General features: G+C 38.2%; 1 protein-coding gene across 9 annotated transcripts; it reads left to right on the top strand.

Annotated features, from left to right (window-relative positions):
- The first annotated feature begins 98,810 nt into the window (after positions 1–98,810).
- MET (MET proto-oncogene, receptor tyrosine kinase) lies at positions 98,811–236,796 on the top strand. Of its 9 annotated transcripts, XM_058190977.1 has the most exons (23): positions 98,811–99,172; positions 100,864–101,134; positions 129,558–129,621; positions 141,359–142,576; positions 156,994–157,185; positions 169,359–169,493; positions 171,385–171,558; positions 179,181–179,341; positions 182,943–183,045; positions 183,168–183,304; positions 193,304–193,465; positions 195,323–195,422; positions 201,244–201,459; positions 205,528–205,674; positions 209,106–209,265; positions 211,267–211,407; positions 215,613–215,843; positions 216,371–216,451; positions 217,143–217,324; positions 222,213–222,322; positions 232,498–232,663; positions 233,297–233,433; positions 233,528–236,796. In XM_058190977.1, exons 4-23 carry the CDS (start codon positions 141,374–141,376, stop codon positions 233,736–233,738), a joined length of 4,149 nt encoding a protein of 1,382 aa, XP_058046960.1. In that variant the 5' UTR covers positions 98,811–99,172; positions 100,864–101,134; positions 129,558–129,621; positions 141,359–141,373; the 3' UTR covers positions 233,739–236,796. The 9 variants fall into 9 exon arrangements, with proteins under 9 accessions (XP_058046960.1, XP_058046961.1, XP_058046956.1 ...); XM_058190978.1 differs by lacking the exon at positions 100,864–101,134; XM_058190973.1 differs by lacking the exon at positions 129,558–129,621.
- Positions 236,797–238,672: the final 1,876 nt, after the last annotated feature.

The raw sequence follows: 238,672 nt of genomic DNA, 5'->3' as shown, positions 1-238,672 counted from the left end.
TTGCTGGAGCAATAACTGGAGTCATTACCTTGGGATCATATCCAGGAATAATTGCTCAAGAAAATAGACATTCTATTTTAGGACTTACATGTCGTTTAGAAAAATCAATCAATGCTACTGCTGCAATCATTAGAGATTTACAGAATGAAATTGAAGAATTAAATCAAGATATGCTTAAACGTTTTACTATAGACTATTTGTTGGCTCTTAAAGTGGATTTTGTACCTTGGTTGGTCAGCGTGCTTGTGCTGTGCATTTTCATTCACTTAATAAAACTACTGAGGATGAACTAGCTAAGACTTCCATAAAAGATAATGTTCATGAAAAATTTTCTCCTTTTGATTGGTTAACTAATTGGTTACCTGATTTTTCTTGGCTAAAACTATTGTTTTTCTATGGTTTGATTATATTTGTTTTTCTTATAAGTTGTGGTTGTTTTATGCAATGCATTCTTTCATTTTGTGCTCTTTTCCGTAAGCCTTCTCCAATTATTTTTCATCCAATTCAATTGCGTGCTATTGAAAAATCTCTCTTTTCTTCATTAAAAACAAAAAGCGAGGAAATGAAGGGTTTGTGAAGGGCTAACATTTTGTTGTTCATCTTGTATGCATTTTGGAATGCGGGTAGCGTTCTTATCTTGGATGGCAAACCTCATTTAAGCAGCGTTCCCAGCATATACAAGAATACAGGATGAAACAAAGTTGTAGCCATGAAACACTGTTGCATTTGCTTTCTAGCATGAACACGTATTCTCACGAAAAGCCAATGATGTAATTACTAACCAATTATTGTGCCTTGGAGACCAATTAACCAATAATGAAGTAACACGTATGTTAGGTGAGAAATGAGAAACTGAGAAACTATATAAACTGTCTGAGGCTCAATAAAGTGCTGCTGATTCTGGACATTATTTGCTGTAAAGTCTTATCAATCATCTTCAGCCTTCGGGCTCATGCAACATATAAAAACAAAGTTCCATTACTGTTTTCCAAGTGTTTATCCATCAGACTCTTGTATATCAATCTTTAAAATCCTCTGAACAGTACTATATATGCACTTGAACCCAAAATCATCTAGCTTTTTTGCATGTCCACCAAGCATAGAAAAAATGACGTTGCTTATTATTCACATTTCCATCATAGATTTGAACCACTTTTATACAGGACATTCTAGATAATTTTTTTGGTGGTCATCTATCAATGTTACATCATTTAGTTATATTAGCAGTCTTTAAAGATCTGGTTTTGTTCTCAGGCCTGGGGATCACTTAGAATGTTTGCTGAGCCCCTAAATGTAATTATTTTAGATTTTTTTGTGTGCTGTGTCTATTCCTAAGTGTATACAGTTCTTTTTTATGTTATTGTTTCATGTTTTTAGAAGTAAGCCACCCAGATTTATCTATAGATTGGACATTCTCCATATAAATAAATATAAATATTTAATAGACAATTTCCTTGAAGAAATACTACATCATGGATTTATCTGTACAATTTTGAACTCTGCAAACAAGCATAAAAAGGAATGTGACTAAGAAAATACCTTCAGCTTAAGGTGGACACTGGAGACACTGCACACCGAGAAAGCAAAAATGATTTTCATACATGTTTAAAGCTCTGGATTTATTACACAGAGAAACACATACACATAGGCAGAAAATATTGAGTCATTGGTAAAGGAACAAGGGACCAGAGGAAGCTGACAGGGTAAAGAATGAAATCTGCTGGTGGTGAATAGAATATAATGGCAGAGGCTGACTGAAAGTCTTGCAATAATTGAATAGCTAGCTACAACAGAAAGCAGAGTGCAGAGAGGGTGAAGTAGAATAGAATTGAATTGTTCTGTCTATATCTCAGTTATCCTTCTTTATATCTCTTTTTGGTTATAGTTTTCTCTACTTTCTTTCTGAAAGAGGATTGAGCAAAAGAGACAGAATATATATATTCTGTCTCTTGTGTGTGTGTGTGTGTGTGTGTGTGTGTGTGTGTGTGTGTGTGTGTGTGTATGTATGTATGTATATATATGTATAGAATATATATATATATATATATATATATATATATATATATATATATATATATATATACACACACACACACACACACACACACACACACATACATACCAGTCATTGTCCAGAATGGTCATTTATGGTCATTTATAGGCTTTCACTAGCTGCCATTAGGACATTGGAGAGATGCCCATTAGCTATCAACAGAGAAATCCAGTACAGCTAGGATTGGCCCCAAGAGTATCCATGCCAGTATTGCCAAAGTAAAAAATCCCTCATGCCTCTCAAGTTGAACGAATGCCAATCTCTCACTGTGTCTCCTTTGATCTTCTAAACTGGCTGCATGTAAAAAATGTGTGTTCCATTGATTTGATGCTTTCATTTTTTAAAAAAAACATTTACATATAAATAAAAGTCAAGATTCAAGATAGGATTTCTTTTTGTTACTACTGTTGTTAGCTAAACACACCAGAAGTGCATTCCAATTTTGCATGATCTTACTTGACTATATTAAATCGCTACTTTAATTCACTTGAATATCCATAGCCAAAATAATACCATCTGTATAGAAGCCATGAAGTGGGGGAGAGGAGTTAATAGAAAAACAAATGTCAAAATAGATCAATGAAGCCCGCCCACTCTTAGTGGCTACATAATTTAATCACTAATCACTAAATCACTAATGAACAAGTGTAAACTGAGGGCTAGCTGCATTCCATTCATATGTACTGCTCACTTTTTGTTATCTAACCATTCCCAACTATGGGAAAATATTTTTTAAATTCTTACCTTCCCATCTTTGCCTAGCTGTCTTCCCCAATCTAGAGTTGGACGTACTGCATAGGAATTAGGGGCATTGTGGTCCAAAATGTCTCAACAAACCAGGCTGTATTGAATCATTTAGTCATACAGTCCGATATGCTCAAGGAGATAAACTATAACATGCTAAGCTTTTGCACAAATGATACTCCCTAATAGGTAAGTCTTGATAAACTAAATGCAGATGTTGCCATCTGGTGGCTGTCTACTAAAAGGGTCTCTAGAAATTTATATATAGAAAATAAAATAAAAAGCCTTTGATCCTGAATGACCTAATAATTTAGGACAAACTTCATATGCTACTATCGTCTCACTCTATCAGAAGTCATGAAGAGATTCTTGTCTGGAGAGCAATATATTCCAACTGTGTAAAATAACCAAACTGAATAAGCTAAAAGTTTTTGAAGGTGCACAGCAAGTTTCTTAACTATTTTATGCACTAATTATGATTTTAATGAATCTAATTTCTGGTACCCATGAGCTATTTTAATGGTTTAGTTTAATTTAACAGCTTATTTAATTTGCTTCATTGTATACTTCACACTTAGAAATGCAACCTATTTTTTAAGATTTTGAAGTATTTGTAAGCCTCTTACAAATACTTCAAACTCTTGAGACACACTTGCTTTGAAGCCTATGATTAATTAATTTTTTTACCTAGCTAACTGTTGAGGTGAAATAGAGTAGAAATGAAATGAGGGGTGGGGGGTGGGATTTGTACTAGAAACCTTATTTTGACCCAGAAACTATTCAGCAACACAGGCAAACAGGATTCTAACTATTAAGAAAAGAGAGAGAAAACATTCAAAATGTTCCCAGAATTTTAAAACTCTTGTTCTCTACAAAAACTCAGGTTTTGGATATCACTGGGAAATCACTAATGTGAATGCCAGAGATCTTGACATAAGTGTATCTAAATCCAGCTCTTCTCCAGCTGTTCTTTAGAAGAGCCATCTAATCTTAACGCAGGAGGTTTCACATCAATAACACCTGTGCCTTGACCTCTGCTCCAGGAGGAGGGAGGAGGAGTCAGGAAGTGGAAATAAATGCCAAACAGATGTTCAGCATCAATTTTTTTTTCTTGCAAGAAATACTGACATTGTTATTCTTCTAGAGGTAATTCATTACTGAAGAATTGCAGCACTTGGAGGTTGCACTATGGGAGCCAGTTAAAAAAACTTCAGCCCCATCCCCCCACCCCCTGTAGAACCTGAGAACTTGAGGATCTGATCAAATGGGTCAAGGGCTTAAAGATGATTAAAGGAGTTTTCATGGCATGTAATTTATTGTCATATCAAATGGCTGCACCACAGGGACTTATTGCCTATGCATATTAGTCTACAGATTGTTTCAAACATCTCATGTGGAGTAAGCCCTGTCAAGGTGCTTTTATAAAGCTCCATGTGTTACACATTTTTCACAAGTATAGCAGTAATTTTTCCAATCTCCTTGAAGTGTGAACTTTTAATCAAAAATAAACCCATCTTTACTCCCAGACTTTCAAAAGAGCTTGATATTATAGCACCTCCTGAGCATTACAGGTTCCTTCAGTGATCTCTCTATATTTTTTGCACCTCACCTTTTACAAGGAAACGGGTAGGAAAGAAACATACTAAGATATTATTCCAGGTGGTATAAGTTTCATCTAAGTGGGATCAAACCAGACTAAATTCTTTAGTGGAACAGCCTTGGTATTCCAGGGTATATTAACATTATGTTACACTATATCTGCTGGATTTAGAATTGGTTGTTATATCAGAAAACTGCAGTGAACAAGCTAATTATATTTCAGATAGGCACTATTTTATTTTCTGGCCAATAGTAATGCTGGCTTCAACCAAGGGTGCTAAATTGCTTATCTGGAATAAAAATAATAGAGCTTCTCTTGCAGTAACTGGAAAAGCTACCCTTTCCTTTTGGCTGTTGTGAATTGCAATGTAACAAATGTAAATTGGCATGTAAATAATGTATTATTATTATATTACACTAAACCAGTGGCCCCCAACCTTTTGGGCACTAAGTGTTATATATTTTATTTTATATGTTATGAATATATCACAAATATAAGTTATGAATATAGAGAGCCTGTAATACAAACATAGTTCGTCTTTTCATGAACTCACTGGGAAACTCACGTTGTTGGAATGTGTGTACTACTGATAAGGAAAGATTCTGAGTGTGTGTATGAATGATTTATTGTTTGTGATACCAGGTAGAACATTAGTGGGGGTAAGGAATCTAGTGCATTCGTGGATCAGGGAGTAAGAATGTGAAATTCCTGAGAAGACCAGGACAATATATAGCATACACATGGATTCAGAGTAAACAAGGTGTTATGAACACAGCCCCCCCCAAAGTTTGAGATGACTCTTGTTGGAGTAGGGGACGCCCTGACTCTGCTTTCCAGCCTATTTCTAAAGCAGTTTGACCACCTGTGTAGAGAAAGTGAGTATTGTGTGAATGTGCAGCCTAGTTGGACAGATAATACCTACAGCAACTTGAGTAGCCTTGTTGGGCATAGTAACCTGAATAGACCAGTTGGACATATAAGTTGTATAGCCTTGTTGGACATAGCTTATTGTAATAAGATAACTTTGAAATTGGACAAGTACATGTACAGATATAAAGGAACTAATTAAGCTTAGTTGCACGCTTGCTTTGCTTTTTGTCTGAATAACAAGAATAAGAGAACTATTGAAAAACACTATTTTGAATAGCGTGAACTCAAATTTATGATGCAGGGACTGGTTCTGTGGAGAAAAGTTTTTTCCTTGGACCAGAGGAGGTGTGGTTTCGTGTGCTGCCTCAATCCCACTGATAAGGTTTTGCTTATTTGCTTTCTTGTTTTAGAGAAATGATGCTGTCATTTCAGGATTTTTTCCTATGCACACAGCAATAAGCAACATATCTAGATCAATCCAAGGCATTAAAGGTCAATAATGTAGTAATATCAATATTTAATCATTTGGGGTAAAATCAAAAACAATATATGAAACTGAAATGCCAAAGGAGCCATGGTGGCACAGTGGTTGGAATGTAGTATTGCCGACTAACTCTGCCAACTGCGAGGAATTCAATTCTGACCAGCTCAGAGTGGAAGTTCACACATCTTAAAGTTACCAGATTTGAAAACACTGCTTTAAAATGAGAAGAGAGTATACTATAAAGCAAAGCGCTACCCCACAATATGAACTTTCCAGCTTGTTGGCATTCCAGTTTATTGACATTTGTTCCATACTTTCAGTTTCTATTGGCACACTATTTTTTGTTGGCTTCAATCAGTTCCCAGCACTGAAGAAGATAAGCCAAGAAGTTACCTAAGTTACCTACCTAATCTTGCGTAGCTTCTTTTCCAAAAACACTACACTACTAACCACAGCATATAAAACATTTGCTAGACCAATTCTAGAATACAGCTCGCCTGTTTGGAATCCTCACCACATCTCTGACATCAATACAATTGAACGTGTCCAGAAATATTTTACAAGAAGAGTTCTCCATTCCTCTGAAAACAACAAAATACCTTATCCCACCAGACTTGAAATCCTAGGCTTAGAAAACTTAGAACTCCGTCGCCTTCGACAAGACCTAAGTTTAACTCATAGAATCATCTATTGTAATGTCCTTCCTGTTAAAGACTACTTCAGCTTTAATTGCAATAATACAAGAGCAACCAATAGATTTAAACTTAATCGCTTTAATCTAGATTGCAGAAAATATGACTTCTGTAACAGAATCATAAGTGCTTGGAACACTTTATCTGACTCTGTGGTCTCTTCCCATAATCCTAAAAACTTTAACCAAAAACTTTCTACTATTGACCTCACCCCTTTCCTAAGAGGACCATAAGGGGCGTGCATAAGAGCACAAACGTGCCTACTGTTCCTGTCATATTGTTTTTTATGTTTTCTGAGGTTTTCGCGGGTGTTTGTATGTAGATCTTTGGTTATTCGGGTTTTCTCCCGCGTAAAATTGGAAGTGTCTTGGCGACGTTTCGACGAAGTCTCATTCGTCATCTTCAGGCTTCAGCTTCGTGCTTCTGGGAGCAATGTGTGACTGCAGCTGTCTCTTCCTTTTTAACTGCTAGTGGGGGTTTGAACTGATTGGGTGGGAGCTTGGCTGTGCTCTGATTGGATGGGGGTTTTTTGGTGCTCTGATTGGATCGGGGTGTGTCCTCTTTGGGTGGGGGCTTGGTTGTGCTCAGATTAGTCTGAGCTGCAGGGGATTTGAGCTGGTGAGCTGCACAGCTGTTGTCCGGCTTCGTGTTGTGGTCGTGCCACATCTTCACAGTGGGTGTCAGTCTGCTGCATGTATGGATTGGAGGGGTTTGAAATGGCCAATGTTGCAGCTGCGGTCTGGCTTCTGGTCCTTAATCGTGCTTCATGATCAGTGTGGGGTTGGGTCTGCTTTCTGGGTGGATGTGGTGGTGACATCCTGTGAGGACCTCGTGAGTGTGGGTCTGGTGTCATTCCTCGTGTTAGGGACACGTTTGTCAATAAGGGCAGGTTTCCAAATGGCTGGTAGGAGGGAGGTATCATCTCGTTTGTTCATGCTGTGTGGGCGTTTTTCTATCTCGATGGCTTCTCTGATTATTCTGTTGTTAAAGTGTTCAGTTTTGGCGATAGTTCTGGTCTTTTTAAAGTCAATATCGTGTCCTGTGGCTTTAAGGTGTTGGACCAGGGAAGAAGTTGGTTGCTCTTTTTTGACTGAGTTCTTGTGTTCTTCAATGCGTGCACTTATTCTTCTGTTGGTTTGTCCAATGTATGTGGTGGGGCAGGCGGTGCATGGGATTTCATATACTCCTTGATTTTCTAACTCAATTTTGTCTTTGGGGTTTCTTAAGATGGTGGATATTTTTTGGTTTCTGCAGAATGTTGTCTTGATGTTGTGTTTGTGGAGGATCTTGCTGATTCTGTCTGTGGTGCCTTTTATGTAGGTCTTTGGTTGTTCGGGTTTTCTCCTGTGTAAAATTGGAAATGTCTTGGCAACGTTTCGACGAAGTCTCATTCGTCATCTTCAGGCTTCAGCTTCGTGCTTCTGGGAGCAATGTGTGATCGCAGCTGTTTCTTCCTTTTAACTGCTAGTGGGGGTTTGAACTGATTGGGTGGGAGCTTGGCTGTGCTCTGATTGGATGGAGGTTTTTTTGTGCTCTGATTGGATGGGGGTGTGTCCTGTTTGGGTGGGGGCTTGGTTGTGCTCAATTTAGTCTGTGTTGCAGGGGGATTTGAGCTGGTGAGCTGCATAGCTGTTGTTTGGCTTTGTGGTGGTGCTACATCTTCATAGTGGGTGTCAGTCTGCTGTATGTATGGATTGGAGGGGTTTGAAATGGCTAATGTTGCAGCTGCGGTCTGGCTTCTGGTCCTTGGTCGTGCTTCCTGATCAGTGAGCTGTTTCTTCCTTTTTAACTGCTAGTGGGGGTTTGAACTGATTGGGTGGGAGCTTGGCTGTGCTCTGATTGGATGAGGGTTTTCTGTGCTCTGATTGGCTGGGGTGTGTCCTGTGTTGGTGGGGGCTTGGTTGTGCTCAGTCTAATCTGTGCTGCAGGGGATTTGAGCTGGTGAGCTGCATAGCTGTTGTTTGGCTTTGTGGTGGTGCTACATCTTCATAGTGGGTGTCTGTCTGCTGTATGTATGGATTGGAGGGGTTTGAAATGGCTAATGTTGCAGCTGCGGTCTGGCTTCTGGTCCTTGGTCGTGCTTCCTGATCAGTGTGGGTTTGGGTCTGCTTTCTGGGTGGATGTGTGGTGGTGACATCCTGTGTGGACCTCGTGAGTGTGGGTCTGGTGTCATTCCTCGTGTTAGGGACTTGTTTGTCAATAAGGGCGGGTTTCCAAATGGCTGGTAGGCGGGAGGTATCATCTCGTTGGTTCATGCTGTGTGGGCGTTTTTCTATCTCAATGGCTTCTCTGATTATTCTGTTGTTAAAATGTTCAGTTTTGGCGATAGTTCTGGTCTTTTTAAAGTCAATATCGTGTCCTGTGGCTTTAAGGTGTTGGACCAGGGAAGAAGTTGGTTCCTCTTTTTTGACTGAGAATAGAATAGAATAGAATAGAATTTTTTATTGGCCAAGTGTGATTGGACACACAAGGAATTTGTCTTGGTGCATATGATCTCAGTGTACATAAAAGAAAAGATACGTTCATCAAGGTGTTTGTGGAGGATCTTGCTGATTCTGTCTGTGGTGCCTTTTATATATGGGAGGAGGGCTGTGCCGTTTTCTTGTTCTCTGTCTTGGATTTTAGTGGGGGGTTCTTTTTGGATTAGTTTGGTAATCTTATTTCTCTGGAATCCATTGCATGTTAGTACATTTGTGAGAGTGTGTAGTTCGGTTTTTAGGTGTTGTTCGTCAGCTAAGTGTTTTGTTCTAGAGATGAGTGTCTTGGCTACGGAGTTGATCTGTGCTGGGTGGTGGTGTGAGAGTGCGTGCAGATAGCGGTTTGTGTGTGTTTTCTTCTGGTAGATGGTGTGTCCTAGGGAGCCATTGGGTTTCTTGTAGACTAAGACATCTAGGAAGGGAAGTTGGTTGTTAACTTCTGTTTCCATGGTGAACTGTATTTTGGGGTGTAGGCTATTGAGGTGTGTGAGGAAGTTGTCAAGTTTTTCTTTCCCGTGTGGCCAGATTATGAAGGTGTCATCTACGTATCTGAGCCAGAGTTTGGGTTTGTGATCAGATTTTTCTAGTGCTTGGGTTTCAAAGTGTTCCATGTAGAGGTTGGCAATGACAGGTGAGAGGGGTGATCCAATGGGTGCTCCTTCTATTTGTTTGTATTTTTGTCCGTTATAAATGAAGTATGTGTTGGATAGGCAGTGGTTGGTCAGATCTAGGATGTGCTTGGGGGGGTTATATTTGTTTTGGATAGCTGTCAAGGCTTCTTTGATTGGCACTTGGGTGAAGAGGGATATGACATCAAAGCTCACGAGTAGGTCGCTGGGCTGTAAGTTTTGTTTCTTTATGATATCTATGAACTGGAATGAGTTTTTTATGTGTGAGGTGATGGATTCTGCATAGGGCTGTAGTTGTTTGGCGAGAAATTTGGCTAGGTTTTGTAGAGGTGAGCCTATGGAGCTGACTATGGGTCTGAGTGGGGTTCCTTCTTTGTGTATCTTGGGGAGGCCGTAGAGCTTAGGGCATCTGGATGATTTCTCTCTGGGAATGATTCTTTGTTGGATTTCTTCGCTGATGGGTGAGGTTTTTATTTTGGATCTAGTGGTTTTTTTCTAGGTAGGTGGTGGGGTCTGTTTTTAGGGGCTTGTATGCCGGGTCTTGGAGTAGGTTGGTAAATTTGGTTTGGTAGTCAGCTGTGTTCATAACCACCGTGGCGTTGCCCTTGTCTGCTGGTAGGATTATTATGCTGGTGTCTTTTTTCAGGTTAAGTAGTGCTGTCTGTTCCTCTTTGGGTAAGTTGCTTTTGGGTGGCTTGCTGCTGCAGAGGATGTTGGTGATTTCGAGTCTGATTTTGTTAGCGTCATCGGGGTTGATTTTGGTCAGGCTGGTTTCAACTCCGCATATAATGGTTTCAGTGGGGATGTATTTGGGAGTGACTGCAAAGTTGAATCCTTTGGAAAGGACATCGGTTTCAGCTTTGGTGAGGATCCTATCTGAGATGTTATGCACTGTTTGTTTCATGTGTGGCTGTGAGGGGGGAGGGGTTTGTTTCTGGCGTTCTTGTAGTCTTCGGAGTTTGTTGGTGTGTGTGTCTGTCTTGAGAGTGGTCTGTGTTTCAGCTCTCCAGACAGCGAGTTGTTTGGATTTGTCCCAAAGTGCAGGGTGGATCTTGTTGCTGAGTTTGAGGTGAAGTGTGAGGAGATCTTTGTTGATTTGATCTAGGAGGAATCTTTTTGTGTGAAGTTCATTTCTGATTAGGGCCAATTCTGTTCTTTTTAGGATGCGTTTGGCAGCTGCAGAGTTGGAGTGGAATTTCAATTGGAAGCACGTGGGGATTAAATTTTGATCTCGGCAGTTTCGTAGGAATGCAAGGTCACATAAAATGGAAGCTCTTTGGACTTCTAGTTTTTCATAGGTCCTGGTCAGATGGTGGATTTCCTCCCCGTAGAGGTGCAATATTTGTTTTCTGAGGTTTTTGCGGGTGTTTGTATGTAGGTCTTTGGTTATTCGGGTTTTCTCCCGCGTAAAATTGGAAGTGTCTTGGCGACGTTTCGACGAAGTCTCATTCATCATCTTCAGGCGTCAGCTTCGTGCTTCTGGGAGCAATGTGTGATTGCAGCTGTTTCTTCCTTTTTAACTGCTAGTGAGGGTTTGAACTGATTGGGTGGGAGCTTGGCTGTATATATATATGCTTATACCTCCTAATATTTACTCATATATATGCTTATATATTATATAATTTTTTGTATGACACTTATATATATATTGTTGTGACAAAATAAATAAAATAAAAAATAAAATAAAAGTTGGGTTCCATTTTATTCTCCTTCTGTCTGGAACTTTAAGTGGTGAGACATGCTTCCCAGATTTTTCACCTCTATTTCTATGTTAAAACATTTTTTAACAACCTCTTGTTATTCTTTTTTTTGGGGTGGGGGTAGATTACAATATTATCTATCTAGTAAGGATATATGTTTGGATACAGTAAGGATACATTATTTGCTTTTGAATCTGGAATAAAACCATACACAAACTTTCCCTGGACAAGCACCTGCTTTAGTTTCTCATTCCAGGCTGCCTTGCTGCTTGCCTTAGGCCTTAATCTTTCTCGTGAAGCTTGCATGCCAGGTCTTTCTTTCCTGATTTTAATAAGTCAGATGGCAACTGCATGTGGATATCTTCTTTGATTTCTCTGTGCAGGAAGGCAATCTTTACAACAAGATGAACAACTGAGCTGTGTTCATACTGAAGCATGCTTTATCACGGTGCAAAACTTTTCTACTTTCTTTGCCTTTTTCGTTGCTTTTTTGGAGGGAATTACAGATACCAGTCTAACTCCATAGCACTGGAGAGACCCTTCTACATCTTAGTTGATCTTGAAAATCCATTTACATCCCATTGTTGCCTTCCATGTGGGTAGATTAATGAATTCCTGATGTTATTCTTATGGACTGCTTTAATTTCTTATTCTGCAGCTTGTCTTATTACATAGATTCAACAGCTGACAGTCACTCAATGTCTTCTCATGAACTTTCCAAGCCTTTTCAAACTGTTATTCTTGGTAATGTACAGTAGAAAAAATGGAATGGAAACCCCTTGTTGAATCTCCTTGGACACTTTAGCTTCAGTGCTCCATTTTTTTCCTCCTGGCTCTAGCTTTCTGTTGAATTTCAGATTCATGGTGAATGCCCCATTGAAGGCTATGGACTGAATTCATTGCTCATCTGAACATGGATGACAAGATATTCAGTTTATTCTCTTTATTTTTGTCATCACAATAAGCAAAACATTGCATGTTTTAAGAATCCTAGAATTTGACATAATTTGCAGCACAGGTAGTCCTCAATTTATTATCACAATTGGAACCAAAATCTCTGTTGCTAGGTGAGGTGGTTGTTAAATGAGTCATGCCTGATTTTATAATCACGTTTCCTTTGGTTGTTAAATGAATCACTGCAGATGTTAAGTGAATCGTGTGTTCATTAGATGAATCCAGCTTCCCTCATTGATTTTGCTTGAAAGAAGGTGGCTGGGAAGATTGAAATTGGTGATCACATGATTCTGTAACTGTTGTAAAAATACACCTGTTACCAAATGTCTGGATTTTGGTCATGTGACTGGGGATGTTGCAATAGTTGCTGGTCAGACATCACTTTTTCAGTGTCACTCTAATTTTGAACAGTCACTAAAAAAATGCTTGCAAGTTGAGGACTAGCTGTATTGGATGTATTTAAAAAGGCCTCTTCCTCACATCTGCACTTGAGATGTTCAGTTGAGATTCTCTTCTATTCCTGAAAGGTAAGTATAAACTTTAATACCAAACATTCTGATGTGCCTGAAGCTTCCTTTGTTGCTATAATTCATAGCATGTCATCTAGGATCTTGGTTGATAACATATTTTAGAAGTAATTGCTAGTATTGACTACTTTTTTTAATTTATAAGTTTGGCATCTTGCAGAATACACCTCATGATTTTTGTTAGAGAGTAATTTTTCTACACTTTTATATCATTCTGTTCTGAGATATATTCTACTCCGAGTACAGTGTCATGCTCATTAAAATCCTTTTTCATTTTATCCGTCATACATTCATCTCCAATACATATGCATAACTGGGACCTTCTGCCAAATGTGTTCCTCACCAAGCTACATATTCCTTTAATTTTTATTTTTATTTTTGTATTTGGCTCTTCACTAAAACAAGTACTAAGGCAATCATCTATAAAAGTCAATAAGTATTTGTCTATGCATAATGTTACTTGCATTAACCCACACATATTACTATGGAACAACTCTAGGGACTGCTTTGTCTTTTTTCTTCCAGGAAGTAAGGGAATTTTTCTTTTTCTTTTCATTATCGGGGTCAATTGGATTAAATTGCGTATGGCTTTTACCTCAGTCCCTTTTTTATATAATTTATGAACAGCATCTGGATTTCTATGCTCCATCATTCTGTGCCATAGTCTTAAATAAATTCTGTGACTGCATTTTTTCCAGTTTATTCTCTATAATACATAACCCGTTACAATTTCTTGAAGGATGATGATTTTAAGTCCCATAACAATGATTGTCTTTAAATGTTACTTTGTATTCTTTTGTGTCATATTTTATTGGAAGCTAACTGTATTTGTTCTAAATTTGGCATATTCAATACATCCAAAAGAATGTAAGAAAACCTTTCTGGTATTCTCCTTATTAAAATAACTTACCCATCTGCTAAATAAATTGATGATTACTGTGTCTAATTGAATAAATCTTTCCTTTTTCTTAACAAGGTTATTTGTAGGACCAGAATCAATGTGCATTTTATCTTTGAACCAGGAAAGCAAGGTTGAGACTGATCTCTCTTAGTTTCATTATTTATTTACAGTCCATTTTTTCCCTTGTGGCATGATGATTCATTCTCTCTGAAATTTTATTGAGCTGGATTTCATGACTTAGATTTCTTAGGACAATAAGCTTGCAAATAAATGACCATTACAATGAAAGCACTGCCTCTCCCTGAATGTATAGCATCACTCGCCCATAAGCAGCTGATTCATTTGCAGCATTTCAGGTTCTGATGCTGCCTTGCACCTGTGCATCTTTCTTTGGTTAAAGGGGGATGCAAATATAATCAGTCATTCAATCTATTGACGTTTCAGAAACATTTTTATTAAATTCTGCTCCTTTTAGCTTCTCAATTCTGATAGTTGTCCACTTTTCCCCCCCACGTTTTTTCTTCAGTGACTTAAGACCTTAGTCTTTTTTTTTTTTTACAGAACATTTTATTCATTTCTCTGGACCCATAACTTTATTGGAGGAAGCAATCAGAGTGTTTTTAGGTACCAGGAAACTTGCCCCGTGAGCAAGAACCTGCAGGGCCACCCCAGAAATGCTGAGGGACTGGACCCCACTGCCTTGGCCCTGGCCCACAGGACTTTATTCATGTAGAACATTTTTTTACCCAAAAGATAATTATGAGATTATATTAGAAATGTTTCCTGGAAGAAAGAGAGCATTTGGGGGGGGGTGCCTGGAAGCAGCCACAACTCTTTGGCTTCACCTGGCCTCGCCTCACCCTGCCCGGCCTCATCATGACCCACCTGGCCTCACCTTGCCATGCCTGGCCTCAACTTGCTCAGCTTGGCCTTGCCCTGCCCTCACCTTGCCACGCCTGGCCTCACCTTGCTCCGCCTGGCCTTGCCCTGCCCCACCTCACCTGGTTTTGCCACGCCTCACCTGCCATGGCTCATCCAGCCATGCCATGGCTCATCCAGCCATGTCCCACAGCAACTTCAAGGAGGAGGTAATCATGGCTGGGCACCCCCTCAGGAAAGCAGGGCTGGGCTGGGCTGCAGGTTCCCAGTGCCCTGGGAGCTCACGGCCGGCCTGGGCACTTGCCCTTCACTGCCCAGGGCTCTGGGAAGCCTTTGCTTTGAGCACCCCCCCTTTGAATTAGTTGTTCTGGTGTGCAATGCCATATAGTGTCATTTTGAGGATAGAAAACAACACTATAGGACATTGCACACCAGAAAAACTAGACACAAGGACAGTTTTTCTCCCATACCATCACTTTGCTAAAATATACAAATAGAATGAGACTATTGCCTTATACATTGTAAGCCGCCCTGAGTCTTCGGAGAAGGGCGGGGTATAAATGTAAACAAAAAAAACAACTAATCCCCACAACACTGTGAAACTATTCAGTAACACTGTATTGCTATTATTCTTCTCTTCTTTCCTATTACCTATCTCCTTTTCTACTTATGACTATAATTTTGTTGCTTGCATCATTACAATTTATATTGTTTTATTTAGTTTCCTAGTATGATTTATGTTGATTGCTTATTTAGTATCCTATGACTGTGTTGTATCTTATAAATCATAAGTTCATAATCTTATAAATCTTATGTTGTATCTTATAAGATACAACATAAGACTTATAAGATTACAGTTTCCTTTTTATCTAACTCTATAATAGCCCTCTTAATATGTGCTGACCAGAACTGTACAACATTTTTGTAAGTTTGAATTGGGGAAATATTATATTAGCAGTTAAATTTTTAGTTCCCTTCTTAATAATTTCAAGCAAAGAATTTGCTTTTCTTGAAACAATTACATCAGTAGTTGATATAATTGAATTGTCTACTATATCTTTATAATCCTTTCCCTGATAAGCCAGTGTCAGCTCAGATCCCATTAACAAGTAACATAAATTTTAGTATTAACATATATTACTTGACACTTGCTTATAGAATAGAATAGAATAGAATAGAATAGAATAGAATAGAATAGAATAGAATAGAATAGAATAGAATAGAATAGAATTTTATTGGCCAAGTGTGATTGGACACACAAGGAATTTGTCTTGGTGCATATGCTCTCATATATTGAACTACATTTATTGTACTGAAGTCCATCCAGTTTTGAGACAACATTTTTAGAATGCTTCATAATGCTGATTCTATTTTATCGTCATAAACATTTTGTATAATCGCCAAACATGGCCACTTCACTATTCAGCCCTAACACCAAATCATTCATATAAAAGTTGAAAAGCTAAGGTCCCAGTCCAGATTCTTAGAAGACCCTAACCCAGTATGAGAACAGTATATTTTATTCCTACCCTATTTTCACTTTTTTAATCAGTTGCTAGTCTGCAAAAATGTTTCTTCTATGACTGTAATTAAGTTTGCTCAAGAACCTTTAGTGAGGAATTTTGTCAAAGGCTTTTGGAAAGCCAAATATATAGTACCTATTAGGCCATCTTTGTATACACACTCACTAACACTTTCAAAGTTTACAGTTAGATTGCTAAATCATGTCTAATCCTTTTCAACAAGCATTCTATTTTTGTGATTATTTTTGCTTTAATAATATTTTAAATAAGTACTTGAACAGATGCTAAAGTAACACATTCTCCTTTGATCCTTTTTTTAAAAAAAAAAATTCAGAATCACATTGGCTATTTTCCAGTACTCTTTTTATTTGACTTTTCTCTCTCCCCCCCATCTATTCTAATAGGCAGTCTTGACCTTTAACCCTCTGCCATCTTTAAAATCATCTTGCTATTATTAGTATCTCTGATACTTCGTGCTAACCACTCTAATATTTGCTTGGACTTGTGGTATCTTTCCTGATCTGAAGTAAGTATTCTACTTGGATGTTCAGTAAACTCTGCATATTGGCCCCATCAAAGTTGGGAGATTGCTGACATAGCAAATAGCCTCCAAATCAATTAAGTTTCTATCATATCCAAAATATGTGGATATAAGTAAGGATAAGGATTTTATTTGGAGCCTAAATAAACTATATTAAACAAACAAACAAACAAGTTTAGCTTCTAGAAGAGAAGAATTAATGATGGATGCTTTGGGCACTATGATGGATATTTGCAGACCGAGAACAGTAGAGAAATAATCTTTTCCACATCAATAATAAAGATCTTTAATTCTGTGCTTCCACTTGAGATGATCAATAGAGGTTACAAATGTTCAACATAAAGCAATATATTTTGGTCTAAGTTTAAAATGCCAAATGATTGGGCACCAAGCCAAGTTTAATAAAATAAAATGCTTGTGTGAATGATAAATCACTCTTTGGAATTCTTCGCCAGCACGCTAAAGTTTTAACACTTGAGGGGATTATTCATTGTGTTGTTCTCATTTTACATCCATTTAAATTCCAGGAATCAATACTGTAGATTACTCAGGGCTTCAAACTTAATGAAATCAGAAGCATTTAAAACATGCAAATGATATTTATGCTAAATATTATTGGAATTGGAACTATTTAGGCTTTTCTGTTCCTGTTGTAGTTTATACACATTATTATTCTGAAAAAGGCTTTTCTTTTACCCCAACAGGAACTTTCTCCCAATACTATTTGTAGTTTCAGAGGAATGATTTTCATTAAGATTTCTGAGAGAATAGGGAAACCCCTTTTACAATGCTTGCTTAAGTCTGATAATTAACATTCCTTTCTATCATTCCCAGTTTTTATAGTTGGTCTTCAATTTACAACCACAATTAAGACCAGAATTTCCATTGAAAGTCATTGAGATCGTAAGGCGAATCACACCTGATTTTACAACAATTTTTATCACAGTTATCAAATGAAAAGTTATATTTAACTATTTTCCTTTGCCATATATATTTAGATACAGTATATCTTTTTGCCATTATATGACTGGTATTGTCTGGAACACAAACATCATTCTAAGCAAAACATTTATTTTTCTCACAACATTCTTCCTAACAGTGATAATTTTAATTTCCCCCTTTTTAACGTGATCTTGATTTCATTCCATGTCTTAACATAATTATTTTGAAATAACATACAGTTCATATTTGTCATTTAAATACCCATGTACTTCAGTTTTTTCTTAAAACCAGTTTTCTCTATCAGTTCTATTGGATCTTCTAATTTCATTTTAACACCTTCATCTTCCGACCATTAATCTTAAGAGCTGCGGGCATACTAAAGTCATTTAATTTTCCTATTAATGTTTCTAAGTCACATGACAAGATAGGCGGCAAATAAATTTAACAAATAAAATAAATAAATAATCCCTCTAGTGCTGGGGTGTCAAATTTAATTTCATAGCAGGCCGCATCAATATTATGGTTGCCCTCAAAGGGCCGGTTGCATGTAAGACTGTGACAACTCACAGCAGCCAGGTGGGTGTTGCTGGGTGGGCATGGCCAGCTCAAAGCCATCTCCTGTGTGCATGTCCAGGGGAGTTCCCGGCTGGGCTGGTGTGGGCCAGGGCCACTTTCTGGTATATTGTCCACCACACGGTCCAGATTTTGCTCCCTTAAATCTTGGGTTTCCACCTTAAATGGGATAAGAGAAAGGGAGTGGAAATAAATAAAATATACTAGAAAGAAAAGGAAAAAATATGTAAAACAAAGGAAAGGAAAGAGAAAAGCATAATGACAGAGTTGAGAAGGAGAAAACGTAAAGGTAAACGAAAGATGAATTGAAAAAAGAAAAAGGAAAGGAAGGGGAAAAGAGAAGGGAGGAGACAGGAGGAGAGAATTGAAGAGGGGAGGGAGTTAGGAAGGAGAGAAGAGAAGAGGGAAGGGAAGGGAGAAAGGTGAACAGAAGGACATTGCCCAGAGATGGTCTCTATCTTGGCAAAGAACCTTTGCCTGATCTGAAATGGAATGCAAAAACTGGGTGATTTGGAAAACTGCATTTGCAGAGCGAACAGAGTAATTTCACTGCCCTGGGTTTTAACCCTTTTGCCTTCCATCACTTCTCACAACCATTAGTAACTTTCTCATTGAATTCTCTGGTAGTTCAGGTACATGATTTTGCCAGACCAGTATTTTGATCACAAGTGAAGCCAGAAAAAGGAGACATCTCAAAAATACTCTGATGCAAAATTGTTTTCCCTCTTCCCTTAAAATTAAATTGGGTTTATGAGGCTGTTTCTATACTATACTATTGTAAACTACTCATTTGAGTAATTTCACCCCGGACAATCACCCACTTGCCCTTCCATCGTTGAAAGGAGCGTTGGATGTAAAACAATGAAAGAAAAACCAACTTTTTCTTTCTGAAGGCTTTAAAAGGGCACCCTAAAGACAGCAATTGACCCGCAAGCTGTGGAACTCTACGCATAATTTTTCTCTCTGAATTCAAGTGGCTCTTCAAGTGCAAATTACAAAATTAATTTCACTCTGTAAGCAAGATAACCTACATCCTTCATTTAGTCATCTCCGTGGGATTGTAAATTGTTGTTTTTTAATGGGGGATCTAAAACCCAGAACTTGCTTTTTTCTTATTTTCTTTTTCTTTCTTTTTTTAAAGGGAGGGGGAAAAGAAAGACTCTTTGTGAGTTCTTTGCTAACTCTCCAGTTTTTGTTGGAAAATGGGACAACAGTCTGGAGTCCCTTGAATGTGGGTTCGCCTTGCTAGTCCAGGAATATTGCTGAGCTGAACTCAGCAATTTTCCTGGGCTAGCAATCAGGAATTTTTAATTCTAATGAAGAATTTTTAAACTGGAATTTTTTCTCCCCATTTTTCTCAAATGGACTCTTATAAGCTGCGCCCAACCGAGGAAGGAACTTTATCCCTCACAAACTCATTTAAAAACAGGCTTTTAAATTCCTGCCTCTGTTTTTGTAATCAAACTGGCATCCACAACATGGTAGAAATATGTTAATTGTGATCAATGCCCACCCATGTGTCTTTGGTTCAAAATATTAATTCAAAGGAGGGGCTTCTGGCGCAGGCTGCCCAGAACCCAGGGCAGCAGAGGAAAAGTCCCCATCCCAGCCCACGAGCTCCCATGGCACCAGGATCCCATAGTCCAGCCCAGCCCCGCTTCCTTGAGGAGGTATCTGGCTGCGCTGCTTGAGGCATGGTGTGTTGAGGCCGGGTGGGGTAAGGTGAGGTGAGTGAGACCGTGTGAGATCGAGAATGGGTGGACAAGACAGAGCAGGGGGAGGCAGTGGGAGGCGAGGCTGAGTGAGTCAAATGAGCTGCAGCTGCTGCTGGGCACCACCAGCTCCCTCATGTTCGCTTTCTTCCAGGAAACATTTCTAATATAATTTCATAATTGCTTTTTAGGTTAAAAAAAAGTTATTGATCTGCATGAATAAAGTCTTACGGACTGGGGCTGAGGTGGTGGGGGCTGGCCCCTCAGCATTTCCAGGGTGGCCCTGAGGGGCAGATCTGACCACATCATGGGCTGGATCTAGCCTGCAGGCATTGAGTTTGCTCTAGTGGATTTTCCAAAACTAACACTTCATTCGTAAATGTCCTTAATGTATAATGTCTTCATGTCTTTTTTAATCTTAACTCCTGTAAATCTGTCATCTTGTTTTATGTCTCTGTTCAGTACCCCAAGAACTAAACAAGAGTTCATTTTTACAAGGCATCCAAACTGTGTTCCTTTTTTTGAGTTACACGAAGTTTTGTTAGTTCTCCACTAACAATTATTTGTGTTTTCTGTGAAGTATAAATCTATGTTACCTATTTAATAAAATTATTTCCGGGATTCATATGTTCCAGAATTCTGAACAAGGAAACCCTATTCAAACTGACAAAAGGCTTTTCTGCATCCAAGATCAATGCATCTTGTTTTTCATTGTAGAATAGAATAGAATAGAATAGAATAGAATAGAATAGAATAGAATAGAATAGAATAGAATAGAATAGAATAGAATAGAATAGAATTTTTTATTGGCTAAGTGGGATTGGATACACAAGGAATTTGTCTTGGTGCATATGCTCTCAGTGTACATAAAAGAAAAGATACTTTCATCAAGAATCATAAGGTACAACACTTAATGATAGTCATAGGGTACAAATAAGCAATCAGGAAACAATCAATATCAATATAAATCGTAAGGATACAAGCAACAAAGTTACAGTTATACAGTCATAAGTGGAAGGAGATGGGTGATGGGAAAGATGAGAAGATTAATAGTAGTGCAGACTTAGTAAATAGTTTGACAGTGTTGAGGGAATTATTTGTTTAGCAGAGTGATGGCATTCAGGAAGTAACTGTTCTTGTGTCTAGTTGTTCTGGTGTGCAGTGCTCTGTAGCATCGTTTTGAGGATAGGAGTTGAAACAGTTTATGTCCAGGATGTGAGGGGTCTGTAAATATTTTCACAGCCCTTTTTTTGACTCCTGCGGAATACAGGTCCTCAATGGAAGGCAGGTTGATAGCAATTGTTTTTTCTGCAGTTCTAATTATCCTCTGAAGTCTGTGTCTGTCTTGTTGGGTTGCAGAACCAAACCAGGCAGTTATAGAAGTGCAGATGATGGACTCAATAATTCCTCTGTAGAACTGGATCAACAGCTCCTTGGGCAGTTTGAGCTTTCTGAGTCTACCACCATTTCTATGGTTTTGAGTGTGTTCAGTTTCAGATTGTTCCGGTCGCACCACGAGGCTAGTCGTTCAACCTCCCTTCTATATGAGGATTCATCATTGTCTCAAATGAGACCAATCACTGTTGTGTCATCTGCAAACTTCAGTAGTTTAAAAGATGGATCGTTAGAGATGCAGTCATTGGTATACAGAGAGAAGTGGGGAGAGCACACAGCCTTGGGGGGGCCCTGTGCTAATTGTACAGGTATCAGATGTGATTCTGCTTAGCTTCACTGTTTGCTAGGAAGTGTGTGATCCACTTAAAAATGTGTTCAGGTACCTGTATCTGGTTTAGCTTAGTTAGAAGAGTGTCTGGAATGATGGTATTGAATGCTGAATTAAAGTCTACAAAGAGGACCCTTGCATAGGTCTTTGGAGATTCAAGATGTTGTAGGATGTAGTGCAGAGCCATATTAACAGCATCATCTGTTGATCTATTTGCTCGGTATGCAAATTGCAAGGGGTCTAACAGCAGATCCATGATGGTTTTCAAGTGGGACAGCACTAGCCTTTCAAAGGTTTTCATAACCACAGATGTTAGAGCAACTAGTCTATGGTCATTCAGTTCCTTGATGGTGGGCTTACTCGGCACTGGTATGATAGTAGAGCATTTGAAGCAAGAAGGAACATAGCACATATCTAGTGATTTATTTAAGATATGGGTGAAGATGGGGGCCAATTGTTCAGCACAGACTTTTAAGCAAGAAGGAGTTATCTTGTCAGTTGTAGGAGGCTTAGCTGTTGTTGGTGTGTCTGAGATAGGGTCAGTTGTAGGATGTTTGGCTGTTGTTAATGTGTTTGAGATGAAGGTTGTGAAGATAGGAGGCTGTAGTTTCCTTTCAAACCTGCAGTAAAACACCTTCAGGTGATCTGCCAGATTTCCTTCAGCCAGGGAAGGAGGTTTGCCATAACCGGTGATATTTTTAAGAGTTTTCCACATGTTTGCTGATTCATCTGTTGAGAACTGATTCTTTAGCTTTTCAGAGTAGATTCTTTTTGCTGCCATGATCTCCCTTGTTAATACATTTCTGGCCTGATTGTATAGTATTTTATCACCTTTTCTGTAGGCTTCCTCTTTGGAACGATGTAGCTGCTTAAGTTTAGCTGTGAACCAAGGTTTGTTGTTACTGTATATTTGCAAGTTCCTTGTAGGTACACATAGGTCTTCACAGAAGCTGACATATGATGTTACAGTCTCTGTGAGTTCATCTAAGTCTGCAGAGGTACTTTCAAAAACATTCCAATCAGTCCAGTCAAAGCAAGCCTGTAGCTTTAATTTTGCCTCCTCAGTCCAGGTCTTCACTGATTTAATTGTTGGTTTTGTGGTTTTAAGTCTTTGCCTATAAGCAGGTACAAGGTGAATCATGCAATGATCAGAGTGTCCCACAGCAGCTCGTGGTAAGGACCGATAAGCATCTTTTAGTGTTGTGTAGCAATGGTCTAAAGTATTCTTGCCTCTAGTGGGACAATTGACATGCTGGAAGTATTTTGGTAGCTCTTTCCTTAAGTTTGCCTTGTTTAGATCTACCAAAATAATGGCTAGTGAATCGGGGTATTTGGCTTCAGCCTCCATAATTTGCTCAGCTAGAGTTCATAATGCCTTGTTTACACAGTCTTGTGGTGGGACATAAACAGCAATTAGAAGAAACGAGGAAAATTCACAAGGCGAATAGTATGGTTTGCAGTTGATAATTAATGTCTCTAGGTTTTCGTCACAGAATTTGTATATAATAGTTATATCCTGAGACCAGCTGTTGTTGATATATAAGCATAAGCCTCCTCCCTTCTTTTTACCAGATGTTTCTGCAATTCTGTCTGATCGTTGAATCTGAAACCATGGGATATGCAGGCTGCTATCTTCAATTGATTCATTTAACCAGGTTTCAGAGAAGCATGAGGCTGCTGAATTGTAAAAGTCAGAATTGTATCTGTTTAAAGTAGTAGTTCATCCATCTTATTAGCAAGTGAACATACATTGGTTAGGAAAATTGAAGGCAGAGGAGTTTTATTTCTTCTATTCCTTAATTGTTTAAAATCCTCGCCCTTTTACCTCTCTTTCTCTGCTTCCTCCATTTGGTTTTTTTGGTAATTCATGGCTCCGGGGAAATTGCTTCTTCCTGTGTTAGAATCTCCTCCACATTTGTAAAGATGGGGGCGGGGGCAGATCATAGAAAGCTGCTCCTTAAAGAAACATTGCTTAATTTTTAGCAGATGGTCTCATGAGTAAGAAATCTGTAGCGAGTCACAGAGAATAATTAAAAATAAAGAAACCATTAGAGAGCATTTCACCGAGGCAGCCTTTGGTGGCACCATCTTGGAATGTTATGCTGGGACACAGCAAAAGCTTTGTGTTTATGGCTCACAACTCTCACCCTGCCAGATCCCATGGTTGTCCATACTGCTCTCATGCATAACTCCAAATACTATCCAAAACATTTCTAATATAATCTCATAATTGTCTTTTAGGTTTAAAAAGAACCATATTGATCTGCATGAATAAAGTCCTGTAAAATTACATTGAACATTTTAACCAAAATTATGGTAAATAACTTATAGTAATTATTCAATACATTGGTCAACAATTACTTGTTAAAGTCAACTCTTGGTTCTTGGTTTTAGATATTAATCTTAAATTAACTTCCTTCCAGCTATCAGGAACCTTTCCATTCTATAAAATAATACTCACGGTTTGTTGTAAAAGCTTATAAAAGTTGATCCCCAAATCATTTATAACAAGAACACAGCAGCTCATCTAGACCAGGTGTTTTTCCTGGGTTTTTTTTAAATAGTTTATCCTTTTCATATATTTCCCTTGTTGTTATAGATTCATTCAAAATTTGTCTCTGATTCTCTATGATCCTTGGTAAATTCTATTTATGTAAATATTACTCCACCTTTTCTAAGGAAATTTTTTGAACTTTATATAAAGTAGAATAATATTGATGAAACAGTTTTTGCCTTTTTGCATTATCTGTTATTACAGTATTTCCTCGTAACTTAATATCACTTTATTTCCTTTTTCTTTTTCCAACTTATATGCCAACCATTTCCTTGGTTTATTTGCAAACTCAAATTTTTTTTGTTCCACATAATTCATCTTTATTTCCATTTCTCTCACTGTCAACACAGATAGTTTGACATTAAATATCCTTCCCTCATATGCCCCTACTATGAACAGAATGCGTAAGGGGCTTGCAAGAGTTCATAGATAAGCCACTGCTGCATTTAACACTCATGCTGTCCTGCCAACTGTATTGGAGAGATTCTGATAAGGACAGTATTTCCTGCATGTTGAAGTACTCAAGATGTAGCAATATGTATATAAACAGCCTGTTCTAACATTCTTGAAATATTCGGCCAGCAGAGGACAGTGCTAATCTGAACATTCAGGATGCTAAACCTTTAATATGGTTAAAATAGTTGGATATATGGGCATAATAAAATTGCAGGCATTAAATCCCATGAGTTCTTTGTACTTCATTATTGAAATTACAGAAAAGTCTGTTCTAGGCTATTTTTCCCTTTTCATTCAGAGAATGGGCCAGCTGAGTGTTAGGCTCCATTCTTATCTTGATGACATATGAACTTGTTAAGTATTTGTTATAAATTTTATTTTGCTCAGATTGCTTTTTCCCTGAGGCAAATGCATTTAAAACTGAGCTTTCTGTCATCTGTAGTATACCGGTACTTATTTTTCTACAATTTAAGAATTGCCACAGAATAAGAGCCAATGTATTAAAGTAAAATAGGAATTGTTTCCAAATGTTTATATAAAAGAATGGTAACATTGCAGGCAAGCCTACCTATAGAGGACACTTAACTGGCACATATTTTGAATTTTAATCAGTTTTTAAATGATGTAAAAGAATGGAAAAAACAGGGTTGGAGCATGAGTTTAAAAAGATCTTTCTGATACTATTTTACAGAAATCAAAGGCAAAATAGCACTTAGAGACTATCATTGTGCTGTGGTCTATCAAGAACTCTATTCCCAAAGCTGTATTCTGCTGAGAGATACATTTCATGCAAATTGGGAAAGGCCCAAAGCAAACAGTAGGTATGGCCAAAGTCAGAACTAAATTTGATCATCATGCTTGATGCTCCTTTTTTTGGGGGGGGGGATTTTCTGGCACCCTGTTTTTCTCTATATATTTCTCTTCATCCTGAAGACTGCCAGAGAATGACACATTACTCCTGCCAGAGGTCTGAATTAATACTGTGCCAAAGTTTGCCTTGCAATTTCTCAAAGGTTTTGTTCCCAGGAGAATGAGGCTTCTGTTGTTTTTTTGTCTTATTCTCAGGCTGCTCAAGAATTCTTTCAAATTTCTCTGATTGATATGCTTTTTAGCTGACTTTACCCAAAGTGAAAGGTGCTGGTGAGTTTTTTTGCCCCTGAGGGAGGTCTCTCCCCTCTTCTGGCACCTCATTTGTTGCTAGCATTTCCCATCAGAAAAAGCTTCATGGAAGGAGATCCCACATGCTGCCTTCCTTTGGGGCTTAATGAAGTGTGGGAAGCCTCTTTTTTAAAAGGAATTTTGAAAGCCAATTCTCTTTCATCAGACTAAAGGTACTTCCATGACAGCTTTGCATTGCTTCTGAATCAGCTGTGGACCTCTGCACTCATTTGTTCTCTGGTTTTGGCAGTGTTTCTTATTTTGCTGCAATTTACTTGTAGACTAGAGCCAGTCTGTTTTATTCTTTGCAATGCTGCTGCCTGTTCTTTGGAGTTAACCTGTTTGTCCATAAATGGAAAGTCCAGCCTCTCCTGACTCCCAAATGGCAACCATCTTTCTTTCTTTTTCTCTTTCTTTTTTCTTTCTTTCTTTCTTTTTCTCTTTCTTTCTTTTTCTTCCTTTCTTTCCCTTCTTTCTCTTCTTTCTCTTCTTTCCCTTCTTTCCCCACCCTCTCTTTCTCGCTCTCTCTTCAGTATCCTGACGCTGTTCATAAGCATTGCTTGGTGTGTAATCTTCCCCTACATGCTATGACCACCATAGATGCGAAGATTGGTCACATTTTTAGAATTTGTAATTTGAAATGGTCACTAAATGAGGCAGTAAGTAAGTGAGAACTATGTATACAGAGATCCACCCTTTCCCTATATGGTCTATAGGGGCTGGAATTAGGCTTAGTATTTAACCTTATAATTTCAAGCCAGCAACTCTAGGAATAGTTTCTAATCTGTTCTCCAAAACTTTAGCCACTACCTATGAGGTCCTGCTGCCTGCATTCTCCAACTTAGTCTGTAGGTTTCAACTATGTTAACCTTTCCTCCCATACATCAACTTCTTTACAACTACTGGGAAGAGTAATACACCTAACTATTAAGAATGTTTAGGCGACTGATCTCACAGAGACCACTAATAGGATGTCCTGAGATAATGATCCCCATATTATTTATGAAGCTTTTAAAATTATTTTATTTTTATTTATTTATAATTTTTATTTGCTGCCCATCTCCAAGCAGCTTTTTAGCTTACCTTGGAGAAACTGAATCTTCTCTTAAACCCAATAAAAGGTAATTATTGGTTGATTTTTGCTTCAGAAGCTAACCTAAGCAGATTTAACTCTGGTTAATACTTATATGGAAGACTTCCATGTAAAACCAGAACTGGAGGCTAGACTGGAGGCTAAAAAGTATCTAGAAAGAAGGCAATGGCAACCTGCTTCTATACTGTTGCTGAGAAAGTGACACAGAAATATCTATGAAGTTATTTGTTGAGGAAAACTTAAAGGACAATTTACCCAAGGGGCAGCAGTTTTTCATGAGTAAATCAAAAGTTGCCATAGCAGCTTTTCTTTTTCCCCTTAAAATGAAGTTGATCCAACAATAAAGAGGCTCATACACCATCTTTAGTTTATGCGCTATTTCAACTATCATTTATTGTGTAGAGAAACAAATATAACTTATCAAAAGGACTTTGGACTAAACTGAAAAAAAATATTAAGTTGTCATTGTAGTCTTAAGGATTGCAGCAAGCTACAAGACTAAGAATATCCCTGAAGACAGAAATAACAGCATTGAAATAATTTATCCCCATTCTTAACCTTGTTGATGCCTAATGTTTAGGTTGCTGCTGATCATTTCACAAAACTGTTTGAAATAAAGTGAAGTGTATTTCCAGCAAAAGGTATTTCCAGCAAAAGGAAATGAGGGAATCCCCATTACAGTATGAATCCATAACAGTATGAATCCATAGGGCAGATCTCTCCCTCCCCCATATATTTCCATTGAAATAACAGTATTAATCATGGTTTCTTCAAGTAGGTTAGGGCATATCTACAATTGATGGCTTTTCACTTGAGGGACATTAATCTGAAAGTAAGATATATCTGTAAAATCAGAATATATATTTGTATTTGTTATTTTATTTATTTTTATTTATTTATTTCATCAAACATGTATTTTATGACAGATACGAGTATAAACATAATTGTAAATACATGAAAAGGATATGGATAAAAGAAAACATTAGGACAGGGACAGTAGGCACGCTGCTGCACTTATGCACGCCCCTTACAGACCTCTTAGGAATGGGGTGAGGTCAACAGTCTAAGGTTAAAGTTTTGGGGATTTGGGGAAGAAACCACATAGTCAGGTAGTGCATTCCAGGCATTGACAACTCTGTTACTGAAGTCGTATTTTCTGCAGTCTAGTTTGGATCGGTTTACCATAAGCTTGTATCTATTGTGTGCTCTTGTATTGTTTTGGTTGAAGCTGAAGTATTCATTGGCTGGTAGGACATTGTAGCAGATGATTTTATATACTATGCTTAGGTCAGACTGAAGATGGCAAGGTTCTAAGTTGTCTAAGCCCAAAATTTTGAGTCTGGTGGCATCAGGTATTTTGTTGCGAGCAGAGGAGTAGAGGACTCTTCTTGTGAAATATCTCTGGATGCGTTCGATTGTATTAATGTCTGATATAAAGTGTGGGTTCCAGACAGATGAGCTGTATTCAAGAATTGGTCTGGCAAAAGTTTTGTATGCCCTAGTTTGCAGTTCAATATTACTGGAGAAGAAGCTACGCAAGATTAGGTTAACAACTTTTAATGCTTTTTTTTAGCAATGCTGTTACAGTGAGCTCTTCCATCTAAGTTGAAGTATTTACCTAAATGATCAAAGAATGGACATCCCTTTCTAACAAATGTTTGGAAGCAAGCTTATCTTCAAATGTAATCAAGCAGCAATGCTTATGATAATCCCAGGGGTTTCCACAGAATTGAAAAATGAGAAAATCAGTGGCACACTTTTACAAAACCAGCTCCATCCCTTTTAAACACATCTGTGATGTCCAAATGCAAGTGCAAAGAATTCAGCCTTCATTGTAACAACAATGAAGTCATTGTCCCTCACCACCATCCCCAGCATTTCTCCCATTCCCATATAAAATAGAAGAACCAACTCAGGATATACTTGGAAACAGGCAAAATGGGGAAATGTAAACAAAAAATAAACACTGGTTTCGGCCTGTTCATTATTTTCAGCACTTTACTCTGAGTCTGGTTCCAATGCAGGAAAGAGACAAAGGAAAAACTGCTATAAGGATTTTATTTCATGTCTCATTTCCACATTTCTCTTTCAGGTAATGTTGAAATCTGTCCCCTCAATTTTGTTTATGTATTATAAGGGCATAGCGATAATACACCTGCTTTAATATCCATCATAGCTACATGGATCCTGGCTTCCTAAATTCCATTCAAAATTTTCTGTAGCTTATGTGCTTAGCTGAAGTATTGATTCCTTATGGACTTTGGCATTCAGATCTGAATGTATCTTGGCTCAGAACCTTTTTTCAACCCTTTAGCTGCCTTGCTTTAAGCTGGCAAGCCAAGGTCAGACAAGAGAAGCCTTTGTTTCATCTTCTCTCCTCCTATTCAAGGGCTTCTTCTCTTTGCCAGCATAGCTTGGCTTCATTCTGATAGCATCTGCCTGTGATTAAAGACAGATAAAGTTAGGACAGACTGCTGGCTCACTGGCCTTTTAGTTTTAATTTGTGTTATTGATATTGACTTTGGATCTTGCCAGGCTTACTTTCATTTGAGGAGAATCTTCTGGGGAACCGGTTCCTATGGTAACAAACAGCATGCATTGTAATAAAGCACATTACTGATGAAATAAATAATAATTATGGATCTTGTTTCCTTTAAAAGTATTTTTTTCTATTCATTCATAGTATTAATTGACAAATTTCTTAATAAGGGCTTAAATGTTACACATTTCAAAGTTGGAAATACAAGTGTAGATATGGAAAGGATATTTACCTCTGTTTCCTCTGCCTCCAGACTGTTATAGCTTGCTTCTGTGTATGTAAAAGAAAAAAATTAATTAGCTCAGAACTCAGGATTCCCACCAAAGCAAGGAAATCCACTGCAGCTAGTTCTCATTTACAAAGTTCACTTAGTGACCATTCACAGTTACAGTAGCACTTATGACTGTTTTTCACTTATGACACTTTCAGCATCCCCATCATTATGGCAGTGGCAATGTCCCAGGGTCATGTGATCACCTTTTGACAAGCAAAGTCAATGGGGAAGCCAGATTCACTTAACAAACATATTACTAACTTAACAACTGCAGTGATTCACTTAACAACTGTAGCAAGAAAGATTGCAAAATGGGCCAAAACTCACTTAACAACTGTCTCACTCAGTTCATTCTCCACCTATACTATTTTGGTTTATGGAATTTATCAACATGACAAGATTTGCACTTTGATAGGAAACAGAAAGGATACTGTACATATTTCAGTCACAGACTCTGTCCAAAGAGAGGACTAAAATCACTCCTAGATATGACTTTTAACCATCTTTCATTTACCTAAACATATAAACAAATGTTGTTATTCATGGAGAATCTCTACATGTGTCAGAATCCATACTACACAGAGTTTACTGCTTGTAATGATATCTATCTTCAGTTATATGTCTTTCATACTGTATTTTTATATTGTGGATTTGTTGGTGGTTAAATTTATTATATAATATAATAAATATTGATGATTACATCTCTCATATTCACTCTGTTTTTGGTATGGGGGGCTGAGTTAAAAAAATTAAATATGTCTGAACTAACACGTTTGTTCTCTTTTCCCATTCTTTATACAATTAAAGGAAATGGCTAGTCTTTTCTGTTCTTTTTGTAATAGCTTTCAAAATGGGCACACCTGACTTTTTAGTGGCATGGGGCCACAGCCAAATAATTTATTGCTCCAGGGGGAAAAAAGTAACAAAGGTAATTTAATTGAAATTAAAATCTGAACAGATATTTCAGTACCATTTGAAAAGAAAGAGATGAAGACAATCAAAAATAAGGATTCATTTATAATGGTGATGGGTACACAATTGGAAGATCTGATGGACCTGAATAGAGGAAGATACTCATGGAGAAAATCTATTATGTGTTGCTAAAGTTGATTCTTTGTGGTACATTATCCATCAGTTAAGTAAATTTAAGGAGTGCCCTGGAGAACTTACACTGGGATCTCAACTAGTGTACCCATGTAGTTCATTTTCATTTTTAGTTAATGCTTAGAGATTCTCAACCATTTCTTTTTCTTCTCTTCTAACAACTGTTCTCTAGGCACAAGGCACAATTGCTCATTGCAACTCAGCTCTTCAATTTAGTTTTGAACTTCTTATATGGCCATTTCTCAATTATCTTCCAACCAGATGTAGTGAAAAGGAGGTAATTTATTTTACAATCAATCACTTCATTGTCAAGTTGGTAGTTCACCTATGTTATCTTCTTGGTGATTATTCCCTAAGTATGCAATTCCTTCTGAAAAAAACATCAGGCTAGTTTCTACTAAGAGATCCTGGCAGGTAAGAATCTCATTTTTAATGCTACATAAAATTGTCTCTGCTGGGGATTTTATTTACAGCATTGATCATTAGGCATCCTGAACACTATTTGTTGATAGAAAGAGAAGATATAGATCCAAAAAATGAAATTTACCTTGAGTATATTCCTCTACTATCAAACATAATTATGTATCAAAGTCCATTTCTTCCAACTTCCAACCATCCTCATATGGTCCATGCCAAATGCAATGGGTCTTGCTAATGCAACTTCTACCCTTTCCTCAATGATTGCAATAGTAGTGCTGTTGGCATGACATGTAGCTATTTTACTTTTGTTCATGTGAATGGTTAAACTGGCTTAATTAGCTCATGACTTTGCTTTAGGCCCTACTTTATGTACATTGTTGGAGTGAAATTACCAACTGGCTCTGGCATAGATTCTTATTTTATTCTCAGATAAATGTTGAATATGTTATCTCTAGGGGTGAGGTTCACATTTCTTTACAATACAAATCTAAGAATCAATTAGCGGTCAAATGTGGCTGAACTATCATAGAACCCCTTTGTTGCATAATGGAAAAAGTTTGATCATGGGGAATAATTTTGTGCTTGTTGCACAATTATAACACATGGCTTCAACAACGAAATAGAAATTTGTATGTTTTAAAACTCTGCAATATAAGCCAAGAAAGCTGGGGAGATTCCTGAAAATGCCACTTGTCTCTTTTGTGTGGTAACTATGGAACCAAAGCATATCTTCACAATGGACCTTTTGTAAATGGTATCTGTTGAGTGATCATGGACTCGGTGGGCATGGGAACTGAACAGAAGCCACCTTCCTAACAACTTTTCTCTCAACTCATGAATGATGCACTATGGCAAAACATTTTTCAGGAAGCTCCAGCTTCTCTGCCTGGGTTACAACACCTGTTTGCAAAGTCAAAATGAAGACTCATTAGACTAGCAAATCTCAGGGGATGGGGAAAATAGGTATAATTTTAACAACTTTTAGAAATCATTTATCCAAAAAAAGGCACAAAGTGTTTGCCTGCGAACAAGAATCTTTTTGTCTCATTTACAGCATCCCATTTGTTTTGCATTGCAGTCCCAAGTTCATTCCATTGACAGGGAGCTCTCCTTCACTAGCCCTCCATCACACTAAACTCAAAACCTGGAGATACAACACAGCAGGAAATGTTTCATCTTGGATTTAAAGAAATGACCTGTTCTCTTGCTAAGTTACTTGTGTTTCATCAGTTTCTGGTCTTGCCAATGTCTGTCACTAGCCTGCCAAGGAATATGCCTCCTTCTTTTGTGCTGTAAAAAAAAAAGCAATTATAACTTCATCCTCTATTCATCAGCAAGGAATGACAGTTTTAATGGACCTGTGTGATGGATGCTAATTTCTAGGAGTAGCTGCTGGTTATGCTTTAAAGGAGGCTACTTATACAAAGGCCAGAAGAAATAAAGAAAATTTTGAAAAAAACACAACATCTATAATTTAACAGTGTTGGCAAACTACTGGCATAGAGATATGGATATAGGTATAGAAAAACTATAGAATGCGAAGGGGGAAACAAAAGAAGATATTTCCTCCTAGAAATCAATATATATGCACTCTTCAGACACTTGAAAAGATGTCACAAAGGAGATCAAGAGCTTTGTTCTCTTGTGATCCAAAGTACAAAAGAACACTTAATAATTTTAAGTTAAGGGAAGGATGATCCTGGTTGGATGCTAGAAATATGTCTTAAGAACACAAGATGTTTGATAGTGGAATTAAAGAAGTTCTGAGCTGAGCTCCTCTCCATTGTGTTCAACTTTGAACACAATGGTTGTAGAGAGTGTGGTGGCATGTCAATTACCCCGGTACCTGGAGGAAACTGTCTATCTGGACCCGTTCCAGTCCGGCTTTCGGCCCGGTTATAGCACGGAGACGGCTTTGGTCGCGTTGGTTGATGATCTCTGGAGGGCCAGGGATAGGGGTTTTTCCTCTGCCCTGGTCCTATTAGACCTCTCAGCGGCTTTTGATACCATCAACCATGGTATCCTGCTGCACCGGTTGGAGGGATTGGGAGTGGGAGGTCCCGTCTATCGGTGGTTCTCCTCCTATCTCTCCGATCGGTCGCAGACGGTGTTGACAGGGGGGGGCAGAGGTCGTCCCCGAGGCACCTCACTTGTGGGGTGCCGCAGGGGTCGATTCTCTCGCCCCTCCTTTTCAACATCTATATGAAGCCATTGAGTGAGATCATCAGTGGCTTTGGGGTGAGATACCATCTGTACGCTGATGATACTCAGCTGTACTTTTCCACCCCAGGCCACCCCAATGAAGCTATTGAAGTGCTGTCCCAGTGCCTGGAAGCCGTACGGGTCTGGATGGGGAGAAACAGGCTCAAACTCAATCCCTCCAAGACAGAGTGGCTGTGGATGCCGGCACCCCGGTACAATCGGTTGCAGCCGCAGCTGACTGTTGGGGGCGAGTTATTGGCCCCAATGGAAAGGGTGCGCAACTTGGGCGTCCTCCTGGATGGACGGCTGTCTTTTGAAGATCATTTGACGGCCGTCTCCAGGAGAGCTTTTTACCAGGTTCGCCTGGTTCGCCAGTTGCGCCCCTTCCTAGACCGGGGTGCCCTATGCACAGTCACTCATGCGTTCATCACATCTCGCTTGAATTACTGCAATGCTCTCTACATGGGGCTCCCCTTGAAGAGCATCTGGAGGCTTCAGTTGGTTCAGAATGCAGCTGCGCGGGTAATAGAGGGAGCCCCTCGTGGCTCCCATGTGACACCTCTCCTGCACAGACTGCACTGGCTACCTGTGGCCTTCCGGGTGCGCTTCAAGGTTTTGGTTGCCATCTTTAAAGCGCTCCATGGCATAGGGACGGGTTATCTACGGGACCGCCTGCTGCCACCGACTGCCTCCCACCGACCCGTACGCTCCCACAGAGAGGGACTCCTTAGGGTGCCATCCGTCAGGCAGTGCCGACTGGCAACACCCAGGGGAAGGGCTTTCTCTGTGGGGGCTCCCACCCTCTGGAACGAGCTCCCCCCAGGACTGCGCCAACTTCCTGACCTTTGAACCTTCCGCCGCGAGCTTAAGACACATCTATTTATTTGTGCAGGGCTGGCCTAGGGTTTAGTTTTTAAAAATTAGTTTTAAATGGGGTTTTGTACTATTTTAATCGATATTTTTAAATTTGGCCTAATGTAATAAGTTTTTTTAAATGTTGTTTTAACTTGTATTTATTCTTATGTTTTTTATGTTTTTATAAGGCTGTAAACCACCCTGAGTCCTTTGGGAGATAGGGCGGTATAAAAATGTGAATAATAAATAAAAATAAATAAAACTGGAGGCTGGAAGGCTTTTTGGGATACTTTAATTTGGATTCTTGCACTTAAGCAAGGAAACGATACTCAGAGAGCAGCCTTTTAGGTTATATCCTCTATTTCTGTCACAGTAACCAGGGCTTCTTGACTGCTACCATAGCACAATGATCCTGGATTGATTCTTAATAGCTTGTTCCTGCTCCCTGTAGGCATGGAAGCTTTAATTAATTTTCTCCTGATTACAAAACAGCTTATTAGAGTAATTATGCTTCCTAAAACTGCCACTGAAATATTCTGGCCATGAAATAAACAGTGAACCAGGTGAAATAATTAATTTGGGATGATATAGAGAATATATCATGGAAAGTGCCGGAGTTAATACAAGACTGGAAGAAAGGATAAGAAAGCTTTCTCTGAGCTTCTGTCTTCTCAATGATCTCAGAATTCAAGCTATGATTACTAACAGTATTTTCAGCTATGAAGATAAATGCAACACCATTTGTTTAAATGGACTTTCCTTGCGTCTTGGAAGATGAACATCAGGCAGTCAAGACAAACAGCTGAAGTCAAAATGAAGTCAATAAGAATTCTATAAAAAGCTAAAGTAATTATTCAGGAAGCATGACACCAAGACAGGGTAAGAGCATTTATAGTGCTGCTTTTGTTAAATCCACAAATCAGAGCGTGAGTAATATAGAAGTACAAATAAAACAAAACAATGGATTATTATTTAAGCTCACTGAAGAAGAATGAAGTGTGAGCAACTTCAAAAGCCACTAAAATACAAATATCACCTACGGTTACAATGGATGAGTGGAGCATATAATAGAGACAAATAAATCACAGCTTCAGAAGGGATTACAGACAAAACAATGTTTGATGATGATGTTAAATTTAAATATATTAATTCTAATTGTTAATTATCTGAAGGACCATTTACAACATGTTAGAAAAACTGTCTGGCCTTAATATAAATTGCAATGGAATTCATGATTCATGTGTATTTTCCCACGTGATGTTATAGAGGCATATCTTCTGATATTTATTTATGTGCTTCTAATTTATCAAGGCTTAATTATAAGCCTTGACTAATTATAACATGTTAGTCAAGGACTAACTATAACATGTTGAAAGGACTAATTATAACATGTTAGAAAAAACGTCTAGCCTTAATATAAATTGTAATGGAATTCATGATAAAATGAAATAATACTGTGTATTATCCCACGTGATGTTATAGGGGCATATTTTCTGATATTATTTATTTATGTGCTTCTAACTTATCAAGGTTTTAAGAAAAACCTTAAGATTTATTTCTGGTAATATTCTTGATTGGAATCTCTCTCACACACATGCATATGCATAGAGTTTGCAAAAAAAATACTTAAGTTAACCATTATTTTTCTCAATCTAATTTTTGTACTCATACAATATGCAGAACTATAATCACTTTGGTTGCATTTGGGGTTGACTAGTCTGTGGTTCACTGCACCATGTGAACAGTTTTACTGAAAAAAATTGGCATAAATATCTCAGTGAAAAACTCCTTCTCTTATTATTTGTCCTCTTTGAAAATTAATTTAAAAGCAAATTTATTGTAGCATTTCTTGAACTTCAGAGAACAGTGATCAGAGACCCATTGGTTGGTTTTAAGATTTCCTATTATGAATAGTATCCTAGATGGACAACTGAGGGAAATGCATCATCTGCCAGAATGCCAGGTAACTAATGGAATTTCCTTGCCCTCACAAGCATCAAATTTCACTTGGTGTCTCCTATGAACATGTTCAGTGTGTTTCACTGCTGGAACAGTCCTCTTAGAGAGAGATGGGCAGTACAGAAATGTGAAAAATAAAAATAAACTTACTTCCAAATAGCTATATGTAGGATTATACTTATGCTGATCATAATAACATGGATAATTATGCTACCTATTGTTGTTCTAGGGAGGCAGGTGGGAGCACATATGTACGAGGATTTGATATGAGTATTTGCACTTCCAAATTTACCATTATGCTTTTAACTGTTATACGATAAATTTGAGCAATTGACGAATGAAATTAAAAGGTACATTTATGAATCCTTGATCATTGTAGAAACGATATTAATGCAGAACACTCAATAAAACATACTTTTCCTTCCTAGCTTTACAGTGTCATTACAGTGAAGAGACATCTATATATTTTCCTTGCCCTAGCATTGCAATGGCACATTTACCAATTGTGAATGACATGTTCTCACAATGGAGGCTGCATCGAGATCAAACCTGGGATAGTACACCACCCACAAGACCACATCCAATCCTTTGCCTGTTCCTTTCTGCCTTGGGTGAAGTCAATCAGAAATTAGAAATCAAATATAAATAAGCATATGCTATGCATGCAGTATAACTGCATTGCTTTTATTTTGAAGGCGACTGCTATTTTTTTTTCCAATTTACGTATTTATGTGCACACGTGCCTATGCATCTTCACAGTTCTGTTGGTTCAGCCCTCCAGAACAGTCCCAGTTTCTCATGCGGGCCCTTGGGAAGATTCATTGCCCCGCCTGATTTAGATGTTAGCTTGCCACTGAGGCAGGCTAACAATGTATCAAGGCAATGCAGCAGAAAACTAGCCATCTTCATGGCAACGTGTTTTCATTCTGCTTCTGTTATGATTTGACAATGTCTTGAGCTACGATGCCTCGAAGACTATTTCTTCTTCAAGTATTGGTGAAAACAAAACCTACCTTGCAACCATTTTTGTGCTAGGAAAGGAGAATATTAACTTTATGGAATGTTTTTCATGAGACTTCTATTTCCACTAGTCCCTCTGGACAGCCCACTGCCATCTTCCACTTGGATGGCATGCCCAACAGGTTCCTCTCCTTGCCATGTGTTCCTTATTCCACTTCAATCTGCCTATTGCAAAATCCTGATTCTCAGTCACTCTCATTTCAGAGGTGCAGCAAAAGGAATGCTATAGAGACAATGGTTTCCCAATACTTTCCTTTAGTTTTAAGGAAAGAACAAAAGCACATTTGCTGGGTGTGTAGAAAAGAGCTTTAAATTTTAAGCTTTTCTTATAAGTTTCTTCTTATGACTGTCAAAGAACTATTGAATTATAAGCCAATTGAGTCATAAAGACAACATAGCACTTGTATAATTTCCTGCCTCTCCTAACCAGATTGTTCATTCTTGCAAGTTTCAATCTGCCTTGAAACTATCACTCTTATCTAGTCAGAATTCCTCTACTGTTTGCACTCTTTCCCACTCCCAGAGCATAAATACCTGGTTCTTTATGGTAACTCATGGCAATTGCAAAATTATAGTAGAAGCAAAAGAAAAATATCCCTTTTACCTCTCAGGACAATCCCAAAAGTACTATTTTTAGAAGACTGTAATACACAATTTACTTAAAATTGTTTTTATATTGTTTTTAATATGCCTGTGAACCGCCCTGAGTCCTACGGGAGATGGTGCGGTATATAAGTTTGATAAATAAATAAATAAATAAATAAATAAATAAATAAAATAGAGAACCTAAACTTCTAAAAAGGGAGCAACGGTGGGCAACAGCAAACGGAATTGCTTTAGGTACTGCAGCAGTTAAGGGGTGGAACTGAGAAAGTTTTTGAAGTCTCTTATAGGTCAACTGATGAGAATGCTGATTAGTACATAGTAATCTGATCATTTTCCCTATGTTCTAAGGCCAGCAGAAGAAAATTGTGCAGCAGGAGAATAGATCTGGTGCCATGTGAAAGTGCTCACAGCTGAAAAATACCCTCCAACACACTACAGAATTATCCTGTTGCCTGTCAACTTTGCATCTCTGTTATATTTGTCTTCCAACAAAAACATTTAGCATGGCTATCCAAAATTTGTCCATGCTAGTGAATTAATGCAGAGTATCTGAGCTAAAAGCATAATCATTCTGACTCCAGAAATGAATTCTAAAGAGAAAGATATATGGAAATGTTTCCATCTAATTCATCCGTCTGTAACCTTTGTTGATGGTTGACAAAATCAAACATAGCTGGATATATTTGTGCATGTGTTATATATGTAGGTTGTAATTGCACAACATGCTAGGTTTGATTAATTTTAACCTTGATTAATCTAGCCAGACATATGGTTAATCATTGCAAGCACAAGCTTGCCTAGAAGTCCACCCCCCACTCACCCTGCACAGTGATGAAAGTTAGACACTATCTTTGTAACTATCAAAAAGCAGTGTAGGATGTGGGAAGGAAGGTAGATCATGACTCACCAGTGAAGTGCCAGCCATTTTCTAGTATCAAGAAATAATAGGTTGTAGAATATTAACTGCAATGAGAACAAAAAAAGGCAATTTTAACTGTTATAAAATGAACACTCCATCTATTTAAAAACTGGGCATTCTCCTTGAAATGAAATTCTGTTTTGGAAAATTAAGATTAAATTTCCCTTTATTTTTTTTCCTTTTGTACCTCTTGATTAATAGAGGTCCTGTTAAAATTGTTGTATTAACTATATCTGGCTTAGTTTAATAAGCACTTTTAATAGAATATTTTTAAGGAAGAATGCAGACAAATTATATCTATTTCTTTATTTGTAAAATATATTTATTTCTCATTCCTTTAGTAGCTCTGGATGGCTTCTGAAGTACCATAGAAGTAAATTACTATATAACATTATTATTAAAACAATATCTATAACATACAAATGCTATACAGAAGTTCTAAAAATGCATTTATCCAAACTCTAAAAAGAAAATTCTTTCAAATTCATCAGCAATTTATTACACTATATAGATCCTATCGCAGAGAAGCTGAATTGGTTGTCACGGTAAACATATGATAACAGGACCTATAATGTAAGTCTCTCTGAAGACCTGAGTGTGATACTATTCAAGAACAAGCAAATTTATAATGCCTTAATTCAATTTTCCAAATAGTAAAGTCCCAGAAAGTTGAGATTGCACCACCCAAAATCCCAGCCAGCAACTTGAATGCTGGAAGATGCAGTCCTAATACATGCTTAAAAATCTAAATTGGTTTTTTGATCCCTGAGGGAAAGAAAACAAAAAAGGATTTATCATTTGGGCTAGAACGTCTCCTGAACAACAACTATTTATTGGCTTGTCTAAGTTTTAACTCACTTCTGTCTACTGCCTGGTTATTTGTGTTGTATGTGTACATCTTTATGTGTATGTGTGCCTTCAAGTCATTGTTTACTCTTGGCAACTGCCTGGACTACTCCTTGCAGTTTTCTCGCCCAGATTTTTCAGAGCCATTGCTTCCTTCCTAGGGCAGAGAGAGTATGACTGGCCCAAGGTTACCTAACTAGCTTTGTGTCCAAAGCAAGATCTGAACTCGTGGTCTTCTGGCTTAATCATTATTGAATCTTTGGTACCAGCTTGGCTATTTAGACAACATAGACACTAAAGCCAATTTGTACAGGATTCTAATGAAAAAGAAACAAAATAGGTTACACAAGACAGAAGCCTTTCTACTCTTCATCTGTGGGATATAGGTATTTAGTAAGGCAAAGAAATTGTCTTGATAAATTTTCCAGCTCTGCAGTCTACAATCACATCTCATTTTTTAAATTTACTATTTAGGTATTTGCTTACACTTTGGTTTCTAAACTATTCTGCACTTATATGGTAGAGCTGCATATGACTCTAGAAGACCCACTTGAGCATAGCATAATTATTGCTGTTTTTCATGTCATCACCAAGTAAGGATTTTTCTTCCAGATTCTTAAGGTTTGAAATAAGCTGTGAAATTAAACAGAAGTAATGTGCCCTCACCATTTATGTTTCCTTTCTGTTGCATGGAGAAAAGCATTATTCTTTCCAAGCAGATATGTGGGTCCCAGTATTTTTTCCAATGTTCCCTATGCAGATGAGTCATCTTTAAATGACAAGGTACTGTTAATTTTCCTCTCTCACATTACTTGCCTTTCTCCTTGCTTCTAACCTACTGAAATCCAAAAATCAATACTTAAAAAAGAAGAAGCTCAAAACGTTTTTGTTTATAGTGAAGTCTGCCTCCTGTACAGGTAGCTTAACTAGAAGATGAATTACAATGTGTCTACTGAAGCTGAACAATAGTTAATAAGACAAACTGTTCAGAATCCAATATCTCGGCAAAAGATCATTGATCAGCTTGAGTAAATACTTTTATCTGGTGAACATCTTGGTGCAAGGAAATACCAACAACTTCTGAAGCATTGTTTTACTCTTTCCTCTAACTGGGTTGATCAAAGTGCTCAATAGGAATGGAGCCATAAAGGGGCAAATCTACCAGCCACCCCAATTCCCACAAATCCCCACACCATTGCTTTATCCTAGTTCTTAGGGTCCAGGAAAATTAAGGGTACTTACTAATGACTTATACTATGATCCAAAAATCATTGTGTCAATGTAGCAGTAATGAGGGCAGGCTTTATATCACCTCAATGACAACTGGGTAGTGCTTCAAGAACTATAAGTCACAACTGTGGGAATGGCCTTCGTCCTTTACCAGTAATTGTAAGTTTTGTGGCCTGCAGCAGTCAGTGGAGCTGACAGCAGAGTTGGACAGTGAAGAGGTTGTGGGGGAACATGGGCCACATGGGGGCTGGGGAAAGCTCGGACGAGGGCTCTGTGTCGGAGGCAGAGTGGGAGCTAGACAGCAGTGAGGCAGAGGAACAGCTGCAGCCTGTTCCCAGTGTATGCCTGTGCAGAGCTGCCAGAAGACAAGAGCAACTAAGAAAGCAGGGTCGACTTGGGAGTAAAGCCACACCTTGGAGGTGATTGGCCCCTCCCATAGGAAACAAAAGAGGAGTGAACGGGGAGTGGGCTTTTGCAGGAAACAATTCATTCGTTTCAAGAGCGAAAAGTTCTGTTCATGACTCTAAGAGACTCTGTGCCAAGTTTTGCCTTACACTGTATTTGGAAACTAGGTATCTGACAGCTTTCCAAGTGAGATAAGGTTTGTGTTGATAAATATTCCTCTGAAAGACTGTTTGCCAAGCCTTGCTGACTGTGAATGAAAGGAATTCACAGTCATGTAAATAAAAGGGGTTTTGCCGGACCAAGACTCTGTTTCATGCTTTTAAAGGAAGCCTAGGTCAGAACAGTAAGCAGCATTGTTCATCCAAATATACAACCAGGACTCGATAGAGGTTCTCAGTCATCCAGGTCACGGTTGTCCCAACGGTGCTTTTTCAGGAGGCAACTGGACTTTCTTGTTTTTTCTTTTGAAGACTTTTCGCTTCTCATCCAAGAAGCTTCTTCAGCTCTGACAGGATAATGGGGAATGGAAGAATTTATATTCCTTGCAGACAGTGCTTCAATGACCCTCTAAAAGGAGGCAAATTACTAGCTGTCAGCAAGGAATATAAATCCTATCAAGTATGCCTCCTTTCAATACTCAAGAAAGAAAAACCCCAACTCCATTGTTTGTAGAGATAGGTACTTTACTGAGTATGAACCGAAAGCAAACAAAATGACAGCAAGCTCTGAGGTATTTGGCGCAGAAATTACATATAAGAAATTTCCCCAAAGCCCTCCTCCCTTTGGTCTGATTAGCCTTGTCCAATCCCTGTTCCCTTAGAGGGGCACATGGTGTGCATCTTCAGATGGTCCCCTCTCTCTGGTATGTTTGGGCCATTAACCTTGACTGTTATCAGCCCACCTTCCAACTGCCGAGCAAGTTTGAAGAAAACACTCTAATTCACTCCTTTACACAGTATCTCCCCCCCTTTACCATGACAGCCATAGCAAGCAGAGTAGTAAATGCATAAATCAGAAGACAGACTACCCAGAGTAATAAAGTAATAAAGTTATAGCGAGTGGAGGCTGACAAATCCTTCCATTCCCCACTATCCTGTCAGAGCTGAAGAAGCTTCTTGGATGAGAAGCAAAAAGTCTTCAAAAGAAAAAAACAAGAAAGTCCAGTTGCCTCCTGAAAAAGCACCTTTGGGACACCCAACCAGGATGAAAAACACTTTTTTCTTTCCCTCTCCCCACCTAATTCCTGTTTTAAATCCACCTTTTTAAAACATTCTGCTGAAATTGAAGCAGATGGTATGGCTATATGCTGCAATCATTGAGGCAAAAACATTGCAGCTAACTGGCCAAGTAGCTCACCAAACTAAGGAATATGTCTCTTTCATGTACTTTGCACAATTGCAATCACACTTTAATGAAAAGCACTCCACTTTAAAAATATATCATTATTAATTTTACTGTAAAATAAGTAAAGTTGGGGAAATGGTTTTAGGAAATGATTTTTTAACTGATGAGGAAACCTTGTACAGGTAGTCCTTGATTTACAACAGTTCGCTCAGTGACCGTTCGAAGTTACAATGGCGCTGAAAAAAGTGACTTAGTGATCATTTCTCACACTTATGACCATCGCAGCATCCCCATGGTCATATGATTTACATTCAGATGCTTGACAAATGGTTCATATTTACGACGGTTGCGGTGTCCCTGGGTCATGCAATCCTCTTTTGCAAACTTCTGACAAGCAAAGTCAATGGGGAAGCCAGATTCACTTAACTAATTTAACAACTGCAGTTATTCACTTAACAAATGTTAAAGAAAAGTTTTAAAATGGGGCAAAACTCACTTAACAAATTTCTCACCTAGCAACATAAATTTTGGGCTCAATTGCAATCGTCAATTGAGAACTACCTGTACACATTTACATCACCCGATCAAGTTTGCTAATGTGATAGACAGGCCACTGGGTGGCAGCACTCCCAGTGCGCTGTGCTTAACTAATCGGAAACACCATAAACATGTTATCTTGCCAAGAAAAATATTAGTCCATTATCTTTTCCCCAAAGATTTGGTTTTTCAATGCCTAAGGAAGTTTTCAAGGTTCCTGTACCTTCATGTAGCTTATCAGCCACATTATATACAACAGAATAGTGTGGTTCTTTGTTAGCATATTGCTTATAAAGGACCAACACCAGAAAGTGCTAAGTTTTTTTCTCTCTATTTTTTTCTCCTAAAGCCCACATTTCCTCAGAAATAATGTTCTGGCATCTTATCACCTCCCAGGGCTGAGTAACCTTGAAGCAAATAAAATTGAATAACAAAGCTACTGTTTTCTGCCATATCATATGTCTCTTTTTCCTGCTTCTGTCATACTTCATTCATTCTCTTTTTCTTTCTTTATGGCACTCTTGGTTCTATTTCCCTTTGTCATCACACGGTAGTCTGCTAGGGAAGAAATAGGCCATACATGTCAGATATTTGTATTCATTATTTGTATACAAGACAACTTTGAGATGAGTATTTCATATGCCCTTAAACATGCAAATCCCTCTACAGTAAATGGTGTTTTACAAAGGCACAGTTTGCCTTTCCCTTTGTGCTTATTGAACTGATCCCACAAAAGGATGAAGATCCAGACAACTTTATTTAAAGCAATGACAGCCTGTAGAATGAACAGCTTTAAAATCGTTATTGGATGAGGACCCACCATTATGATTGAAACATCATGCTTGTGTGAATGTGAATATTGCTCAATCAGAAGAAGTTGAAGATAGTGATAATATAGATAGTGAGGCTTTTCAGGCAGGATAAACCACTAAATGATCCAAAGGCATTTCTCTTGGCAATAGTTTCCATTTCCACCACTAGGACACAGTGACAGAGGGAAAAGTAGGTGTCAGGGCTGCCTCTGTCCAATTCCTTGGAAAGAAAAACCTTTGGCTCCATAGATTCAGAGAAAAGGTACTTTTACTAGGAGAGAACTAAATACAAAAAATCTCAAGCAAGATCTCAGGCAAAAGTGCACGAAGCAACAAATTGAAACAAACTTTGAAGCAGTCGATGAAGATGTCTAGCATCCACTTGTTTGGACTGTGAAAATGTTTCCAGGCAATGAGGTATTGGACTTTCCCTCTATGTTTCCTGGAATCCAAAATTTCTTTAATTTCAAAATGCTGCTCTCCTTTGATTAGAGAGGGCACTGGAGGGATATCATGTGCAGGGTGAAGAAATGACACATTTCAGGTTTCAATAAACTGCAGTGAAACACAGGGTGAATACGTTTAAGATTTTTAGGCAACTCCAGTTGTACAGTGACTGGGTTAATTACTTTAATAAGTGGGAACGGCCCCACATATTTGAGACCCAATTTCTTTGATGGTTCAGTGGACTGTAAGTACTTTGTTGAGAGGTAAACTCTATCACCTACTTTAAAATCTTTTGGCTTCACATGTTTTTTGTCACCTTGTTTCTTATGTGCCTTATGTGCTTCCTCCAGTGACTTATGGGATACTGGCCAAGTGTTCTGCAATTGTGTTATCCACTCCACTAAGGAGGCTATGTGTAGTTTCTCTTGAGGCAGCTCTGGCATAGCTACAAAGTCCTGACCGGAGGCCACATTAAATGGGGTGAATCCTGTGCTACTATGCACAGAATTGTTATATGCTACCCCTGCAAATGCAAAAGGTCAGCCTAATTGTCCTGTTGGTAATTAATGTAGCACCTGAGGTACTGTTCCAGGACTGAGTTGGTTCTCTCACATGCCTGTTAGTTTGGGGGTGATGGGAGAAGCGTAAAACCTGGACAGTTCCCAACAGCTTCAATAATTCCCTCCAAAACTGTGATGTATATTTATTTATTTTATTTATTTATTTATATTGCCACCTATTTGCCCATGGTGACTCAAGGCAGCTTACAGAATATAAAACCACATTAAAACAATAAAAACTAACAAAAAGAATCAAATAAATTAATATAGTACAATATAACAAAATCACCCCCCTACCCCCTGCCCCAGTGACAGCAGATCACAATAGCCATTTAATGGGATCCATCCCACTCTGGATTCCCCAGGCCCACTGGCAGAACCAAGTCTTCAGTGCCTTCCGGAAGAGTATTAGAGTGGGACCATTCTAATCTCTAGGGGAATGATGTTCCAGAGAGAGGGAGCCACCATAGAGAAGGCCCTTCTTCTGGGTCCCACCTGATGTATCTCCCTCGGGGATGGAACCATAACATTCCCTGCCTCCTCGCTCTGGTGGGTTGGGTAGATGTGACCGGCAAGAGGCGGTCCCTCAGATAATTGCATTCCTCTATCTGAAATAATGCACTCAGGCACACTGTGCAACCTTTACACATGTTGTACGAAAAGTTTAGCTATATCTTTGTGGAGGAAATCTTGGGGCAGGGAACAAAGTGCACTTGTTTCCAAAAAAGTTCAGTAACAACCCAAATAACAGTGTTCCCCCCACTTTCAGGCAATTCCACAATAAAGTCTATAGCTATTTCTTTTATCCCTGGGAGCTGACCATAGTCTGTAAAAGTCTCTTTGCTACTGCACAAATTGGACAGTTGGCCACATAGCTTTCAATCTCTTTCTTCAAGGAAAGCCACAAACTGCCTCTTAACCAAGTGCAGGGTTTTTACAAATCCAAAATGTCCTGCTGACTTAGAATCATGAGCACTTTTTAAAATGGTGCTCCTCAAGCTTGAGGGCACATATAATTTGCCTCCAACCCAAGCCAGTCCATTGTGCATGGTGCAGTCACTTTTATGAGTAGTAAGCAGGGGTGAAATGCTCCCGGTTTGGACCAGCTCGCCCGATCCGGTAGCGATGGCGGCGGGTGGTTCGCAAAAATCCTTGGCCCCGCCCCCTGCCTCTGCTGAGCCTCGCCATCATCAGAGGTGTTTTTTTTTTACTTTTGAAAGCAGTTTTTCTTCAGCCGAAAACATGCCTTTAAAAGTAAAAAAAAAGGCCTTTGATGATTCCGCAGCTCAGCTGAGATTGTTAGAAACCCTTTAAAAGATTTTTTTTAACAACCTCTTTGGCTGAAGAGGTTGTAAAAAAAAGGTTTTTAAAGGCTCCTCTGGTGATCCCAGCTGAGTTCCTCATCACCAGAACCTTAAAAACCATGTTTTCTACAAGCTCTTCAGCCGAAGAGCTTGTAGAAAACCTCCTTTAAGGGGGTTTAAGGGGTTCTGGGTTGCGATGAAGCACTTACCTGATTACTGCTCCTTTCCAGCTGGGAAAGCCATGCTTTACATCAGTTGCATCAGCTAGCAACTGAATCTGCCTGCCTGAAATCCATCTCTTCAGTCAGCAATCTGCCTGCTTTCCTGGCTGAGGAACTCTGGGAATTGAAGTCCACAAACCTTAAAGTTACTAAGATTGGAGACCCCTGATCTAAAAAATATAAATAAAATAAAATGATAAAATAAAATAAAATATTTGTGCAGCTTTCTGAGATTTGGTGTGTTTCTGTAGTGTTTCACTCTAACTACACAAACACACAAAATCTCACAAAGCTGTATGTGGCATTTTGTGTGTGTGAGTGAGTCAGTTGTGTTGTGTGAGTCAGTTGTGGTGTGTGTGTGTAAAGTGTGAAAGTTGGTTTTTGAGCTTTTTGTGGCTGTGTGAGGTTCCTGCATGTTGCAGGGGCCATTTTGGGCGAAGTGCAGCTGCTTTTACATTGTGTGTGAATCAGTTGTGTTGTGTTGTGTTGTGTTTATGTAATCTGTGAAAGTTGGTTTTTGAGCTTTTTGTGGCTGTGTGAAATTCCTGCTTGTTGCAGGGGTCATTTTGGGTGAAGTGCAGCTGCTTTTACATTGTGTGTGAGTCAGTTGTGTTGTGTGTGTGTGAAATGTGAAAGTTGTTTTTTGGTACCTCTTATTGTTTTGTATACTTTGTTTATTATTTTTATTTATTGTTATTGGCCACGCCCACTCAGTCATCTGACCACCAGGCCATGCCCACCAATTAAGCCATGCCCACAGAACCGGTCGGGAAAATTTTTAGATTTCACCCCTGGTAGTAAGCCATTCATCAACCTTTAGCACTTCTTTAAGCTTCTCACACAGTTCATTTGGAATTTCAGCTCCTTCTTCCCCTGAGCTCTAGTGGTTTTACTGGGGCTGCTAGCTGCTTTGAGGGGATAACAGGTCAAACCACTTCAGCTTTGATGCTGTTGTATTGAGGCAACCTAGACAAAGCATCAGCCAGAATATTCTTTCTTCCTCGAACCATTGGCAAAGGGCTGTCATAAAGTGGTCATAGGTCCACAGCTGGAGGGCATTGTCATTGTGGAGGGAGACCATCCACTGGCCAGGCCAGAAAATGTGAGAAAGTCTTTGATTCAAGTGCTTTGTCTCTGGCTGCTGCATACCATAGCTAGAAGAAATGACCTTGGAGAGATAAGCAAAGCCCAGGCCATAGTTGTAAAGCTGCAAAGAAAAATTCTCCACTGATCCCTCCTTCATTTCAATGGCAGCAAGCAGCAGGCTGGCTGACATTAGATTTGTTTCTTTGTTTGTTTATAAAATTTATAAGCCACTCGTCTTTCCTCAAGGTAACTCTGGATGGAGAGTTTGTTTCAAGGTTACACAATATTTCCAGGGCAGAGGAAAGATCTTCCTGTCAATTCCATAATGGACAATAGGACTATGTAGAGAAACTAGAATACAATATCTTGTCCTTTTTCCAGCTTAAAGTCCAGTCAGCAGAAATCACTTCAGATTTGAAGTTAAAATTAGAGCCGTATGAGAGATTTTTTAGACGAGTAAAGAAAAACAAGATTTCTTGTTATTATTTTAAATTAAAGTGGAGTTATTAAAAATGCTCTGATGTCCCTCTGAGCTGCAATTGCCTGTAAACAGTTATCCAGTAACTGAGTGAAGGGTGGAAGCAAAATTTGATGTGAAAATATTTTGTTCCTTGTACAAGACAGGATTATTGAAATATTGTTTTCTTTGGACACCACCAGGGATGTGGTTACATTTTGAATGCATCTCTACATAAATCAAAACTGATCAAAATGATAAAGGCATATCAAAGGCTTATTTATAATGGTTGACATTATAATCATTATGGTGATGGATGATGATTATGATGATAATCTGCTTTGCATATAATTATTGAATATAAATAACAACCCCCAAGCACCTTCAATTTGCATATTAGCAGTGGTTCCACAAAAAGAACTGAGTGGCAAAACCACGTATGGAATTATAATCTTAATAAAAAATATATACATTTTCCTGTTTTGCTGTTACAATCTATATATATCTTGCAATAACCACGGTTCTATACAGAGATTTGAAATATGTTATTTTTCCTAAAAAAACTTCCTGAAAGTATATCAGATATTCAGGCATCCCAGAAGACATGTGGACCTCAGTTGCATCAGTTACTTTTAATATCACTTAAGATTAATTCATAATAATGGAATAAACTACAGTAGATACACCCAGCTGACAGTGTTTAAATATAATTGTAAAATTATCTGATATAAACACTACCTGCCTATAGCCATGGCAACCATTAAGTTTTAGTCAGGGATGTTGGTTCTTTTTGTTTGTCTTTCATTTTCTAACCCCAACTCAAAATTAATTCCCTCTGGATTCTTTGCTATCATGCATCAACCAACAAAATAAATGTTCTTCTCTGAGAAATGCTTTCCTTTTGTGCTTCAGCTACAAATTGGGGGTGTGTGTTGTACTGGCCTTTCTGCTACATAATTTCATCCTTGTCTGAGTTTTGTAAACTCACTGCAGGATTAATATGGGAGTACTCTTGTCCTTTGGTTTTGGGAGACTTCAATTTGCCCTTGAATGGAGGCAGCTGATGAGTTCAGGGCCACAATGACAACCATTGGCATATCTTAGATAATATGTAGAGGGAACACATTTGATCTACCTTTTCTTTTCTTTTTCTTTTCTTTTCTTTTCTTTTCTTTTCTTTTTTTTTTTGAGAATCTGAGATGTGATACAAAGTGGGAGATGAAATGGCAGAACATGTTGAATAAAAGCAAAGAATGAATGCAATAGAATATGAGGAAGAGCCCAAGTTCAAGTCTCAAACCATAGTGGTTTAGAATAGCAAAGTAGCCCTACTTCTCTGTTTTGATTGCACCTGCAAATAGCTATCCAGCAGCATTGTTTACATTTGCTTGGATCTTGTTATGGAAAACGATGCCAAAAGATTGGCTGGTGGGTTATTGTAATGACTTTGAATAGTATCTGGACAATGAAATAGCTGTGGATCCAAAGACTGACTGATTCCATAGGTAGTCCATCTTTAACAGTGGATTAAGTTGTTGTTTTCTGTTATGGAGCTGGCTTGCAATTTGCTCTGAAAAGAATGTAGATCTGACCTTTGGAAGGAGCACAATGAAACATTAAGGACAAACAAAACAGCAACTCAGCAGTGAAAAAGTGGAAAGTGTGAGAAACTCAGATAAACTCTCCTTTGATTTTTTTTGGTATAAGGAGAGTAAAGAGAGAAACTCTAATAGGCTTTCAAGATTCTGTTACCCTATTTTACAACATTAAAGAGCATTCCTGGAATTTCCACTGCCTCTATTTCTTTATCTTGCTTACCTTGAAAAAGAGACATAATCTGAAGGTCTTCAGACACTCAGCCTCCAGCTTGAACAGCCAATGAAGGTTTTTGCCAAGAGGACCTTTGCATAATATAATTAAATCTTTCGTGTCACTTCCAACCATTCCTCAAACAGGAGGCTTTGCTGAGGGTCACTAATCTCCTTGTCCTCTTGCAATTCACTCTATGTGTGTTGTGAGAGCTCTAAGAGCCCTTCCTTCACCTTTGAACTAATTTTAGCAGCATTCAATTATCCTTGCCTCCTTTTAAATTTTTAATTTAAAAAAAATTTTTATATTTTATATACTGTTATACATGGTTTTTATATTTTTATTTTCCACTGCCCACAGTCTCTTTCTGAGGAAATATAAATAAGCAAATAACTATGAATGGAAGATTATATGGAAACTTCAGCTTTTTCAGTAGATTATGGGTATACTTAAATCTCCTTATGTAATGCCACTATTGCAAGAGCTGCATTGGCTGCCAGCAGTGGTGGGATTCAACTGGTTTAACAGCAAATAGGCAATCCACACATGTGCAGTACATTTGAAAACAGCACCTTCTACTGCAGCTCCCATGAATAAAACATCTGAGGTGTGGCAATCTGCAAATACTTACAAAAAATTCAATGAGCACTATGATGACAATAGGATCTGCAGCTAAAATCAGCCACATTATCATAACTGAAAAAAGCCTTGTTTTGTAATACACGTAATCTTTGATTTACAACCACAATTGAAACCATTGTTAAGTGAGTCACACCCAGTTTTACAATCTTTTTTGCCACAGTTGTTAAGCAAATCACTGCACGTGTTAAGTGAATCAGGTGGTCATTAAGAAAATCTGACTTCCCTCATTGGAAGGGAAGCTGGTTGGGAAAGTGGCAGGTAGTGATCACATGATCCCAGGTGCTGAAACTGTCATAAATACTTATTAGTAGACAAGCACCTAAATTTTGACTAATTCACCATGGGGATGCTACATCAGTTGTGTGACACCTGGTTGTAAGTTAATTTTTCTCAGTGTCATTATAACTTTGAATGATTGTGAGTTAAAGGAACCTATAGAACATTGTCTTTTTCTAGACAAGGAAACACAGCTGATAGCTCATAAAATGATTTCTATCTTAAAATATATGCTCACTTGTAATGCTTAGAGAGCAGAGATTTGTAGCAGAGGGAGACATCTCAGCATTATCATCATTAGTTAGATACACTTCTCAATGGTTTCCAGCAGTATGAAGGGTTTGTTTTTTTTCTAAACTGGGATGGAGTTTTATAAAAAATGGCATGTTGGTAGTGTGCCCAGATTTAACTGGCTGGGATTTTACTTGAATTGAATAGATATTGGTTACCTTTTCATGGAATTCAGGCACTAATGAACCAAGTTACCCTCTTTGTTAGGCCTTGGAGTGACCTAATTGTTAAAGTATTTGAATGCCTTTGTTGAGTGCAATTGGTAGAGATGATTTTGAATGTTTGCCCTTATCAAGCAACAAGTGTTGAGGATCACTCTGTTCTTGTGCACTGTAAAATTTTGATGCTTTTTGTTTGTAACGTTTGGTAAGGACAAATTGACCTTTGTTAGATACCTTCAGTAAGAGGTTTCTGTCCTTACCAGTTACATATGGCTAGATTATGTCTGCTCATTATATGTGAATTAATAAAAAGATCCAGTCTTTGGTCCTTGAGATGAAAGTCTAAAGGTTTTTTTTCTTTTCCCAGAAAAGAGCACAAAGTAGAAGGTTTTAATCGTTTCTGATTAAATTATTTTGTTTTGTTATTTATCTGTGCTTATTTGCACACACTTATTTTTTGGCTATCACTGTAATAAAGTCAAATGCTTTTTGTAGAATTTACCAAGTATTCCATGATTATTCTCAGATGATTCTAGAAAATTCCCCCTATTGCAAGACTTTTTAAAAAGTCTCAGTGAAAATCTTCTGTGCTAGCCTCCTAGACATATTCTAAGTAAGCATGAATTGAATACATAAAATAAATACAATTAAAGGGAACATTAGGACAGGGACGGTAGGCACACTGGTGCTCTTATGCACGCCCCTTACAGACCTCTTAGGAATGGGGTGAGGTCAACAGTAGACAGTCTTGAGTTAAAGTTTTGGGGATTTTGGGATGAGACCACAGAGTCTAGTCTCCTATTTATAGGTGGAGGAGAAAAAGATTAGAACAGAGAAAGGCAAGAGAATAGAATATAATATCCTACCACTTTGACTAAAAATCAGTTTGTAAACTATTATCCAAATCTAACAGGAGATTTGGCTGTTTTACGTGTTACTTTTGCTTAGGAACTATTTGATGACAACTATGGTAGTTTGAGATTCCTGTCTTTGTAAAGTTTATGTTGAGTGTGCTCAGTTCCAGATTGTTCCAGTCGCACCACGAGGCTAGTTGTTCAACCTCCCATCTGTATGTGGATTCATCATTGTCTCGAATGAGACTGATCACTGTTGTGTCATCTGCAAACTTCAGTAGTTTAACAGATGTATCGTTAGAGATGCATTCATTGGTATACAGAGAGAAGAGAAGTGGGGAGAGCACACAGCCTTGGGGGGCCCCTGTGCTAATTGTACAGGTATCTGATGTGATTCTACTTAGCTTCACCTGCTGCTTTCTGTTTGTTAGGAAGCTTGTGATCCACTTACAAATGTGTTCAGGTACCTTTAGCTGGTTTAGCTTAGTTAGAAGAGTGTCTGGAATGATGGTATTGAATACTGAAACAAAGTCTACAAAGAGGACCCTTGCATAGGTCTTTGAAGATTCAAGATGTGGTAGGATGTAGTGCAGAGCCATATTAACAGCATCAGCATGATCTATTTACTCGGTATGCAAATTGCAAGGGGTCTAACAGCAGATCTATGATGGGACAGCACTAGCCTTTCAAAGGTTTTCATGACTACAGATGTTAGAGCAACTGGTCTCTGGTCATTCAGTTCAGCTATTTGTTTATTTGATTTCTATCTCATCTTTCATACAGAAGCTCAACATGACCTTCCTCCTCCAATACATTTCATACATAAATAATCTTTTATCTTTAAATATTATTAGAAGCAATAGTGTTAGGTACTTTATTTATTAAACAAATTTATATGGCTGCCAAATCACACATGTGACTCTGGGCGGCTTACATTAGAAATCGCAACATAAAAATTGTAACACACATATTCCCATGCCTGCAACAACTCAATTGGATCAATCACCTGAATCAACTTCATCACCATTCAGGGTCCCCAGGCCCAATGAGAAAACCAAATCTTCAGGATCTTTTAGAAAAGCAACAAGGAGGGGGCCAATGGTACTTCTGGGAGATGATATTCCATAGGAAAGGGGCCACCACCAAGAAGGCCCTTTTTGACAGTCCCACCAGATGTACATCCCTGATAGATGGGAGCTACAACATACACTGCCTTCCCATCCTGATGAGCCGAGTGATGTAATGTGGAAGAGACAGTCCTTTAAATAACCTGTCCCCCAAGCCATATTATGTATAATTTGCATATAGTTCCCTTGTTATTTTTATGCTTTATTCACATAACCAAGTCATGAAGGATGAATGGGCTTGAGCCTAAGTCAATGCTGTTGGAGTATTTGTGCATTTTAAATCATTTAAAATATTTTCTTTTATTAAGCATGTTCAATACCATTCCAGGTAAAATAAAAATAAAATATAATTTCCTATTAAATAATATGCTTTAAATTGTTTTGTCTCTGGCTTTTTATCTTAGATTTGTCTGTTGTTTACTGTATACAGTTAAACTGCTTTTTCATGCTATTGTACATTTAGTAAAATACAGAAATTAAGGCAGTTGACTTCAAGGAAACTGGTATGTATGTTAAAAATATATATCTTTTACCGGAGAAGGCCTTCAAGGAAAAGCAAAGAAATGAAATTATACAATGAGTAGTGGCAATAATTTAGTTCTTGCATTGTTTTTAAACACATAAACAGATTTCACAATGCTAATTGACTTGAAAGAAATCTTGCTTATAAAAATAAGCAGGCAAATAAACTAAAAACAACAATTTTGTTGCTGCTTTTAAAGTGCATTGATTGTTCACCCGGAAACTCCATTTATTTTAGGTTACTAAGCTGTGAAATATCTGCATTCTTTTAAAAGAGCAACATGAAATTTGGATAGCAATCTTATAAACCAGCCTCTGCCTCATAGTACTCACCAGATTATTATATTAAGCTTGGAAAACCCAGAATTCCTAGTCAGGTAGCATGGAATGTAGGGAATTGCAGTCTAATGCACCTTACAAGTGTCAGCTTGAGGAAGTCTACATATCTAAGAGTTGGTCCCAGGTCCTTGGACATTAGTAGTTAACTCAGATCAGCTATCCATACAGTCCATATTTCCCTTAATAATAAGTTGTTGGCACTATAATTGCCTTATTACAGGGAGCAGCATTGATTTACAGAAAAGAATAGGCATTTTGCTTTAATAGGCTTGGCTGTGTAAACAAAGCCAGCATTTGGGGAAAAGCACATTAATATTAGGTTCTTCAAGACTAAAAGACACACATTTGTTTAAATTCACAAGGACTGATGCAGAATGACAGCCACAAGAAATAATTTTAATATACTGTTTGCTGAACAAGTTTTTCTTTACTGATTATTTTAAGTGCAAACAGCTAGAGGTCAATCAGTAAGTCAAAGTTACCTGCAACTTGCCAACCTTATCTGCTTTTAAGTTTATATATGAGGGAGGGAGGAAGGGAGGGAGAGGGGGGGGAGGGAGAGAGAGAGAGAGAGAGAGAGAGAGAGAGAGAGAGAGAGAGAGAGCGCTAGCTTTTATATGAGAGGCAAAGCAATAGCCTCTGGTGTTATCTTCATTTCCCTAAGTGGCTCACTGGCTGAGTGACTAGGGACAGCAAACAGGAACTTGATAAGGATATTTGACAGGAAAGATAAAAAAGAAGGTAGCTTTTTTCTTTTCTTTTTTTCTTTTAGTTCTTTTTTCACTTGAGCAACATAGAGATTGATAGAACTCTTGTGATCTGCAATGAATGTGCCATGATTTCTTCCCTAAATGTAAGAAAGAATTATATATGTTTAAATGCCATTTGCCCTCTTAGTAAATAAGATGAAGCAGTTAGTAGTAAAGCTATGCACTCCCCCAATTTATCATTCAAAAATTTAAAATATGGATTAGAAATAAAGAATATTTGAAAAGTGGCAACACTATCAAGAAATCCATCAGAAGATGTAAGATATGAAAGGATGGAAGTGGGGAGGGATGGAAAAATGGAGGAAAATTACATAAATGGCCAATCATGCCAACAAGAGCTCTTTTCTGTTGACTTTCATAATAGTTTGCAGAGCTCTCACACAAAGGTACCCAGACTTATGATTTTGAGCCCCTATATGGAAAATGGCTACCAGAAATATGAATATCTAAGGACAGTGATTCTCAATGGAAGAATGAGAAGAAACCAAGAGAAATTGCAACAGGGGCAAATGCAAAGTCCTACGTTATCCATTGGATAGGAAAAATCTCTAAAGAGTCAGGGAGAGTCATACCAGCCAACAATACACATGAAAATAATCTGGCAATCTTGATGGATCACCAGCAGATGTGATGCAGATGCAATAAATAAATAAAACCACAATCCTTTGCTGCATCAATAAAATTACAATAGAAAGATAGAGATGCTACCATTATTTCTACTCTGTATTGGCTAGACCAGGAGTTTCCAACCTTGGCAACTTTAAGACTTGTGGACTTCAACTCCCAGAGTTCCTCAGCCAGCTTTGCTTTGGCTTTGCTGGCTGAGGAACTCTGGGAGTTGAAGTCCACAAGTCTTAAAGTTGCCAAGGTTGGAAACCCCTGGGCTAGACCACATGACTTAGAATAACATTATTGCCACTTTGAATGGCATACATTAAAATGAAATTTTGTTGCAAATGGCTCTCAAAGGGTCACTACCTCCAATATACCCTCCATAAACATGACAAAATAAATAAATACAAAATTATGCATATACCCACATATATGACACAGAGAAACAAAACAGTCTAGTTTGGACATATACATGTACATGACAAGAAAAATGAATCTTGTGAGTTTACCAGATGAATGGCATAGGGAACAAAGCTGTTACAGAATCTGGTAGTCCTGCTAGAAATACTTCAAAACCTCCTCCCACAGGGGAGCAACAGAAGCAGACTGTAAAGTGGGGGTGTGGGGTCTCTAACAATGCTTTGAGCTCCAAGCACATATCATTGCATTTGAGAAAAGACTGAGAAAGGAAATCATGTTCTAAAGAAAACAGGACCTAAAAGGATACCCATTAAAATAATAAGGTTCCTGACATAAAAAAAGATATGAAGAGCTGTGGGAAGATTTAGTCTAGAGAAGAGAAGACTATCTTCAAGTATCTGAAGGGCTTTCACTTCATAAAAAAGGGTGGAATTTTTCACAGTTGTTCCAGAAAGTGGAACTATAAACAATACACTTACATAATAGAAAAGCTGATTTCAGTTGTAAATCAGGAACAATTTCCTAAATATAAGTGCTATCCAGAAGTAAATAGACTGCTGCTTCACAGTGTGGTTGATTTTCCTTCACTGGAGGTGTTTAAACAGGCTGGATGTCTATTTGCCAGAAATGCTGTAGTAGTAGATTGCTGCTATGGCAGAGTATAAGATTCTGTGAATTCCAAGGTCCACTCTAATTCTTCCATACTATAATTCTATGAATCCCTGTGTAGTTCCACAAGCATTTTTAGAAATTTACTGTAGCTTAATTTAACATTTAAAATGTGCATTAAATTATTTGCAATCAATTCATTGTTGACTCATAATGATCACATAGATTTTCTCCATCGCAATCAATTCCTAATCTGTTTTTAATGTCTCCCAAGTGTGTACTAATTGCCATTGTATTTTAACAGTAAAAGAGTTGGAAGGGACCTTGGAGGTCATCTAGTACAACCCCCTGCTCACGCATGAGACCTGTACTAGGGATTCAAACTGCCGAACTGCCGACCTTTCTGATCAATAAGCTCAATTTATTTATTTATTTATTTATTTATTTGATTTTTATACCGCCCTTCTCCCGAAGGACTCAGGGCGGTGTACAGGCAAAATAAAACAATACAATATACAGATTAAAATACCATTTAAAAAACTTATTTAAATTAGCCTGAGATTAAAAATTTCCATACTAAAAAACCAGTCTTAGCCACTGAGCCACCTAGTCAGGGTAATCCCCTTCTTCTCTTTTCTTCCATCTTTTCCAGCATTAAAGCCTTCTACAGAGAGCTGTTTTCATAAAATGTGCTGACTTACAGTAATTTGAGCTTGTGCCTCTAGTAATAATTTAAGCATACTTTCATATTCGCTCTAATTTTAACAATTTGGATTAAATGCAATTTAATTTGCATTAAAAAGTAAATTATGAATGGCTACAGCCTAATCCTGTGGAAGTGGCCCCACCTGTCTTAAAAAATAGGCAAAGTAAGTTGCCCAGTAGCGACATCTTAATGCACCAACTGCATTTGGCAAGATTGTTCCTTTTCGACAACCAGTTATTTTTTATCTGGTTTAATACGGAACACCCTTAGAATTTGGCAAGAATTGTTCCTTTACTAGATTGTCTGTCTGGTAAATGGGTACTTTGTGACTGCCCAAGCCCCACTGGCAACCACATTGTGAGTGTATCTCCCACTATATACTCAAGATCTGAGATAAGCCCACAAGCACAGAAGGGCTGCTTATCCTTAAGTACCCTCACCAGTGTATCTTTCTTGTATTTCATACTTCCTTTTTTGACTTTTCTCTATTGAAATGTTCTCTATTATTTTATTTCTTGTTATCTTTTCTAAACTTTTCAGTTGATTTTTTCCATCTATTGTAACTCTCCAGAGATTTTCACACCACCATCATGCCATTTCATTCTGTTCCCAATGCTTCCAAAGAAGTTTCAAGTTTATCCATAGTCCTCCTCTCTGCCTCCTACTTCAATATATTCAAACACTATGAGTCAATGCTTACTGCAACTGACCAGAAGAAAGCATGATGCCCAAATATGTATTTAGTTCACATTGTGTAAATATGCCTGGTGATTGCTAAAGAAAAAAGAGAGCAGTTATTACAGATCCAAGAGATTACACTTCTGTTTCATTAATAGAATCTGTCAAAAGGATGGCATCTTGTCATCATAATAAAGAGAGAGAAACTTTAGAAAAGGTTGGGATATGCTGATACGAACTCACGAGCTGGGAGGAAGAGGGAGACAGAATATTACAGAATAACAGAGTTGGGAGGGACCTTGGAGGTCTTCTAGTCCAACTCTCTGCTCAGGCAGGAAAGCCTATACTATTCCAGAGAAGTGGCTCTCCAGTTTCTTTTTAAAAAGCCTCCAATGATGGAGCACTCGCAAATTCTGTGAGCCGTTCCATTGGTTAATTGTTCTCAGTTCTAGGTTGCTTCTCTCCTTGATTAGTTTCCATCCATTGTCTCGTGCCTTGTTTTCTTATGCTCTGGAAAATAGGTTGACCCCCCTCCTCTCTGTGAAAGCCCCTCAAATATTGGAACACTGCTATCATGTCTCCCCTGGTCCTTTGGTCCTTCTCTTCACTAGATTAGCAATGCCCAGTTCCTACAACCCTTCATCATATGTTTTAGCTTCCAGTCCTCTAATTATCTTTGTTGCTCTTCTCAGCACTCTTTCTTGAGTCTCTACATCTTTTTATAGCCTGGTGACCAAAACTGGATGCAGTATTCTAGGTGTGGTCTTACTAAGGCTTTTTAGAGTGGTATTAGTACCTCCCTTGATCTTGATTGTACCCCTCTGTTAATGCAATTTAGGATTGCATTGGCTTTTTTGGTTGCTGCTGCATGTTGTTGGCTCATATTTAATTGGTTGTCCACTAAGACTCCAAGATCCCTCTCACAGTTACTGTTATTAAGTCTGGTTTCTCCCAATCTATATGTGTACTTTTGATTTTTCTTGCCTAAGTGTAAGACTTTATTTTTCTCTTTATTGAATTTCATGTTGTTAGTTAGGAAGCATCTGGATCATGAGCTATAATCTCGGATGTTGGCTATTCCTTAGTATCATCTGTAAATTTAATAAGTTCTCCTTCTATTCCTCCATCTAAGTCATTTATGAAGATATTGAAGAGTACTGGGGCTAAGACTGATTCTTGTGGTAACCCACTGCTTACTTCCCTCCATATAGATATAATACCATTAAGGAGACTAAGGGGATGCGCTAAGGGGATGTGATGGCTCAGTGGCTAAGATGCTGAGCTTGTTGATCAGAAAGGTTGGCAGTTTGGTGGTTTGAATTCCTAGCACCGCATAACGGAGTGAGCTCCTGTTACTTGCCCCAGCTGCTGCCAACCTAGCAGTTTGAAAGCATGTAAAAATGCAAGTAGAAAAATAGGGACCACCTTGGTGGGAAGGTAACAGCATTCCGTGCGCCTTCAGCGTTTAATCATGCCGACCACATGACCATGGAATTGTCATCAGACAGCACTGGCTCTTTTTTATTATTATTATTATTATTATTATTATTTATTCGATTTCTATATCGCCCTTCTCCCGAAGGACTCAGGGCGGTGTACAGCCAAAAGTAAAAACTAACAATACAATATACAATTAAAATACAAATTAAAAAACTTATTTTATAATTGGCCTAAAAAACTTTAAATATATAAAGCTAAAACCCCTTAAAATTAATAATAGAAAATTTAAAATTAATAAAATTTAAGCCAGCCCCGCGCAAATGAAAAGATGTGTCTTCAGTTCGCGGCGGAAGGTCCGAAGGTCAGGTATTTGGCGTAAACCCGGGGGAAGCTCGTTCCAGAGTGTGGGAGCCCCCACAGAGAAGGACCTTCCCCTGGGGGCCGCCAGCCGACATTGCTTGGCGGATGGCACCCTAAGAAGTCCCTCTCTGTGAGAGCATACGGGTCGGTGGGAGGCATGCGGTAACAGCAGGCGGTCCCGTAAGTACCCAGGCCCTAAGCCATGGAGCGCTTTAAAGGTAGTGACCAAAACCTTAAAGTGCACTCGAAAGGCCACAGGTAGCCAGTGCAGTCTGCGCAGGAGCGGTGTTACGTGGGAGCTACGCAAAGCTCCCTCTATCACCCGCGCAGCTGCATTCTGGACTAACTGAAGCCTCCGAGTGCACCTCAAGGGGAGCCCCATGTAGAGAGCATTACAATAATCCAAGCGAGAGGTAACAAGCGCATGAGTGACTGTGCACAAGGCATCCCGATCAAGGAAGGGGCGCAACTGCCGAACCAGGCGAACCTGGTGGAAGGCCCTCCTGGAGACGGCCGTCAAATGATCTTCAAACGACAGCCTTTCATCCAGGAGGACACCTTTGGGGCCAGTAACTCGCCTCCAACAGTCAGCTGCGGCTGACTGAATCGGGGTGCCGGCATCCACAGCCACTCCGTCTTGGAGGGATTAAGCTTGAGCCTGTTTCTCCCCATCCAGACCCGTACGGCTTCCAAACACCGGGACAGCACTTCAACAGCTTCATTGGGGTGGCCCGGGGTGGAAAAGTACAGCTGGGTGTCATCAGCGTACAGCTGGTATCTCACCCCAAAGCCACTGATGATCTCACCCAATGGCTTCATATAGATGTTGAACAGAAGGGGCGAGAGGATCGACCCCTGCGGCACCCCACAAGTGAGGCACCTCGCGGTCGACCTCTGCCCCCCTGTCAACACCGTCTGCAACCGGTCAGAGAGATAGGAGGAGAACCACCGATACACGGTGCCTCCCACTCCCAATCCCCCCAACCGGCGCAGCAAGATACCATGGTCAATGGTATCAAAAGCCGCTGAGAGATCTAATAGGACCAGGGCAGAGGAATAACCCCTGTCCCTGGCCCTCCAGAGATCATCCACCAATGCGACCAAAGCTGTTTCCGTGCTGTATCCGGGTCGGAAGCCGGACTGGAACGGGTCTAGATAGATGGCTTCATCCAGGTATTGGGGTAGCTGTCGCGCCACATACTCTCTACAACCTTCGCAACAAAGCGAAGGTTGGAGACTGGACGATAATTACCCAAAATAGCTGGGTCCAGGGAGGGCTTCTTGAGGAGGGGTCTCACCACCGCCTCTTTCAAGGCGGCAGGGAAAACCCCTTCCAACAAAGAAGCGTTGATAATCCCCTGGAGCCAGCCTCGTGTCACCTCCTGAGTGGCCAGTACCAGCCAGGAAGGACACGGGTCCAGTAAACATGTAGTGGCGTGAAGCCTCCCCAACAACCTGTCCACGTCCTTGGGAGCCACAGGGTCAAACTCATCCCAAACAGACTCGACAAGACGTGTCTCCTCTCCCTCGCTTGGATCATCCCAATTTCGGTCCAGACCATCCCGGAGCTGAGCGATTTTATCATATAGATAACCACTAAACTCCTCGGCACGTCCCTGCAAAGGGTCATCCCGCACCTCCTGATGAAGGAGGGAGCGGGTCACCCGAAACAGGGCGGCCGGGCGGTTATCTGCCGACGCAATGAGGGTGGAGGCGTAGGAGCGCCTCGCCTCCCTCATTGCCACTAGGTAGGTCCTAGAATAGGACCTAACTAGTGTCCGATCAGCTTCGGAACGACTGGACCTCCAGGTGCTCTCTAGGCATCTTCTCCGGCGTTTCATCTCCCTCAGCCCCTCGGAGAACCAAGGGGCCGGGCGAGACCTGCGCCAGGTCAGAGGCCGCAAAGGCACGACCCGGTCCAAGGCCCCAGCCGCGGCCTGTTCCCAGGCCGCAACTAGTTCCTCAGTCGAGCCGTGGGCCAGATCCTCAGGAAATGGCCCAAGCTCCGTCAGGAACCTCTCAGGGTCCATCAGGCGCCTGGGACGGAACCAATGTATAGGTTCCGTCTCCCTGTGATGGTGGGTGGCGGTTCGGAGGTTCAGGCAAAGGAGAAAATGATCTGTCCATGACAACAGTTCTGTTACTAAGTCTTCTAACCACTGTCATTTAACCACTGTCCAGAGATATAAATTAGATCATTTAACCACTGTCCAGAGATATAAATTACCGTATATACTCGAATATAAGCCGATCCGAGTATAAGCCGAGGTCCCCAATTTTACCCCAAAAACTGGGGTAAACTGGGGACTCGAGTATAAGCCGAGGGTGGGAAATGAGGCACCTACCGGTTGGGAAACCTCCTCCCTCAGCTGAGAAGGCTGGCGGCTCCCCGCCCGCCCTCTCACTGCACCGCAGGGCTTCAGTCCGGTAAAATGTGAAAAGAAAAAACTCGAGTATAAGCCGTATATACTCGAGTATAAGCCGAGGGGCTTAAAAAAAAAAAAACTTGAGTATAAGCCGTATAGACCCGAGTATAAGCCGAGGGGACGTTTTTCAGCACAAAAAATGTGCTGAAAAACTCGGCTTATACTCGAGTATATACGGTAGATCCAGCGTGCCACTTCCCATGTGTGCAGGACCATCATTTACTCGAATCAGGTCCAAGGCCGTCATGGAAGCCTGGAACTCCCGAGCTGCAGTCGATGACAAGCCAGCTGATGGTAGGTTGAAATCCCCCATAACCATAAGTCTGGGGGTCTCAACCGCCACACCGGCAAGTACCTCCAACAGCTCGGGCAGGGCTGTGTTCACGCAGCAAGGAGCCAGGTACGCGATCAACAAGCCCAACTGATTCCTATGGCCCCACCTCACATAGAGGGATTCACAGCCGGCAATCTGAGGAACAATGGCCTCCCTCGGCTCTAGATCCTCCATAATGACAACCGCCACCCACCCACCCCTATCTTGGGCCCTCGGTTGATGAAATGCTCGGAAACCCGGAGGGCACAGCTTAGAAACGGAGATGAGGACTAAAAATCACCTGTTTTGGGGAGCAAAACATCACTAAATGAAATAGGATTTGTGGGATCACATATTTTCCCCCTTATCTTTTTGATTGGTTTCAATGTTTTTCATAATATTTTAGTCTTGTACATATCTCTGGGATTTTTGCAGGAGAGAGTGAGAAGTGGAAAACAAACAGTGAGTAAGAGAGTGAGTGAGTGAGTGAGTGAGTGAATGAGTGAGTGAGTGAATGAATGCAATGTCACTTGATGAATGATCAGGAACTGAACAAAAAAGACAGTTCATCCATGGTCCATTTAACTTCATGATAAGAATTGAGACCAAGTAGTGTTCTCTGACAGAGATAAAGAAGTTTGACTTTGGACTCAGCCAGAATCAAAACCTTTCATGGTTTTTATTGAGGATTGGTCAGTTAAAGCATCATTGTGGACCGGTTGCTGCATGATGTACAAAAGCTCCCACTAAGCTTTGTTTTAAATCTATAAAGGAAAAGAGAGAGAAAAAACTATCAAAGACTCACAGTCATCCAAGGCAAGCCAAAGCTGTGGTTCTATGGATACTTATCGAATAATTGCCTTGGAATTTAGGTAGATAAAATTCTAAATAAGCACACAACAGGAAACTATTTTGTATATGTTGTTAGGGAATTCATTAGACCTCCCCCTCTCCAGCTCTTCTAGTATTTTAATTATTTTTTCATTTTAATACATTTAATTATTTTAAAATATTTTCTAACTTGATATTCAAAATGTAATAGAAATAGACTAAGCATTGGTCTAAAAAAATATATGTCTCAACAGGTGGGAATACCTGAACTTATTTGAGTTCAGCTGTTTATTTATTTTATTTTATTTTATTTTTCAAATTTATATACCGACCTATCTCCCTAAGGACTCAGGGCGGTTCACAGGCAGTTAAAATACATATAAATACAGATTAAAAAACAATTAAAAAACTTATTCTATTGCCCCAAATTTAAAATAGTATAAATAATAAAAACCCCTTAAAACCCATAACTTTAAAATCTAATCCAGTCCCGCGCAGATAAATAAGTGTGTTTTAAGCTCGCGACGAAAGGTTCGGAGGTCCGGAAGTTGGCGAAGTCCTGGAGGAGTTCGTTCCAGAGGTGGGAGCCCCACAGAAGGCCCTTCCCCTTGGTGTCGCCGGACGGTACTGCCTAGCTGACGGCACCCTGAGGAGTCCCTCTCTGTGAGAGCGCACGGGTCGGTGAGAGGTATTTGGTAGCAGTAGGCGGTCCCGTAAATAGCCCGGCCCTATGCCATGGAGCGCTTTAAAGATTGTCACCAGCACCTTGAAGCGCACCCGGAAGGCCACAGGTAGCCAGTGCAGTCTGCGCAGGATAGGTGTAACACGGGACCCACGAGGGGCTCCCTCTATCACCCGCAGCTGCATTCTGAACTAACTGGAGCCTCCGGATGCCCCTCAAGGGAGCCCCATGTAGAGAGCATTGCAATAATCCAGGCAAGGCGTCACGAGGCGTGAGTGACCGTGCATAAGGCATCCCGGTCAGAAAGGCGCAACTGGCGCACCAGGCGAACCTGGTGGAAAGCTCTCCTGGAGACGGCCGTCAAATGATCTTCAAAGACAGCCGTCCACCCAGGAGAACGCCCAGATTGTGCACCCTCTCCATCGGGGCCAGTGACTCACCCCCAACAGTCAGCTGAGGACTCAGCTGACTGTACCGGGATGCCGGCATCCACAGCCACTCTGTCTTGGAAGGATTGAGCTTGAGCCTGTTTCTCCCCCTCCCGCCCCCTACGGCTTCCCAACACCCGGACAGCACTTCGATAGCTTCATTGGGGTGGCCCGGTGTGGAAAAGTACAGCTGGGTGTCATCAGCGTACAGCTGGTACCTCACACCGAAGCCACTGATGATCTCACCCAGCGGCTTCATATAGATGTTGAACAGAAGGGGCGAGAGAATCGACCCCTGCAGCACCCCACAAGTGAGGCGCCTCGGGGCCGACCTCTGCCCCCCTGTCAACACCGTCTGCGACCGGTCGGAGAGATAGGAGGAGAACCACCGATAAACGGTGCCTCCCCCTCCCAATCCCTCCAACCGGCGCAGCAGGATACCATGGTCGATGGTATCGAAAGCCGCTGAGAGGTCTAATAGGACCAGGACAGAGGAACAACCCCTATCCCTGGCCCTCCAGAGATCATCCACCAACGCGACCAAAGCCGTCTCCGTGCTGTAGCCGGGCCGGAAACCGGACTGGAACGGGTCTAGATAGACAGTTTCATCCAGGTGCAGGGGAAACTGATATGCCACCATACTCTCTACAACCTTCGCCGCGAAGCGAAGGTTGGAGACCGGACGATAATTACCTAAGACAGCCGGGTCCAGGGAGGGCTTCTTGAGGAGGGGCCTCACCACCGCCTCTTTCAAGGCGGCCGGAAAGACTCCCTCCAACAAGGAGGCACTCGTAATCGCCTGGAGCCAGCCTCGTGTCACCTCCTGAGTGGCCAGCACCAGCCAGGAGGGGCACGGGTCCAGTAAACACGTGGTGGCATTCAGCCTACCCAGCAACCTGTCCATGTCCTCGGGAGCCACAGGGTCAAACTCATCCCAGAAAATGTCACCAAGACCACCCTCAGACGCCTCATCTGAATCGTCGCAATTTTGGTCTAGACCGTCTCGAAGCTGAACGATTTTATCGTATAGATAACCGTTAAACTCCTCAGCACGTCCCTGCAACGGGTCATCCCGCTCCCCCTGGTGAAGGAGGGCGGCTGGAAGGTTATCTGCCGACGCAATGAGGGAGGAGGCGTAGCAACGCCTCGCTTCCCTCAGTGCCACCAGGTAGGTCCTAGTATAGGACCTAACTAGTGTCCGATCAGCCTCTAAACGGCTAGACCTCCAGGAGCTCTCTAGGCGTCTTCTCCGGCGTTTCATCCCCCTCAGCTCCTCGGAGAACCAAGGAGCCGGTTGGGATCTGCGCCGGGTCAGAGGCCGCAGAGGCACGACACGGTCTAAAGCCCCAGACGCAGCCCGTTGCGAGGCTGCGGCTAGTTCCTCTGCCGTGCCGTGAGCCAGACCCTCAGGAAGTGGCCCAAGCTCCGTCCGGAACCTCTCCCGGTCCATCAGGCGCCTGGGACAGAACCAACGTTGTGGCTCTGTCTCCCTGCGGTGTTGAGTGGCGGTCAGAAAGTCCAGGCGAAGGAGAGAGTGATCTGACCATGACAAAGGTTCTATGACTACATCTCTCAAATCCAGATCCTTCAACCACTGACCAGAGATAAAAATAAGATCCAGAGTGCCACCCCCGATGTGAGTGGGGCCATCCACTACTTGAGTCAGGTCCAAGGCCATCATGGAAGCCATGAACTCCCGAGCCACTGTCGATGACGAGCCGGCCGATGGCAAGTTAAAGTCCCCCATGACTAAAAGTCTGGGGGTCTCCACTGCCACCCCGGCAAGCACCTCCAGGAGCTCGGGCAGGGCAGCTGTCATGCAGCAAGGAGCCAGGTACGTGACCAGCAAGCCCATCTGACACCGATGACCCCATCTCACAAAGAGGGATTCACACCCGGCGATCTGAGGTACAGTGGTCTCCCTCGGCTCTAGACTCTCTTTAATAGCAACCGCCACCCCCCCACCCCTACCCTGGGCCCTCGGCTGATGGAATGCACGGAAACCTGGTGGGCACATTTCGACCAGGGGCACGCCCCCTTCAGTGCCCAACCAGGTCTCCGTAACGCCTATAAGATCCACAGCGCCACCCTGGATAAGATCATGTATTAGGGGGGCCTTATTGGCCACGGACCGTGCGTTGCATAACATAAGACGAAGGCCCAGGCTCTGAGGGTCTTGACCATCCGGGGAACGGGAAAAGTCAGAGGGATCGGGGCACGCGATCGCATGCAGACATCGAACGCGTGACCCCCTAGACCGATACGATCCCCCCCTTCCGCCATATCTGCCCCTCCCACTTACCGTGCAAATGGAACCACCCTCACGGAAAGGAACACATTCCCCCCCCATAACCTCCGAACCCACTAAATAATCGCCACGAGCACGCGCGAGACTGGTTTCCCTCCCGACGGGCTACCCCAATACCCGCCTAACCCTCCCACCCCCACCCGACACTACCTCCCCTCCAACCCAAACCCGTCAGTTCCGCCTCCTTAAAATTCCCATTAAAATTCCCTTAAAACCCGATTAAAATAATTAATTAAAATCCCTGAGTCTCCTATTTTGGCATGCCATCTCTCGGGGTTCCAAAACCCGTCCTCAAGATGGGCCCTCGATAATGTGGGGGCCAGACCATGAGAGAGGAATCTCGAGGGCAAGAAGGTCAGCCGCTGTAAATGTCCGCATGATAAAAGTCCGGCAAACAGACCCATCCTGGACCTGTCAAGATGGAAATTGACGCACCAGTAATTCCGAGTGGAAGACAGACGGGATATAGGTCTTGGGCGGTAGATAAACAAACCGCCATGATTCAGTCAGAGCTCCAACCCCTCATCTCCAATCCCGAGGGGTGGTCTATGGGCGCTGGGGGGGGAGAAGGATATAGTCCTACAATAGTCAAGCTAGGATTGTCCAGGACCATCCTCAATTCCCCCAGCTGGGGACCAAAGGTCTTCAGAAGATCCCCTTGCAGCCAGCCCATGGGCATCCTCCAAGATGGTAAAAAGGTGCCTACATGGCCCGTGATCGTCCTTCAGGTTGACAAAGAGGCCGAAACACGCGCCTAATGGGCCAAGCTGCTCCATCGACGAGGCATCTCTCTCCAAAAGTCCGGGGGGGGGCAAAGGACTCAAAAAGCCCCCAGAGACGGTCCATAGATGTCCTCTAGATAGTAGCGAGGGCGTCCCCTAGACCCGTGGACAACCTTCAAGATGGCAAAGAAGGCGACCATCGGGCCTCTTCGTGGCCGCTAAGCCAGGCCGCCAGCTGGAATAGGCCACTCACCCGCCGGGTTTGCTGGGTCATGCCACAGTTCGCCGGACCCAGTCAACCACCAACAGGCTAGGCCATGGCCAAGCCGGTCCAACCAGGCCGCCGCCACCGCCGCCATCGCCACCGACACTACCGCTGCCGGGGGGAAAGAGCCTCCAGGCCAGGCCGCCGCCACCACCGAAGAACTCGGCCGCCGCCGCCACTGCTGGAAAAGGCCAGGCTGCCCACACCACCGGCACCGCAGACGGGGGGGACAAAGGGGAGAAAGGCTCTAAGGCCCCTCCCGAAGCAGGGCCAAGCCAGGCCGCCGACCACCGCCGCTGGAGAACCGCCGGCAAAAACCGGCCGCCACCGCCGCCGCCGCCGCTGGAAAAGCCGGGCCGCTGCTGCCCAGCCAGGCCGCTGCTGCCCGGCCTGGAGAAGGCCAGACCGCTGCCGCTGCTGGAAAAGGCCAGGCCGCTGGAAAAGGCCGGGCCGCCGCCGCCGCCGCCGCCATCGTCGGCCACACCGCCGGAGGGAGAGCGCTCCGGGACTCCTCCTAAGGGAACCCGGAGACGCCCCGCCTCAATTCGCCCATCCTCCGACTCACCGCACTCTCTTCTACCCGGGCGGGGGGTCCAAGCTGTCAAAAAGACCCCCCCCACCCGGTCCGGCCCGAAATAGGCCCGTCGCCGCATCAGCTGTTCAGCGGTGCGGCCGCCATCTTGGGCATGCGCAGCTGTTAAGTAGAATTGGCTTGTATAGTTTGTAAATGGGAGGTTACAAGCAAATGCCAGGGCTGTAGGCTAGATTGGGAAGCTGAAAAAGCAACTGGGAAGAAGATAATACAAATACCTTCTCTACTGCCACCAAGCAAACTTACAAGAACATGCCCATGAAGTCACTAGAAACTAAGCTGAAGTTGAAAGAAATGTGAATTAAAGAAAGGAAAGCTACCATATCCACACTTCTTTTTAGTTTAGCTTTTACCAAGAAAGATGTTTTCTCTGGATGTAGCCTTTTAAAAAGTTAAACTGATCTTCATTCATTCCAAGATTTTTAAAATATCATTCTAAAACAATATACATCCCCAAACTATCTTTTTAAGAACCCCATGTTCTTGGACATCATGACAATAAAACTGAGCACAAGTTATTAAGCATGGATCAATATTTGGTGGCAAACAAAATAAATGATTTTGTAAGCTCTGAATCACCCATCACCTTTTTGCTCTCTTCTCTCAGCTGCTGAAAAAAATATCAGATAATGTGCAGCTATGAAATAATGGGTGATATATTAAGATATTTCACAAATTATAAAAACCATAAAAACATATAAAACTATAAAAACCAAGCACATTAAATAAATATATAACTGAAAAGGTTTCATAAATCATATTACCCAATTCTCCATTTTCTAACCAAGTAATATATGATAGCTAATGCTTGTATGGATTGTGGGCATCCGATAATATGCACAAATAAAATATTGATGTATGATGCCCATCGCCTATCAAAGAGTTTAGGGTGATTTGGACTGCTAACTTTATTAGCTACACACATTAAAAGGTTCACAATGAGACTAGGTTGTTAATAAACATACGTAAGATTGTACAAAAGATTTTTTTTTTCCTTTTGAGTTTTAATTACACTAACCTCAGCAATGAACTGTGGGCACTGAATTTTAAATACCACTTTGGTTAGGCTTTCTGGCTATTTGCAGGGCTGGGATAACTTGATGCGTGTGACATTTAGCTCACATCATTAGCTACCAAAAGACTGCTGCTACATAGACCAGATATTTATTGTGTGCAATAGCTGCTAGATTAGAAATAGTCTTGCAAACAGTTTAACATTTCTATTTTGTATGTGTATGCAGGCAATATATATAAAAGCATAGTACAAGGAGTAGAAGTATTCATTGGAATTTGGGGAGAATTTCTTAGTAAAGGTAATCCTTGACTTATGCCTACTTGTTTAGCGATACTTTGATATTACAATGGGATCCAAAAACAGACTTACAACTGAGATCTGAAGTTCTGATGGTCATGGGAGAAACAGACTCAAGCTCAATCCCTCCAAGACGGAGTGGCTGTGGATGCCGGCACCCCGGTACAGTCAGCTGCATCCACAGCTGACTGTTGGGGGCGAGTTAGTTGCCCCAAAGGAGGTGGTTCGCAACTTGGGCGTCCTCCTGGATGGATGGCTGTCCTCTGATGAACATCTGGCGGCCGTCTCCAGGAGGGCCTTTTACCAAGTTCGCTTGGTCCGCCAGTTGCGTCCCTTCCTTGACCGGGATGCCTTATGCACGGTCACTCACGCTCTGGTTACGTCTCGGTTGGATTACTGCAATGCTCTCTACATGGGGCTGCCCTTGAGGTGCACCCGGAGGCTGCAGTTAGTCCAGAATGCAGCTGCGCGAGTAGTAACGGGAGCCGCGCGTGGCTCCCACGTAACACCACTGCTCCGTAGTCTGCACTGGCTTCCTGTGGTCTTTCGGGTGCGCTTCAAGATTTTGGTTACCACCTTTAAAGCGCTCCATGGCTTAGGACCCGGGTACTTACGAGACCGCCTGCTGTTACCCTATGCCTCCCACCGACCCGTACGTCTCACAGAGAGGGTCTCCTCAAGGTGCCGTCCGCCAAACAATGTCGGCTGGCGGCCCCCAGGAGTAGGGCCTTCTCCGTGGGAGCATCGACGCTCTGGAATGAACTCCCCCCTGGCCTACGTCAAGTGTCTGATCTTCGGACCTTCCGTCGTGAGCTAAAAACATACTTATTTATTCAAGCGGGACTGGCATAATAGTTTGATTTTAAATTGGGGTTTTATTAATATTTTAAATATTTTAAATTTTAATTTTAATTATCAGCCGTTTTCGTAATTTTGCTATATTTTAATTCGTTTTTAACTGTACATATTCTGTATTTTATTTCTGGCTGTACACCGCCCTAAGTCCTTCGGGAGAAGGGCGGTATAAAAATTTAATTAATAATAATAATAATAATAATAATAATAATAATAATAATAATAATAATAATAATAATAATGATGTTCTGGATTGTGACCACAATTCAGGCTCTTAGCAGCATGGCCACATTTAAACCCATTTTCAGTATCCCATGGTCACATAAGTGTGTGTGTGTTTGTGTGTGTGTGAAATGAATTGAGTTGGTCACATGATTGACTTGTTTTATGGCCAGTAGAACTTAAAACAATAATGGGCATGCTTCTTTATGGTCATAATTTGAGGACTACATGTACTGACACAAATGTGGAAGAGACCAAAGACGGTCTTTGATAATGGGATTTGTCAGGATATGAAGTTTGTGACACATCACAAGCTTATGATGATATTATTGTGACTGTTAAGTTTTCTTAGACATAACAGCACATCTAGGATTCTAAATAACCATTCTGCATAAACATTTCCATATTAAATTAACTCTGTTTAGTGTTCAACTGAGCTGAACACAGTTCTTTATATATTTATAAATTTATATGCTGCCCGTCTCGTTTACTGTTCATAGAAGACAAGGATTATTTTAATACATGGCTGTGAATGGCGGATATGCTGATGAAACTGGACCATCTCAAATGCTCTAAGGTAGGGATGGGAAACCAGCACACAAGCGTAAAGATTTTATACGGTTGCCAAAGCAGCTTTCTTGTTATCCATTTTGAGTGGTCATGGGGTTTGGTCATTGGTTTTGCAGTTTCTGGATTTTTTCTTTTTATAAATGATACAAAGATTACATTTGGCACTCAAGAGGCAAAATAACTACCAATAAGATTGTTACAGGGACTACCTCATATATATACACACAATTTCAATTTAGGCACTCACTGCTGATTTTTGTCCAGATAAACAAAAACAAGCAGCTTGCTCAAGTAGTAGACCTGAGTAATTCATGATCTTGAGGATTGTTTCTATGAAACCTTCCCTTAGCAAAGTATTTTTGATCATGACAATAGGAAGGCAGCTCTCTGTTTATCAGGTTAATTTTGAAATATTGACACTATTTGTAGAAAACTAAGGGATTCTGATGGAATAACTCACTTATAGGCCATTCCTAAATATAGCTACCTACTGAATAATTGCTGGAAGTAAGGAAGTAAATCCTATGCATGAAAATGATTGAGTGTGGTGAAAACATAATAAGGGAAATTCCATGCAGGGTCTTTGCACTGCTATAGAAGTGACTGTATATTTATGTGAGCTCATGTTATCATCTGTGTTCAGCTGCTGAATTATTTTTTCTGGCTCACCTGCAGTAAGTAGAATTTCAAAAAGGCACACTGTCTATTTGGAACCCTAAAGCTGAGGAAAGTTTCGAGTGGGCAATTTTGCCATTTGCAACTACTTTGATTAGAGGGCTGGAGGCTAAAATAAGAACAGTTGCAAGAATTGGGTATGTCTAGAATTGGGTATGTCTAGACTAGTGAAAAGAAGGACTAGGGGTGACATGATAGCAGTGTTCCAATATTTGAGGGGCTTTCACAGAGAGGAGGGGAGTCAACCTATTTTCCAAAGCATAAGAAAACAAGGCAAGAGACAATGGATGGAAACTAATCAAGGAGAGAAGCAACCTAGAACTGAGAACAATTAACCAATGGAACGGCTCCCAGAAGTTGCGAGTGCTCCATCACTGGAGGCTTTTTAAGAAGAAACTGGAGAGCCACTTCTCTGGAATAGTATAGGCTTTCCTGCCTGAGCAGAGAGTTGGACTAGAAGACCTCCAAGGTCCCTCCCAACTCTGTTATTCTGTAATATTCTGTCTCCCTCTTCCTCCCAGCTCGTGAGTTCGTATCAGCATATCCCAACCTTTTCTAAAGTTTCTCTCACTTTATTATGATGACAAGATGCCATCCTTTTGACAGATTCTATTAATGAAACAGAAGTGTAATCTCTTGGATCTGTAATAACTGCTCTCTTTTTTCTTTAGCAATCACCAGGCATATTTACACAATGTGAACTAAATACATATTTGGGCATCATGCTCTCTTCTGGTCAGTTGCAGTAAGCATTGACTCATAGTGTTTGAATATATTGAAGTAGGAGGCAGAGAGGAGGACTATGGATAAACTTGAAACTTCTTTGGAAGCATTGGGAACAGAATGAAATGGCATGATGGTGGTGTGAAAATCTCTGGAGAGTTACAATAGATGGAAAAAATCAACTGAAAAGTTTAGAAAAGATAACAAGAAATAAAATAATAGAGAACATTTCAATAGAGAAAAGTCAAAAAAGGAAGTATGAAATACAAGAAAGATACACTGGTGAGGGTACTTAAGGATAAGCAGCCCTTCTGTGCTTGTGGGCTTATCTCAGATCTTGAGTATATAGTGGGAGATACACTCACAATGTGGTTGCCAGTGGGGCTTGGGCAGTCACAAAGTACCCATTTACCAGACAAACAATTTAGTAAAGGAACAATCCTTGCCAAATTCTAAGGATGTTCCCTATTAAACCAGATAAAAAATAACTGGTTGTCGAAAAGGAACAATCTTGCCAAATGCAGTTGGTGCATTAAGATGTCCCTACTGGGCAACTTACTTTGCCTATTTTTTAAGACAGGTGGGGCCACTTCCACAGGATTAGGCTGTAGCTATTCATAATTTACTTTTTAATGCAAATTAAATTGCATTTAATCCAAATTGTTAAAATTAGAGTGAATATGAAAGTATGCTTAAAGTTATTACTAGAGGCACAAATGACCAAGCTCAAATTACTGTAAGTCAGCACATTTTGTGAAAATTTAGCTCTCTGTAGAAGGCTCTAATGCTGGAAAAGTTGGAAGAAAAGAAAAGAAGAAGGGGATTACCCCTTGTAACTCCTGAAACAAACAAAATGTTAAAAAGTTATGATGTTTATGTAGTTACTTACCAAGGACATCTAAATTATATTAAAGTAACCAGATTATCTTTACAATTCCCAATCCCCAATGTCACAACCTCTGAGCACCCCTAATGTTTGGAAATTGAAAGTTGAAAAATTTGACACACCCTAGAAACAGTATCATATGTTTGGTCTGTCATAATGGACATTTAAAGTTACCAAACAAAGATTTATTTACTTAAGGTTGCTTCCAGACTTTTTTGTTTCAGATATACAAAATGGTATTTGGTTATATTCTTAATTTAATCTTTATAAATCTGTCTTAATTTTTCTGTTCTTATGCTATATCTAACTCTTTTTATTACCTTATAGTTGTAGCTATTTTATTTTATTTATTTTATATTACTAGTAAAGCTGCTGATCTTACTATGGACAGACTTACAACCCAATAATAAAAACAATAGACACCGCTACATAAAAACAATAAAACCCAAACCAGGAAAAATGGAATATGGCACCACAAACACACATCCCTGGTACAACCCATCACATTCTCCTCCTATACATCTTACCTTTATCCTAATTAAAGCAATAGTTCCACAGGTCACATTAACTTTCCCATCCCAGTCAACTCAAGTTCCAAAATCACTTGTGTATTCCAATATTTGAACTTGCTGTTGAGAAGGCCAGTAGAGTTTTGAACAGCATTCATTCCAATGCTGCTGCTGGGTGGTTTGGGTGGAGAAGAGGCCTTCTTCTGAATGCCCTCCTTCTAGGCATTTCTTTGGGCTGCTCAGATGTCCCAACACTTCAAGCTGTCTCCTGATGCAACCACTCCAGGCCTCTACATGGCAGTGTTCCAGACTTTCTTAAGATGCCAATACTCTAAGCTGACTTGTATACTAGTGGTAGTCTAGGCTGCTTGAATAATTCACCAAATGTCTTCTGGGATCCTATGCTGCAATTGTCACTCTTCATTGCTGCCATCACTCACCACTGCTACTCTACTGCTTCTGCTTCAACAAGTTTGCTTTTTTTCCTTAACCTTAAATTTTATATCTTTTTCCTTCCTTCCTTCCTTCCTTCCTTCCTTCCTTCCTTCCTTCCTTCCTTCCTTCCTTCCTTCCTCCGTCCCTCCCTCCCTCCCTCCCATCCATCCATCAATTTCCTAAGGCTGCTGCAGATTTATCTGTTTTTAAAAAGCAACCTTATCTGATCCTGAAGGGCAATAGCTTTAAAGACAAAAAGCTGGAAAGAAGAGAACCCACATTTTTATTATCACTATTCACCCTTCCTCTATAAACATGCAACCAATCTATAGATCCCAACTTTCATACACACCTACAATAATCTAGAGCATGGGTGTCAAACTCGCCACTTCATGTTGCCATCATGTGACGTTTTGCTATATTTTCCCCATTCATGGCGATGGGGTGGGCGTGGCCTGCATGTGACACATCTGGCCAGTGGTGGGATTCAAATTTTTTTACTACTGGTTCTGTGGGTGTGGCTTGGTGGGCATGGCTTGGTGGGCATGGCAGGGGAAGGATACTGTAAAATCTCCATTCCAGGGGAAGGATACTGTAAAATCTCCATTTCCTCCCAATCAGCTGGGACACGGGAGGCAGAGAATAGATGGGGGCGGGGCCAATCAGAGGTGGTATTTACTGGTTCTCTGAACTACTCAAAATTTCCGCTACTGGTTCTCCAGAACTGGTCAGAACCTGCTGAATACCACCTCTGACCAAGTAGCTATATAGAAAACTGCTATAGCAGTTTCATTGAGGACTTCATGCTGGGTATGGTAGGTCAGCCGATTGTGAATCCATCTGGCAGTGGTACTGTCTGTTCTGCCAAGAAGCAGGTTGTGGTCTAAAGTCCAAGTATATGTTGTGGCTCCCGCCCCCGAACCTGGCCCCATGCCCGAAAGTGCCTTGGAGCCGGGCCTGCTGCCAGAAAGTGACTCGGAGCCGGGCCTGCTGCCAGAAAGTGATTTGGACAGTGAGGGGGAAGGGCCATCAGGACTTACCTCGGAAGCACCGGCCTCCCTGGATCAGCTCCGGAAGCCAGAAGCAGGCCAAGCGAAAGAGATAACAAGGCCTCCTTCTCCTGACTCTTTCCCCTCCCAGGCCACTCCTGCAGACCCAGCTGACAGCAATCAGGCTTGGCTCAATCCCAGGTTTTGTAGGCAGGAGATAAGAGAACAACAGAAGCAGGGGAGGGGCAGGCCTAGGAAGTGCTGAGTCATGGAGCCACACCCCACAGTATATAAAAGGCAGCAAGAGCTGGTGTGTCTTTTTGTATCAGGCAAATCCACGGATTGACTAGAGCTGAAGGTTGTGACTCACCAGCGTCTTGGCAGCCAACGAGGGCTCTTGGCAGACGCTGGCTCTTTTGCTGCCAGAGCTGATAAGAGCCGGCTAATTAAGCCATCGTTTGGACAGAGGCGAGGAGGACATAACTGTATATGATGTCTACACCATTTGGTTGATTGGCTAACTTAGTCACTGTGTCAAAGAATGCAATTTGTCTGGCATGATCCAAAGTGACTTTGGGCCAATTCAATTATCGACTCCAGTCTACTTTTCAGAATTGCTCTATGGGGGGGAAATGAGAGGAGGGGATGTCACAAACCCCAGCCTGAAATTCTGGACAGAAATTCTGGACAGAAGTGGAATAAAGGAATCAATGCAGGTAGCTCTCCACTTTCAACTGTTATTGAGCTTGCAATTACCGTAGCATATACTGACAGTCATTAAGTGGGTTGTCATGGACCTTGACCAATTTTACAACTTTTGTTGTGGTGGTCATTAAGTGAATGTGGTGGTCATAAAGCAAATGTCATGTCCATTAAGCAAATCCATTCTTTGCTTTGTGGTGTTTTTTGCAGGAAACTGGAAGTGAACTCTTGTTTCTAGCAAAAAATATTGTTAATCTCTATAATGTGACCATGGGAAGCTGCAAACAGCCATAAATGTGGGCTGTTGTGCAGGGCCCAAAGTGGAGTCATGTGACCATGGGGAGGAAACCATCAGAATTAGAATCTGGGTCATAGGTTGCTCTGGGATCCATCATATCTTTGAATGGTCACTAAGCGACCAGTCATAAATTGAGAACTCTCTGCAAAGAATTCATGTTGTGTTCATGACACAAGGCTGGCTTCTTCCAAATACCTAGGTACACACTGTTCTATATTAAAAAATTGCTTTAAACATTGTCATCAATTTACAACAATAGAGCACAATGCTGCTAAATAAGGCAGTTGTTAAATGAGTCATGCCCCATTTCATGACCCGTTTGCTGTGGTTCTTTAGTGAGTCAGAAGCGAATAGTGTGGTTGTTAAGCAAATCTGGCTTCCTTCACTGATTTTGCTGGCAAGAAGCCAGCTGGGAAAGTTGCAAAAGGTGATCACATGACTCTGGGACAAGGCAACTGTCAAAAATCTGAGCCAGTTGTCAAGTGTCTGAATTTTGATCCTGTGACCATGGAGATGCTGCAATGGTTGTAAGTGTGAAAAGCAGTCATAAGCCACTCTTCTTGGTGCTGTTGTAACTTCAAGCAGTCACTAACAAACCGCTGTATGTGGAGGACTCCTGAGGGTGGAGGGCTGGATGGTGCATCATTTTTTCCCCATTTTTTCCCATTTCAAGCTTTTGGCCATATCTGGCTGAAGATTCTTCCATGTTCTATAACCTTTTCCAATAAGCAAACAAGTCAGAAAATGATTTAAAAACATTTTATTAAAGTACATTAATAAAGGGGAAAGGAGAACTTGGCTAAACTAATTTGCATTAACTTTTATATTAACAGAACAAAGAACTTGAAAACAAAAGTTGATTACATCACAGGAATTAAAGCATCCAATAATCTCTAAATGTATGTTTCTATTCTCTTGTCATTAAGAGGTGAATCCCACTCCAAAACTGCTTTGCTTTGTCACATGTCCACCATAAACGATACAAAGCTGCTTCCATCAAAGTTCTTCCAAAACCAGGTCGCCTGTGTGGGGGAAAAAGGTGAAACAAATGAAGGATAGAAGGTGGCAGAGAGGAAGCCTAGGCTTATGAACACAATGAGAAGACCTGAAGGCTATAGAGATATTGTAGTTTCATCTCTTGGCTACATTGGTGGAAACCACAAAATGGTCGCCTCCAAATTACAACACTAATTGAATTTTGGTCAGTTTTAAGATGATTTTTATAATTCTAGTTAAGTGAATGACATAGGCCTTCAGAGTGCTGCGGCAATTTTAATTTAACTTGTGATGATCAGTGATAAGTACCTTCATTTATTACTTTATCAGTGATAAAATTACCTTCATTAATAAAATATTGATTGTCAGGCGGCCCAAATTTCATTGGAGATTGATGGACAATCTGGAAGAGACAGAAAGAATTCCACTGTACTGTTGTGAGCACACTGCTTTGCAGGGTGACTCCCCATCCTTCCTTGGCCCATCAACCCAACTATTAGCAGGAAGACATCCTATCCAGGGATTTTCTAGTCCACCATCAAGTGGATCAAAAAGAAAAAGAAACCCTGCCTCCCTGCCCTTTTCTCCTAAGAGGGAGGTTGGGGCTCACAATCCTCGGTTTTCTACATACCTCGTTCCTTTTTATGAAGAGTCTCTTCTTCTGGTCTCTTGTGGAGAAATCTGGAAAAGGAGAGGCAGGTGCTCAGTAGAGGTTTAGGTCTCCACCAGATGAAGAAAACCCTCCAAAGCCAGGTCCTTCTTTCCCTCGAGATCCAATTCCATCTATTAAAATCCTTTCCTGCTTCAGAGAGCTGGTGGATTCTCCTGGCCACGAGAGATCTTCTCACTGAGGCCTCAGGCAAATCATGCCCTATAGATTCTCCTTCCCCACTTGCCAATGTATATGAATACGTGCAGGTAAACCTTTTAAAGGTTTCCTGAAGAGCCAAATGGAAGCAGGAGAACTTATCGGGAGTCAATATAGATGCTGGAGCCGCAGGAGGAGGGTGCTTGGTGAGTCAGGAACAGCTTGGCCTCTGACCGCTCCCTCTGTGCATCTTCAAAGATGCAGATGTGTGTCAATATTTGTGTGTGTGTGTGTGTGTGTGTGCATGTAGATGTGTAGCAGTAGCACTTAGACTTATATACCGCTTCACAGGGTTTTATGCCCCTCTCTAAGCGGTTTACAGAGTCAGCCTATTGGCCCCAACAATCTGGGTCCTCATTTTACCCACCTCGGAAGGATGGAAGGCTGAGTCAACCTTGAGCCTGGTGGGATTGGAACTGCTGAACGGCAGCTAGCAGTCAGCTGAAGTAGCCTGCAGTACTGCACTCTAACCACTGGGCCTCCTCAGCTCTATCTCTGCATCTAGATGTCGGCTCCTCAAGGAAATCCTTCCCTTTCCCTCTCAGTGTCACAATCCAAAGAATCCACTCACCACATCGCTCCACTTTGTGGAGGACCACATCCACAATGTATCTGATTTGGCCAGGAGCCTTGGTGGTTTCCTCCAGTTTGCTGATGGGAGGTTGGTCCTTCGCCTTCTTGTTTTTCCCTCCAAAACAAGAAAAAAGTCTGAAGAATGCCCTAGAAGAGAGAGAAAGGAATGTAAAGAAAGGGACCAACTATAGCCTGGTTTCCATAATGACTTGGATTCAGGAAATTAGAATGGGAACATGATACTCCTGGCTTAAGCCCATCACTTTTAACCTGGACTTGGTTTTACCTGACTGGATGTGTTCCTCAACCACCTGACTTTACCAAATTTTAAACAGGTTTTCCTAATTCACAGGTTCAGGCCGCTAAGTTATCTCAACCAATTGGAAAGTAATCATCCAAGTCTTTTAGTCCCAATAAGGAATTAAAGATAATATTTCCGTGGAGCACATTTGTCCCTCCCCCATTCCCCTTTTCTAAAAGGAGAACAAATGTCTCCTCCCTGGAATCTCCTAATTCTCTGAGAAACTGGCTACAAAATGGGGAAGGTTACCCAGAGCCCCAGCAGCCCTTAAAAAGGCCTACTTACATCTTAGGAGCCATCTTCAATCTGGTCACCAACAACTGGCAGAAACTGACAGTTGACTGTTAGGGATGACATCACAAAGCCATCAGAATCCCCAAGGAGATGACAGGATCCCACCTTTGGGATCCTGTCAAAGCTCACCTTCTCCACCTTTTCTAGACAAACCAATGGCAGCCCAAGGGAACCTACTAACTATTCAGCAAAGCTGCCTATGTCTCATCTTTTGGCACAGAAGGCTTGGCCCTTTGGTTGTAGACTTTGCTTGTAGACTTTGGTTGTAGATTTTGGTTGTGATCCTGGTTGTTAGTCTTTTTTGTTTGGTTGCAACATCCCTCTGCCTAGGGCCAGCTCCCTGCGTTATTTCTGCTTATGTGCAGACATCGATTTCTTCATGCCAAATTATTGTGAGACAAAGCTGTGTTTAAAGGGAGAGAGGGAGAGGGAGAAAGAAATTGTTTCTCTTGGTTTTTAAATTCTGACATCATTTCTCATACAGCAATGCAGGCAAGAAATAAAAAATTGTGGGACAAATTGTACCAGTGGTGGATTCAAAAATTCTTAACAATCAGTTCTGTGGGCATGGCTTACTTTGGGGCATGGCTTGGTGGTCATATGACTGGGTGGGTGTGGCTAGCTGGTCATGTGACTGGGTGGCCGTGGCTATGTGCATAGGGACTATTCAGAGGGCTGAAAAAAAGTCATTTCTGATTGGTCCTTGCACTTTTGACCGGTCCTTGTACTTATGACCATCCTCACATTTATGCCCATTGCAACATTTTTAACAACCATGTCACTCATTTCACAACTGCTTCTCTTCACCACGGTTACAAGATAGGGTGCAAAACGTAAAATGTGAGGACAGTCGTAAGTGCGAGGACCGGTCAAAAGTGTGAGGACTGGTCAAAATAACTTTTTCAGCCCTCTGAGTAGTCCCTATGCCCATAGAGACTACCCAGAGGGCTGAAAAAAGTGATTTCTGACATGTCCTAGCACTTTTGACCGGTCCTCGCATTTATGACCAGTCATTATTTATGCCCGTTGAAGCATTCTTAACAACCGTGTCACTCATTTCACAACTGTGCTTCATGTGACTGGATGGGTGTGGCCAGGTGGTCATGTGACACTTCTTTGCCCTAATGACAGTTTGCTGCAACGGTCGTAAGTGTGAAAAACGGTCATAAGTCACTTTTTTCAGTGCCATTGTAACTATTGTAAGTCAAGGATTACTTGTACAAAACTACAAAAAGCTTCTTTGCTTGCAAAAAGCTTTCCTAAATATCAATCATTAGATGAGAAATACCTGCAAACTGGAGTTACAAATCAGGCAGGGTGCCAGAGCACCTTGAGGAATTAAAACAGTTAAAATGCAATGATAACTGTCAGCAGCCAACTCTTGCTCATAAAATGAAACCCTTTAGCAGAGAGGACATTTAAGCTCTCCAGAAAGAAGCAAAGGAGCAAACAGAGTATCTGTTGCTTGTTAAACCAATTACCAGAACAAATCGATATAGGAACTAGTCAGATTTCCGAAGCTGCTTCTTTTCAGGAACAGAGATTAACGTTTTTCCTTCCAAACAAAGCTGAATAGGGAAAATTATCTCATCACTAAACACAGGATTAAATATCACCAAGCACAGAATTAAACTTCACCAAAAACAAGTTTTAGACCAAAAGTCAGAAAGGGTTTGTAAACTCACGTTTGAATATCAATCTTTCTAGCTAGCCAATAAGCCTTTCTGAATGTCACTCATCTTGGTTCCTTGTCATTAAAAGCTTCTGCTTCGTTATTCAATTATTTCTTCCAAGTGCTGATCATTGCATCCTGGCTGGAAAAACTTCAACAGGGGAGTATTTCCTCCCAACAGCAGTGTAAAAAGTTTAATACAACCCTTCCCCTTTAAGAAAGTCAAACAAACAAACAAACAAACTCTGAGAAGCTCCGGAATCGACAGTAAATCTAGGTGTACTGCCAAGGGTTAACGGAGAGGCAGTTTCTGTAAACAGGGCAATACAGATTAGGCTAGGAAACAATACCAGAAAGTTGTAATTCCTTACAGGATTAACCCTGTAAAGTGGGAAAAAAACAAAAGGAGATTTCTTCTAACAACCAGTTCTCCTAACTACTTAACAACCGGTTCTACTGAACTGGTGCGAACTGGTAGAATCCCACCACTGCATCTGGCCCATGGACCACCAGCTTGACACCCTGATCTAGAGGATACCATTTCATTCTTTGTGACATATATTTGAGCCTTTTTAATTCATAATTAAATGTACACCTTCAGTTCCCTCTATGCATTTCTCAACTGCACACCACAAAATCAGCACACTTTCCGTTATTTCTTTTATATTGATTTTTATTTAATTTCATTCATTAATTCATGCTCTTTGCAGTGTATTCAATTTAGATCCCATATTGCAATCTTCCATATACTCTGGTTGTTACCATACTATATATATTGACCGTGGGAACTTATTATGACTTTAGCCAATCAAGGCTCCCATAATGTTTTTTCATTAGAGAGAGAAAGTGTAGACTGTCTTATCAGTTTTACCAGTGCCACATGCAGTATACTGACTCAGGATGCTTCTATGAAATCAGCTCAACTCATAACAGGCCCATTGGGATATTGTAACCTGATCTTGGAACAGAATAACCAGCTATTCATAGGTCAACCTTTTTGTACTGCCAAGCAATATAAACAGACACATAAACAAGATATTGTTGACTGAACCCCTCAGTGAATTAGAAATGCATTATAAACGCTTTTCTTTGAATTGCCCTAAGGATCCTCAAGAGATTGCTAATTAAGTAGCCTTTGGCTTAAGAATCAGGATACAGAATCTTGCATTCAAAATACTTGGCAAAGAAATTAATACACAGTACTTACTTTCATATAAATGTACACAGTTTTATTTACCAGTTTTTTTCCTGATAGAGTGAAAAATGTTGAAGGATTAGGCCTAATCCTCCAAATATTGTAGTAGAAGCAAGAATGTCTCTTTTTATTCTTGTTACTTAGTAGTGCGTGTGGATCAGCAAAGCAATTCACTACATTTTTCAAACGGTTCTCTGATTAGATATTCAATTTATTTCCAACCTGTTAATGTTTCTGCACTTTCATTTCAAAAAAGCCAGTTGGTTCAGCTGTTTGCAGCAGCAGCAACAGAAAGGAGCTGAGCAAGGGATTAGATTTTTTAGATTTCAACCTATGTTGCTAGGTTCATAATACTAGGGATCAATGTATCGTTGGTAGTTTGGACCATTAGCTGCTACTCCACCAGTGGATGAAGCAAAGGAAAAAGCAGGCAGAGGAAAAAAAGAGGAGAAAAAGAAAAGTGGAATAGGCAAGCTGAATAGTTAACAGTAGCCTGAAGATCTCAGAAGCCTGGAGTCCATTCTAGATATTAGGTTGTTATTGTGAGACCAAAATGATTGCCTGGATCCCTGGCTTTGTTTTCCCCAGCACACAGAATTATTTAATGCAAAAAACCCAAGCATATTTCTGGAAAGTATAAACATATTGGCATTTTCTTTTTTGTTCAGTCATAGCCCCACAGAATTTCAGAACTCTTCTTAAAATGGGTGTAGTAACTTTACCACTCCTGATCTTAAAAATTGGGTGTAATCCTTAATATTATTTACATAAAACTGACTTTCAAGTAAGTCTGCTTAGGAATTCAGCCTTAGCTAATATATGTTGCTGTAGGGCAATGATTTAAAAGAAATAAACTAGCGGAATTTTTAAAGTCTAAAGGTCTGATTATATAACCTTATGTTCTTTTTTGAACTCAGGGAGAACAAACAGAGTGACAGTCACAGGTGTGTTTTCCATGCTGCCTGAAGCTCAAATCAAATAAATCCCTTTCCTGTTCTTCATAGCAGACTGAGACGGGGTGGGGGCGGGGAGAAATAATAGAGGGATCAGATATTCTGCTATTGAAAAAAGCACATACATAATCAGCATGATCTGTCCAAAGCACATCTCCCACCCTCCAGTTCTAGTCTGGGCTAGTCACATAACAATTGTGAACAAAACAATATGTGGACTTTTACTAAGCTTCAGCCATTTCAAGCATCTGTTGTTGTCCTGATGGGTAAGACAAGTAGGAAAGCTAGAATTGCCTTGTGCCATTGATCAATTTGCAGGTTAGTGATAAAATTGTGTGTATCAACCTTTTCTTGAGGAGACTTGCTTGGGGAAATGGGGTGGGGAAAATAAAAATGATGCAAAAGTATGAAAACAGAACATCCTGATAAACTGACTCAGCCTGAATTTATTAAAAATCAGGTGTTGTGACTGATGTTGTGCTCACTCCAAAATCATCTCTCCCCCTCCCCACAGCCTTTGATTACTTTCTTTCTGTACTTTTGCCCTCCTTTCTGTCATTATTATTATTCATGGTAGTAAAACATAAATTTTAGCACCCTCTTATTGGTGCTATTGGAAAATCTGGAGAAAGAATTTAAAAAGTGAATAATTGAAATAGCACTTAATCAAGTGGCACTTTCTTAGCTCCATGCACTAGTGCAGGGATATGGAATATTTTGATAGAGCCCCATTAGATAGGGTGATAATGCAGGTGGAGAGGGTTAAGGACTTTTGTGTTTGTTATCCTGAACAGCGAAAGTTTTGATAGGGTCTTTCATTCTTTTTAAAAATATGTTATTCCTATTATTGGTTTTACACTATTAGTGTACAGCAGTGTATTTCCTACCTCAGACTAATGGAATACTACCCACCACCCTCAGTTGTCATAAACAAAGCAGAGAAGGAAATATATGCTTAGGTGCTGCAGATTCCCCACTTCTGCATTACTAGAAATAATCAAGGGCAGGTGTGTTACTGCTGAAGCCTGTCCCTGCCAAACCATCAATATCATATCACAGTGCTATGAAATGACGTTGCCTCCATCAGAAGAAATGAAAAATCTTGCAAATTATTGCAGATCACCATGACTCTGACTAAATATAGACTGCCTGGAATAAATCAGAGTTATTTACTCATACGTCTTTTTAAAGAAGATGAAATCTTGCTGATTACCGATTTGACAGAGAAAATGTGTTGGGGGGAGGTACTATGGTAAAAAATTGTGGGTAAGATTAAAAAAAACAAGATATCATTGTGGGAATTTATCAGAAGCTACCTTTCCAGGCAGGATATTTGGACAAGATTTTTCTAAATCAGCTCCCAAGCTTCCAAAAGGACAAGATATAGGGGTAATGAAGACTTCATTTATTCCTTTAGCAGTTGCCAAAAAAAGTCAGCTAACAGTGAGAAGCCACATGGATTTCTGATTTGTTTTGGTAGCAGTTTTATTTTTAAAAAAGTTGAGATAAGAGTAGGACTTTGTTATTTTGAATTCATCAAGATTTATAGAAGGGGATTAACTGATGGACTGAAGGGATCTTGATAATAAGTGATTAAATCATATTGTAGTTTAAAACAATTACAGAAAGACATTAAAAGGATTTCCCTGAATTTAGAAAGAACAGATTTTAAAGAATTCAAGCAAAAGTTATTGAAATTCTAAAGGATATACGCCAAAGATGTATAAGAGCTATTGAAAGCACTGTACAAATTATCTTATATGGATCAATACCGAGATCACTGGCAAAGTGAACCCTGTATGGATAAATAGCAAACTCCCTGAGAAGATGAGGAGTAAAAAGGAAATGTATAGGAAATGGAGGCAGGAGTTAATAAATAAGGAGATGTACAGACAGATACATTTAGAGCTTGTAAAGATTGAGTCAGGAAGGTGAAATCTCAGATGAGATGAGGGTCATGAGAAATTTAAAGTAGATAAGAGTGTGAGACTATGTCTGAAATTAAAACCAAAGATGTTGGCTTGAGGAAAAAGAGAAATACAATTAAGGAATGATAGTAGCATAGCTAAAGTTTATGCTTGCTATATTAAATAAATTTACATCTTCAGGACTAAATAAATTCCAGGGCATAGAAACTCAGGCCAAAGTGATTTCAGAATCACTGATGGTAATATTTGAAAACTCCTGGAGAAGTGCCAGAACATCCGAGAAAAGCGAACATGGCCCAATGTTCAGAGAGAGAAGGAGAGAGAAAGAGGTCCAAAAACCCAGAGATCTATTAATTTAATATCCATCCTGAAACAGGTACTAAAATAGATAGTCAAGTACAGGGTCTACGAATATTTAATACTATTTCTAAGAACCACAACAGGTTTGTCAAGATAAAGAATCAGACTATCCTTTTTTTTTCTTTTTATGATAAGTTTGGAAGACCAAGACACAGCTATATTGTATATATTATGATATATATTACCTTCATTTTGGTAAAGCTTTTTACAAGATTTCTCATGATATATTTGTAGACAAGGTAGATAAATAGGGGCTAGATGGTACTGTAAGGTGAGAAATTTGCAATTGGCACTTCATTGTCTGGAGGAAAATATAGAGTTGGTATAGAACTTCCTCCTCACCCCATTCATATTCAGCTGCTTTATAAATGACCTAAAGGAACACTTCCCAAATTTGCAGAAGACAGGCTAGAAGGGTTTGATATTCTTGTAGAAGACAAAATCAAAAGTCAGAATAAGCTCAAGAAACTTGAACACTGTCCCAAATCCAATAGGATGAGGTTAATTTGGGACATGTGTTAAGATCCTACACCTGAGTGGGGAAAAAAACATACAGAAATGGAAATATGTGGCATCTGCATTGCAATAAATTTTTAGGAATACTAGTGACCACCATCTAAACATGAGCAACCATGATATAGCAGCCAGAAAGATCAATGTAATATTGGAATGCATTAATAGAAGAAATATATCTATGGAGTTATGTCTATGTTGATTCTCAATCATCCAGGTCATGGTTATCTCAAAGATGCTTTTCAAAAAGCAACTGGACTTTATTTTTTTTCTTGAAAACGTTTTGCTTCTCATCCAAGAAGCTTCTTCAGCTCTGACTGAATGGTGGGAAGGGAAGGATTTATATTCTTTGCAGTTGTCTGATCATTAGCACTCTGAAGATTGATGGTTAATTCTCTTGAGAGTCAACCTTCAGAGTTCTTAACTGCAAAGACTACAGATAACTGCAAAGAACATAAATCTTTCCATTCCCCACCATTCAGTCAGAGCTGAAGAAGCTTCTTGGATGAGAAGCAAAATGCTTTCAAGAAAAACCTAAGAAAGTCCAGTTTGAAAAGTACCTTTGGGATATATCCAGGGAGATAATCATTCCATTGTGATTCTCTACTGGTTAAACAGCACTTAAAATACCATGCCCAGTTCTGGACATTATACCTTAGAACTGACATGGAGAATTTGGAGTTGTTTCATAGGAGAACTATCAGAATAATAATGAGTTTGTATACTAAGACCCATGAGGACAAATTAAAAGAGTTGGCATGTCTAACTTGCAAAGGGGGAAGATATGATAGAAGACTACAGTAACAGTAGCACTTAGACTTACATATTGCTTTACAGTGCTTTACAGCGGTTTATAGAGTCAGCATATTGCCCCAACAGTTTGGGTCCTCATTTTACCCACCTTGGAAGGCCGGAAGGCTGAGTCAACCTTGTGCCTGGTGAGATTTGAACTGCCAAATTGCAGTCAGCAGAAATAGTTTGCAGTACTGCACTCTAACCACTGCGCCGCTGCAGCTCATGTTAAGTATCACATGTAAGAGAAAATAAATGTTGTTTATGAAATTGGAAAGAAGAACTTAAAATTAAGTTTAGGCTCAATATTAGGAAAAAAATTCTTCATGGCAACAAATGATAGTCGGTGAAACAATTTGTGTAGATAGAAGAGTGGTGATTCTGTGTTGAAATAGGGTCACCGCTTAGAATGGTTTACAATCTTGCATTGATTTATACAGTGAAAGTTGGGGAAGTTCACATCCACTCTTGGCTGTTTTTGTAACTAAGTAAGTACAGGAACTTCATATTCTACCTGCAATATTTTTTTTCTGAACCTTTCTCTTCTGGCAAATAAAAGAACTTATGCAGAAAATTTAATTAGAACCAGCAGAGGAAAAAATGAAGTAGAATTTCTCCTCCTAGTACTAATGCCTGGCAAAATAATATAGACATGGAATTTACTTTCCTCCATCTAGTAAAGGGGATGAATAGGTTATTTAAAAATTGAAAATGAATTAAAATATAAACTTTATCTCCAGGAGATAGCTGAGCTCTTTTCAGTTTATCTAAACATTTTAAATCCACATAGCTCGCTATTGTCAAGTTTTGCTTAAACATCTGTTCCATGTTCCTGTTTTTTCTATTTTATCAAAATATTGAGTATCATTTTGTGCTTGCAAAACAGCGCTAAATTACTGAAGAAAAACTTTAAATGTCATAACTGTATTTTCATTAACTATGCTGATGGGATCAGAGACTGTTCATGCTGCAAGTATATATAGAGAGAATATATCTTTAGTTTATTTTACTGTGTTCATCTTTTTTCTCTTTTTAAAAATCTTTTTAGGTTAGTAATTGTTGAAATAACTAATAGAACATGTATATCTTATTGGACATTCCAATTCAAACCAACATGTTGATTATAATTCCTGAATTAACCATTCTTCTTGCTAGTTTGGACACTTATCTTCCAAATAAGCTAGCTATCTGTGGAATTGTAGGCAACAGAAAAAGATAAACGTATTGCAAAACATTAATGATATCCAGCAAGGTCAATTCTGTTGTGGATTTCTTTTGAAAAAGTGTTCTGATTTGGAGAACTGCTTATATGTAACTTTTAGTTAAAAAACAGGACTTGAAAAAGTGCTAATTTATCATGATATGTTATCTCCAAACCTTTTCTTCACTTAATGCTTAACAAAAATGCTCTAATAAGATAGAAGTTCATGCTTGTGGAACACAAATTTATGGATACTCCTATTGAGTGCTGAGACATTTACTGCCTTGTAACAATGCAATTGTTTATAGGATTGTAGGTCCCAGTGCAATTGATGGAGTATACAGTCTTATAAGTGAGTACAGGCTTACAGTCTAAGTATGCTTTGAATGATAGCTTTAACTGGGCTAGATAGGAACATTGATATCTCATAGCAAGTTGATGCTATTTTAGTCTTCAGGTATAAGTATGCAGGGATCACATGTTTGTTTGATTGCTTCCTTCATCACACACTCTTGAAGGCAAGCTAGAGATGGGCAACATTTAGCTACAGAGCTGCACACAGCTGCAAAGCCCTTTCCTTTCTGCACACAACTGCAAAACACACAACTGCAAAACACTTGGAAGCAGAAGCAATAGTATAAACCCTAAACTCAATATAATTTTATAAACAAAAATGTGCAAATTTTCAGGAAAAAAAAGATAGCTCACTTATTTGTGCTATCTTTCCCTTTCTAAAATATTAAGTTAATTTAGAGGACAATTAAGGCAATTGTCCTCTAAAACATTACCTATCCCTTAAAATAATATAGAAAAGCCACATCTCATAAAGACCTCACAGGTAATAGTAATACTTTCACATAATGATGGTAAAGTTTATTTCTTGTATAATGATATTTTTATTCAGAATAAAAATAGAATGTAACTTTCATTTTCTTTTTTGGATAGGTTGCCATCTCTCTGTACAGCAAGAAACATTATCTTTCCTGATACTGACAATATGAAAAAAACATTCCTCATCAGAATTGCTGTGCATAATAGAATAAAAAAGGTGCTGTATACAGGAAAAAGTGTGTGTGTGTGATTGGGTTGGTGACTCATTCGCCTGTGCTCAGTCTTGTATTGAAGGCATAAATATTAAAAACAAGTGTTATTACCACAATGAACTGCAATACGAGCAGAAGTAACAAATAAATAACTTTCTTTTTTTAGGTTGTCAAATGTCTTTTGACGTGTTTACATCACAAAATGCAAATTGTAAGATATTATTTTGAGAGCATACCAAGGGCATCCTCACAAAATGGTTGCCAGGTCATGCATGATCAATTGCTAAATATTATTTAGTGCCTGGTTAGTATAGAGGTTAATGTTGGATTTGAATTAGAAAAAGCAAAGTTAAGGCCCATTCAGTCATGGAACTTATTGTGTAGCTTTGGACCAGTCACATTTAGGGACATCACCTTCAGATCTGAAATGGGAGTAGCATTAGAGATTGCTACTATAATGTAGAACAGAAGAAGCTGAGGTTTTCTGATAGAAAAGCAGTTATTACTCTGCCTTCCAATCCTCCCCCTTTTTAAAAAAAATTACATCTAGTGAACTAGAGAAAAGCAAGGAACAAAATTGCAATTACAGGACTGCAATCTGAACGATTAGGTTTACCTAGATTTCGTATTTGGTTGGGTTCATACATCATACTAAGATTTAAAAAAACTAGTTTAGTTTTGGTTTAATATAGTTGTAACTCCAATTTTGTAATTTGTAATTAATGTAATGTGAACCAATCAATCGTAGAATTCAATGAACCATGATAAGTAAATAATGATTTGCTTGGTTATCCCAAAGGTGCTTTTTCAGGAGGCAACTGGACTTTCTTGTTTTTTCTTTGAAGACATTTTGCTTCTCATCCAAGAAGCTTCTTCAGCTCTGACAGGATAGTGGGGAATGGAAGGATTTATATTCCTTGCTGACAGCAGAAAAAGCTCCAGGCCCAGACAAGATAACTCCTTCTTGCTTAAAAGTCTGTGCTGACCAATTGGCCCCCATCTTCACCCATATTTTCAATAAATCACTATAGATGTGCTATGTTCCTTCTTGCTTCAAACGCTCTACCATCATCCCAGTGCCGAAGAAGCCCACCATCAAGGAACTGAATGACTACAGACCAGTTGCTTTAACATCTATAGTCATGAAACCTTTGAAAGGCTAGTGCTTTCCTACCTGAAAACCATCACGGATCCGCTGTTAGACCCCTTGCAATTTGCATACTGAGCAAATAGATCAACAGATGATGCTGTCAATATGGCTCTGCACACATCCTACAACATCTTGAGTCTCCAAAGACCTATGCAAGGGTCCTCTTTGTAGACTTTAGTTCAGCATTCAATACCATCATTCCAGACACTCTTCTAACTAAGCTAAACCAGCTACAGACTTGTAAGTGGATCACAAGCTTCCTAACAAAAGGAAGCGGCTGGTGAAGCTAAGCAAGATCACATCAAATACCTGTACAATTAGCACAGGAGCCCCCCAGGGCTGTGTGCTCTCCCCACTTCTCTCCTCTCTGTATACCAATGACTGCATCTCCAACGATCCATCTGTCAAGCTATTGAAGTTCGCAGATGACACAACAGTGATTGGTCTCATTCGAGACAATGACGAATCCACATATAGATGAGAGGTCGAATGACAAGCCTTGTGGTGCAACCAAAACAATCTGGAACTGAACACACGCAAAACCGAAGAAATGGTGGTAGACTTTAGGAGAAACCCTTCCATACTTCCACCTCTCACAATACTAGACAACACAGTATCAACAGTAGAAACCGGGGCCGGGATAGCTCAGGCAATAGAGAAGCCTGTTATTAGAACACAAAGCCTGCAATTACTGCAGGTTCGAGCCCGGCCCAAGGTTGACTCAGCCTTCCACCCTTTATAAGGTAGGTAAAATGAGGACCCAGATTGTTGGGGGGGCAATAAGTTGACTTTGTAAAAAAATATACAAATAGAATGAGACTATTGCCTTATACATTGTAAGCCGCCCTGAGTCTTCGGAGAAGGGCGGGGTATAAATGTAAACTAACAAACAAAAAAGAAACCTTTAAATTTCTAGGTTCTATTACATCGCAAGGTCTAAAATGGACAGCTAACATCAAAAACATCATCAAAAAAGGACAACAAAGAATGTTCTTTCTGCGCCAACTCAGTAAGCTCAAACTGCCCAAGGAGCTGCTGATTCAGTTCTACCGAGGAATTATTGAGTCTGTCATTTGCACCTCTATAACTGTCTGGTTCGGTTCTGCAACCCAACAAGAAAAACACAGACTTCAGAGGATAATTAGAACTGCAGAAAAAATAATTGCTACCAACCTGCCTTCCATTGAGGACCTGTATACTGCACGAATCAAGAAGAGGGCCATGAAAATATTTAAAGATCCCTCACATCCAGGACATAAACTGTTTCAACTCCTACCCTCAAAACGACGCTATAGAGCACTGCACACCAGAACAACAAGACACAAGAACAGTTTTTCCCCGAAGGCCATCACTCTGCTAAACAAATAATTCCCTCAACACTGTCAAATGATTTACTAAATCTGCACTACTATTAATCTTCTCATCGTTCCCATCATCAATCTCTTTCCACTTATGACTGTATGACTGTAACTTTGTTGCTGGCAATCCTTATGATTTATATTGATATATTGACCATCATTTGTATTGTAAATGTTGTACCTTGATAAACGTATCTTTTCTTTTATGTACACTGAGAGCATATGCACCAAGACAAATTCCTTGTGTGTCCAATCACACTTGGCCAATAAAAAATTCTATTCTATTCTATTCTATTCTATTCTATTCTATTCTATTCTATTCTATTCTATTTGCATCCTTTTAGAGGGTTGTTGAAGCACTTTGAGGTTCAAATGCTCCAAGTGCTTCAACGACCCCCTCAAAGAATTCAAATGACCAGCTGTCTGCTAGGAATATAAATCCTCCATTCCCCACTATCCTGTCAGAGCTGAAGAAGCTTCTTGGATGAGAAGTGAAAAGTCTTTTAAAAAACAAACAAATTAAGAAAGTCCAATTGCCTCTTGAAAAACCACCTTTGTGACATCCATGATCTGGATGATTGAGAATCTCTACAGAAATTTGCTCAGTTATGTTAACCCAGACACTATATTTGAGTATGCAGTTTCAATATAACTAGTATATTAGTCTATATAGCTAGTAATAAACATTTATTCTACCAGGGTGTGCTGTTGATTGCCCAGTATGTATGTTTGAAGTACTGTTTGCATCTTGTATTAGATGAGACAGTTTCAAGGTACATATAAGGAAGACAGCTGCCTGGACAGTATGCTGAGGAAACAAACAAGGGGAAAAAGGGGGAACTTTTGCTTACAGATTTGACAGAGGAAGGGGATTTGAGAGATGCCAATCAACTTCAAGCACTGTAGAGTGCAAAAGAAGCTGCATAGCAATCCGCAAGCTGTGTACATTGTTTGTCTTTCTGTCCAAGCATAATCTACTGGAAGCACAATTTTGTGTCATTACTGGAGAAACATAGAAAAGACTTAAAGAGGGAGACCTATGGGAACATCTATGAAAGATAGAAAGTTTCTAGGCAAGATAAGTTATTTAGGATGATCCCTTCAGGGAAGGAATGTGAATGTCAGAGAATACAAAGGGGAAGACAAGTGATATTCCCCATGTAATATGTGGGAATCACCTTGGGAGACAGGAAGAAGAAACACAGCCAGGGAAATGGCCAGAGAAGAGGCAGCTTAGGCCACAGAAAGAACATGGGCATGGCAAATGCCTCATAAGGGACTCTCCCGAGTTTCTTAAGTGATAAAGGTGATCAGGGAAAATGTAATTTGAGACTTGCAAGGTTGTGTTAATGAAACCTTACAATAAAGTAGAATGAGTTCATCCTGATAGAAGAAAAAATATTGCATAGGAATCAATGATACTTGATGGGATCACATTCATGATTGGAAAATAGTCCATGAACACTACAATTTATTCAGAAGAAACTGATTCAATAGACAGAATTGGAGCATTGTAGTATTTATAAAGAAAACTTATGCCTGCACAGAAATTTAGGAAACAGTACAAAGAAATCCAGTTGAAAGCATTTATGAAGAATAGAAGGAGAAACCAAAGTGATATTGCTGTGGAAATTTATAGAGTATCTTGGCAGGCAAAATATATAGAGGAAGGTTTTCTGTGCCCAAGGACCAAACTTTCTAAGAGACACAACAGTAACAATGGGAGATTTCAATTTCTCTAACATCGGCTCTAAATCTAACTTTTCCAAGAATCAGAGGACTAAAAAAATCCTGTTCTCTCTTGCTGACAGCTTGATGTATCAGAAGGTGGAAGAAAGAATAAAAGAATATGCTACCTTGGATCTGATCCTTACCAGCAGGAAGGAATTGCTTAATAAAATGAAAGTGACTGGACCTTTTGGGAGAAAGTCATGATGTTATGCTATGATGTCATGGCATGATAACAAAGGGAGAAGCATCAGATATAAAGATTTCACAAAAACAGATTCTGATCTACTCAAAGAGAAGATATCAGGTCTGGTGGCTTAAAATCCTAAAGGAGACCAGAAAAGATGAACAGTCTTGCCAAGTAAGATAATAAGGGCACAACTGTTTTCTGAAAAGAAAAAGGGATGCCTATAAGGGGAAAAAGGGGAATTTAACTAAAAAGGATATAAGACACTCAACAAAAACTATAAGGATGATGTCACAAGGCCAAAGAAGCTACAGTTGGTTTAAAATGTAGCAGCATGAATAGTCATGAGTGCTTTTCCATATGTCCGTTTATCAATTTTGCTATATAAGTTTTGTTGATTGTCACTCAGTTTCCAAATGCAGTTCAAGATGCTGGTTATCTATCTATCTATATATAAAAGGATGTATGTATGCATGTATGTTTGTTTGTTCAAGCATAACTCTGGAATGGCTGGAGCAATTCCAACCCAACTTGGTACACAGATGACTTAACTCTCTGGAAAAAAATACTGTGGGGGATAAGACACCCCTAACACCCCTTGGTGTGTGTGTGTGTGTGTGTATGTGTGTCCCCGTATGTCCTGGTGTGCAGGTGGCACACAGAGTCCACCTCAGCTCCACCGCACATGCATATGCATCTTCCGCTGGCCATCTGATATTCGGATCTCTGCTGCACATGTGCAGCGGTGGGGGGTGCAGTGTGAGCCCCCGTGGCCCTTTTTGGCTGCAGGGAAGCGCACTAGGTCAAAAACGGCGGGGCAGGGCAGCCCTCCCGCAGTCCATTTTGGCTCACAGGAGGCTGCAGGGAGGCCTACTAGGTCCAAAACGGGCCCCAGGGGGGTCGTGCACATATGCACGGGAGGTGGGGGGATTAGGATGAAAAAATACCCGGGCAGTGTTGTGTCACCAGCTAGTTACCTATAAAGCCATACATAACATTGGGTTTGGATATCTGAAGGAATGTTTGTCTCCAATTATTTCTTGGCATTTTCCTGCAGAGTGGGTGTAGTCCATTACCCTTCTTGTTAATGTTAACTTGTGGGACAAGGAAGCATGCCTTCTCTGTTATGGCACCCCCACTCTGGAATGGTATGCCCCTGAAGATAAGGACAGTGGCCTCTCTACTAGGATTCCAGAAAACTCTGAAAACCTGTCTTTGGTCCCCAGCTGGGTGTTGATACGTTATTGTTTGTCCAGGATCCCTGTTTAGTTTGATCTGTGTTGTTTACAAAATAGTTTTAGTCTAGGCTGATCATTTGGTTTGATGTTTATCTGTTTTTATAGAGTTTCCAGTTTCATACATCACCCAGAATCTATTAGAATTGGGCAGCTAACAAATTCAAATAAGTAAGTAAATATTTTTTTAAAAAATAAAATAATGATAGAAGAACTGGTAACTGTAATCTCTGACAACTCCTGGAGAACTAGGAGGTTTCAGAAGACAGGAAAGTAAATATTGTCCTCATTTTCAAAAAAGGAAAGGGGGACTCCAGGAAACTTCAGAACTTGATTTTTAAACTGGGCATGTTTCTTAAGCAAGTCATCTCAGGCTTATCCTATCTCTGATTTTAAAATGCTTGCCAGATGAGAAGAATCCTATGTACACGATGTACTTTGATCTGAGCAAAATATTTGAAAATGTTTTCGTAATATCCTCATTAACAACATGATAAAATACAGGCCGCTAGATGACACACTTGCTGTATGGATTAATATAACTGAGCAACTATTTCCACAGAGTGTCAAGACTGACCCGCTTTGCTTCTTTCAAAAATAATGGTTTTCAATTTACCAATGAACTGGGGGAGGGAAAAAGAATGTGGGGAACGTATGCAGAGATTATGAGAGCTTGGAGACAGCAAGGTCACCACTGCAGGTGCTTGAGAAAGAGATGGACTGTTCTCATAACAAAAGACAATCTCATAATTGGACAAAATGATCATCCAGGGGTAGGGAGAAGGAGAAAGGAATTTTTAACTGGGCAAGCATTTGCATGAGAAACCAGAACTGGTTTTGTTTCTTCAGTACCAACATGGTATATTCAATAAAATTTTATGTTTGAGAATTCAATTCTCCTGAGAGTGTTTCCTTGTTTTGGGTTTGCTAATTGTACAGTTGACACAAATTGCAGTGTAATTTCAAGTGAATGGGACCAATATTGTTGACCTACTAATGCCCATGAAACATTACTGGGCAAACATATTTAATTCTGATCAAGTCTCTCAACTCCTTTATAGGATACTTGTACATGACTCCTCTGTTTCTATTCAGAAAGAGCTCTGGATCTTGGGTAATACCATGATAACAGACTATTTTTCAGGGATAAGCTTATTCATTTCTGCCTTGTATTTGAAACCACAATAAAACTAGTCTTTGTTTTGGTTGCTTGCTTCTTTTAAACGCAGCACATCTGTGTAATTTGTGGACAATCCATCCCTCCATTTGCAGGAACCTCTGATTCTCAGTTCATGGGCTTCAGGTCTACGAAGAAGAAATGCAGCTTTCACAAAACTATTGGAATATATGAATGATTAACAAAAAATGAACATTGAGGATTGGGTACAAGCAATTCCTTTATTTTACATGAGATAGTAGCAATGGGTTTGTTACCAAAATCTGAAGTAGCTTGGAATATGGCACTGATTTCTGCTCCATAGTCTCGGAACATAGTGATTATAGGTTATCATGAAACTGGATTCAAGGGATTGGAAGTAAAAAGGAAAATTGTTTCTGTCAACTCTTGAAGAACACTAACATTATATGCAATCCTTCCTAAAGATAGAAAGAATAGATTGGGGTAGACTTGGAAAGGAAGTTGAACACCCCAATTTAAGAACAGGCATCCATTCCTTCTAATTCTGAGCACTTCCATAATTTATGAATGAATATTTTATATTCTACTTGCTTGCTCATGCTTGCAAGAGTTTGATGATCAAAGTGCTCATTACAAATCCCAATTGTTTCACTTTTATAATTCAAGCAGTTGGTTCAAGAGGCCCCATTTCTGGAATATATATAAAATAGAGTATTATAGGCAGAACAGTCCAAGTGTTTAATATCCATGTATTCTACTCTTCTTGGGAGTCATATACCCACAAACAGATGGTTTGATGATGTTTATGTGGTGATTTAAATCTGAGTCTCCAGAGAAAAATGTTCACCTCTGACAGTCACAACAGAGAGAATACAGATTGAATTTTCTCTGAGGTCCATTGCATTATCTCAGTAGGTCGACATTGAGAAGTAAAGCAAAAAAGTATCCATTTATGTTTAAATGGAGGCTAGGGACATTTTATTTTATAGCATCTTCTATTTAGAAAACTTATGAAGTTTCACCACTATTTTATGCTTTTTTAAACAAAACATTAGGAAACAAAACATTTACTCATACTCTCTAAATGCTAGAGTTTTCTGCCTCTGTTTTATGCAGGTTCAAGTGTCAAAGGACATATGCATATGATTAATTGAAAAACTGACTTCTGTAGTTAGGAGTGAAGAGGCAGGCAAAAATCATTATTTGTATTAACATATTTTGATTCTACACATTTTATCCTGATAATAGCAAGACAAAATGAAGTTACCGCAGGAAAATGTGAATATCAAACAATTCATCTCTCAGAAGATATTAATATATTATTCTAAACGGCACTTTTTTAAAAAAATGTGCCACTAAAACTGTAATTTACCAACTGTTTTTGAATATAAACTGACTTACCCCCATAATCAACTAATCTACATGTGCTTGCTCATTTATGCTGCATTAGTCAGAAAACAGCTTGCATTGTTTAATGCTCTCTCCAGGAAAGAAACATCAATAGATAATAAATATAGTAGTGTTTATAAAAATTAGTAACATGAGTTGTTCTTTTTATTTCCTATGTGCCTATTGATAGCAGTGCTAAATCCAAGATCTGACTTCTTCCAATTTAAAGGGCAGACGGGTGCTTTTAAAAGTGTAGTCACACACTCAGCTGATACATGCTCATACTTGAACATAATAAAGGCTGTGTTTACATGCCATTCTAACTCATAGGGATCAGAACTATGTTTCATTCCATTAACTTCAATTACCTAGACTTGCAGAATACTCAGCCATAAAATAATCATACTGGTTGAGTTTGTGCATCATAATCCATCACAAACTAGCCAGTAACAGTTTAGCCTAAACTTGTTGAGAACTGGTTTAATTTTCTTTTTGCTTATTGTAAAGGCATTTATTAGGGTAGAAATTGATTTGTAGAGATTGGTGAAAAGTGAAATGCCACTGAGTCCAATTTTTGTATTTCAATGGTCTCTATGCAGAATAAGTTGTCAAGTCCTCTACAAAAAAGTAATCTAAAAAATATGATGTCTGGTGTGGAGTGTTAAATTTCTGGTACTGAAGCACAAATACGACAACAGAGAGCATTGATGGCATTTTGAATGGTTTTATTGTGCCCTCGGTTTTTATGAACTGCAGCAGCCTTTCCCAGTGTGCTACTATCCAAATATATTTGAATTCAGTTTGAGTCAACAAAAAGCACCATGATGAGAAATGAGGGTTTAAGTCCAAAACAGCTGGAGGGGACCATGTTGCAGAAGTGTGGGGTAAATGCAACCATCATTTGAATGAAGCATTCCTTCGTGAAAGCTGCCATAACATCTTGCTAGTTTTTAAGGTCTCCACCACAAACTTAGTTGCCACACATGTTAACATAAGGAGCCCAGCCAGTGCAATGTCCCTAATCTTTTATGATGGGAGGTGGGGGCTGTAACTATTATATGTCCTTTAAAGTTACAGAAGAGGGAAGTAATATCAACGTTAAATCTTGTTGGCCAAATCTTCTCTACAGGTATCCACACAGCTACACAAAGAGCAGTGAAATCCAACTTCCTAAAGAGAAACAGCCTTCTCTCTGCCTTAAGAAATCTGTCACTTGAGTGAAGAAGCATTTCTTTCAGTTGCTTAGTAATCCATGTAGTTCGTCGCCGGCCGCCTCCCTCAGGACAATGGAGGGTTGGCTAACAATAGCTGAACGAAGCTCTTTTCCTCCTGCGCCTTTGTCTCTGCGCTCTGTAACTCCTGGGAAAGTATAAGCTTTTCTGGTTCCACTCAGCCGAGCGTTTTCGTTCCCGCGCTGCCTCCAAAGGCGCTTCCTTCCCTGGCAGGAGGAGGAAATCACCTGAAGCCGGCTGCGTGTGTGGGAAGAGAAGAGGAAAAGTGGGGCAATATTGGCGGGAACGGGAAGCGACTCTTGGCGCCTCTGTTGCTTTTGGCGACGAAGGGGAAAGGGGGAGAGTGGATTCTCCGTCTGTTGTAGTTGGCCCCGACGAACTGAAAGACGCTTCGCCCTTTACCAGCGTTCCCGCACCAGACACCCAACACACACACACACAACCCCACTCGTGCTCTGGTGAGTCACAAGCAGGTCAGGAGGACCGCACGGGAAGGGAGGGGCGCAAAGCCTTCGAAGCCGCCGCAAGAGCTGCGAGCCGCCACAAGAGCTGGAGAGGAGCTCGCTCAAGCCCTGTCACAGGCAGTGCGAGAGGCTCCCTCGCAGGCGGCGCCGGAGGCGTCTCGGCGTCCTTCCTCCAGGTGGCTCAGCTGCAGAAGGGAAAGGGGAAACGTGTGGCTCCCGTAGTCCGGGCCGTTGGTGGGACAGTGAGCAAGGAAACCAAATGCTAACGACCCGGCCGCTGAGCAGCTGTGCCTTCGCCTTCAGCAGGGAAGGTATGTAATCTTAAGGATCCCCGCGGGCTGCATATGCTACGGAGAGGAAAGGGATCCAGGCACAAAACCGCCGCTGCAATGCACCAGCCATTAGCTCTGGAGCTTTGCATGGCCAGACCCTGTGCTCTGTTCTGCAGAAGTATGTCTTGCGTAGACGTGACTAGTTGGACCGTAGTCCTGAGCTGATCTCCGTAAACCGGCTGGTTTTTGTAGATTTGTAGGGGGTTGCTTTCGAAAGAGTGCTCGATGGACCGCTTAACCTTTATCCTCCTCCTTTCGATTGCAGGTGGTTTGAGGTAATGGTAGGAAAGGGGAGTGCCCCTGAGCATGTGCTGACTTCATTCCTGCTTACCGTATTTGGTTCAAGTGTACTACAACCTAGATCGGGGCGTGACTTGTTTAGGGAGTGCTGATTCTTAACGTTTCGTTTGACAGACTCGCATAAAGTATTTTAGCCCCCGAAATTAAACAGTGATTATGCTCGCACGAACCACATATCAGTCATTCGCCTACTTAACCTAGTATATGATGCGGACCCATCATCGTTCGTTTATGCAAGTAGGAGCGAGTTACCTGGTTAAGGTATCCTGCGAATTCAGCCATCGCGTCATTTAGTGAGTTTAATATTTGACTATCAAGGGTAGCGGAATTTCATTTTGACCGATCCCTGCTGTTGATTTGGGTGAGTGCTTGATGATGCGTGGCAGTTGGCTTTTGAGGTAACGAGCGGCTGGATATTTTTTTGGCGACGGTGTTGCTGCTTTTGGAGATGTGCCTGGACGCAGCAGGGCTCAGCCCTAAACGTGCTTTTTTGGGGGAGGATTATTTGCCAGGGATCATTCCCGGAACATGGGAAGTGGTAATAACATAAAAAGGAGACGATCTACAAGCGGGTTCAAAGTGGTTTTCCCCTCCACTGAGTAAGCTACCAGTTCTCGTGTTTTTTAAGAGGTGGAGCTTCTAAGACGTTCGAATAACTTCGGTTTGCGAGCTTCGCAGATCTGAACAACGTTCTTTTCCAGGAACACACCTTACTCGCCCTTTTGCCCAGGATAAATGAAAATATGCACGCATGCGCAGTAAGCTTCGAGGTGCTCCGCGTGAGGAAGCCTGGATTTAGCAGGTGTTGAGAAAGCTCGAGAGGGGAATCCTGGAGGATAAAATGAGGATCGATCCTAGAGCAAACGATGCGTTAAAAATAGCTTTTGAGAATATAGAGCAGTTGTTCTTCCACTGACCCAGTTACCCATTTTCCTGGTCTCGAATAATGCCATTACTCTACTTCCCCCCTCCCAGACATACTTTGCTGTTTTACAAACTGGATCCCGGATTCATAAGCAAATTGCTCAATTATCCACAGAATATGCTCAATTTACCTTCTTGTTTAATTACTCCCAATTTAAGAACTGATATGGAGAATAGCACCTATTCTTGTTTCTGGCGATCGCAGGCTTACGATAGTAATTCTGAACTATTCCGCACTGTATCGTGGATTTGGGAGAAGCGGCTGGCCTGTCAGCTTAAATACGAGGCAGTGCTTTGATTCCTGATGATTAAATTGGCGCGAGGGAGAATATTTCCAACGCATCCTATCTGTTTTCCAGAGAAAGGCTGGGGTGGGAGGGACAGAGCGTGTAAAGTGGAGAAGAGAATAAGGAAGAACATAAATCTCCTTTTTTTTATTGAAATAGGATCCTGGATGATTCAGGAATGACTGTATCCTAAGGAGGAGGGAAGAGAAAGGGTAGAAGCGGTAGGAGGAAGCTTGAAAACGCGGGTTGCTTACAAAGAACTTCGGCGGCTGGCAGTCTGAGTCAGCCTGCTAGTAGCGGTGATTGCAGCGGTAGCGGCCAAAAAGCCATGCGAAGATTTTAGGGGCTGGCAGAAGGGGATAGTCCTTTCAATACAGACCATTTCAGGCAACCTTGACCGGAGATGATGACTTCTCTGGGTGCTTTGCAGGTGAGCTTGTCTGGCTGCCAGAATTTCCCGATAAGGTACCTACTGCTTGTGTCTTCTCTCTGGTTCTTAGAAATGTGATTAAGAAAACCGGTGTGCATGTTGGTCCTGCTGCTAATCTGGTAGGTGCAGAATCGGGAATGTTTGGGATTGAAGCCAACTCCCCCCTTTTTTTTATAGAGAGGGGCTTCAGACTTGCAACACTTCTGAGGACAACTAATTTTATGCCAGTTTGATTGGAGAATATCTTATGTCTGATTTGCTAATAGGAGAGCTATGAAATGCAGTTCAATGATTTGCCACCATAAAAGTCTGCAAAAGAATTAGGATTAGCGTAGTTAGTGGAACTTAAGTTCCAGCAAAACATATTTTTAGAAAGTTATTGTAGGAAACCTGATGATTAAATAAAATGTTCCTCCAAAAGCTTTGGAATGCATATGATAAAATGGCAAGTAACAATGGCATAATACATTAGAATTGATTCTAATCTTCCTCAACTTCATGTCCCCCAATTATATTAGTTTGCAATTTTCTGCACTGTGGCTAAGGTTGGCAGGAGTTCCATTAATTTGGGGTGGTAGTTTAGGAAATGATACTACATAATATTTTCTTGTGCACAAACTGCTTCTGCAATGGAAATGTCCCTTGGTCTTAATTTAGCAAAATCTTACATTTTGAATTACCTGATTCCTCTCACAGCACATGCATTCTGTCTGTGAATAGTGAACATCTACCAGTATGATAACTACTGAATTCTATTTGAAAAGTTTGAGTAGTTCGGAGAACCGGTAGTAAAAATTCTGACTGGCCCCGCCCCCATCTATTGTCTGCCTCCCAAGTCCCAGCTGATAGAGAGGAAATGGAGATTTTACAGTATCCTTTATTTATTTATTTATTTATTTATTTATTTATTTATTTATTTATTTATTTATTTATTTATTTATTAAACTTTTATACCGCCCTTCTCCCGAAGGACTCAGGGCGGTGTACAGCCAAGATAAAAAACAATAAATATACAAAGTTAAAAATCAATTTAAAATACCTATTCAATAGTGGCCGAATTAAAACCGTCGAATTGACCAACCTAAAATACCCCATATAAAATTACAGAAAATATAAAAATTTAAAATTTTAAAATTTAGAAATTTAAAAATCTAAAAAATCAGTCCAGTCCCGCTTGGATGAATAAATAAGTTTTTAATTCCCGACGAAAGGTCCGAAGGTCAGATATTTGGCGCAAACCGGGGGGAAGGTCGTTCCAGAGAGTAGGAGCTCCAACAGAGAAGGCTCTTCCTGGGGCCGCCAGCCGGCACTGCTTGGCGGACGGCACCTGAGAAGACCCTCTCTGTGAGGCGTGCGGGTCGATGGGAGGCATAAGGTAACAGCAGGCGGTCCCGTAAGTACCCGGGCCCTAAGCCATGGAGCGCTTTAAAGGTGGTAACCAAAACCTTGAAGCGCACCCGAAAGACCACAGGCAGCCAGTGCAGACTGCGCAGGAGTGGTGTTACCCAGGAGCAACGTGGTGCTCCCTCAATCACCCGCGCAGCTGCATTCTGGACTAGCTGAAGTCTCCGGGTGCACCTCAGAGGTAGCCCCATGTAGAGAGCATTGCAATAATCCAGGCGAGAAGTGACGAGAGTGTGAGTGACCGTGCATAAGGCATCCCGGTCCAGAAAGGGGCGCAACTGGCGCACCAGGCGGACCTGGTGAAAAGCTCTCCTGGAGATGGCCGCCACATGGTCTTCAAACGACATCCATCCATCCAGGAGAACGCCCAGGTTGCGCACCCCTTCCGTCGGGGCCAATGACTCACCCCCAACAGTCAGCTGCGGGTGCAGCTGACTGTACCGAGATGCCGGCATCCACAGCCACTCCGTCTTGGATGGATTGAGTCTGAGTCTGTTTCTCCCCATCCAGACCCGTACGGCCTCCAAACAACGGGACAGCACTTCGACAGCTTCGCTGGGGTGGCCTGGGGTGGAGAAGTACAGCTGAGTATCATCAGCGTACAGATGATAACTCACCCCAAAGCCACTGATGACCTCGCCCAACGGCTTCATATAGATGTTGAACAGGAGAGGCGAGAGAATCGACCCCTGTGGCACCCCACAAGTGAGGTGCCTCGCGGTCGATCTCTGCCCTCCTGTCAACACCATCTGCGACCGGTCAGAGAGGTAGGAGGAGAACCACCGATAAACGGTGCCTCCCACTCCCAACCCCTCCAACCGGCGCAGCAAGATACCATGGTCGATGGTATCAAAAGCCGATGAGAGATCTAACAGGACCAAGGCAGAGGAGCAACCCCTGTCCCTGGCCCTCCAGAGGTCATCCACCAACGCGACCAAAGCTGTTTCCGTGCTGTATCCGGGTCGGAAGCCGGACTGGAACGGGTCTAGATAGACAGCTTCCTCCAGGTACTGAGGAAACTGCCACGCCACCACACTCTCTACAACCTTCGCAATAAAGCGAAGGTTGGAGACTGGACGGTAATTACCCAAAATAGCTGGGTCCAGGGAAGGCTTCTTGAGGAGGGGTCTCACCACCGCCTCTTTCAAGGCGGCGGGGAAGATCCCCTCCATCAAAGAAGCATTTATAATCCCCTGGAGCCAGCCTCGTGTCACCTCCTGTGTGGCCAGCACCATCCAGGAGGGGCACGGGTCCAGTAAACATGTAGTGGCATGCAGCCTCCCCAGCAGCCTGTCCACGTCCTCGGGAGTCACAGAATCAAACTCATCCCAAACGGTATCAACAAGACGCGCCTCAGTCATCTCATCCGGATCATCGCAATCTTGGTCCAAGCTATCCCGGAGCTGAGCGATTTTATCGTATAGATAACCGTTAAACTCCTGCCACGCCCACCAAGCCATGCCACGCCCACCAAGCCATGCCACGTCCACCATGCCACACTCACAGAACCAGTAGTAAAAAAAATTAAAACCCACCACTGGACCCATCGCGATCCGTGGACAACATTCCTCCATGCCTTCCTGTCCTCTACCATCCTCTGGAGTCCATTTAAGCTCATGCAGACTGCTTCAGTGACTCCATCCAGCCATCTCATTCTCTGTTGTCCCTTTCTTCTTTTGCCCTCCATCTTTCCCAGCATTAGGCTCTTCTCCAGTGAGTCCTTCCTTTTCATTAGGTGGCCAAAGTATTTGAGTTTCATCTGGATCTGGCCTTCTAAAGAACTGTCAGGGTTGATCTCCTCTAGGACTGACCGGTTTGATCGCCTTGCAGTCCAAGGGACTCGCAGGAGTCTTCTCCAGCACCAAAGGCCTCAATTCTTCAGCTCTCAGCCTTTCTTTCACAGCCATACATTGCAACTGGGAAAACCATAGCCTTGACTATATGCACTTTTGTTGGCAGGGTGATGCCTCTGCTTTTTAATACGCTGCCTAGATTATAGATAGATAGGAATGCAGACTTAATAACTAGTTGGAAAGTGTTGAAAAAATTATTTGTTTAGCAGAATGATGGCATTCGAGAAAAAACTGTTCTTGCATCTAGTTGTTCTGGTGTCCAGTGGTTAACAAATATCCAGAGGATAGGAGTTAAATTACTATTTTCTGATGTTCACATATTAAATATTTGGTTCCTGGTTTAAGATTTATTATGAGTGCTTTCATGTTACTTGAATCACAGCATCTATGCAGGCAGGCCTTGGGCAGTCTGATACCATTTGGAGCAGGTCATCTCACAGATAGCCAAGCTTCAAACTACGTAGCACTTTAGTTGATCATGTACTTCATTAGATAAATTTGATTGGTGTCTCCCTATTAAATTGACATTAAGAAATGTTGAAATCAGAATGACACTGATTTATAACAGTTTGTCAATTTCTTGCAAAAATTGTCCACTGGGGAAGCTGGATTTGCTTAATGACTACACAGATTTTGGAAAAAAAATAAGACATCCATAAGTCCAGGCTTCCATAAATCCTAATGCAAAACCAGTTTTTCTTTGGAGTGTCTCCCCAATACACCAGTAAAGACCATCGTGGACTGGAAGAAGTTGCATGCCTTTGATTTAGGGAACACCAGGTTAGTGAAGAGTGCCTTACAATTATACCTTATGACTATGCTAATATCAAAAATGAATTGCATTCTGTCAGCAAAATAGGGATGATTGCATATTTCGATGACATGATCAGTTTGCCAGAATGTAGTAATGTCAACTTTCTATAAAGTCAATTGGAATGGTTTTTAAGTATAGTTAAACCTCACTTTTACCAATAAATTGGGGAAACGATTGTCTATTATCCATGAAAGTGTAGAGATTTGGAAAGCACATTATCTTAGTAGTATATTATATAATTTGCATTACAACAATGCAAATTAATTATTTGGCTGATTTTACATCATTTGGGTAATCAAATCTTTGCCAACTTACAAACAGTATCTCAAGGCTTTTAGGATGAGAGGATAAACATAATTGGCCAACCACCCTTGAAAGATCCCTGATTGGGGAATGACATTTCTTGGTCAGTTGGCATGACTGGAATTTTGAGCTTCCTAAGTCTCCTAGAAAAGCGCAAAGGAAGACACAGGTGAAGGAGGAGAAACTTCCATGTTGGCAGGACTATCATTGCCTCTTTACCTTGATTAACCTCTTTAAACTTCCAGTGAAGCTTGAGCCAAGAAGCTAAGCAATTGTGGGGCTTCTTGGTGATAACCTAGTTCTCTGCTGTCCTTTCACTGCCGAAGATTGGCCAATTAAAATAAGCTATATGGCACGTAGATATTAGTTGCTCAGGAAGACAACAGGAAGGCACTGAAAAAGTTAATAGCAAGGAAAACGGACTGAGTGGTGGATGAATCCCAGAAGTGAAGAAAGAACGGTGTCATTTATTTATTTTGTTAAATTTGTATGCTGCCCATCTCACTATCAAGCAACTCTGGGTGACTTAACCATATCATAAAAGCAATGTAGACAATTAAAGTAGAAACATTAAACATCAAGCCTTAAAATTGAAAGACTAGAATGGTAAATTAAATAAAGGAGCAATGCATAAACAGGATGGAAATGGGATTTTATCTAATTTACTAGCTACCTGCAGAAACCAGCTTGCAGAACCAAGATTTTAGGCCCTTATTTAAGTCTTAGACCCAGCAACATTCTTGAAAAAAAATATGGTTGATGGTTATATAGTCCAATGCTTTCTTTATATCTGTCTTTCCCTTCGAATAAGAGCAAATCTGTAGGTAGCATCCTCTAAGAATTGGGATTTAGAAAGGGAAGCATTGAACAACCTTAATGCCCTCTGATAAATGGTAATTCTATGTGGTCCCATCTACCCAAGCAGCCTTTTTGTGGGTGTCACATGACTACTCCAGAAGTGTCCACCTGATCCAAACTTGGATCCTCTGGTACAGAGCTTAGTGTACTAATGAGGCAGCACACAACTAATAGTTATATGGGGCATCAGGAAGGAGGGGATGAACTTGAGATGATTGCAACCAAGATTTCTAACAGTTCAATGAGCATGAATACTAGTTGGAGTTTCTGAGACTTGTAGTTCATGAAAAATTGGAATGTCATAGATTTCCCACTTCTGATGTATAGTCTTATTAATTGAAGGTTGACCAGTATAAAAAATTATATAATTACTTCTGTATAGTGTTAAGAAATGTGGCTTTTGTAGAATGTGCTATTCATTGTTATGACTGGGAAACATTCCAATAACTCTTATTACATTGAACTACAAGTATCCTACAGGCCTCGTACTAGTTTTTGAGATCAAATCCATGCTACTGATTTTTTAAAAGTCTTGTGTACCACATTATTTCTAATAAGTGGAATACACTTATCTATTTATAATTAGCAATGAAGGCTCTGCTTTGTGACCAACATAATGAAAAAATGTGTTAGTGATTTCAGAATATATATGATTATTTTTAATCAAATAATTCATAGGATGTTTACTAAGTACCACAGTAACCATGCATTCATTACCCATGTGACTGGACTATTGCATTGTGCTCCACATGGGGATGCCCCTGAAGACCACACAAAAGCTTCAATTAATCCTGGAACTGGCCATTTATTAGCTGACACCATCATGAACCTCTGCCCCAGGACCTGCATTGATTTCTAATTCGCTTAAAACATAATTCAAGTTATTGTTCATTCCTATAATGTCATACTTGGCTTGGTGGGGAAGTATTTTCAGTACCACTTTTTCTAACCAGAAATGCCCTGTCCTAATAGTTTTTACTGGGAAAAACAGCCAATAGTCTTCCATTTTGTCCTTCCTGTTTAATAATAATAATAATAATAATAATAATAATAATAATAATAATAATAATAATAATAATAATAATAATAATAATAATAATAATAATATGTCCTTCCTGTTAAAGACTACTTCAGCTTTAATTGCAATAATACAAGAGCAAGCAACCAATAGATTTAAACTTAATGTTAACCGCTTTAATCTAGATTGCAGAAAATATGATTTCTGTAACAGAATCATCAGTGCTTGGAATACTTTGCCTGACTCTGTGGTCTCTTCCCATAATCCTAAAAACTTTAACCAAAAACTTTCTACTATTGACCTCACCCCATTCCTAAGAGGACCATAAGGGGTGTGCATAAGAGCACAAATATGCCTACCGTTCCTGTCCTATTGTTTTTCTTTTCTTCTTCATATATATATATATATATATATATATATATATATATATATATATATATATATATATATATATATATATTTGTTTTCTGAGGTTTTCGCGGGTGTTTGTATGTAGGTCTTTGGTTATTCGGGTTTTCTCCAGCGTAAAATTGGAAGTGTCTTGGCGGCGTTTGACGAAGTCTCATTCGTCATCTTCAGGCTTCAGCCGTGCTTCCCAGAAGCAGGCTGAAGCCTGAAGATGACGAATGAGACTTCGAAACGCCGCCAAGACACTTCCATATATATATATGCTTATACCTCCTAATATTTACTCATATATATATATATATATATATATATATATATATATATATATATATATATATATGCTTATACCTCCTAATATTTACTCATATATATGTTTATATACTATATAATCTTTTTGTATGATACTTATATATATTGTTGTGACAAGATAAATAAATAAATAAATAAATAAATAAATAAATTTTCACAAGGTTCACAAGGCAGATTCATGGATGCTATTTCTCTGTATCAGCATCAGTATTAGTACATTGAAACAGCCCTTTGCTTGAATTGAGATTGGTCTCGTCAGTTTGGCCTTACAGGAATGATTTAAAATGAACTGTTCTGGAAGGTCTACGGAGATATATAAAGTACTAGTGATTTTATAATTATGTAATTTTAGTGTTTTATTCTGGATATTTCCTATGTTTTATTGCCAGAGGTCCTTGAATAGAAGCCAGAATCTTCATTGCCATTTTTAATTACTGGCTAAAACTAACCCAACAGATCTAACATCCCTCATTAACAGTGATAACTTCCAACCTACTTCGAAATATCCATTAGACAAAAATTGGCAGCCTATGGTTTATCTAATGAGGTGGTACAAAGGATGGTATACAGCTAAGCAAAACAATAATTGAAGGAGAGGATCCTTAATATAGAATGGCAATATGACATTAATTTAGCACCAAGACTATGTAAGTCTTGAAGATGCTTTTACCACCAAATCATCCAATTATTGCCAAATTCTAATAAACAACAGACATCTCAGAGCATTCATTCTGGCCAGATTTACCATCAATAACTTCCTTCAGGAGTTATTGATGGTAAATATCAAAAAAATCCACAAAGGTCTCTGTGACTCACGTGCTATAGAGGATGTTCAGCATATCCTGTTGCACTGTAATTTCTATTTGAACCAACCAAGAAGGAATTCCCAGGGAGAACCAACCAAGATCATCTTAACTTTTAAAGCACTATAAAGCGGTATATAAGTCTAGGCACTATTGCTGTTTTAGCCAACAAGAACTATCATTTCATATTGCTAAATTCTGCCTAGCTGCTGTAAGAGTGAGGCAACAAATGCTGTCCAACAAAACGGCTCTCTTTGATAACTTTAAAAATCTTTTCTCTTTCCTTTCTTCTTTAACTCATATACAGTAAATTTGTTTTAATTACCATTTTAATGTATATATATTTTGTGTATATGGGTGTGTGTGTGAGACTGTGGGTATACACACATTACATACATACATACATACATGTTCATATATTGGCAAAAAACATAATAGTCGTCTATCTATCTGTCTATCCCTATTGCCTGTGTATTATGTTTTGACACTTTCTGTACACTGGAAAAAATTGCTGTCTTAGGAGCCTGATAATCCTGCAGCTTTGTGAAATAAGATGCAGTTTTCTCCTTGCTTTTTTCTGTTTTAATCTACACTTTGGGAAACAGTTTGGTATACATAAACTAAGAGGGAAAAACAGTAATATTGCTGAACATGTATTCTATGTCTACAAAGGATTTTCATTGTGTTTGTATCTTTCTTGTAAAGTGCAATTTTTTTACATGCATATTATTTTAGAAGTATTGATAATTAATACACATGCATTTTACAATAAGTTTTTTGAACAAACAGTGAAATATTACAGAGACATATTTAAAGATGAGAATAAGTAAGGGACCTTTCTTTTTCATTTACCATTTCCTTCTAGAAAAAAAATTTGTAAATTAATCTGTATCAGCATCTGTAAAATGCTGTAAATACTGTACAGGTTATCCTTAACCTTATGATGTTGTCTTGTTTTTGTTCCCTTTTAGGAACTTTAATTAACAGTACAATATAATCTTAAAACAATTTTTTAAAACACAGGACCTATGTACCAACTTGTTTGTTTCAGGATTAAAAAATCCTTGGAATTGGCAGCCAATTTGTCTCCAGGAAGACAATGTGCTGTACAGGAAAAGGATTACTCATGTTATGTTGAAAAATTATATAAAAAGAGACAAATACCTGCAGTTGCTTTTTTTAAGGTGAAAAGCTAAACACACACTTAAACAGAGCTCAACTACTGATGACTCTGCCTTAAGAGATTACTTGGCAATATGGTGGAAGTGATTTGACATTGCCTTTTTTTATTGAGTTGATTTTTCAGTGTTCCAGTCAAGCCTCAGGCTTTGAAATGATTCCTTGATCCGAGTACTATGCTTGGTTTATAAGATCAGCCAAGTTAGATGCTGCTTTCTGATATTTTTCTTAATGCCTGTGATCAATATTTATTTCATTCACCTTTTTTTATTGTTGTCAGTGTGGGGTGAAATATAGAATAACATATTTGCAATGCAAATGTTACCTTAACTACCAGTGGAACAGTGCTAAAACTGAGATGTTCTATTAGTGTGTGTGTGTGTGTTTTGTACCTATGAAAGAAGTTTTAGAGATGTAGTTTTGGGGATTTTGATTTCTGTATATTCTAAAACATTGTATGTATATATTTTAAGGCATGATCTCTCTGATGCTAACTTGCTAACTTTAAAAATACCTTTAAAAATCCTCTTCAACTCTGCAGTGATCTATTAATTCATATTTGAATTGAGAGAATCTAAGTAGAGTCCATGTATGATGTGCTGTTTGAACTGTCTAAAGCTTAATAATTTCAGATACTGTCCATTTATGATGGATTTGTATCTATCCAATGTGGCTCACTTAAAATTAAAAATTTTCTACTGATGGAGGTATTGGCATACCCACTGAGTCTTGCTTAGATTAACAGTGAAGAATAAACCAGGTCCAAAAATCTTAGTACTTAAAATTTTATTGTAATTCCTTGGAATGTTAAGTATTTCCAGCCATTACATCTTGGGTTATGTAAGTTTTGTAGAATGCTTTATATTCTTTTTGTGTAGGTCATAAAAATGCATTGCTATCTCTCTTCTCCCTCTTTTTCTACGTGCTTCATTCCAGCTTCTTTAGACAACCATAATCCTATGTTATTTTATTGTGGTAACATTAGATATCCTAGAATCTAATTCATTATGAAATCTCTGCACTATTTTAGAAGAGCTTCGTGGAAGTCTTCATGGAATTTTCAGGTTTTTGTATTTTGAGGATTAAATTAATATATACTGTACATTCAGTAAATAATTTTAAAATGCTTAAGGAGATTTAATGTTCTTAGATTTTCCCCCTTTCCCTTGCTCAGTAGGCTTTTCTACCGCACTCGGATTACAAAGTGCCTTAGATACATTGCTGAAATTCTTTATACCTTAAGAATTAAAATTAGTAACAAAGCAGAGATATTTGCTGAAATACATTCTTTGCTATTTAAACCCCTGAGCTATTTGCTCAGAAATACTGGAAGTAGCAAAGAGATTGTAGAATCAATCTGGCTAAATTTGCAATTGTTTGTCTTTGACTTCTGAAAATTGATTTCCTCTTCCTGTGCTTGAGTGGTTTGCTGATTAAGAGCAGTGCACTGAGCAGAATAGGTATCAGTGGTTTGTGTTTTGCCCTTGTCCAAGTTTTAGCAGGCTGTGAAATATCCTGGAAATTTTATAATCCTGTTATCCTGTAATGTGCAATTGAACATGGAATGCCTGTTTCTTTAAAATCTACAGATGAGACATCTGTAGTCCCATTGTATGAAAACAAATGCTTTCTTGCTGTATATATTTCCTGTTTTCTGTATCTGATGCTGTTGGAACTAAAGTAAGCCTTCCTTCCCACGTGTATTGACTAATCTTTTAGAAATTGTTTAATCCTAAAATGTCTAAATGAGCTACTAACTTGCCATATGATATAGGCAAAATAGAGGCTGACCTCAATTATATGTCTTATTTTTGATTTGGCATTTTGTTGAATTCTCAATTAAGTTTCATTAATATGACCATATTTCAAATTTTCCTTCATTTTTCCATACACTGTTTTCTGCCTTGCCGGAGAACCAGCACTTGCTTAGATTTTCCCCTTTTCTTTGCAGTTTTAAAGCTTCCATTCTTTCACTTATTGCATTCTCAGAAAAAGACGTGTATTTGCCCAGCTATTACAAGAATGTAATGACCATTCCTTGTGTAAAGTAAGCCATTTGTGCAGAATGTGTTTCAAACTTGATTTCATTGAGGCCTGCATGAGGGTTGTGTTTGACCTTGGGTCCAGGTGACCTCGGGGCCAGATCAATGTCATTCATGTCGAGGCGCCTGTGGTGGCCCAGGCAGGGCTGGGGGGGGGATCCATTGTCCTCCCAGGCTCCCTTTTTTTTTTCCTGCAACAGCCTCCTCTAGCCCTCTGCCAGTGAAAACGGAGCCCGGGAGGACCATGCACGCCCCTCCTGACCTCAGTTTTTGCTGGCAGAGTCACTGTGAGCTGGTCCTTCACTGTTTCCAGGGCAGGCCCGCCAGCCAGGTCTATGCACCTTGCGGGTCAGATCTGGCCCACGGGCCTTGAGTTTGACACCCCTGGTATAAACATTCTCACTTTAGGCAACTATATATCATTAATGACACATTTTAAAATATTTAAGGTTAATCCATACAACAAGTTCCCTCCTGTAATAAGTACAGCCCACTAACTCTTTCTCGAGTGCAAGAATATATAAGATCATATTCTGCTCCAGCCACCGGAAGTCAACTTCACCTGTGTTTTCCTGTCACATACCAAAAGCAAAGTTTTCCAATATGGATCAGATCAAGTGGTGCCAATTGTTGTTTCATTTCATTGTAAGCAAACACATTACATCCAGTTGCATATTGTACACTATACAATAGCCCTTCCTCCAGTTACTATCTTCCATAGCCATTTCATCTTGGGATGGTGGACTAGCGAATAGTGAACCTTTTTACATTGTTGTTGTTGTAACAGCAGGTGCAGGGGTGGCATGGGGAAAGACCAGATTTGTTAATTAATGTTTCTATATACAGATTCACTGGAGCATTATGCGTACTACATACTACACTACACCATTTTACACTGTAACAGTGAAATGTAGACTTTAGAAAGAATTAGTGAAATAGACAAGAATTTTGCCACCTTTCCATTCTAGTCCATATGATGGGGAAACTGCTAAACTTTGCTGTTTTCTTTCTCTCTTTTTAAAATTCAACTGGTCTTCCAGTGGATGAATTAGATGGGAAGAGATCAACTACAAGAAAGAAGCAACAGAAGAGGCTTCAAAAAAAATGGCAGTGTCCATGGAAAAGAAAGCAGTTGGGAGCCTGTAAAGTCCTGGGTCACCTGGCTAGAAACTACTCAGTCCTGCGTAGTCAGACATAAAACTAATCAGTCTGCGTAGTGGATGTCCTTGCCTCTGAAGATGCCAGCCACAATTGGTGGCAAAGGTCAGGAAATCTTTGCCTAGACCATGAGCATTAAATCCTGAAGCCCAACGCTGCCCAATTAATACTGGCCATGAAGACCTCCACCAAAATAAAATAATATTCTGATGTACATTTAGATATTTGACCCCTGAAAGGAAGGAGTTGCTGTAATAAATACCAAGTAATGTTAGAAAATAAATTTAAAGGAAAGAGGCAAAAACTATAAATGTAAATTCTAAAGCAAAATTGGCATAATGGTTAAGGCATTGGACTAGAAAGCAAGATATCATGAGTTCAAATCCCACATTAGCCACAGAGCCAATTGGGTGACTTTGGGCCAATCCCAAAGTCACTCTTCCAGGTCAACCTATCTCACAGGATTATTGTGGAGAAAATAGGAGGAAGGATGTTAGATATGGTAAGTTTGCCATCTAGAATTATTTGTAAAAATAATAAAGGTGGGATATAAATAAATAATGCAAATTTGCATTATGCAGACAAATGATAAGAGTTCAGAATGAACAGTTTCATACATCTCTAGCTAAGCCATAGTACAAATACAGTATGAACTTTCCCTTTACGCAAGTGCAAGCTTTGCAGGTAAATACAATTTGATATGGCAATGCATATAATTCAAAAATCTCATTTGGGAATGATTCAAAAGAATGAAATTAGTAACAATACATTTGTATTGATACCAGGTGAAACCATAGTTCTAGGACTTTTCTAAGTGTATAAAACATATACACTGTCAGGGTTCCATGTAACACCCCCTTACGAAAAAAGTCTCCGAGGCTTGAAGTTCCTCAAAGTTCCATTTTATTAGAGATGTCATATTGGCACATCTGGGAAAACCCGGATTTGAAAGCTTCCAGGTTTTCCTCACCCAAAGGAAAGTCCAGTCCCTGCCCAGCACCCACATGTCCATCACATAGTCCAATCAAAGCACCGTCCCAACTGGAGATGCCTCCAAGTTTCAGCCCTCCAGGTGCAGGGCAAAATGTCCTTTACTCTCTAAGAAAGGAACATTGCTATGACTATATATCACCCTTGCTCCATACATTCTCCCCTCTCAGTTTCCCACAGTAGTAAATGTGTTAGACCTGAAGATCCAATGCAAAAGATGACTTCCAGGCCTGACATACACATGAGTGTGGAGGTTTGTTCTCCAAGCTTGTGGGTTGGTTTCTGAGCATTTCATTACTGGGCTAGGTAACATGGTCGGTGCAGTTTAGGGGATGTCATGGTCAGTATTCTGTTTATGGGGACTTCATGTGGTCAGTAGTTCTTGTGATGGTGAGGTCACATCAGGTGAGGGTCTTGTAATGGGTCAGGTGTGGGTGTGTCAAGTGAGGGTCTTGTGATGGGTCAGGCATGAGTCACTAATGAGAATTTTGTGTTGGATCTTGTGATTGGGAATTGCATCAGGTGAGGGTCATTGGGAGGTGAAATGCTGATTGGGGGGAGCTTGCGTGGGTTGATTGAGGGATGGTGCTGGTCACGCTCATGAATTCATTGGAGCCTGAAACTCCACAAGCAGTTCCATCAACATTGACCTACACCAGACTACAAACCCCTCAGAATTCAAATCAACTGCACAGCCAACCAGAGACAGACCAACCCTCAATCAACTCAACACAAGCCCCATCCCCAACCAGCACTTCACCTCCTAATGACCCTCACCTGATGTAACCTCCCCATCACAACTCACCACAAGACTGTCTCTGGTGACTCACTGCCTGACCCATCAGAAGATTCATCATAACACCCTGATCTGATGGGACCCGCACCTGACATAACCTCACCACCACAAAACCTACTGATCACATGAATCCTATATAAATTGAAGAACACTGACATCCTCTAAACTCCTGAAGATGTTACCTAGCCTGGTAATGAAATCCACAACCAACCCACAAGTGAATGAACCTTCACTCTCATTCTATACCCAAGCTACAGATAATTGCAAATATATACATGTATATAGATTAGAATATGTGTTTAGACTTTGGCTGCAGAGCAAAGTAAGTGTGTATCATAGTTTTGATTCTTGAAGAGTACCTGGACTAGCCCCTGCAGTTTTCTTGGCAAAATTGTCAGAAGTGGTTTGTCATGGCCGCCTTCCTAGGGCTGAGAAAGAGTGATTGGACCTAGGTCAGCCATCTGTCTTCTTTCCTAAGGCAGGACTAGAATTTATGGTATTCCAATTTCTGGCTTGATTTCAAGCTTTAATACTACAAGTGTTGCTCTACTTATAACCATAATTGAGCCCAGAATTATGGTCATAAGTCATGCTGGTCATTAAGCGGGTCATCATGTGACTGTACCTGATTTTACAACTTTTTCTGCAGCAATCATTAAATGAACACAGCAGTTGTTATTTATTATTATTTTATTATTATTTATTCAATTTTTATACCGCTCTTCTCCCGAAGGACTCAGGGCGGTGTACAGCCAGGTAAAACAAACAATATAATATACAATTAAAATACAAATTAAAAAACTTATTACATAAATTGGCCTAAAACTTTGGAACATGAAAACTAAAACCCACTAAAAAATTACTAGTAAAAATTTAAAACCAATAAAATTTAAAACCAATAAAATTTAAGCCAGCCCCGCGCAAATAAATAAGTATGTTTTTAATTCGCGGCGGAAGGTCCGAAGGTCAGGTATTTGGCGTAAGCCCGGGGGAAGCTCGTTCCAGAGGGTAGGAGCCCCCACAGAGAAGGATCTACCCCTGGGGGCCGCCAGCCAACATTGCTTGGCGGACGGCACCCTGAGAAGTCCCTCTCTGTGTGAGCGTACGGGTCGGTTGGAGGCATGAGGTAACAGCAGGCGGTCACACATGGTTTACAATAGGCATTTTTGCCAGAAATCAGAAGTAAACACCAATTTCTGGCAAAAAACCATTATAAATCAGGGTCACATGTCCAGGGGACAGATAGCTATAAATGTGAGCTAGTTGCCAGACTCCTAAATGTGGAACTCTGAGTCTAAATTGTAAGTACCCTTTTTTCCCCCCAGTCTGCCATAATTTTGAATGATTGCAAGTTGAGGACTATTTGAATACCAAACTGACTCTCATAATGGAATATAAAAGATGTTTTCTTATTGATTACCCAGGTTTTTAATTACATTGGGCAAGAGGTAATAGAATACCATCTTTATTACTTTTTCTGAGCTTCAAACCCTAATATATTTTCTGAGAAATTCCTCTGAAAATGTATTTTACTGCAAACATAAACTGCAGAGTTCTTCTGTTTCTTTGTCCCTTCCCCATCAAACCTGAACACTTAAAAAATTGCTAGGATACTCCTTTACACAGATACTTAGAAACTTTACTTGATTTATGCAAATTTCATACATATTTTAAGCTGTTAGCTGATCTTTTTCTCTAGATGAAACTAGTAACAATGTACAGAAAGTTGCAGAAGTTACATGACTTCTGCAACTTTCTTTGAACTCATCTAGCGACTTTCCAGATGGCATGAATTTCTTCAGGCTAGATAAAATAAGATGTGTTTAAGAATAATGTACTGATTTATTGCAATCTTAAAAAATTGAACCATCAACTCTTCAGAGTAAAATAAGCTTTTGGAGATTGAGTGGTATATATTTAAATTTTGATTTTTTTTCTGCTATGTACCATATTTTTCGGAGTTATAAGATGCACTTCCCCCACCCCAAAAGAGAGTTGAACAGCCATTTTTGGCCTCCCGAAACCCTGCCCCGTTTGTCCAATTTTTGCAAAAAATGGGCCCGTTTTTCGCAAAAACAGGATACACAGAGGGTTTGGGAGGCCTGCAGAGTGCTCCTGGGGCCCAGGGAGTGCAACCCCCTTTTTTTTTCTTACTTACCTGTTAGAAATCTTGGTGCGGGTTATACACTGGTGCATCTTATAGTCCAAAAAATATGGTATATTAATTGTAAATTTTGATTAGAAGGATAAATGAAAGTTTGGAATATATATTTAAGCATTTGATCTAGACATTCTCCCTGTGTGTGTTTTTTTTCCTGTTTCACTGTATTTGAATAGGTAGAAATTGAGCTGATCTTCATTTCATTCAGTTCTACAGTACCACTACTTGTAAAAGTAAAATTCACAGTATTTTTCAGAAGGTGCCTGATGCAGCATTCTTAAAGCAATATGAGATCTGGATGCTTTTAATCACCCAGTCGTCTTCTGGAATCAGAATGTGACACTCAAATGTTTTTGGTGTTTCTGTCACGTATCCCTCATATATTATTTAATGACAAAAGCTGTTTTAGCTTTATAATCTGTCAAATTGCAGGAATTATTAATACACCATTTAAGCAGCCAGTCATGGCGTCCTATTTGAAAAGAATTTCAATTTGTCATCTGAAGCAGAGTAAAAAATAAAAGCAAAACCGCAGTTGGGACATATGATTAGAACGCTGCCCTTTTCTAGGAAAAGGAGAGAGTTTTGAAAGTATAGGTGGGACTGCCATCCTTGCATTTTAAACTTTTTTCTGTGAATTTCTTTGTGTTTGACTTTCCTACTGCTAAATGTGCTCTTCAGTCATTTCATTTCTCTGTGAAACTATAAAGCTTTTACTGTTCGGGTCTTTAAGTTTAGAACTGAACTTTCCTTTATTCTCCATCAACTGCTGGTTTAGTATCATGTTTCCTTACACACAAATATCCAGGAAGCATTTAAAGGAAGCCATCATTATTATAGCACTATGATGGCGAACCTATGGTACGTGTGCCAGAAGTGGCACACAGAGCAATCTCTCTGGGCATGCCAGCCATCGCCCGTTGCTCTTCCGGGTTCCGGCACCTGGTCTTCCCATGCATGGGAGCGCCGGAAACTCCGTGGTGCGCACCATCCACCTGGTCTTCACGTGCACATGTATGCCAGAAATTGCAAGACCAGGTGACCAGTACACATGTGCACACCGGAAACCAGAAGTCAGCTTCCTGGCACATGCATGCACATACACTGCTTTTACGGCGCCCCACTCCCTCCTGGCACTCTCCCGTTTTGGCACTTGGTGCCGAAAAGCTTCACCAACACTCTTACAGAGCTTCTCCATTCATGTTTGCTGCTAAACCATCAAAATAATGCAGCTGCAACCTCCAGAAGCATTTGTCTGATTTTTCAAATATACTCTTTCTCTTTTTGCTAACCACACTAATTCTCAGTGGGGAGAAATCCAAAGCTCAGGGCCTTTGCTAAATGATTCTAGTAGGTATTGTGAGCAAATGTACTGAATGGATGATCATATCAGCAAGATTTACACTGACAAAAATAAGGACATTCCCAGAATTATAACACAGAAAGTCTTCATAGCTATGAATTGCTATTTGCTTTTCTTGGAAAGTATTTTGCTTTATTAATGTGAAGACTGGGAAAAGCTGATAATCTGGAAAAGCTCTTGCTGCAATGTTTGGGAGGTAGGATATTTTCTGTGTTATGTATAGAGAAATGATGCACATTATTTTGATCTAAATTCTGGTTGGTCTTCAATTCAAGTACTGTTCCTCTTGTTTATTCTTTTCTGTGCCCTTTGCTATGGTTTTCCTAAGACCATTTCTAAAACCATCCTGCCTTCTTTGATTGTTGGGTTCAAATAATTAGTTCAAGAAGCTTCTTGATTGCCATCACAAAACCACTTTTTTAAAAAGTGAGATCATTAATTAACATTTTATTAGCAATTAAAATAACAATTGAGAATTGGTTGATGTCATCTCCAAAACAACATGATACTTTCTGTCTTGTATAACAAAATGGAAATTAGGAAATTTCTAAATTATTTACATGTTCTTTATTTGAAAATTTTAAACTTAAAAAAAAAATCAGTTTTCAAGAAAGTGCCTAAAGTATCAAGCATTCCAAAACGTAGAAACTTCCGACTTGTTTATAAAACGTAGCATTAATCTGGCAAATTGCCCTCTTTTCAATCAGACCTGAATCATTGACACTACAGGTAGTCCTCAACTTACAACAGTTCATTTAGTGACTCTTTAAAACGACATTGAAAAAAGTGATTTATGACCATTTTTCACAGTTACAACCTTTATAGTATTCCCATGATCATGTGATCAAAATTCAGACGCTTGGAAAACTAATTCGTATTTATGACGGTTGCAGCATCCCAGGGTCACGTGATTCCCTTTTGAGACCTTCTGACAAGCAAAGTCAGTGGGGAAGCCAGATTCACTTAACAACCAGGTTACTAACTTAGCAACTGCAGTGATTCACTTAACAACTGTGGCAAGAAAGATCGTAAAATAGGGCAAAATTCACTTAAAAATGTCTCACTTAACAACAGAAATTTTGGGCTCAATTGTGGTCGTAAGTTGAGGACTATCTGTAGTTGGATATGACTTTCTAGGATTTCTGCCAAGATACCTTCAATAGGTAGATGTGATTAGGATCTATTTTTAGTAAAGCAGATGTAAGAATAATAATAATAACAACAGAGTTGGAAGGGACCTTGGAGGCCTTCTAGTCCAACCCCCTGCCCAGGCAGGAAACCCTACACCATCTCAGACAGATGGTTATCCAACATTTTCTTAAAAATTTCCAGTGTTGGAGCATTCACAACTTCTGCAGACAAATCGTTCCACTTATTAATTGTTCTAACTGTCAGGAAATTTCTCCTTAGTTCTAAGTTGCTTCTTTCCTTGATCAGTTTCCACCCATTGCTTCTTGTTCTACCTTCAGGTGCTTTGGAGAACAGCCTGACTCCCTCTTCTTTTTGGCAACCCCTGAGATATTGGAACACTGCTATCATGTCTCCCCTAGTCCTTGTTTTTATTAAACTAGACATACCCAGTTCCTGCAACTGTTCTTCATACGTTTTAGCCTCCAGTCCCTAATCATCTTTGTTGCTCTTCTCTGCACTCTTTCTAGAGTCTCAACATCTTTTTTACATTGCGGCAACCAAAACTGAATGCAGTATTCCAAGTGTGGCCTTACCAAGGCATTATAAAGTGGCACTAACACTTCACGTGATCTTGATTCTATCCCTCTGTTTATGCAGCCCAGAACTGTGTTAGCTTTTTTAGCAGCTGCTGCACACTGCTGGCTCATATCTAAATGGTTGTCCACTAGGACTCCAAGATCCCTCTCATAGGTACTACTATTGAGCAAGGTACCACATGTACGGTACCTGTGTATTTTGGTTTTTTTGCCTAAATGTAGAACCTTACTTTTTTCACTGTTGAATTTCATTTTGTTAGCGCCCAATGTTCAAGTCTGTCAAGATCCTTCTGTAACTTGAGCCTATATTCTGGAGTATTGGCTATTCCTGCCAGCTTGGTGTCATCTGCAAATTTAATAGCTTTGAACATTGCAGATATTTCTCAGCATTTCCCCCTTTTTTCGTACATAAAGCTGAAAGGCATTTTTTTCAGTTGAGTGAGAGATAAATACAGTGAAAGCTTGACATGCAGTTTGTGAGTTTATGATGCGAAACATATATGAAGTAGGCAACAAATTTATAAAAGAGCTGTCTGCTCTTTGCACTTGTGATGATATTCATGGATGACGGTATATAACAAATGTCATGTATAAAAGAGCCTTGATGCCACTGATTTGAATTAGTAGTGCTATGATGACAAAATTGCAGTATTTGCCCAAACAAGTCTTGGCCTTGAATTGCTTTAAACTCATTTTTTGGGTAAATGCCTCCAGGTATGCTGTAATTCAGAAGTTCCCTCTGCCGGTGTATCCTGTTTGATTTAAAAAGCTAAAATCAAATAGTTTAACTGAATAATCCACAATCGTGGTAATTCAAAACTGTAAAAAAGCAATGACTCAAGTATTGCTAATGGTTTGAAAACACTTACTGAACCTACATGTAATCTGAGCATGTAATACAAGAAGATGATTTTTTAAAAAAATTCAGAAGTCCAGAAATTATTCCGTAATTGAATTCAAATTTTATAACACCTTAGGAAGAAATATTTTTGGAATGGATATTAAATGTGTTTGAATGTATATATGCTATGTGTAAATGTTTATGTGTGTGGAAGCTTGGAATACAATGATTCCTTTTTAATACATTTGTTTATACATTTGTTTATATATTTAAACAAAAGTTTTAAAGCGACAATAAAAACTAATGCAAACTAATGCAAAATAAACACTAAAGAGAGAAAGAAAAAAAAACAAAGTAAAGAAAGAAACGATAAAAATAGAAGCTTCTGATTTGCAACAAATACAAATAGGTTCACAAAGTTATCTCTTACTCTGATTTTTTTTAAAGCTCACTTTCTTTACTGATCTAGTTTTTCCTTCAGTCACCAAAGTACAAGTGCATTTTTTTTCTGCTTCATGCAAAAGGTCTATAAACGGTTTGCAGTCAATCATACATGGATGTATTGTGTTTTCTCTGATCAAATAAGTTTAATTTAACCATCTCATCAAGTGAGAACTTTGCATTTCAAATGAGAAATCTGATTAGATTCTTCAGCAGCATGTAGGGTAAATGGCCAAGGAGTTCTTTTGGAAAAACATGATCCCCAAAGTTAATCCAGACCTAAGCTATGATCAACAACATGTTCAATTCTTTGAATGTTAATAGGTTCATTTTAAGATTCTGTATCTTCTGCCTCCTTTTTATCCATCGCAATATATTTTTGGTCTTGTGGATAGTGTATTGAAACTAAACGTAAGCAATACAGGTTTAGATTCTATTCTGCTAAATTAGATGATTTAAATACATTTTTGTCTATCATGAATCATTAATCTGATTATTCTTGAAGGAGCATGTCTGACCATAAAGGAAATGGCTTTAACATGCTTAAATCTCTTATATTGAGTCAGATCATTGGCCCACCTTATTCAGTACTATCTAGAATGTAAACTTCACTGACTAACACATCTTGTTCCACTATTCCCACTGAAATCTCACAAATCGTATTTGTCAAAAATGTATCATATACAATGGGCCTGCAGTTTGTATCTTAATACAACTCTTCTTCAGTTTCCTGGTATAGAGCTTGCAATTTTCTGTCCTTGACTCTCAATAGAGCCATTTTTTAAAAACTGTGTGAAGAGCTATTGTAGATAAAACCATACCAAAACACAATTATAAAAAAACTTTATAATCACTAAACAAACATCTATATAGATAACATTACATGCTATGTAATGTTTGAAATTTTAGCGATTTCACTGGGTTAAAACTTCCTGGTTTCTGCTTGCTGAATGTACAATTGCATATCAGTATTCATATACAGTGTATTCAGACCCCTTCACTTTCATTAATTTTGTTATGCTGCAGCCTGATTCTACAGTTGTTGAAATTCATTTTTTTTCATTAATCTACACTCAGTATCCCATAATGATGAAGGTGAAAACAGAATTTTAGAAATGTCTGTAAATTTATTAAAAAGAAAAAATGAAATATGATATTGGCATAAGTATTCAGACTCTTCACTCAGTACTTTGTTGAAGCACCTTTGGCAGCAATTATAGCCTTGAGTCTTTGGTATGACATGACACCTGGATTGGGGGATTTTCTTCCTTGCAAATCCTCTCAAGCTCAGACAGGTTGGATAGTGACCATCAGTTGACAGCCATTTTCAGGTTCCTCCAGAGATGTTCAATAGGGTTCAAGTCAGGGCTCTGGCTGGCAACATTTACAGTGTTGTCTCTAAGACCCTCCTGGTGTTGTCTTCACTGTGTGCTTAGGATCGTTGCTGTCATGTTGGAAAGTTAACCTTCAGCCCAGTCTGAGGTTCTGAGCACTGTGGAAAAGGTTTTATTGAGGATATCCCTGTATTTTGCTCCATTCAGCTTTCCTTCAACCCTGGCCAGTTTCCTAGTCCCTGCTGCTGAAAAATGCCCCCACAGCATGATGCTGCCATCTCATGCTTCACTGTTGGGATGATATTGGGCAGGTGATGAGCAGTGGCCAGTTTCTCCTGCCTGGGTAGGAACAGCAGTCACATGTGGTTTGACTCTGTCTAGCAGCCAATCAGGATCGAGTCTGCTGAACTGAAAGCCCGCCTCTTCCTGCTTGGGCTCCAGTTGATCGACTCGGTCCAGCTTGGACAGACGTGTCTTCCCTGGATGGATCTAATTGATCCTTTCTCCTCAGGATTTGCCTTGCTAACTTTTTGCCTTTATTCTGCAGCAAGAAAAGGTTTGGTCCTTTTATTCTTGCTGGGAGCCACTCTCCGGCTGCTCTGCCAGCTGGCAAGAGCTTTGGGCAGCACTCACAAGTTCGCTCCAATGTGCTGGCCCAGGAGCCCATTTGCAACACCTTAGCCATTGGGCTGAAGAAGCCACAAGTACAGCCTTTGCTGGGCGGCTGGATTTTGGCGCGAACAGCTGCCGGGCACCATTTTGAGTCATGTTTTGAACCGGAGGGCTAGCAAAATTGATTGGAAGCTGCTGCTTCATTTTAAATCTTCTGACTCTTCTGCTGCCCAGGATTGGGATCGGAGAGCTTCTGGACATTGGATTCTGTGAGTAGCGGAGGTTTTACTCTGCGTTTGGAGCCCTGAGCTTGCCTTTTTCTGCTGCCCCCCTCCATGTGCTATCCAAGATGATGGCCGCTCAGCCACCTCGTTCTTCCAGATCCAAAACTTCAGCCTCATTGCTAGAGGATCCTGGGGAGGGCATTTCTGGCACAGCTCCTCCCCCCCCAATAAAAAAGCTAGGAGTAAAAAATCCACTTCTGAATCTCATCATTCTGCTGAAACCTCCAGGCTGGAGGAAAGAAGGCACAAAGCCATAGAAAAAGTTTTTCAAAAGGCTCATCCAGAGGCTAGTAAGCAAGCCTCAATTCCTGCTCAGATTGCAACCCCTCCTAAAGTTGTTTCCACTCCTCCTCCTCCTCCTCCTGCCTTTATACCTGCAGCTCCGGACATTACTGTGGTATCCTTGTCACTTGATGTGCTTTCTGCTGGAAATATGCCCCCTTCTGCAACTGCTGCCCTTTTGTTTGCTCCTATGTCCAGGGAGACTGCACCTCAGGCTATTGTGGTTGAATTCTGTGGTTTCTGCTCCTCATATCAGTCCTCCTGCTTCTACTACTGATCCTCTAGAAGTTCAGATTTCTGCTCATCTAGCTGCCATCATTTCTCAGGCCATACGCCAGGGCATTGCTCAGGGCATTCAACGGAGGCCCTCTAGATCCTCATCTTCTGGGGTCCGCACCAGTCATTCTCGAGGGTCACATGAAGCGGGGGATTCAGCTGCCCCTCCAGCTAGAGCTCAGTCACCAACCACGGCCAGCCAAGCCTCTGTTTCTGAGGAAGGCGAAATTCATCCAGATCCTGAATTTTCAGACGATGAAGGGCTTGAACCGGAGCAACCTTCCTTTATTGGTCTCTTTAGACCCCAACTTTTCAGATCCCTCCTATACAAGGCCCAAATCTCTACACAACTGGGCACTCCCATATCGTCTTCTGCTTCCACCTCAGCTGGAGCTGATTCTACTACTTCTCTTTTTGCTGAACATTCTGTGCAAGCTGAAATGATTCCAACTCCCAAGCTTTTTACTGATGTAGTTCAAAGGCAATGGTCATCTCCGGCCTCTGCCCCTCTGCCCAACAGCCTTGACAAGCCCTTATTTAACCTTGCCCCGATTTATCTGATCTTTTGCAGGTTCCAGCTGTGGATTCTCCTGTGGTGGCTCTCTCCACATCTACTAATCTCACTGGTCCTTCTGAGGAGTCCTTACACCCGGAAGACGGGCAGAACGTAATCTCATTAAGGGGCACCAGGCTGCGGCCTGGTCTGTGAAAGCAGCTTCGGATGCATCCTTTTTTAACCGGGCTTCTCTTTTGTGGCTCCAGCAGTTGCAAGAACATATCCCTGTCTCTGATTCTAGGGCTCCTCAGGACATTAACAAGATTAAAGCTGCCATTGAATATTCGGTTGATGCAACTCTTCATGCTGCCAGGTTTTCCTCCAAATCCATAGGTTCCACCATCACTTCTAGGAGGCTGCTTTGGCTTCGCCAGTGGCAAACCGATGTCAGGAACAAGTGGCGCCTTACTACTTCACCTTATCTTGGCAACAAGCTGTTTGGTGCTTCCCTGGATCCTATCCTGATTGAGACCAGAGACGGATGTAAAGTCTTCCCTTCATCTTATCACATGTCGGACTCGCAACAGGGTTCCTTTCGTTTCCAGTCCTTTCGGAATTCAGAAGGTGGCTTCCAATCCCACTGGTCTCAACGCTCCTTCCAGTCCAGAGGGAACCTCTTCCAGGACAGTCAGGTCAGACAAGGGTACAGATACCAACCCAGGAAGCTATTTAGAGGCGGGAGGGGTCGCCCCTTCTGCAGGTCCAAATAGTCTCCCTCCTGATTCTCTCATTGGAAGTAGGCTATCTTGGTTCGCCAGTGATTGGGAATCCATTTCTACTGATGCTTGGGTCAGGGAAATGGTCAGGCTTGGCCTTTCCCTAGAGTTTAGATCTTCTCCCCTGAGGGTTTTTCTTCCATGTCCCGTGTCCAGAGACCGTACCAAAAGGTTCCTGATGGAATCTGCTATTACTCATCTTTTGGATATTGGGGCCATTCAACAGGTTCCTCCTGATCAGCACAGGAGGGGATTTTAGTCCCGGGTGTTCTTGGTTCAGAAGTCCTCGGGGGGTTGGAGGGCTATTCTCGACCTTAAATCTTTGAACTGGTACATTGTCTACCACCAGTTCAAGATGCACTCCCTCCAAACCATTTTAGAATGCATCCATGAAGGGGATTACCTTTCGTCTGTCGACCTAATAGATGGCTACCTGCATGTCCCAATTCGGCCTCATCATCATAAATTCCTCTGTTTTTTCTACGGTGGCACACATTATCAATATTGTGCCCTACTCTTTGGCCTTTCTTCAGCTCCTAGGGTTTTCACCAAGCTGATGGCAGCCCTCATTGGGCATATTCGCTCTCTGCCCATTTGCATCCTTTTTTATTTGGACGATATCCTTGTTCTCTCTCGCTCTCTTGAGCTGGCCCAGAGAAATTTGGCCACTTCCCTCCAAATTTTGCAATCTCATGGGTTTTTGATTAATTGGCATAAGAGCCATCTTACCCCCTCCACACGGCTCTTACATTTGGGGGCCGTAATTGACACCGTGTTTTCAGAAGTCTTCCTTTCCCCTGAGCGTCAGGCTAGCCTAGTGGAGTTAGCTGGCTGTTGCCGGAGACACAAGTCCTCCTCCATTTCGCGACTGCACAAGTTACTGGGGAAGATGCTTTCCACCTTTGGTATCATCCCTTGGTCTCACCTCCACAGCAGGGAACTTCAGTGGTTCCTTCTCCTGTTCCAGGGGTCTCACAGAGACACTTCGTCAACTGTCCTCCCCTTGCCTCCAACGGTCCTCGATTCCCTGGCCTGGTGGACAGATCCAGCAATCTCCAGGGGCTGCAAGTTTCGAGAACCCCAATGACTGACTCTTACCACCAATGCCAGCTTGTCCGGCTGGGAGCTCATCTCAGGTCTCACCTGGCTCAGGGCTAGTGGTCTCAACTGGACAGGAAACAGAATATCAACTGGCTGGAGCTTCGAGCCATCCACCTAGCTCTTCTACATTTCCAGGAGCTAGTTCAAGGCCAATACATCCTAGTCTTGACAGACAACGTGTTAGCAAAGGCCCATGTGAACAGACAAGGGGGCACTCACTCCAGGGCCCTGATGGAAAAGTCTCTCCAACTGAGTCTGTGGGCAGAGGTCCATTTAACCTCCCTGCGAGTGGCCCATATCTCGGGGGTGGCCAATGTTCGAGCAGATTATCTCAGACGATCTCTAGTGGATCAAGCGGAATAGAGTCGCTATCCCCCTCTCTTCAGGGAGGTCACCAGTCACTTCGGCCTTCCGGCAGTGGATCTGTTCACTTCTCAGACCAACCATCAGGTCATCCGTTTCTTCACCAGGTTCCCGTCTCCGGGGGCGGAAGCAGTTGACGCCCTTTGGAGTCCTTGGCCTCCCAATCTTCTCCTCTATGCTTTTCCTCCCCTTCCCCTTCTTTCCAGGATTATCCGGAAGCTGCTGGAGGAGAGAGCAGAGCTCATACTCATTGCTCCCCATTGGCCCCGGAGGGCCTGGTTCGCAGACCTAGTGTCCCTATCGGTGGTTCCTCCCTGGATGATTCCCGAATCCAAAGTTTCTCTCTTGCAGGGAGCGCTTGTTCATCCGGAATCGCAGATGTTCCAGCTGACCGTTTGGAGGCTGAGCGGTGCATTCTAACTTCACTGCAGGTTTCTCCTAGGGTCATCAGGACTCTCCAGGCTGCTCGCCATCCCTCAAAGAACCGTTTCTACCAGGCCACCTGGCATGCATTCTCCTGGTGCAGGCGTCATTCGCTTTCTCCTACTTCTGTTTCAGTTTTGCAGATTTTGAACTTTTTACAGGAGGGGCTGGATTCCGGCTTGGCCCCCAACACCCTTCGGTGTCAGGTGGCTGCTATCTCATCGATTCTGCACTGTGGATCGTCCTCATCCCTCTCCCAGGAGCCTCTGATACGTAATTTCATGAGGGGTGCCACGAATCTATGTCCTCCTGTGGTGCACCGGTACCCTACCTGGGACCTCAACAAGGTTTTAACCACTCTTACTAAAGCCCCCTTTGAACCTCTGAGGGAGGTGTCCCTTTGCTGCCTCTCTTTTAAGGTCGTGTTTTTAGTGGCAGTCACCTCAGCTCTCCGCATTTCGGAGATGGCTGCTCTGTCCATTCGTGGGGACCTCTGCATCTTCCATCGCAACAGAGTGGTCCTTCGAATGGATCACACCTTCATCCCGAAGGTAGACTCCCTTTTTCATAGGGCACAAGAGCTGGTGTTGCCCAATTTTTGTCCCTCTCCGTCTCATCGACTCGAACGACTTTGGCACATGCTGGACGTTCGTCGGGTGCTCAAGATCTACATCTCGAGAACATCTTCATTCCACAGAACCGAAGGCCTTTTTGTGGCCTTTCAGCCCAGCTCCGTGGGCGTCAAGGTTTCAGCTTCTTCAATGGGTCGCTGGATTAGGGCGGCCATCACCATGGCCTATGAGGCTCAGGCCTTACCTGTTCCCTGACGGATCACTACTCATTCAACAAGGAGTGCGGCCACTTCGGCTGCATGGGCGACACAGGCTTCCTTGGAGGAGGTTTGTAGGGCTGCCACCTGGTCCTCCCTGACACCCTTCATTCAGCATTACTGTTTGGATTCTTTCACTTCAGCTGATGCCTCCTTTGGCAGGTGGGTCTTACAGAGCGTTCATCAAGAGCGGGACCAGACGGATTCCCTTTCCCTCCTGTCAGACACAAGCTTTGGTATGTCCCACACGTGACTGCCGTTCCTACCCAGGCAGGAGAATGGGCGTTAGACTTACCTGATGCGCCCTTTCTCTGCGAAGGAAGGAACGGCAGTCACCCCCACCCTGGCTGGTCGGCCGGGGGGGAGGGGGGCTCAGGGGTGGTGGTCTCTAATTGTTTCTCATTCCAGATACGACACATCAGTCTACATCAAGCTCTCACTGATCAACTGGAGCCCAAGCAGGAAGAGGCGGGCTTTCAGTTCAGCAGACTCGGCCCTGATTGGCTGCTAGACAGAGTCAACCCATATGTGACAGCCATTCGTTCTTTCGCAGAAAAAGGGCGCATCAGATAGGTCCAACGCCCATTCTCCAGACATAATGTTTAGAATTGGGGCCAAACAATTCGAAGTTGACTTCATCAGACCAGAGAATCTTGTTCCTCACAATTTATGAGTCCTTCAAGTACTTTTTTTGCAAACTCCAGGTGAGCTTTCATGTATTTTGCATTCAGCAGAGGCTCCGGTCTAGCCACTCTGCCATGAAGTCCAGATCGATGGAGGATACCATGATGGTTATCCTTCTGGAACTCTGTCCCATCTCAACACAGGATCTCTGTGTGACCATCGGGTTCTTGGTCACTTCTCTTACTGCCCTTCTCCCGCAAAGGCTCAGTTTGACCAGGTGACCAGCTCTTCGAACAGTCCTGGTTGGGCCAAACTTCTTCCATTTGAGAATTATGGAGGCCACTGTGCTCTTACAAACCTTCAGTGCCGCAGAACTTTTATTGCAGCCTTTCCCAGATTTGTGCCTTGCAATAATCCTGTCTCTGAACTCTGCAGGCAGTTCCTTTGACCTCATGGCTTTTGCTCTGCTACAGTATGCTTTGTCAGCTGTGGGGCCTTCTATATAGAGATATGTGTTTTTTTTAAATCATGTTCAATCAATTTAATTTACCACAGGTGGACTCCAATCAAGGTGTAGAAATATGTCAGCAATGGTCAAGGGAAATGGGAGGCATCCAAGGTAAAATTCAGGTGTTGTTTGCAAAGGTTCTGAATGGTTATGCCAATGCGATATTTCAGTTTTTTCTTTTTAATAAATGTACAGACATTTCTAAAATTCTGTTTTCATTTTGTCATTACGGTGTGTACAGTAATGAATTTCAGTACAGTACAGTAAAGTAATTGAGTATAAAGTAATGAGGGGGAAAAAGAATTTCAACAACTGTAGAATCAGGCTGCAGCATAATAAAATTGACAAAGTGAAGGGAGTGTGAATACTTTCTGAGTGCATTGTATATTTTTTTGCTAATTATCAAGAGAAAATTCACTTCATTCTATGTTTGGAATCTCTTTGCCTTGTAACTTGTCCTAACAGTAGATTAACAAGAATTTTCTTAGTATCTGATATCAAATAGCAGAACATGTTTCCTCCCTATCTCACCTGATATAGAGGTTATTGAATGTCAGCAAACATGCAGATGCCTGTCCATTCATGAAAGGAATGTGACTTAATTCTGTCTTTAATTAACTTCCACTTTTAAAAAGAAAGATGATAAAATATAATAAATGCTGCAACTTGTAAATCATGTCTGGAGAAAATTAATTGCTATCAGGTAGCTCTTGAAATACTTTAAGTGCATGGCAGAGCAAGTGAAACTTTTTTCTTTGAATCATTAAAATTCTGCATCTTTTGCTTTCTTCCTAGGAAAACAGCTATACAACTTTGCAAAAGATCTGGCTTCTTTAACACTTTGAAGAAAAGTGCTGTTTTGCACTTCCATGAATTGAGAAGTGCTTAAACAACTTTGTATTTTAATATCTATAATTTTAAAGTGAATACATATTTCAGAAGCAAGTATGAAGTATACTAAACATTAAAATCTGCAATGAAGAAAAGTATTCCATTAAAATATCAGATTTTTTGTTAATTATTTGCTGAAAATAGTGTTAGAACAAACACATATGACTTTTAAGATATTTTTAGCTTTATAAGAGATGAAGTGGGAAAATTTCTAAAATTAAGGACTCTTTCTTAAGTAATTAAGAGGTTGAAGTATTTCTGGAGATACGGTAATTCCATGAAAATCTGAAAACATTTTGTAATTGGGGTACAACTTCAGTGTACAGGTTAGGAGTAGGGGTAAGTCCTAATGTGATGTATCTGAGTCATGTGGGTAAGATAGGCAATGTAGAACTTTGAGGAATAAATTAATTAATAACAATCTTTATGGAATCTCTATTTCTCCTGGTATGGTTTTGTCTCAATAGATGTAGCTCTGATTTCCTCCACCTCTGCCTATGTTACATGTGCACATCTGCATAATTTCATCTGTTTTGTGACTAGAAAATTATGTTTTCTGTGTTGTAATTAAAAAGAAAAAGTTACGTCTGTTAAGTGCTGATATATTAATAGAGCCTGCTGGATCATGGAAATCTAAGTGCATAGTCCATTCAGGGAATCTTCAACCAGACAAGGGAGATAGCATGATGAACTGAAGGTGCAACTGAACTGTCTGCAACAGAAGGAGTTTTATTTCAGATAACAAAATATTTTGGTTCACTGTTACATGGAGCAGAAGAGAAACAGTTGAATGTCAAGGAAAGTGAGGATTCTGCCTTCAAAGAGTCACAAGATGGATGGAGGGGGAAACATACTTATTTGTTCTTTTTAGATAAGTCTGCAAAAAAAAGAAAAGACTGCTAAATTCTTTCTTCTTAAAATAGGTAAAATAGGTTTCCTCTGTGGTAGTTGTTCCAACTTTGCCTGTTTTACAGATCTTCAGTTCTAAATTATAAAGAAAGTAATACTGTCTCTCACCAATCTTAAGTGGGTGAAATGAAAACAGTGCCAGTTCTGTAAATTTGCATTCTAAATGTGAAATATTCCATGCAATAAGTTTTAAAAAGTCTAAATGAGTGGACTTTAATTGCTTTATGATTTTAAGAGAGAGACGGGGACAGAGACAGGGATAGAGAGAGAGAGATACAAATGATGTGAATTTTACACAGAGTGAATCCATAATTAAGATTAATTGAAGATGACAGTGGAAAGCAAAACTGCGCTTTGCATCAAAATAAGAATTAAAAAGACTAATCAAATCTTTACTTTTGTTTTATTGACTTATTTTACAAGAATTTCTGTCAATACCACTGGGTGAATTTATTTCGTTGCATTAATATATACCTATTTCTGTTGTATTACTTCATTTATTATTCAGAGAGAATAAAACCAAATGAGTAGATTTATGCATTGACACCTATTGCAAACACAATGAGGTCAACATGATAATAATTATGCATCTTGACTTAATCACTCATAAACATTATACAGTTATATCATCTACATCATGATACCTGATTAAAGTTGCATCATTCTCGTGGATCATATGTTGTCATTTGTCCTCTTTCCCCCTCAGCAAACATTAAATACCAGTCACAATAAAATGTGAATCTAAACATTTCTTTCTGTCTGGAGTGTCTATTTTCCTTTTTTTGCTTTTGGTGCTAAATGTTGCTATGTGTGTCTTTTTGTACATGGGGGGAGGACAAAGAATAAAAGCTTTAGTGAAGATTTCATAAAGTCCAACTCAGCTCAAACAAATACCGTATATACTCGAGTATAAGCCGAGTTTTTCAGCACGTTTTTTGTGCTGAAAAACGTCCCCTCGGCTTATACTCGGGTCTATACGGCTTATACTCGAGTTTTTTTTTTTTAAGCCCCTCGGCTTATACTCGAGTATATTCGGCTTATACTCGAGTTTTTTTTTTTTCTTTTTTTCACATTTTACCGGACGGGCTTTTGCATTAGCGCGGGAAGCCCTGCCGGTGCAGTGAGAGGGCGGGGCGGGGGAGCCGCCAGCCTTCTCAGCTGAGGGAGGGAGGGTTTCCCCAACCGGTAGGTGCCTCATTTCCCACCCTCGGCTTATACTCGAGTCCCCAGTTTACCCCAGTTTTTGGGGTAAAATTGGGGACCTCGGCTTATACTCGGATCGGCTTATATTCGAGTATATACGGTATAATGATACACATTCTATTGTCTGGTTTTCTTTTCCCTGTTCTGCATTCTTGAGTGAATTCCTTTTTTCTAGGTCTCCTTTCAATATTTTCAGAATATTTAACTTCCTTATTATGATCTGAAACCTTCAACCTTTACTCAATAGTATTTCTGTACCTCTTCAGCAAAGGTTGGCTAGTATTCCTTCTTCCCAGTCTTTTGAAACGAAGTAGTGTTATTGTACTGTTTTTTCCCTATAGAACATCAGTGAAATTTTTTGAAGCCTTATTATTTTAATAATAATAAAGACTTACTGTGCCATTTTAGTCCAGCATCATTACTATCATAAGGAAAGAAATAAATCTAGACTAGCACAGACTGAAAAGCTCACTTTATTCTTAGGGATGCAGAAGGTAACAAAGGAAAAATACTATCTACTTACTCTACAGTTTACGTACTATAAGTTAATATAAAATCAGTAAAAGAATAATATATTTTCTTCAGAATAGAGATACATAATAATTGATTTTGACTTGGTTAAATAATTAACACTTTATTTTATGGAAAGCTGTTAAAAGCAGAATAGTATTGATTAATGGGACCTGCATATTGGTGAACATTTAAATTTGTATTAACTTGGTTTTCGTTTTCCTCTTCACTTTTAGACTACAGTAAATATATTGCAAATATTTCATGTTTTATATTTCAGGAAAACAAAGGGCTATGCCTTCTGGAAAAGCCTATGTCTTTTAGTTAGTTCTGTCCAGGTTGCATGTCATATGTCATTTACTAATAGCATTAAAAGCAATATTTTTCGTTTAATTTATAGCCTGACTAAAACACAGTTCTGGTTTCTGGAAATATTTATCTGTTAGATGATTAGGAAAGCATGTTTATCCAGATAGGATTTAGCAAGATTTACTTGAGATGCTTTAGTAATGCACAGCTCTTTGGTATGATTTTAGACACAAGTCTTAACTTTGTTATTCTAAAAGAGAAAGATAAGGATTGGCAAAATTTCATTTCCATGAAATTCCATGCAGGATTTCAATCTAATCGCTACTGTAGCTTTAACAGAAAATGGTAGTTATTTTATATCTAAAATTTACGGTAATCTGAATACCTTTAAAATATTCTTTGAGATGATTTTTTAAAAAAAAAAAAGGAATTGAATTATGAGATGCACAAAACAGTTATGAGATGCACAAAATGATCAGCAGGAAATGTTAACTGATAAAACGAGAAACCTAATCTTACACTTAAAGTAAGGAATATTAGGTCACATAAGTATCAGTTACATTCTAACACCAATTGCATTGCTTATTTTTTGCACCTCCAACATGGCACATCTTTGCTGACTATGCTTGTGGAGGCTAGCCAGAACCCATTTATACAAGAGGATGAATGTTCTGACATCATGCTCCCTAGAACAGATTTGCTGGGTATTGCATTTTAGTGGTCTTTTTGTTGTCTAGCCACAAATTCTGTCATTCTCTTTGAGTTCAATATAGTAACATTTATGTTGAATCCAAACTGGAAATGTATTGACACGAACAGCATTGGTATTGTTTAGTTTGTTAAGTTAAACACCAAATGAAAATATGCTTCATCCCATGAATTTAAAGAAAACTATTCATATTGAAGTTATCTCAAATGTTTTTCTAAATTGAAGAGTCAAATGTCGTGCTTCTGAAGGTTTTTAAGTACTTTCCAAAGATTGATAAAAATTATTTTAGTTAATAATGGATATATACATAGATGGCCATGTTAGAAGAAATTTAATGTAGCTAATAAAGCGGTTATATTCAAAAATTGCAATAGCTATGATGTGTTGAAAGTTGGGCTTTTGGTAAAACTGCTACAAAATGTCTCACTGATGACCACCTAATCCTGTTATTCTTGGCTTTATACCTTACAGGCTATATTGTGATATGTGATAATCCTGCAGTATTAAATTTACAAAATTTCTGCTGTGCAAATTCCACTAAGCCTGTAAAATTGTATAAATATATGAATTCATGATATGAAGAGTTGAGAAGGGATTCTCAAATGTTGTAGCCTCCAGAACAGTAATTTATTTCAATTCTTCCATTAATGCAACTGTCAGACTGTGCTTGATGGGTTTTTTTGCTCTGCTTTGCACTATTGGCTCCTCCCATCCCCTCCCCTCCAGCAGTGGTTCTTACCTCAACCTAATATATTCCTCAGCACTATCCAAGATATCCAAGCAAAACTGAAATGCTTTTGATGGTGGCATCTTTTGTCTTTCTTTTCTTTCTGGGCTTCTTCCTCAGTAGTGTTGTGAGGGACCTTGGGGCTGGTTCAGTGCAGAGCTTTCATTTTAAGGTGCCATGATAAGGGAAAGAGATCAGACTGCCTGGAGTAGACTTACAGGTTCAATGCCAGCACCCATACGAAGTCTAGAAAGAGTCATCCCTTGAAAAAGGCAAATGTGAGACTCGATCAGAACATTTTGGGGATGCTATTGTAGGAGCCATCGTTGTGAATACAAAGGAGATCAAAAGAAAGAAACAACCCGTTTAGTGGCAGCAGCTCATTAAAAGCTGCCAACATCCAAGAATAGTGAAGCCAGCTACCATTCCTTTCTTTCCATTTTTCTGGATTAAGAATATTTGAGTTTCACTATCATTCCATCTAGCTCAGTACAATACTCAGCTGACAACCATTCACTTAGTAACTGTTCAAAGTTAAAATGGCACTGAAATAGTTACAACTGGTCCTTGCGCTTATGACATTGGAGCAACCCCATAATCACCTGATCAAAATTCAGCAGATACATGCAACTGGCATGCATTTACAACAGCATCCTTGTATCACATGATCATCATTTGTGATCTTCCTATCTTATGACAAGCAAAGTCAATGAGGGAAGCTGGATTTGCTTCCATATGATTCATTTAAGAACTGCAATGATTTGCCTAACAGCCAAAGAAATATCAGCTATTACTTACTGAACAACTGCCTTGTTTAGCAAACAAAATTCTGGTCCCAGAATTTGTTGTAAATCTAGAACTACCTATAGTCTGTACCTTTTCACGTATTTAAATTGACTGTTTTGAAGCTCTCTGTGGTGATAGCGTGATTTAAACTTACATACCCTGTGTCTGAATTGTAAACCTGTTCTGTGTTATTTCTTAGATGATGTAGCCTAAAATGGTATATACGAAGTGAAGGAATCTGAAGGTACAAATGGGTTGTTTGAAAACTCTTAGAAAATAATTTGGATTATTTAAATACTACATTTATGTTCTTTTTAAGTACAGGTCAATTTACGACCACAATTGAGCCCAAAATTTATATTGTTAAGTTAAAAATATGTTAAGTGAGTTTTGCCCCATTTTATGACTTTTCTTGCCACATTTGTTAAGTGAATCACTGCAGTTGTTAAAATAGTAATACACTTGTTCAGTGAATCTGGCTTCCCCATTAACTTTGCTTGTCAGAAGGTTGCAAAAGGGGATTGATGACCCCAGGATACTGTAACTGTCATAAATATGAGTCAGTTCCCAAGGATCCAGATTTTATTCCTGTGACCGTGGGAATGCTGCAACTAATAAGTGTGAAAAATGGTCAAGAGTCACTTTTTTCAGTGCCGTTGTAACTTCGATCAGGCACTAAATGAACTGTTGTAAGTCAAGAACTACCTGTATATAGGAGGGTCCATTTAGGAAAAATCATGTTTGCAACCACATGAGTAACACTTGATCCCAAGTTCTCCATTTGATCAATAGCTTTCATAACTAAAATAAAACCATAAAATAAACAATGGCTTTGGGGATTTCCAGAACATTCCATCACGAGCAATTTGCCTTGTGATGATACTTAATAATAAGCTGGATCAAACATACAAGTAAGAAGTCTTGAGAAGAACCTTGAGAAGAACACTGTCTTTTGGATCCCTTTCCATCCTGAAATAATACATACTTAATATAGAAATTTTTTGGCTCTTCTTTTTTCTCCATATAAAATTATCCTGATTTGAGAAATTGTGAAGAAATAAAAGCCAAACAAATATTGTTTTTGCCAATCCTCTTGTCTTTGCAAATAGATAGTGTACGCCATAGTAAAGGAAATTAGATATTTAATGGTATGAAATGTGCAGGGGACATAACAGCCTCAGTATATCAAATATTTTTTGCTATTGTCTCCCAACTTATCAAATTCAAAATTACATATTCATTTTAAAAACTGTCGGATCCAAATAAATAGCTGTGCAAGTTGAATGTGAAACTCTCCCATTAATGCTCTTTGCAGAAATTTTTCAAAATAGCTAGTAATAGAGAATAGGGAATTCTAGTAAAAGCTTAGGTGAATTTTGAAATAAATAGATAAATATCTTACTGGGAAAAATAGAGTTTATATGGAAGCTATGTAACATTAAGCAAATTAAATAAAGCATAATAAAAAGAATATTACTTTAGAAATAAAGTTGTTAAAGCTTCGTTTCGTATTTCTATACTATCAAAGATGCTTTTAAATTTGTTTTTGTGAACTATTGGTAACAATGCTATTCATCTACCAGTAACAATACTATTTATCCCTAACTAAATAATACTTTGCACAAAATCCTGTAAACAGCATATGGTTGTCCTTTTAGGAGGCATAATTGTTTCCCTCTAAAGAAACTAAATTTAGATTAGCAACTGTGTCTAAATATCAATAGAACAATGTTTTGGTTTAACTTGCAGTATAATGTTGAAAACTGATGAAAACCCCATTGCTTCAACCACAATTCATTTATTATTCATGTCAGAGGTTTAAATATCACCCTACTCACGAGTCTTTTGACTTTGAAAACCACATCAAAATGAATAAAAAGGAAGAAATGTGTTAGATTAGACTCTTTATCAGCCTGTTAGATGGTTTAAATTTGTTTTCAGCCTGTCTGTATAGCTAAATGCTTATCCCATACAGTGACTTACTGCTGTAAGCATTTTAAAAAGTGAACTAATGTTGAGGAAACAAATCCAACAAAACATAAAAAACACATTATTCAGGAAATGGAATAACAATATTCCAGAATATACTTAAAATGTCATAGGATTAGAATCAAATCGATACAATATCCGATACAATATATAAAAAAGAATGCCAATGTTTAGTGATTAATATATTCTATGTTATTAATCTTAAATGTAGTAATTTATATTATAGTGTTGTTAAGGAAATGTATAATGAATAAAGTTTTTAAATAAAACAAATATAAATTAATTAGATGCTTATATATTCATAAAATAAATACTAGTATTATAACACTCATTTGTTTAAAGCTGAAATTGAATTCATTTATGAGGATATTATTTTGTGAGTTGTTCTAAATTTCATTTTCTTGAGATAAAACAAGAGGGCTGTGACTATTGGAAGTAGATTAGCAAGTAATGGACATTTTCTAATTAATCTAATTATTCTAATAATATTTCAGTCAAGATTCTTGGCTTCTTTCCTAACAAGTTTGAATCTGAAACAAGAAATGCTGGCCTAATTATGTGTCCTAATTATCACATAATGCTAAGTAAAACAAGAGATTCCATGTTCTATTATATAAATCTTTTCAAAGAGGTCTATTACAATGTATTGGGAACGTGTACAAAACCTTTCTTGCTAAGAATTAAACCAGTCATGCATTTTCTCAGACTTAGGTAGTTGCTTAAGCTGCTTCTAGCTGGCTCCCCATGTGGCTATAAAGTAGTTATGTAGTGCTTTAATGATTTGAAGAGAAGTGCTTTATGTTATCTCAAGTACATTATGAAGCACTTTTTATAAAGTTTTGCATACCCTATTAATTGCTATTGCTGGCAGGAAGAGTCAGGCAGAAGTGACTGATAAAATTTCTCTAGCAAGCCTATATTTATTTATTTTTATTTTGTCACACAGTATATATGAGCATAAGCATGTAATAACTATACAATATATAAGCATATATATAAGTATGAGTATGTAATAACTATATTAATTGGATATAACGAAAGGAAACAATAGGACAGGAACAGTAGGCACGCTTGTGCTTTTATGCGCGCCCCTTACAGACCTCTTAGAAATGGGGTGAGGTCAATAGTAGACAGTTTTTGGGTGAAGCTTTGGGGATTTTGGGAAGAGACCACAGAGTCAGGTAGTTTATTCCAAGCATTAACAACTCTGTTACTGAAGTCATATTTTCTGCAATCAAGATTGGAGCGGTTAACATTAAGCTTAAATCTATTGTGTGCTTGTGTATTGTTGCAGCTGAAGCTGAAGTGGTCTTTGAGAGGAAGGACATTGTAATAGATGATTTTATGAGTTAAACTCAGGTCATGTTGAAGGCGGCGTAGTTCTAAATTTTTTAAGCCCAGGAGATTTCAAGTCTGGTGGCGTAAGGTATTTTGTTGTATTCAGAGGAGTGGAGAACTCTTCTTGTAAAATATTTCTGGACACGTTCAATTGTATTGACGTCAGAAATGTGGTATGGGTTCCAGACAGTCGAGCTGTATTCAAGAATTGGTCTAGCAAATGTTTTATATGCTCTGGTTAGTAGTGTAGTGTTTTTGGAGAAGAAGCTACGCAAGATTAGGTTTACAACTCTTAAAGCCTTTTTTGCGATGTAGTTGCAGTGGGCTTTGGCACTTAGATCATTTGATATGAAAACTCCAAGGTCTTTAACAGGGTGGGGGTCATCTGTAAGGTAATGTCCATCAAGCTTGTACTTAGTGTTTAGGTTCTTTTTTTCCAATATGTAAGACTGAGCATTTGCTGGTTGAGATTTGGAGTTGCCAAGTTTTAGACCATTCAGATACAAAGTCAGGGTCTTTTTGATGGGTATTTGTATTGTTGGTGGTGTTAAATAGTTTGACGTTGTCAGCAAAAGGAACACAATCACTTGTAATATGGTCACAGAGATCATTAATGTATAATATAAAGAGTGTTGGTCCAAGAATGCTGCCTTGGGAAATGCCACTTTTGACAGGAACAGGATTTGATAGAGCATTGCCAATTTTGACCACTTGTTGTCTGTTTGACAGGAAAGCTGTTATCCAGTTGTGGAGGGGTCCTGAAATGCCGTAGGATTTTAGTTTTAGGAGAAGTTTATCATTTACTACTGAGTCAAAAGCTTTACAGAAGTCTATGTAGATCGCATCTATTGCTTTGCCCTGATCAAGATTTGTAGTCCATATGTTTTTGTAGTGAAGAAGTTGTAAGTTACATGATAATTTTTTTCTGAAACCAAATTGTTTATTAGAGAGTAGGTTGTTTGTTTCTAGGTGGAGGGTAATGGATTGGTTGATGATAGATTCCATTACTTTGCAGGTGATGCAGCACAGAGAGATTGGTCTGTAATTTTCAACTAGGCTGAGGTCTCCTTTTTTGAAGACTGGGATGACTGTGGCTAGTGACCAAAGTTTGGGAAGGGAACTGGTCGTGAAAGCTTTTTCAAAGATTATGCTTAGGGGTTCTGCTATATTAGTAGAAAGTTTTTTTAAGAAGTATGCACATAGTCCATCAGGTCCAATAGATAGGGATGGTTTCAGTTTGCGAAGAGCTTTTTCAACATTATCTTCTGTGAAGTCTATATGTGTTAGATCGTTATACTCATTGCTGGTACAATTGGGGAATGTCGGTTATGAGCCATTACTGTTAACAAAGACTGAGCCAAAGAATATGTTAAAGAGGTTTGCTTTAACTATTTCATCATTATATTCTTTGCCGCTAGATTCTTTTAGTGGTGGGATGGATCTTGAGTTTTTAAGTTTGTTGTTCACAAAATTATAAAAAGCACGATTGGAATTTGTGCGCAGAAGATCTTCTTGCTTGGTGTGGTAATTGATGCATTCAGTTTTTATTTGGTTACATATATTTCTGTAGCGGTTTTTGAAATTTGCTACATAGCCCTTTTTGTTTCTTCTCCAGAGGGATTTTTTTTGGATTGCAGCTTTTTTATTGATATGGGTAATTTTTTTAAAAAAAATTTTTTGATGGTGGTTTGTGGTATGTAAAGTTTAATGACTCTATTGACTTCAAGTAGGAAAATTCTATAGTGGTCTTCAGCAGTGATACAGGTTGAGAACAGATTTTGCCAATCAAGAGATGAGAGGTCGTTGTTTATAAGGTCATAGTTGGCTTTTTTGAAATTGTAGTTTGGAATACTATTATTATGACGATTTATATAAGGTCATATATTGAGACAAAAGTCTATCATGCTGTGGTCGCTGTTGGAAAAGGATTCTCTTATTTGTAGTTCATAAATTGAGTTTGTGTTGTTATATAGTTGATCTTGACTTCATCTCATTATGATTTTTCAAAAATAATTAATATTGGTAAGCAATGTTCTCATAAAATATTTAAAATTATAGCAGGAATAATTAGAATGGTGATATATTGTTCCAGAATGAGTTATTGTTAATGACACTAGGGCTAGGGCAAAAAAAAATGTTGGAAAATGCATATTTTTCTAGAAGCGATCTTACATAGAGATTCCTGAGCAGACCATTTCTATTATAATTACCTATTTTAGAAATGATAAAACAATTATTTGAACCTAAGGTACCTTCTTTGCTTTTACTTTCATTAAATCCATTTCTTTCAGCCTTGTGTCATTTTAGTCTTCCTTTATTTTAGGCCTGAGGGCATTTTGTATTATATAAGCTGCTCTAGGAGCTTTTTACACTGAATTTATGGTATTAAATGCTTTGAATAAATAATGTAGCTTAGATGAACAGTTCTGTTGATTAGTCATATGATAATAAATCTTTCTTAAAATATCTTTCGACAGGATAAATCTGCAGTTATGAACCTTTTTGCTACTTCTCCCTTTGGGATTATATTATTACTGTCTACCTTGCTACAGAAGAGCAATGGCAAATGTAAAGAAGCAGGATCAAAGAGAGAGATGAATTTGAGCATCCAGTATCAACTTCCATATTTCATTGCAGAAACCCCAATACAAAACATTATTCTCTACAGACAGCACCTGTATGTAGGTGCAGTCAATAAAATATATGTCTTAAATGAAACTCTTCACAACGTCTATGAATACAAGACTGGACCTGTTCTGGAGAATCCAAGTTGTGCTCCATGTGATGAATGTAAGCCTAAAGGAAATCAATCTGATATTTGGAAAGATAACATTAACATGGCTCTACTCTTTGAAACATACTACGATCATCATCTTATCAGCTGCGGTAGTGTGGCCAAAGGAACCTGTCAGCGCCATGTCATTTATCCTGATAATCCTGCTGACATTGGAAGTAGTGTACATTGCATGTATTCCAAACTGATGGATGAGGAATCAGATGAGTGTCCTGACTGTGTTGTAAGCCCCTTAGGAACCAAAATTCTGGTGGCAGAAAAAGAAAGATTTGTATATTTCTATGTTGGCAATACTGTAAGTAATTCCCCCCTGCAGGACCATTTGCTTCATTCAATATCTGTTCGAAGATTAAAAGAAACTCTGGATGGATTTGAATTCCTTACGGCTTACTCTTACATTGATATTCTTCCAGAATTCAGGGATTCATACCCCATCAAGTATGTTCATGCATTTGAAAAGGACCATTTTGTGTACTTCCTTACTGTTCAAAGAGAATCTCTTGACTCCCAAGCTTTTCATACAAGGATTATACGGTTTTGCTCTTTTGATTCTGAGTTGCATTCATACGTGGAAATGCCCCTTGAATGCATTTACACTGAAAAACGTAAGAAGAGGTCAGCTAAGAGGTCAAATGAGGTATTTAATATTTTACAGGCTGCATATATTGGTAAGCCAGGTGCAACCTTAGCCCAGCAAATGGGCGTTAATATGAATGAAGATATTTTATTTGGTGCTTTTGCCCAAAGTAAACCAGACTCTTCAAACCCGACTCCTAAATCTGCTGTCTGTGCAGTTTCTATCAAAACCATCAATGAATTCTTTGGCAAGATTGTAGACAAACAAAACATGAAATGTCTGCAGCATCTCTACAAGAAGAACAACAAATACTGTCTGAACAAGGTAAGTAAATATTTATTATAGGACGTTAATTATCTAACACTGTCTAATTCCTACTGGATGTTCCAGTATTGAATATGTGCCTATGCTGATTTTAATAATGAGTAGTAGCTATTATCTTGGACTAAAGTTTGGCTTTGATCCAGGACTTCTTAATGTACTTCAGTTTCACTATTAATGCTAGTTACTGCCATTTGTGATTTATCTTCACATAAAACAGTTGTTATAAGTGTTGGATATAAAAGTAATTGGAAGATGCATTCAGAAATTAGAGTTTGCATTAAAAGGTAAAGGTTTCCCTCACACATATGTGCTAGTCGTTCCCGACTCTAGGGGACGGTGCTCATCTTCTTTTCAAAGCCGAAGAGCCAGCACTGTCCAAAGATGTCTCCGTGGTCATGTGGCTGGCATGACTAAATACCAAAAGTGCATGGAACGCTGTTTCCTTACCACCAAACCTGGTCCCTATTTTTCTACTTGCCTTTTTTACATGCTTTTGAACTGCTAGATTGGCTGAAGCTGGGACAAGTAACAGGAGCTCATCCTGTTACATGGTGCTAGGGATTTGAACCGCTGAACTGCTGACCTTTCGATCGACAAGCTCAGTGTCTTAGCCACTGAGCCACGGTGTCCCTAGATACGTTTGCATTAGAGATAGTATAAACCCTAAATCCTGTTTTATTTTAATCAGTAGGAAAACGGGTGGTGTTGAGGACACAAATCAAAATAGAGAACTCTACTCAGGTTTAATAAAGCCAAATACCACAAATTAACAAAGTGATTCTGTTCCTGCATAATCTTTCAGTTAAACCACAAGTAGATGAATCACAAGTAGATGAATATAGCAATCAGAAAGCTTTCCAAAATTTCTACTGCAGGTCTTCCAAAATGTTTAGGTATTTATTTATTTTAGGTATTTATTTATTTATTTAGAGACTATCCTATTTCGAATAAATCTGGAACAATACAATCATGGATAATGTTCATCTTCATAGATCCAGAAGACAAACAATGAATAAAAAACAAAGAAACTTAACAGCAAACTCAACAACTACCTTACCACTAGAAAAATAGCCTGATTTTCAGTGACTTTCTGAATGTCATCAATGGAAGCTGCACAGATGTTCTGATAGATGACATTGTTTAATCAAAAAAATCTAAATGCACCTGCTCTGCCCAGTATTATAAGATGGGCAAAACCTGTCCTGCCTCAAATAGCCAAAATGTATGCTGGGGAGTTGATAACTAGCAGCTTGACTTTATACCCAAAATCCAACTGGTAACCAGTGCAGTGGACAGAGCAGTGATATCATATGGTCAAATAAAAAGGGAACAAGATTCAAGGGTTTTATCATTTTGTCAATTTTAATTTTATTTTCATAGGAATAAAAGTCCCAAAGGGTTTAGGGCAGGGGTGAAATTCAGCAGGTTCTGACAGGTTCTGGAGAACTGGTAGTGGAAATTTTGAGTAGTTCGCAAAACCGGCAAATACCTCTGGCTGGCCCCAGGAGTGGGGTGGGAATGGGGATTTTGCAGTATCCTTCCCCTGAAGTGGAGGAGGGAATTGGAATTTTGCAGTATCCTTCCCCTGCCACGCCCACCAAGCCATACCATGCCCACCAAGGCACGCCCACAGAACTGGTAGTAAAAAAAAATTGGATTTCACCACTGGTTTAGGGGGAAGAGAAAAGTGGCCTTAGAATAGTTTCATTGAAATAAAAAGATGGTTGGCAAACAATCTTGGAAGGTTTTGAATCATTTCTTTATGGATTGGAGATATTGCCACTTTTAATGATGTGGAAACAAATACAGTAAATCTGGGGAAAGATTCAATTTTAGCAATTTTTAGCATGACTTATTAAAGGATGGTAATTCTTCCAGTTTGATTCAGTATAGTCCTCTTGAAGTAGAAACAATTGAATAATCAGACTTCTGCTTTTGGAATGAGAATAAATTTTGCTTCCCCCTCCCTCAAAAAAGCAAGAACTGCTCAGTTTTTGTAATTTTTCTTTGTTTTCTTTTTGCATTGTTTTATTCTTCTAGCAAATGCCACATGCTGAATGTGGAAATGCAGATAAAGGGAAGAGAAAAAATATAGGAGAATGAAATGAAGAGCCCCTAAAATCAAATAAAAAGACACAGTGAAATAAACATACGGTGATATTTATTTATTAAGATGATAGATGAAAGAAATTGAGTTACGCTTATTTTATAATGGGAAGAAGTAATTGCAGCCTTCCATCAGGAAACTAAAGGAGCTTTATTGATCTTTTGTCCTTTGGGTATAGCAACATTTAATAAAATAAAGACAAAATAACACAAACAGATTTTATAAGTATAGGCTTTTTTCTCTTCTCATAGTAGGTTTTCTGGTCATATGTCTAGACCAGAGATGTCAAACTCGATTTTGTTGAGGGCTGTATCAGGGTTGTTTTTGAGGGGGCGGGGCTGGGTTGGCTGTGGCCAACTTGAGGTGGCCAGCTCGACGTCACTCACGTTGGGGGCGCCCGTGATTGCTTTGCCAGTGAAAACGGGCTCCTGAGCTCCATTTTTGGCTGCAACAGCTTCCTGCAAACCTCTGCCAGTGAAAAGAGAGCTTGGGAGGGCCACAAGTGCTGTTTTTGCTGGCAGAGGCACCATGGGATGGTCCTTCGCTGTTTCCAGGGTGGCTCCGCAGGCCCCCCATGGGCCAGATTCTAAGCACCCCACGGGCCAGATTTGGCCCCGAGCCTTGAGTTTGACACCCCTGGTCTAAACAGTTCATATCACTTGTTTTAAACAGATTCCCATGTTTAAAAACATATGCATTACAAATTCATAAAATACAGGATTGGAGGGCTATTCTACATTTTTCTTCCAGTTCAATTCCAGTTACTTTCTGGAATATATAACATTGCCTACTGCATTAATGTCTACTTTTAACCCTGAAACTACATTGGGTCAAATTTGAATAGACATAGGACACAAGTAAGCAAAGTTTCTACTCAGCTTATTTCTTCTGTAGAGGAAATAGCAGTGTCTAAGTTTAATAGAGTTTCTGCGTCTCTAGAAGGAAGCAGCTTAAAGCTCAATGCTTTTAAATCCTTCCGACGATATTTTTGCAGCCTGGCAAAATAGTTTAGATACCAGTTTGTTCAACACAAAGTGAAAAGTAACATTTATAGGTTAGAATCTATATATTACTAAAACCTTCATCATTATGACTTTTTAATTGGGAGAAACTATGTTATAGGTCAACAATTTTTGAACCAAAGAACTTCAGATGGACTAATTTGAAGAATGTGTCTAAAATCTGCCACCCATGTCTCCCGAGGGAATGACATTTGGGAAAGCTGTAGCTGCTTCAGTGCTAATGGCTGCTTCTGGGCTGCTGCTATGGTCATGTGATTTTCATTTTCAATGTTCCATGGCAATATCTCAGTCACTCCTGCAATTCCTTGCTCCATCCCCCCGCCTAGCAGCAGTGACTTAACAGCCTCCCCATAGATGTCTTGGTTTATCGCTATGACATCTGATTAACTACAGCTCTTATATATTGTACACTAAATCAGTGGATATCCCATTATTATTACTTAGCTTGGTACCCATAATGCAAAAATAAGTCTGAAGTGCACAAAACCAGCTTTGGTTTTGCTTTCAATTGTAAATAGAACCAGTTCTAAGTGGCAATATCATATTGTTATTAAATGTTCACTAATCTTCATTGGTCAGTTTTACCTTTACCTGGGATATTGTGCTTTCATGAAGATGTAATCATAATCTGGATCAAGATGAGTTGAACTGTGGTAGATAGATAATGTGTATTATCGTGCTTAATAATTGTTAACTGCCTTAAATCACTTATGGCAAAATAGGTGGTATATACTTTAATAAATAAATAAATAAATATGAGTTCAAATCACAGTTCAAATCAATTGTGTTGATAAGAGAGGACTTGTAAACATTTGAATGTCTTTGAACAACTCTAAAGATCTCTCACCATAGGCCATGTTTTTCAAGGGTCACATTTTCCCTCACCTTATGCTGTGGTCTTGGATTTACTTTATTCTATCCTATTTTTTCCCCTTCCATTCAGTCATGTCGAATTCTTGGGAAACTGCCTGGCCCCGCAGTTTTCTTGGCCCTGCAGTTTTCTTGGCAAGGTTTTTCAGCAGTATTTGCCATTGCCTCCTTCCTAAGATTGAGAGAAAGTAAGTGACCCGAGGTTACCCAGCTGGCTTTGTGAACTAGAATTCACAGTCTCCTGGTTTCTAGCCTGATGTCTTAGACTACCACAAACTGGCTCTCATTCTACCCTTATACTAGAATACTTCATATAGGAAGTTGTTTATGATATTTTGTGTAAATTAAGACAGTTTTAATTGTCATTTAATCACACTATTTATTTGTCTTTATTCTCTAATATAGCTAATCCTTTTAAATCATGAATATTGTCTACATTTAACTAAGAAATAATTAGCAGCCATACAGACTTTGCTATAGAAATAGTGCATCATCAAACAATTGTCTGCTGAAATACTTTTTGCTTTTTTCTATTTTTGTATGATACATTGTATGATGTATTGTATGATATATTGACCTCACCCCATTCCTAAGAGGTCTGTAAGGGACGTGCATAAGAGCACAAGCGTGCCTACCATTACTGTCCTATTGTTTCCTTTCATTATATCCAATTAATATAGTTATTACATACTTATGCTCATATATATGCTTATATATTATATAGTTATTTTCATCTTAAGCTTATATATACTGTTGTGACAAAAATAAATAAATAAATAAAAATTGTTTGAATTTTGACAATTCACATATTAATTAGTTAATAGGATTATACATAGCTGGTTTCTGGGATGATAGCATACCCAGTGATTGCAAGATTAAATTGATTAATACATCTACAACTAATCAATGGGATCCTCTGTGCCATAAATTTACAGCTTAATCAAGCAATTTATAGTTTCCTGTTTTCTGTTCTGCCAGTGGGAAACGTGGCATATCAAACCTGGGAAGGAAATCTATTACATCTTAAGCATTCATTGAATGCAGGACTGACTATATGGTCACCTCTAAAATTATGACTGTTTTTGTTTTATTATACCATATCTCCATTGCTCCTAAACTATACCATAAATATGTTCTGGCAGCCTCTTTTTTACTGTTGGGTCCTATAATGTCGCTTCATCTTTCTTCCAGGCCATGAATGAGTAAGATTCAAACTAGATCTGTGGTACCTGTGTTAAAAGTTACATGTTGATATGAGAAGTCATAAATACCTTTAAAATAAATAAATAATATTTCGCCTTTATTCTAACACTGACAAACAAAGACCTTGTCATCCCTTACCTTAAGAGGAAAGTCAGTCAACTGGCAGTTACTGAGAACAGGAAAGATACAGATTTTTAGTAGGGTGGAAAAATTCATGCTGCTGCTAAGTAGGGTGGAAAAATTCATGGTTTCTGCTAAGGCAAGGATTGGTGGATAGTTTGGTCATGATGGTGAACTGATGGCACACATGCCACAGGTGGCAGACATAGCTATATCAGTGGGCATGCGAATTCAGCTCCACCAGCTAATTTTTGGACCTTCTGGGCCCACCAGAAGTAGGGAAACAGGCTGTTTCCTGCTTCCGGAGGGCCTCAGGGGTGAGGAAGGCCCATTTTTTGCTGTCCTCAGCCTCCAGAGCCTCTGTAGTAGTCTGGGGAGGGCGAAAAAGGCCTCCCCCGCTGTAGGCCCTCTGGAGGCCAGAAATGGTGTGTTTGCCAATTTCCGGTGGGACTCAAAGTTGGCAAAGGGCCATTTTCAGACTCGGAAGGCCCTTTTCCCCCTCCTTAGACTCCTAGAGAGGCTCTGGAGGCTGGGGACAGCAAAAAACGGGCCTTCCGGTCCCACTGGAAGTTGTCAAATGGGCCATTTCTGGCCTCCGGAGGGCCTTTGGAGGTGGGGAAGGCCCTTTTCACCTTCCTCAGACTCCTAAAAAGGCTCTTGAGTCAGCTGAGAGAGAAAAATAGCATACCAGGCCATCACGTGCCAGGAGCGGGGGGGTCACACGCACATGCGTGGGGGCAAGGCGCATAAAATTATGGGTATGGGCACACACTCATGAACCCCCCGCCCCTCCTGGCACGCGATGGCAAAAAGATTAGCCATCACTGTTCTATGGTATTGGGGAAAAGCTTAAAGTATTAATTAAATATTTCCAAAACATTATTGATCTAAGCAATTGTTAAAGCCAAGCCTACCTTGATCAGGAAGTGTGATATACTTTTCTGCTGTTTTCCGTAGTGAATACATTTTTTTTGCCCTGGGTTGCCTTTTTTGCCATAACACAAAGGAAACAGGCAAAATACAAAATAACTCATATGTCCATTATATATGTACCTAAATCAATACTATTTACTTAGTGCTAATGCACTAACCAGATTACAAGAATTGATGCAGTGGTAATCAATACCAAAAGTGAATAATACTATGAAAGATCTTTGAAAAGAAAATGTGCTATGTTTTTAATTTGTATTAGTTAATTACATCAGCATTTCTCTCTTTTTTTCCCTTACGTAATCTAACATTAGCATAAACTTTTTTGCTTTTCCTTTTATCAGTAAATGAACACTAAGAGTTTCTGGAAATACAGGATACTAAATTCATAGTGATGTATAAATATTTACTGTATATTTAACCATTGTTTCTATTGACCTGAACTGGTTTGGAGACACACTTCCTATTTTATATGCTTATTGAATTCAACTCCAGCTCCATGCCCAGAAATATACAACATAGGTTTTCATGATGTTGAGTTATTATTTTCACAATACAATGTAAAATAATATCTAATATCTGAAATTATGATGACTTTATCTTCTATAGTGTTATAAGAATTTGTGGCAGCTTGCGTTATGTTCATAACTTACAAAACTGCAAAACAGGTTGTAGGATCAATTTTCTGTGCAAGAACTCTTTTAATTTTGAAATATCTTACTTTGAACATAGAATTTTTGTATTTTTTACTGTTTTAAAAGAGATGCTTTTTTATTTACAGATTAGAACGGTATCAGCTTGAGTTCAAATTCTTGCTTCATTGCAAATCTGTTATTTATCTGAAGCTGACATGTTTATGACATTAACATATTTCAGCAAGTTATATTATGATAAAAGCAAAAATATAGAAAGATACACTACCTTTATTTATTTATTCAAGTTATATAGCCATTATTTCACAAAATAGCTCTGGGTGATTTACCACAAGTAAAACAATAGAAAATACAATACAAATAGCACATACAGCAATCAGTAGACCAAACCAGTATGAACAAAGTAGCATAACACAAATTTCCATTAACACTCCAGCTCCATGCCCAGGAATATACAACTTAAGTTTTCATGATATTGAATTATTATTTTCACAATACAATGTAAAATAATATCTAATATCTGAAATTATGATGACTTTATCTTCTATAGTGTTATAAGAATTTGTGGCAGCTTGCGTTATGTTCATAACTTACAAAACTGCAAAACAGGTTGTAGGTATCAATTTTCCCACAATATTTGTATAAAATGCAATATTCAGATCATGCAGCATATTGCTTTAGTATTTAAATAATATATACATGAACAGGATGAAAACCATGAAGCTACTTATTTAGTTTTTTAAAATGCCATTTAGTTCAAGTTCATACAAATTTCTTTAGAGTGATTTGTAATGCATTATTAATAAAATCATCCTTATGGAGCAGATAATTTTGGTAGGGATGATTAGTTAATTTTCATGAGAATTAATTATGACATAATTTAGATGTTAGAGTTTGAGATGTCAGCTTCAAAAATTTTAAACACATAATTTGTATTAATTTACCTCCGGTTATATGTGCTATATTGGATGTACATAGAAAGCAAGGTTCAGAGATGACCAGCTGTGAGGTCATTCAGTTATTTGAAAGAGAGAAATTTTATTTAACTTTTTTTCTTTTATACTGTATTTATGTCTTGGTTTTGTTCTATGTTATACTTTTGTATAAGTTGCTTTGTGCATTTTTACAGAAAATTGATTATTCATAATTAAAACTAATTCTTGCTCAAAGCAATAGTGTTCATTTAAAGTAACAGGATTTTTTTTGTTAAAAATGAAAGAAATACATTAATTTAAAGACCCATATTGTGAAGATTAGTTGTAGAGTAGCTTCACAGATTATTGCATGAGCAAGTAAAATACAATTTAAGTTTGGACAGGGAGGAAATGAGTTTGTATCATCACATTCCAGTTTTGACCTACATCAGATGCAGGGTTTTTTTTTCCTCAATGAGTCACAAATGGACTTTGTACTTTCACTCAAGTGCATGAAAGGAAGAAATAAAAGTAAGCCACATACCAGTAAAACATTTACTGAACTACAATATTTGTGAGATTTGTCACTGGAATTTGGCAGTGAATATATGTATGTTTAATCCAGAAATAATTTAATTTTCCATTTTGTCTGCCAACTGAATAGTTTAGGGACTCTTGAGGTGAGGAAGTGAAACTGAAATACATAATTATCTCATATAAATTAAATAATATGAATACTCTCTGTGGCAAGTTGGTTGATAAGTGGCTTTGAAAGATTTAACCTTTGAAATGGCAATTAAAAATGTTAAGGCTGCCTTTATCCATTTAGTGTATATAGCTGGAATCTAACTGTACATTTGCCGTTATGCACCCTTCACTCTGGAGCCTCATGGCCCCTACAGCCTAATTTTAAAACTAATTTCTGAACAATTAGCTCAGACCTTTGGCAACACAAATGTGTTCTTTCCCTAGGGACCTTCATTGTTCCAATTGAGCAAAAAAGCAGGTAAAGAGAAAGAGAAAGCACTTCTCAAAGCACTTAAGAGGAAGTGGTTTGTTATTAACTTCTCTTCAGGGTGGTGGTTTTTTTTTAAAAAAAACAAAACACTTCTCATTTAAGCTACAGGACATTCCAATATTTCTTGATGGTCTCCAATCAGGGTACTAAGCAGGTCAGACCTTCCTTAGCATTCTGGAATTGTCAAAGCCTGCTGTAAAGAAAAGCAAGATAGAATAAATGCATGAAATGAATGAATAAATTAAATGAAGTTTTAATGAATAAAGCTAGCTACAGCCTTTTGAAGTGCACCTGTGTTTGTCTGCATACGAGAGGAAAGCATTTTATACTGTTTGTATTCCCTTTGGCTGTTACAATCAATACAATCTTGTCTCAGCACACCCTGTCCTTAGAATCTGCTCAGAAATTTGGATTTCTTTTGAAGCTTATTTGGCGTGGGAATGGGGATAGGAAAAAGTGTATTGTAGATTCTAGGTCAGTATTTATTAGATAATGGGGAGTGGGATTTCACACCTTCCTTTAAAATGATCTTCCAATAGTCTGAGAACCTTTCAACTCAAGACCAAAACCTGCTGGAAGAATTGATACTCAGTGGTATAGGTAGCTCTCCTAGTTTTTATTTATTTTTATTTTATTTATTTATTTTTGTCACACAGTATATATAAGCATAAGCATGTAATAACTATACAATATATAAGCATGTATATAAGTATGAGTATGTAATAACTATATTAATTGGATATAACGAAAGGAAACAATAGGACAGGAACGGTAGGCACACTTGTGCTCTTATGCACACCCCTTACAGACCTCTTAGAAATGGGGTGAGGTCAATAGTAGACAGTTTTTGGTTGAAGCTTTGGGGATTTTGGGTTGAAGCTTTGGAGACAAGAGGATGCTAAAAATGTTTTTAACATCTATTAGTCACATTTATATACACATAGCAAGAAATTTTAGGAGTTGAATTTTTAAAAATCCGTTTTTTCTGTTCCTGGTCAAATGCATAATTTAAATTAGATGTTATTGCAGCAATGCAGCAATTAGACATCACATACATATAATGATGTGGCTATGTATTTTGAAAATTTGACCAATTTCTTTCTCTTCTTTTTTATTAGTTTATAGTATAAAATACAAAAACAAATAGTAGGAAAAATAGAGGATGAAAAAAGGTTCAAAAATGTGACATTGTGATGTGGCTATGTATTTTGAAAAAATGAACAAATTCTGTTGGCAATGAACATTTTAAAAATTTGATTTCCAGCTGATATATGAAATAACAGAATTGCTATCATTATATCCTGGTTTGCTTTTTAAAGGACACGTTCATGTTAATTTTTCAATATGTCATGGCATAATACATCTTATTTTTAAAACTAATCTTTACATTTAATAATCAGTAAAATAATGGGTACAATATTGATTTTAGGAGACAGCTACCTTTTTGTTATTTTTACATTATTGTGCATAAACTCCAGTCATATTCTAGAACTGAAGTATATCATATATTCTCCAGTATTAAAATGCTAAGTGATCTTGGTTTATTTTTATTTATTTAATTTTGTCATAACAGTATACATAAACATTGTCATAAGTAAAAAACATATCATGAAAAATGTATGTATGTGTGTGTGTGTGTATATATATATATATATATATATATATATATATATATATATATATATATATATATATATATATATGAATATACATTAGCTATATTAATTAGATGTAATAAAGGGAACAATAGGACAGGAACGGTAGGCACTTTTGTGCTCTTATGCACAAAATTATTATTATTATTATTATTATTATTATTATTATTATTATTATTATTATGCACAAAATTATTATTATGTGAAATAGAAATGAAACATCAATGGTAAACAATTCAGTTAATAGATTATTATTGAATTGTCAATGCAGCATGACTACATTCTTTTTTAAGCCCTATTTACCAAGATATATTATGTATTACCAAGATACAGATATATTATGTCAGTACATAGCTGTCACCTTCTTGAGCAGAAATCAGGAGTCCAAAAAAACACCCAGACTATACACTCTGCCAGACTGGGGCAGTACAACCATGACCAAAGATGGTAATTCTCCCAGTCCTGAACTCAAAGCCTCTGCATTTTGCCAGGGTTCAGTTTCAGCCTGTTGCTCCTCATATAGACCTCAACAACTTCCAGGTATTAAGAAAAAGCGGTCAAGGCATTTGTTTAACTCATCATTTGCATAAAGATAATCAAGCAACGAATCACCGAACACCTAGAAGCAAACAAAGTAATAACCAAAAGCCAACATGGGTTTATCAAAAACAGATCATGCCAGACTAATCTTATTGCATTCTTTGACAAAGTGACAAAATTGGTGGACCAGAGGAATGATGTTGATATAATTTACTTGGACTTCAGTAAAGCATTTGATAAAGTAGACCATAACCTACTACTGGATAAAATAGAAAAATGTGGGTTAGACAGCACCACCACCAGATGGATTTGTAACTGGCTGACCAACCACACTCAACGTGTAGTCCTCAATGTAACTACATCCACATGGAGGGAAGTATGCAGTGGAGTACCCCAAGGCTCTGTTTTAGGCCCAGTACTCTTCAACATCTTCATCAATGACTTGGACAGGGGATAGATGGGGAACTCATCAAATTTGCAGATGCACCAAGCTGGCAGGAATAGCCAACACTCCAGAAGATAGGCTCAAGATACAGAAGGATCTTGACAGACTTGAACATTGGGTGCTATCTAACAAAATAAAATTCAACAGTGAAGAAAGTAAGGTTCTACATTTAGGCAAAAAAACCAAAATGCACAGGTACCGTATATGTGGTTCCTTGCTCAATAGTAGTAACTGTGAGAGGGATCTTGGAGTCCTAGTGGACAACCATTTAGATATGAGCCAGCAGTGTGCAGCAGCTGCCAAAAAAGCCAACACAGTTCTGGTCTGCATAAATGGAGGGATAGAAATTAAGAACATGTGATGTGTTAATACCACTTTATAATGCCTTGGTAAGGCCACACTTGGAATATTGCATTCAGTTTTGGTCGCTACGATGTAAAAAAGATGTTGAGACTAGAAAGAGTGCAGAGAAGAGCAACAAAGATGATTAGGGACTGGAGGCTAAAACATGAAAAATGGTTGCAGGAACTCGGTATGTCTAGTTTAATGAAAAGAAGGACTAGGGGAGACATGATAGCAGTGTTCCAATATCTCAAGGGTTGCCAGAAAGAAGAGGGAGTCAAACTATTCTCCAAAGCACCTGAGGGTAGAACAAGAAGTAATGGGTGGGAACTAATCAAGGAGAGAAGCAACTTAGAACTAAGGAGAAATTTCCTGACAGTTAGAACAATAAATCAGTGGAACAACTTGCCTGCAGAAGTTGTGAATGCTCCAACACTGGAAATTTTTAAGAAAATGTTGAATAACCATTTGTCTGAAATGGTGTAGGGCAGGGGGTTGGACTAGAAGACCTCCAAGGTCCCTTCCAACTCTGTTGTTGTTGTTGTTGTTGTTATATTTACACAAAATGACAGTATACACAGCAAACAAGATAACTATGCTGGATTTCGTATCACAGATCACTAGTCAAACACTTCCCAAGTGTTTAGGACTGTGTGATGTATCGGCAAATTATGCAAGCAGATCCCAATAAGGTGGCCTTCTGCAGCTGACCAATGGTGATCTTGTCAGCGCCAATTGCTTTTAAGTGCTTGCCTAGGTCTTTAGGCACAGATCCCAGTGTGCCGAGTACCACTGGAACCACCTGCGCTGGTTTATGCCAGAGTCTCTGCAATTCGATTCTCAAATCTTGATATCTGGTGACTTTTTCAAGTTGTTTCTCATCGATTCTGCTGTCACCAGGTATAGCAATGTCAACTATCCACACTTTTTTCTTTTACACAATCGTGATATCCGGGGTATTTTGTTCCAAAACTTTATCAGTCTGTATTCGGAAATCCCACAGTAGTTTTGCATGCTCATTTTCAATCACTTTTTCAGGCTTATGATCCCACCAGTTCTTTGCTACAGGCAGATGGTAGTTGTGACACAAGTTCCAGTCATTATTATTACATTCCAATTATTATTATTATTATTATTATTATTATTATTATTATTATTATTATTATTATTATTATTATTAATGTACAAGAGAGTATTATCAACATGATGGATGATCTTACCTAGCAGCTTTATGTAGATATGAAACAGGAGTGGAGAAAGCACCAACTTCTTTGGAACTCTTGGAGTAGGGGCTACAGTTTGTACCTCTTACTCCCAATCAACACTGACTGAAAAGAGCCTCTGAGGAAGGAAGTGAACCAGACAAAATAGTGCTTCCCACACCCAACCCCCAGAGCTGCTCCAGAAGGATACCCTGATCAATAGTATTGAAAACTGTGGAGAGGCCAGGTAGAGCAGGAATGTACTACCCCATCCTGCTCCCACCAGAGGTCATCAAAAAGCAAAACCAATACCATTTCCATCCTGTAGCCATCCTAAAGTCTGATTGAAAGGAGTCCAGATAATCCATTTCATCCAGGATCCTCTGGAGCGCACTTACCCCATATTCACTCACCATGTCACAGCCTCCAGATCCCCATAGAAGCCTCTTCACAGTACAAAATCACATTCAAAACAAAGTAGTCCACGAGTAGATTTGCATTTAGTTGATCAGAGGAAGTAGCCATGCAAAACCTTCAGCAGCTGAGGGAGCCAAACACACTTCACAGAATGCTGCTGTAGCTGCCAGCCAGTCACCACATGGTGTACTTTCTTGTAGATGCCATCTTTGCTACTTCCACCATATTCCAAGTCTGCGGCTTCCACAATCCAAAGTACAGCAGCCTGTCATTATTAATTACCTATTTTGCTATTTCTTTGTCTGTGTAGATTCCAACACTCCATCTGACGTAATACAAATAAGAAATATAAATATTGTTTTGCAGGGATGTTGGACCTCTTAAACTAGTATCAGCCATGTAGTTTGAGATATTCTAGAAATATGGTAAACAGTATATGAGTCTTAAGATATTTATATATCTTTTGATAAATATCAAAATTCTGCAAATATTTTTATTCAGTTGCCCAAAACATATATTAAAATCTTATTGCTAACATTATACTCACATGCTCTCTATCTAGAAGAACCTTTATAGGAAATACATTTGTAAAGGATGAAGTATCCCTCTTATATCATTAGTTATATTATTTTTGGGTTGAGTAGGCAAGTAAGAATTCACTCTCTTGCTTTTCAAGCCTAAAGATCTAAAAGAATGCAGTAGATTTTGGCCATCTACTGTTGTTGGTAGATTCCCTGTCTGACAGTTTAGACATATTTGAAAAAGCATGAACATCACTTAGTAGGGAAAAAAAGTTTTCCATAATACCATGTAAATTATGCAATTTAATAATACTGTCTTGCTTTTAAAATATAATAAAACTGTTTTCAAAACTCAGTCAATATTCCTAGTCTCCTACCTACCACCTTATCAGCTACTGAAGTCCTGTCATTTTTAATGTCTTCTCTGATTTGCTGAAACAAATTTAGTTTTCTTGCAGACTTTTTCAAGAAACACCTCTTACTGTGGAGCTCAAGATGACGAATATCGGGTGGAGGTTACTACAGCTTTACAGCGAATTGACTTATTCACACAGCAATTCAACACTATCCTCTTAACTTCTATATCTGTCTTCATTAAAGGGGATCTTACTATAGCAAATCTGGGGACGTCTGAAGGACACTTTATGCAGGTAAGCAATATAATATTTTACTACTTGGTTTTGTTTTGGTTTTTTTACAACAAATTCAGTCAATAAAGGCTAAGGCTGGGAAGGAAGGGAATCATCCTTGAATGGGAAAGTCAATCCTAAAATTTTAAACAGTAATACAAGTTAAGCTGAAGAAAGCAGACATGAAATAAAATCCATGCTCAGTTTAAAACCACTAATTAATTTGAAGTAGAGTTATGACATTATTTCCTCTATAGTGGAATACCTCCTACATTATCTTTTGTTCAACTCCAGCATCCACTGTTTCTGGCATTGCTCTCAGTCCTAAAGCAATCTCTTATGATACAGCTAGTCCTTTGGATAAGACAGCAATCCCAAGCACCTGTAATTCTATTTTCTTCAAGGGAGTTCTATTCATGAGTTTAATCAATAGAATTAAAATAACTATTTTAAGGAAAGAAAAAAACTTTTTATTCCAAAGTATGAAGTAGTATGATATAATTATCCTGCTCGTCAAAAAATGAATGAAAATGTTCTATACCCTAGCATGATACAGTATATTTGAATTTTTAAATATCTTGAAAGAAATTTTAAATTTTCTCTTTTTAAAGGTACAGCTAAACCATTCTATTTAGATATTAGTTTCTGGCACTGAAAGTTTCGGTGAGCGCAAGCTCTTGAAATCCATTTTTATAAGTTGAACAGCTCATTCAAATAGTAACCAGCATATTTAACTATTGCAGGCTGTAGCTCTCCAGTTGCTTTGCAAGAGAAGTCAGCAGTTATGTGGACAAATAGTGGGGTAATATATTCAGTGAACTTTTTTATGTTTAAATGTGATATGGGGAATAGGATACTAATTCGCTATAGTTTCCTTTAAAGTGTCAGCTCTTGATGTAAAATATTTTTATACTTTCCACAGAAATAAAAAATAAGATTTTCCTATATCAGAATAGTGTTCTTACTCATTTCTGTCATAAGCCAGATCATTTCATACATTTTATCCTCACTATACTAAACTCTAGAAAATCTAACACAATACTTTCAGAGCACGTTTCCTTTGGTAAGGCTAGCCAAGGGAGTAAAAAGAATGCTATTGTTTGAAATATGTTGTGCCATTAGCAGAAAATAAGGAGAAATATCCACTGTATTGAGTTACTGAGCAAAAATTGTCTTCAATATTGTATTTTAATAGCCTGTGGAGTCTTCCCCTCTTCCCCCAATTTTGTTAGAAGAGTCTGACATATTCAAAAGTCCAGTACATATGAATTGCTTTTAATACTTAATAACATCCTATCTGTTCTTAATATTTTGTCTTGTGATGCATCTTTTAGGCATTAAAAAAATAAGAGAAGGAATGTGAATATTATAGAACGTATATAGGATTTCCTGGTTTTTTTGTTAAGCAAATAGTTGCATAGGAAATAGTTTCAAATGTATTCTCACATGCTGTTTCTTGGGATTATCAATAATAAACAAAATTTAATTGTGATATCTGTTACTAGAGTTATTTAACCTCAGAGTAAGGACAATGGTTATATATTAGAGCAAATCAAATACTCTAACACTCTGTTTAGATATAATAGTATAATTATTAACAAAATTAACAACAATATGTCATTGGTACAGAATTGCATAATTAATATGTTAGCAGGTAAGCTGTACAATGGACTTTTTTTGTAAAAACTGCAATAAGGAGATGAAGAATTTTTTTTTATAACAAAAAATGAAAAACAGCAGCTGTCTGAAACACTTACATTTTCTGAATTTTCATGTTTGAGCTTTCTATTAAGCATTAGGACCTATGGAGTGCTTAATTGTAACAACTATCCTGATAGTGCAATCCTATGCTAGTTTCTTCCCAAATATTCCTCTGCTATTCATTGAGCTTCTGAAGTAACTGTGCATAGGGTTGGGACACAAGCTTTGATTATGTTATTGTGCACATTTTATGAGGCAAACTTTCTAACATTTAACATTTTTATTGAGTTATATAATAAAATAAGTTACAAAATACAGAAGTAAATAGGTAGGGAGGAAGAGGGAGGAAAGAAGCATGGAAGGATAAGAAAAGGAAAGGAAAAAGAAACATTGACTTCTGACTATCTCTGTTGCAGTAAAATAAGGCATTAACATCAAATCACAACTTTTTTTTAATAATATGAGCAAGTCATTTCTATAAGGATTTACCAATCTAATTGGTAAAACCCAAAATCAAAGTTTCATTCTTTTCCACTTCAAGCACAAATTTCAGAAGCAGTCAACAAGTGGAAACAAAAGTATTTATATTCTTTTCTTTAATCAAAATAGTCAATTATGCCATTTCAGCCAACTCCAGCAACTTCTGCAACCATTTGTCCATGGTAGGAATTGAAGTGTCCTTCCACTTTTGTGCATACTGTACAATAGTCTTGCTGCTGTCAACATATATAGTAACAAAGTTCCAAATTTTCTACAGGTCTTTTTCCATTAACTCAAAAGGAAAAGTTCTGGTTTTATATTTATCTCCATTTTCAAAATTTTATGTATTAAAATATGAATCATACTCCAATTTTTTTTCCTTTATCATATGTCCACCATAGATGATAAAAAAATTCCCCTTTTTATACTTGCAACATTCATTTGACATACCATTAAACATCCTAGATAATTTATCTGGTGTTAAATACCAACAATACATCATCTTATAGAAATTTTCTTTTAGATTATAATTTAATGTAAATTTTAAACCCTTCATCCACATATTTACCCATTGTTCAAGCATCACATTATATCCAAAATTCCTTGTCTACTGAATCATACAATGTTTTACATGCTCATTTTCCAAATTCAATTTCAATAATATTTTATAGATCTTATTGATAATTTTTATCATTTCCACATAATAACATTTCCAATTCATTTTTAACAAAGTCAAATCCGTACTACTTTTTATCCAGTTTAAATCTTTTTTTCGGTTGTTGATAAGTAAACCAATGGCAAGCATAACCTGTTTCAAGTTCTTCCTCGATTTTAATATTGAGTCACCAGAGTTGAAAGATAATGTTTTAGCATACATTAACCAGTTTGGCTTTGCACCATTTCTTTTCTAAAGAAAGCTTCCTGGAATGACACCCAAAGAGGCAACTTCGAAGAGAACCTTGCTTTATATTTATTCCAAATTCTTAGCATGGCACATCTAACAACATGATTATTAAATTCAACATTAACTTAACTTTTATCATACCCTAAGTAGCCGTGCCATCCAAACCTTAATTCATGGCCCTCTAATTCAAGATGCTCTTATTCTGGATGCTCCCATTCTTTTGACCAGGTCAGACAGCATGCATCGAAATACAGTTTCATATCTGGTAGACACAACCCCCCTCTTTCCTTGGCATCTTGCAATAGTTTATATCTAATTCTTGGTTTTTTGCTTTTCCATATGAACTTAGAAATATCCTTCTGCCATTGTTTAAATGGGTTGTCAATTGTAAGCATTGGTAATATCTAAAATTAAAAAAAAGGTAAAATAATCATCTTGATTGCAGAGATTCTACTCAGTAATGATAAGTGCAGTTTATCCCATCTTTGTAAGTCTTGTTTAATATCCCTCCAAAGAGGGACGTATTTGTTTTGAAACAGTTTTGTATTTGTATTTGTCAACATAACCCCTAGCTATTTTAACTTTTTCTCAACCCTAAAGCCCAACTTTTTGTTCAATATATCACGGTCTTGAGAAGACATATTCTTGATCAGCATTGTTGTTTTCTGTTTATTTACTTTGAAACCTGCCAAACCCCCAAACTCATTCAATTTCCTCATCATGTAGCCTATGTCATTTTTTGAGTCCTGTAAAAATATAACCAGATCATCAGCAGATGCCCTCAGTTTAGAAACTTCTTTCTTAATAATTACACCCCTTATTTTATCATCTTGTCTGATACTTCTATTCAGAACTTCCAATACCAAACGATACAACAGAGAGGACAAGAGGCATCCTTGTCTTGTAGCCTTTTGAATTTCACATGAGTTAGTTAGATCACCATTTATGACAATTTTTGCATTCTGTGATGTGTAATCGCTTTAATTTCTTGGATCAAATTCTCTCCAAAGTCCATTTCTTCCAGCACTTTAAACATAAAGGCCCAATTTAGGTTGTTGAATGCCTTCTCTGCATCTAAAAATATTAAGGCATCTGGTTTCTCATTATGATATTATAAGTATTTAGTAATATTTAGGACAATCCTCACATTATCTCTTAGCTCAGCGGTCACCAACCAGTGGTCCGTGGACCACTGGTGGTCCATGAGAAAATTTTGGTGGTCCCCAGAAAAATCATTTGCATTTTTAATATTGCACTAAATCAGGGGTCCTCAAACTATGACCCCTGGGCTGGATATGTGCAATGAACGTTTGTGTTGCTGCAGAGAGTCTCCCCCTTCGGGTTCTTTTTGTGTGGGTCGGAAGAGGGCAGAAATTCCTACTTGGGGTCTGCTTCAGTGTCCTGGTGGCTTTTGGTGAAGGCTGGAGGGAAGTGCCGCTGATGGCGAAGAGCCAGAGGGCCTTGTTCCAGTGGGACTGCATCATGGCTTGGAACTAGCTGACTATCTCAGCCCGCTGAGCCTCCAAGCACCGGTACCTGGCCTTGCACTCCCGGAGGTCTTCCCTCTGCTTGGAAAGCCTATGCTCCTAATCCTCAGTGAGGTGCTTCTGCTGAGCCTTCTTCTTGGTCAGATCCAATTTGAACTGAGCAAGCTGTTTTGCCAACTCTTTCTTGTGGTGGCTGCTTAGCTCCAGCAACTGCTTCCTGTTGGGGCCCTAAGGAACCCAGGTGGGCATGCAAGGACTGGCAAGTTGAGACCGGCAAGATGCCCCTTGACATGCGTGACATTGAGTTGGCCATGTCCATCCAGTCATATGACCACTTTGCCACGTCCACCCAGACAGTCATTAAGTAGATCATATTAGTGGTCTGCGGGATTTAAAATTATGAATTTAGTAGTCCCTGAGGTCCAAAAGGTTGGTTACCCCTGTCTTAGCTGTCTTTTCGGCAGAAAGCATGTTTGGTCTTTCAAATTGCCATAAGTAGCCATAGTGCCTTTTAAATGTGTTACTACTGCAACTCATCATCTGCAGAAATTGTACTTAGTTCTTTGGGCATGGCATTATAGCGTACAAGTAATTGCCATGAAATTTAAGTACTTTATATCTGTATTCTAACATTTTCTCACTGCCAGCATTTCTTTCTAGCAGGTCTCTGAGGTCTTTAAACACTTGTGGGACAAGCATAACCTTTGCCAATGAACATCTATTCTCTACAGCATTGACATGTCAGGGAAAGAAACCTTTACTGACAGAATTTCTGTGTGTCAAACAACTGAGTTTGACAGTTGTAATACCCAAGTGAGCAGCAGCAGGAAACAAAGATAAAACAATGGTCTTGAGCTACTTTAAAAATTGCAGTGATGTTGTAATCTGCATTCAAATGACATGTGCTGCTGATGAATCATATCTGTGTCAATTAGGCCACATCAATGCAAAAACCCCAGTTTTTAAACAAAAACATTGAGACATTAATTTGTAATAATCTAATTGGCTGGAATGTCTGTATTATTAAAATTAATATTACTTTGTTCCCCCTACCAAAATAAGAGTTAATAAAAGACCACCAGATAGTCCATAGTTATTACCTACCTAGAAACATTTCAGTCTAATTTTTCAAAATGAAAAAAGGATACTATTTCTTTATCAAACATTGCATATGTCTATGTAATATATACTGAACTACTGAAAACATATCCTTTCCAATTAAGATCTTCTATTTTTAATGTTGAAGATCAAGTCACTACAAAAAAACAATAAATTTTATACCAGCTGTTAAAGGTAATTAAGTATCAGTCTTGGAAATAGAAGTAGTATTTAAACTACAGCAAACTTACACTTTTATTTTTTTAGAGCCTAATTGTATTGGGAGTAGGGAATATTTTTTTTCCTGTCGGAACACGTGCTGCACAGTCATGTACATAATTGTTTTGGCTAAAACAAAAGTGTGAAAACTTTGTACTGGTCCTTAAATATCCTTGACTTCAGAGCTGATAAAATATTGTTGAGTTTCTGTTACAAAACAGACTGCTAATAATTTGACTAACACAGCTGTCATGCATGAGAAAGAAAAGAAATTTATTTTATATTCACCCTAAGCTGTATGACAAGTCTTCTTGCAGATTTTCCCTTTTCTTTCCATTCCCTCCTCCCATCCACCCCCAACATGATTTTGCAGCTGTTTCTGCTTCTTACAGTTGTAATTGTGGTTGGTACTTGGCTGGGAACACAATCTCAGTACAGCTGTTGAGTGCTAAGTGAATTGGAATTTTTTCAGGTTAAATAAAAAGAATTATACTATTTCAACCAGCAATATTATGAGTTAGATTTTCAGTGGGTAAAAGTTGAATCTTGTCCATTGAAGGCTAATCAACAAAGTTCTATGTTCCTTTGATTGATGTTCTTCAAAAATGGCCATAATCTGTCTGGTCATATCCTCATTGTAATGAGGTTCAATGATACTTTAAGTGTCTATTCTTTCACTGGAATTATAAATTTGATCTGTCTCAGTGTTTTACAGATGTTTAGGAATTTTTCACCTAAGGAATAAGACTTATAAGGCGTGATCTTATAAAACATAAAATGTACATCAGTCCTGTAGTGTTGGACTGATCCTTTGCTGCTAATATAGCCATAGTTTTCACCTGTATAGAATGGTCAATCTTATCTAATTCTTTCATTTAAACTTCTGTGCAATTATCTTCCTGAAACAATTGCTTCATTTGAATAGTGTATGCTTGAATTACGTAAAATTTAATGATAGTATCAACAAACTTAAGTAAGGGAATTGTCCAATAATTAAGCATTCCAGAGATTATGAGAAATACTGTAGGTTTGGAGTACTCAGCATGAGAAATGTTGAAATAAAACCAATTCTTGAAGCAACTAGGTTGCTAGGTTGCAAGGTTGACTCAGCCTTCCATCCTTTATAAGGTAGGTAAAATGAGGACCCAGATTGTTGGGGGGGCAATAAGTTGACTTTGTATATAAATATACAAATAGAATGAGACTATTGCCTTACACAATGTAAGCCGCCCTGAGTCTTCGGAGAAGGGCGGGATATAAATGTAAATAAAAAAAACAAAAAACTATTTTTTCTGATAATATTAAGATAAAGATTCCCCTCGCACATATGTGCTAGTTATTCCCAACTCTAGAGGGGCAGTGCTCATCTCCATTTCAAAGCTGAAGAGCCAGCGCTGTCTGAAGACGTCTCCGTGGTCTTATGGCTGGCATGACTAAACACGAAAGATGCACGGAACACTGTTACCGTCCCACCAAAGGTGGTCCCTATTTTTCTACTTGCATTTTTTACATGCTTTCGAACTGCTAGGTTGGCAGAAGCTGGGACAAGTAATGGGAGCTCATCCCATTACATGGTACTAGGGATTCAAACCACTGAACTGTTGACCTTTCGATCGACAAGCTCAGCATCTTAGCCACTGAGTCACCGCATCCCTTCCCAATAATAATATGACAATGGTTAAAATCCTCAAAATAATCCCATTACATTGAATGGATTAGAAATGTGTATAGCTAAAGTGATCTTCAAATGTGTTACTTTTAGAAGGACATGGTGTGAAATATAATATACTTTGAGCATATATCTTCTGGATAGTGGTTTATACCTGCCAGAGATCCATAAAAAAACCAGGCAGAATTTGATTTAATTTCAAGCTTCTTGTTTTTATTTTAAAAAGTCTGAAATTGATGGTTGCCAGTGTTGATCCCTATTGTGATAAAAAAGTTACTATGTACCGTTTTATTAAACAGCAAAAAGTTACTTCAGTCACTTTATTAAAATAATGATATGCAGGCACATGTAGAGTTTAATTGGTAATTTAGACTTTGCATGTATATTAAGATAAATTGATAGTAATAAAATGCTAGAAATAATTTATCTGGTAGCCATGCACTCCTGACTGATTACTTACTTTCATTTTAAGTGGAACATTAATCTTTTGCTCCTGTATCATCTTCAGTACTTGCCATCTCCATAAACAGCAATTATTGAAATATTCTGAGTTGCCGTGAAAAGCTGCTATATATTTGTTGGTAATTATGTTATAGTGCCAAAATGAATATATCAGCAGAAATAGCATTATAAATCTAACTCATCCATTTAATCAGAAAAGTTTGGTATATTCTTTATGGCATTAAGTCCAACATAAATAATTTAGTATGAGGAAATCCTATATGAGGAAATCACCAGAACTGGCTAGAAATCACCGGAACTTGGCAAGGTTATTTGTTACATCAAAATTTTCTATGTGTATCAGGATCTGGCTAGTTCCTGGACTGGAGGCTGCTCAGGAATTCCATATACTGTCCATGAGATCTTTAGAAGAAAATGATGCATATCTTTATACTATGAAAGCTCTGTTTGTATCCTTAAGTTGGCCTAAACAGTGCATTATAAAGCAACAATTTTTGAATTAAGGTATCTAAAATCCACTTACTCAAAGAACGCATAAAATAATCTGGGGAACATTCAGTTCCCATCTATGGAATTCAAATTTTCACAAGTATATTTGCAAAATGATTTGCTTGTGATTTCTGATGCTCCCTAATTTCTGATCATATAAGTGAAGTCAATGGGGAAGCTCACAAAAAGCCAAAATTTGCTCTCAATCCCACTACTTTTTTTCTTACATTTAGTAAACAAAATTACTATTGCTTTGACCAAAATGATTACAGAAAAACCCATTTTAAAAATGGCAATCTTAAAATCTAATATAAAAAAATAATTATCCAAATGGCTATTTAAACAAAATATTCCAACAACCTAACAGGTCAGTAACAAGAGTGCTAGGTGTACCTCCAATGCAAAATAGTCCATAGCATGTGGGCCATCTCATAAAAGAAAAAAATTCTCTTCAGATCAATTTCTTTCTGATCTCTGACAAATTTGGAATCTAAGCATCTTTTCCTTATTCTTGCATAAAAAAGGAAAAGAAAGTCTCTTAAGTATCTTGGAACTATGACATCATAGGTGAAAAGCAGCATTTTTGAAACATATTGGTATTCAAATACAGCAATCATACAATTGTGTTACATTATACCATAATAATGGCTTTTGGTCACTAGCAATCTGGATAAGTCTCAAAGGCAGCCCTAGGCTGAACTTGCTATGGCATAAATTGCTGTCAGCAAGATCTCTGATACCAGGAAGTGCCCTAGCCTAAGCTAGGCAAAGACTCCTAACCATTGCTTCAACCTGTTGTACTACAGTAACCATGAATTTAAAGGATCCCTGTGTAACGGATTTGGCCCTCTATTGGAGAGGATGACAGTATTGAGAGGGCTAATTGGAACTGATATGGAGCTGAGGTATTTCTGGATTAACACTAAATTTACCTTGTTGAGATTCAGTTTAAGTTTGTTTGATTGTTCCATGCAGTTTCTCACAGCCTCTGGGCTCCATATGAGGACATTTAAATAATCTCTGGCCTGACTGGAATGGTGATAAATTACTGGATATTATCTGTATACAGGTGATTCCTCACCCTGAATTGGTGGGTGATCTCTCCCAATAGATTCATATGTTAAATATAGAAGCATAAGGGGAAAGTTTAGTCCATCCATATGGATTAATCTGTACTTTCATGCAGCTTTGAAATGTGTTCATTATTGTATTATTCATTCACTCCCTTACTACAAAACTAACCATGGACTTGATTGCTGTTTCATCTTGCTTATTGACTGGACTTGCTGTTGACTAGAATTGCCTAATTAAGTTATAGTAGAACCACCATAAAATGGTGCCTCTTCATTTCAGAAATTGCAGATGGTTCAGCAAGATGCCAGGGTTGATGATACAATATTGAAAACCACCAGGAAGTCTAAAAGGGCCAGAAGGTTCTGAAGTGATGATCTATCAGAGTGACCAGTGTTGTTTCCATCCTTTATCTAGGGCTTTGTTTCATAAACTGCATTTCAAGAAATGTGAGTGTCCCCAACTAGCAGTTGTTGGAAAAGTCTGTTCTTTGCACTCATAATAAAGATTTAGCCTTCAGCTTGCATTGCTAGGACAAAGTTTTGTGTGTTTATTTGCTACAAATTCAAAATTGAATAAAAGTGGCTATTTCTGAAAGACCAGTTTACTGGAATCATGACAACAACAGGAAACACTTTTGGCACTATTTTATGAATGCATTTTGGAGGTTCTCTGGAGATTAGGACTATTGCTCAGTGAAAAAATAATTTTTGGCGAGAAAAAGCCCCAATGACTGATAAAAAGGCATTCCTGGTATTTAGCAATGGATATGACACAGAATATGACCGTAATAAAGGTATTTGCAAGTGTGTACTTACCTCTTGTAAATTCCAAGATCAATCTGTATTTTCATGCAACTTTGCAATGTGTTCTTTGTTAGATTTTTCACTCTCTCTCCTGATCATAAAACCAAAATAACATCTGAAATACGTTTTTAAAACCATGGTACTTAAAGTTATACATTTTCACAATTTTTCCTTTGCATTATTACATAGTAAATTCAAGTTGATATTGTTTCTCACTGACCATAAAAGCACCCGTGAAGCTAACAAACAATTCAAATATTTATTTTTTTGTTTATTTATTCATAAAATTTATATGCTACCCATCTCATGGCTCAAGGCGAACAAGGAAACCCAATTCAAACTGACAAAAGGCTTTTCTGCATCCAAGATCAATGCAGCTTGTTTTTCATTGTAGAACAGAATAGAACAGAACAGAATAGAATTTTTTATTGGCCAAGTGTGATTGGACACACAAGAAATTTGTCTTGGTGCATATGCTCTCAGTGTACATAAAAGAAAAGATATATTCACCAAGAATCATAAGGTACAACACTTAATAGTCATAGGGTACAAATAAGCAATCAGGAAACAATATCAATATAAATCATAAGGATACAAGCAACAAAGTTACAGTCATACAGTCATAAGTGGAAGGAGATGGGTGATGGGAATGATGAGAAGATTAATAGTAGTGCAGACTTAGTAAATAGTTTGACAGTGTTGAGGGAATTATTTGTTTAGCAGAGAGATGGCATCCGGGAAAAAACTGTTCTTGGGTCTAGTTGTTCTGGTGTACAGTACTCTATAGGGTTGTTTTGAGGAGTTGAAATATTTTACGTCCAGGATGTGAGGCGCCTGTAAATATTTTCACAGCTCTCTTTTTGACTTGTGCAGGTCCTCAATGGAAGGCAGGTTGGTAGCAATTATTTTTTCTGCAGTTCTAATTATCCTCTGAAGTCTGTGTCTGTCTTGTTGGGTTGCAGAACCAAACCAGACAGTTATAGAGGTGCAGATGACGGACTCAATAATTCCTCTGTAGAACTGGATCAGCAGCTCCTTGGGCAGTTTGAACTTTCTGAGTTGGCGCAGAAAGAACATTCTTCGTTGTGCTTTTTTTGGTCTCTACTGTTGTTACTGTGTTGTCTAGTATTGTAAGAGGTGGAAGTATGGAAGGGTTTCAGTTCCATATTTGCAGAAACGTTTGTGCAATTTTGAATGTCAACACTACATCATCACAGAAATGCAGTTCGTTATCTATATAAATATAAAATGTTAAAACCTTGCTGGCTCAGGAATTCTTGCACTTGAAGTCCACAAGTCATAAAGGGGCCATGGTTCCCCACCTCTGATGTAGAAGATTCATTAAGAAGTAGGAGTTTTAGTCTTTGCTTTTCCTTTCTGTTTTGCTTTTTGCAAAACTGAAATTCTTTTGTTTAGACATTACCTTTAGAAGCTAACGCCTAATGTTGAAACTGTGACAGTGAAAGTACGCCTTTCCCACCTGTACTATTTCCTCAACAAAATTAATGTAGTTCTTTGGAATAAAAAAAACCGTGTTGCATCCATCCATTGTGAATTACATCCAGAGAGCATAAATTGAACTGAAAAAGGACATGGGAAGTAAAAGAATTAACCATAACGGAAGTAAATCTGCAGCTTAAACCTCCTTCCTGCAGTGCCAATGCTCCATTCAAATTATCTACAGTAGCTTCTGCCTATATTCAATCATTCTCTCCACCTCCCCCCCTAAAGCAATAGTTGTAGATTAAAATCACTGTGTGATATAAATATAAACTATGTGATTGTTGTTAATGTTTCTCTTTTTTTAGATAGTGATCTCTCGTTCTGAGCGCACAACACCATACATGAATTTTCATTTAGATTCCCAGCCTGTTTCTTCAGAAGTTATCATTGAGAATTCCCTAGGCAATGATGGGTATATTCTGGTGATCACTGGGAAGAAGGTAAAATATTATTCATAATTTTTGTGCTTCCTGGTCAAGTGCATTTTTGGGCAATGTATGTGCATATAGATACATGTGTGTACATATACATACGTAATCCTAATAGTGTTTACATTCAGCTACTTTAGATGTATATTTTTTGCTTTATACATTTCCTTCTGTATCAAAGAAAAGTGAAAATATATTATTTTATTGATAGATGGAACCAAGAGTTTAGCTTGTGTACCTCTCAAGTTTTTCATGAAAATAGGTGAGATCATGAAATGATTATACTCCAGGTTTAACATTTTATAATACAGCACTAATCTGGAATATTAATATCAGATATTTTTAAATGGAATGGATCAACCATCTAAACAACTTCTTTACATTTGATTGCAAAAGGGAAAATCATCTATTTCCACTCAGGACTGAATCATTTAATATAATCTGCGATTCCCATTATTTTTCCTTTGCATCCTTTCCAGACATGTGTATATTGTATTTCCTCACTGTTTTTCCTAACGAGGCAAGTAAATGAATAACTGAGTATTGTTTGAATAGGGAAGCTGTGATACAAACCAACCAAAGAAAGGAAATTCAAATATAAGGTTAGGTGCCTTCTTTTTTTTACTTTAGTGGAAAGTATGTAGGACAAAAATAATAACTTAAAAGAATGAGACTTCAAAACTTCCTGCCCTTTGTTAATTTTATATGAGGATTAAATAGCATTTGAAACTTATTATCCATTTCTTTTATACTTTTGCAAACATCATAGATATCAATTAATTGCCACCTTCTATAAAGCTATACAAAAAGTCATGGGAAAGAAGCAAAGGTAATGCGGTTCATTACTTCTGATAGGCTTCATTGATCACAAAAGTATTTTAATTGTTTGTGAACTTTCATTTAACTTTTCCTATCCCTATAGAAATAGCTATAATACATTTTTAACAGATTAGCAGTTTTCTTGCCTTAAATGAAAGTAACTGAAAGCAGAATGGTGTACATGCAAAGCAACAAAATAATGACAATCATCATTATAATAATCCCAATAAGAGGGGAGAGTAAAGAAGATAATAATAAATATAAATAATGATACTACTGTCACAGAACAACATGGACAAATACACATAGACATTAGACAGCATTGTGAGAAATAGGTGTTCAGCAGAGGGAAACAAACTTTTCTTTCCAGCAAAGTGTCTCATCCAGTGAATTCCACACATTGAGCACTGACCATGAGATTAGACTATGCATATAGCTAGATTTTGTTTGTTCTTATTTAAATGTCATCTAATATTGAACCTGGACATGCATAAACATAGCTTTTAAGTTGAAATCTAAATTGACCAGGTTGTGATCTTAACTATACATCCTTAATATTAAGCTCCATTAATGTCATTATTCTCAACTTCAGGCTGTAAATTATATAGAATCTATATTATAATCTTATTTATACTGGTATATGGTAACAAAATATGGAGCACCTTTGCAAATACAATAAAATAGATGATTTTTTTGCATGCTTCATCAGGAACCCTTGTTGTTGTACAATTCCTGGTGACAGAAAGGTTGCTTCCAGAGATTAGCAGTAATTCCTCCTTAGCTGATATTTTACGTAACCAAAAAAGATAAAATACTGGAGCAAATAGAGCAACAAAATTGAAAGTCCTTGAACAAGATACGGCAAATTCATGATAAATAACAATAAGAATCCACAGTCTATCGGGTAGCTCTCGTTCATGGCACGAAGAAGATTGCACAAGATATGAATTGCACACATAATGCTAAGCTATATGTTTGGGGTTTTTTGTTTTGTGTTGAAAATTACTAGAACTTTAGTTTTGTATAAATCTTTTGCTAATCTTCATAATTAGTTTCTATGCGTCTGTCATGTTTTACCCATTAGGTAACCAAGATTCCACTAAATGGACCAGGCTGTTCTCACTTTAGCACCTGCGGTCAGTGCCTTCTAGCACCTTCTTTTATGAACTGTGGATGGTGTGACAATCAGTGTGTGAGGCCACAGGAATGCCGTATAGGAGGATGGACACAGAACATATGTTTACCTAAAATCTCTGAGGTAAAATTATCTTTATCTTTTATTTACTGGAACCGCATAACATGAGCCAAATCATAGTTAACATATACAAATTATTTGTAAGTTGCTATAGTAATAAGTATATATGGTCCTCAACAATTTCTCTTTTCATGTTTTGAAAAATGAAAAATAATTAACTTATTCCCAGATGAGGGGAGATGACGTCCACTGCTGTTAATTTACTACACTTCCTATTTATATTTTGGCTCACTCTATTCCTTCCCTTCCCCAATTATTTGAAACCTACATAGACTGTCACATTATGGGATATCAGTGAAGCATAAAACTACAACACAAAGTAACCATAATATAGGAGAAGCATTTCTGTAAATCAAAGATTATGTTGTGTTCCTTATGTTAATTTGCACTTTTAGAATGGTCCAGATGTGTGAACTTCTCACTGCAACTGTTTTCTTACTTGAAACTTTTGTCAAAGTTTCTGTTTACAACATGATGTGAAAGCAATACAGATGTAAAGAAAAGACCTTTGTACTTCTACAGGAATTCCATGAAGGTGATCATTGCCCAATCCAGTAGCGATGGTGCAGGTGGTTTGGAGAACCAGTAGCAAAAATTCCTGTCCGACCATCCCCATGCCCAGCTGAGCCGCGCAATCATCAGAGGTTTCTTTTTTTACTTTTAAAAGCATTTTTTCTTCGGTCAAAAAAATGATTTTAAAAGTAAAAAAAAAGCCTCTGATGATCGCATGGCTCCGGTGGGATCATCAGAAGCTTTAAAAAGCATTTTTACAACCTCTTCAGCAGAAAAGGTTGTAGAAAAAATGCTTTTAAAAGGCTCCTCTGGCGATCCCAGCTGAATTGCCTGATCATTAGAGGCTTTTAAAAGCTTTTAAAAGCATTTTCTACAACCTCTTCGGCTGAAGAGGTTGTAGAAAAAATGCTTTTAAAAGTAAAAAAAAAAGTTGGCCACGCCCACCCAGTCACATTAATCCCTCCCCCACCAAGCCACCCCCACAGAACTGGTAGTAACAAATTTTACATTTCACCCCTGATGTGAACTGGTACTATCTTTTACACATGGTTTCACCTAATTAGAAATCATATCATGTCATATCATATATATCATATATATCATTACTTACAGGACTTATACAGCTACCTACATCATGTATTATAATTGTAGGTGTCTCAAAACAATCCCTAAAAAGAGCTAAAACAGTATGATACTGTTTTCAAAAAATCTTGGAACTGATTAGAATAAATTTTTTGCCACTGTTCAGAACTTTTTCCTTCATGAGAAGAAATGTGATGTTAATTCTAGAGAGTTAATGCTTTTTCTTTAAGCAATCCATCTTATCTTTTGCATTCACTATAGTCTTTATATAAACCACTCTGAAAGGGAGAAACAGTAGCTATTTTCAGCTTAAAAGTTTTTAAATAAAAGAGCAAATAAGAGTAATATTATACAAAGGGTTAAAGAACGTAATAGCTCATTGCTGTTTACATTTAGTTGTGGTCACTGCAAGATCTTCAGAGGTTCTCTCTGTGTTTAACAAAATAATTTTCTATTAAGTTTATTTATTATCTCAGGGGTTGCCACAAAGAAGAGGAAGTCAAACTATTCTCCAAAGCACCTGAGGGTAGAACAAGAAGCAATGGGTGGAAACTAATCAAGGAGAGAAGCAACTTAGAACTAAGGAGAAATTTCCTGACAGTTAGAACGATTAATCAGTGGAACAACTTGCCTGCAGAAGTTGTAAATGCTCCAACACTGAAAATTTTTAAGAAAATGTTGGATAACCATTTGTCTGAAATGGTGTAGGGTTTCCTGCCTGGGCAGGGGGTTGGACTAGAAGACCTCCAAGGTCCCTTCCAAATCGTTGTTGTTGTTGTTGTTATGATGTATTAATTTTCTAATAATTATGAAAGTCTAGTTTTACAGAATGGTTGTGGCATTTGTAGATCCTAATGCATATCATTATTACCAGCTATATTACACTGTAGTTTTTTTCCAGTGGCAGTCACTTTGTTTTTACCTGGACAAGCATATACATAATAAACTCTGAAATGCTTTATTTTTTAATAAATGTTTTAATGGCATTCAAAACACATCTGATTGGGAAAATAAAAAATGCGTTGTTATTGGAACTTAAACATATATTCTAAGCAATGTTGAAATAAAAGAGAAAACCATACAGAAATGGAATGTTGGCAGAATAATAGGGAATATGTTTTCCATAATGGCTTGCGACTTCAGGAAAGATTAGTGAACATCTTTTCACTATCCTGCACTTTACTAATACATACAGACACACACCATAGGATAGGAAATCCATCTCATTTAAAAAGGAGCCTTTATATTCGTTTTAAGCAAGCCTATACAAACTAAATGAGGGTAGATGGCAGACCCTAAATAACTTTTAAATTATGAAGTCTGATTCATAGTTACATTAGGCTCTTATGTAGTTCACGTAGTGTACAAGGGTGCTTGAATGAATGTAAATCATATTTAAAGCTACATTAAGTCCCTTTATTCATGTGAGGGCAAGGACTAGGTCCCTTAGTGTGGCTGAGATATCACATGCTGAAGAGTCTTCAGTTATCATAAAATTGTTCCAAGTCACCCTATTAGGCACTTTGTGACATGGTGAGAGCATATGATCTCTGTATTATCAACCTACATGAAGTAATTTCAAAGGTCTGGGTTGGGTTATTGCTTTATCTCATTTTTTAAAAAAGGAAAGTACTAATGTGTTAAATGGGGCACAGTGCTTATGCTTTTTGAGGAGTAATTTTGTATAAAGTTAATAAATGAGAAAAAAAATCTTAAAATGTACTCGATTGATTTCAAGCCAGAGTTCATGTGCTGTATATATTTTAGAAAATGCAATAAATATTCTATGACAATGATAAATAGTAATATATCCCCAGAGCATGTGCCATAGTAAGTGGAAGGTTTTGAGGTTTTGTTTCTAAAAGGAAAGTAATAATGCATTTGGGTTCCTAAATCTTTATGGCTGATAGCTGCTCAAGCAGATTTTATGCTTTGCTGAACCATGACAGTTAGTCATACTACTAAAAAAAAGATTATCCATATTTGGCCTATAGCTTTAATATAGCACAGGACTGTTTTGGCTTAGAAATGCAAAATAACCTCTGGTATTTGCAATAAAACCTGAAAATCCTTAACGTATAAAATTATTTTTGGAAAGAATATAATTAAAATATGTAAAATGATAATTTTGATATTAAAGTGAATATAGGATAGTTATTATGAAGGTCTGAGTTGGTATCAATATTACATTTGCCAATAATGTGGTAAGAAAACATTTAGTTGAATTTCAGATCACAGAATCACCCAGGCAATAACAGCTACAGATCTAGATCTGTTCTATTTTAGCCTTCACACAAGGGATTAAGTATCTATGACAAATGGTACAACTCCACAGGATTCTGCAAATTGTGGGCAAATTCATTTAAATCCACAGCAGTTAAAACTGCATAGCAACAGTGTTGGGATTGGGGAGGTAGTACAAATGTCATGATGGCAATTGTATCAGTACAACTGAAACCTCACCCATTTTGTATGTGTGAAGTTGGACAAATATGATTGATCAGGTTTGAGATAGATAGGCAAAAAAATAGGAAGGAAGGTAGTAACAGATGCCTTTCTTAATTGTAGCATTCTAGTTAAAGGGTGCTTACTTGGTATCCTTACTCCCATCCTTTAAACTCTAAATAGAGATGACTAAAACCTGTTTGAACAGTAGAATTATTGAACTTAGCTTGCCTACCAGTGATTTCTTTCTTCTCAGCACTTTGAAAATAAATAGAAAGGTGGTTTGGATCTTTTTTCCCAAAGCCCAAAATAAGGAATTTAGCATAAGTTGTGTCAGTTCTGAAATATCAACTATACAAACTATTAAATCTTGGCAAATAGATATGCTTTTAACAAGAAATTTTATTTTAGAAAAATTATGAAATCAGATGTTGAGATATAAAAAGTATTTTTTGGGGGGGAAGGGAATGAATACAAGAAAAACCATGGAAAGTAAAAGTCAGAGCAATCCAAATAAAATCAAAATAGCCAGCATGCTTGAACTAGCAATTTATTTGGACTTGCTTAGAATTTATTGCAAGAGAAGCTAGTTTAAAAAATAACCACCCATGGCTCAAACGTTACCACTTTTGTCCTTCCTCCTCTTTCATTTCTTTTTTCTTTTTGTGGATAGTTTTTTGAATGTATGTGGAGAACAAATAAAAACCAGCTCTTCTAGAGAAATTTACTGCTGTCCTCACTAGCAAAATACTATGTTTCTGAAGTTACGGGCCTGACCCTCATATTGTAAACAAAGTTTGCTTATACACAACCATTATCTTTCAACAGCTAGTATCACTGACATCTTTTCAGTGTTTGTAGGCTGCAAATATCTACTAAGATTAAATAAAAGTTGATCCCAAATCCCATCACAATATTTGATGAGCTTTCAAATGACCTTGTGTGAGTATATGCCAGGTGTTTTGTTTTATGTGCCAAGACACGCACTCCAGTGGTCTACAGTAACAAAAGACAAGCCAGGCATAATCCAATATTTAGTAGTCAAATACAGGGAAGAAATAAAATATTCTGTCTCAGGCAGTGACTAAATAAGATGATTCAAGCAGATCCAAATTCAAGCATAAATCTCTTAGCAAAAAGGATTTCAAATACAGCATATGTGTAGCTTTTAAAAATTAAACAGCTATAAATATTTTCCCCTCCACTCTCTCATACATATCTGCTCAACTGATTTTGTCATTGTGGGACTGTCAACTTCGAAACGGACCCATGCTGCCACAGCCTTCTTTTCATTTCTCAGCTTGCCACACACTATGGAGGGAGGGAGCGGTTTGGAATGTCAAGCCAGACAATTACAACTCATCATCCTGTGGGAACCAAGGTCATCAACAGGTGCTGGGCAGAGACTTGAAGGAGTTACCTGGGTGATGCTAGAACAGCTAATTGGACAATGTGACTTGTGACAAGGAGGGAGGGGAATATCCTTCAATTATATGAAAACCACGGGAAATAGTTAGAGTTGGTTCTGCTTTCATGCATGCTGAAATGATATACTCAATAAAACAGTTCTTAAATAGAATAGAATAGAATAGAATTTTTTATTGGCCAAGTGTGATTGGACACACAAGGAATTTGTCTTGGTGCATATGCTCTCAGTGTACATAAAAAAACAGATATGTTCATCAAGGTACAACATTTACAACACAAATGATGGTCAATAAATCAATATAAATCATAAGGATTGCCAGCAACAAGTTATAGTCATACAGTCATAAATGGAAAGAGATTGGTGATGGGAACTATGAGAAGATTAATAGTAGTGCAGATTCAGTAAATAGTTTGACAGTGTTGAGGGAATTATTTGTTTAGCAGAGTGATGGCCTTCGGGAAAAAACTGTTCTTGTGTCTAGTTGTTCTGGTGTGCAGTGCTCTATAGCATCGTTTTGAGGGTAGTAGTTGAAACAGTTTATGTCTAGGATGTGAGGGGTCTGTTCTTGATTCGTGCAGTATACAGGTCCTCAATGGAAGGCAGGTTGGTAGCAATTATTTTTTCTGCAGTTCTAATTATCCTCTGAAGTCTGTGTCTTTCTTGTTGGGTTGCAGAACCGAACCAGACAGTTATAGAGGTGCAAATGACAGACTCAATAATTCCTCGGTAGAACTGGATCAGCAGCTCCTTGGGCAGTTTGAGCTTACTGAGTTGGCGCAGAAAGAACATTCTTTGTTGTCCTTTTTTAATGATGTTTTTGATGTTAGCTGTCCATTTTAGATCTTGCGATATGATAGAACCTAGAAATTTGAAGGTTTCTACTGTTGATACTGTGTTGTCTAGTATTGTGAGAGGTGGAAGTATGGAAGGGTTTCTCCTAAAGTCTACCACCATTTCTACGGTTTTGTGTGTGTTCAGTTCCAGATTGTTTTGGTTGCACCACAAGGCTAGTTGTTCGACCTCTCGTCTATATGCGGATTCGTCATTGTCTCGAATGAGACCAATCACTTTTGTGTCATCTGCGAACTTCAGTAGTTTAACAGATGGATCATTGGAGATGCAGTCATTGGTGGAAAAAAAAAATTAAAGAGATCTGATTGTCTTGGAGCACTGGTTTGGTTGGGTTTGTCAGTTTGAACCTTGACAGGGACATTTGAAAAGATGAAAGGTTTCAATTGAAATGGTAAAATATTTATAAAATATTTCTGAAATTTTTATATTTGTTTTACTATTTTTCCTAATCCTAAATTATACAGTAATTGTTTCCAAGTGGTTTATCACCAGACACAAAGACTACATGCAGGACTATAGGTTGTGATACCTAGAGGTCAACGGTGCATGGTTTCATTTGCAATATTATTTGAAAAATTAACTAATTCTAAGGGCGAGATCTCCCTTTGGCAGCATTTACATAATTAAAACATGAGGAAATGTGCAAGTATGACTCTGGAACTTTCAAATGCATTTGGAATTGGGTTGGTTCTTCGTTGCTCTGGAGCAATTATTTCACTATCGTATGGTTTACTCTGTGTTTACATGTTCAGAATAACTATTTTTCCTTGGCATTTAATTTTTTATATTCTTACAGAATTAAGTTATATAGATACAGTTTTTTTAAGGTGCCAATGTTACTGGATGTCGAAGAGAACAGTAACCTGAGTATTTTTTAAATAGAAATGTTCTTTTCAGATCCAGCAAGAAAATAGGGAAATCATGATGAAAGACACAATTGTGCCTTTTATTAGGAATATAATTGCAACTTATATGAAACACTTTTATCACAAATATAAAAAAGTATTTTGTTCTCTGATCAGGCTTGAATGTTTGCAAAGTTAGATTGTATGTCTATGTAAGCCCTATAGCATTGTCAATGTTTTATTGATAGTGTCTTGCCAAATGCCCTCCACTGAAATTTATACAACTTCTCTGCTATTCATGCATTTTCCCACCATTGTTACTTTTACAGCGCAATTTACAATATACAGAAGTTGGTTGGGGGGGAGGGGGAAGAGCATTTCCTTTTGAGATTGTCACTGCATTGCTAGAATGTAGTTTATTTTTAACTTGAAATTTAGAAGTAACCAAAAGATAGCATTTTCAATGACAGCATTGTAAAAGCCACATTAATTTTTTAGCTCCCAAGACACTGTTTGATTTATACACCTTTGAAGCTGTCATTGCTGTGAAGATATTGCAGCTCTCCTTCAGGTTACCGAAATAAGTTGCTTCATCAGTTTGATATGCTTCTATTCAGTATCATACTTTTAATAAAATAAGTGCATTGTATTCTTTTACATACCACAAGAAAGACATAAAAAGCAAAGCAAAGGGTATTAAAAAAAACTATTACAATGCAGAGCTTGTTCAGTGCCCCTAAACACAATAACTCATAGCTTTGTAGCAGTGGCAGGATTATTTATTGCTAATATCTAAGGAAGCTCATACAGTGATAAATGAAAACGGAGGAACAATTAAGTTAAAGAGGGGGGTATTTTCAACAGAAGAAATTATTTTCTGCCAGTATTGTTTCTTTTCTTAAAAAGCACCTTCAAAGCCCATTAGAAATCATAATTTATTATTCTTTTTCTCCTTTTAGATTATTCCAAGAAGTGCTCCTTTTGATGCTTCAACAAGACTGACACTGTGCGGGTGGGATTTTGGATTCAGTAAAAATAATAAGCTCAGCTTAAAAAAAATATCAGTCTTTGTCGGGGGACAGCGATGCATTGTGGATGGCAAGACTAGTGACAAAAACAAGTAAGATATAAGGTTTCTTTCTCTTTAGATATTGTGATGTATGGCAAAAATAATTAATTTCAGTGTCTTGCATAATATTATATGCAATTACTTTGGTTTAATTGTATTTTAATGTATTGTTTCTCTCTTTTCTCTTTCTCCATTGTTTGGATAAACTTCATTCAGAAAAATAGCATATGAATATTCATATGATTTTGCGGACAGGGTGCCTTTGAGTCACTGGTGACTACCTGGACTAGTCCTTGGAGTTACTTGGCAAAGTTTTTTTTTTAATGGTTTGCTGTTGCCTTCTTCCTAGGGTAGAGTGAGAATGATTTGTCCAAAGTCACTCAGCTCACTTCCTATCAGACTGGACTAGACCTCACAGTCTCCCAGTTTCTAGCCTTGTGCTTTAACCACTACATTGGACTGGCTCTCCATTTATATGAATATGTCTATAGCAGGGATGTCAAACTCAAGGCCAGGGGACCAGATCCAGCCTGCAGGGTATTTAGATCTGACCCAGGGGGCCGGCCTGGAAATAGTAAAGGACCAACCCTTAGTGCCTCTGCCAGCAAAAACAGAGCTCAGCTGTTTTTGCTGGCAGAGGATTGCAGGAAGCCGTTGCAGCCAAAAACAGAGCTCGGGAGCCCATTTTCACTGGCAGAGCGCTCAGGCCACCACAGCCCCCCTGACATGAGTGATGTCAAGCTGGCCATGCCCCCCCCCAAGGTGAAATACAACCCTGATGTGCCCCTCAGTGAAATTGAGTTTGACACCCCTGGTCTATAGAAAAAATATTCCCGTTTCAGTAGCTATTACATTATCCATGTTAATAGAAAAATACACATTATGGTTCTTGCTCATTCAATGGTTATTACCATTGACCATGAAATGTCATTTTCCAAATGTTATTTGCTCTTTATATATGTATTTATTTTGTTCAAGACAAGCTTAAAATACAAAATTCAAACATTGGCAAATAGATTTAGTAGTTTAAAGAGATCCTGTTTTGCAAGAGGTGAGAGCTAATGTTGTAGTAAGGTATTAATCAATATTCAACTAGAGGGCATAATATTTGTTGTATGTACATTACCTTTTTAATATTTTGATTGTTTTGTGGTTTTTGTCCTTTGCTTTTCATTTGTCTTTTTTTGGATTTTTTTTATTTTGTATTTTAATCTAATGTTATTTGTTAAGGTAAAACACTGAATGATATATTCAGTAGATCACTTTTCTCCAACATGACATGAATTTAGCATACACCATCATATGCCCATTTCATACAGGCCCAGTTACTAACTTGGAATATTATTGTGGATTGAAGCACCAAACATACCTGTCTTTAAAAGTTGTGCAGATTGTTGAATGTGGCCATTCGCTTATTGAGAAGCAATCTTTTTTCTACAGGAATAATTGTAAGGATGATCTTAAGAAAGGATTTACTTTTCAAGGAGAAAGCTGTAACTAATCCCTTCTCTTTTTTTTTTATGTAGTGCTCTTTGAATATATACAGTGGAAGATATTTTTCTTACAAACTCTTTAAGATGAGACTTTTTAAATAATTGTACTGCTCTATCATTGTTTATTTTAAAAAAGATGATTACAAATAAATACATTTGTATTGATAGATTCTATCAATCAATCAATCATCGAGCTATAGACCATCAATTATTCCTGAACCAATCAAGGATATTTTTATTTTACTGATTTGTCATATTCTTTGTGTTTGAAAAAACACATTGGCTGGTTTGTTTATTTATGTTGCAGTTTACTTATGAGGTTCTGATTTTTTGTTTAGTTTAGTTATGATTAATATATTTGTGAGGGGTCCTTGGTGGTCTCTGAGCTTGCTTGTTTTCTTGCAGACATTTCATTACCCAAACTAGATAATATTATCAGTCCTAGTAACGAATAGAATAGAACAGAACAGAACAGAACAGAATAGAATTTTTTATTGACACACAAGGAATTTGTCTTGGTGCATATGCTCTCAGTGTACATAAAAGAAAAGATACATTCATCAAGGTACAACATTTACAACACAAATGATGGTCAATATATTAATATAAATCGTAAGGATTACAAAGTTACAGTCATACAGTCATAAGTGGAAAGAGATTGGTGATGGGAACAATGAGAAGATTAATAGTAGTGCAGATTTAGTAAATAGTTTGACAGTGTTGAGGGAATTATTTGTTTAGCAGAGTGATGGCCTTTGGGAAAAAACTGTTCTTGTGTCTAGTTGTTCTGATGTGCAGTGCTCTATAGCGTCGTTTTGAGGGTAGTAGTTGAAACAGTTTATGTCCAGGATGTGAGGGATCTGTAATATTTTCACGGCCCTCTTCCTCAGTGGAAGGCAGGTTGGTAGCAATTATTTTTTCTGCAGTTCTAATTATCTTCTGAAGTCTGTGTCTTTCTTGTTGGGTTGCAGAACCGAACCAGACAGTTATAGAGGTGCAAATGACAGACTCAATAATTCCTCTGTAGAACTGAATCAGCAGCTCCTTGGGCAGTTTGAGCTTACTGAGTTGGCGCAGAAAGAACATTCTTTGTTTTTTTTGATGATGTTTTTGATGTCAGCTGTCCATTTTAGATCTTGCAATATGATAGAACCTAGAAATTTAAAGGTTTCTACTGTTGATACTGTGTTGTCTAGTGTTGTGAGTGGTGGAAGTATGGAAGGGTTTCTCCTAAAGTCTACCACCATTTCTACGGTTTTGAGTGTGTTCAGTTCCAGATTGTTTTGGTTGCACCACAAGGCTAGTCGTTCGACCTCTCGTCTATAGGCGAATTCGTCATTGTCTCGAATGAGACCAATCACTGTTGTGTCATCTGCGAACTTCAGTAGTTTAACAGATGGATCGTTGGAGATGCAGTCATTGATATACAGAGAGAAGAGAAGTGAGGAGAGCACACAGCCTTGGGGGGCCCCTGTGCTGATTGTACAGGTATCTGATGTGATCTTGCTTAGCTTCACCTGCTGCTTCCTGTTTGTTAGGAAGCTTGTGATCCACTTACAAGTCTGTTCCGATACCTGTAGCTGGTTTAGCTTAGTTAGAAGAGTGTCTGGAATGATGGTATTAAATGCTAAACTAAAGTCTACAAAGAGGACCTTGCATAGGTCTTTGGAGACTCAAGATGTTGTAGGATGTAGTGCAGAGTGTTGTTTCCTGTCAGTTTATATTGTAGTGGCTTCCCTGTCAGTGTTGGTGGGGGTGTCTCACAAATTCTTTGGTTTTGCTATTTGATTCTTTGGCAGTTTCTTGACTGGGATATTGTTTACTTGATTATCGGTCTGTTTTAACCTTGGAGTTAGGTTAACATCAAATCAACAATCAAGTAAACAATACCCCAATCAAGAAACTGCCAAAGAAGCAAACAGCAAACAGCCCAACCAAAGATTCTCTGAGACCAACCCTACCAATACCGACAGGGAAGCCACTAGAATATAAATTGACAGCAAACAACACTCCTTACTAGAACTGATGATGTTACCTAGTTTGGGCAATGAAATGTCTGTAAGAAAACAAGCAAACTCAGTGAGCACCAAGTATCCCTCATGTCAACCCTGAGCTACCAATATTCTTCTTTATTAGTAATATATTTGTTTTTATTGAAGATTGGAATGCAAACTTGGGCCTGTAAAGAACACAAGTTTTAATGTTTCAAGCAGTGTTTCAAATGGACCAGCTAATACTTCTTTGAATACATTTTCTTATGTGGTAAGTAAAAGACTATTATTTTATAATTAAATAATTTCATTTTAATAGTTATTTTATCTATTTCAATGTGTCTGTGTTTGTATATGGTTTAAGTAACAAATGAAACTTTGTTCCATATGCAGGATCCAAGAATAAGACAGATTTCTCCTAACTATGGTCCAAGATCTGGTGGAACATTGTTGACATTAACTGGGGAATATTTAAACAGCGGGAATTCGCAAGAAATTTCTATCTGCAAAAAGCAGTGCAGCCTAACCAGGTATAATGGGCTGGTTTTTATTTTTTTTAAATAAATTGTAAGCCTTGAGCTCTAAATCATATGGGAAATATATTTTATCCTCAGAACAAAACGTCTCGTTTGGAAATGAAATTCGCAAGGCAAGAATCAGTGATTCCAGCTTGAGAAAACTAAGTCAGCCTAAATAGCTGCTGACTTGGAAAGGAAGAAGAGAAAACCTAGAATGTAAAGTGTAGAGCATAAATTTATGTATACAAATTTGGTTACTATACTGTGGAGGCATAGATATAATACAAAAGCCATTGTGAGATCTAATTAGAACTGAAAATTGACTGCCCTTAATAGGATTTTTGTTTTCTGGCTTTTTCTGACTTCTTCAGGGAATGCAAAATGCTCCAATTTATGATACTCTGTAAAGTACCAAAAGATGTTTTTCATCTCTTTGGCAAAGCATTGGAAATGCCATAAATTGGGCTTACAGATGATTGGCCCACAGATGAGGGGTCAAAACTCAGGATAGACCTGATGCCTGGTACTTAACATTTCTCATCACATCACAGTCAATACTCAATAATCAAAACCTATTTCCAAAAGGTTTGGTGGCAATTACTGTGTCTGTAATGATGGTATTAATTTTTATTGAAGAAGGGGTTAGAAAGCAGGCTCTACCCAAACTTAACCAGCTATCTCAAATGAACGTTTCTCCTGGGTAGATAATAGAATAGAATAGAATAGAATTTTTTATTGGCCAAGTGTGATTGGACACACAAGGAATTTGTCTTGGTGCATATGCTCTCAGTGTACATAAAAGAAATAGAATAGAATAGAATAGAGAATATATTACAGAATAGAATAGAATAGAATAGAATTTTTTATTGGCCAAGTGTGATTGGACACACAAGGAATTTGTCTTGGTGCATATGCTCTCAGTGTACATAAAAGATATAGAATGGAATGGAATGGAGAATATATTACAGAATAGAATAGAATAGAATAGAATAGAATAGAATAGAATAGAATAGAATAGAATAGATTTTTTTTTATTGGCCAAGTGTGATTGGACCCACAAGGAATTTGTCTTGGTGCATACGCTCTCAGTGTACATAAAAGAAATAGAATAGAATAGAATAGAGAATATATTACAGAATAGAATAGAATAGAATAGAATAGAATTTAGAATAGAATTTTTTATTGGCCAAGTGTGATTGGACACACAAGGAATTTGTCTTGGTGCATATGCTCTCAGTGTACATAAAAGAAAAGATATGTTCATCAAGGTAGAATTTAGAATTTAGAAGGAGTACCATTTTCCTGCTGAAAAGTTCTTTAATCAAGGACAAACAATAGGACAAAATGCTGAAAACCATCATTTGCCACTGTGCTGAAGGGCTAGTGGTTCAAAGCCATAATTTGTTCAATAACTTGCACAATTGATTATTTTTAATTACCTCGCTATTTGCCCACTTAGGGTTGCTTCATGTGCTGCAAAGAGCCCTGCTGTGCTTTAGAGCAGATGTTTTGCTGCTAGCATGCAGCAAAATTTGCCTTTTACTGCCAGCAATGCAAAGGACAGTTACATGATGTCTAAGTAGGTCTACGCTTCTCTGCATCCAAAACACATGCAGTCCTTTATCTACTTAGATAAAGTTTATCTACTTAGGCATTTTAGCCTAGGACTATTGGGTCATATTGGACTAGTCCTACTCAACACTGTTTTTGAGGCTACAGCATACAGTAGTGGCCAAAATTGTGGGAAACTTTTGGGAAAAGTGTATTTTTGAGGTTTGATGGCTAATAACACCATTTTTTTTTTGAGTTTCAAGATAATCATATTCCATTGCTGGAATGGCCTGGGAATAGCCTAGATCTTAACCCAATTGAAAAATCTATGGAGCCAACTAAAGCAACTTGTTAATCAGAAGCCACCCAGCAATAAAACCCAGTTAATAGAAGAATAGAATGTATTGCGTTACATTCTTGATTCAATCTTGGGTTCACATTATAAGAGCTGCAGAACTAAAAGACTTGGTTCACTCCATGTGAAGACATTGTAAGGCCATAATTCATGCTAAAGGTTACTCAACTAAGTATTAACTGACGTGATAATTTTTGTATATCTCATTTTTTTATGGTGATAATTTTCGTATATCTCATTTTTTCTACATGTTTCAGTTTTCTTCTTTATACTGTAACTGGTATTCTAATAGCAAATCCTTCATAAAAGTTATTGCGTTACATTCTTGATTAAATTATCTTTCCATAGATATATAATTTTATGGTACTACTCCAAAAAAAAGTGGTGTTATTAGCTAGTTTTAGAAAATGTACTTTTCCCAAAAGGTTTCCACAATTCGGCCACTACTGTATTTGCTTTAGAGATGGTGAATGAGTTGCTGTTTTTTCTGGGTCATCATCACCATCAGGAAAGAGAAACATCTCACCTCCTAACCCTCAAACTCATAACATAAAGGAATCGGTTGAATAGGTAAGCATTCAGGACCTTCACCACCACCAATTTTTCTGGGGGAACAGCTTTTTCCTAAAAATAGAGTCCTCTTCATCTTCATCCATATTGCCAACTGATGTTACTTCTGCTGCCACTTTGGTGGGAAACTTAAAGCAATCTAGCTTCTTTATAGCTATCACTCTCTTTTTCCCTTGACTACATATTTTATCGTGATTCTCCCACTGTCTCTTCCAACTTTCCCAGTCATGGCATTTTCCAGTGAAGCTTTTGTAAGAGGAAGGCAAATATGGGTAGCTATTCTTAAGCTGAGGCACAGTGCAGAAACTATAAAGTCAAGCCTTGATTTAAAATGAAAGGATCTATTATAATCTGTGTGGGGCTTAGCAACCAACAAAGCAGTGCTGTCATTCGAACACCTAATTGGAAAGATTAATTTTTCCCAAATAAGCAAGCAGGAAAGAAGGGGGAGGGGGAGAAATGTCCTTTTAACATTCAAGGAAGCTGAATTGAAAAGCAGAGGGATGATGGGAGGGAGGATCTCTTTTTTTCTGGCTTCCCTCTAACCTACAACACACCTACTTTACTTTTAAAGCACTCTAAACAACTGTTAAAATTGGGTTTTAACAAGGGTTTTGCTTGACACTGCCTGATCACTTCTCTGTGGAACTCCAGCAGCAGTAGCAGTCCTCTTCAGTTGCAGCATTTGTTTCTTTCTATCCTGCAGCAAAGCACACACACACACACACACACAATCTGATGCCCACATGATATGCTGGACTACAAATTTCCACATCAAGCTATGGAAAGAGTCGCCAATTTCTTTTGTAATCTGATTCTTCCATGGAATTAAATGAGAAGGAAAACAAATCCTATGTTTAATGTATTACACATTTTGAATGATAAATTCAGCGATTACCAAACTTCATTTGACCTTTCCTATTTTCTTCTGGATTTTATAACAAGTGGGCAGACTGTTTATATTACTATGGTATTGAAGCTAAACTATTATAGGTTATTCATTTTGAGACTGTGAAGGCAATCTTAAAGTGTTAACCATATCATTTTTTCTTTCTGTCTTCTTAAACAATAATCTTTCCCAGGGTAAAATTAACAAAACCAAATGCAGACAAAAGTTTAAATGTGGATGACAGAAACCTACATACTGCAAAGATATTAAGATTAAGATTTTTTAAAAGATTAAATAACCTTTGTTGTTAATTTTTACTGTGAGCACACTAGCACAGATTAAAAATGAAATTCTGTTGCTTGCTCTCAAAAGAAAGTATATCTCTACCCATACACTTGGCTTGATCCAAGATGGTGCCGCCAAAGGCTGCCTCGGTGAAATGCTCTGTAATGGTTTCTTTATTTTTAATTATTCTCTGCGACTCAGTACAGATTTCTTACGAGACCATCTGCTAAGAATTAAGCAACTTTTTTTAAGGAGCAAGTTTCTGTGATCTCAGCCCCCCACCCCCACCCCGTCTTTACAAACACGGAGGAGATCCTAACACAGGAAGAAGCAATTTTCCCTGAGCTATGGATTATCAAGAAAACCAAATGGAGGAAACAGAGATGAGGTAAAAGGCAGAGAATTTTAAACAAGCCAAGAAATAGGGGAAATAGAACTGCTCTGCCTTCGATCTTCCTGACAAATTTACATTCACTTGCTAACAAGATGGATGAAATACTCCTTTTAAACAGATGCAACTCTGATTTTCACAGTGCAGCTGTCCTATGCTTTATTGAAACCTGGTTAGATGATGACAACAGCATGCAAATTCCAGGGTTTCAGATACATAAAGCAGACAGAATTGCAGAATCATCAGATAAAAAGAAGGGAGGAGGCTTATGCTTATATAGCAACAACAGCTGGTCTCAGGATATAACTATAATATACAAATTCTGTGATGAAAACTTAGAGTTTTTACTTATCAACTGTAAGCCATTTTATTGTGAAGCGAATTCTCCTCATTTCTACTAATTGCTGTTTATGTCCCATCACAAGCCTGTGCAAACAAGGCATTAGGAATTTTAGCTGACTAGATTATGGAGGCTGAAGCCAACTACCCAGATTCACTGGCCATTTTAATGGGAGATCTAAACAAAGCAAACTTAAGGAAAGAGCTACCAAAATACTTTCAGCATGTCAATTGTCCCACTGGAGGCAAGAATATTTTAGACCATTGCTACACAACACTAAAAGATGCTTATTGGTCCTTACCATGAGCAGCTGTGGGATACTCTGGTCATTGCATGATTCACCTTGCACCTGCTTACAGGCAAAGACTTAAAACTACAAAACCAACAATTAAATCAGTGAAGACCTGGACTGAGGAGGCAAAGTTAAAGCAACAGGCCTGCTGCGATTGCATTGATTGGAATGTTTTCAAAAGTACCCCTGCAGACTTAAAAGAACTCACAGATACTGTAACATCATATGTCAGCTTCTGTGAAGACCTATGTGTACCTACCAGGAATTTGCGACTATACAGTAACAACAAACCTTGGTTCACAACTAAACTTAAGCAGCTACGTTGTTCCAAAGAAGGAAGCCTACAGAAAAGGTAATAAAATACTGTACAGTAAAGCCAGAAATGAATTGACAAGGGAGATCAGAGCAGCAAAAAGAAGCTTCTCTGAAAAGCTAAAGAATCAGTTCTGAACAAATGAACCAGCAAACATGTGGAAAACTCTTAAAAATATCACTGGTTATGGCAAACCTCCTTTCCAGACTGAAGGAAATCAACAACTGGCAGATGACCCGAACATGTTTTACTGCAGGTTTGAAAGGAAACTACAGCCACCTATCTCCACAACCCCCATCTCAGATACATCAATAACAGCCAAACCTCCTACAACTGACTCCATCCACTTGGGTTCACAACCCTTAGTGATCACAGAAAAGGAAGTGCAAGACCTATTTCACGGATAAAAGCCAGGAAAAGCTCCAGGCCCAGACAAGATAACTCCTTGCTTAAAAGTCTGTGCTGACCAATTGGACTCCTTCTTCACCCATATCTTCAATAAATCACTAGAGATGTGCTATGTTCCTTCTTGCTTTAAACGCTCTACTATCATCCCAGTGCCGAAGAAGCCCACCATCAAGGAATTGAACGAATACAGACCAGTTGCTCTAAATCTGTAGTTATGAAAACCTTTGAAAGACTAGTGCTGTCTCACTTGAAAACCATCATGGATCCGCTCTTAGATCTCCTGCAATTTGTATACCGAGCAAATAGATAAACAGATGATGCTGTTAATATGGCTCTGCACTATATCCTACAACATCTTGAATCTACAAAGACCTATGCAAGGGTCCTCTTTGTAGACTTCAGACAGACAGACAGACACAAACTTCAGAGGATAATTAGAACTGCAGAAAAATAATTACTACTAACCTGCCTTCCATTGAGGACCTGTATACTGCACGAGTCAAAAAGAAGGCTGTGAAAATATTTACAGACACCTCACATCCAGGACATAAACTGTTTCAACTCCTACCCTCAAAACAACACTATAGAGCACTGCACACCAGAACAACTAGACAGAAAAACAGTTTTTTCCCAAACGCCATCACTCTTCTAAACAAATAATTCCCTCAACACTGTCAAATGAGTTACTAAGTTTGCATTACTAATATTTATTTATTTATGTATTTATTTGTCACAACAGTATATATAAGCATAAGCATGAAATAACTATACGATATATAAGCATAAATATAAGCATAAATATGTAATAACTATATGAAATTGGATACAATCAAAGGGAACTTTAGGACAGGAACAGTAGCCACGTTGGTGCTCTTATGCACGCCCCTTACAGACCTCTTAGGAATGGGGTGAAGTCAATAATAGATAGTTTTTGGTTAAAGCTTTGGGGATTTTGGGAAGAGACCACAGAGTCTAGTAGTGCATTCCAAGCATTAACAACTCTGCTACTGAAGTCATATTTTCTGCAATCAAGATTGGAGCGATTCACATTAAACTTAAATCTATTGTGTGCTCGTGTATTGTTGTGATTGAAGCTGAAGTAGTCTTCAACTGGAAGGACGTTGTAACAGATGATTCTATGAGTTACACTCAGGTCATGTCGAAGGCAGCGGAGTTCTAAATTTTCTTCTTTTTTTCTAATAATCTTCTCATCGTTCCTATCACCCATCTCCTTCCACTTAAGATTTATATTGTTTCCTTATGACTATTTAAGTGTTGTACCTTATGATTCTTGATGAATGTATCTTGTCTTTTTATGTACATTGAGAGCATATGCACCAAAGAATATGCAAAGAAAGACAAATTCCTTGTGTGTCCAATCACATTTGGCCAATAAAGAATTTAATTCTATTCTGTTCTATTCTATTCTATTCTACACATACATAACACACAAATACATGTGTTTCCTTGAAAATAAACCCCAGTCTTATTTTCTTTTGGGCCCCAAAATAAGCACCAGTTCTTATTTTGAGGGGATGTCTCAGCCCAGGGGTGTCACACTCAAGGCCCTGGGACCAGATCCAGCCTGCAGGGTGCTTTGATCGGCCCATAGGGCCACCCTGGAAACAGCAAAGGGCCGCCTGGCAGTGCCTCTGCCAGAAAAAATGGAGCTCTTGAGCTCTGTTTTTGCTGGCAGAGGATTGCAGGAGACTGTTACAGCAAAAAATGGAGCTTGGGATCCCGTTTTCACTGACAGAGCATTCAGGCCATCATAGACACCCCCCAACACGAGTGACGTTGAGCTGGCCATGCCCATTCCGGCCACACTCACCCTGATCCCCCAAAGTAAAACACAACCCTGAATGCAGCCCTCAGTGAAATTGAGTTTGACGCCCCTGTCTTAGCTACTAATCTTAGGACCACTGCAGCCAGGCCTCCCATGTCCTGACACCTGTTGTGCCACTACCTGACTTCTTCGGTCACTTGTGGCCAGACACCATGTGGCTTGTCGTGCCAGTGCCACTGCTCATGGCAGGAGGCAGCGTGGCACATGTGGTATCCGGCTGCAGAAGAAGTCTGATAACAGTGTGAGAGATGTTGGAGCACTGGAGGTCTGTCTGTGGCAGTCCTAATGTGTGTGGGGTGTGTGAGGCAGCTCCACCCACACATCCCTGCCCTAGCTTGATTATTGCTCATGAGCATTGACCCACCTCGTACAAGTAGATGGTGGGCAAGGCTTAACTAGGGCTTATTTTTGGAGTAGGGCTTATATTAGGTGCAGGCTAGGGCTCCTTTTCCGGGTAGGTCATATTTTCAGGTAAATAGGAGGCCATGTGGCATGTGCCATTGTGCACACAAGTGGCACCAGCCTTGCATAGCATGTGACATCCTGCTGCAAGTGGCGGCATCGGTACAACGAGCCACACAGCATCCTGCCACGAGCAGTGACACTGGCACAATGTGTCATATGGCATCTGGTTGCAAGCACTACAGAACAAGTCGGGCAATTGACCTCCTCCTCTTTGTGGCATCCTCTCAAATACTAGAATACGAGCCATGGTGACGCAGTGGTTAGATGCAGTACTGCAAGAAGTTTGAGTCTCACCGGGTTGATTAACCTTCCATCCTTTTGAGGTCAGTGAAATGAGGACCCAGATTGTTGGGGGCAGTATGCTGACTCTGTAAATCGCTTAGAGAGGGCTGTAAAGCACTATGAAGTAGCATATAAGTCTAGGTGCTATTGCTATTGCTGTACTACTATTATGTCCCCCCCTAGTCCTTGTTTTCTCTAGACTAACCAAACCCAAATCCTACAACCATTCTTCATATGGTTTTGTCTCCAGGTCTTTAACCATCTTAGTTACTCTTCTTTGTCCTTTTTTCAAAGTCTTAACATCTTTTTTGTAACGTGATGAAAACGGGATGCAGTATTCCAGGTGTGGCCTTACTAAGGCTTTATGAAGCTGTACAAATACTTCACATGATTTTCATTCTATGCCTCTGTTATACAACCGAGCATTGTATTAGCTTTTTTGGCTGCTACCGCACATTGCTGGCTCATGTATAAGTGATTGTCCCCTAGGATTCTAAGGCCCTTCTTACAGTTAGTGTTTTTGAGTCAGGTTTGGCCTAACCTGGACCTACTGTTCCTTTGACTTTTTTTCTTATTATTTATATGTTGAAAGAAACTTTTTTTTATTATCTTTCACTTTTGTTGCAAGTCTTTGTTCATTCTGAGTCTTTGCTTTCCTGACTTCATCTTTGCAGATTCGGACTATCTGCTGATATTCTGCCTTAGTTATGTGTCCCTCTTTCTATTTTTTGTACTTGTCCTTTTTGTCTTTCAGTTTATCAGAGAGATCTGTGCAACCAGTCTGGTTTCTTGGATTTCTTGTTTTTCTTTTTCAGTGGTATGGTGCTGGTCACAGTTTCAGAGTTTCCCACTCTTCTTGAGTTGTTTTCCCCTTTAGGATTTTCATCCATGGAATTTTTCTTAGGGTCTCTCTGAGTTTGTTAAAGTTTTGAAGTTTAAGACACTGGATTATATTCTATTGCTTGTGCTTGCGTTATATTGAATTCCAGTATGACGTGGTCACTCTTGGTCAAAGTTCTGGCAACTTCAACTCCCTCTATCACTTCTTCTTAAAGTTACAATGGCACTGAAAAAAGTGACTTATGAGGAGTTTTCATACTTACGACGATTGTAGCATCCCCATCATCATGTGATCAAATTCAGACACTTGGCAATTGACTCATATTTATGAGAGTTACATTGTCCTGGAGTCATGTAATCCCCTTTTGCAACCTTCTGACAAGCAAGGTCAATGGGGAAGCCAGATTTACTGAACAACAGTTTGACTAATTTAACAACTACAGTGATTTACTTAGCAACAGAAATTTTGGGCTCAGTTGTGGTCGTAAGTTGAGGACTACCTGTACATTCCAGTCATGAGTTTCATCCCAACGTATTTCAGTAATGGCAACTATATCATATTTACCTTCATGACTACTACTTCAAGTTCACCCTGTTTGTTCCTTAAACTTTGAGTGTTAGTGTATAGGTATTTGAGTCCTTTATGAGTCTTGAATACGTTTCTTCTATCTTCTACTTTGTATCTGAATTTCCATCTTTTCCATGTTGGATTGATTTCTTTATCATGTTAATGTAATAAAAAAAATGTTAGAATTTTAGTTGAAAGTAACTAGACAACTGAGATCTCTGAATTCAGTGTTTATTATTTTTTAGCGTTCTGACACCATAGCCTTTTTTTGTACTAGTTTCTTGTTTGTATGCTGATGCAGTGTAATTAGCAGTTTTATGAACTGCAGGTATCTGCGTTAGATGTGTCAGTTTTTGCATAATCCATAGGAATGAAAACTAAAGTTTTTTACTTTAGTGTATCTGCATGTTACTTTTTTCAAATACTAAAAATAAATGGACAGAGTTGGTTGAGCCACAGTTAAGTTCTATTATATTTGAACTAGAAGTTATGGTTTAATCATAGATCTTGAAGATTTTCATAATGAGTAACATTTTATACTGATTCAGACTGTTTTTGAAAATGTGAACCTGATTATAGTAAGAATTATTTTAATTCTTTAATTTTTTTCTTACAGTGTGACTGCTAATACCATAGAATGTTATAGTCCTTCTCAAAGAGAAACGTTGGAATGCCTTGTTGAAATGAAAATTGATTCAGCCAGTCGTTCAGCAGGTCATTTTACCTACAGAGAAGACCCTGCTGTTTCTAAAATTTATCCAGTAAAATCTTTCCTTAGGTGAGTGGAATTTTAACATTGATGTTTGAATAATAATGGAAAAAATAATGATAGTAAAATACTACAAAATAAACTGCAAAAACAATCTTTATTCTTTAGTCACGCTTAAAGAATCTGTTATTAATTACACAGAAGGAAATGTCTTTTTCCAAAATTTGTATTGGCAAAATATTTCCACTCACTTTATGATATGTAGGCCCCTTTTAGGGACATCCACAGGGGTGAAAGATTTAAAAAAATCAAGATGGTAGCCGCCCACTTTCCAAGGTGTGAAGGTAAACTGCTTTTGGGTTATTTTGGCAACTTGGGCTGTCTCACTACCCAGCCTTTTTTCTAAGCATTAACAGAAGCTTAAAGGAAATTTCTCAGATAGAATAATATTAATAGAAAAATGTATTTTTTACAAGAATGGAATAGGCTTGTATATTTTTATAATATGTAGGTTTAAGATATTTTAATGGTGAAATGAAGATGTTTTAGTATTTTATTCTGCATTTTCTCTGAAAATGTCTTTTTTGTCAATGAACCAATCTTGTACAAAAGATTGGAGAAAGAATGATCAGCCCATATCACTGTCATTGAATGGAAAATAGAACATTGGTCTCCCTCATTAAAATTCAACATATTTATGCACACAAACCACAATCCTATCTGTGCGCACACAACTTGTCATAAGTACTGTAGCTATATATTCATATATATGTGGACTGTATCAAGTCACCCTTATTTTGGATTTTCCTCCAAGATAATGGATGGCATTGCTCAATCTCTGAAGTGCTCAGCCAATGTTGGAATGGGGGAAATACTGGACTGAGGGAGAATGATTGGCTCAAAGTCACCCAGCCAGCTTTCATACCCAAGGGAAACTTTGAACTCACAGTCTCTTGGTTCTAGGCCACTTCCTTGACCACTACACCAAACTTGCTTATAGGAATGTCATAGGAACAATTGTTGGTGGGGTATCTTTCTGCTTTGGTTAAGCACAAATGGAAAAAGGCTCAGAGAAAAAAGGAAGAATGTTGGGGTTGTCACAAGGAAAAATTGCTTAGAGACTGCTCCAGTATCTTTTAGAAAAAACAGTTGACATCTTGAACATTTAAACTTTTTTCTAGATTGTTCCCTCCCCCCACAAATACCAGTGTATGGTAGCAATATAGTATTCAGAAGCATCCTCTGAAATTGTTATTGCCTTATGACAGGATTGTCCAAAAAATAGTAAATTTAATGCATACTGATTTATAAAGTTCGTTCCTCACCTCGTGAGAGAAGAATAGTATTAAGCTTAGAATTCTTGATGTAAGAATTGTATTTGTTGCTGTAAATAGAATTCTATTTGGTCTCCTTGGAATGAAACATTGTTTAATATTTTTTCTATGCCACTCTGCTTATTACACTTTGATCAACAAACTGCAGGGTCTTTAAAGTCTGTTGTTTATATTGCCTTTTGATGGGAAAGATGGTTGAAGTCTGTTTCTAAGATCTCTCAAGTTACAAATCAGTTTGTTGTTATTTTTAAAAAATTGGTGAAAGCTGTTGGGGTTTGGGTCAACAATAAACCTAAGATCCATCACGACTATATTAAACTACTAGTCTTTGTTTAATGTGCATATTTCCAAGCTTATAAAAATAATTACTACATATTGAGCCATTTAGCCTTTTTCTGATAGGGGATTCAGAAAAAAAAAACTCTCCAAAAAGGGTAAGAAAGAAAAGTTCAGTTGAAGTAATGATCTTTTTGCAAAATTAGTTTCATCCTGTAACTGCATACTTATATATGCATACTTATTAAAATTAAAATACCAATCAGTTTTCTGGAGTAATATTTACAAGATTATTTCAATGTCTTTATTTCATCAGCGGTGGAAGTACAATTACAGCTCAAGGAATAAACCTAAATTCAGCATTCTCTCCAAAGATGTTGGTAACAGTCCCAAAGATAGGCAGAAACTTCAGTGTGGTAAGTTCACAATATACAACAGCTGCAGACATGATTTTCTGCTCATGCACTAAAAGTAGCTTTGCAGCATTTGTTATTAAAATAAAATGGAATGGCGAACACTTCTTTGTTTAACTGGATAAACATACAAGTAGGCATGATTTGATACAGGCAATAGAGGGAGGATAGGTGGTGGCAATGGGACACCCTGCAGATTTCCCTAATTCCCTAATTCAAGGATAGGTGGATGGATAAACATACTGCATTGCTTATGGTACCTAATTTGGTAATGAATCATCTGCAAAGAAACTATCAAATTGTTGGTACTCAGAGAGTACCAAGAATCCCACAGGATTCAATCTTGAGCTACAAATATTTTTTTTTCTATTAGATAAGCATACGTTTAAAAGGAAAGCTGAATTAAGGGAAAGTTGAACACAAGAGAATCCAAAATGGGCAATATGTATGAAATTAAGTTTTGTTCCCTGTTTCATAGTGTAAGAACTTTAGATTGGTGTTTCACAAATTTTAAGAAGTATGAACTCCCAGAACTCCCCACCCAGCATGTCCACATCTCTTAAAGTTGCAGAAGTAGAAGACTTGACTGCTTTAAATCTGATCCACGACAAATAAAAGGCAGTATTCTTGTATTGTGCAGAACACTATTTATTTGCACAAAGGCCTTAATACAATATTTTATTTAATAAAATATTTTTGATTAATAAAAGTATATTCTTGAATAGATCTTAACTACCCATCCCAGCTTGTATACAGACATATATTGTAGTTAATATCATGAATGCAGACCTACACTCTAAACTACAACACTAGTTGGAACCAGTTGAGTCAGGAGACATAGGAGTACCATCTTCTGATAAGAAACATCCAGGCCACTCAAATGTGCACATATCCTAAATATAAACTGCCAAATCATGTATGTTAAGCTATATATTAGCCAGCTAATGAATATTAATTCAGTTAGAATTAATTTTTCTTTTCTTTTTGTTTAAGGCCCTTTTCTATTAGGGAAATACTTTAGTGAGCCTTGAGTTGTAAAATGTTGTTATGCACTTATTAGTCTGTTGAACTTTTTGCAAGAAGAAGTTGTTTTTCCTTCAACACTATGCAATACATAAGTTGCTGAAAACACATTTTAATCTGAATTATGGGTATTAAATGGATACTGGGCTTTATAACTGTATTCTGTTTCTTAAGCACAAGTAACATATCTGAAATATCACTTAAGAGCAACAGTAAAAGATAGCAGTCATTCTCCTGTGCATGTTTATTTATTTATTTATTTATTCAATTTTTATACCGCCCTTCTCCCGAAGGACTCAGGGCGGTTTACAGCCAAATAAAACAGCATAAACATAAACAAAAATTAAAAACATATTAAAAAACTGATTATAAAATGGCCAAATAGAATTAAAACTAAGATAAAAACCATCATAAAACCCCCACTTAAAAATTTTATCAGGCTAGCTCCGCACAGTGAAATAAAAAGGTCTTGAGCTCGCGTTTAAAAGACCGGAGGTCGGGGAGTTGACGCAACCCCGGAGGCAACTCATTCCAAAGGGCAGGAGCCCCCACAGAGAAGGCCCTCCCCCTTCTCTTTATAAGCTTCCCAAAAGCCATTGTTGGCACAGTTGGAAAAAAATGGACTGTTTGTATGATCCAGCAGGAATAGTTTTGTGCTTTTCAGTACTGTTAATAAGCCAGTAAGTGAAGATGGAAGCAATCCAAGAATTGTATACATACTTAACTGGATATAAATGCCAATGAATATTCATAGAGCTGGGAGGTTTTTTTAGAAGTATGTACAGATGCATCTAAAGTTAGCAATGCTATGAAAAATCAGCTGCTGTTGCAAACAGACAAAAATTAAATGCTGTTTTGGCATGTATAATTGTACAATATAAAACACAATAAGCACAGTTCATTGGTGTAGGCCTGCACAGTGTGTGAGGTGATGATTTGAAATACCTTTATGATAATTCTGTTGAATAACCATATGAAAGAAAGGGATGAAATGATTTGTATTGCTCAAGTCGTCTATTTGTCTGCGGGGTTCTGGAAAAAAACCATTTTCTGCTGTGGCCCCTGCCCTTTGGAATATTCACCCACTGGAGGTGAGGTTGGACCTAACACTCCTGGCGTTCCTGAAGATCCTGACTCTGCTGGTTGGTCTGGGGCATCAATAAGGATGTGCTATGCTGGAGTTGGCTGAAGATCCCTAGTCCCATTTCACCTGTTCTCTTAATTTTGAGTTTTTTATCTAACCATTTTAATTGTTTTAACAATATGTATTATCTTTTAAGTTTCTGTAAGCCGGCCATAGTTGTTGCAACAGTGAGATGAGCAAAATCTAAATGTAATAAATAAATAGATAAATAAATAAATAGACAAAAAATAGTTTGTCTTGGAGATTATAACAAGAAATAATCTTGCAAATTTATTTTCTACAAGTCTTTGAAAAGAATTAATATGCTCAAAATTAAGCATAATAAACATAGTAAATTCTTTGTTATTTATGGTTGCATTTAGTGCCTCTCTCCAGAATAACAATATTGCATTTTTTTCTTTTTCTGGAAAAGTATGTGCATATGTGAGGAGGGAGGGAAAACCTAGCACAAACAGGAAAAAATGTGTTCAGATAAGCATGACTTGCAACCACACCATAGTGAAATCTGAGGGAGAAGATTTAATTTCTTCAAATAATTTGAAAAATATGTCAGTACAAAGATAATTTGGATGTATTTCAATTTTGAAGTAATGCATTCATAAAAGTATCTACAGACTGAATTTCTGTAGACAAATTCATTGATCTGTCGAAGTATGTATGATTGGTACATCAAAAGATTTATCTGTTCAATTTAAATATGTTAACAATAAAGAAAAGAATAAAACAATGATTTGAAATGTTTATATCTGAAAATGTTATGATAAATCTTGAGATAATGCTAATTTAAAAGATTATTATAGCACAACTTTGCATAATAAATACCAATACAAACTGTCCTGAGAATAATCTCAGATGCAAGTTAACTGTGATGATATGCTAACAGTATAGATGATCCCAGGGTTCTAAACACTGGGATAGAAAGATCATAAAAGAATAGTTCATAGATCATGCTAAATTAAAACAAATTCATTTTGCACAACATGTGAGCCTCTCAATGTTTTAAATGCAACCATACCACTATTTTAAAAACGGAAGGCTGTTTTATACAAATGGAGCTATATTTTTAGTCTTTTACCCTTACCTCTTGTTCACCATTTCCTGAGTAAACCAAATTGAATATGTTAATATTGATATGATCGATAAATCCAAAAATCCTTCTTTTTCTGTATATCTTTGGCTTTATTTACACATCCTGATCTGTCTTTACCATAAGCTCATACTTAACAAACTAATACTAAATTAGAGTTAGGTGAAAAAAGAGCATACATTGATGCTAATGCCTAATAGCCTACACTATTATGAACTGGTGTGATATGCAAATCATTCCAAAGTTTGAAATTCTATTTCAAACATTTTATCTTAGGCATTGTAATGGCCTAGGCTCTATAACTTTTTATCCCTTTAACTGAGTTGCCCACTTGATGGTACCCTTAAGTACGCAGATCTTCTTCCAGTTTTATTTATATGTCACAAAGTTAAGAAAAAATAAATTAGTTATTGGAGTTTAGATTTATAGATTGTGTTTATATTCATTAATTCAGAAGTTGCATTATTGTTTCTGAAAGACATGAGTCGGTCTTATAAACCATGTGGATTTTGTGAAAAGGTTTTTTCTTCCATATGCTTTGCATTCTACCTGTGTTCACAGTGCAAGTGGCAGAAATAAAAATAATAATACTAAAATACTATTGAGACTTTTTTCATTTAAAATAATTGTAAGCACTCAAAACAAATATTTCTATTTATTTTGTAAATACACATACTTAGTAATTATGTATTATATTTAACACATTTGTAAAAATTTAAAGTAACACTAAATTAAAATGCATCCTAAAAACTGGTTTGATTATCTATAAGAAAAAAGTGAAACAATGTACAATTTCATGAAAGCATCATATTTTTCAGTTATTAAAACTAATTTCAAAGTCAAAATGTTGTATCAAATAACATAACAGTAAGGGGCCTAGAAATGTGATTTACTGTGACCTTTCCAATCAGTCACATTGCATCATCACTAAAGAACATTATTAGATTTTTTTTTATATTATTCTCTGAAAGCATGCTTTTCAGAGTCTAGGGGCAGATAAAGTAACAAGCTACAGATACCATTCTAGTAGATGACCACAAACTAGATTACAAATGCCACTGTTATTAATTTAAAAGACATTGGTTACTCTGCAGTAGATAAGATGTGCAATCAATTTGTATTAATGAAATGTATTTTAGTACTATAGGTTTATTTTGAACTTAAAACTGCTTCTTTGTGTAATTATCCATTTTTGAATACCTTAAAAGGATCAAAGCAAAATGTTTAAAATATTTCTTATGAACAGTGAAAGGATTGCATGAGATCCTAACTCTAATTGCATATCATTCTTGCATGTATTAAGTTTTTATACTGTAATATATCTTGTTATAGTTTCTTATATTCTTTTGTAATTTAAGATAACCTTTTCTTTAGATAATCTGTTACCTAATGTTAATGCACGTAAAAATGCAAGTAGAAAATACAGGGACCACCTTTGGTGGGAAGGTAACAGCGTTCCGTGTGCCTTTGGCATTGAGTCATGCCAGCCACATGATCATGGAGATGTCTTTGGACAGCGCTGGCTCTTCGGCTTTGAAATGGAGATGAGCACCGCCCCCTAGAGTCGTGAACGACTAGCACATATGTGCGAGGGGAACTTTTACCTTTTTAATTGTTAATTTAAGATATTTAGTATAGTTATAAATATTTATAAAGCACGACATGGTTTGCAATATTTCACCATATGGATTAAAAATCAGCTGAAGAAGGTTATTTAGTTTAATCCATTTCTTAGAGTAAGGCAGTTTTAGATTTCCATTGGGTTAAATGTGTTAAATTAGTAAAAGATAATAAGACAAATAAACAACAAACAAGGACTGGAAATTAGTGATTTTCTACATATGTCTAAACTACAACTTCTACATACATGTGTAACATTATCTAGAGTAATTGGGAATTGTATACCAGCAACATCTGGAGAACAATTATCATTATGCTGGAACTAAAACATTCTTGACAGAAGGCAGTCCAGAATTATGTTCAATTTCTTCAGAGTATGTTTCAGTGTTGAATATTTGATACTCTCTTCATTAAGGTTTTCCTGCAAATTTGTTTTTCAAGACAGCATCTACATTTTTAAAATAAATAAAATCATTCTACATTTAAATATGGCTATTTCTGCTAGGCCTTTATTTTTTAAGTGGAAATAGAACTTTCTCTATACTTTGAGTTGAGTAATGTCTTACAGCTGCATAAATAATTTTTTGTAGGTACAAATTATCTCCGATCTCTAAATGTAGACCTGTATTCAATTGAAGTAAAATGGGGAAATCCATGCAAATAGAAAACCAGTATGCATTGAAGTTATATATATATGTAGATTTGGTTTTTAAAAAGTAAACAATGATTAATATATAATTCAAAATCTATCAGTGTAACATAGAATTTACATTTTCCTCTATTGTCTTCTATTGTCAGCATAAGTAGCCATACAATATAATTTTCAATGCTCAAGCACTTTAAGAAAATACGACTGCAGTGTGATTACAACAAAAAGATCTCATAGTCTTTCATATAAAATGTTTTAGACATATTAGCAGATACATCTATTTAACTTGTTTTTCTTACAGGCATGTGACCATCGTTCAGATTCTGAAATAATCTGTTGTACAACTCCTTCACTGAAAGCCTATGACCGGATGCTGCCTTTTGTGACAAAAGTGTTTTTCATTTTTGATGGTATCACTTCATCTGGTTTTAATTTTGATTATGTGAATGACCCTGACTTTACCATTTCTGAAACACCATTGTTGATTTCCAAGGGAAGTCATAATGTAATAATTAAGGTAAGGTTTTATATAACATACATGCTTTTACCTTGGTGATTATCCTGGGCATTATGGAGGCATTACATTATTAAAATAGTTCTTGGCCTATCTACCTTAATAGATACTATGTTATGCAAAAAAACTGTGATAATAATTTTAAGCAGATTTGAAAATTGCTGAATAGTTTTAAATCTCAGAAGGTATTAAGGGTATTAAGATAAATAAAAGATGAACTTTACTACTCATATATTAAGAAAACATATTTTCCCTTTCTCTTGTACAAAATATGCAGTTTGTCATTTCAGTTGGTTATATCGTATTTTTAAAATAATTTAAAGTATCCGTTTTATGCTTCAATACTTGTACATGATATAGTTGTGAAGTTAGTAACTCTGAGCCTATAACAGTAAAAAAAAAAAAAAGCAGAATATCATCATTTCAGACTAACAAATTGTATCAAAAGCTATAAAATTTTCTGGACAACAGTTTACTGCATCAAATATTTGGAGTGAATAATTTAATGTAGGAGTTAAATCAGGATGAAGTGAAAGAAAATGAGGAGAACAAGATGGTTACACACATGCAGGTTTCATATACCTTATCATTTAACACATAACATATTAAAAATGCATACATGAAGATTGCCTGAAATAGCACTAGCACTTATACTTATATACCGCTTTACAGTGCTTTACAGCCCTCTCTAAACGGTTTACAAAGTCAACATATTTCCCCCTATTTGGGTCCACCTTGTACACACCTTAAAAGGATGGAAGGCTGAGTCAGCCTTGAGCCTGGTGAGATTTGAACTGCCAAATTGCAGGCAGTTGGCAGTCAGCAGAAGTAGCCTGCAGTACTGCACTCTAACCACTGTGCCGCCGTGGCTCATATCTGAAAACCTTTGATGCACGTGATTTCAGCAATCTCTTGCTCATTTGTGCTGGTGAAGTTTCCGGGAGAGCCTTCGAGATTTATAATGGAGTGTTCTGGTAGGTTAAAATCCTTGGCGATACTTTGTCCTTCTTTTCTACCTGATATCAAATCCAGAGGGGCACTATTGGCTGGTAATAGCATATATCACATTAGAGGAAGAGCAGATGAAGGGACATTTAATCTTGTGTGTAAGGTTCTGAAGTCTGTGAAGAGGTTGTTTTTGTAAATCTGAACATCTGGACTTATTGAAAGATCTGGTTGCCCAGTTAGCATTCTCTTCCTTTTGTTTCTGGTTGCTTGTGAGAACTTGTTTATATTTGTCCATATGCAAATAGTGAGCCTTGTACCCGGTGCCAGAGACACTGCAGCATATTTATACAGTGATTTATAGCTTATTAATAATATGTTTGAATGACTTGAACTGTGAGTTGAAAGTGACAGTGATATTATGTTGTTTGATTTCTGGGGCCCTTCTTTTAATAGGTTCTCCCATGGAATTGATTTGGTTGGATAGGAAGTTCGGTTTTCTGGTTTAATTCCATCAGTTGAGCATCTCAAATGGGTCAAAACAAATGGAATTCTAGCACAGATCCTGGCTATACACAATAGACTTAATAATATGTTCTGCTAGAAATGCATCCATGATTATTTGTGAGCTTGTTATATAATGTAGTGTTTTTGTGTCCGTTGTGTAATTTAACATAACATCATCAAAGAAATTCACTCAGTGGAATAAGTTGAAAGTTGAAGGTAGGGTGGAAGTTGTTCAAGTATTTTATGAAATTTGATGAGAGATTCTTGGCTCCAGATGATGGAAATGTCATCAATAAATCTGAAGAACAAGAAGGATTTCAGATAAGAATTGAGAAAGCATTGTTCAAAAAATGTTGGGATATTGTAAGGTATGTATGCCCATAGTTGTGCACTGATTTTCAAACATGTTCCAGAGTTCCAATTGGCAGAAATGAATTTTCAAACAAATACAAATACTCAAATTTACACGCTTCATGATCATGCTTTGTTATGTTGTCATTAAGCAAACACAGCACAAAATTAAGTGATCACTTGATTCAGTGTTCAGAAAGTTCTTACCAAAAGAGTTTTGAACTCTTTTTTTAATTAGTGCCAGAACAGAAAAGCTTTTATTTGCAGAAACTGATGGGGCACATTTTGCTTCCAATAAATAAATACATGCAAATTAAAAGTGAGTTCAAGAAAAACTACTTAAATATTACATATGTGTGCCTATACATTTATTCAGATACTTTAAAACATATTTGTAAACATCAGTCAATGTTAAAATAATTTAAAAGAGGTTTAAAAGCATCTCCTGAAAACATGTAGCTGTCAGGGTTCTTTTTTCTTTTTGCTTCTTAACTGCCAGTAGCAACTAAAACTCGTAGGAGAAATTGAGAACCTGATTGAAGAGTTTTGTTACAGACATTTCAGCAAGAAGCAGCAATCACCATCTCCTTCTTGTACCTGCCAAATGAGTATTATTTCAGAATTGGTCTCTGAAGTTTCATATAGATGCAAAAAAAAAAACCCAGTTGAGAGAGATGTACCCCTAATCATTCCAGTCCATTAACTCATCAAGCCAATTCTTGAGTCTCCCCTCTGTCCTCCACCTATGCCATTAATTTCTTTGGATGTTGAGAGATAACCTTTCCTCTAGATTTTATTTCATTAATTTGGAATGGAAAAGTTGTAGGTCACACACTTTTTTGCTTTTCGGTAAAGATATTATGGAATGCACCAATAACATTGGCTCTGAAACATGTACCTTGTTTTCCCCTGATAAGGCCAAGCACTTATTTCAGGGTTCAAAAAAATATAAGACGGTCTTATTTTTGGGGAAACACGGTAGCAAATGAAGTTCCTTTGTATAGCCCTTTAAAGAGTTTTTCTAAATTGCAATCTCTGTCAAATCATCACCAATTTATACAGATAGTTCTTGTCTTATGGCCACAATTGGAACAAAAAACAAGGCGGTTGTTAAATGAGTTGTACCTAGTTTTACTACCTTTTTGAATAATACAGTCATTAAACTAATCCAGCTTCCCGCATTGATTTTGCTTGTCATAAGCCAGCTTGCAAATGGCAATCATATCACACTGGGCCATTACCACCATCGTAAATACATGCCAGTCTCAGATCCAGCAGCTTCCTTACCTCCAGCAATTTCCCTCCCAAAAAGCAATTGTAGATGTTATCTTTCAGCAAATCTGTATGTATCCTATGTGTAGTTCCCTAAAATAAAATTATATACACATAAACTTTCCAGAGACTTGCGAAAGAACTGTAACTCTCAAACAGTCAATTACCAAACATTAAATATTTGTGCGAGAGCTGGGGTCCCCGATGAAAGGAAAGCGCTTTGTCATGCAGGGGCGGGGCCCATCCCCTGTGAAAGGGAAGTGCTTGTGGACTGCTGAAATACGGCCAGCCTGTGGGGCAAGACTGGACCGTCTTTCCCTGCAGGGTGACTTCATTGCAGCCTGGGTGGCTGCCGTGAAGTTGTTGTAGATCAGTGTGTAGTAGAGCTCCAGCAGCAGTGCCACACCCACTACTAGCATCACCGCCACCTCCATGGCCCACTTGCCAGCCTGACCATGAGCGCTTCTCTTTCACCCAGGCGTACTTTACCCCGCCTCCTGCCCCTGTGTGGGAAAGCCACAGCCCCAACGATACTGCTACACTCTCCCCTTCCCCTCGTCTCTTCCTGGGTGTGCAGAGAGGGAGGAAGGAGATGGGAATGAGAAGGAGGGAGGCAGGGAAGGAAGGAGGGGATGGTGTGGGAGCTGCTTGAGGGAAGGCTGCCACAAGAAGCCAGCATCCTTACAACATACGATTGGAAATGGGGATTCCCTTTTGAGAAGGGCCAGCCTTTGAGTAATGAATAATTATTGGGAAATTTTAGGAAGGTAAATTTAGTGTCTTTCTTTTAGTATAATTATTTGAAATGTGAAGTTTTTCTGCTTGAATCATTTGCTAATTTTTGGAGACCAAGTAACCTTGTTTAATCTATTGTGATGGGCACTGAGAAATGGCATTTTTTTTAACTATGGAAAGAATAAATACAATCCAGTGTTCATTCTGCCTTTTGTTTTACTACTTCTCTCTTTACATTTAATTAATTTAACTTTTTTTTAGGGAAATAACATTGACTCGGAAGCTGTTAAAGGCGAAGTATTAAAAGTTGGAAACAAGAGTTGTGAGAACATCACCTTGAAGTTGCAGTCTATTTCTTGTACCATTCCTAAGGAGCTGCTCCAAACCAACCATGAATTAAATATAGTGGTAGGATATTTATCTTAATTTTGCATTTTTGATTCAGTTTTAAATGTCACAATTTTTATTAACAATACCTACTGCTCAGCATTGCTAGTTGGTTTTATATGTTCATTCTGTCTTTGATTTATGTATTAAGTGAGTAGAAGCAACATTTAAAATTGGAAGTACTTAGTTTTTGCATTCTTACCTGGTTTGAACCAATCATTTGGTTCAATACTGTATTTTTACATCTCTTTTTCAAATATATAATTATAGTTATTATTATTAATTATAATTTTTCTTTTTGTTTTTAGTATTTTTAGCAATGGAACACTTTTATAAATATTCTACTTCACTATTAATGCAATTTTATAGGAAAATATTTCCCCATATGACAACATCATATTTCAGCTAAAGATATGAATTGGATATTTGTCTGCAATTCATAATCAAAGTTGCAACCATAACTTGGCATTTTAAATTGTGGATAAAGTTTGAGCTTTGGCTTTTAATAATCCCTATTATTTCCATAATTCTTTTTCTTATATATATTTCAAAAAGAAATGTAGAAATACAGTATGTCATACAGTTTAATTCTCCAAATATTTTCATGATGAAAGATTTGCTTTTGTTAGCTAAGCACCTTCCTTGTTTAGATCATGGTAAAATTTACATTGCCAATATTGAAAGATGAGTCTTCCAATATTGAAAAACATGATTTACAAGGGTGTGTGTGTGTGTGTGTGTGTATTTGAAATATTAGATATAGGAATCAAAGTCAATATGAAGCATGCCAAATTGAATACCTTAGGAATAAGTGAAGATAGATGAATTGGAATGGAACAATTACTTTCATATTATTATAAATTATTCATGGCATGTCTGTACAATGGAATAGAGTGGGAGTAATATTCAATAAAATATACTAAGTACTATATGAGCTTGACTATAACCTAGTAAACAATAGGATCTTAACTGTTAAAAATAGTGAATATCCAGGAAGAACCAGTACAAAGATGTGCATGTATTAGGAATCACAGAATTATAGGTCTGAAAGGGACCGTGGAGGTCTTCTAGTCCAATCCCCTGCCCAATTATTGCATCCTGGGCAAATTGCAGTCCAGTCTTTTCTTGAAGAACTACAGTGATCGAGCATCCCTAACTCTGGGAGACAAGCTGTTCCACTGATTAATTATTCTAACTTTCAGGAAATTTCTCTTTAGTTCCAGCTTGGATTTCTTTTTAACCAGCTTCCACCCATTACTTCTTGTGTTGCCCTCAGGTGCTTTGGAGAATAAATCAACCCTCTCATACCTGTGACAGCCAAAAACACTGGAAGACAGTTCTTATGTTATTCCTAGTCTTTCTCTTTGTTAGCCTAGGCATATCTAGTTCCTTAACCATTCATCATACAGTTCAGCCTCTAGATCAGGGGTGTCAAACTCAAGGCCTTAAATTTGGCCCATGGGGCTGGCCTGGAAATAGCAAAGGACCAGCCCACTGTGCCTCTGGCAGCCAAAAAGGGGCAAGAGGGGCACACTTTCTTTCTTTCTTTCTTTCTTTCTTTCTTTCTTTCTTTCTTTCTTTCTTTCTTTCTTTATTTATTTATTTATTTATTTATTTATTTATTTATTTATTTATTTATTTATTTATTTGATTTCTAGACCGCCCTTCTCCCGAAGGACTCAGGATGTACAGCCTTATTAAAACACATAGGTACACAATACAAAGCCCCCCTGTGCCCTGTTTTCAGCCTGGGTGGCCTCCTACCACACTGCCAGCCAAAAGAGGGTGCAGGGTGGCCACATGAGGCCCCCGCACCCCATTTTTGGCCTGGACGGCCTCCTGCAACACTCTGCTGGCCAAAATGGGTTGCGGGGGGTGCATGAGGCCCTCCTGCATCCCGTATTCACCCTGGACAGCCTTCTGCAGCACTCTGCCAGCCAAAAAAGGGCATCAGGGCATGCGAGCCCCCCCCCCGGTGCCCTGGCCCGTTTTTGGTCTGGATAGCTCCTGCAGCACTTTGCCGGCTAAAATGGGGCATTTTGGCCAGCAGGGTGCTGCAGGAGGCATCCGTCGCATCTCTCCCTCCCTCCTGCTGGCCCGTGGAGGGCTGATCTGACCCTCAGAGAAATTCAGTTTGACACCCCTTATCATCCCTGTTGCTCTTCTCTACACCCTTTTTAGGAGCTCAGTGTTTTTGTTTTTTGTATCATAGTAACCAGAACTGGACACAGTTCCAAGTGTGGCCTCACTAGTGCAGTGTAAAACAGTACTATCTTTCTTGTGGTTTTGATGCTATCCCTCTATTGATGCAGTCTAGGACTGCACTGGCTTTTTTGGCAGCTGCAGTACACTGCTGTCTCATACTCAAGTAATGGTCCACTAGGATACCTAGATCCCTCTCACAGTTACTACTATTGAGTCAGGTAGCACCTATTTTGTCTCTGTACGTTTGTTTTTTATCACAAAAAGCAATGGCTTTTTGTGATAAAAGTATGTCAGCAGAGACTGGCATTGAGAAAGCATGAGCACGAGAAGATAGATGCCTTTGAATTGTGGCTATGGAGACAGTACAGCTGAACACCTTGGACTATATATATGAATGCAAGCAGATGGTGAGAAGTATTTGGCAAGGTTTAGAGAAGTAAAAAAGAAGATAATGGATCAGGTAGATTGCTGACATCAAAGATATTATTGGAATGTCTTTGGAAGAGTTACAAGTTACTAGTAAAAATAATTCAGAATGGAAACTATTTCTTCATATAATTGGTAGGAACTGACTCCAACTTGATAATAGTTCACTGCATTTCAGTAATTACTGTATAAATCTGATAGCATATTTTTACCAACAACAGAACAAATGATTTAAGGATACCAGAAGATGTCTACTATTGTAATCATAAGGAATGTTATAAACTATTGTGAAGCATAGAGCATGGCATAGTTTAAAATTAATCAGTGACTTCTTACAGAAATGATCACATTGTTAATTTGGTGAGCTACTTATAAAGCAAATAAATCAATATGAAAAGTTACACAGATAACTGAATAAATATTTAGACAATTTTTTCTTATCTCCAGAATTGAGCAAAATGTCTTGAATAAGTTCCGTTACTCAACGAACTTATTGCATGCTGCATTATTCTTTGCTAAGCAGGGAATCATTGAGCCAGCAGACAAAGGCAGATACAAATACTCTTCCTCATCATCATTTTTGCTTCCTTACTAATTGGATATTTTTCCTGGGTCAGAATAAGAGAATAAGAGCTACTGATAGCAGAAATAAAGAGCAAGTAGAATTTGTAGTGGGTGTGTGATAAAATGTGTTGTTATTGGTGAAGCATGCCCTGTATATCAACTTCCACAATTAAATTATGCTGATTTTTGTAATTGTTGCTACATATATATGTATGTTTTAGTACATTTTAGAGTTTTTAAATCTATCTTTCTTTCAGTGGAAAAAAGAAATTTCATCAACAGTTATTGGGAAAGTAATGATTCAACCAGACTCAAATTTCACAGGACTCATTGCAGGCATTGTGGCAACAACATTTTTTCTCTTGCTGCTAGCATTTGGATTTCTCTTTTGGAGAAAAAAGAGAAAGCAAATCAAAGGTGATGATCATTAATACTTTTTACTGTATTTCAATAAAATATATTTTTAATCCTGCAGTTTATTTTAAAACGCAGTAATTCTTACTCAGCTAAAATATATTCCATGATGTAAGAGGGTTAACCAAATCCTTGCTTTTTAACAGTGTTGAAGAAACTATAAATAATAAGGCTCTCTTTAGCAAATGAAAACTCTTCCCTAACGAACAGAAAGATTTTCAGAAAAAAATGTGCTCAATATTATGTATTTGTCTCAGTGGTGGGCTGCTGCTGGTTCAGACTAGTTCGGGAGAACCAGTATTTCCAACCAGCAGCTGGCCCTGCCCACCCGCCCTGGTGCTATCACGTCCCAGTTTTTTGATGCCATGTGCATGCACGGAAGGTGTGCCCACAGATTTTCAATTCTGGGTGAACCAGTTGTTACAACAGGCAGCAGCCCACCACTGATCTGTCTCCCCTACAAAAGAGACAGGACAGACTACTTGAGCCTATACTGACTTTCTCAGGGAGCGAATTGGAACAGCTAATACAGATAGGCATGTGGATGGTGGTGTCAGTGCTGTATTCTTGGATCAATAAACGCCTTTAACAAAAGCTCTTTAATAAATTTAGTGACCTTTGGATAAGTTGACTCATGCTTTTATAGATTATTAATGGGTTAAAAAACTAAAAAATAAAAAGTAGGAATAAGTGAGCACTATTCAGAATGGTGGGTAGAAAGAAGTATAGTTGCTGAAAGATTTATGTCCAGACGATTTAACTTGTGACTTTAATGTGACCTTAAATTGGGTGTAAACAGTTTCTTGGCCATGCAGATAATAAAAAATAAAATAGTAAAAACCAAAAGTAGCTGATCCAGTAGGAATTCTTCAAACTAGTTTAACGGTTAAATTAATAGTAGAAGCAATACTATTTTAGTACAATAAGTGTAGGATGAAGAAAAGGGATAGAAAAGGGCAATCCAAGTAACTAGACAGATCAAACTCCTAACCCTTTAGGAACTTTTTATTTTAGAAAAAAGGGTTACAGGGGGAAGACAGGATTGGTCCATACAATCATGAGTGACATGCAAGTCATGTGTGTTACTAGAGATAGTTCCTTGCCCCCCCCCAAAAAAAAAACACTACAAAAAGGAAGCATCTAATGAAGCTGATTGGAAGGCAATTTAAAACAAGAGGAAGCATTTGTTCATAAAATAATGTATGAGTAATACAAGTAGACGTCAGTCTGTGTAAATAATCCATCTGTGGAATTCATTGCGACATAATGTGATGCTCGTTAACCTAAATAACTATAAGTTCATGGAGGACAGGTCTATTAAAGACTCTAGGTCTTGAAAACTCTCTAGGCTGCCTTCTGCCTGCAAGCAACCCAGAGGCATCTACTTAACCATTGTTACAAACAAAATGCTGGATTAAGATAAACCTTGCTCTAATCCAACATATTTTTTATTGGAAATATGAGATATTTTAACAACAACAGCAACAACAATAATAATAATGACAAATTTGCCATCAGTCAATTGCAGAAGGTGCCTTTACTTGGAACAGCTTCCATCCTGCAACAATATCTAATACTGTCAAACATCCAGATTTGCCTATCCGAGGACCTTGGTAAGGACTCAATAGGTAGACAAAAATGCCAAACCCAGTCTGATTATCTGGCTGACTGTACGATTATTAATAATAACAACCAACAACAATAAGAATAGTAACAATAATACATCAAGAAATTGCAGCTTCCTGCAATAACACCAACAGAAAAACTGCTAGTTGAAACATTGTACATTTTAAGGAGATACTTGGTTGATACCTAGGTTCTGGCAGTGACCTGTATCAATCATCAGTGCCAGTCAATGATATTTGTGATAATATTTTAAATGTTCAGTTGACTGAGTTTCATGTTTAGTGAATAAAAGATAATAATTCCATTACTTCCATTAAGAATAATGAGAATGGAAACATGTTTTTTTTATAATATTGACATTCTTTCTTCTATGATAAGATTTAGGTGGAGAGATTGTTCGCTATGATGGCAGAGTACACACTCCTCATTTGGATAGACTTGTGAGTGCAAGGAGTGTAAGCCCTACGACTGAATTAGTGTCAAGTGAATCTGTAGACTATAGATCAACTTTTTTGGAAGGTACAATATTACCATTTTTCTCATTAATAAATACAAAAGGATTGCCAAATGCTAAGCTACTATGTGGTTTCTATAATGAAATATATATTGATACCTTTTCATTTGTCTTAGAAAGGTTTGTTGTATTATGTAATGTGATTTTTGTTACATAAGACTTATAGTGATAAAAGAAAACAATCAAACTCAAAGAGCACTAAGGAGCCCCTTGCTGCATATTTCTGAAAGCCACATGCTGAATCTGTTATAAAACCAACAATACTCCTGTCTGTCTTCATCAATATTATGATTTCCTCCTTTTAATGATTTTAATATGCCACAATATCAAGATGCTGATGACAAGAATAGTGAACCAATTCTTGCTGTAATTTCTATGAGAATGCTATCTCAAACAGCATTTTTCTGCAGGTTTTATGTAATTCAGATGTAATGTTTACAACTAGTTATTTAGCAGATTTCCATCTTCATACAGCCTGAATCTGTGGCCCTCTCCTTGTTTCTTTTTTTCTTTTGCTTGCTAGTATATTTGATTGCTAATATATTGATACTATCACAGGTGAAATTTTAATTTATGCAATAGGCCCTGTCCTTACCTTATTTCCCACCAAATTCACCAAAATGTTCTCCCTTTTTTATATCCATTCTCTATGATGACTTCAAATAATATATCTTCATAACCTAGTACGAAGTTCATACAAAGAGTATTATAACTTACTCATGTAGCCTTTCTCTCACACACTGGCCTTCAGAAATGCATGGAGTCAATGGTGAGCTTGTGACCTTCCACTATACTTGTACTCAGAGATTTTTGCAATTTGTGAAATTTTTGACTCCTCTTTTATGCTGTCATGATCATATAAATCTCAGTATCAGCATCCTAATTTGTAGAGTGGCAGTAATGTGAACTGTCCATGTACCTGCGGGATGTCTTTTAAAAATTCCAAGTAATTCTTGAATATTATCCATCTTAAGGCTGCTTCAGAACACCATTTTTCTTACATGTATGGAAAAACAATAACACTTAAACTAGTGCTGTTGAATACATGAAGCAACTTGTCAGGTTGTATCAAAGTTCAATAAAGCAATAGCCAATCTAAGAAAAATATCTGTTGTAAATTGAGATACCTGACTTAAGATCATATGTGCTAAACCTAAGAATGCTTATTTCAGGGTGTAAAGCATTCAAAACATTGAGGCTGCAACCTCTTCCAGAGTCTTGGCAAGGGCTGCTTCATTGATTTTTCCAAATGTTATACTTGCCAGATAAAGTGGCTATCAATGCAACACATGAAGTGACAAAGTATAAAAACCCTTGAGGTACTTGGGCTGAGCATTGCATAGGAAGCAGTTGACTCAATGTTTCAAGAAGGTGCTTCACAAGTGAACTTGTTAAAGTGCCTTTTCAAATGCTTTGCACAGTGCTATTCATGCATCAGATCAGGCATACATAATCATTTAAGCATACTATAAACAGTTCAGTGTATGTATAGAAGTGGCCTTTCTCTCAACTCTGGAACTGCTAGTCTATACCCTGTTTAAGTAAAAATAAGATTAATGTATGAGTCGCACATCCTGGTCTTACTTGAGCACAGATGGCTAAGAAAAGAATACTTTCTGTTTACAAGTATAAACAAAATCTCAACATAGGTAAGAATGCTTTATGTCCTTGTAAAAAAATTTCACATTGTTTGGTGAACTACACTTCATACAAACTAAGCATTTCCTGACAGAATTATAATAGACCAACTATTTGGACTACAATTGTATCTGTGTGTACACACACATACACAGACACACACGGTACTTTTTTTTAATTTGAATTTATATCCCGCCCTTCTCTGAAGACTCAGGGCGGCTTACAATGTGTTAAGCAATAGTCTTCATCCATTTGTATATTATATACAAAGTCAACTTTTATTGCCCCCAACAATCTGGGTCCTCATTTTACCTACCTTATAAAGGATGAAAGGCTGAGTCAACCTTGGGCCTGGTGGGACTTGAACTTGCAGTAATTGCAAGCAGTTGTGTTAATAACAGACAGACTTAGTCTGCTGAGCCACCAGAGGCCCTTGCAGCAAAATAAGCATAGAATTCAGTCAATAACATTTAGAATAGTCTTCTCAGATGCAGGTACATTCCAGATGTGTTAATTGAAACTTCCATAATTCTTAGAAATCGAAGAACCACGTATTGTGAGCTGAAGGAGTTCAGAATTGAGGGGCCTAGTTTGGAGAATGCTAATCTATATAATTGAATGATTTAGGTTTTGGATATTAAAAGTTATTACCTTCGAACTGTAAGAAGTGGCATACCAATGTTAATAAATTAAATAAACAAACAATGCAATAAGTTAAATAAATACAAATACAATAATCAGCATACTATTATGCTAGACCACTTCCTGGTGCATTGTGTCTGCAGTAATAAAGTAGCCACATCAGGTCTGGGAGAACAAGGTCTCATTTAAAGATTCTCCATTGTTTGCTGAGAAAGGGAAAGAGACCACACATTTCCTAGGTTTTGTCATCATCCATTTCCTTGGATTCAGAGTAACGAGAATGGTAGTGTTTTGTTTAGATACATTTTTATTCTGCTAACTTGTCTATGCAAATTTATGAAGACTGATGTCTGATCAACCCTACACATTATGGTTCGTAAATGAAAATAGTAAATGCATTTACTGTACTTAAAAATGTTAAATAGTAAAAATTCAGGAAATGAATAATAAAAATCAATTTCCTATTTGAATATTTGAACTACAACCTCTATATAGTTGTAGTTATTTGGAAAATATTAAGCAGATTTTAAACTGTTCCTTAAATAATAATTTGAAAATAACCAATATCCTTCGTTATTTTTTTCTTCTCTTCACCAATGTGATGTCTGTTCCCCTAAGATTTTATTTATTTATTTATTTATTTATTTCATCAAGCATTTTTTATGACAGATACAAGTGTAAACATAATTATAAATACATGAAAAGGATACAAATAAAAGAAAACATTAGGACAGGGACAGTAGGCATGCTGGTGCATTTATACACACCCCTTACAGACCTCTTAGGAATGGGGTGAGGTCTACAGTAGACAGGATTTGGGGAAGAAACCACAGAGTCAGATAGTGCATTCCAGGCATTGACAACTCTGTTACTGAAGTCGTATTTTCTGCAGTCTAGTTTGGCTCGGTTTACCATGAGTTTGTGAATATTGAATGAATAAGAATATTGAATGAATATTTTAATTTGTATACCGCCCTTCTCCCGAAGGACTCAGGGCGGTGAACAGGCAGATAAAATACAGATATACACAATAGTTAAAACATCCCTTGTATCTATTATGTACTCTTGTATTGTTTTGGTTGAAGCTGAAGTATTCATTGGCTGGTAGGACATTGTCGCAGATGATTTTATGTACTATGCTTAGGTTACACTGAAGACGGCGAGGTTCTAAGTTGTCTAACCCCAAAATTTCGAGTCTGATGGCATAAGGTATTTTGTTGAGAGCACAGGAGTGAAGGACTCTTCTTGTGAAAAATCTCTGGACTTGTTCAATTGTATTAATGTCCGATATGCAGTGTGGGTTCCAGACAGATGAGCTGTATTCAAGAATTGGTCTGGCAAAAGTTTTGTATGCCCTGCAAAAGTTTTGTATGCCCTTGTAATAAGATTACTACAAATTCAGATATTTTTGTTACAATTTTGAGCTTGGTTCAAAATACAAAATTGTTGGGAAATTCTACAAAAGAAAATGTGGTTTGCACCATGGAAATTCCAATTAAGGCAGTAGAACAGTATGTTTATGAGAGTTGGATGTCAACTAGCGTTTGAAACTAGTTTTATATAAATGGTGTGAAGAAGATATTACCCCAACAAATGAAATACAAATTATAGTATATAACAGTTTGCTTTTGCAAGCCATATTCTCTTGATCTAAAAAGGCTTCTGATTCTGTTTCCAGGCTTAGCTCCACCATTTTAAATGAATCCTGTTAGTCAAACTTTCCTGTAGCATTATTATGAAAAGTGCATTCCCAAGGGTATAGCTGCTCTGTCTCTCAAGTTGCAGATAAGCTGGTTCCTGTTAGGATTACTGTTGTTACATTATGTAATAAGGTAAAAAAATAAATTTTAAAATAAAAACTAAACAGATAAAATCGGGTCTTTCTGTGGCAGAATTTGCTATTGACAATGATGTTCACATTTTCTTATAGACCAATTTCCAACTTTATCTCAGAATGGATCTTGCAGGCCAACCCAATATCCTCATGTGGACCTATCTCCCATTCTGTCTACCGGAGACTCCGATTTAGCTAGTCCATTGTTACAGACTAATGTTCACATTGACATCAATGCCTTAAATCCAGATCTGGTCAAAGAAGTTGAGCATGTTGTTATTGGTGCTGATAATATGATTGTTCACTTCAGTGAAGTAATAGGAAGAGGTAGGTGTCTCAACTGTATTTTATATTTACACATTTAATTTCAAAATTTGGCTTTATCCCTGCTTATGTTGGAATGCTGAATCATTCAATCTTATGCAATTTTATCTGAAAATAAATTCCATTGGGGGCTTCCCAAAAAATCATTCAATGCATCAGACAGTATATCCAGCATCAGAAACTGCTTATTTGCACACAGAAAAACTTCAAGAATTGTACTTCTAAGGTTAGGAAAATCTGATATTGTAAACATCCAAAGGAAGATGTGCTAATGGCAGGGTGATGGATCTAGTAGATTTAGTATGTTTCTGTCTCTGGCAGAACTTTTGAAATATCAGAGCTATCAGTTAGGAAAATGATTGTTTTATCATTGTTTTATTATTTTTGGCAGTGTCGCTGCATTGTTCTAAGCAGCTCAGAATGATTTCTGAAAGATTCTTTCCCTCAGCAACTGATCACCCTCAAAATATAAAGACAGCTCCAGAGAAACCCGTAGAAATTTGACTTGTGATGATATTCTCTCTTTGTAGGGCATTTTGGATGTGTTTATCATGGAACTTTATTGGATACCGATGGCAAGAAAATTCATTGTGCTGTGAAATCCTTGAACAGTGAGTCTAAACAATATTTTATTCTGAGTCATTGTATTTTCACTGACTAAACTATATTAGTTGAGCCATGATTATTTTTATCAAATTAAGTGTCTTTGTGTAGCTTGCAGAAATTTTATTCCATACATCTTACAATGTCCATATGGAAGAATGCTCATATTTTCTATCCACATAATAAATAAAAGATTAAAAGAAAGATGGAAAAATGTGATTTCATTTTACCATTGGACTAGCTTATGTTCAATTTTTATGAGTGAGACAGTTGGAAAACAGCAGGACTTAATTGACACACACTATTAATAACATTCTTCTAGTTCGACAGATGGAACATTTCTATATATTGTTACTAATATGTGAAAAAGGAAGAGAAAGACGTTCTGGAAATATGTGTGCTAAAATTTGTTAAATACATTCCAGATAACACTCTTCCAGCTTATTTGCTTATAGATATGCAGCATCTAGCCCTGCAAATACCTGGATATAATTTTGAGATTATATTTTCAATCTGAAAATATAAATTATTTTCTGAATAAATTCAGAATTATATTTCAATCTGTTAAATTACACCTTTATTGGGATTATAAAGGAGTAATACTAAGGAATTATATTTGCTCCTTTCATTCAAAATGTGTTTAAAGTATATTAGAAATGATATGTATATTTATTAAAAAATTGTTGCTACATTTTTCAGGAATTACAGATTTGGATGAAGTAGCTCAATTCTTAAAAGAAGGAATTATAATGAAGGATTTCACTCATCCCAATGTCCTGTCACTGCTTGGAATTTGTTTGCCTAATGAAGGTTCTCCTTTGGTGGTGCTTCCCTATATGAAACATGGAGATCTTCGGAACTTCATTAGAAATGAATCACATGTATGTGTATCATGGGTTGTTCAGTAGTGATCCAATTAGGCAATTATGTATTATTACAGTTCTGCTGTTTGAAAGTTTAAATTGATAGATCAATTATTACTTTGAAATATCGTATTTTAATCAGAATTTAATGAAGTTGCATTACACATTTTAAGTAAAAATTGTTGAAAAGTACAGAAAAATTATCTGAATCAAAGGATTTATGTGTAGGGTTTATTTTTATTTTTTATTTATTAAAATTTTATGCCACTCATCTTCTCTACAAAGTGTTTGGGCCTGGATGATCAGAGTTCTTTCCTGAAGGAGTGTAAGGATTTTTGAATTTTTGTTCTTCGGTTTCTTGTACATTGCCTATAGATTTACTGTTGAAGTTGGAGGGAGATGGATTTACAAACATACATTTTCAAAAATATAGACAATTTTTTAAAAGCAATATGCCATACTCAGTCCTTAATATCTCCTGGTAAACTTGGGAAAACTGTAATTATTGAGAGCTGCTGCAGTTGCTATCTGATTCTGATAGTTTCCTGTTTATCTTTGCCCTAGGCAATTCTTTACAATTAAAATAAATAAATTATAAAAATTACAGTGGAAACATTTTGTTGTTTAAGTAAACTAATAATTAATGTTCATCCTACTTTTGAAAGAAACATATAAATAGTTAAAACTTTAGTTTTCACAGGTAGCTTTAGAATAGAATAGACTGGAAGGGACCTTGGAGGTCTTCTAGTCCAGCTCCCTCGAGCAGGAGAACTTATATCACTGATGGCTAACCTTTTACCATCGTGTACCAGGAAAGGGGGCGGGTGGGTTCACGCATTCACATGCCCACACCCATAATTCTATGTGCCGCACCCTCGCGCATGCATGTGCGACCTCCTTTCCACCGCTCCTGGCATGTGATGGCCCGGTAGGCCTGTTTTTCTCCCTCACCTGGCTCCAGAGCTTCTCTAGGAGTTTGGGGAGGGTGAAAACGGCCTTCCCCACCCCACCCCCCAGAGGCCAGAAATGCCAACTTCTGGATCAGAAATTGGCAAACGGGCTGTTTCTGGCCTCCGGAGGGCCTTGGTGTGGGGAGGCTGTTTTTGCCCTCCCCAGACTTCTAGAGAGGCTCTGAAGCCAGGTGAGAGAGAAAAACAGGCCTTCCAGTCCCACCAGAAGTTGGCAAAGGGGCCATTTCTGGCTTCTGGAGAGACTCTGGGGGGGAGGCCCTTTTCGCCCTTCCCAGGCTCCTAGAAAGGCTCTGGAGCCAGGTGAGAGAGAAAAACGGGCCTTCCAGTCCCACCAGAAGTTGGCAAAGGGGCCATTTCTGGCTTCTGGAGAGACTCTGGGGGGGAGGCCCTTTTCGCCCTTCCCAGGCTCCTAGAAAGGCTCTGGAGCCAGGTGAGAGAGAAAAACGGGCCTTCCCCCCCCCAATGCCCTCCAGAGGCAGGAAACAGCCCAGAAGGCCCGAAAATCAGCTGGCCGGCACGCACATGCATGCCAGAGCTGAGCTCGCATGCCCACTGATATGGCTACGCATGCCATAGGTTCACCATCATGGACCTATACTCAGACAAGTGACTGTCCAGTCTCTTCTTAAAACCCTCCAGTGAGGTACCAACTACAACTTCTGGAGGTAAGCTGTTCCACTGGTTAATTGGTCTCACGGTTAGGAAGTTTCTCCTTAATTCCATGTTGCTTCTCCCTTTGGTTAGTTTCCAACTATTGTTTCTTTATTTTGCTTTATTAGTCATCTCTAAAAACTTGCTCTGCAAGTTAAGATAGCAAACCTATGCACATTTGGTATATTAAAATGCAAACAACTTCGTTTCCCAAAAAGTAGAGAAGGGAACAAGGGGATCAGCCATATTGGAATTAATTCTCACTAACAGAGATGAAATGATAGAAGGTGTTGAAGCTACAGGAACCTTGGGGGCAAGTGCTCACGCAATACTGGAATTCAACATTATGCAAACACAAGTAGTAGAACAAAGTCAAACTAGAGTCTTGGACTTTAAGAGAGCTAATTTCAATAAACTTAGAGAGACCTTGAGAAGGATTCCATGGATGAGAATCCTCAAGGGGAAAACAACTCAATAAGCTTAGGAAATTTTGAAAAGTGAGATTATAAAAGCCCAGTTTAACACAATACCAATGAAGAAGAAAAATAATAAATCTCAAAAGAAACCAGCATGAATGCATAAAGAACTATCTGACAAATTGAAAGACGAAAAGGACAAGTATAAAAAGTGGAAAGAGGGGCAAATAACTAAGGCAGAATATCAGCAAATAGCCCGAGCCTGTAAAGATAATGTGAGGAAAGCTAAGGCTCACAACGAACAAAGGCTAGCGACAAAAGTAAAAAAATAACAAAAAAAGCTTCTTCCAACATGTTAAAAACAAGAAAAAAGTCAAAGAAACAATTGGCCCATTGCTGGGAGAAAGTGGCAAGAAGGTGACAAGCAACAGGGAGAAAGCAGATCTACTTAACTCATTTTTTTGCATCTGTCTTTACACAAAAGGAAAAAACAATCCAACCTATCAAAAACAGCACTACAAAAAACAGATTAGAAACACAAGTTAAAATAGGGAAGAAAATGGTAAGTGAACACCTGTCTACCCTAGACAAGTTCAAATCACCAGGACCGAATGGATTACACCCCAAGGTTCTGAAGGAACTGGCAGACGTGATCTCAGAACCACTGAACTATATCTTTCAAAGATCCTGGAGCACAGAGGAGCTGCCAGAGGACTGGAAAAGAGTTGATGTAGTTCCCATCTTCAAAAAAGGAAAAAAAACAGATCCAGGAAACTACAGACCTATCAGTCTGACCTCAATACCGGGGAAGATTCTGGAAAAGATAATCAAGCAACGAATCACCAAACACCTAGAAGCAAACAAAGTAGTAACCAAAAGCCAACATGGGTTTGTCAAAAACAGATCATGCCAGACTAATCTCATTGCATTCTTTGACAAAACGACAAAATTAGTGGACCAGAGGAATGCTGTCGATATAATTTACTTGGACTTTAGTAAAGCATTTGATAAAGTAGACCATAACCTACTACTAGATAAAGTAGAAAAATGTGGGTTAGACAGCACCACCACCAGATGGATTCGTAACTGGCTGACCAACCGCACTCAACGTGTAGTCCTCAATGGAACCACATCCACATGGAGGAAAGTATTCAGTGGAGTACCCCAAGGCTCTGTAGGCCCAGTACTCTTCAACATCTTCATCAGTGACTTGGACAAGGGGATAGATGGGGAACTCATCAAATTTACAGATGACACCAAGCTGGCAGGAATAGCCAACACTCCAGAAGATAGGCTCAAGATACAGAAGGATCTTGACAGACTTGAACATTGGGCGCTAACTAACAAAATGAAATTCAACAGTGAAAAAAGTAAGGTTCTACATTTAGGCAAAAAAACCAAAACAAAATGCACAGGTACCATATATGTGGTACCTTGCTCAATAATAGTAACTGTGAGAGGGAACTTGGAGTCCTAGTCGACAACCATTTAGATATGAGCCAGAAGTGTGCAGCAGCTGCCAAAAAAGCCAACACAGTTCTGGGCTGCATAAACAGAGGGATAGAATCAAGATCACGTGAAGTGTTAATACCACTTTATAAGGCCACACTTGGAATATTGCATTCAGTTTTGGTCGCCACGATGTAAAAAAGATGTTGAGACTCTAGAAAGAGTGCAGAGAAGAGCAACCAAGATGATTAGGGGACTGGAGGCTAAAACATATGAAGAACGGTTGCAGGAACTCGGTATGTCTAGTTTAATGAAAAGAAGGACTAGGGAAGACATGATAGCAGTGTTCCAATATCTCAGGGGTTGCCACAAAGAAGAGGGAGTTGGGCTGTTCTCCAAAGCACCTGAGGGTAGAACAAGAAGCAATGGGTGGAAACTGATCAAGGAAAGAAGCAACTTAGAACTAAGGAGAAATTTCCTGACAGTTAGAACAATCAATAAGTGGAACAACTTGCCTGCAGAAGTTGTGAATGCTCCAACACTGGAAATTTTTAAGAAAATGTTGGATAGCCATTTGTCTCAGATGGTGTAGGGTTTCCTGCCTGGGCAGGGGGTTGGACTAGAAGACCTCCAAGGTCCCTTCCAACTCTGTTATTATGTTATTATGTATATAAAATCACTGTATTAATAACAAAACAAAAAACGTAGATAGGTTATCACATATTTCAACAGTTCTAGTGATCAATTAATTTCATCTAGATTTAGATGTATATGTGCTATATAATCAAATAAATACTTATCATGTTTTTCGGAGTATAAGATGTACCTTAGTTTTTGGGGAGGAAAATAAGAAAAAAGCTGATTGGCAGGTGGATTGGCCTCCCGGAATACTCCCAATCAGCTGTTCCCAGAGGTGAATTTTAGCAACAGATTCCTTGGTTGTGAGCTCTGTGCCTTGGTGTTTTTTGTTTTTTGTTATTTGCTTTTTTTTCTGCTTCTGAAACTCTGCTTTCTTTTTTTTCTGCCTCTGAAAGCCTCTGAAACAGCTTCAGAAAAAAAGCCTCTGAAGCTCTGTTTGGGGGCTTCTTTTCTGAAGCTCTGTTTGGGGCTTCTTTTCTAAAGCTTCGTTTCTGATGTTTTTTTAATCTGGACATGGCTATATTCGGAGTATAAGACGCACCCAGATTTTCACCCTCTTTTGGGGGGGAAAAAGGTACTGAAAAATACGGTAAATTTATTCCATATTTTGTTTCCTTAGTTACTAATAGTAACTTCAGGGTTAGGAAAACCTTTGAATGTAGAGCCTTTCAATATTAAAGTGAAGACTAAGATTGATTTCATAAATTACAGTACAAATGTGTAACTGAAAGTCATTCTTCACAGCATTGTTTTAACTACTAACACATCCATAATTTTCAGAATCCAACAGTGAAGGATCTGATTGGATTTGGTCTGCAAGTAGCAAAAGGGATGAAATACCTTGCAAGCAAAAAGTTTGTCCATAGGGATTTAGCAGCAAGAAATTGTATGTAAGTATGGGTTAACTTTTTTTCTCATATTATTTTATAGCCAGTTTGGAATAGTGATTAAGGCACCACGATAGAAGCCAGGCGATTGTTTATTTTAGTCTCGCCTTAGTGATGTAAGCCAGCTGAGTGATTCTGAGCCAGTCACTCTCTCTCAGCTCAACTCACCTCATGGGGCAGTTAGAAAATAGGAGGACAAAGGAAGATTATTTATTTATTTATTTATTTATTTATAATTTAATTTTTATACCGCCCTTCTCCCGAAGGACTCAGGGAGGTTTACAGCCATATATTAAAATACAAATATAAATAACAATATTTAAAAACAAATTAAAACCAAATATTTAATGGCCAAATCAATTAAAGCAGTCTAAGACCGATTTAAAACCCATTTAAAATTACAATAAAATATTTCTTAGGCTAGTCCCGCACGATGAAATAGTAGAGTCTTCAGTTCATGTTTGAAGGCCCGGAGTCGGGGAGTTGTCTTAACCCTGGAGGCAGCTCGTTCCATAGGGCCGGTGCTGCCACAGAGAAGGCCCTCCCCCTGGGGGCTGCCAAACGACATTGTTTGGTCGACGGCACCCTGAGGAGGCCCGCTCTGTGGGAGCGCACAGGTCGTTGGGAGGCTATCGGTGGCAGAAGGCGGTCTCGTAGATAACCTGGTTCTAAGCCATGGAGCGTTTTAAAGGTGGTAACCAGCACCTTGAATTGCACCCGGCAGCCAGTGCAGGCCACGCAGGATGGGTGTTATATGGGAGCAATGCGGTGCTCCCTCTATCACCCGCGCGGCCGCATTCTGGACTAGCTGGAGCCTCCTGGTGCTCTTCAAGGGGAGCCCCATGTAGAGAACATTGCAATAGTCCAGGCGGGAAGTAACGAGGGCGTGAGTGACCATGCGTAAGGAGTCCCGGTCAAGGAAGGGGCGCAACTGGCGAATCAGGCGAACCTGATGTGTTCACTGCCTTAAGTTATTTATTTTAAAAAATAAAGGTGGGAAAAAAATAAATAGTGGCCTTTAGGGGGAAAAAGATCATTTTATTTATACTATTTTATTTCTTATTTCTGTCATCTATCTTTTTAATATGAAACTTAGAACTTTTATCTATAATGGCCAATAAAAAATTCTATTCTATTCTATTCTATTCTATTCTATTCTATTCTATTCTATTCTATTCTATTCTATTCTATTTACACTAAGAGCGTATGCACCAAGACAAATTCCTTGTGTGTCCAATCACACTTGGCCAATAAAAAATTCTATTGTATTCTATTCTATTCTATTCTATTCCATTCTATTCTATTCTATTCTATTCTATTTTATTCTATTCTATTCTAATGTTCCTATAGATAAGTGTTTCTCAGTTTTTGCAACTTTTAAGATGTGTGTACTTCAGCTCCCAGAATTCTCCAGTGATCATGTCTTAAAAATTTTTAATCTTAAAAGTTACCAAGGGAGAGAAACATTGCTACAGATATTTACAACTGCTGAATATCACTCAGAGAGTTGCATCATTTATGTGGTATAGCAAACCCCATTACATTCAATTTTGCTTCCTCATAAGAATACAGAGAATTGGAATGCTAAAGGGCTTTTTCTTTCTATTCAAGATTCTGAGGTTGAAATTGTTCTGCTTTGAGGAGCATCCTTTCAATAAATCAATGTTCAGTATTGGTTTTCTCTGAGAAGGCAATATTTTCATGTTTTCTGTGTTGCATTTTACAGGTTTCCTTTGTTTCTGAAATATCATTTGATTATATCACAATAACATGCTTAATCTTAACATACCTTTTTTTCTATATGATTTTTCATTGGTTTTTCAAAATATAAAATACAAAGAAAAATTTAAAAAGTCATGGAAAACTAAGAGGAGAGTGAAGGAAAAGAAAAGAAATATAGTGTAAAAGAAGAAAAGGAAAGAAAAAGGCTCCAAAATCTGACTCTCTTTAGCACAGTGGAAGATAACATTACAACAACTTTTTGCTTTTTTACACAACAGTATGTACAAGCCATTTCTATAACAATAAGCCATCTAGTTAACAAAAACAAAATTTCATATTTTTTTCATTGCAAGCACAAAATCTGGAAGCAATCTCAGAATAGAAACAAGGGTAGATATATTCTCTTCTCTGGATAAAAGAATCAATTTGACCATCTCTGCTTCTCTTTGCCATGTTAACTCATTAATCTTTATCATAATTTATATTAAGAAAATCCTCTATATTATTTCAATTTTTTTAACCCTAAAGGGAGAAACCCCTTTTTTTAGTTTTGGTATTTTACGAACTTTAAAAAGTAATCAAGTATTATATATATAAAGGAGAAAAAAGAAAACCCAATTAGCTCATTGAATTTGAATCTTTCCCTCAAATTTATCCTCATGGAATGGATCTTTTTCGTCTCTTATTTTCAAATAAGAGGGGGGAAAAGATAGTATTTTAGTATTTTAAAAACTTTGGGAATTGTTTAGCATCACATAAAAAGACAGAGGACATACATTTACAAACTCATTTTATACATACAAAACCAATTTAAAGCTTTCTTTCAATATATGTGTGTATGTGTGTGTGCAAAATAAAGACCATCCTAACTAATTAAATTATTAAATTTAAGTCACTCCCTCTAGCTTATCTTCACAGAATGAAGTCTTTTTCTTGTCAGGGGAGTCTATCAAGTCTTTTTTCTTCAAGAAGTTCTCAGCTTTATTGGGGACTTCCAGTAGCACCGCAGGCTTCGAAGACGGATCACCAGCCCTGTGGTTGCATTTAAAACTGTTTTGACAGCGCAAATCGGCTGTCTGACAGTTTGGAAAGCTTTCCCTTGGGAGAAGAGGGAAAGCAGAGCAGTCGGGCGTGGGTAGAGCTCCCCGAGATCTCCTGGGGAAAAGCCAGGAGATCGAAGGGTGAGAGCTCCCCTTTAGCCTGGCAGAGCTCCACACCCAGAGCACTTCTGCTTTATGCAGAACAAGAAGCCGCGACCTCTGTGTCTATGATTAGCTTCAAATTGATTTCAATGAAGACGGAACAAAAGCAGGAGAACTAGCATCTGTGATTGCAAGTAATAAATCTTAACTTTGTTTCCAAACTGTTTCCTTTTGAATCAAAGAAAATGGCGCTTGTTATAAATAGGGCAGAAAAGTGAAAGTTAAGGAACTGCTTGTTAAAGCTGTTAGCACCTTCAGCATTACTTAGGGCTGCTGTTTTTTACATTAACTTGGACAGTTTGAAAGATTTATATTTACTTAATTCAATCATCGTGCCTTTGGAAGAATTAAGGAGAATTGGACTTATTGGAGGTATTTAAGTAAAATTAAAGCAATATGGCTTCTAAACAACTAAAGCCTGGACTCTCTAAAAGTGCTGGGGGCCACCAGCCGTAAACTTGGAAGCTTTACAAGAATCCCTGAAGGAATTTTTAAAAGATTCTATAGAACAATCATTAAAGCTTCATACTGCTGTTATGGGAGAAAAATTTAAAGAGATTTCAGAGAAGATGTCAGCTCACAATAAAGATATAAGAGAAGACATAATGACTGCATTTCAAGGCTTGGCAAACAACATAATCCAGTTGGAGGAAAGGGTGGAAGAAATTAATCAATCTAATTTGAATTTAGAAAATAAAATGGAGGAGGTTCAGACTAAGGTGGAAAAGGCAGATAATGAAATGGTTTTGCTACAATATAGATCAATGGAGTTTGCTATAAGAGTGCGTGGGTTGCAAGAAAACAAACAGGAGAACTTAAGAGATTTTTTTCAGAAGCCTTTGCACAATTGTTGGAGGAGCAACCAGTAGATCTTCAATTCCAAATTGATAAAATCTACCGTGTTAATTCCTGGGTTGCTAGACAAAGGCAATTGCCAAGAGACATTGTGATTTATTTTACAACTAGGAGGATTAGAAATGAAATTTTACAAGCATCTTACAAAAATAAAATGCAAATAGCAGGACAAGAGGTATTAGTTTTGAAAGAAATTCCTCCTAAAATGTTAAGAAATAGAAAGGAGTTTGCTTTTTTGGTGAATGAGCTTAGAAATCGACAGATGCAATTTAGATGTTCCAACTGGAATAACATTAATTTATGCTGGAGAAAGATATCGCCTTAACACGGTTTGGAAGGCAAGGGATTTTTATACCAATGTTTTAAAGACTGGAAGTCCACCGTCGCCAGATGCTAAGAGGAGAGGAGAAGCAGAGTTAGCAAAAAAGTATGAGAAGGAAGGAAAACAGATACAAGCGAAAGCAGAAGCTGCAATTACTGAAGAAGATTTGTCGCAATCACTGGCTGTTTTCCAAATATCAGAAGTGGGTGAAAATATAGGGGATATTAAAGATCCAAAAGAGCAAAGACTGACCAGAGCAGCTACTAAATGTAAAGAATAAGAAAAAATGCAGCAATCTCAAACAAAAACTCAAGAAACTCCTGAAACAGAAGCTGTGGGAGGGTCCAGGACAAAGAGTAGGATTGGGGAAGATCTTCAGCTGATGTTCCAAAAGCTTCACAGTGCCAAGAATGGCAAATAGATTTTTAACTTGGAATGTTAACGGCCTGAACTCACCACAAAAAAGGAAAAAAGATATTTCATTATTTGAGACAACTTAAAAATGATGTAATTTGCTTGCAGGAAACACATATTAGAGTGACAGACCAAAAGTATTTGATAAATTCAAGACTAGGTACACATTTTGCTGCATCAGCTCCAGAGAAGAAGAATGGTGTAGTTATATACCTAAAGAAAGAACTAATAGCCAAATTAATTGAGGCAGATGCTCAAGGAAGATATATTGCTATTGAACTTTTAATAGAGGGAAAGAAAACACTTAATTGGAGTATATGCACCTAATCAGCAGCAAGAAAATTTTTATAAACTTTTACATAACTAAAATAATACAGTGGAATTATAAATCGTTTGTATTAATGACAGACTGGAACGGAGTGTTGGATACTAAGAAAAATAGAGTATTTCTCAAAATATTTCAAGTCGTGTGAAATTGCCAAAAGCTTTTTTTGATATGATGGAAGATTTGGAGCTAAGAGATATTTGGCGAGCAAGGAATGTTGAAGAAAAAGACTTTACCTTTTTTTCTGATAGACATCAATCCTTTTCTAGGATTGATTTTATACTAATTTCTATTGATTTTCTTTCCAGGGTGAAGAAGACCAAAATATGTCCAAGAACTTTAACTAAACATAGTCCAGTGTGGGTACTCAGAAATGGAATTAGTTAAGGATTGTATGATAAAATGGGCACAAAATATACAAGAACCTATAATGATGGAAACCTGGAAGAAAATCTGGGTTAGAAATGTTAAATTTACACAAGCACAAAATTTAAGAGAAATTTTTTATAAAATGTTTTACAGATGGCATTTACATCCTAAAAAACTAGTGTGTATGTACCCGAACTTGCAAGCTAAATGTTGGAGATGTGATGGGGATGATGCTACTTACTTTCATATATGGTGGACTTGTAAAAAAATTAAGCCATTTTGGATAAGAATTTGGTGGATTATACAAAATATTTTGAAAAAGAAGATAAAATTTACTCCACAATTGTTTTTATTGGGTATAATTATGGATTGTACGAAAATAGAGACTAAATTGATCTTAAATTTAATATCAGCAGTCAGACTATTGGTTGCGCAATACTGGAAGAAGGAACATTTGTCTACGATTGAAGAATGGATATTAAAAGTTGCAAATTTAGCAGAGATGGCAAAAATCTCAGCATTCCTGAAAGACTGCTCACAAGAAAGATACATATTGGAATGGAGAAGATGGATTGACTATATTCAAAATAAATGCCAGACTAAGAAATACCAAATAGCTTTTGAATGAACAGTTTACAAGAATTATGTTTATGTTTTTTCTTTGTAAAAGGAGAGTTAAAGTTCTAGGGGAGGATGGGAGTTTACAGATAGTTAGCATAATTTAGCTTATGATTGTTAGATTTAATACCCTGTATTTTGTTCCAGGAAGTCTGGGGGGAGGGGGTTTGGGAGAGGGAGGGAGGGGGTAAGAGGGGAGGCTGGGGAGGGGGAAGGGGGAAGGGGGAAGGAGAGGTAAATCTTTGTAAAACTTTTTCAATTAAAAAAAAAAAGTTCTCAGCTTTATTTATACTCATGAAATCTAGTTATTTGCTGCCAATCCTCGTAGATTAAAGTTTCCTTCTCTAAAATGACTATCATATCTTTTTTTCTCAAAGAATTCTCGACCTTGTTAGTATCCATGAGGAAAAACTTCAAAACTTGACCTCTTGAGAGAATTTGCACTCTTGTTTCAGTTGCACTCAGAGATTTGTATTTAAACCATCATCATTAAAAAAAAAAAGCTGATATCAGATTTTTATTCCAAAGGTAGTTAGGTTATTTGCATTGTCCAGCTTTTGTAGTGTTGACACAGTGGGTTGATAATTTCTAGACCTAATTGTGTTTCTTGTTCTTTTTTAATATCCTCTGTATAATTAATATCTTTTAACTGATTTATGAAAAGAGCAATTTTCTGTATGGTCTTTTCAAAGATTTCCTTGACAACAGACTCCAGCTCAGAGTTAAATAGCTCCCTCTGGTGGTGAAAAATATTGTTTCTTTCTTTATTTATTTTTTCCTTTTTCTAGCCAATCAGAGTTCATAAAAATCAACAAATTTCAACCACCCATAACAAAGCAGTACAGGGCTACAGATTATTTTAAAAGTATTAAATTAAAACCACAGCTTTTATTCTTATATTTCAAGTGATACTCCACACTTCCTTACTTTGACTGCCTCTAGCAACCCTTCCTTGTTTAACAATAAAGAAGTCTCAAAACTGGCGTTCAGAACTTCAAAAAAGAGTGATAGTCTATAACTAAAAGGAGCCTCTTTTCACTAATAGAGATAATAGTCTCATAAATTGATTAAGAAATGAAGAGCACAGCTTATGATCCATTTGAAAAATAAATTCAAAAACACCTGCTTTATTCAACAATGATGTGATTTCATTAATGAGCTTACCTCACCAACTATTCTGAAGCACGGCTTTTAACACTGCTTGCAATTTTAGAACAACTTGCTCCTCATGTTTTCTGACATTTGCTGTCAGAATAAGAATTTTTACTCCAAGCAAAAGTTATGGGAAAAAAATCTTGTTGGCATCAGGATAACCAGATAGATTACTTTGCATAATTATTCAGTAATCCAAGAGAAGCGAGAATCATTATGCCAATTCATCATTCACATTATGAATTAATGAGCTTAGCATCAACTGGTCATAATTATCCACAATTAAAACTTAATTTTATTATACTAATTATCAATTATAACTTAAAATTATCTCATCATATGAAATTCAAGTTATATTACTATAAAATTATGGCTATCCATTTGAAAAGAATTGTGTGACTGATAATGTCAATTATTAAATAAGCCAGCAAAGTTGCTATCAAGTATATACAGTATATTACAAATAAAAATAGTAATGAACGTAATTTAATATTTTGATTACTTTTTTTATTATTATTCGCATTTATATCCCGCCCTTCTCCGAAGACTCAGGGCGGCTTACACTATGTTAGCAATACTTTTGAAAGTGGTTTCTTAGAATTATCTGAGCCATACACTCATTCTTATGTTACATTAAAGTGGAAAAATCAGGACATATAAGTCTCTTTTTCCCCCATGTCAATTCTTTTATTGCATTATAAAATATGAATAATACATTATAGAATAGAGATAATACAGGTAGGCCTTGACTTACAACACTTCATTTAGTGACCATTTGAAGTTACAATGGCACTGAAAAAAGTGACTTAAAACCATTTTTCATAAAATCGTTGCAGCTTCCCCATGGTCATATGATCAATATTTCTTGACCGGGATGCCTTATGCACGGTCACTCATGCTCTCGTCACTTCTCGTCTGGATTATTGCAATGCTCTCTACATGGGGCTACCCCTGAAGTGCACTCGGAGACTTCAGCTAGTCCAGAATGCAGCTGCGCGGGTGATTGAGGGAGCACCACGTTGCTCCCGGGTAACACCACTCCTGCGCAGTCTGCACTGGCTACCTGTGGTCTTCCAGGTGCGCTTCAAGGTTTTGGTTACCACCTTCAAAGCGCTCCATGGCTTAGGGCCCGGGTACTTACGGGACCGCCTGCTGTTACCACATGCCTCCCACCGACCCGTGCGCTCTCACAGAGAGGGTCTTCTCAGGGTGCCGTCCGCCAAGCAGTGTCGGCTGGCAGCTCCCAGGGGAAGGGCCTTCTCTGTGGGAGCACCTACTCTCTGGAACGAACTTCCCCCCGGTTTACGCCAATTGCCTGACCTTCGGACCTTTCGCCGGGAACTGAAAACTTATTTATTTATCCAAGCGGGACTGGCCTGATTTTTAAATTCTAAATTTTAAATTTTCCAATTGTAATTTTATTGGGTATTTTATATGGTCAATTGGACGGTTTTAATTTCGGCCTTTTATTGAATAAGTTTTTAAATTGTTATTTTAGTGTATATATTAATTGTTTTAATGTAGGCTGTACACCACCCTGAGTCCTTCGGGAGAAGGGCGGTATAAAAGTTTAATTAAATAAATAAATAAATATTCAGATTCTTGGCAATTGGCTCATATTTACGACAGTTGTAGTATGCTGATCGTGTGATCACCTTTTGTAACCTAGCAAGCAATCAAAATCAATTGGGAAACCTGATTCACTTAACAACTGTGTTACTAACATAACAACTACAGTGATTCATTTAACTGTGACAAGAAAGGTCACAAAATGGGGAACATTCACTTAACAAATGTCTCCCTTAGCAACTGAAATGTTGGGCTCAGTTGTGGTTGTGAATTGAGGACTACCTGTAAAAAAGTACAGAGGTATTTATACAAAAATCAGGCTTAGGCCGTCAACATTTCAAGTAGAAGAAAATACAGTATAGAAAATAGGTATCACTAGAACTACTTTATTAAGGTAGGGTCAAATCTAGTTATTTGCTGTCATTCAATTCAACCCAGTTTCTATGCTGTAATATAGATGGTCTTTGTTCAATGACCACTTTTTCAAATTTAGAATTACACTGAATGAGTGGTAGTTATTACTGGACCTTCTACTTATGGCCATTGCAGCATCCCTGCAATTTGTGACCTGCCAGCTTCTCACAAGCAGAGTTAATGGAGAACCAATCAGAAGTCAGGATCATATGAGATCCTCATTTATTGACCTGCATGGTGCTCATTAATGATGACCATCACTAAATGGATTGGCCATGTGGTTTTTCAATTTACAATTATGTGACTTAACAACAGAGTCTGCAGTTCTAATTCACCATGTGGAATGAGGACTACCCATATTTAATAACCACTCTCTCTTCTAATACTAGTCTTGCTATTCCAGATTACCTCTACCTATATAAAAAGAGATAGGAGATAAGATAATAAAGAGAACCAGTTTATAAAGGTAGCATATTAGGAACTATCGTAATCCAACACTCCAAAATGAAAAGATTTGCAAGATCCAATCTGGGTCAGTCACCAGTGCTGGAGCCCAAACTCAGGAAACTTCTCTCTATAGAATGTGTGCTTTGGGCTATTCTATGCCAGCATTTATGTGGTGCCTGGTTGTGTGTGGTTTTTTATTTGTTGATTGGGGTGTTGATGGCTGCTATTAAATTGTTGGCTGTAATAGCTGGCCATCAATACCCCAAGCAACAAATAAAAAGCCAAACACCACGTAAATGCTAGCAGAGAATAGCCCAAAGCTCACATTCTTTAGAGAGAAGTTCCCTGAGGAAGGGCTCCAGCACGAGTCCAAAAGTTTGGAAAATTATATCTCTGGTGCAGGTGACTGACCCAGATTGGATCCTGTGACATTATCTTGGGACACATATATTTGCTTTCATTTGTGACATAGATTTATTAAAGATTTGTCATCAGAGCTAGCCAAAGAAAATGGTGGGCTTTAGTTTATTTATAACTGTATTGTCTCTTCTGATAAAATCCTCTCTTAGCCTATTTTTGAAGAACATGGGTTTCTGTAAGTAAACAATTGATTGTTTACAAGCAATATTGTGTTCAGGAAGGAATGGATGACTGTAAATGGACTATTTGTTTATGTTAACCATACAGTGTAACCTGACCACACAAATTTAAATTTTGCCTTCTTAGCTCCAAATAATATTTTATGTTTGTGTGTGTGTTGTTTTTGTAGGCTGGATGAAAATTTCATAGTCAAGGTTGCTGATTTTGGACTTGCGAGAGATGTATATGATAAGGAGTACTACAGTGTTCATAATAAAACAGGAGCAAAATTACCAGTAAAATGGATGGCTTTAGAAAGTTTGCAAACCCAGAAATTCACTACAAAGTCAGATGTGGTAATATATTTATCATTATATGGGACTTGCTGATTATATTTCAACATTTTATTGGACTGGTTCAGATAAATGTTAAATGGCTATCATTTTCTTTATCAATTCCATACAACATTTTTCCAACAGGCTGTGCTGAGAAATTTTGTTTTGTTCTGGAGATTAATTTCTTATTAGGCCTTTGTTAGCTTGGGACCATTAATGCAAAAATTACAAAAGATTACTTCTGTTTAGCATGGAAGACATCCCAGATTCAATTATTATTTTTCCCCATAAAAAAAAGTTAGGTGAAGAAAATTTGTCAAAATAGAGAATATTGGACTGGCAATTTTGTTGATATAAGCCAGAAGCGTATAATTTCCATGAGCTTGAGGTAGTCACCTGGCTATGCACACATACAGTATCAAGGATAGAGGGACCAAAAAAAATTCAGGGAAAGCATTTTAAAGGGGTATAATGACCGCCTTACAACCCTCCAAGACTTAAGACTTGCCTCTTACTTCTGTTCTCCTAAATTGCAAAAATGCAACAACACAACAACATTTTTGGACTTGTCTTGTTGATGATGTGGTATTTAGTTATGAATGCTTGTGGCTTTCTTTCACAGCCTTATGTTTATGTTTATGTTCTTTTTGTTAGTGGTCCTTTGGTGTTTTACTTTGGGAGCTGATGACAAGAGGCGCACCTCCTTATCCTGATATCAGCTCTTTTGATATTACCGTTTACTTACTACAAGGAAGGAGGCTCTTGCAGCCTGAATACTGTCCTGATCCACTGTAAGAAAAGTCTAAAATACCTTCTAGAACTCTTGTAAAATCATGTTATTAAATGTAATGGATTAAAAATCATTTTTCTGCTTTTTCATTGCAGATATGAAGTCATGCTCAAGTGCTGGCATCCTAAACCTGAACTACGGCCAGCCTTTTCTGAGTTAGTTTCAGATATATCCATGATCTTCTCCACTTTTATTGGGGAACATTATGTTCATGTGAATGCCACCTATGTCAATGTGAAATGTGTCACACCATATCCATCTCTGCTGTCATCACAAGATAATATAGATAGAAATGCAGATACATGATGAAGTTCATTAAACTGTGCTAAAGGGGACAGGGCATAAATAATGGCCAACTACTTTTTAAGTGTTTTTCTGTGTGTGAAACCACTGCATATGTGTATATGTTGTTAAAATTGCACTATTTTGAGCAGGCAATTCAAGTTGCTGAAATCTACAAGGTAAATGTATTGTTCAGATATAATTTTCATGTGAGATGGGCAATTGCAGTAACTACATTGCAGTGGAAATTCTTCATCTACTGCCAAATATCACTCACTGTGAGCAATCTGGCTACTCTTAATACTGTTATCGACTTACAACAGTTCACTTAGTGACTATTCGAAGTTACTACGGCACTTAAAAAAAGTAACTTATGACCATTTTTCACATTTATGACTATTTATGACTATTGCAGCATCACCTTGGTCGTGTGATTGACATTCAGATGCTTGACATTTATGACAGTTGCTGTGTTCCAGAGTCACGTGATTACCTTTTGCAACGTTCTGACAAGCAAAATCAATGGAGAAACCAGATTCACTTAAAAAATTAAGTTACTAATTTAACAATTGTAGTGATTCACTTAACTGTGGCAAGTCATAAAATGGGGCAAAACTCACTTAACAAAGTTCTCACTTAGCAACATACATTTTGGGTTTAATTGTGCTCGTAAGTTGAGGACCACCTATACTCTGCAGAACTGATGATTCAGAAATTTCTCAGTTATTCATAATACAAGATAAGAGTTGATATTATTAGTCAAGTGCTTTTCACTGAATAAGGGCCAAACTAAATGAATATTCTAACATTCAAAGATTGTACATCACTATGGATGTTTATTTGTAGAACAGTTTATATTACTATATAAGTAGCCCAGATCTAATGGACATTAATCAGATTGTCCAGCTATCACTACACAGATTTTTTAAATAATTTTGGAATACTGATGGCAATACAACAGATTATTATGTCATATTGCAGATGTACCAGCCACAGAGCATAATGAATATTTAAAGAAAATGTTTCTGTACTACGACAAAAATGAAATCTGTCAGAAATTTCTTTACTCAGTAGGCTGAAGAGTATGTTAGGTATGTGGACAAAATTCCACAGGAGGATACCGAACTGTGCAGAGAAGCAGTAAAGGTTTAGTAAAAGTGTCTGTATGTGAGAAAAATACAACAGAAAAAAGGTGAAGAGCTTGAATCAAGATGCTACCCTATTCAGTTAAAGGGAGTGCATCTTTACAGATACTGCTGCTAAATTTAGCTCATCACATTTAAACAAGTTTTTATTAAAAAATGAAATAAAAATCCTGCAAATACAGATCACAGCTGCTTGATGTTGTCAACTGGTCCTTAAGATTTTGACATGATGTAAGCCTTCCTGATGACCAAAATATTTTTTAAAAATGTTTTTTTTTAAAAAAAAAGATTAACTTTTTACTGAACATCATATTGGTTTCTGTTCCTGTGGAATCCTGTGCATTCTACTGTATAGACTATTTGATGTAGAATCAACAAATAGGTAAGGAATGTTGGTATGTGTATGTGTGTAAACTTTCAAATCATTCTATTTTTATACTGATTTTTAATTAATTTTATAGATAGGTGTATAGATAAATTCTTGGCTAGGGTATAAAATATTGCACTGTGAACGCTTCAGAAATATTTTATCACAGCTTTTAATATTTATAAAGTTGTTTAAAAACTCTAATCCTGTAAAGACTGGAAAGCCAAGAACCATTGCAAGCCACTTGTAACCCAAGTGTTTAATCTCCTTTTCTGGAATCAGACATATTTTGATATCTTTGAGGAGACAGTACTTATAAAGAAGCCAATTACAGGGGAGATTTATTGTTCCAGAGAAAGGATACCACACTAAAAGATTTATGATGAGATTGGTTTGGTAAGCAAAGTACTTGCTGATAATACTGGATTATATTGAACTGCCACATCCATTTCAGTAGCAAATACTTCATGTCTGCTGAGAAAGCAATATTATCTGTAAAAGGCCTTAGCACAAAAACGTAATTCTCCTTCAGGCAAAGAGGAAAAAATGCTTGAAGGTTAAGGCAAATTATTATACCATAGTTTAATATTGATAATATAAACCTACATACACAAGGAGTGCAGGGATGAAATATTGTAATATTTATGTGATAAAATTAATGCCATGTCTGGGACCCCTGTAAATAATGTAGGGATTTGATGTTTTACATTCATATACTTGCCAATCGGATAAATGGTACTTGCCTTTTTAATTGTGATACCTAATAAAAAATAAAACATTTGTATATTGGCAATTTGTGAAGTAATGTCTGTATTTATAATAGGTACATATATGTAAATGTAGTTGATTATGTCAAGACTTGAATTTACTTGAAAAAGAAGGAAGTATAGACAAGATACCGTTTTACATTATTTTCACCTCTTAGTTGTTGTGTGTGATTGACGCAAAAAGTAACAAAGGTGGCCAGCGCTAGGACACATCCATCATGTGGCTATCGACATATTGGGTGAGTTAAGATTATAGAATTCCATGCTATGATATTAAGGTTGCAACCATATGATTGATACGGATTAAGTGCCATCAAGTCCTTGTCAACTCTTAGTGCATACATATTTTTCTTCTTGATGATGTGTCATAACCTGGTGCTTCAACTCTTCTAATAGTGCCCTTATCACTACTGTAACTTTGCTTCACCTTTCCAGCCTTCTCGCAGGAATTGTTTTCACATAAAATGTCCATATAATGCATATATAGATAAAATTACATAATTGTAATCATAAAATAGTTACATTTTATCACACTGCATGAAATTATACAGAAATCCTAAATGCACTTCTAAAACATTTTCTTATCGGGTTAATTGCATGTAAAATTTGCTTTAGAAAGTGACAAACATGAAGAACATGCCTCTGTAGCTCACAGAAGCCAAGTAAGCAAATGCTGTTCAAATGTGTTAGATGACAATTCCTGTTATCCCCAATCCCCAATGCCAATCCTCACTATCTAGGAATAAAGATGACTGCACAATAGGTCACTTAGAAAACATAGAGAGACTAAGCTTATTGATCAGAATTACTTTGGGTTTAACTTTTTTATGCTTTAAATTAGAATTGAAGGACAATAGTGATATAATCAGGCAATCTAGAATAAATACACATTTTGCTATTGATAAATTTACAAAGATCAATTTTCTACACTAAAAAAAATATTTTTAGAGCCTGTATATTTAAAAAATGTGGGAGGACTTTTTAAATTGGTGTTTCAGAATAGAATGCAAATGAAACTTCACTCCAGCTCAGAAAATAGCCTTGATCTGTTAATTCCGTCCCCATTAAGAAACAAAACATTGCTTTGGTGATTAAACGTTTTGGTACTATAGAAATAATTGCAAGTAATAATTTCTGCATCACAGCATATAATTGTGTGAGCCACCCAGAATCATGTATGTGAGATGAGTGGTTATGTAAATTGAATGAATAAGTAATAGCCTTGTCTTGATTTCCTTGCAAGTAGAAACATACACAATCAGCTGATCTTGTCCTGGAACCTAAGCAAGGTCAGGAGGCCTTAGAAAGCCACAGCATCACAGAGGGATGTATTGGGACTTTTTTCGCCTTTGCTAAACCAGGCATGAGTGTGACACATCCAGCCCATGGGCCAGGAGTTTTGACAGGCCTGGACTAGATGGCAGAAAACATCTCAAAAGATGGCAAGATAGAAGGCCTATTATTATAGTGCTCCAGAAGTCTCCAAGAATTGAGTTTGTTGACTCAAGACTTTTATAGATAGATGGATAAGAAGAAAGTAAAGAAAACCTGGAAATATGCAAGAAGTGTCCCTGGGCAAAGGGACCGAAACATTCCAGAACAAAGAAAACAGTCAAAAGAGACTCAAAGATACTGATTTATTAGGTATAAAAAGGGGGAGACAATACAACCAGACTTGCAAGATTCTGCTATCACCAACCTCAGTAACCTCTGAGGTCTGCTATCGTCAACCTCAGTAAAAATTAGTTTTAGCCTTTCTGTGAAATAGAGTTACTGGTCTGGGCTATCTAGTGGGGCTGATAATAATGCACTTTAAATTAAATGCGATAATAAAATGTTATAAGGGAAAGTAACTGATAATGTATAATATTTTCTTGCATCTTAACAAAATACCATCAACAGTAACATTCTTGCCTTACCAATTAAGATTAAAAAGAATACTAAATCATATTTTGACTTCTGTCAAAATAATACAAATTATTCTGTAAGTATGACTGGCAAAGCCCCAAAAGACATATTTAGTAACTGATAACAACATGGCATGTGTAATAGTCCAGTTATTACAATAGTGTAATAGTTTTTTCATTAGGCAAGTTAGCAAACAACACCATATGATACAACAAGCATTATTAGAGGCTCTATACAGAACAGTCAGCTTACAACTTGCATATCTTTATCTCCATGTGTATGAGAAATATCCGCACCATGATGATGACAGCGAAACTGCACAATATATACTTGGCAGACCTGTGAAGCAATATTTTTATAATTCTAAACACACTTTCAAGAAAAGGTTTAATAAAACAAGACAAAGTGCTGTTAAGCATGGCTAACATGATATTATTTAGAGATGGGTGAGTTCATGCATTGATTATGGCATAGCACATAATGTGGGAGCTCAAGCAATTCTAAGTTATTATGTGCTTTTTATGCTTGCTACTGAAGAATTCAAACGTTCAGAAGACTTGATTTCATACAATAAAGCTGAAATAGAAATGATTCTACATTAGGATTTTCCATGCTAACCAAATTATTAATATCAAAGAAAACAAGAAATTAATTACTGCTAATTCCTATGTAATTTAGTAGTCTGGTTAAACCTCAGATCATTGAAGCAAAATGATGTTCATTCATTTTGTTAATGCAGAATCTTCGGTTTGCTCCTTGGAGTATGCATAG

Source organism: Ahaetulla prasina, chromosome 7, assembly GCF_028640845.1.
Source record: "Ahaetulla prasina isolate Xishuangbanna chromosome 7, ASM2864084v1, whole genome shotgun sequence".
Classification (NCBI taxonomy): domain Eukaryota; kingdom Metazoa; phylum Chordata; class Lepidosauria; order Squamata; family Colubridae; genus Ahaetulla; species Ahaetulla prasina.
Note: the sequence above shows the minus strand (reverse complement) of the source record. Positions and strands in the feature narration are given on the sequence as shown.

Excerpts from the sequence above, each read along its gene's own strand:
- MET (XM_058190973.1), top strand. The coding sequence starts at position 101,108 with ATGATGACTTCTCTGGGTGCTTTGCAG. Across the intron at positions 183,046-183,167 it reads TGAATACATTTTCTTATGTG|GATCCAAGAATAAGACAGAT; the intron begins GTAAGTAAAAGA and ends TTCCATATGCAG. Across the intron at positions 183,305-193,303 it reads AAGCAGTGCAGCCTAACCAG|TGTGACTGCTAATACCATAG; the intron begins GTATAATGGGCT and ends TTTTTCTTACAG.